We start from the raw sequence: 288358 nt of genomic DNA, 5'->3' as shown, positions 1-288358 counted from the left end.
GTACAAACCTCTTACAAACCGGAGCTTCTCTCAAAGAAGCCTCGTGGTTCCAATAGGGAAACGTGTTCCCCCTGTGGGCGAAACGTAATCACTGCCTCTTTTCGCCTTGTATTTTCTTCTACGGGCAACATGGAACGACAGGATATCCTGCTGAAATCTAAACTTATTTAGGGTTCATTTGGCCTTTTTATACACTAATTGAGTTTCCTAGGCATTTAATGTCCATAATTCAAATCTGAGCTTCAAATACATGCTCCAGTTCACCAAAATGGCTAGAAAATTTATACATGTGTCCTTGGGTGCATGTTTAAGTCCCATGCCAGGAATGGGAACGAATTACAACCGTACCGGCGTCATGGCTCGTCCTCAAACATTTGGAATCTTGGTTTTTAAATCCACATAAATCCTAAACTCACCACAAAGTTATCAAAGGGGGCATGGTGTCACGTCATGGCACAAATATGTTGTGGTACAAACATTGTCCAATTTGGGCCAAGCTTTACAAACCTCTTACAAACCGGAGCTTCTCTCAAAGAAGCGTCGTGGTTCCAATAGGGAAACGTGTTCCCCTTGTGGGCGAAACGTAATCACTACCTCTTTTCGCCTTGTATTTTCTTCTACGGGCAACATGGAACGACAGGATATCCTGCTGAAATCTAAACTTATTCAGGGTTCATTTGGCCTTTTTATACACTAATTGCGTTTCCTAGGTATTTAATGTCCATAATTCAAGTCTGAACTTCAAATACATGCTCCATTTCACCAAAATGGCTAGAAAATTTATACATGTGTCCTTGGGTGCATCTTTAGGTCCCATGCCAGGAATGGGAACGAATTACAACCGTACCGGCGTCATGGCTCGTCCTCAAACATTTGGAATCTTGGTATTTAAATCCACATAAATCCTAAACTCACCACAAAGTTATCGAAGGTGGCATGGTGTCACGTCATGGCACATATATGTTGTGGTAAAAACATTGTCCAATTTGGGCCAAGCTTTACAAACCTCTTACAAACCGGAGCTTCTCTCAACGAAGCCTCGTGGTTCCAATAGGGAAACGTGTTCCCCTTGTGGGTGAAACGTAATCACTGCCTCTTTTCGCCTTGTATTTTCTTCTACGGGCAACATGGAACGATAGGATATCCTGCTGAAATCTGAACTTATTCAGGGTTCATTTCGCCTTTTTATACACTAATTGAGTTTCCTAGGCATTTAATGTCCATAATTCAAATCTGAACTTCAAATACATGCTCTAGTTCACCAAAATGGCTAGAAAATTTATACATGTGTCCTTGGGTACATGTTTAGGTCCCATGCCAGGAATGGGAACGAATTACAACCGTACCGGCGTCATGGCTCGTCCTCAAACATTTGGAATCTTGGTTTTTAAATCCACATAAATCCTAAACTCACCACAAAGTTATCAAAGGTGGCATGGTGTCACGTCATGGAACATATATGTTGTGGTAAAAACATTGTCCAATTTGGGCCAAGCTTTACAAACCTCTTACAAACCGGAGCTTCTCTCAAAGAAGCCTCGTGGTTCCAATAGGGAAACGTGTTCCCCTTGTGGGTGAAACGTAATCACTGCCTCTTTTCGCCTTGTATTTTCTTCTACGGGCAACATGGAACGACAGGATATCCTGCTGAAATCTAAACTTATTCAGGGTTCATTTGGCCTTTTTATACACTAATTGAGTTTCCTAGGCATTTAATGTCCATAATTCAAGTCTGAACTTCAAATACATGCTCCATTTCACCAAAATGGCTAGAAAATTTATACATGTGTCCTTGGGTGCATGTTTAGGTCCCATGCCAGGAATGGGAATGAATTACAACCGTACCGGCGTCATGGCTCGTCCTCAAACATTTGGAATCTTGGTTTTTAAATCCACATAAATCCTATACTCACCACAAAGTTATCAAAGGTGGCATGGTGTCACGTCATGGAACATATATGTTGTGGTAAAAACATTGTCCAATTTGGGCCAAGCTTTACAAACCACTTACAAACCGGAGCTTCTCTCAAAGAAGCCTCGTGGTTCCAATAGGGAAACGTGTTCCCCTTGTGGGCGAAACGTAATCACAGCCTCTTTTTGCCTTGTATTTTCTTCTACGAGCAACATGGAACGACAGGATATCCTGCTGAAATCTAAACTTATTCAGGGTTCATTTGGCCTTTTTATACACTAATTGAGTTTCCTAGGCATTTAATGTCCATAATTCAAATCTGAACTTCAAATACATGCTCCAGTTCACCAAAATGGCTAGAAAATTTATACATGTGTCCTTGGGTGCATGTTTAGGTCCCATGCCAGGAATGGGAACAAATTACAACCGTACCGGCGTCATGGCTCGTCCTCAGACATTTGGAATCTTTGTTTTTAAATCCACATAAATCCTAAACTCACCACAAAGTTATCAAAGGTGGCATGGTGTCGCGTCATGGCAGATATATGTTGTGGTAAAAACATTGTCCAATTTGGGCCAAGCTTTACAAACCGGAGCTTCTCTCAAAGAAGCCTCGTGGTTCCAATAGGGAAACGTGTTCCCCTTGTGGGCGAAACGTAATCACTGCCTCTTTTCGCCTTGTATTTTCTTCTACGGGCAACATGGAACGACAGGATATCCTGCTGAAATCTAAACTTATTCAGGGTTCATTTGGCCTTTTTATACACTAATTGAGTTTCCTAGGCATTTAATGTCCATAATTCAAGTCTGAACTTCAAATACATGCTCCATTTCACCAAAATGGCTAGAAAATTTATACATGTGTCCTTGGGTGCATCTTTAGGTCCCATGCCAGGAATGGGAACGAATTACAACCGTACCGGCGTCATGGCTCGTCCTCAAACATTTGGAATCTTGGTATTTAAATCCACATAAATCCTAAACTCACCACAAAGTTATCGAAGGTGGCATGGTGTCACGTCATGGCACATATATGTTGTGGTAAAAACATTGTCCAATTTGGGCCAAGCTTTACAAACCTCTTACAAACCGGAGCTTCTCTCAACGAAGCCTCGTGGTTCCAATAGGGAAACGTGTTCCCCTTGTGGGTGAAACGTAATCACTGCCTCTTTTCGCCTTGTATTTTCTTCTACGGGCAACATGGAACGATAGGATATCCTGCTGAAATCTGAACTTATTCAGGGTTCATTTGGCCTTTTTATACACTAATTGAGTTTCCTAGGCATTTAATGTCCATAATTCAAATCTGAACTTCAAATACATGCTCTAGTTCACCAAAATGGCTAGAAAATTTATACATGTGTCCTTGGGTACATGTTTAGGTCCCATGCCAGGAATGGGAACGAATTACAACCGTACCGGCGTCATGGCTCGTCCTCAAACATTTGGAATCTTGGTTTTTAAATCCACATAAATCCTAAACTCACCACAAAGTTATCAAAGGTGGCATGGTGTCACGTCATGGAACATATATGTTGTGGTAAAAACATTGTCCAATTTGGGCCAAGCTTTACAAACCTCTTACAAACCGGAGCTTCTCTCAAAGAAGCCTCGTGGTTCCAATAGGGAAACGTGTTCCCCTTGTGGGTGAAACGTAATCACTGCCTCTTTTCGCCTTGTATTTTCTTCTACGGGCAACATGGAACGACAGGATATCCTGCTGAAATCTAAACTTATTCAGGGTTCATTTGGCCTTTTTATACACTAATTGAGTTTCCTAGGCATTTAATGTCCATAATTCAAGTCTGAACTTCAAATACATGCTCCATTTCACCAGAATGGCTAGAAAATTTATACATGTGTCCTTGGGTGCATCTTTAGGTCCCATGCCAGGAATGGGAACGAATTACAACCGTACCGGCGTCATGGCTCGTCCTCAAACATTTGGAATCTTGGTATTTAAATCCACATAAATCCTAAACTCACCACAAAGTTATCGAAGGTGGCATGGTGTCACGTCATGGCACATATATGTTGTGGTAAAAACATTGTCCAATTTGGGCCAAGCTTTACAAACCTCTTACAAACCGGAGCTTCTCTCAAAGAAGCCTCGTGGTTCCAATAGGGAAACGTGTTCCCCTTGTGGGTGAAACGTAATCACTGCCTCTTTTCGCCTTGTATTTTCTTCTACGGGCAACATGGAACGACAGGATATCCTGCTGAAATCTAAACTTATTCAGGGTTCATTTGGCCTTTTTATACACTAATTGAGTTTCCTAGGCATTTAACGTCCATAATTCAAATATGAACTTCAAATACATGCTCCAGTTCACCAAAATGGATAGAAAATTTATACATGTGTCCTTGGGTACATGTTTAGGTCCCATGCCAGGAATGGGAACGAATTACAACCGTACCGGCGTCATGGCTCGTCCTCAAACATTTGGAATCTTGGTTTTTAAATCCACATAAATCCTAAACTCACCACAAAGTTATCAAAGGTGGCATGGTGTCACGTCATGGAACATATATGTTGTGGTAAAAACATTGTCCAATTTGGGCCAAGCTTTACAAACCTCTTACAAACCGGAGCTTCTCTCAAAGAAGCCTCGTGGTTCCAATAGGGAAACGTGTTCCCCTTGTGGGTGAAACGTAATCACTGCCTCTTTTCGCCTTGTATTTTCTTCTACGGGCAACATGGAACGACAGGATATCCTGCTGAAATCTAAACTTATTCAGGGTTCATTTGGCCTTTTTATACACTAATTGAGTTTCCTAGGCATTTAACGTCCATAATTCAAATATGAACTTCAAATACATGCTCCAGTTCACCAAAATGGATAGAAAATTTATACATGTGTCCTTGGGTGCATGTTTAGGTCCCATGCCAGGAATGGGAACGAATTACAACCGTACCGGCGTCATGGCTCGTCCTCAAACATTTGGAATCTTGGTTTTTAAATCCACATAAATCCTAAACTCACCACAAAGTTATCAAAGGTGGCATGGTGTCACGTCATGGCAGATATATGTTGTGGTAAAAACATTGTCCAATTTGGGCCAAGCTTTACAAACTGGAGCTTCTCTCAAAGAAGCCTCGTGGTTCCAATAGGGAAACGTGTTCCCCTTGTGGGCGAAACGTAATCACTGCCTCTTTTCGACTTGTATTTTCTTCTACGGGCAACATGGAACGACAGGATATCCTGCTGAAATCTAAACTTATTCAGGGTTCATTTGGCCTTTTTATACACTAATTGAGTTTCCTAGGCATTTAATGTCCATAATTCAAGTCTGAACTTCAAATACATGCTCCATTTCACCAAAATGGCTAGAAAATTTATACATGTGTCCTTGGGTGCATCTTTAGGTCCCATGCCAGGAATGGGAACGAATTACAACCGTACCGGCGTCATGGCTCGTCCTCAAACATTTGGAATCTTGGTATTTAAATCCACATAAATCCTAAACTCACCACAAAGTTATCGAAGGTGGCATGGTGTCACGTCATGGCACATATATGTTGTGGTAAAAACATTGTCCAATTTGGGCCAAGCTTTACAAACCTCTTACAAACCGGAGCTTCTCTCAACGAAGCCTCGTGGTTCCAATAGGGAAACGTGTTCCCCTTGTGGGTGAAACGTAATCACTGCCTCTTTTCGCCTTGTATTTTCTTCTACGGGCAACATGGAACGATAGGATATCCTGCTGAAATCTGAACTTATTCAGGGTTCATTTGGCCTTTTTATACACTAATTGAGTTTCCTAGGCATTTAATGTCCATAATTCAAATCTGAACTTCAAATACATGCTCTAGTTCACCAAAATGGCTAGAAAATTTATACATGTGTCCTTGGGTACATGTTTAGGTCCCATGCCAGGAATGGGAACGAATTACAACCGTACCGGCGTCATGGCTCGTCCTCAAACATTTGGAATCTTGGTTTTTAAATCCACATAAATCCTAAACTCACCACAAAGTTATCAAAGGTGGCATGGTGTCACGTCATGGAACATATATGTTGTGGTAAAAACATTGTCCAATTTGGGCCAAGCTTTACAAACCTCTTACAAACCGGAGCTTCTCTCAAAGAAGCCTCGTGGTTCCAATAGGGAAACGTGTTCCCCTTGTGGGTGAAACGTAATCACTGCCTCTTTTCGCCTTGTATTTTCTTCTACGGGCAACATGGAACGACAGGATATCCTGCTGAAATCTAAACTTATTCAGGGTTCATTTGGCCTTTTTATACACTAATTGAGTTTCCTAGGCATTTAATGTCCATAATTCAAGTCTGAACTTCAAATACATGCTCCATTTCACCAAAATGGCTAGAAAATTTATACATGTGTCCTTGGGTGCATGTTTAGGTCCCATGCCAGGAATGGGAATGAATTACAACCGTACCGGCGTCATGGCTCGTCCTCAAACATTTGGAATCTTGGTTTTTAAATCCACATAAATCCTATACTCACCACAAAGTTATCAAAGGTGGCATGGTGTCACGTCATGGAACATATATGTTGTGGTAAAAACATTGTCCAATTTGGGCCAAGCTTTACAAACCACTTACAAACCGGAGCTTCTCTCAAAGAAGCCTCGTGGTTCCAATAGGGAAACGTGTTCCCCTTGTGGGCGAAACGTAATCACAGCCTCTTTTTGCCTTGTATTTTCTTCTACGAGCAACATGGAATGACAGGATATCCTGCTGAAATCTAAACTTATTCAGGGTTCATTTGGCCTTTTTATACACTAATTGAGTTTCCTAGGCATTTAATGTCCATAATTCAAATCTGAACTTCAAATACATGCTCCAGTTCACCAAAATGGCTAGAAAATTTATACATGTGTCCTTGGGTGCATGTTTAGGTCCCATGCCAGGAATGGGAACGAATTACAACCGTACCGGCGTCATGGCTCGTCCTCAGACATTTGGAATCTTTGTTTTTAAATCCACATAAATCCTAAACTCACCACAAAGTTATCAAAGGTGGCATGGTGTCGCGTCATGGCAGATATATGTTGTGGTAAAAACATTGTCCAATTTGGGCCAAGCTTTACAAACCGGAGCTTCTCTCAAAGAAGCCTCGTGGTTCCAATAGGGAAACGTGTTCCCCTTGTGGGCGAAACGTAATCACTGCCTCTTTTCGCCTTGTATTTTCTTCTACGGGCAACATGGAACGACAGGATATCCTGCTGAAATCTAAACTTATTCAGGGTTCATTTGGCCTTTTTATACACTAATTGAGTTTCCTAGGCATTTAATGTCCATAATTCAAGTCTGAACTTCAAATACATGCTCCATTTCACCAAAATGGCTAGAAAATTTATACATGTGTCCTTGGGTGCATCTTTAGGTCCCATGCCAGGAATGGGAACGAATTACAACCGTACCGGCGTCATGGCTCGTCCTCAAACATTTGGAATCTTGGTTTTTAAATCCACATAAATCCTAAACTCACCACAAAGTTATCAAAGGTGGCATGGTGTCACGTCATGGCACATATATGTTGTGGTAAAAACATTGTCCAATTTGGGCCAAGCTTTACAAACCTCTTACAAACCGGAGCTTCTCTCAAAGAAGCCTCGTGGTTCCAATAGGGAAACGTGTTCCCCTTGTGGGCGAAACGTAATCACTGCCTCTTTTCGCCTTGTATTTTCTTCTACGGGCAACATGGAACGACAGGATATCCTGCTGAAATCTAAACTTATTCAGGGTTCATTTGGCCTTTTTATACACTAATTGAGTTTCCTAGGCATTTAACGTCCATAATTCAAATCTGAACTTCAAATACATGCTCCAGTTCACCAAAATGGCTAGAAAATTTATACATGTGTCCTTGGGTGCATGTTTAGGTCCCATGCCAGGAATGGGAACGAATTACAACCGTACCGGCGTCATGGCTCGTCCTCAAACATTTGGAATCTTGGTTTTTAAATCCACATAAATCCTAAACTCACCACAAAGTTATCAAAGGTGGCATGGTGTCACGTCATGGCACATATATGTTGTGGTAAAAACATTGTCCAATTTGGGCCAAGCTTTACAAACCTCTTACAAACCGGAGCTTCTCTCGAAGAAGCCTCGTGGTTCCAATAGGGAAATGTGTTCCCCTTGTGGGCGAAACGTAATCACTGCCTTTTTTCGCCTTGTATTTTCTTCTACGGGCAACATGGAACGACAGGATATCCTGCTGAAATCTAAACTTATTCAGGGTTCATTTGGCCTTTTTATACACTAATTGAGTTTCCTAGGCATTTAATGTCCATAATTCAAATCTGAACTTCAAATACATGCTGCAGTTCACCAAAATGGCTAGAAAATTTATACATGTGTCCTTGGGTGCATGTTTAGGTCCCATGCCAGGAATGGGAACGAATTACAACCGTACCGGCGTCATGGCTCGTCCTCAAACATTTGGAATCTTGGTTTTTAAATCCACATAAATCCTAAACTCACCACAAAGTTATCAAAGGTGGCATGGTGTCACGTCATGGCACATATATGTTGTGGTAAAAACATTGTCCAATTTGGGCCAAGCTTTACAAACCTCTTACAAACCGGAGCTTCTCTCAAAGAATCCTCGTGGTTCCAATAGGGAAACGTGTTCCCCTTGTGGGCGAAACGTAATCACTGCCTCTTTTCGCCTTGTATTTTCTTCTACGGGCAACATGGAACGACAGGATATCCTGCTGAAATCTAAACTTATTCAGGGTTCATTTGGCCTTTTTATACACTAATTGAGTTTCCTAGGCATTTAATGTCCATAATTCAAGTCTGAACTTCAAATACATGCTCCATTTCACCAAAATGGCTAGAAAATTTATACATGTGTCCTTGGGTGCATGTTTAGGTCCCATGCCAGGAATCGGAACGAATTACAACCGTACCGGCGTCATGGCTCGTCCTCAAACATTTGGAATCTTGGTTTTTAAATCCACATAAATCCTAAACTCACCACAAAGTTATCAAAGGTGGCATGGTGTCACGTCATGGCACATATATGTTGTGGTAAAAACATTGTCCAATTTGGGCCAAGCTTTACAAACCTCTTACAAACCGGAGCTTCTCTCGAAGAAGCCTCGTGGTTCCAATAGGGAAATGTGTTCCCCTTGTGGGCGAAACGTAATCACTGCCTCTTTTCGCCTTGTATTTTCTTCTACGGGCAACATGGAACGACAGGATATCCTGCTGAAATCTAAACTTATTCAGGGTTCATTTGGCCTTTTTATACACTAATTGAGTTTCCTAGGCATTTAATGTCCATAATTCAAATCTGAACTTCAAATACATGCTCCAGTTCACCAAAATGGCTAGAAAATTTATACATGTGTCCTTGGGTGCATGTTTAGGTCCCATGCCAGGAATGGGAACGAATTACAACCGTACCGGCGTCATGGCTCGTCCTCAAACATTTGGAATCTTGGTTTTTAAATCCACATAAATCCTAAACTCACCACAAAGTTATCAAAGGTGGCATGGTGTCACGTCATGGCACATATATGTTGTGGTAAAAACATTGTCCAATTTGGGCCAAGCTTTACAAACCTCTTACAAACCGGAGCTTCTCTCAAAGAATCCTCGTGGTTCCAATAGGGAAACGTGTTCCCCTTGTGGGCGAAACGTAATCACTGCCTCTTTTCGCCTTGTATTTTCTTCTACGGGCAACATGGAACGACAGGATATCCTGCTGAAATCTAAACTTATTCAGGGTTCATTTGGCCTTTTTATACACTAATTGAGTTTCCTAGGCATTTAATGTCCATAATTCAAGTCTGAACTTCAAATACATGCTCCATTTCACCAAAATGGCTAGAAAATTTATACATGTGTCCTTGGGTGCATGTTTAGGTCCCATGCCAGGAATCGGAACGAATTACAACCTTACCGGCGTCATGGCTCGTCCTCAAACATTTGGAATCTTGGTTTTTAAATCCACATAAATCCTAAACTCACCACAAAGTTATCAAAGGTGGCATGGTGTCACGTCATGGCACATATATGTTGTGGTAAAAACATTGTCCAATTTGGGCCAAGCTTTACAAACCTCTTACAAACCGGAGCTTCTCTCGAAGAAGCCTCGTGGTTCCAATAGGGAAATGTGTTCCCCTTGTGGGCGAAACGTAATCACTGCCTTTTTTCGCCTTGTATTTTCTTCTACGGGCAACATGGAACGACAGGATATCCTGCTGAAATCTAAACTTATTCAGGGTTCATTTGGCCTTTTTATACACTAATTGAGTTTCCTAGGCATTTAATGTCCATAATTCAAATCTGAACTTCAAATACATGCTCCAGTTCACCAAAATGGCTAGAAAATTTATACATGTGTCCTTGGGTGCATGTTTAGGTCCCATGCCAGGAATGGGAACGAATTACAACCGTACCGGCATCATGGCTCGTCCTCAAACATTTGGAATCTTGGTTTTTAAATCCACATAAATCCTAAACTCACCACAAAGTTATCAAAGGTGGCATGGTGTCACGTCATGGCACATATATGTTGTGGTAAAAACATTGTCCAATTTGGGCCAAGCTTTACAAACCTCTTACAAACCGAAGCTTCTCTCAAAGAAGCCTCGTGGTTCCAATAGGGAAACGTCTTCCCCTTGTGGGCGAAACGTAATCACTGCCTCTTTTCGCCTTGTATTTTCTTCTACGGGCAACATGGAACGACAGGATATCCTGCTGAAATCGAAACTTATTCCGGGTTCATTTGGCCTTTTTATACACTAATTGAGTTTCCTAGGCATTTAATGTCCATAATTCAAGTCTGAACTTCAAATACATGCTCCATTTCACCAAAATGGCTAGAAAATTTATACATGTGTCCTTGGGTGCATGTTTAGGTCCCATGCCAGGAATCGGAACGAATTACAACCGTACCGGCGTCATGGCTCGTCCTCAAACATTTGGAATCTTGGTTTTTAAATCTACATAAATCCTAAACTCACCACAAAGTTATCAAAGGTGGCATGGTGTCACGTCATGGCACATATATGTTGTGGTAAAAACATTGTCCAATTTGGGCCAAGCTTTACAAACCTCTTACAAACCGGAGCTTCTCTCGAAGAAGCCTCGTGGTTCCAATAGGGAAATGTGTTCCCCTTGTGGGCGAAACGTAATCACTGCCTTTTTTCGCCTTGTATTTTCTTCTACGGGCAACATGGAACGACAGGATATCCTGCTGAAATCTAAACTTATTCAGGGTTCATTTGGCCTTTTTATACACTAATTGAGTTTCCTAGGCATTTAATGTCCATAATTCAAATCTGAACTTCAAATACATGCTCCAGTTCACCAAAATGGCTAGAAAATTTATACATGTGTCCTTGGGTGCATGTTTAGGTCCCATGCCAGGAATGGGAACGAATTACAACCGTACCGGCGTCATGGCTCGTCCTCAAACATTTGGAATCTTGGTTTTTAAATCCACATAAATCCTAAACTCACCACAAAGTTATCAAAGGTGGCATGGTGTCACGTCATGGCACATATATGTTGTGGTAAAAACATTGTCCAATTTGGGCCAAGCTTTACAAACCTCTTACAAACCGGAGCTTCTCTCAAAGAAGCCTCGTGGTTCCAATAGGGAAACGTGTTCCCCTTGTGGGCGAAACGTAATCACTGCCTCTTTTCGCCTTGTATTTTCTTCTACGGGCAACATGGAATGACAGGATATCCTGCTGAAATCTAAACTTATTCAGGGTTCATTTGGCCTTTTTATACACTAATTGAGTTTCCTAGGCATTTAATGTCCATAATTCAAATGTAAACTACAAATACATGCTCCAGTTCACCAAAATGGCTAGAAAAATTATACATGTGTCCTTGGGTGCATGTTTAGGTCCCATGCCAGGAATCGGAACGAATTACAACTGTACCGGCGTCCTGGCTCGTCCTCAAACATTTGGAATCTCGGTTTTTAAATCCCCATAAATCCAAAACTCACCAAAAAGTCATCAAAGGCGGCATGGTGTCACGTCATGGCACATATATGTCATGGTAAAAACATTGCCAATTTGGGCCAAGCTTTATTACAAACCCTTTACAAACCGGAGCCTGTCGCAAGAACCCCCGTGGTTTCGATAGGGAAATGTGTCCCCTTGTGGGCCAAACGATAATCGCTCCCTCTTCTAGCCTCGTATTTTCTTCTACATGCAACACGGAACAACAGGAGATTCGCGCTGAACTTTGAAATTATTCAGGGTTCGTTTCACATTTTTTATTCATTAATTGAGTTTTCTAGGCATTTAATGTCCATAATTCAAATCCGAACTACAAATACATGCTCCAGTGCATGAAAATGGCTAGTAAAAAACATACATGTGTCCTTGGGGTGCATGTTTAGGTCCAATGGAACGAATGGGAATGAATTCAACCGTCTCGCCATCCTGGCTTGGCCACAAACATTGCGAATCTCGGTTTTTAAATCTCTGTAAATCCAAAACTCACCAGGAAATCATGAAACTTGGCATGGTGTCACTACATGGTACATATAATTGTCTAATTTGGGCGAAGCTATATTACAAGCCTCTTACAAACCGGAACCTGTCGCAACCCTCGTGGTTCCGGTAGGGAAACATGCCCCTCTTGTGGGCGAAACGATAATCGCTGCCTCTTCTCGCCTTGAACTTTGTTTTCTATAGGCAACATAGAATAACACGAGTGTCGTGCTGAAATTTGAAAATGTTCAGGGTTCGTTTGGTTATTGTATATATTAATTAAGTTTTCTAGGCATTTAATGTAGTGCATAATTCAAATTTGAACTACAAGCACATGCTCTAGTGAAGCAAAATCGGTGGGAAATCATACATGTGTCATTGGGTGCATGTTTAGGTCTGATTTAAGGAATGGGAATGAATTACAAACTTCTCGTCGTCCTAAAACATTGAGAATCTCGGTTTTTAAATCCCAGTAAATCAAAAACTCACCCAAAAACATGAAACTTGGCATGGTTTCATGACATGGCAAATATATGTCGTGGTAAAAAAATTGTCCAGTTTGAGACAAGGCGCACACATTAATAGCCAACGAAGTCCTTTTTGAAACAAATAGCTGACACGTTAATATCCCAAACTGTTGTATTATATGAACCGTGTCAAAATTTAACCATACTCGATGCCGTGCGTGCAGCTGTTTGATTAGATGGGACGAGTGCGAGAAGTCCGCCGTGCAGGCTCGACGGGACGCTTGTGAGCAGTCCGCCGCGCAGGCTCGACGGGACGCATGCATCCTGTCCACCTCGCAGGCTCGACGGGACACGTGTGAGCAGCAGGGCCACCCATCCTCACCGGGAAGCGAGCTCTTTGACCTCCATGCACCAGCCGCCGCCCGCCTCGCTCACAAGTTCTGCATTAATTGTTTAATTAAAGCACTTGGACGGAGGGTGTTTGCTTGTGATCCCATGGCAGCATTTGCTTTGTTCGTGTTTTCAACTCGTATTCCGGATTAATTTAAATTGCTACATAGGGCAACGGACAATACGACGACAAATAAAATGGCAACGGATAATACGACGACAAATTTACAATGGCGCAGATAATAATTGTCTTACATATTCCGGATAATTTAAAATGCCACATGCGGCAAAGCCCGGAAGACACGGGGGCAAGAGAAGAAGGAAATTGCAGACAACGATCTGGGTCGCTACTGTCTCTACTCGTCGATGGATCGCTGGGCGATAACATCCTCCAGCTCCTTCAATTCCTCACGACTTTGCTTGAAAGCAGCCACGGATTCCTCCACCTCTGGCTCACGCTCGATCCGGAGCTTCCTCAAGTCACCCATCAGTTCCTCGACGACCGCTGTCAGCGTCATCACCGAGGCACTACTCTGCTCTTGCAGCATCTTCCAACCGGCGGCCTCCTCCTCCTTCTCAGCGAGCGCCTTGAGGAGCTTCGCATTGTCACCCTGAGTTGCTCGACGAGGTCGGTCGCCTTGTCAACTGAGGCATCGCTAATCTTGAGCCGCTTCATCAAGCCGTCGACCAGCTCCTGCTGCTTAATGACGCCAGCGAGAATGTCGTCGTCGCCGGCCAAGGACTTCAGGAATGCCAGCTCATGGTGATGGCCGATGCAGCGAGTGCGCTTGTGAGAGCCCTCGCATGCCCATAACAGCTCGTTCGAGGACTCCGCGTCGCACTGGGACATCTCTGCTGCGGCTGCCGCTTCACGGCGGGACCTCTCTAGTTCTTCCGCGGCCTTGGTCTTTGCTACCTGGTTATATGTCCACCTGAAACTCCTCCTACCAGTCATGGCAGAACGACTTGATAGGAAAGACCAGTTTTGTGGGTGATGAGGAGAGGAACTGTGAAGTAATTTTTGAGTGGGTAGTTTTTGTAGCCCGGTGCTAAGTGTGAACACATATTAGCTTGATATGTGTGAACAGATTTGCAATTACTTACTGCGTTGTAATCTGCAATGTGACGAGAAACAAGGTCAAAATTTATTGATGGCAGAAGGTTGACCACGTGGTTGCTCGCCGTTGAGGCGGCCACGGCGCGCTCTGCTCGCGTCTGTCCGCGAGAGTTGCTTGCCATTGAGGAGGCCACGGCGTGCTCCGCGCTGGCGTCCCTGCGCGCCGTTGAGGCAAATTTACAATGGCAACGGTTAATAATTGTCTTACATATTCAGGATAATTTAAAATGCCACATGCGGCAAGGCTCAGAACATAAAATATAGGCTAAAAGGCTGAGCTGGCGGCCTTCCGGCGATGGTCTTCTAGAACTCCATGATCAGCATAGCACCGTTGCGGCCGTTCACTCCAAGTGTCCCGACCCGCCTCCGCCTACGGAGATGCTGGTGCTGGGAGGCTCTTGGGGCTGCTGGGCCTCTGCGAGAAGAGCTTGATAGCATGCAATCACGCGCATGATATCTCCTCGGAACCGCTCCATTTCCATGTCTCTGGCCTGGTAGCAAATTCCGTCCATCACCTGCATCCTCAAGATATCACGTTGGCGATGTTCTACTTTGTCGGACACGTCAACTCCTCCAAGGATGTGCTCTAGCCTGGCCACCACATCATCGGGATCGAGGTTGACATGGCCGCTGCGGGCAATGATGAAGCCGTAGGCTGCCTGTGTCTTGACTGAATCGTAGATGTCTTCTGCCCATTCATTACGGGGCATCAGGCTCTCGATGAGCACTGGTGACAGCGGCTCTTCGAGTGGGTCGTTCATCATGCTGCCGAGCAGCTCTGGATCTTTTGCACGATGGATAGCAAACTGCTCATCACACCTCCTCTGCAATATGTCGATTGTGCGCCCAAGGACTATAACACCGATAACGATGCCGATGGGCCATGGTGCCTGCACCGGCCGATGAAGCTCTTGCTCCCCGACCTGCTCCGGCTCGTTCTCCTCGTCGAAGATGTAACGCAGGTAGGCGTCTATGTCGAAGCTTTAGTCGTTGCCTGGCATGCTTGAAATAACTAATGGTAGATGGGTGAGCACTAGATCTGCGCAGAGTGTCGCGACGGTGCGTTGCCGCCTGGGTTATATGCAGCAATCCATTAGCTGGTGGTGGGAAACTGATGAGGGAAGAGGCGTGGATTTTACAATTCACCCATGTGGAGCGCGGGAAGACTAAGTGGAGCACACACACAACCCGAATACCGTATCCGGTGCCACGTGTTATTTATCACACATGAGTACTCGCAGACGCATCGTGTGCGATACTCCTAGCCACCGCAAGCAACTAGTTTGCATTTTTCGAAGTTTTTTGCACACATAGAATTTCACATGAACTAACTGTATTAACCGTCTGTGTTGTAATTTCTCATTGCAAACAGTTCATCCAAGTCGGCTGTTTGCCACGTATCACACACATCTTGTTAAGTTGAAATATTTATGTTGTGTTCCCTAATCGAAAATAGTTCGTCCGACTGAACTGTATGCCGTATATCACACACACCTTGATAGTGCTAACCTTTTCTGTTGCACTCCCAAATAGCAAACAGTTCATCGGAGCGAACTGTATGCCGTTGATATGGCTGCCCATTTCTATTGTTCTGCCTCATTGCAAATAGTTCGAATGGATTAACCGTGTGCCCTGCATCACACACGCAACTAAAATCTGAACCGTATTTGATGGCTCTGCCATCGCAAACGTTTTTCACCTTTTGCGATTAATGCATCACACACAGTTTCGTCAATGGGTCTCTGATCGTAGTGTCGCGTTAGCAGCAACCTGCAGTAGTGATGCATCTAGTGTATTAAGTTCATGGAGAAATGGAGTAATGCAATAAGAACGATGACATGATGTAGACAAGATGTATTTATGTAGAAATAGAACCCGCCGTGTTATCCTTAATGGCAACGATACATACGTGTCGGTTCCCCTTCTATCACTGGGATCAAGAACCGTAAGATCCAACCCATCACAAAGCACCTCTTCCCATTGCAAGATAAATAGATCAAGTTGGCCAAACAAAACCCAAATATCGGAGAAGAAATACGAGGCTATAAGCAATCATGCATACAAGAGATCAAAGAAGACTCAAATAACTTTCATGGATAAAAAGATAGATCTGATCATAAACTCAAAGTTCATCGGATCCCAACAAACACACCGCAAAAAGAGTTACATCATATGGATCTCCAAGAGACCATTGTATTGAGAATCAAGAGAGAGAGAGAGAGAGAGGAAGCCATCTAGCTACTAACTACAGACCCGTAGGTCTACAAAAGACTACTCACGCATCATCGGAGAGGCACCAATGGACATGATGGACCCTTCCGTGATGGTGTCTAGATTGGATCTGGTGGTTCTGGAACTTGCTGCGGCTGGAATTGATTTTCGTCGACTCCCCTAGGGTTTCTGGAATATTGGGGTATTTATAGAGCAAAGAGGCGGTTCGGGAAGCCACCGAGGTGGGCACAACCCACCAGGGCGCGCCTAGGCCTCCAGGCGTGCCCTGGTGTCTTGTGCTCACCTCGAGCTCCCTCTCCGGTACTTCTTTAGCCCACTGGATGTCTTTTGGTCCAAAAAAATCCACAAAAAGTTTCGCCGTGTTTGGAGTCCGTTTGATATTGATTTCCTGCGATGTAAAAAACATGCAGAAAACAGCAACTGACACTTGGCACTATGTCAATAGGTTAGTACCAAAAAACGATATAAAATGACTATAAAATAATTGTAAAACATCCAAGAATGATAATATAACATCATGGAACAATCAAAAATTATAGATACATTGGATACGTACCATTTCCCATGCAATGTTCCCCAACAGGACCTGCCTCGCTCGGGTAGATCTTCATGAAGTAGGCGATCTCCTTGCCCTTACAAACTTCTTGGTTCAACTCCACAACTTGACAGAGGCTCCCAAGCGACACCTAACCAATCTAGGAGACACCACTCTCCAAAAGGTAATAGATGATGTGTTGATGATGAACTCCTTGCTCTTGTGCTACAAATGATAGTCTCCCCAACACTCAACTCTCTCTCATAGATTTGGATATGGTGGAAAGATGATTTGAGTGGAAAGCAACTTGGGGAAGGCTAGAAATTAAGATTCTTGTAGTAGGATTGGTATATCTTGATCTCAACACATGATTAGGTGGTTCTCTCTCAGAAAATGTGTGCTGGAAGTGTAGGCATGTTATGATGGCTCTCTCACATATGGAGATGGGGGTGGAGGGGTATATAGAGCCTCCACACAAAATCCAACCATTACACACATTTGACAAAACTCGGTGAGACCGAATAGCTAAACTCGATCTGACTGATTAGTTCAAAATGTGGACGTTAGGAATCTCGGTGGGACCGACTGGAACAACTTGGTGTGACCGATGTGCTAGGGCTTTAGGGCAAACATCAACTCGGTGGTGCCGATTGCATCAACTCGGTGAGACCAAAGTGAAGCAATAAGCAACATAGTGAATGTCAAGCCAACTCGGTGGGACCGATTGCATAACTCGGTGAGACTGAAATAAATGCAACAAGTCATAGAGCATTGGCAAGTCCATCTCGGTGAGACCGAGACCCATATCAGTGTGACCGGACTGTTAGGGTTTCTGGCTATGGCTATGTCATATGAACTCAGCGGCGCCGGATAGAAAGAATCGATGGGGCCGAGTTGGAGTTTAGGGTTTTGACATATTTGGAATGAGAAAGTGGTTGAGGGCTTTGGACCAATATCACTAAGCATTTGAGCAAGCAAGCCATTAAGCAACACCTCATCCACTTTTAATAGTATTGGCTTTCCTATGGACTCAATGTGATCTTGGATCACTAAAACAAAGATGAAAAGTCTTGAGCTTTAGCCAATGCATGTCCTTGATACCTTGAAGGGGTTCCACATCCTCTTGTCCTTTCCGCGCCACTGTTGAACTTGTCTGAAATACACTAGCTAAAAACATTAGTCCAATAGGAGATATGTTGATATTAATTACCAAAATCACCCAGGGAGCACTTGTGCTTTCAATCTCCCCCTTTTTGATAATTGATGACAGTATGCATCAAAGCTTTATGTAAATGATATGAAAACTAGTAAGTAAAGCTTTGGAGGAACATGTAACATGCATAAGCTCCCCCTACATGTATGTAGTCATGTGAAGATAGAATATACTAACATCTAAATGCATAACATGACAGGATAAGCAGGGAATTACATGTATCTTGGCTATATGCATCAGAGCAAAATATATGATTGAGAAAATGTACCTCCATGTTTATGAATCCCTCTTGCAATCAATATGTACAACAGCAAGAGATCATCATGCACATAAGTGCGATGCATATACTTACCTTGTGGTCTTAGGCTGACTTTTGAAGGAGTAGACTTGAGAAAATAGGGTTAGATAACACAAAAACACTCCAAATAGGGTTAAAGATCCACAAGAATATCAAGACTAGGATGACATGTAATGGGTGATTACTACAAGTAGATATAGACATGTCCCCAAAGATTTATAGATTTGCAATAAGTTCCAAAGATTTTTCTCCCCTTAGTCATGGATTCTTTCACCCAGAATCTGATATAGGATAATGGGAGAAGGTTGGGTGAGATAAAATCAGAGCAAAATAGGGTAAGAGCAAATAAATCAGAGCAACAAGAAGTTTCAATAGCAATAGCTAGAATCAAACATACTGAAATGTCTTTCCCCTCTTGAAGACATGTGACTTCTCTCCTCTTTTGTCAACAAGCCTCTGTAGAAGAGCTTAGATGTGCTCATTTGATAAGCTTTGATGTGCTCCCTCTCCCCCTTTGACATCAATTTCCAAGAAGGGTACTTCTGGAGCATGAGCCAAGTAGGTGTGGTCCTTGAGAGTCATTACAAAGCAGTAGGTAGTTTATGATGATGATAGATGACAGAATCATTAAGTGGAGCTGAAGAGAATAGGCAGTAAGACATGGTAAAAGGTTTTCTCAGAGTTGAAATTGGTGACGCCGATATGGTTTCATCGGTGAGTCCGGGATGACAGAGTCACAGAAAGTGCTTATCGGTTAGACTGCGCTAGTCCGTGTCGGTTGTACCGATGACATATTGATACGTCTCCAATGTATCTATAATTTATGAAGTATTCATGTTGTTACTTTAGCATTCTTGGATGTTTTACAATCATTTTATAGCAACTTTATATCATTTTTTGGAACTAACCTATTGACCCAGTGCCCAGTGCCAGTTGCTATTTTTTTGCTTGTTTTTTAAATCACAGGAAATCAATATCAAACGGAGTCCAAACACCACAAAACTTCTTGGAGACTTTTTTGAACCCAATGGGTCAGAGTTGTACCTGGGGGGTGCCCCGAGGGGGGCACAACCAACAAGGGGCGCCGGGGCTCCCTGGCGCGCCCAGGTAGGTTGTGCCCACCTCGGTGGCCTCCCGCACCCCCTCTTTGCACTATTAATTCCAAAATGTTCCAAAACCCTTCGGGGTTAACCTAGATCAGAAGTTCTGCCGCCACAAGCCTCTGTAGCCACCGAAAACCAATCGGGAGCCCATTCCGACACCCTGCCGGAGGGGGGGAATCATCTCCGGTGCCCATCTTCATCATCCCAGCGGCCACCACGATGAGGAGGGAGTAGTCCACCCTCGGGGCTGAGGGTTTGTACTAGTAGCTATGTGTTTAATCTCTCTCTCTCTCTCTCTCGTGATCAATATCATGGGCTTTGTTAATATAGATGGATCATATGATGTTTCTCCCCTCTATACTCTTGTTGTGATGAATTGAATCTTTACCCTTTGAAGTTTTGTCTTGTCGGATTGAATATTCAGATTTGAGAACACATGATGTATGTCTTGCGGTATGAATACTTGAGGTGACAATGAGGTATCGTATTGATTCACATGATATATGTTATGGCACTCAATTTTCGGATTCCCGAGGTGACGTTGGGGTAATCTATGCATAGGGACTGATGCATGTTTTCATTATCTTTTCTCCGATAGAAACTTTGGGGTCCCTTTGTAGTTCTTTGTGTGGATTGAGTATTATGAATATGAATTTGCCTTGGTGTTATTTTAGTATGAACTCTTGGTTAGATCAATCGGAAAGAATAGCTTGTGTTATTTTAGTACGAACTCTAGGATAGATCGAACGGAAAGAATAGCTTTGAGGTAATTCCGTACCCTACAAACAATTTCTATCTTTTGTTCTCCGCTAATAGGAACTCGGGAGTGATTCTTTATTGCACTTTGAGGGATAATCATATGATCCAACTAAACTATGTTAGCACTGTTGAGAGATTGCACTAGCGAAAGTACGGACCCTAGGCCTTGTTTTTAAGCATTGCCATACTGTTTTTGTGACCGTTTATTATTTGCTACCTTGCTGTTTTTATTTATTCAGATTATAAAAATATATTTCTACCATCAATATTACACTTTTATCACCATCTCTTCGCCGAACTAGTGCACCTATACAATTTGCCATTGTATTGGGTGTGTTGGGGACACAAGAGATTTCTTGTATTTGGTTGCAGGGTCGTTTGAGAGAGGCCTTCTTCATCCGACACCTCTCACGGATTGATAAACCTTAGGTCATCCATTTGAGGGAAAATTGCTACTGTCCTACAAAACTCTGCGCTTGGAGGCCCAACACGTGTCTACAAGAATAAAGTTGCCTAGTAGACATCACATATATACAAGGAATCCTTGTATTTCGGTCAGGCCGATAGGTTTGGATCGGAGGGACCGAATTCAACTTAGAGTAAAGATTTTGTCAACTCACCTAACCTAGCAAATGAAATCTCACAAGGATTTGCAAGGAATTAATAGAAAGATTTGCAATGAATTAACCAACAGAAGTCACAGAGAAAAGAAACATAAAACGATAAGAAGAGATCTAGATGAAGTTTCTTTTGTTTTTTTGTTTAGAGGGAGACATAAAAACAAGAAAATCAAACAAATGGAAAAATCAACTAGGGAAAAGAACACTAGAGAACTTCATCTCTAGAGATGGTCGGTGACAAAGTCACCTATGTTAGAGTATAATGACTAAGGAGTCATGTGATAGCACTTGATCGTAGGTCATACTCATCGTTAAGCTCAAAATGGGGTTACCATTTTTCATTTAAGCATTTTGATGTATTCACATCTTGTTGAGTTGCTTGAGCTCATGACTTGGAGCAAAGCTTCTCTAAGATGGAATGACATACCTTGGGTTGTGGTGTTGATCTTGATCCAGTAGTCGAACTTGTGTTGGATGCTCAAGGTTGATGTTGTCCATCAAGAGTTGGGAGCACCACTAGTAGTTTGAGTTCATCTTCCTACATGGGTTAGTCTTGCAAGGAAAAGCACTTGTGTATCCAAAATGACAAACATGAGACTTGATACCAATTGAAATTTGATATATTGAAATAGTCAAAGGATATGTTGAGTGAGTTCATGTTTCCTTGAATTACACAATCAAATCATGGGAACTTGGTGATGTAAAAGTTACTCAAAATGTAAGTGATTTGCAATATCATAGATTTGGGCTCATCCAAGTACCTACATGGGTTAGATAACATGACAGGGTACAAGTATAGATCCAAGACATATGATCATCATCATCATCATAAGAGAAATATCAAGGATTAGTCACAAAAGGCTCACGCCTTGCATGTATCCAAATGGATTTTCTACTCCAAGTTTGAGGCATCAATGATATTCAATTCACCTCTCAAACGGTAAAATACTTTCTCATCAAGCGGTTTGGTGAATATATCCGCCAGTTGCTTATTGTTGCGAACATGCTTAAGATTGATGTCTCCTTTAGCAACATGATCCCGAATGAAATGATGACAAACTTCAATGTGCTTAGTTAAAGAATGTTGCACAGGATTGTGAGCAATCTTAATGGCACTTTCATTGTCACAAAGCAATGGAACATGTTTCACATGTATCCCATAATCTTTATGGGTTTGGGTCATCCAAAGTAACTAAGCACAATATGATCGATCCAGCGGCAATGTATTCAGCTTCAGCAGTGGATAAGGATACCGAGTTTTGTTTCTTGGAGGACCAAGACACAAGGGATCTACCAAGAAATTGACAAGTACCCGAAGTGGACTTTCTATCAACCTTTTCACAGTCCAAATCGAAGTAGCCAACAAGATCAAGAGACGACCTCTTAGGATATTGATATGTATCTGTCGTGTCTACTTTTCCTAATGCTGTTCCTCTTGTTTTGGACTCTAATTTGCATGATTTGAATGAAACTAACCCGGACTGACACTGTTTTCAACAGAACTACCATGGTGTTGTTTTTGTGCAGAAATAGAAGTTCTCGGATTGGAACGAAACTTTGCGAGGATTTTCTATACAATAAAAGATAATTTTTGGAGCCAAGAACCACCGGAGGGGGCACCTGGGAGGCGCCTGTCGGCATTCTGGGAATGGGGGTCCACAGACTTGCCTGCCTGCGGCCCATGGCGTGGCTCCACCAGCGGCCTGGTACGGCCTGTCTTCACCAGCAAACACTCAAGACCCTCACGAGGGGCCAAGCCTCGCGAGGCAGATGACACAAGACCTTCTCAGGGGCAGCCTCCCTAGGCTGGCTCGCGAGGAGCGGGGAGATCAAGGAAAGGGGCACCTCGCGAGGTTCCCGTGACGTGAGCCATGAAGACCAAGGTCAGGCAGGCGCCAGCGGGTGCAGAGTACCCGTTGCCTCTTTGGTGCTAAAGGGGCAAGCGCAGGCGAGGAGTCCCGAGGCGTCAGGCAAAGGTTTCCATATCGGTGCAACAAGACCAAGACCAGCAGGACGACAGGACGGAGGTCATCGTGGAGCCCATGACGGCGTCACTACCAGAGCCTTTGGCATGCGAAGACCACCTTTTGTCAGGATAGCTTGTACTAGATGCCCCCCTTCAAATTGGCCGTTGTGGGATCCCTTCCCGCCTAACATTTGGGGAGAGGACCCGGGCCTCTATAAATAGGACTAGCCACAACCTTGGCAAGGGACGGATCATTCGGATCACCCTCAACCACATAAGATCACCGAGCTCAAGATCACCTCTCCTCAGGAGGCTGTTCTTCCCTTGTAATTGTTCATCCAAGCCTACAAGGAAATCCACCACACCACACTGGAGTAGGGTATTACACCACATCGGTGGCCCGAACCAGTATAAACTCTTGTGTCCCCTGTTCTTCGAGTTCGATGTGCTGAGCTTTGAGATCGTGGTGAGTGAGAGAGCTAGGGGCAGGGAGAGATCTTCGTGCGCACCCCAGTGTTCGAACCTGGAGGGTTTTGCCGGAACCCAAAATCCGACATTTGGCGCGCCAGGTAGGGGTGTGTTGAAGCTTTCCGTCCGTCGATCCATGCTCTGCTGCTCCACCACGTCCATGGCAGACGCACGTTGAGCCCGCGCCGAGCGTCGGGCCGCCCGTGTCGCTCAGACAGCCCCTGTCGGCGGGCCTCCCCGTCGTTCTCCGTCACCCGCCGCCACCAGCTCGGCGGGAAACAAGTAGCAAGCATCTTCGCTGCACCCCTCGGTGCGGCGGGACGGCCGCACCGCCACTCCATCGCTGACTCTGGCCAGCTCATCGTCTCACGCTCGTCCGCGCCCACGGAGGTGCAGGCCGCGCTGCTCATGGCATACGAGCTCCTGCGCTACCGCCCGGTTGACAACCTCTACGAGGACTGGTTGGACCGCATCGCCGAGCTCTTCGGCACTGCTGGGGGCTCTCCCGCACCGTCTCTCTCGCTGCCTCGCCCTCCGCCAGCTACGGGCGACGTAGCCCATGGAGTGCCTCTGCCACCTCCGCACCAAGACGGTGCCTTGCCTCCAAGGCGCGCGGCCCCCCGGTGTGACCCGCCGCGCCGGGCGCCCGCGCATGAAGAAATATGCTACCAGGAGATTCCCAGACCCAGAGAAGACGCTCCCGCGCTCCCGGCGCCACCATGTCAATACCGCGTGCGGCCTGCAGCAGCAGTACGTGGGCACCAAGACCAAGCTCCCCCTCCGCGGTGGGCCCCGGTGGCTATTGCAGGCTGCCGTGCGTTCACCCCGGAGCTGCGTAGCGTCGTTTGGCCAGGCAAGTTCAAGCCGGACCTGCCTCTGCGCTACGATGACACCCCGACCCTGCAGAGTTCCTGCAGCTCTACGAGCTGAGCATTGAGGCGGCCAACGGCGACGAGAAAGTCATGGCGAACTGGTTTCCCATGGCTCTCAAAGATGGTGCTCGCTCGTGGCTCGTGAACCTGCCCCCAGGTTCGATCTCCTCCTAGGGTGAGATGCGCGACCGCTTCGTCGCCAACTTCTAGGGCACTTGCGACCACCCGCTGGCCGCGGGTGACCTACGCCACATCAAGCAGCAGCCAGGGGAGACCCTGCAGAAATACATCCAAGATCCCCAAGGTGACGGAAGAGGCCATCATCTCAGCGTTTTCCGATGGCGTCCGCGACGTCAAGATGAAGGAGGAGCTTGCTGTCCACGAAGAGCTATGCACGGCTCTGGAGATGTTCAACATGGCGACCAAGTGTGCAAGAGCTGAGGAGGGCGCCTTTCCCTCCTCGAGCTTGATACGTCTCCAACGTATCTATAACTTTTGATTGCTCCATGCTATATTATCTACTGTTTTGGACATTATTGGGCTTTATTATTCATTTTTATATTATTTTTGGGACTAACCTATTAACCGGAGGCCCAGCCCAGAATTGTTGTTTTTTTGCCTATTTCAGAGTTTCGCAGAAAAGGAATATCAAACGGAGTCCCAACGGAATGAAACCTTCGGGAACGTGATTTTTAGGAAGAATATGATCCAGGAGACTTGGACCCTACGTCAAGAAACAAAAGAGGAGGCCATGAGGTAGGGGGCACGCTACCCCCAGGGCGCGCCCTCCACCCTCGTGGGCCCCCTGTTGCTCCACCGACGTACTCCTTCCTCCTAAATATACCTACGTACCCCCAAACGATCAGATATGGAGCCAAAAACCTAATTCCACCGCCGCAACCTTCTGTACCCACGAGATCCCATCTTGGGGCCTGTTCCGGAGCTCCGCCGCAGGGGGCATCGATCACAGAGGGCTTCTACATCATCACTATAGCCAATCCGATGAAGTGTGAGTAGTTTACCTCAGACCTTCGGGTCCATAGTTAGTAGCTAGATGGCTTCTTCTCTCTTTTTGGATCTCAATACAATGTTCTCCCCCTCTCTCGTGGAGATCTATTCGATGTAATCTTCTTTTGCAGTGTGTTTGTTGAGACCGATGAATTGTGGGTTTATGATCAAGTTTAACTATGAACAATATTAGAATCTTCTGAATTCTTTTATGTATGATTGGTTATCTTTGCAAGTCACTTCGAATTATCAGTTTGGTTTGGACTACTAGATTGATCTTTCTTGCAATGGGAGAAGTGCTTAGCTTTGGGTTCAATCTTGCGGTGTCCTTTCCCAGTGACAGTAGGGGCAGCAAGGCACGTATTGTATTGTTGCCATCGAGGATAACAAGATGGGGTTTTTATCATATTGCATGAATTTAACCCTCTACATCATGTCATCTGGCTTAAGGCGTTACTCTGTTTTCATGAACTTAATACTCTAGATGCATGCTGGATAGCGGTCGATGAGTGGAGTAATAGTAGTAGATGCAGGCAGGAGTCGGTCTACTTGTCTCGGACGTGATGCCTATATACATGATCATACCTAGATATTCTCATAACTATGCTCAATTCTGTCAATTGCTCAATAGTAATTCGTTCACCCACCGTAAAATACTTATGCTCTTGAGAGAAGCCACTAGTGAAACCTATGGCCCCCGGGTCTATCTTCATCATATTAATCTTCCAACACTTAGTTATTTCCATTGCTTTTTACTTTGCTTTTATTTTACTTTTCTTCTTTATCACAAAAATACAAAAAATATTATCCTATCATATCTATCAGATCTTACTCTCGTAAGTGACCGTGAAGGGATTGACAACCCCTTATCGCGTTGGTTGCGAGGATTTATTTGTTTTGTGTAGGTGCGAGGGACTCGCGCGTAGCCTCCTACTGGATTGATACCTTGGTTCTCAAAAACTGAGGGAAATACTTACGCTACTTTGCTGCATCACCCTTTCCTCTTCAAGAGAAAACCAACACGGTGCTCAAGAGGTAGCAAGAAGGATTTCTGGCGCCGTTGCCGGGGAGATCTACGCAAACGTCAACATACCAAGTACCCATCACAATCCCCTATCTCCCGCATTACATTATTTGCCATTTGCCTCTCGTTTTCCTCTCCCCCACTTCACCCTTGCCGTTTTATTCACCCTCTCTTTTCCGTTTGCCTTTTTTCGCTTGCTTTTTGTTTGCTCATGTGTTGGATTGCTTGTTTGTCACGATGGCTCAAGATAACACCAAATTATGTGACTTTTCCAATACCAACAATAATGATTTCCTTAGCACTCCGATTGCTCCTCTTACCAATACTAAATCTTGTGAAATCAATGCTGCTTTGTTGAATCTTGTCATGAAAGATCAATTCGCCGGCCTTCCTAGTGAAGATGCCGCTACTCATCTAAATAGCTTCGTTGATTTATGTGATATGCAAAAGAAGAAAGATGTTGACAATGATATTGTTAAATTGAAGTTATTTCCTTTTTCGCTTAGAGATCGTGCTAAAGCTTTGTTTTCGTCTTTGCCTAAAAATAGTATTGATTCTTGGAACAAGTGCAAATATGCTTTTATCTCTAAGTATTTTCCTCCCGCTAAGATCATCTCTCTTAGAAACGATATTATGAATTTTAAGCAACTTGATCATGAACATGTTGCACAAGCTTGGGAGAGGATGAAATAAATGATACGTAATTGCCCTACACATGGTTTGAATTTGTGGATGATTATACAAAATTTTATGCCGGATTGAATTTTGCTTCTAGAAATCTATTAGACTCAGCCGCGGAAGGCACTTTTATGGAAATCACTTTAGGAGAAGCTACTAAAATCCTAGATAATATTATGGTTAATTATTCTCAATGGCACACTCAAAGATCTACTAATAAAAAAGTGCATGCGATAGAAGAAATTAATGTTTTGAGTGGAAAGATGGATGAACTTATGAAATTATTTGCTACTAAGAGTGTTTCTTCTGATCCTAATGATATGCCTTTGTCTACTTTTATTGAGAATAATAATGAATCTACGGATGTGAATTTTGTTGGTAGGAATAATTTTGGTAACAACGCGTATAGAGGAAACTTTAATCCTAGGCCTTATCCTAGTAATTCCTCTAATAATTATGGTAATTCCTACAACAACTCTTATGGAAATTTTAATAAGATGCCCTCTGAATTTGAGACCAGTGTTAAAGAGTTTATGAATTCGCAAAAGAATTTCAATGCTTTGCTTGAAGAGAAATTGCTTAAAGTTGATGAATTGGCTAGGAACGTTGATAGAATTTCTCTTGATTTTGATTCTTTAAAGCTTAGATCTATTCCTCCTAAGCATGATATCAATGAGTCTCTCAAAGCCATAAGAATTTCCATTGATGAATGCAAAGAAAGAACCGCTAGGATGCGTGCTAAGAAAGATTGCTTTATGAAAGCGTGTTCTTCAGATTTCTATGAAAATAAAGATGAAGATCTAAACGTTATTGATGTGTCCCCTATTAAATCTTTGTTTTGCAATATGAATCTTGATAATGATGGGACTGAATATGATCCACCTTTACCTAGAAGGCGTTCCAAAAATTCGGAGTTTTTAGATCTTGATGCTAAAATTGATAAAAGTGGGATTGAAGAAATCAAAACCCTAGATGCTAATAAACCCACTATTTTGGATTCCAAGGAATTTAATTATGATAATTGCTCTTTGATAGATTGTATTTCCTTGTTGCAATCCGTGCTAAATTCTCCTCATGCTTATAGTCAAAATAAAGCGTTTACTACACATATCGTTGATGCCTTGATGCAATCTTATGAAGAAAAACTTGAGTTGGAAGTTTCTATCCCTAGAAAATTTATGATGAGTGGGAACCTACTATTAAAATTAAGATTAAGGACCGCGAGTTCTATGCTTTATGTGATTTCGGTGCTAGTGTTTCCACTATTCCCAAAACTTTGTGCGATTTGCTAGATTTCCGTGATTTTGATGATTTCTCTCTAAACTTGCACCTTGCGGATTCCACTATTAAGAAACCTATGGGAAGAATTAATGATGTTCTTATTGTTGCAAATAGGAACTATGTGCCCGTAGATTTTATTGTTCTCGATATAGATTGCAATCCTTCATGTCCTATTATTCTTGGTAGACCTTTCCTTAGAACGATTGGTGCAATTATTGATATGAAGGAAGGGAATATTAGATTCCAATTTCCATTAAAGAAAGGCATGGAACACTTCCCTAGGAAGAAAATAAAATTACCATATGAATCTATCATGAGAGCCACTTATGGATTGCCTACCAAAGATGGCAATACCTAGATCTATCCTTGCTTTTATGCCTAGCTAGGGGCGTTAAACGATAGCGCTTGTTGGGAGGCAACCCAATTTTATTTTTAGTTTTTTGTTTTTTATTTCTGTTTAGGACTAAATATTTGTTCTAGCCTCTGGTTAGATGTGTTTTTATGTTTTAATTAGTGTTTGTGCCAAGTTAAACCTATAGGATCTTCTTGGATGATAGTTATTTGATCTTGCTGTAATTTCCAGAAACTTTCTGTTCATGAAAATAATTGTTAAAAATCACCAGAACGTGATAAAATAGTGATTCCAATTGAAATAAACAAATTTTCTAGGTCGTCCTATTTTGGCCGATTTTTTGGAGTTCCAGAAGTTTGCGTTAGTTACAGATTACTACATACTGTTCTGTTTTTGACAGATTCTGTTTTTCGTGTGTTGTTTGCTTATTTTGATGAATCTATGGCTAGTAAAATAGTTTATAAACTGTAGAGAAGTTGGAATACAGTAGGTTTAACACCAATTTAAATAAAGAATGAGTTCATTACAGTAACTTGGAGTGGTCTTTTGTTTTCTTTCGCTGACGGAGCTCACGAGATTTTCTGTTGAGTTTTGTGTTGTGAAGTTTTCAAGTTTTGGGTGAAAAAGATTTGATGGATTATGGAACAAGGAGTTGCAAGAGCCTAAGCTTGGGGATGCCCATGTCACACCCAAGATAATCTAAGGACACCATAAAGCCAAATCTTGGGGATGCCCAGAAGGCATCCCCTCTTTCGTCTACTTCCATCGGTAACTTTACTTGGAGCTATATTTTTATTCACCACATGATATGTGTTTTGCTTGGAGCGTCCTGTATGATTTGAGTCTTTGCTTTTTAGTTTACCACAATCATCCTTGCTGTACACACCTTTTGAGAGAGCCATACATGATTTGGAATTTCTTAGAATACTCTATGTGCTTCGCTTATATCTTTTGAGTTATATAGTTTTGCTCTAGTACTTCACTTATATCTTTTAGAGCACGGTGGTGGATTTGTTTTATAGAAACTATTGATCTCTCATGCTTCACTTAGATTGTTTTGAGAGTCTTAAATAGCATGGTAATTTGCTTAAATAATCCTAATATGCTTGGTATTCAAGATTAGTAAAAACTTTCTTATGAGTGTGTTGAATACTAAGAAAATTTTGATGCTTGATAATTGTTTTGAGATATAAAGATGGTGATATTAGATTCATGCTAGTTGAGTAGTTGTGAATTTGATAAATACTTGCGTTAAAGTTTGTGATTCCCGTAGCATGCACGTATGGTGAACCGTTATGTGATGAAGTCGGAGCATGATTTATTTATTGCCTGTCTTTCTTATGAGTGGCGGTCGGGGACGAGCGATGGTCTTTTCCTACCAATCTATCCCCCTAGGAGCATGCGCGTAATACTTTGCTTTGATAACTTGTAGATTTTTGCAATAAGTATATGAGTTCTTTATGACTAATGTTGAGTCCATGGATTATACGCACTTTCTTCCTTCCACCATTGCTAGTCTCTCTAATACCGCGCACTTTTCGCCGGTATCATACACCCACCATAAACCTTCCTCAAAACAGCCACCATACCTACCTATCATGGCATTTCCATAGTCATTCCGAGATATATTGCCATGCAACTTTCCACCGTTCCGTTTATTATGATGCGCTCCATCATTGTCATATTGCTTAGCATGATCATGTAGTTGACATCGTATTTGTGGCAAAGCCACCGTTCATAATTCTTTCATACATGTCACTCTTGATTCATTGCATATCCCGGCACACCGCTGGAGGTATTCATATAGTCATATTTTGTTCTAAGTATCGAGTTGTAATTGTTGAGTTGTAAGAAAATAAAAGTGTGATGATCTTCATTTTTAGAGCATTGTCCCAAGTGCGGAAAAGGATGATGGAGACTATGATTCCCCCACAAGTCGGGACGAGACTCCGGACGAAAAATAAAATAAAAATAAAAAAGAGGCCATAGAAAAAAAGAGAAAGGCCCAAATAAAAAAATGAGAGAAAAAGAGAGAAGGGACAATGTTACTATCCTTTTACCACACTTGTGCTTCAAAGTAGCACCATGATCTTCATGATAGAAAGTCTCCTATGATATCACTTTCATATGCTAGTGGGAATTTTTCATTACAGAACTTGGCTTGTATATTCCAATGATGGGCTTCCTCAAAATGCCCTAGGTCTTCGTGAGCAAGCGAGTTGGATGCACACCCACTTAGTTTCTTTTGTTGAGATTTCATATAATTATAGCTCTAGTGCATCCGTTGCATGGCAATCCCTACTCACTCACATTGATATCTATTGATGGGCCTCTCCATAGCCCGTTGATACGCCTAGTTGATGTGAGACTATCTTCTCCCTTTTTGTCTTCTCCGCAACCACCATTCTATTCCACATATAGTGCTATGTCCATGGCTCACGCTCATGTATTGCGTGAAGATTGAAAAAGTTTGAGAATGTCAAAAGTATGAAACAATTGCTTGGCTTGTCATCGGGGTTGTGCATGATTTAAATACTTTGTGTGGTGAAGATAGAGCATAGCCAGACTATATGATTTTGTAGGGATAACTTTCTTTGGCCATGTTATTTTGAGAAGACATAATTGCTTTGTTTGTATGCTTGAAGTATTATTATTTTTATGTCAATATTAAAATTTTGTCTTGAATCTTTTGGATCTGAATATTCATACCACAATTAAGAAGAATTACATTGAAATTATGCCAAGTAGCACTCCGCATCAAAAATTCTGTTTTTATCATTTACCTACTCGAGGACGAGCAGGAATTAAGCTTGGGGATGCTTGATACATCTCCAACGTATCTATAGTTTTTGATTGCTCCATGCTACATTATCTACTGTTTTGGACATTATTGGGCTTTATTATTCACTTTTATATTATTTTTGGGACTAACCTATTAACCGGAGGGCCAGCCCAGAATTGCTGTTTTTTGCCTATTTCAGAGTTTCGCAGAAAAGGAATATCAAACGGAGTCCAAACGGAATGAAACCTTCGGGAACGTGATTTTTAGGAAGAATATGATCCAGGAGACTTGGACCCTACGTCAAGAAACAAAAGAGGAGGCCACGAGGTAGGGGGCGCGCCCTCCACCCTCGTGGGCCCCCTGTTGCTCCACCGACGTACTCCTTCCTCCTATATATACCTACGTACCCCCAAACGATCAGATACGGAGCGAAAAACCTAATTCCACCGCCGCAACCTTCTGTACCCACGAGATCCCATCTTGGGGCCTGTTCCGGAGCTCCGCCGGAGGGGGCATCGATCACGGAGGGCTTCTACATCATCACCATAGCCCCTCCGATGAAGTGTGAGTAGTTTACCTCAGACCTTCGGGTCCATAGTTAGTAGCTAGATGGCTTCTTCTCTCTTTTTTGATCTCAATACAATGTTCTCCCCCTCTCTCGTGGAGATCTATTCGATGTAATCTTCTTTTGCGGTGTGTTTGTTGAGACCGATGAATTGTGGGTTTATGATCAAGTTTATCTATGAACAATATTTGAATCTTCTGAATTCTTTTATGTATGATTGGTTATCTTTGCAAGTCTCTTCGAATTATCAGTTTGGTTTGGCCTACTAGATTGATCTTTCTTGCAATGGGAGAAGTGCTTAGCTTTGGGTTCAATCTTGCGTTGTCCTTTTCCAGTGACAATAGGGGCAGCAAAGCACGTATTGTATTGTTGCCATCGAGGATAACAAGATGGGGTTTTTATCATATTGCATGAATTTATCCCTCTACATCATGTCATCTTGCTTAAGGCGTTACTTTGTTTTCATGAACTTAATACTCTAGATGCATGCTGGATAGCGGTCGATGAGTGGAGTAATAGTAGTAGATGCAGGCAGGAGTCGGTCTACTTGTCTCGGACGTGATGCCTATATACATGATCATACCTAGATATTCTCATAACTATGCTCAATTCTGTCAATTGCTCAACAGTAATTCATTCACCCACCGTAAAATACTTATACTCTTGAGAGAAGCCACTAGTGAAACCTATGGCCCCCGGTCTATCTTCATCATATTAATCTTCCAACACTTAGTTATTTCCTTTGCTTTTATTTTACTTTGCTTCTTTATCACAAAAATACCAAAAATATTATCCTATCATATCTATCAGATCTCACTCTCGTAAGTGACCGTGAAGGGATTGACAACCCCTTATCGCGTTGGTTGCGAGGATTTATTTGTTTTGTGTAGGTGCGAGGGACTCGCGCGTAGCCTCCTACTGGATTGATACCTAGGTTCTCAAAAACTGAGGTAAATACTTACGCTACTTTGCTGCATCACCCTTTCCTCTTCAAGGGAAAACCAATGCAGTGCTCAAGAGGTAGCAGAGCTCCCTGCTACCGACCCAGAGGAGAAGAAAGCCAAGGCCAAGGACGTGAAGTGCAAGGGGGTGGCCGTGCTCGCGGCGGAGCCAGATACAAAGCGCGGCCGGGACCTCCCCGAGTCGTCCAAGAGCAGCCGTCCATTCTGCGCCTTCCACAACGTACACAACCACAACACCAATGACTGCCAAGAGCTTAGGGCCATTCGAGATGGACACTTTGGTCGACACCCCAAACGCAACGACCGGGGATACGGTCGAGGAGGAGGACAAAGTGGAGGACGCTGGGACGACCGCGGCCCCCGTCAGGAGTGGCACGACCAGCCTCGTGGGGAGCATCCTCAGGGCTGGCCTACCTCCACCGCCGCCGCCAAGAAGAAACGATGACCACCATCAGGACGAGGGGGCTGGGGGATTCCAGGAGCCATGCGCCATCGCTTGCATCTTGGGCGGCGCTCAGGCCCCAGCTTCCCAGTGCATCTTCAAGCAGTTTGCTCGCGAGGTGAACGCAGCCCTTCCCATGCTTGAGGCCACGCGCCCGCTCAGGTAGTCCAAGTGCGCCATCACCTTCAGTTCATTGGATCAACTCAAGTGCGCGGCCACTCCTCGCGCCCTCCCGATGCTTTGCTCGCCCGTCATCAGCAACGTCGAAGTCACCAAGACCCTCATCGACGGCAGCGCAGGGCTCAATGTCCTGTCCGTCGAGACATTCGACAGCCTCCAAGTGTCATACGATCAGCTACAGCCTACCAAGCCCTTCTTAGGAGTGACCGGTGGCTCTACCACCCCGATAGGGCAGGTCCGTCTCCCTGTCACATTCGGTCAGCGCGACAACTACCATACCGAGCTCATCGACTTCGACGTCACCCACATCCGCCTCCCGTACAACACCATCCTTGGGTATCCAGTGTTGGCCAAATTCATGGCGGTGACCCACCATGGCTACAACGTCCTCAAGATGCCAGGGAGTGGCGGCATCATCACGGTTCCGTGTGAAGAAAGAGATGCGGTGTGCTCCCTTGAGCGCGCCTTCCAAGCCGCAGCGATTGACGACCCCGACGACCGAGGCACCCTGTACCCTCCTGAGGCCATCCCCAAGAAGAAGAAGCAGCTACACCATGTAGCGCCTCAGGGAAGTGGTGCCTCCACTGGTACCACTTCGCGATCTGCGCCCACCGCCGGGGCGCCTCCCTGTCTCGCATAGGAAGGTGCGCCCGGCGCCCTACTCAGGCTGGGCTCGGGGGCTCTCTTCTGGAGGGCCTCAGACCTAGCCAACATCACGAGGAAGGCGCTCGGGCACCACATGGAGGCATACTTTGCGGCACGTTTCCCTCAAGAGGGCACTAGGCGAGGAGCGCCCGGTGCTCAGGAGTTCATCGTCAAGGCACCCAGGAGCTTCAAGAAGCAAGGATCATGTGCGGCGACCGCCGCCCACCTGGCGCAGCTCCCCATCCTGGCGAGGACGGTAGGTTGCGCGTCTGCATCGACATTCCAGGGCTCAACAGAGCCGCAACTCAGGAGCGCTTTTGGCCTTCGCGCGTCGGGCGGTGCGAGGGTCCACCTCCCAGCCACGTCCGCATGCCATTTGGCTTGCCGAACGTGGCGGCCGCCTACCAGCGTCATCTACGGAGCATCTTGGCGTCTCAGGAGGCCAGGCATCACGCAGTCCTGGGGGAAATGGAGACGGTCCTCAAGGAACCGCCCGAGCGCCCAGAGCCTCCAGAGGCTCAGGGCCCTGGAGGCTCATGAGGAGCGACTCCTTCATCGCGCGTCTTCGGCTACCCCAACACTCCTTCGACAACTGACCGAGGTGACATTTTCCAAGTTTATTCAGCTGGGAGTGCCCCTCGGGCTACATTATTTCCAGGTCGCACGGGCTTGCCCCCATGACATGTATCTTTTTACATCTTTAGCATACTTCGATGGGGGCGCCCCTTAGGCCGCATCATCCCCAGGCCGCTCGGGTCCGTCCCAGTGGCATGTATCGTTCTTGCATCTATCTAAGCTTGTGGGTTATAAGACCTTTTTCTAGCGCCGTTGCTGGGGAGCATAGCTATATTTGTTGAGTCACTTGGGACTATTATCAATTTGTCACTATTAAGAATCTGAAAGATGCCAAGACTAAGATTTTTCCCTCTAAAACGATGGGAGGTAAGGAACTGACATCTAGCTCTACACTTGATTCACCTTCTGTTATAAGTAGACTTGCAACACCACCACATGCTATTAATCCTGATATGTCGCAAGTCATTGATGATGCTACTTCTGCTATGAATGATACTCATGATGATGCTAGTACCTTGCTTGATGATAATGTGCCTGTCGGCGTCCTGGAAATGGGGGTGCCCAGACTGTCCTGCCTGCGGCCCACGGCGTGGCTCCGTCGACACCCCAGTATGGCCCCGCTTCAGCAACAACAACCCAAGACCCTCGCGAGGGGCCAAGCCTCGCGAGGCGGAAGACACCAAGACCTTCCTGAGGGGCGGCCTCACTAGGCTGGCTCCCGAGGAGCGGAGATACCAATGCAAGGTGCACCTCGCGAGGTTCACATGACGTGAGCCATGACGACCAAGGCCAGGCAGGCTCCATCGGGCGCAGTGTATAAGTTTCCCCTTTGGTGCTAAGGAGGCAAGCACAGGCGCAGGGTCCCGAGGAATCAACTAAAGGTTTCCATATCGGTGCAACGAGACCAAGACCGCCAGGACGACAGGACGGAGGTCATCGTGGAGCCCACTGCAACGTCACCACCAGAGCCTTTTGCAGGCGAAGACTACTTTTGTCAGGATAGCTTGTACTAGTTGTCCCACTTCAAATTTGGTCGTTGTAGGATCCCTTCCCGCCTACATTTGGGAAGAGGACCAAGGCCACTATATATAGGACTTAGCCACCACCATAGAGGAGGACGGATCGTTCAGATCATCCACACACCCACCAGCTCATCGAGCTCAAGAACACATCTCCTCCTGAGGCTATTTGTCGACTGTACTAGTTCATCCTCAACCCCTCGAGGCAATCCACCACAAAGTTGGAGTAGGGTATTACACCGCAAGGTGGCCCGAACCAGGATAAACTGCTGTGTCTCTTGTCCCTTGGGTTCGTCAAGCTAGGCCATGGAATCATTGTGCTGGCAGACTGGGAAGAGGGAGTTCTTCGCAGGCACCCCAGAGTTCGAACCTCTCAAGGGTCTGCGGAACCCCGAATCCAACATTTGGCGCGCCAGGTAGGGGTGCGTCGAAGCCTCTCTTCCGTCGGTCAACCCGCCGCCGCTCCACTGCCCCCATGGCTGACGCCCGCCGAGCCCGTGCTGAGCATCGGGCCGCCCTCGCCGCTCGCGTCGCCCAGATGGCGCCCGTCGTCGGGCCTCCCCATTGTTGTCCATCGACAGCTGCCAACGCCACCACCGGCCGGGTGGGGCACGAGTAACAAGCTTTGTTGCTACACCCCTCCGTGCGGCGACATGGACGCACCACCACCCCGTCACTGACTCCGGCTGGTTTGTCATCCCACGCTCGTCATGGCCCAGCCAACGCACTGGCCGCATTGCTCATGGCGCGTGAGCTCCTGCGCTACCGCCCCGTCCATGACCTCTACGAAGACTGGTTGGACCGCATCGCCGAGCTTGTCAGCGCCGCAAGGGGCTCTCCTGCACCGTCCCTCTCGATGCCTCGCCCACCGCCTACTGCGGGCGACGTGGCCCATGGAGCACCTCCGCCACCTCCCCGTCAGGACGTCGCCCTCGGTCCAAGATGTGAGGCCCCAAGGCGCGACCCGTCGTGTAGGGTGGCCGCATGTTAAGAAGTAAGCTGCCAGGTGGTCCAGCGGTCGCAAGCAGAGGCGTGTGCGCTTCCAGCACCGCCACGTCAAGACCGCGCGCCGCCTGCGGGGCGTCGCGTAAGCGCCAAGATCAGGCTCCACCTCCACGACCGGCTCCAGTGACCACCGTGGGCTGCCGAGCCTTTACTCCCGAGCTACGCAGCGTCGTCTAGCCGAGCAAGTTCAAACCCGACCTGCATCTGCGGTACGACGGCACCCCCGACCTGTGGAGTTCCTGCTGCTCTACGAGCTAAGCATCGAGGCGGCCAACGGCGACGAGAAGGTCATGGTGAACTGGTTTCCCATGGCTCTTAAGGATGGCGTGTGCTCGTGGCTCCTGAATCTGCCTGTGGGATCGATCTCCTCCTGGGGCGAGATGCGTGAGCGTTTCGTCGCCAACTTCCAGGGCACTCGTGCCGCCCGCCTGCCGCGGGTGACGTGTGACGCATCAAGCAGCAGCCTGGGGGGACCCTGTAGAAGTACATCCAGCACTTCAACAACGTTCGCCTCAAGATCCCCAAGGTTTCGGACGAGGCCATCATCTCGGCGTTATCCGATGGCGTCTGCGATGTCAAGATGAAGGAGGAGCTCGCCATCCATGAGGACATGGCAACAAAGTGGCACGAGAGCTGAGGAAGGGCGCCTCTCCTCCTCGAACTCCCTGCGGCCGACTGATACGTCTCCATCGTATCTACTTTTCCAAACACTTTTGCCCTTGTTTTGGACTCTAAATTGCATGATTTGAATGGAACTAACCCGGACTAACGTTGTTTTCAGCAGAATTGCCATGGTGTTATTTTTGTGCAAAAAATAAAAGTTCTCGGAATGACCTGAAACTTCACGGAGAATATTTTTGGAATTTATAAAAAATATTGGCGAAAGAATCAAGACTAGGGGGGCCACACCCTGTCCACGAGGGTGGGGGCGCGCGCCTGCCCCCTGGGCGCACCCCTTCCTCGTGGAACCCCTAGTGCTCCACCAACCTCAACTCCAACTCTATATATTCACGTTCAGGGAGAAAAAAATCAGAGAGAAGGATTCATCGTGTTTTACGATACAGAGCCGCCGCCAAGCCCTAATCTCTCTCGGGAGGGCTGATCTGGAGTCCGTTCGGGGCTCCAGAGAGGGAAATCCATCGCCGTCGTCATCATCAACCTTCCTCCATCACCAATTTCATGATGCTCACCGCCGTGTGTGAGTAATTCCATCGTAGGCTTGTTGGACGGTGATGGGTTGGATGAGATTTACCATGTAATCGAGTTAGTTTTGTTAGGGTTTGATCCCTAGTATCCATTATGATCTGAGATTGATGTTGCTATGACTTTGCTAAGCTTAATGCTTGTCACTAGGGCCCGAGTGCCATGATTTCAAATCTGAACCTATTATGTTTCCATGAATATATGTGAGTTCTTGATCCTATCTTGCAAGTCAATAGTCACCTACTATGTGTTATGATCCGGTAACCCCGAAGTGACAATAATCGAGACCACTCCCGGTGATGACCGTAGTTTGAGGACTTCATGTATCCACTAAGTGTTAATGCTTTGGTCCGGTACTCTATTAAAAGGAGGCCTTAATATCCCTTAGTTTCCAATAGGACCCCGCTGCCACGGGAGGGTAGGACAAAAGATGTCATGCAAGTTCTTTTCCATAAGCACGTATGACTATATTCGGAATACATGCCTACATTACATTGATGAACTGGAGCTAGTTCTATGTCACCCTATGTTATAACTATTGCTTGAAGAATCGCATCCAACATAATTATCCATCACTGATCCGTTGCCTACGAGCTTTTCACATATTGATATTTGCTTAGTTGCTTTTCTATTGCCACTGTTACAATTACTACAAAACTGCTACTGTTACTTTTGCCACCGTTACCGTTACTTCAATACTACTTTGCTACTAAATATTTTGCTGCAGATATTAAGTCTTCCAGGTGTGTTTGAATTGACAACTCAACTGCTAATACTTGAGAATATTCTTTGGCTCCCCTTGTGTCGAATCAATAAATTTGGGTGGAATACTCTACCCTCAAAAATTGTTGGGATCCCCTATACTTTGGGTTATCAAGACTATTTTCTAGCGCCGTTGGCGGGGAGCATAGCTATATTCTTTGAGTCACTTGGGATTTATATCTGCTAGTCACTATGAGGAACTTGAAAGACGAGAAAACCAAAAATTATCCCTCAACTACGAGGGGAGGTAAGGAACTGCCATCTAGCTCTGCACTTGATTCACCTTTTGTTTTGAGTAAACTTGCGACACCTAAACCTGCTTCTGCTATTAATTCTGATATGTCGCATGTTATTGATGATGTCACTTCTGCTATGCATGATACTTATGATGAAACTACTTCTATGCTTGATAATACTTTGCCACTAGGTGAATTTCTTGATGAACAACTTGCTAGGGCTAGAGAGAATGAAATTATTGAAACTGATAATTATGAAAGTGATGATGAAGATTATCCCCCTAGATATGAACTGCCTGTTATGCCTGAGGGTTATGTTATGGATGAAGAAACTGCTAGAGATTTTCTTGCTTGCAATGATAGATATGATCTTAAGAAATTATTAGCTAAGCTGAAAGAAAAATCTTTGATGCTAGAATGAAATATGACCCTGCTTTTGCTACTTCACCTATCTATATTTCTGATAAGGATTATGATCTCTCTGTCGACCCTGAGATAATTACTTTGGTTGAATCTGATCCTTTTTATGGCTATGAATCTGAAACTGTTGTCGCACATATTACTAAATTAAATGATATAGCCACCCTATTCACTAATGATGAGAAAATTCACTACTACTATATCCTTAAATTATTTCCGTACTCATTAAAGGGTGATGCTAAGACATGGTTTAATTCTCTTGATCCTGGTTGTGTGCGTAGTCCCCAGGATATGATTTACTACTTCTCTACTAAATATTTCCCCGCTCATAAGAAACAAGCTGCTTTAAGAGAAATATATAATTTTTGTGCAAATTGAAGAAGAGAGTCTCCCACAAGCTTGGGGGAGGCTTCTCCAATTACTTAATATCTTGCCTGATCATCCTCTTAAGAAAAATGAAATACTTGATATCTTTTATAATGAACTAACCGATGCTTCCAGAGACCACCTGGATAGTTGTGCTGGTTGTGTTTTCAGGGAAAGAACTGCTGATCAAGCTGAATTGCTATTGAATAATATGTTGACTAATGAAAATAATTGTACACTTCCTAAACCAACTCCTTAGCCAACTCCTTATAAAGGGGTATTCTATTTCTCAGTCCTGAAGATATGCAAGAGGAAAAGAAATCTATGAAAGAAAAAGGTATTAAAGCTGAAGATGTTAAGAATTTACCACCTATTGAAGAAATACATGGTCTTGATAACCCGACACAGGTAGTAAAGGTAAATTCTATCTATAGATTTGATGAAGGTGATATCCCTCGTTATAAGTCTGCTAGCCAATCCTTAGATGAGTTTAATAATTTTATTGTTAAACAAGAAAACTTCAATGGTTATGTTGGTATACAATTGAAACGAAATGCTTATATGATTGAACACTTGAGTGATCATATGTCTAGAGTTAAAGGTGAACTCAAACTTATTAGTAAACATGCTTCTATGGTTACCACTCAAGTAGAACAAGTGCTTAAAGATCAAAATGAATTGCTCAATGAATTAAATAATAAGAAAAATGATAATGCTATTAGAGTTGTGACTAGAGGGGGTAGAATGACTCAGGAACCTTTGTATCCTGAGGGCCACCCTAAGAGAATTGAGCACGATTCTCAAAGAACTAATGTTGATGCACCTAGTCCTTCTAAAAAGAAGAAAAAGAAAAATGATAGGACATTGCATGCTTCTAGTGAACCTGTTGTTGACACACCTGAGAATCCCAATGACATTTCTATTTCTGATGCTGAAACACAATCTGGTGATGAACATGAACCTAGTGATAATGTTAATGATGATGTTCATGTTGATGCTCAACCTAGCAATAACAATGATGTAGAAGTTGAACCTGCTGTTGATCTTGATAACCCACAATCAAAGAATCAACGTTATGATAAGAGAGACTTTGTTGCTAGGAAGCACGGTAAAGAAAGGGAACCATGGGTTCAGAAACCCATGCCTTTTCCTCCTAAACCATCCAAGAAAAAGGATGATGAGGATTTTGAGCGCTTTGCTGAAATGATTAGACCTATCTTTTTGCGTATGCATTTGAATGATATGCTTAAAATGAACCTTTATGCTAAATACATGAAAGATTTTGTTACTAATAAGAGAAAGTTACCGGAAGCTGAAATTTCCACCATGCTTGCTAATTATACTTTTAAGGGTGGAATACCAAAGAAACTTGGAGATCCAGGAGTACCAACTATACCATGCTCCATTAAAAGAAACTATGTTAAAACTACTTTATGTGATCTTGGAGCCGGTGTTAGTGTTTTTTTTGAGAGAGAATGACAGTGGGAGAGGCTCCCACGACTTTGTAGTACTCACAAAGGAACAGTTACATATGTGTTACAAAGGGGTTTTTTGGCCCCCCGGCCATGCAAGCTATCCACGGTCCTAGTGACCCAAATTTACAATGTAATTAGACAGGAAGGGATGAAGTTCCTCTCGGCAGTTATGTGTTAGCAGCTCCAAGAGATGCTTGAATCTAGCCAGCCATGCTCCATAAGAGTGTTGAATCCCTCTAAAGTGTTGATTGTTTCTCTCCATCCAAAGACTCCAAGCAGCCAAAAGAAAAATATCCATGAAAAGAGGTTGTCTCCAATTATCCCTACCCCCATGCAGAAGAGCCAGTCTGTTGTCATCTATCGGCCATGTCATTCCAACTACATCCCAGCAGCTTTGACTAAAGGGGCAATTGAAGAACAGATGTTCCACCGTTTCCTCTGGAGGGTTTTGACAGAACATGCATGCATAGTTGCCCCCACGACAATAAAATGTCTGCGTTTGAGCATATTCCTGGTATTCAGGCGATCAACTAGGAGTAGCCACCCAAACATCTTGAATTTGATCGGGCTTTTAGCTTTCCAGAGCCATCCAAACGCCTCATCTGCCACAACCTGTTTGTAGCAGTGGTTATAGAACTTCTTGGACGAGAAACGTCCTAGCGTGCATTCCCAGACATCACTGCGATCGACGGCCATCCGATTTTGTGGCAACCCCTCCTGGATCTCTTTGATTTCCTCCCTCGCCTGGATCGAGAGAGGTAGACTAAAAATCATGGCTGGGTCAGTTGCAGTAAGGACCTTAGCAATGGAGTCGTCTTCATTCAAGAAAAATGAAAAGGCTCGTGGATATATATCCATTATTGGGGAATCCTGAGTATTATCAAACCAAACATCTTTCCAGAACAGAGCACTAGAGCCATCCCGGGGGGTGACTTTAGTGATCCCCCGGAAGATCCCACTGAGTTGCATTACGTCCTTCCACCAGAAAGAGCCCACCGCCTCAGATGCATGCGGTATCCTATTTCTGTAGTAGGCATCCCAAACAAGCTCCACCTAGGGAACATCTTCATGCTTATAGAATTTGAATAGGTGTTTTAGGAGAAGGGCTGCATTCTGTGTTTTTATATCAATAACACCAAGGCCTCCGCAGCGTTTTGGGCGGCAGACAAGTTCCCAGGCCGCGAGAGAGTTATTCTTGACCCCATCTTCAGCGTTTTTAGCCCAGAGGCAATATCTACGCAGCTTGTCCAGATGTTCAATTACCTTTGGGTGTAATTTGATGGTGCACATTGCATATATTAGCATCGAAGTCACAACTGAATTGACCAAGGTCAGTTTAGCCCTGGATGACATCAGTGATAGCGCAGTGGATGTCTTCCGCTCAACTGCATGAACCAGCGGCATAAGATCAAGGACACTAGGCCTTGTCGTGCCCATTGACAGGCCGAGGTATGTGAAGGGCATGGAACCAACAGAGCAACCAAAAACCCCAGCCAGTTCACAAGCACGTCGGTGATCAATGTTAATGGGTATAAGAGTTGATTTCTGAAAATTGATCTTCAGCCCAATGGAGGTAGCATAATCTTCTAGGATAGCTTTCATACGGGCAACCTGCACAGGACATGCCTGCATAACTGAAATCGTGTTGTCAGCGTATTGGACAACAGGGAAGTCACCTGCCCTGTCACTAGGGAGAGGAAGATCAATCAGTCCTCGATTATAAGCATCGTTAACTGCTGCTTGGAGGAGATCAGCCGCAAGGACAAAGATCAACGGCGAGAGAGGGTCCCCCTGGCGCACTCCACACTTACAGTTGAATTTTCGACCAGGGACTCCATTAAGGAGTACAGAAGAAACCCCCGAGCCAAAGATCGTTTCCATCCATCCAAGCCATTTGTCATCAAAACCCATGTGCTTCATAATTGCCATCATGGGGGCGTGCTCGATAGTGTCAAACACCTTGGCAAAGTCTAATTTGAGGAGGATGTTTTCCCTCGCTGAAGTGTGGCACTGGTGGATGTATTCAAACGACCACGCCAGGCAATCTTGGATTGTCCTCCCTTTGAGGAAACCGTACTGATTTGTGTGTATGATCTTGAGGATGACTTTCTGTAACCGGTTAGCCAAGATCTTAGTGATGATTTTCAGACAACAGTTCAGTAAAGTAATTGGTCTATAATCATTTGCAGTTTTTGGAGAAGAGTTCTTTGGGGTCAAGGTGATGTACCCCTCACTAATACTGGTAATATCTAGTCCTCCGGCATGAAATGCATGGCACAACTCATAGAAGTCCGACTTGATGATCTGCCAGCAGCTCTTAAGGAACCAACCATTAAAACCATCAGGACCTGGAGCCCGATCACTCAGCATTTCCTTAATAACAGTGTCAATCTCTTCATTGGAAAAAGGTGCCGACAAGTGCTCCAGTCCCTCAATCCGACGGATGATTCTGGAAAGATCAAAACGCATGTGAGTGGATTTAGAAGAACCCAAACGTTCCTTATAGGTTTTGAACAACACCCCTTCCTTGCCAACATGGTCATGTATTTCCACATCGCCATCACGAAGCATGGCGATGGAGTTGTGTCTATATCTCTCCGTGGCCAGGGATTGAAAGAGTTTGGTATTTTCATCCGCAAATCTGAAGTATCTGATCGTGCATCTTTTCCTCTAGTATTCATTCTGAAACTGTAACAATGTCTGCAAGTGGGATTTCAAAATTTTCTGGAAGTTTGATTCCTGGACAACTAGAGGTCTCTTGTCCTCGAGATTATCCATCGTGGCTAAGGATTCATTACTGTTCTGGATTATGATTTTCAGCTTTGAGATGTCCCTGCTCCATCTCTTGAGATCATACCTCAGAGTTTTCAGTTTTTTACCAATGCGGGCGGCAGCATTCGGGGCATGGCATGTCTTGGACCAGGAGGCGGCAACCATGTCCATAAACCCAGAATGGTTGATCCAAAAATTCTCAAAGCGGAAGAGTTTGGACTTGGGGATGGTGGACTCAATTGTAACCACACATGGAATATGACCAGACACCGGTTTTCCCAATGGCAAGACCATTGTGTTTGGGAACGAGGTAGTCCAGCAAGAGGACGAAAAGAACCAATCAAGCTGTTCAAGTAAGGGGTCGTCTTGCATATTACTCCAGGTATATGTTCGGCCCTTCACAGGTAACTCCATCAGAGGCTGCGCTCGAATGATTTCATTAAAAAGCAACATGTCCGCAGCGTCACCCCCAGGTTTGTTTCTGTTATTCGTGGAACGAATAAAGTTGAAATCTCCAAGGATCAACCAGTTCTCATCATCAGGTATATGTAGGTCAAATAACCAATTAGTAAAATCCACCCGACACTGACCAGAACATGGACCATATACATTGATCAATTTCCACGAATCATTAGACTGTGTAGCAACAAAAGAGACACCCACAGCAAACGAGTCAACATACCAAGGTGTGCCCACAAACACAGAGCTATTCTAGATAATAATAAGACCACCAGAGGCACCCACAGATGGGGCAAACACAAATTTATCAAAACGCTTAGGGCAGAAAGTTTTAATAAACGCTAGATCAAAAGAGTCACGCTTTGTTTCCTGGATACATATCACAGAGCAACCACTAGTATCGATAGCATTCCTGAGAGCCAAAGTTTTAGCATCGGAGTTGATGCCCCTGATGTTCCACGACAAGACATTCCACGACTTATTCATGAACAAGCGAAAGTTCAGTCTCCAGCTCCCGTGGACGAGCGCTGATCATCCAGCAGCTTCTCGGGAGAAAGAGCATCCTGCGCAATCCCGCAGCGTTTGCCCATCTGTTGAAGATCTTCAATCGTCATAGGAGGGGGACAATCATCAGACCGAACCTGCACGGGGGCAGCAGCCAAAGAAACAGCTGTGATAAAAGAAGTCTCGCGTGGTTTCACCCGTGACTTAGAGCGCTAGATATCAGAGACTTGATTGATCTTGAAACCATCATACTTATTAGAACGAGTGCTTCTTCTGACAGTGGTTGTGTCAAGAGGCACAAGCACATTGCGGGACTGGGAAGCATTATATAGAGAAGTAGAAGCAATCACCTGAAGAGCCGTCTCTTGGACAGAAAAGGTCACCGGCTGTAACTCTGCATCTTGGGAAGCAAGTCGTGAAATCTCCTTGAGACCAGGGGAGCGAGTCGCCCTCCCCCAATCAGTGTCAAACGCTGAAAGCCTGCATTCAGCGGCCTCCTGCAGCCAAGACGACGGTATGATGGCAGCCCCCAACTGAAAGATTGAACTGAACACCTCTGTCAGAACATCACGCTCTGGGACTATGCCTTCCAGCCAAGTAATCACAGTAGCATTCAACTGGTTCTGTATAAACTTGAAAGGATTAAGGGGAAACATAACAGCCGCAGATGTCTGAAAGGTTATGGCGGGCGTATATATGCGTTTGAGCATCCCTCCCATCCAGAGCAACAAATCATGATCGACAGCCACAAAAAAATTGGCTGAATCTCCTCCAGCTCTGACGAATGCAAGTAGTGCAGTAGGATTCCCAAGCACAAAACCATCAGCCAATGCTTCCACCGCTTGGAACTCTAAGTCAGAAGACCAAACATCCGACAGGTTGTCCTGGACATTGTTTTCAGGATCCACACCATCCATCAGAGACGGCCCGTCGTACTGGAAGAACGTTCTGAAACTGAACCATGTGTATGGCGGAGGAACCACAGGCCACATTGGCCAACCATTATCCTGAATTTGCGCCTGGGCCGGATCTGGGGCGTTCCAGGCCACTTCATTCAGAGCCTCTTGGGCAGCCATCTCATCAATTCTTGCTTGCTGCATGAGGGTGTAGTAAGGAAGCTCATAAGGGTGGGGTGATGCGTTCAGAAGCGGAGGAGCATCTTCGTTGCCAACTAAACTGGGAATAGTGTTCCTGCCATTCAGAACATACACTGGTACAGACCAGGATCGAGCAAGCCCTGGCAGCAAACCAACCCTGGTAACCAACAGACTGTGTGGCACTTCAGCCACATCTTTGATATGACACTTAACCAGAACTCTAGCTTTGTTGAGACCCGGACGTGGCCACACAAGGAGCTTTCCAAAGTTAGAAACGGCCTTATGAATATAGTGCTCAGTCTGGTAATCCATTGGGAAAGCTAGAAACATAACCCAAACCTCACATTCAAAAGCAGGCATGCGCATATTGAGACATTCATCATGAGGAACTAAAGAGAAAGTAGAATCCTCAGACAGAGCGTGAGGTCCCTCCCTAATTGCAGCATCCCGACTCTCCATATCCGCAAAGACCACACAGCCAATTCCTAACGGGTAAATAAAATCATCCACCAAATCATACTCTAGATCCCCAGTGATGATGCGACAGACCTCGGCCAACCAAAGCTCCTTTTGATGATCAAGGACTGGAGGATGGACTGAAACAATGGCATACCTGTCATGGTTGAGGGGCGGATCATCGACCACCATGACATGGCGCTGGACGCGATGAGCAGGGCCGCGGTCGAAGGTCGATCCAACCGGAGCGAAGGCGAACGGGCGCGCTGGAAAGTTCGCCATAGCTAGAGTTGTCGGAGGTGTGGAGTCCGCCGAAAGAGGAATCGCCGATGACGGACAGCAAGAAGACGGTGGGAGCGGGGGCAATGAAGGTTGGGGTGGTGAGCTCGAGGACGCCGGCTGACTCGATTGGGGTTTTTGGCAGGCTGAAGTGACTACACCCTGACCCGGGAGGCGTATCGTCAAGCGTTGGGCGGTGGCCACTTCCGAGGGGCGTGGGATTTTCTGTTTCTGTTTCCAAATCCAACGGGCCTGCGTATCCCTCGCAGCACGGGCCATACCAACAACCATAGAATTACCAAACACAGACGCCCCCAGCTTACCTCGAGGCAGGATCCTCTCAGATATTGTTACTGGTAGAGATTTTTGTGCCCAAACCAAATGAGGTAAAGAATTGCAATATCTGGGCTTACGGGCCGCATGACCCAGACGGTGGCAGAACATGCAACGACGAAGCCCAGGACAAAGGCTAGTCATGTGATCAATTGCAGAACAGGCGTTGCATGGATGGCCTAAAGGGTTCGGGCCCACCTTGCATTGCACATGGTAATTGGGGATACTACGTGAAGAAACACAGGAGACATTCACAGAAACATCCCCACAAGACTGATAAAAATACCCAGTGCAACAGTCAACATCATGACCAAGCCGATCACATAAAGAACAGTGCTTAAGCCGCTTGTATATATAATCTTTGGTAGGAACTGAAGATATGTGAACCATTTGCTTGACACTGTCATTATCATAACCAGCCTGCCATCCATCCAATATGGAATAAAGAGTATCATCCGGAATGGACTCCCATAAACCCCGATCAAACAACCCACCTCGAAAGGATGGCAACTTGGCCGGAATATCGGAGGAAATAGGTATGGATAAGGATCCAATCCGAAAAATATCCGGAGAAACCGGAGCCCGAAAACTACCAAAAGAGAGCACAGTCGGGAGCTCGCCGGAATGCAAGTCCGTCGGCGGCGGGATCAAACCCAAATTCCGAAACACTGGAATAGATGCAGGGTCCATAGGCGTATTATGCTGAGAGGATAACCACTTAGATTTGATCGCCGGGCCAGGTGAAGAGGCCAAACCAGTCAGCTCAGAATCCGTATGCCATGATTGAATCCTGGGGCGCTTGTCCATACCGCGATGCAAATGAAAATGACAAATAAAGTCCGGCCAAATACGGTCTCGTAGTCCAAAGATAAAATGTCCCACTCGATTTGATGCCACCGAGAACCGGAAATGACGATCACCCAAGCGAACAACATTGAAACCCGCACCGAGCCCTCCAATACAAGACTGAAGAGCCAAACCAACCGAATCCACCGAGAGGGGAAAAGAGGCCGAGGAGAAGGAAACTTCAAGGAAGAATTCCTTGGAGCCGGAGTTGGGGACGAAGTGGACCGTAGATCCAAACCGTGCACGCACCTGTGCCTCGACCTTAAGGCCGGGGGAAAAGTCCCAATGGAGGAGGCCATCCATTGGGTTCGCCAGGAGGAGATCGTAGGGTTAAACCCTAGAATCGCCATCGTAGTTGCCAGAGGTGGAGAGGAGAGAGGTGGGAGCCATTCTGGATCAGCACCAAACTCGTTGTTGTGGCTACAGAGCCTTGCGGCAGCCGGTGTTAGTGTTATGCCTCTCTCTTTATATCGTAGACTTGATTTGAATAAGTTGACACCTACTGAAATATCTTTGCAAATGGCTGATAAATCAACTGCTATACCTATCGGTATTTGTGAGGATGTGCCTGTTGTGGTTGCAAACGTTACTATTTTAAAGGACTTTGTTATTCTTGATATTCCCGAGGACGATAGTATGTCGATTATCCTTGGTAGACCCTTTTTGAATACTGCAGGGGCTGTTATTGATTGCAACAAAGGCAGTGTCACTTTTCATGGTAATGGTAATGAGCATACGGTACACTTTCCAAGGAAACAACCTCAAGTCCACAGTATCAATTCTATTGGAAAAATCCCAACGATTACTATTGGAGGTTTTGAATTTCCTCTTCCTACTGTCAAGAAGAAATATGATATTCTTATTATTGGGGACGTGCATATCCCCGTTGAGGTAACCTACTGCTATTCGAAAATTCTCCGGTTTCATGCGATTCGGAATGAGTTTGTTAACAAGACTTGATCAACCTTGTTAGTGGATTCCTTTTGATGAGCATGAGACAGATGAAGTTAGAAAGCACAACTCTCTGTACCCTCCTTTTACTTTCTGTTATTTAGATTAAATAAAGCAAAAATAGTATTTTCTGTCTGTTTTCTGAATTATCTATGCAATAAAAATTACCCCAAAAATAAAAGTTCTCCAAATGCCCTGAAATTGAAATATGATTTTTTCTAGAATATTTAAGAATATCTGGCACTGAGAACACATCAGGGGGAGCCCCCACCTGGCCACGAGGGTCTAGGGCGCGCCCCCTGCCTCGTGGGCCCCATGTGGCCCCCCTCCACTTATTCCAGCACCCACACACTTCGCCTTCCTCCAGAAAAATCCACACAAAGCTCAAACTCGTGTTCTAGCTCGTTTTGCTGCGATTTTCGATCTCCTTGCTCAAAGCTCCACTCACAAGACTACTTTGGGGGATTGTTCTTCGGTATGTGACTCCTCCAATGGTCCAATTAGTTTTTGTTCTAGTGCTTTATTTATTGCAAATTTTTGCTGCTTAGGAGACCCTGTTCTTGAGCTTGCATGTCAAATTTATTTGGTCCCAAGTAGTTCTAATGCATGATATAGCCTCTAGGCACTTGTGGGAGTAGTTCCTATCAATTTTGTTGAGTTTGGTTCACTTTTATTTTGAGTACTAAAAATTTCAGAAATTTTCAGAGAAAGAAAATGATGAAGAGATTGTTGAGAGGCTCTTCGAGCCAAAGCTCGAAGGATAAGCAAAGTGAGGAGGATAAGAAGCCCAAATATAATCTCCCTCACACTGCGGAGGCCTCACCGACTTCCTCCGCGACCAGCGCAAATAGTATCTCCTCCTCACTAATATTTTCGTGCAAAATTTTCATTTCCATGCTAGGAGATCGCCACCTTCGGTGGATTTTTATTTATATGATGAGCTTAAGGAGATGTCACTGTATGATTTTGGTCAGGTATGCAAGATACCTTTTGAGGGCAACATAGAGGAACCACACCGTAATGATGTAGAGGGATTTATTAATGAAATTGCTGTAGGGGAAACGAGGAAGGTCTCCGATGCAAGAATCACTAGCATACATTTTCCTGTTCTACGTTACTTTGCAATATTTTCTAGTAGATGTTTAATTGGTCGCGGGAACAGTGGGGCCTCAGTGCCCCTGACCTCGCCATCTTGCGCCATGCTTTACTCCGTGATAGAACCTTCAGTTTAGGCGCTATGGTTGCTAAGCGGTTGAGTCTAAACCGTACAAAGGGCCCCATTCTTGGAGGTATCTTTGCTTCGCGCCTTGCTGCACACTTTAATGTACATTTTAGGCATTATGAGAAAGAAGAAAAGTTGCTGCCTCCTATTTTTCGAGATTATAAGAGTATGGTAGCACATGATTTTATTGTGAAAAATAAGAAGAAACTGCTTAAGTATAATTTGATATTTGATAAAAATTATTGTGAGTTTATTACCTTGCCTGCGCCCTCTTTGTTTAACATATTTTCAGGCACGTACCTCATTTTGCCGGAGGCCATTAACACGTACTTGACCGCGACACCTCCTCCAGAGCCTGAGCTTGAGCCACCACTTGACCCTTATCGGCAGTCAGTTTATCAGTGGGATCCGGAGGAGATCGCCAAACAGTGGCACCCAGAGGACACTACTCAGTACCCCGGAGAGAGCAGCTTCGATCCTTGGGCATAGACCAACTTAGGCCAAAAGCCTAAGCTTGGGGGAGTACGTATTTCTCACCGACATTATATTCATGTTCACACACTCATTCTAGTTGTCGGTGCTGATACTTTTTCATTGTACTATCCATGCTAGTTTGTTTTGTTTTCTTTCTTTCTTCTTGTGTGCTTGAAAAACCTTAAGAAAAACAAAAAAATTAGTTGTAGCTTTTAGCTAGTTTACTTTTCATGCCTGTAGTAGTAGTAATTAAAAGAAAACCCAAATAGATTTATCGTTCTTCTTTTGCTTGTTGGGAGCTTTCCCGTGTAAATAGCTTTATTTCTTTTCTTTGGGGGTCGAGAGGAGAAGACCATGACGAAAATGTTGAAGTGGCTCTTATATGCATTATTGTTGATTTAACAAAGAGCCCATATCACCTTGTCTTCTCCCTTGTATTAAAATGCTTGCAGATTCCAGCTTAGTCCAATTGCACGTGCACTATTATTATTATCCACACCGTTCGGTCGTCCAAGTGAAAGGCAATAATGACGATATATGATGGACTGATTGAGATGAGAAAAGCTGGTATGAACTCGACCTCTCTTGTTTTTGTAAATATGATTAGTTCATCGTTCCTGATTCAGCCTATTATGAATGAAACATGCTTGCAATGACAATTAGAGATTATAGTTGCTCATTCCATGCTTAACTAGTTAGGAGTTTATAATGGTTTACCTTGCGTGCCAACATGTTGTTAAAATGGTTGTGATGTCGTATGATAGGGTGGTATCCTCCTTTGAATGATTCAACTGGCTTGACTTGGCACATGTTCATGCATGTAGTTGAAACAAAATCAACATATCCTCCACGATATTTATGTTCATGGTGAATTATATCCTACTCATGCTTGCACTCAATGTTGATTAATTTTAATGCATATTCATGATTGTTGTCCCTCTCTAGTTGGTCGTTTCCTAGTCTCTTGCTAGCCTTCACTTGTACTAAGCGGGAATACTGCTTGTGCTTCCACTCCCATAAACCCCAAAGTTATTCCATACGAGTCCACCAAACCTTCCTATATGCAGTATCTACCTGCCGTTCCAAGTAAATTCGTATGTGCCAAACTCTAAACCTTCAAATGAAATTCTGTTTTGTATGCTCGAATAGCTCATGTATCAACTAGGGCTGTCTGTATCTTCCATGCTAGGCGGGTTATTCTCAAGAGGAGTGGACTCTGCTCCTCACTCACGAGAAAATGGCTGGTCACCAGGATGACCAGTCCCATGCTCAAACCAAATCAAAATAATTGCAAACAAAACTCCCCCAGGATTGTTGTTAGTTGGAGGCACCCGTTGTTTCGGGCAAGCCATGGATTGATGCTTGTTGATGGTGGGGGAGTGTCACGACCGGTTTTTCAATAAAATATTTATTGAGAGACCAATCCCTTTTACGGACCAACGAAGAAGAATTCCTTCTCACTGGTAGACAATAATCTTGGTCACAGAAGAAAAATACCAGGAGTACTAAATATAACACAAGGTTGAGCAGAGACTGCCCAATAATTTATTACAGACACGCCGATAAAACAATACGGCGGATAGGGTGGCAAACTTCTAACTCACGATAATAACGGTGGTGGAAATATCATTGCGAAGCGAGTGATATGATTCCAGAAGACTACAACTCATCGAGCGTCGGAGTGAGGCTCGAGGAGACTTATTGCGGGTGGCGGAAGCGTAAACAACATAAGTGACCAATACCCGGGATCGCGCAGGACTGACTGGGACTCCTCTAGGCATCGGACGCGCTATCAAACTCTTCATCCAAGAGATCGCCTTCATCAACATCTGGCCAAATCAACAAGCCAGGTGAGTACTATGAAAGTACTCGCAAGACAGTTCGGACATAAGGTATAACAAATGTAAACATGAAACATATGAACAAGTTAACCAGTGCGATCAGACATAGAGGTAATAAATACTGGGTGCCAAGCGAGGGTCCGAATGACGCCTCGAGCGGAAACTGCAGAATAGTAATGCGGGTGCCAAACGAGTGTCTGAAAGACTCCTCGAGAGGAAAATGCGGAACGTTAATACAGGTGCCAAACGAGTGTCTAAAGACTCCTCGAGAGGAAAATGCAGAATAGTAATGCGGGTGCCAAACGAGTGTCTGAAAGACTCCTCGAGAGGAAAATGCGGAACGTTAATACAGGTGCCAAACGAGTGTCTGAAAGACTCCTCGAGAGGAAAATGCGGAACGTTAATACAGGTGCCAAACGAGTGTCTGAAAGACTCCTCAAGAGGAAAATGCAGAATAGTAATGCCACAGTCGGGCGTCGGGGCGACACCACATAAAGGGCTTATAACAGAAAATAAAGACAGTGCATGCCGCAGTCGGACGTCTGAGCGACATCGCATAAAGGGCTTATACTTAAAGTGAGAAACGAGTACACGCCACAGTCGGACGTCTGCGCGACGTCTCATAAAGGGCTTATATTGTAACACAATAATACAATAGTTCGGGAACATAACTTATCACAAGCACGAGACAAATATAAAGTTAGTCCATCCACAGGAATAACAATAAAACTGAATTACCACTTGAGTTTGTTCACCGGGGGCAAGTTTTTCACACGGATAGATATGGGTATAATGTTTACACTACTGATCATGGATACAATGATTTGGAAAGAATTGACTCTGCAGAGTTTGTACTTAACCACAGCCAACGGATTTCAGTAGTCACGGGGACTAGTTCCGTCTGCGGTGTTTTGGAGGAAACACGTCTAACCAGTACACACCCAATTCAACCATCCGAAGCCAGGGATCACCCTCGGCGACGTTCAAGAAAAACCTTGAGATGGGGAGGCTACAACCTCGCGTAGCATGGGATCAAATTTATATACGCGCGCTCTAAGGGGGTGCCCCCCCTCTCGGTCCCAACCGGAAACACCCATGCCCCCTGACCGAATGACTGGCTTTAATCCTGGGCCAAGGTACCATCATCCCGGCCTCTCTGTTTGGTGTGTACACGGAAAGAGGTTACCAACTTACTAAACCGCATCCTGGCAATGAGACATGTGGTAGCACGGAAAGGGGAAGGGACGGTAACACGGCTCCAACCATGTTAACGTCGGAAAAGTCGGATGACGCAAGGCTGGCATGCTACAACAGTACCACCTTGCTGCCCTTCATGTCACCACATGATTAGGCCATCTCTCATCAGAGATCATCGCAACTTTGGAACATGCGGGAAAAGATCGATAACGTGGCTCCAACCACGTTAACGTCGAAGAAAGTCGGATGGCGCAAGGCTGGCATGCTACAACAGTACCACCTTGCTGCCCTTCATGTCACCACATGATTAGGCCACCTCTCAACAGAGGTCATCGCAACTTTGGGACAACCGGGTCGTTGCCGTACAAGCAACGAGGTTTTTACCGACACTCATATGCCACGCACAACTCTCACGTGAACATGCAAAACACCTGTCATATCAAATGTTCAAAACATGCTTGCCTGGTTCGGAGAAGTCGGAGTCTAGCTCGGCGAAGTTCGCGGCTCCGTCACCTCTCCCGGAACCTACGGCAATCACGAAACGGGTACTAACGTGAAAACCAACACATGCACAGAAACTTTTCCAAATATTTTTCAAATAAATCCCATAAAAAACTAGACAAAATTTGAAGATTGTCAGAAAAAGAATCACTCAAAAATACCTTTTTATTAAAAAGTTATAAAGGTTTCTGTCCAGGGACTTATCTGTAATGAAACAGAAAAGTTCCAGGGTTTTAACTGAGAAAACAGAAAACGCTTCGGCTGGGAATGCGCAAGCGCAAAGGAGGAAATGTACTTTGCCCGAAGGCGCCAACAGAAAACGGTTCGCGAATAAAAGAACAAAGGATGACACGCGGGGTCCACATGTCAGGTTTGAAAAGCTCGCCGGCGCCCGAAGACTGCGGTGGACGCCGGCGTCGAACCACGGCGAGTTAGGAGGAACGGAGGGTACCAAGAGCTTCAGCGTCCTCTTCCGCGTCGGTGGGTGGTGGACTCGTCCAACGGGGAGCACCACGTCGACGGCGACACTTTCTCCGGCGGACGGCGGCTCGGGTGAGGATGGGGAACTCCGGTGGAGGGCTGCAAGCTTCAAATTGAAGTGCGGGTCAGAAAGAGGGATGCATGGTGAAGCTACTGGCAAGAGAATGGAGGCGGAGGAGCACACACGGGGGCGAATCGGGCTGGATCCCGTGGCGGGTCGCGGCGGCCGGAGTCGAGGAAGGAGACCTCCTCGGGGCTCTTCCAGTGGCTAGGCGTGCTCTAGGGGGAGTGCAGGGCTGGTGGGTGCTCGAGTTGAAGCTCGGGGCCCCTATTTATAGGCAGATCGACGGGATGGCCGTGAACGGTGAATCTCCGGCGAGCGATTACGGCGGAGCAGTGGGTTGGCAGGGGGTTTGAGCGGTCGGGCAGCATCAGTGGATGTTACTGGACTCGATTTGCAGCTAAACGGGGTCGGTCTTGGCGTAATGGCGTCGGTCCACGGTGAGGTGACCGCACGGGCTCAACGGCGGCAGAGAGCGCGCTCCGCGCCCTGCGGTTCACGACGAGAGCGGCAGCGCTTTCGGGGGAGTGGAAGGCCACGCGGCGAGCTCCGGTGGTTTGGGCGGCGCTGGGTGGCGTCGTCGGCGCCGTGTTTCCCGCTGGCGCCCGCAAAGCCGCCGCCGGCGTTGGTCACGGGGTGGCGCACCTTCTGCTGCTCGTCGCCGACGCCCGCAAGGTGCCAGGCACTCATGCGGTGCAGGAACAAGGGGGCGAGGAAGAGGAGCAAGGCGACGCGGTGGCACTGGCGAGATCGATGTCCATCTCTGAAGAAAACAACAGTGAGCACTGAACTGAATCTCTGAACTTTCTGAACTTTGACAAAGACAGTGCACTGCAGGTGTTCGACAGAAGGTTTTGGCTATGAGATAAATTTTTCTGGAGCTGTAACTTGGTGAGATGATCACTCAAAGCACCCAGGGGCTGCCTGAATTTAGTTGGAATTTTTGGAGAAGGTTTTGAATGAATTTCACCAAATTTGCCAAATCTGGTCCAAACTTGCAGCAGGTGTAAATTTGAAATTTTTGAACTGAAGACTAGTGGATCTTCATGGTTCCAGGTTGAGGGTTCAAAGGACTAGGAGGGGAAAGAAGTTTGGTGGTAAAAGTCCAAACAGAAAATGGAGTTCCTTTGTAAATCTCCAAGTGGTAGAATAGAAGGCAGAAATTTGTTTGAATGAAATTTGAATGGGAATAATCACATGGGGAGGTTCAACTTGCTGGATTAGGTGTAAAACATGATCCAAAGGTGAGGGAAGGATTTGGGGAGAGGATTTGCACAAATGTCATGGTAAGAAGGGAAAGTTGAAAGTGGTAAAGGACTTTCCAAAAGCCATAGTGCAAATTCAAAAAGATTTTCAGAAGTTATTTTCCCAAATGAAAAACATTTTGTTTTGAGTCCAAATGAAAAGTAAGAACTTCCAAGACCAAAGGCAGATCTTGGGTGAATCCAAACAAAACTTTTGCCATAACGAAAAATATATGAGAGGGAGAGTTCTCTTAAAGAAAAATTTAAATTGCTCCCCTCAAGTCAAATAGAAATCTTTTTTTTTTGAAAAATCCAAATAAAAACTTGGGTGTCACAACACCTACCCCCTTAGGAAAAATCTCGTCCTCGAGATTTCGGCTGATCCTCAAATAGATATGGATACTCTGCTCGGTGGAAATCTTCCCTCTCCCATGTGGCTTCATCCTCAGTGTGGTTGCTCCACTGAACCCTGAAAAATCTTGTCGTTTTCTGACGGGTCCTCCGTTCAGACTCTTCTAAAACCTTTACTGGCCTTTCTCTGTAGGTGAGATCAGGTTGCATATCAATGTCCTCATGAGGTACATGTTTTTCTGGATTGCTCACACATTTTCTTAACTGTGAGACGTGAAACACGTCATGGGCGTCTGACAGCTCCTTGGGGAGGTCTAGTTGGTAGGCCACCGTGCCTCTTCGTGCCTTTACACAAAATGGTCCAATAAACCTTGGGGCTAGCTTCCCCTTAATTTTGAACCGTTGTAGACCCCTCATAGGAGATACTCGGAGGTATACGGAATCACCGGGTTCAAAGCTGACCTCACGGTGCTTCTGATCATAGTAGCTCTTTTGGCGGCTCTGTGCTGTCTTGAGTCTGTCCCTGATTTGCTTAACTTTCTCCTCGGCCTCTTTGAGCATGTCTGGGCCGAAGATATGGCTATCACCGGTTTCTGACCAATTCAATGGGGTACGACACCTTCGCCCGTACAACGCTTCAAAGGGTGCCATTTTCAAGCTGGCTTGGTAACTGTTGTTGTAAGCAAATTCGGCATACGGCAAACTCTCTTCCCAACTGGATCCATAGGTGAGTACGCAGGCTCTTAGCATATCCTCTAGGATCTGGTTTACACGTTCCGTCTGTCCATCAGTCTGAGGGTGGTATGCTGTACTGAAAGCTAGTTGCGTGCCCAGAGCTTGTTGTAGGTGATCCCAAAATTTGGAGACGAATTGGGTGCCTCGGTCTGATATTATAGTCTTTGGGACTCCGTGCAAGCAAACTATACGGGAGAGATAGAGTTTTGCCAGTCTTTGTGTGGAGTAGGTAGTCTTCACGGGAATGAAGTGAGCAACCTTTGTTAGTCGGTCTGTGATGACCCAGATGGCGTCATTTCCACGCTGTGATCGGGGTAATCCGACAATGAAGTCCATTCCGATTTCATCCCATTTCCACTCCGGTATCCTGTTAGGCTGGAGTAGCCCTGTTGGCTTTTGGTGCTCGGCCTTGATGCGCTGACATGAATCGCAACAAGCAATGAATGTGGCTATATCTCTTTTCATACCGTGCCACCAAAATCTTTCCTGAATGTCCTTGTACATTTTGGTTCCTCCAGGATGGATCGAGTATGGAGCGGTGTGGCTCTCCGTCAAGATCTGTTGCTTGAGTTCCTCAATGTTAGGTACGCAAAGTCTGTCTCGGTACCATAATGTCCCTTCACTGTCCGTGACGAATTCTGAAGTCTTGCTAAGGTTCATTTTCTTCTTTATGCCTTCGATACTGGGATGTCCCTGTTGAGCCTTCTTGATTTGTTCCACTAGGGTGGGTTGTATCTCCAGGTTCGATATGGTGCCCTCAGAGACTAACATCATTTTGAGTCGAGTGAACTCTCGCTGAAACTCAGGCCTCAAACTTTGCTGACCGTCACTGTCCGGGCTGGGGTTTCGACTAAGGGCATCGGCCACTACATTTGCTTTCCCTGGGTGGTAGTGAATACCGACGTCATAGTCCTTGACTAGTTCCAACCAGCGCCATTGGCGTAAATTCAGCTCTGGCTGTGTGAAAATATATTTGAGGCTCTTATGGTCTGTATATATTTCACAGCGATTTCCCAACAGAAAGTGCCTCCACTCCTTGAGTGCATGTATAACTGCTGCTAGCTCCAGGTCATGTGTTGGGTAATTTTCCTCATGTTTTCGCAGTTGCCTGGAGGCATATGCGACAACTTTGCCATCCTGCATTAGCACACATCCGAGACCTTTTCGGGACGCGTCAGAATACACTTCGAAGCTCTTGTGTATGTCTAGTACGGTTAAGACTGGTGCGGTTGTTAGCTTTGCTCGAAGAGACGGCATACTTGAGATAGTGCCGCTTCGCTGTCCTGTTGGCTGGACTGACCCTGAGTGAAATTGTTGCTGGTCTGTGTTCCGTAAACCTCTTCTGGCTGATTGGGCATAGAGCGAGTCCATGGGCGAGACATTTTTCCAGTCTGGGGTATCATTTGCAAAACCCATGAGAAAAACTGTGTAGCGCAGGAAAACTCTTGCAAGGGTAATAATCAAAAAGGCTTCTAGGTTTTCAAAGAAACACAAATGATTTTTCACGGAGAAGAAGCGCTTAACACAAATCTTACATGCGAAAGCAAACACAAGATATAGCACTCAAGTTGTGCGTACACAAACCTGACACGTTATTAAAAACTAGCGTACTACTCCGGAAGGCGGCAAACACACCAACACAAACTAGCGTACAGATAAAAACAACACATCATACAAGCAGGCATAACACGCGGCTACTCGGTGCTCTCAGTCGGAGATGGTGAAGATCTCCTTCCCCTTGCCGATGGCAAGGCTCAGCGGTCCAGGAGAATCAACCTCCTCCTCTCTAGCTGGCTCCTGGCGTGCGACGCTGCGTGGCGGTGATGGTGCGGGGGCGACTGGTGGTAGAGCGCGTGCGGCAGGCGGTGCGGCTTTGACTGGAGTAGGAGCGATGACTCGGTCGAACTCCTCAGTGGTAGGCAGACGGCGAGCAGTGGCAAAAACGGCCGGTGCATACGAGGCTGAAGACGAGACGAATGTCAGAGGCGGCGCTGTGTGGAGAAGCTCCTTCCTGCTGGCAGGACCGCCCCGGACTAAGTCCATGCGGGCCGCCACAAGATCATCTACGAGGTTGTCAAAAGACTCCTCCAGCGCCTTGAGATACTCCACAACCATTTCGATGGCGTCATCTCGTTCTCCCCGATGGCAGGCGAACGCATAGTGGCTGGTGTAGGGCACATGGCATGGGAGGTAGCGGTAGCGACGAGTCTTCATCGTAGGAAGGATGTCCCGAAGGCGAGCTATCGCCTCACGGGCAGCCATCTGCATGGCATGCCTCTCCGTAGGCATGGCCCTTCCCGTAAAACGGAAGTGGCGTGCAGCTGAACGTCCTCCCTTGAACTGCACCACAGCCTGGTGCATAGACACGTCGTCACTGAGCTTGTGCTGATAGAGTGTGAACTCCGGGCGAGCTGCTGGCCCGATCGCGAGCTTGGTGATGGAGACGAGGAGCTTGACAAACCCCTCGGGCACGTTGGTGAACACTCGATTCTCATAGCTGCTGCCAGCCATCTACAAAAGTAGGCAAAAATTCTGAGTAGTCATGTCATAAATTTTATGATGACCAACAGAAAATAGCTACAATTGCAAAATGCTGAAAAAGCACAAAAGACGCTAATAACCGATTAGCTATCGCACCTAGTGGCTTCCTACAGTCAGCCTGGCTCTGATACCAAGCTTGTCACGACCGGTTTTTCAATAAAATAATTATTGAGAGACCAATCCCTTTTACGGACCAACGAAGAAGAATTCCTTCTCACTGGTAGACAATAATCTTGGTCACAGAAGAAAAATACCAGGAGTACTAAATATAACACAAGGTTGAGCAGAGACTGCCCAATAATTTATTACAGGCACGCCGATAAAACAATACGGCGGATAGGGTGGCAAACTTCTAACTCACGATAATAACGGTGGTGGAAATATCATCGCGAAGCGAGTGATATGATTCCAGAAGACTACAACTCATCGAGCGTCGGAGTGAGGCTCGAGGAGACTTATTGCGGGTGGCGGAAGCGTAAACAACATAAGTGACCAATATCCGGGATCGCACAGGACTGACTGGGACTCCTCTAGGCATCGGACGCGCTATCAAACTCTTCATCCAAGAGATCGCCTTCGTCAACATCTGGCCAAATCAACAAGCCAGGTGAGTACTATGAAAGTACTCGCAAGACAGTTCGGACATAAGGTATAACAAATGTAAACATGAAACATATGAACAAGTTAACCAGTGCGATCAGACATAGAGGTAATAAATACTGGGTGCCAAGCGAGGGTCCGAATGACGCCTCGAGCGGAAACTGCAGAATAGTAATGCGGGTGCCAAACGAGTGTCTGAAAGACTCCTCGAGAGGAAAATGCGGAACGTTAATACAGGTGCCAAACGAGTGTCTGAAAGACTCCTCAAGAGGAAAATGCAGAATAGTAATGCGGTTGCCAAACGAGTGTCTGAAAGACTCCTCGAGAGGAAAATGCGGAACGTTAATACAGGTGCCAAACGAGTGTCTGAAAGACTCCTCGAGAGGAAAATGCGGAACGTTAATACAGGTGCCAAACGAGTGTCTGAAAGACTCCTCGAGAGGAAAATGCAGAATAGTAATGCGGGTGCCAAACGAGTGTCTGAAAGACTCCTCGAGAGGAAAATGTGGAACGTTAATACAGGTGCCAAACGAGTGTCTGAAAGACTCCTCGAGAGGAAAATGCGGAACGTTAATACAGGTGCCAAACGAGTGTCTGAAAGACTCCTCGAGAGGAAAATGCAGAATAGTAATGCCACAGTCGGGCATCGGGGCGACACCACATAAAGGGCTTATAACAGAAAATAAAGACAGTGCATGCCGCAGTCGGACGTCTGAGCGACATCACATAAAGGGCTTATACTTAAAGTGAGAAACGAGTACACGCCACAGTCGGACGTCTGCGCGACGTCTCATAAAGGGCTTATATTGTAACACAATAATACAATAGTTCAGGAACATAACTTATCACAAGCACGAGACAAATATAATGTTAGTCCATCCACAGGAATAACAATAAAACTGAATTAGCACTTGAGCTTGTTCACCGGGGGCAAGTTTTTCACATGGATAGATATGGGTATAATGTTTACACTACTGATCATGGATACGATGATTTGGAAAGAATTGACTCTGCAGAGTTTGTACTTAACCACAGCCAACGGATTTCAGTAGTCACGGGGACTAGTTCCGTCTGCGGTGTTTTGGAGGAAACACGTCTAACCAGTACACACCCAATTCAACCATCCGAAGCCAGGGATCACCCTCGGCGACGTTCAAGAAAAACCTTGAGACGGGGAGGCTACAACCTCGCGTAGCATGGGATCAAATTTATATACGCGCGCTCTAAGGGGGTGCCCCCCCTCTCGGTCCCAACCGGAAACACCCATGCCCCCTGACCGAATGACTGGCTTTAATCCTGGGCCAAGGTACCATCATCCCGGCCTCTCTGTTTGGTGTGTACACGGAAAGAGGTTACCAACTTACTAAACCGCATCCTGGCAATGAGACATGTGGTAGCACGGAAAGGGGAAGGGACGGTAACACGGCTCCAACCATGTTAACGTCGGAAAAGTCGGATGACGCAAGGCTGTCATGCTACAACAGTACCACCTTGCTGCCCTTCATGTCACCACATGATTAGGCCATCTCTCATCAGAGATCATCGCAACTTTGGAACATGCGGGAAAAGATCGATAACGTGGCTCCAACCACGTTAACGTCGAAGAAAGTCGGATGGCGCAAGGCTGGCATGCTACAACAGTACCACCTTGCTGCCCTTCATGTCACCACATGATTAGGCCACCTCTCAACAGAGGTCATCACAACTTTGGGACAACCGGGTCGTTGCCGTACAAGCAACGAGGTTTTTACCGACACTCATATGCCACGCACAAATCTCACGTGAACATGCAAAACACCTGTCATATCAAATGTTCAAAACATGCTTGCCTGGTTCGGAGAAGTCGGAGTCTAGCTCGGCGAAGTTCGCGGCTCCGTCACCTCTCCCGGAACCTACGGCAATCACGAAACGGGTACTAAGGTGAAAACCAACACATGCACAGAAACTTTTCCAAATATTTTTCAAATAAATCGCATAAAAAACTAGACAAAATTTGAAGATTGTCAGAAAAAGAATCACTCAAAAATACCTTTTTATTAAAAAGTTATAAAGGTTTCTGTCCAGGGACTTATCTGTAATGAAACAGAAAAGTTCCAGGGTTTTAACTGAGAAAACAGAAAACGCTTCGGCTGGGAATGCGCAAGCGCAAAGGAGGAAACGTACTTTGCCCGAAGGCGCCAACAGAAAACGGTTCGCGAATAAAAGAACAGAGGCTGACACGCGGGGTCCACATGTTAGGTTTGGAAAGCTCGCCGACGCCCGAAGACTGCGGTGGACGCCGGCGTCGAACCACGGCGAGTTAGGAGAAACGGAGGGTACCAAGAGCTTCAGCGTCCTCTTCCGCGTCAGTGGGTGGTGGACTCGTCCAACGGGGAGCACCCCATCGACGGCGACACTTTCTCCGGCGGACGGCGGCTCGGGTGAGGATGGGGAACTCCGGTGGAGGGCTGCAAGCTTCAAATTGAAGTGCGGGTCAGAAAGAGGGATGCATGGTGAAGCTACTGGCAAGAGAATGGAGGCGGAGGAGCACACACGGGGGCGAATAGGGCTGGATCCCGTGGCGGGTCACGGCGGCCGGAGTCGAGGAAGGAGACCTCCTCGGGGCTCTTCCAGTGGCTAGGCGTGCTCTAGGGGGAGTGCAGGGCTGGTGGGTGCTCGAGTTGAAGCTCGGGGCCCCTATTTATAGGCAGATCGACGGGATGGCCGTGAACGGTGAATCTCCGGCGAGCGATTACGGCGGAGCAGTGGGTTGGCAGGGGGTTTGAGCGGTCGGGCAGCATCAGTGGATGTTACTGGACTCGATTTGCAGCTAAACGGGGTCGGTCTTGGCGTAATGGCGTCGGTCCACGGTGAGGTGACCGCACGGGCTCAACGGCGGCAGAGAGCGCGCTCCGCGCCCTGTGGTTCACGACGAGAGCGGCAGCGCGTTCGAGGGAGTGGAAGGCCACGCGGCGAGCTCCGGTGGTTTGGGCGGCGCTGGGTGGCGTCGTCGGCGCCGTGTCTCCCGCTGGCGCCCGCAAAGCCGCCGCCGGCGTTGGTCACGGGGTGGCGCACCTTCTGCTGCTCGTCGCCGACGCCCGCAAGGTGCCAGGCACTCGTGCGGTGCAGGAACAAGGGGGCGAGGACGAGGAGCAAGGCGACGCGGTGGCACTGGCGAGATCGATGTCCATCTCTGAAGAAAACGACAGTGAGCACTGAACTGAATCTCTGAATTTCTGAACTTTGACAAAGACAGTGCACTGCAGGTGTTTGACAGAAGGTTTTGGCTATGAGATAAATTTTTCTGGAGCTGTAACTTGGTGAGATGATCACTCAAAGCACCCAGGGGCTGCCTGAATTTACTTGGAATTTTTGGAGAAGGTTTTGAATGAATTTCACCAAATTTGCCAAATCTGGTCCAAACTTGCAGCAGGTGTAAATTTGAAATTTTTGAACTGAAGACTAGTGGATCTTCATGGTTCCAGGTTGAGGGTTCAAAGGACTAGGAGGGGAAAGAAGTTTGGTGGTAAAAGTCCAAACAGAAAATGGAGTTCCTTTGTAAATCTCCAAGTGGTAGAATAGAAGGCAGAAATTTGTTTGAATGAAATTTGAATGGGAATAATCACATGGGGAGGTTCAACTTGCTGGATTAGGTGTAAAACATGATCCAAAGGTGAGGGAAGGAATTGGGGAGAGGATTTGCACAAATGTCATGGTAAGAAGGGAAAGTTGAAAGTGGTAAAGGACTTTCCAAAAGCCATAGTGCAAATTCAAAAAGATTTTCAGAAGTTATTTTCCCAAATGAAAAACATTTTGTTTTGAGTCCAAATGAAAAGTAAGAACTTCCAAGACCAAAGGCAGATCTTGGGTGAATCCAAACAAAACTTTTGCCATAAGGAAAAATATATGAGAGGGAGAGTTCTCTTAAAGAAAAATTTAAATTGCTCCCCTCAAGTCAAATAGAAATCTTTTTTTTTGAAAAATCCAAATAAAAACTTGGGTGTCACAGGGAGTATAAACTTTACCATTCTGCTTGGGAACCGCCTATAATGTGTGTAGCATGGAAGATACCGAGATCTCTCGGTTGTTATGTTGACAATGGAAGTATGCCACTCAAAATATTATTTGTCTCTATTTCAAAAATCGAGCTCTGGCACCTCGACAAATCCCTTCTTCCCTCTGCGAAGGGCCTATCTATTTACTTTTATGTTGAGTCATCATCCTCTTATTAAAAAGCACCAGTTGGAGAGCACCGCTGTCATTTGCATCCATTACTATTAAATTATATTGAGTATGACTATGACTGAATCTCTTTTACTATGAATTACAATGTTTAGTCAGTCCTTGATCTTCAGAGGTGCTCTACATTTATGTTTTGCGGCCTCAAAAAGGGCTAGCGAGATACCATCTTGTTATATCATATTATGATTGTTTTGAGAAAGTGTTGTCATCCGAGATTTATTATTATTGCTCGCTAGTTGATTATGCCATTGATATGAGTAAAGATGAGACCTAAGTGTTATTGTGAATATGGTTAGTTCATAATCTTTGCTGAAAACTTGAATGCTGGTTTTACATATTTGCAACAACAAGAGCAAACAGAGTTTGTAAAAGTTTTTCTTTATCACTTTCAGTTTGTCAACTGAATTGCTTGAGGACAAGCAAAGGTTTAAGCTTGGGGGAGTTGATACGTCTCCATCGTATCTACTTTTCCAAACACTTTTGCCCTTGTTTTGGACTCTAACTTGCATGATTTGAATAGAACTAACCCGGACTAACGTTGTTTTCAGCAGAATTGCCATTGTGTTATTTTTGTGCAGAAATAAAAGTTCTCGGAATGACCTGTAACGTCACAGAGAATATTTTTGGAATTTATAAAAAATATTGGCGAAAGAATCAAGACCAGGGGGCCCACACCCTATCCACGAGGGTGGGGGTGCGCCTGCCCCCCTGGGCGCGCCCCCTACCTCGTGGGCCCCCTCGTGCTCCACCGACCTCAACTCCAACTCTATATATTCACGTTCGGGGAGAAAAAAATCGGAGAGAAGGATTCATCGCGTTTTACGATACGGTACTGCTGCCAAGCCCTAATCTCTCTCGGGAGGGCTGATCTGGAGTCCGTTCGGGGCTCCGGAGAGAGGAATCCGTCGCCATCGTCATCATCAATCTTCCTCCATCACCAATTTCATGATGCTCACCGCCATGCGTGAGTAATTCCATTGTAGGCTTGCTGGACGGTGATGGGTTGGATGAGATTTACCATGTAATCCAGTTAGTTTTGTTAGGGTTTGATCCCTAGTATCCATTATGTTCTGAGATTGATGTTGCTCTGACTTTGCTATGCTTAATGCTTGTCACTAGGGCCCGAGTGCCATGCTTTCAGATCTGAACCTATTATGTTTTCATGAATATATGTGAGTTCTTGATCCTATCTTGCAAGTCAATAGTCACCTACTATGTGTTATGATCCGGTAACCCCGAAGTGACAATAATCGGGACCACTCCCGGTGATGACCGTAGTTTGAGGAGTTCATGTATTCACTAAGTGTTAATGCTTTGGTCCGGTACTCTATTAAAAGGAGGCCTTAATATCCCTTAGTTTCCAATAGGACCCCGCTGCCACGGGAGGGTAGGACAAAAGATGTCATGCAAGTTCTTTTCCATAAGCACGTATGACTATATTCGGAATACATGCCTACATTACATTGATGAACTGGAGCTAGTTCTGTGTCACCCTATGTTATAACTATTGCATGAAGAATCGCATCTGACATAATTATCCATCACTAATCCATTGCCTATGAGCTTTTCACATATTGATCTTTGCTTAGTTACTTTTCCATTGCCACTGTTACAATCACTACAAAACTGCTACTGTTACTTTTGCCACCGTTACCGTTACTTCCATACTACTTTGCTACTAAATATTTTGCTACAGATATTAAGTCTTCCAAGTGTGGTTGAATTGAAAACTCAGCTGCTAATACTTGAGAATATTATTTGGCTCCCCTTGTGTCAAATCAATAAATTTGGGTTGAATACTCTACCCTCAAAAACTGTTGCGATCCCCTAGACTTGTGGGTTATCACTGACCCAGAAGACAAGAAGGACAAGGCCAAGGATGTGAAGCGCAAGGGGGCTGGCGTGCTCGCGGCTGAACCAGAGATGAAGCGCGGCTGCGACCACCCAGAATTATCCAAGGGCAGCCGTCCATTCTGCATCATCCACAACGTACACAGCCACAACACCAGTGATTGTCAAGAGCTCAGGGCCATTCGCGATGGGCGCCTCGGTCGACGCCCCGAGCGCAGTGATCGAGGCTATGGCCGCGGAGGAGGCAGAAGTGGAGGACGTTGGGACGACTACGGTCCCTGCCAGGAGTGGTGCGGCCAGCCTTGTGAGGACCGCTGGCAAGGCCAGCCTCGCGAGGGCGCCTCGAGAGACCAGCCTCGTGAGGACAGTCCTCAGGGCAATGCCGGCCTCCCTCTGCTGCCGCCACCACTAAGAAGGAACGACGACCACCACCAGGACGAGGGAGCTAGGGGCTTCCAGGAGCCTCGCGCCATCGCCAGCATCTTGGGTGGCGATCAGGCCCTAGCCTCCCAGCGCATCGTCAAGCAGTTCGCTCGTGAGGTGAAGGCGGCCCTCCACAGGCTCGAGGCCACGCGTCCGCTCAGGTTGTCCAAGTGCACCATCACCTTCAGCTCGTCCGACCAGCTCAAGTGCGCAGCAACTGCCGGCGCCCTCCCGATGCTTTGCTCGCCCGTTATCAGCAATGTCCTTGTCACCAAGACCCTCATCGATGGTGGTGCAGGCCTCAAATTTCTTTCCATCGAGATGTTTGACTGCCTCCAAGTGCCCTATGATCAGCTGCAGCCCACCAAGCCTTTCTCAGGAGTGACTGACGGCTCCACCACCCCGATAGGGCAGATCCGCCTCCCTGTCACCTTCGGCCAACACGACAACTACCGCACCGAGCTCATCGACTTTGATGTCGCCCACATCCGCCTTCCGTACAATGCCATCATTGGATATCCGGTGATGTAGGGTGGAACCCTAGATGGCCGATCTTTCATGAAAGGAGCGGATCCCAACTAAGAACACGAAGAACACGAGGGCAAACACGAGGAGAAGACACGAGAGAATCACTCAAACCAACAAGAACAATCACACATGTGCTAGATCCTCGAAACACAAAGAGATACACGATCCAAATCCAACAAGGGACGATACATAGGTAACCGGTTCTTCTCCGAAAGGAGGTCTTGATGGGGGCCACCCAAGAGGGGGTCTTGAATCCAACGTGGATCGTCTCCGAAGAGGGGCCGCAGTCTCTCTCGAGGAGGAGATCCGTATGGATGAGCAATGCTCTATCTCACATATGAGCTAAACCAATGCTGACCCTAGAAAGATGGAGGAGAAGGAGTATATATAGTCTAGGGGTCGAAGGGGTACACGGGCCTCGGCCCTTACTGTGCGCAGACAGGGGTGGCCGGATGTCCGGAGCTTCAGGAGGGGCCGGATGTCCAGGCTGGGGGCCAGATGTCAGGGCTGGAGGGCAAAACTTCTAGATGTTCTGTAGCGTGGCGCCTGATGTTCGGGCTTTTGGCCGGATTTCCGGGCTGGGGCCGGATGTCCGGGCTGGACGCCGGATGTCCGAGCCCTGTAGGCTTGGGCGTCTGGGCTGCTACTGCTGTGGTTGCTCCAGGGGACGGATGTCCGGGGACTTGGCCGGATGTCCGGGGCCTGGAAGGTGAACTTGCCCGTTTTCGTTGGTTCTCTTCATCCGTGAACTTGGCGGCTTGTCCGTCTTCACGTGCATCCTCGGGAGGCTCCCCTTGACACATAATCATGCATAGCATATCGGACTTAGGTAGTAGCCATGTCTCGAGTGGATCATATGTGATATCACTAAGGAAGGAAGTCACCTCGTTCTCGAGAGCTCTAGCTCGTGCTCGTGTCATAGGTCCTCTTGGCTCTTGATGAAACGATGGTAGGTCCATGGGGATGACCGTTGGATGCTCCCCATCATCTCCCCTCCCTTGGGAAAGATCCGACCTCGGATCAAAATCCTCATCACCATGGTACGGGGATAGATCTTTGATGTTGAAGATGTCGCTCACGGAGTACTTGTCGCGTGGGATGTCGATCTTGTATGCGTTGTTGTTGTAGCGTGGAAGCACCTTGAAGGGGCCATCCGCTCGGGGTAGTAGCTTGGACTTGCGTTCCTTGGGGAAGCGATCCTTGCGAAGGTCTAGCCACACAAGATCTCCAACATTGAACATCATGGGTTGCTTGTTGACGTTGAGCTTGGTCGCGAGTCATTGTACTTGACGCTCGATGGTGTTTCTTGTATCTTCGTGCATCTTCTTGAGGAAGTTGACTCGGGCACTCGCGTCCATGTTTGTGCGCTCTTGTAGCGGTAGAGGTAGAATGTCCAATGGAGACAATGGGTTGAAGCCATAGACGACCTCGAAGGGGGACTTGCCGGTAGTCGAATGTCTTGCACGATTGTAGGCGTACTCGGCGATGGGTAGGCACTCCTCCCACTCCTTGATGTTCTTCTTTATCAACATGCGTAGTAGAGTGGAGAGCGTGCGGTTGGTCACCTCCGTTTGGCCGTCGGTTTGTGGATGGTATGCCGAAGAGAACAAAAGCTTGATTCCGAGCCATTTCGAGTTCACAACAACAAAAATGGAATCCTTGCCATTTCGAGTTCTAGGCAAACCAAGCACAAAGTCCATGCTAATGTCTTCCCATGGGTGCTATGGAATTGGAAGTGGCATATAGAGGCCATGAGATTGAGCTTTGGACTTAGCTTTGCGACATGTAGAGCATCGGTTGGTGAAGCGATTGACGTCGCGGAACATCTTGGGCCAAAAGTAGTTCTTGGAGAGCGTAGCAAATGTCTTGTCGCGTCCAAAGTGTCCCATGAGTCCACCTCCATGAGATTCCTGCAAAAGCAACAAGTGAAGAGAGGACTCGGGGATGCAAAGTTTGTTAGCTCTCATAAGATATCCATCTTTGATGTAGTATCAATCCCAAGAAGTTTATAACGAACGGTGATAGCATTGATAGGTCTACAATCGGAACACATGCGAAAGCTACCGTCTCGTTTTGGCACAAGAATGACCGGTACGGCACAAGGACTCAAACTTTCACGCACATGTCCATGGTCTATGAGATGCTTTACTTGCCTTTAAATTTCTTTGGTTTCTTCGGGGTTGACGCGGTAGGGCGCTTTGTTTGGAAGCGGCGCTTTGGGGATGAGATCAATTCGGTGCTCAATGCCTCGTAGTGGAGGTAGACCCGGAGCTAGCTCATCGGGGAAAACATCTTGGAATTCCTGCAATAAAGAAGATAACACCAAAGGTAGATCGTGAGAGTTGTTAGTTTTTGGTGCCTCAACCTGGCACAATAGGACATAGTGTAGGACACTTGATGGGTTCTCACACACTTCTCTCATCTCACGTTTGGTGGCAAATAGGACTAAGTTTTTCTTGTCGCTCATCGTGGAGGCACTCAATCTGGGCTTGTGGCGCTCACTCTCTTTTTGGTGGTTCACTCTCTCACTATTCTCTCCACGATGGGTGTTTTGCTTGTCGGCGAGCACTTGGGTTGGAGACATAGGACGTAGCACAAACTCTTTCCCTTTCATCTTGAAGCTATAGTGATTTGTACGCCCATTGTGAATGACACCTCGGTCAAATTGCCATGGCCGTCCAAGAAGGAGGTGGCACACGGTCATCGGAAGGACATCACACTCCAAAGTGTCTTCATAGGCGCCGATCTTGAAAGAGACTTGTACTCTCTGCTCGACTTGTATGGTGCCGGTGTCGCTTAGCCATTGAACCTTGTAGGGGTGTGGGTGCTTCATCTTGACCAATTGGAGTTTGGAGCATAGTTCTTCACTTGCCAAGTTATGGCAACTCCCGCCATCGATGATGACCTTGACGGACCCGTCCATTGATGCCGGCCTTTGTGTGGAAGATATGGCATCTTTGATCTTCGTCTTGTTGATGTTGAAGAGTCAAGACCTTGGAGACAACAAGAGCGGGAGTTGAGTCTTCGTCACAAAAGATGTGATCATCTTCTTCTTCATTGTTCACTTGTTGGTGCATGGCCACTTGCTCAAGAGCTTCCATTTCTCCTTCACTCATGGAGTCGTAGGTGCCGTCGTCGTTGAGGATCATGGTGCGCTTGTTTGTGCACTCGAAGGACTTGTGGCCTCGGCCTCCGCATGTGAAACATTTGATGGAACTTGTCTTGATGGTCTCATCGGTTGGAGTAGATGATGATGAAGCTTTCGGCTTGAAGTTGCTTGTAGTAGGAGGACGACTTGAGCTTGTCGAAGCTTTCTTGTAACTTGACTTGTCGCCATTGCTCATGGTGGGAGTTGTCGAAGCTTGATGGTTGGAGAGGCCATAGGACTTGGATGAGAACTTGTCATACTTGAAGTCGTCTTGTACTTGCCGTTCCGCTTTAGTAGCTTGATGCACTAGCTCGATGAGGTTCGAGTATGGTTGGAAGTCGGCAATCTTCTTGATAGGGTGATTGAGTCCATTCAAGAAACGTGCCATAGTTTGCTCATCATCTTCTTTGACATTGGCTCGTATCATGGCAATCTCCATTTCCTTGTAGTACTCTTCAATGCTCTTGGTTCCTTGCTTGAGTTGTTGGAGTATCTTGAAGAGGTCGCGGTTGTAGTAGTTTGGCACGAATCGTGCTCTCGTGACATCCTTCATTTGTGCCCAAGTGGTGATGGGTGGTTCACCTCTTGCCGCATGGCGCTCAATGACTTGTTCCCACCAAATGAGGACGTAGTCTTGGAATTCGAGGGATGTCATTGCGATCTTCTTATCTTCTACGTAGTTGTGCAAGCGAAAGATTTTGTCAACCTTCAATGCCCATGATATGTACTCTTCGGGGTCATTGCTTGCGGTAAACTTGGGCATGGTGAACTTTAGCTTGCCATATCGTTGCTCTTCATTGTGTTGGGGTCGGGGATGATGACGCCCATGTCGGTGAGGTTTGGCAATCTCATGTCGCTCTTGGCGAGGAGGGTTGTCTTCCTCATGTTGCTCTTGGTGAGGAGGGTTGTCTTCCTCATGATGCTCTTGGCGAGGAGGTGGTCCATTGTCTTCTTGCTCTCGATGGACTTGACGTTCTTGTCTCGCATGAGGAGGAGCTTGTCGATCTTGACGAGGAACTTGTCGATCATGTCGAGGAGGTTGTCGATGCACACATGCTTCGTAAATCCTTTCTTGAGCTTCGTCGCGAAGTGCTTCTTGATGTAGTCGAGCTTGTCGGCCTCGATTGGCTATGGCACGACTTGAGTCTTGAAGAGCACGTTGCGCCTCAAGTGCTTGAGCTTCACGTAGTTGTCGTTCTTGACGTTGCGCCTCGGTGTCTTGTGCATCTTGGTGTTGTCGCGCTCGCTCCTCTTGTTCTTGTTGTCGTTGGCGTTGCCGTTCTTGTGCTTGTGCGAAAGCAGCTTGGTTGTGACGATGTCGATGCTCTTGAGAGTCGGTGTCGTGTAGAGGATTGCGGTTAGCTTGACGGTCTTGACGCGCGGCATGACGAAGAGTGTTCAATGTCGGTGTACTTGAACCGGAGATGGTGTCGTCGTAGTGTCGACTTGAGCGGCTCCGTCTTGACGAGGACGAAGTTGTAGAAGAGCGGACCATCATGGTTCGGATATCTTCTTTGAGGGAACTCATGGATGTGTCGGAGTAGTCTCTTGTACGTTGCTCAGATTGTCGTAGATCGGTGGGGAGGTTGTCGATGCGATCGCCCAAAGCAAGTTGATCTTGATGCAAAGCTCGGTGTGCACCAAATAGTTGAGTCTTGGTGACGTAGGATGACATGTCGTCGTCTTGCTCCAAGAAGAGTGGATTGGTAGAAGTACTTGGCCTATCCATCATTCCAAACAAAGATATGTGAGTGGGAGAAAGAGAAGAACCAATACCAAATGTACCTTGACCGATGTTGAAAATGGATCAAAGATCACTCCAATGTGTAGCAAGGAAATAGCACAATTGGTACCAATTCTTGTCGGTTCTCGCACCTACACAAGTAAAAGCTTATGGTGGAGCTTGGTTAGGATGGTGGCACAAAATTTGATGCAATTGTAAGTGAGACTCAATAATGTTGGAAAAGATTCACAAATTTGCAAATGCGAGAAGTAGACCAATAGCAAGATATGGTACACGGAAACACACACGCAAATAGATAAGTGGGGTTGGGCAACCAAGGGTGAGCCAAAATGTGGAATCCACCAAGATGCTCTTGTTGCACAACACTAGAGAGACGCTAGCACGATTGCATAATAGGCGGATACGAACTTGTGCACAACCTACTAAGCAAAAATGCAACGACTTCTATCCCAAGTATGCTATATGTATGATGTTTCTATGCTTTGATCCAAGATGATCGAGTATGACAATCTTAATGTTGTATGATGCTATGGTTCTTGCGTAAGCTCTTTGCTTATCTTTCTCCTTTTTGCTTAAAAGCTTGTTTGGCTCCTTGTTGTTTGAGCTCTTTTCTTATGCAATGCTTCACGAACCAAGATAGCAATTGTGTATGCGAAGACAACTTTGTGACACAAGAGATGATACCAAGATATGCAACACGATGATAGTATGTATGCTATGGGAAGTATGAACACTAATGTGCACAAGTCACATTGCCGGCAATACTCAAAGGCTAGTCTCGATGGGTAAGTTACGCAAAAGTAAGGCCATGGGTTTATCAATGCAAATGCAAGAGAGTATGATGATATCGCTATACCAAGATTATATGAAGGTGAAGGTGATACCAATGTAGCCGTTCGTAGTAGTCCTTGGCGAAGATGAGCGGTGGTGATGTTGATGCCGAACCGTACCTAGATAGCCGAAACACAATAGGACACGGAAACCACAACTCAAATTCTCAAAACAAAACGGGTCAAAATTGTCGGAGTCGGTAGCGGGAAAGGCTATGGTGGTGCTATGTGGAAATGGTGGTGGTATGCGGAACTGTATGTGGGCTCCGGAACAAAATTGGACGAAAGTTAGGCGGTAAACGGAGTGGAGGATGGAGTTGATGCTGTCAGGGGCCGGATGTCCGGGCCGGGCCGGATGTCCGGGCTTGGGATCCGTGGATGAACACCGCGTGGAGAGGTCAAATCCGGGGCGAAATTCGAAAGATTTTGGGGATGGAAATTGGGGAAAAGATGGGGAAAAGCTAGATCTACCTGCAACACAGGAAATCCGCGGATCAAATCCAACAAAACTTCATCACACCAACAAATCACAAAAAAAATTGGGGCTATTTTTGTCGGGCAATTTTCGGGTTAGGACGATAAACAACAAAATCAAGCTAGAAAACAAAGAGAGGGGGCTCCTAAATCGTGATCAACGTGGCTCATGATACCAAGATGATGTAGGGTGGACCCTAGATGGCCGATCTTTCATGAAAGGAGCGGATCCCAACTAAGAACATGAAGAACACGAGGGGAAACACGAGGAGAAGACACGAGAGAATCACTCAAACCAACAAGAACAATCACACATGTGCTAGATCCTCGAAACACAAAGAGATACACGATCCCAATCCAACAAGGGACGATACATAGGTAACCGTTTCTTCTCCGAAAGGAGGTCTTGATGGGGGCCACCCAAGAGGGGGTCTTGAATCCAATGTGGATCGTCTCCGAAGAGGGGCCGCAGTCTCTCTCGAGGAGGAGATCCGTATGGATGAGCAATGCTCTATCTCACATATGAGCTAAACCAATGCTGACCCTAGAAAGATGGAGGAGAAGGAGTATATATAGTCTAGGGGGTCGAAGGGGTAAACAGGCCTCGGCCCTTACTGTGCCCAGACAGGGGTGGCCGGATGTCCGGGCGACGGGCCGGATGTCCGGGGCTTCAGGAGGGGCCGGATGTCCGGGCTGGGGGCCGGATGTCCAGGCTGGAGGGCAAAACTTCTAGATGTTCTGTAGCGTGGCGTCGGATGTCCGGGATTTTGGCTAGATTTCCGGGCTAGGGCCGGATGTCCGGGCCCTGTAGGCTTGGGCGTCTGGGCTGCTGCTGCTGTGGTTGCTCCAGGGGCCGGATGTCCGGGGATTGGCCGGATGTCCGAGGCCTGGAAGGTGAACTTGCCCGTTTCCGTTGGTTCTCTTCATCCATGAACTTGGCGGCTTGTCCGTCTTCACGTGCATCCTCGGGAGGCTCCCCTTGACACCTAATCATGCATAGCATATCGGACTTAGGTAGTAGCCATGTCTTGAGTGGATCATATGTGATCTCACTAAGGAAGGAATCACCTTGTTCTCGAGAGCTCTAGCTCGTGCTCGTGTCATATGTCCTCTTGGCTCTTGATGAGACGATGGTAGGTCCATGGGGATGACCGTAGGATGCTCCGCATCATCCGGCCCTGGCCAAGTTCATGGTGGTGACCCACCATGGCTACAACGTCCTCAAGATGCCAGGGAACCGCGATATCATCACGTTCTCCTGCGGGGAGAAGGACGCGGTGTGCTCCCTTGAGCGTGCCAACCAGGATGGGGCGATCAAAGACCCAGACAACGAATGCGCCATCTAGCCTCCTGAGGATGTCCCCAAGAAGAAGAAGCAGCTACTCCGCCAAGAGCCTCAGGAGATCGGTGTGTCCAGCCACACCACCTCAGGACCTGCGCCCACGGATGGGGCGCCTCCCTCCCTTGCATAGGGAGGAGCGCCTGGCGCCCTCCTCAGGCTGGGCTCGGGGGCTCTCTTCTGGAGGGCCTCTCACTTAGCCAATGTCACGAGGGAGGCGTTCGGGCACCACATGGAGGCATGCTTCATCACACGCTTCCTTCACAAGGGCACAATGCACGGGGTACCAGGTGCTCAGGAGTTCATCACCAAGGTGATCGAGGAGCTTCAAGAGGCGAGAGCCATGTGCGGCGACCGCAGCCTACCACCTGGCACGGCCCCTTGTCCTGGCGAGGACAATGAGCTGCGCGTCTGCGTCAACATTCCAGGGCTCAACAGAGCCGCATCCCAGGAGCACTTCTGGCCTTCGCGCGTTGGTCGGTGTTAGGGTCCACCTCACAGCTACGTTCGCATGCCCTTCGGCCTCTCGAGCGTGGCTGTTACCTTCGAGCGCCGCCTAGGAAGCATCATGGCGGCTCAGGAGGCCAGGCACCACGCGGTCCTGGCGGAGATGGCGACGGTTCTTCACGAGCCTCCCGAGCTTCCAGAGCCTCCCGAGGTTCAGGACCTAGGCGACTCGTGAGGAGCAACCTCTTCAGCACGCATCTTCAGCTACTTCAACATCTCTTCAGCAACGGTGCCAGGTGACATTTTTCGGTTTATTCTGTTGGGGGCGCCCCTCCGGCTGCATTATCCCCAGACCGCATGGGCCTGTCCCTGCGGCACGTTTCTTTCTTGCATCTTTCAGTCGCTGCTGGGGCGCCCCTCGGGTTGCATCATCCCCAGGCCGCGTGGGTCTGTCCCTATGGCATGTATCGTTCTTGGATCTATCTGAACTAGCTTTACCTCCTCCCATAAGCTGACTTATGTTGTGACCTACTCGCCTATCGCCCTTCACGGCCTCCCGTGTTGCTGGTCGGCCTCCTGCTCATTTCGCAACGGGGGCTACACATGCTGGCATGGCGCTTGTGCTTGGGTTCGTCCCTGCAACGCTGATAAACCTGAGAGATCGAGCTCTAGCTCACGGCCCGTCCCACGCACGTCACCTCACCAGATCCTCAGTGCCTTCATCTTCTTGCGGAAAGATCAGAGGCAGGGCAGCAAACGCAATTATGAGTTATGATCTCTCTCCGGACTAACCCACAGGAACCTCCAGAGCTTAGCTCCGGGTGGCCCCCGCCAGCTGCCCCTTTTTCACGCGATTCGCTTGCACGTTAAAGGGGGGCTCCCAAGCATCATGCCTCGGGAGCTCCTACTGACTCTCCAGCCCTCACCCCTGGCCTTGACCATGGCATCGCAACCTGGCATACCAGCGGCGGCGAGCTTCGCTCGAGGGTCGGGACCCGAGGACGTAGAGCACTTAGATGAGTGAGAAAAGGGGAGGTTGGCATAAGCCTACCTGGTGGCACCACCGCTGAAAGGCAAATCGGGCGCTGCGCAAGGAATCGCCTCTGGCTCGTTAAGATAAGTCACCTATTAATGTTAATGCGACGCCATTGTCTGGAGTTTCGACTCTTGCAGCCTTGCTCCGGCAATGCCGCCTTCCTTTCCAGCCTTCAGGTAGTTGCTTGCACGCCAAAGGGGACCTCTTGAGCATCGCTCCTTAGGAGCTCTTACCGGACCTTGGGTCGCTTGCCTCCTGGCCTTGGCCATGGCATCACGACCTGGCATACCAGCGACGGCCGAAGCTTGCCTGGGGACTGGGACCTGCCAGTGCTAAGCTACCGTGAGGACGAAATGGAGGGGCCGGGTTATACTCATGACGACTCTTGAAGCCCAAGACAGCTCCTGGAGATGGCGGGTTAGTTAAGGGCCCAGGGCCCAAAGGGCGACTTAAGGCCCATAGAGATAAACCGCCATATATGTGTAAACTTGTATTATAAGGCAGGAATAGAGAGAAACTGAGCCGGACATTGTTTATGAGCCGGCCAGGACTCTATGAGCCGCTGGGCGTCGACCTCTGTATATAAAGGGACGACCCAGCGGCGGTTCAGGGCAAGTAACATCACAATCGAGAGCTAGGTCAAGCGGATTCGCTCCCTAGTTATCGAGACATACATAATCCCACTCAAAACTGGATCGTAGGCTTTTACCTTCACCGCAAGGGGCCGAACCAGTACAAACCTCGTGTCCTTTGTCCCGATTAACCCCTTCTTGCTTCCTATTTGTGATGGCTCCACGACTAAGTCCTTTCACTAGGACATCTGCCGTGAAAATTCCACGATAGTTGGCGCCCACCGTGGGGCTAGCGCACGGTGGATTTGAGTTCTTGAAGGGCAGCTTTGAAGGGCTCAATGGATACGCTGTGGGCCGGATGACCAAGAGTCGTCGCGGCAAACTCTACATTGACGACGCAGGCTGGGGCCCCGACGTCAATTGAGTACGGGTACCGGGTCCCCTTCGACGGAATTCACGTCTTCATCGGCCGGATCGGCGAGCCAGGCCCTGAGCCGGACATCTGCACCGACATCATCGAGACGGCTCAGCGTGCAAGACCCGCCCAGGCTCCGCCCGCCATGAAGCGTGCCTTCGTGGGATGCATCCATGGAGGAGAACTTCCTGAAGGATCCGTGTCTGGTGGTGAGACGGCCATCTATTCTGACGGTGAGTCGTCTATGGGTGAGACGGATTCATTGTATCAATTACAAGACGGCGGGCTTGGGGGCTGTTCCGATGGCAGCAGTATTCCGGACCCCTTTGAGCCGCCGAGCAGAGTAGGGATCTTCATGGCTGGCACTCAACCAGGTCAAAACTCTACAGCTGCGGCAGCAATAACCTTCGGGTCAGCGGCAGCCAGGGCAGGAGGCCCTGTGCGCCCGCCGGCTCAGGTGCTGATTGATCTCACGGATAGGCTGACAACCCTATTAAACGTCGCAGTTAATCCGGCGGATCAGACTGAACATGATGCAGAGGTGGCTCGATTTCGTGAGGAGATAGCACAAGCCAAGGAAAACCTAGTAGTTGAGGGCACCAGATTGGCCACAGAACGGGCAGCTTTGGATGCTCGAGCTCAGCAGCTTCAATCAAAAGCGTTCCAGCTTACGATGGATTTAAACGCATCAAATGAGGTCATGAGGAGAAGGCACCAGCAGTCTCAAACACGTCTGCCTTTGATTTATGATCCTAGAAATCTCTTCCGCACACCCGGTGCAGGTCCCAGTAATCCGCCAGAGGCAAACCCGGCTGCGACGCCCGGAGCTGGGGCGCCGGTTCAACCACGGGTGACAGAACCTCCCCGAGTGAACACTGCTCCGCCTCAGTATGTGCCAACACCACCGGGTCATTATTCTAACCCGGTGGAGAACATGATCGCTGCGGCGGCGTGATTAGCGGCTCTCCCGATGGAGGGAGATGCTACCTCTTGAGCACTGCGTTGGTTTTCCCTTGAAGAGGAAAGGGTGATGCCGCAAAGTAGCGTGAGTATTTCCCTCAGTTTTTGAGAAATAAGGTATCAATCCAGTAGGAGGCCACGCACGAGTCCCTCGCACCTACACAAACAAATAAAATCCTCGCAACCAACGCAATAAAAGGCTTGTCAATCCCTTCACGGTCACTTACGAAAGTGATATCTGATAGATATGATAAGATAATATTTTTGGTATTTTTATGATAAAGATGCAAAGTAAAATAAAAGGCAATAAAAATAGCTAAGTGTTTTAAGATTAATATGATAGAGAATAGACCCGGGGGCCATAGGTTTCACTACTGGCTTCTCTCGAGAGCATAAATATTACAGTGGGTAAACAAATTACAGTTGAGCAATTGACAGAATTGAGCATAGTTATGAGAATATCTAGGTATGATCATGTATATAGGCATCACGTCCGCGACAAGTAGACCGACTCCTGCCTGCATCTACTTCTATTACTCCACACTTCGACCACTATCCAGCATGCATCTAGAGTATTAAGTTCAAAAGAACAGAGTAACGCTTTAAGTAAGATGACATGATGTAGAGGGATAAACTCATGCAATAAGATATAAACCCCATCTTGTTATCCTCGATGGCAACAATACAATAGTGCCTTGCTGCCCCTACTATCACTGGGAAAGGACACCACAAGATTGAACCCAAAGCTAAGCACTTCTCCCATTGCAAGAAAGATCAATCTAGTAGGCCAAACCAAATTGATAATTCGAAGAGACTTGCAAAGATAACCAATCATACATAAAAGAATTCAGAGAAGATTCAAATATTGTTCATAGATAAACTTCATCATAAACCCACAATTCATCGGTCTCAACAAACACACCGCAAAAGAATATTACATCGAATAGATCTCCACGAGAATCATGGAGAACTTTGTATTGAGATCCAAAGAGAGAGTAGAAGCCATCTAGCAAATAACTATGGACCCGAAGGTCTGAGGTAAACTACTCACACATCATCGGAGAGGCTATGGTGTTGATGTAGAAGCCCTCCGTGACCGATGCCCCCTCCGGCGGAGCTTCAGAAAAGGCCCCAAGATGGGATCTCACAGGTACACAAGGTTGCGGCGGTGGAATTAGGTTCTTGGCTCCGTATCTGGTAGTTTGGGGGTACGTAGGTATATATAGGAGGAAGAAGTACGTCGGTGGAGCAACATGAGCCCCACGAGGGTGGAGGGCGCGCCCAGGGGGGTAGGTGCGCCCCCCTACCCTGTGCCCTCCTGGTAGCTTTCTTGACGTAGGGTCCAAGTCCTCTGGATCACGTTCGTTCCAAAAATCACGTTCCCGAAGGTTTCATTCCGTTTGGACTCCATTTGATATTATTTTTCTATGAAACTCTGAAATTGGCAAAAAACAACAATTCTAGGCTGGGCCTCCGGTTAATAGGTTAGTCCCAAAAATAATATAAAAGTGTATAATAAAGCCCATTAATGTCCAAAACAAAATATAATATACCATGGAACAATCAAAAATTATAGATACGTTGGAGACGTATCAAGCATCCCCAAGCTTAATTCCTGCTCGTCCTCGAGTAGGTAAATGATAAAAACAGAATTTTTGATGTGGAATGCTACTTGGCATAATTTCAATGTAATTCTCTTAATTGTGGTATGAATATCCAGGTCCGAAAGATTCAAGACAAAATTTTAATATTGACATAAAAATAATAATACTTGAAGTATACTAACTAAGCAATTATGTCTTCTCAAAATAACATGGCCAAAGAAAGTTATCCCTACAAAATCATATAGTCTGGCTATGCTCTATCTTCACCACACAAAGTATTTAAATCATGCACAACCCCGATGACAAGCCAATCAATTGTTTCATACTTTTGATGTTCTCAAACTTTTTCAATCTTCACGCAATACATGAGCGTGAGCCATGGACATAGCACTATATGTGGAATAGAATGGTGGTTGTGGAGAAGACAAAAAAGGAGAAGATAGTCTCACATCAACTAGGCGTATCAACGGGCTATGGAGATGCCCATTAATAGATATCAATGTGAATGAGTAGGGATTGCCATGCAACGGATGCACTAGAACTATAAGTATATGAAAGCTCAACAAAAGAAACTAAGTGGGTGTGCATCCAACTCGCTTGCTCACAAAGACCTAGGGCATTTTGAGGAAGCCCGTCATTGGAATATACAAGCCAAGTTCTATAATGAAAAATTCCCACTAGTATATGAAAGTGATATCATAGGAGACTCTCTATCATGAAGATCATGGTGCTACTTTGAAGCATAAGTGTGGTAAAAGGATAGTAACATTGTCCCTTCTCTCTTTTTCTCTCATTTTTTTATTTGGGTCTTTTCTCTTTTTTTTATGGCCTCTTTTTTTTAGTCCGGAGTCTCATCCCGACTTGTGGGGGAATCATAGTCTCCATCATCCTTTCCTCACTTGGGAAAATGCTCTAAAAATGATGATCATCACACTTTTATTTACTTACAACTCAATAATTACAACTCATTACTTAGAACAAAATATGACTCTATGTGAATGCCTCCGGCGATATACTGGGATATGCAATGAATCAAGAGTGACATGTATGAAAGAATTATGAACGGTGGCTTTGCCACAAATACAATGTCAACTACATGATCATGCAAAGCAATATGACAATGATGGAGCGTGTCATAGTAAACGGAACGGTGGTAAGTTGCATGGCAATATATCTCGGAATGGCTATGGAAATGCCATAATAGGTAGGTATAGTGGCTGTTTTGAGGAAGGTATATGGTGGGTGTATGATACCGGCGAAAAGTGCGCGGTATTAGAGAGGCTAGCAATGGTGGAACGAAGAAAGTGTGTATAATCCATGGACTCAACATTAGTCATAAAGAACTCATATACTTATTGCAAAAATCTACAAGTTATCGAAGCAAAGTATTACGTGCATGCTCCTTGTGACGCCCCGAGACCGACGCTCTAGACGGCTTCCATATTTTTCGTTATCGTTGTGTGTATTTATTTATTTGTTGCATTCATCATCGCATCATCCGCATGTTTTCTTAAAACTCTTAATTCGTTCGTAGTTGCCGCATCTCTCAGTTGTCCGTTCCGAGACCAACCGGGTTTTCGAGTCCCTCTTGTCTGGCCGCTTAATCTCCTTGCTCAGTGCTCAAACCCCTCGCGTGCGCGTCCGAAACTTCTCCGAACCCGACCCGGGCAGTCTTGACCGATGGGTCCGGATCATCCCCCAAAATCTATAAAATATCTCTGTTTTCTTTTTGGACTCCCTACCTATTTATTTCTCGACCGTCCGATTGCGATCGGAGGGATGACCCAACCAAAAATTTGAGGAGAGTTGTCCCATCCCTCCCATCGCCGCCAGCCAACTACCCACTCCTCTTCCACCTCGGGATCTTCCCAGATCCATCTCGTAGCCAGCCATCCCCTCGATCCATCCATCCAGTCGATCCACCCTCCATCCACCTCCTCGATTTGCAAACCCAGCCAACCATCGTTCGAACCCCGACCTCGAGCTCTCGCATAGCCAGCCGTGCCTCCCCGCCGGCGACGAACAACAACACCAACAGGACTCTCCTGCAGCCCGAGCTCCTCCGTCCACGCCCTTGTCGCCTCCGACCTCCTCGCGACCCCGCTGCCCCCGGCGAAGCTCGCCGCCGGCAACAACTCCCAGCAGACCTCGTCGCCTCTCCTCCCTTTCTTCTCTTTCTCTTAGTTTTTCTCTCTGCCCCGCAGGAACCAGGAGCTCCACGCCATGGCCGCCCCTTGGTGCTTCGTGCAGCGCCTGACCTGTTCCTTCTTGTGGCCTCAGCCTCGCGCGTCGCGCCAGCGCAGCAACGCCTTGTCCACTCGCCGTCTTCGCCACCCGTGGGCCTCCCTGCCCGACGCCATGGATGGCCGCCGCCCCGCTGCAACGAGACCCAAGTCCCGTCGATCTGTAGCCCGAGCTCGCGCCTGTCCTCGCCGGAGTCCTTCTCCTCGCCGCTGCCTTCGCCAAGTCCCTCGTCGGAGCGCTCGTCCCCAAGTTCCGCGCCTCTACTTCCCCTGCATCGCCCCCTATCTTCTGCCTCGTCCTCGTTCGAGCAGAGAACGAGCGCACGCTGCCGCCGCGCGTTGAGCCGCGCCCTGGTCGCGTCCAGCACGAAGGCCCAGCGCCTCTTCCACCGACTGGGCCAAGCCCATGGGTGAGCAGCCCCTCCAGCCCCTTTCCTGTACACTATCGGGCCAGCCGGATTCGGCCCTATCCATGTTTTTTTTTCGAGGAACGATTTGCTACCGAGAATTTGTTGTTTTACAGAAAACCCCCTAATGTTCATGCATCTAATAACTAATTAACCGTGCATCGGTTTAAAATGATTTAAATATGTAAAATGCTTAGAATTTTATCTAGTTTCACATTATGCCACTTTCATCCATGTTTAAAATGTTTAAATAGCTGTTTGGTTAAATTTGCTCAAATGCCATGCTAAAATGATTTATTTCATAACTAATTAACCGTAGCTCCAAATTTAATAAACTTTATATGTAAATGGGGTCGAAAAATGCCTAGTTTAACATGCTGCACTTTATTTTGTTGTTTAAAAACATTAAAATTGTGTTTAGGGCAGAACAGTACCAAATCTAAAATATGCATATGATGATTTTCGGAATTGTTGTTTGTTGTTCCAGCCTCATTTAAACTTGCCTAAATAGTTAGTTTACTTATGCTTCACCTCCTGCCATGTTAATCAACATTTAATATTGTTGGGTACATAACCGAGAGAGAACTAAATAATTGATGTGGTGTTTCGTCAATATGCAACTCGTTGCATATTGAGCTCCACTTAATTTGTAGTATTGTTTGTTGCACTTTGCCATGCCATGCCTCATTTAAACCGGACATGCATCATACTTGATTGTGCATCATGCCATGTTTATGATTGTCTGTTTACCATGTTGTTTTTCCTTCTTTCCGGTTGCGCTTCTTCTCGATAGTTCTCGGTATCGTTGCGATTGTGAGGATTCGTTCGACTACGTTGGTTCATCTACTTCATGGACCCGTTCTTCTTCCTTGCGGGATCTCAGGCAAGATGACCATACCCTCGAAATCACTTCTATCTTTGCTTGCTAGTTGTTTGATCTATTGCTATGCTGCGCTACCTACCACTTGCTATATCATGCCTCCCAGGTTGCCATGTCAAGCCTCTAACCATCCTTTCCTAGCAAACCGTTGTTTGGCTAAGTTACCGCTTTTGCTCAGCCCTTCTTATAGAGTTGCTAGTTGCAGGTGAAGTTGAAGTTGGTTCCATGTTGGAACATGGATATTTTTGGCATATCACAATATCTCTTATTTAATTAATGCATCTATATATTTGGTAAAGGGTGGAAGGCTCGGCCTTATGCCTGGTGTTTTGTTCCACTCTTGCCGCCCTAGTTTCCGTCATACCGGTGTTATGTTCCTTGATTTTGCGTCCCTTACGCGGTTGGGTGATTTATGGGACCCCCTTGACAGTTCGCTTTGAATAAAACTCCTCCAGCAAGGCCCAACCTTGGTTTTACCATTTGCCTACCTAAGCCTTTTTCCCTTGGGTTTCCGGAGCCCGAGGGTCATCTTTTTAACCCCCCCCCCCCCCCCCCCCCGGCCAGTGCTCCTTCGAGTGTTGGTCTGAAACGAGTAGAATGCAGGGCCACCTCGGGGAAACTTGAGGGCTGGTTTTACTCGTAGGATGTCTCATCCGGTGTGCCCTGAGAACGAGATATGTGCAGCTCCTATCGGGATTTGTCGGCACATCGGGCGGCTTTGCTGGTCTTGTTTTACCATTGTCGAAATGTCTTGTAACCGGGATTCCGAGACTGATCGGGTCTTCCCGGGAGAAGGAATATCCTTCGTTGACCGTGAGAGCTTATAATGGGCTAGGTTGGGACACCCCTGCAGTGTATTATCTTTCGAAAGCCGTGCCCGCGGTTATGTGGCAGATGGGAATTTGTTAATGTCCGGTTGTAGAGAACTTGACACTTAACTTAATGAAAACGCATCAACCGCGTGTGTAACCGTGATGGTCTCTTTTCGGCGGAGTCCGGGAAGTGAACACGGTCTTTGGGTTATGTTTGACGTAAGTAGGAGTTCAGGATCACTTCTTGATCATTACTAGTTGACGACCGTTCCGTTGCTTCTCTTCTCGCTCTTATTTGCGTATGTTAGCCACCATATATGCTTAGTGCTTGCTGCAGCTCCACCTCCCTACCTTCTCCTACCCATAAGCTTAAATATTCTTGATCTCAGGGGTTTGAGACTGCTGAGTCCTCGTGACTCACAGATTCGACCAAAACAGTTGCAGGTGCCGATGATACCAATGCAGATGGTGCAACCGAGCTCAAGTGGGAGTTCGACGAGGACCTTGGTCGTTACTATGTTTTGTTTCCTGATAATCAGTAGTGGAGCCCAGTTGGGACGATCGGGGATCTAGCAATTGGGTTATCTTCTTTTCTTTTGGCTTTGACCATAGTCGGTCTGTGTGTGTACTCTGATTGATGTATGATTTATTTAAGTATTGTGTGAAGTGGCGCTTGTAAGCCAACTCTCTTTATCCCATCCTTGTTCATTACATATGATTGTGGGAAGATGACCCTTCTTGCGACAAAACCTACAATGCGGTTATGCCTCTAAGTCGTGCCTCGACACGTGAGAGATATAGCCGCATCGTGGGTGTTACAAGTTGGTATCAGAGCCATCCCCGACTTAGGAGCCCCTGCTTGATCGAATCGCTGGCGTTGTTGAGTCTAGAACAAAAATGTTTTGAGTCTTAGGATTATATATATCGGAGAGTAGGATTCTTTTTACTCCTCGGTCCCTTCGTCGCTCTGGTGAGGTCTCCTGGCGTAGAAGTTTTGACTCTTCTCTCCTAAAAATTTCATTAATTTTTTTTAGGATCACGCGGGTATCTTGGAATCGTTCTGATGGTTTTGTGACGAGAACATTGTTCTTGGTGCCTCCTGACATTTAGGTGTTGTGGCAGTGTCCCGGGGAGTTGAGCTCCGAGGTGTTGTCGTCACAATTTTATCGTTGCAGTTCTGGAATACCTGAGTTTCGCCGACATCGAAAATCTCTTTTATGCAGTTGTTGGTGAGATCACCTCGACGCCACCCAGTACTGGGGCGGGAGTTCGGGAGTATTGCCATAGCTCGTATAACGGATGCTTTTCGAAGGTTGAGGTACACGATTTCCGAAGGTTTCTTGGTTATGTGTTGACGGATGGATACAGCTGGATCTAGGGATTGTTAGTTTGGGTGAGATATATTGCGTCCCCTGTATCCCCAACACAAGATTGCATAACCAGAAAGTTTCGGGAGTTTATAAGTGGGAATTCAAGTGTCTCGTAGGATATCTTTCGAACACACACATGATACGATATGGGATCTATCATATGTTTGTTTCCGGCTTATTCTGCGAGCCAATCCTTTGTTTTGTTTTAATTTGTGGTATCCAAGTTGCTTCGGTGTCATGTGTTGATTCCCTACCTTATTCTAGGTGGTGTTCTCATATTTCTATGGGGATACTAATCCTTCTTGACCATCGAGATTGCCATCTTAATTCTATTTCCAACCGGTGCGTTTCTCTTCGAGATGATCCCATCATTCTTCCCATCCGGAAGATCAATTATAAGTTGGTGTTTATTCCATCTGCCCCAAGTTGCCTTTGTTTTCCCGCCCTCCCACCCTTTTCTTCAAGGACTCAGATTTCTTAATCAAGTATCCTTTTTATTGATGCGAAGTCTCTTCATTCTTTTCTTTCAATGTTCTTATCCGGTGATTTCCCACGAAGATACTAACGGAGCTTCAATTTTATTATTCTTTGTTCTTTTTCTTCTCCGGTGGACTCAAGTCAAGCTTTCAGTGTTGATCATATTGTTTTCCTCATTTCAAATGCTTTCTCATGTCGGTGCATCTCTTTATCATCCACCGCTTGCTATTCAATTGTTCAGGAGTGCTGAAGATATATCTGAAGATTCGTGTTTCCACTCCACATCAATTCTAACTATTTCGAGGTTGTTACTTCATTCAAGCCATTTAATTCAACCGGTGCAATCTCCTTTTCAAGTAATCATTTCAACGGTGTATTTTTTGGAGTGGGCCTTAACCCACAGGTCTTTTCCCAGGATCTTACCTGACTCTTCTAATTCTTTCCGGAGTTTTTCTCAAATTCTTTTCAAAGTTTGACGTAAGAATGGGTTATCATAATTTATATGTCTTTCTCCAAGATCTTCCAAATTCTTTTCATCGTTGGTTCAACCTTTCTAATTTTCATCCTAGAGTATCTCAACAATTGTCAGGGTGGTTCTCATCATCATTCTCAACATGTGAAGACCGAAGAAGAATTGCTCTTGAATCTTGGTCCGTTCTCTTGAAGATTCATGGTTCTAGATTGATGCCATCCTCTCATAATTGTTTTCGATTGTGAGAATTCTTTTCACCCATCCAGAGCAATTCCGGAGTCTTTTCAGTTTGATTCTCCGGAACTCATCATCTCAGAATTACTCATTCCAGCTTTCAGCTCTCGTTCTCCAAATCTTACCGGTGCATCGCTCAAGTATTCCCTAGTCAACTCGTGATCTCTTCATTATCTTGTATCTTAAGTTCCGCAAGTATCTTCGTTTGTTTTCAAATTCTTACCGGTGATTCATCCCGTTACTTCGTTCATTTTCAATTCTTACGGTGGTTCGTTCAGGAGTTCTCTTCCTTCGTTATCATATAGATTCATTGGTTCTTTCCAATCCTATCGGTGGTTCCTTGAAGACCTTCTCAAGTTTACGCTATATCTCTCTTAATCCTTTCTACAGGCATAAGTAGTATGCCAAATCCGTTGCTTGTCGTCAATTTAAATTGGTGAAGGATGAGCATAACATAACTCTTATTCTTGCTTCATCCAAGTGATTAATTCCTTCTTCCGGAGTTTGTAATGGTATCAGTTTCTTAGTTCTAAGTTGTTCATCTCTTCTTTCCGGAGTTTGTTCATCATATCACATTCTCGGTTCGAGATGCTTCATCTTTTCTTTTCCGGAGTTCAAAGTTTTCTCATTATATCGTCCTGAAGCTCCATCTAAATCATTGCAAGGCTTCACCTTGTGTTGTCAACTTCTCTTTCTTTCTATCATCCTTTTGTTTACCGGAGTTCTTCATGGAGGCTCTGCATGGTGGTTCGTCAAGGATTCCTTTCATTTTTCAATTATTATTTTCAAGATTTCTCTCGGAGTCAAGATCCGTCAAGCTATACTCTAAAATAAACATGGTGCTCAACACATGTTTGTTTTGAGGAGTTCAAGTATTCTTCTTCTTGCATTTCGAAGTGCAATTCTTTCTACCTTATCTTTTGAGATGGTGTTATGTCATTCTTGACAATTTCCTTTATGTTTCATGATTCACAAGTTGTAAGGAATGGGATATTTAAACCCATCAATCTCTTCTTTGGAGTTATCTTGGGTTATATTTCACCTTAAGCTTTCCCTAAGGATTGTTGCTATTTATGGTGCTTATAAATGACCCAAGTTCTTCATTTATCCTCCCGGTGAAATAAGTTTCTCGTCTCCTTGTTGATATCAATCCAATTTATTGTTTCCGTTAGTGGCAGAATTTCACCTCATAATTTTGAGACATTTTCCATAAGCCCAGCACAACCTTATTCTTTTGTTGTTTAATTTTCACCAACTCCATTCAATCCTTGTTTCTAAGGATGCCTTCAAATTCATTGGTGGTAGAAGTTATCATTTTCTTCTACTTCTTTCGTCCTAACGATCTAGCTTCTATTCGTTCGTTCCGGAAGCATTGTGATGTTGCACTCTTCGACACATCATCCCATTTTTGGCAAAGATCATGTTCTTTCCTTTGCTTATACATTCAACCGGAGTGTCGTGTCCTCCATTCAAGTTCTCGTCTTATCAAGTTTTGCCTCCCTTCTCAACCGGAGTGCTGTTTGAAATCTTCCTTACCCCTTGTGTCATTCTTTCAATAGTTCCGGAGGCAGTGTGTTGTTGATTTCATGAAGTGTCCTCTCATCTTGTCAAGTTCATGTTCAATTCCTTCCATTTACAGTCGGAGTGCTGTCCAAATTATATCATTCTTATTCCTTCTCTATCTTGTTTTAACCTGAGTGTTGTGTCTATCATTCCTCTTCTAACCGGAGTCTCACCCAAGTGCTTTCATTTTGCCAAGTTCATATTCTATGCCTTCCATTTCCAACTAGAGTGTTGTCGTAATTGATCTTTATCGTTCCTTGTACATCTCGTTTCAACCGGAGTGCTTGCATGTACTTCTTGTCCATTGTAACCCTTTTCTTATGTCTTTCAATCGACAAGGTTCTCGTAATGTTCCTGGTTCCTCTTTTCTAACGGAGTGTTTTCAACTTCGTTCATCTCCGTTGTATTCTTTCTTTCAAGTTTTCAACCTCTCAAGGTTCGTTGGTTTCACTCGTTTGTCAAAGAAGCAACTTAGTCTTACCTCTTCCTCTTCCGCTTCTCTCCGGTGCCATCCTTAGATCTCGGGACGAGATCTCTTGTAAGTGGAGGAGTGTTGTGACGCCCCGAGACCGACGCTCTAGACGGCTTCCATATTTTTTGTTATCGTTGTGTGTATTTATTTATTTGTTGCATTCATCATCGCATCATCCGCATGTTTTCTTAAAACTCTTAGTTCGTTCGTAGTTGCCGCGTCTCTCAGTTGTCCGTTCCGAGACCAACCGGGTTTTCGAGTCCCTCTTGTCTGGCCGCTGAATCTCCTTGCTCAGTGCTCAAACCCCTCGCGTGCGCATCCGAAACTTCTCCGAACCCGACCCGGGCAGTCTTGACCGATGGGTCCGGATCATCCCCCAACATCTATAAAATATCTCCGTTTTCTTTTTGGACTCCCTACCTATTTATTTCTCGACCGTCCGATTGCGATCGGAGGGACGAGGTAGCCCTAACCTAAATCCATCTACTATAAATAATGACACAACCCTAAATTTGAGGAGAGTTGTCCCATCCCTCCCGGCGCCGCCAGCCAACTACCCACTCCTCTTCCACCTCGGGATCTTCCCAGATCCATCTCGTAGCCAGCCATCCACTTGATCCATCCATCCTGTCGATCCACCCTCCATCCACCTCCTCGATTTGCAAACCCAGCCAACCATCGTTCGAACCCCGACCTCGAGCTCTCGCATAGCCAGCCGTGCCTCCTCGCCGGCGACGAACAGCAACACCAACAGGATTCTCCTGCAGCCCGAGCTCCTTCGTCCACGCCCTTGTCGCCTCCGACCTCCTCGCGACCCCGCTGCCCCCGGCGAAGCTCGCCGCCGGCAACTACTCCCAACAGGCCTCATCGCCTCTCCTCCCTTTCTTCTCTTTCTCTCAGTTTTTCTCTCTGCCCCGCAGGAACTAGGAGCTCCACGCCATGGCCGCCCCTTGGTGCTTCGTGCAGCGCCTGACCTGTTCCTTCCTGTGGCCTCAGCCTCGCGCGCCGCGCCAGTGCAGCAGCGCCTTGTCCACTCGCCGTCTTTGCCACCCGTGGGCCTCCCTGCCCGACGCCATGGATGGCCGCCGCCCCACTGCTCCGAGACCCAAGTCCCGTCGATCTGTAGCCCGAGCTCGCGCCTGTCCTCGCCGGAGTCCTTCTCCTCGCCGCTGCCTTCGCCAAGTCCCTTGCCGGAGCGCTCGTCCCCAAGTTCCGCGCCTCTGCTTCCCCTGCATCGCCCCCTGTCTTCTGCCTCGTCCTCGTTCGAGCAGAGAACGAGCGCACGCTGCCGCCACGCGTTGACCCGCGCCCGGGTCGCGTCCAGCACGAAGGCCCAGCGCCTCTTCCACCGCCTGGGCAGAGCCCATGGGTGAGCAGCCCCCCCCAGCCCCTTTCCTGTACACTGTCGGGCCAGCCGGATTCGGCCCTATCCATGTTTTTTTTTCGCGGAACGATTTGCTAATTAACCGAGAAGTTGTTGTCTTACAGAAAAACCCCTAATGTTCATGCATCTAATAACTAATTAACCGTGCATCGGTTTAAAATGATTTAAGTATGTAAAATGCTTAGAATTTTATCTAGTTTCACATTATGCCACTTTCATCCATGTTTAAAATGTTTAAATTGCTGTTTGATTAAATTTACTCAAATGCCATGCTAAAATGATTTATTTCATAACTAATTAACCATAGCTCCAAATTTAATAAACTTTATATGTAAATGGGGTCGAAAAATGCCTAGTTTAACATAGTGCACTTTATTTTGCTGTTTAACAACATTAAAATTTTGTTTAGGGCAGAACAGTACCAAATCTAAAATATGCATATGAGGATTTTCCGGAATTGTTGTTTGTTGTTCCGGCCTCATTTAAACTTGCCTAAATAGTTAGTTTACTTATGCTTCACCTCTTGCCATGTTAATCAACATTTAATATTGTTGGGTACATAACCGAGAGAGAACTAAATAATTGATGTGGTGTTTCGTCAATATGCAACTCGTTGCATATTGAGCTCCACTTAATTTGTAGTATTGTTTGTTGCACTTTGCCATGCCATGCCTCATTTAAACCGGACATGCATCATACTTGAGTGTGCATCATGCCATGTTTATGATTGTGTGTTTACCATGTTGTTTTTCCTTCTTTTCGGTTGCGCTTCTTCTCAATAGTTCTCGGTATCGTTGCGATTGTGAGGATTCGTTCGACTACGTTGGTTCGTCTACTTCATGGACCCGTTCTTCTTCCTTGCGGGATCTCAGGCAAGATGACCATACCCTCGAAATCACTTCTATCTTTGCTTGCTAGTTGTTCGTTCTATTACTATGCTGCGCTACCTACCACTTGCTATATCATGCCTCCCATGTTGCCATGTCAAGCCTCTAACCATCCTTTCCTAGCAAACCGTTGTTTGGCTAAGTTACCGCTTTTGCTCAGCCCTTCTTATAGCGTTCCTAGTTGCAGGTGAAGTTGAAGTTGGTTCCATGTTGGAACATGGATATTTTTGGCATATCACAATATCTCTGATTTAATTAATGCATCTATATGTTTGGTAAAGGGTGGAAGGCTCAGCCTTATGCCTGGTGTTTTGTTCCACTCTTGCCGCCCTAGTTTCCGTCATACCGGTGTTATGTTCCTTGATTTTGTGTCCCTTACGCGGTTGGGTGATTTATGGGACCCCCTTGACAGTTCGCTTTGAATAAAATTCCTCCAGCAAGGCCCAACCTTGGTTTTACCATTTGCCTACCTAAGCCTTTTTCCCTTCGGTTTCCGGAGCCCGAGGGTCATCTTTTTAACCCCCCCCCCCCCCGGGCCAGTGCTCCTTCGAGTGTTGGTCCGAAACGAGTAGACTGCGGGGCCACCTCGGGGAAACTTGAGGGCTGGTTTTACTCGTAGGATGTCTCATCCGGTGTGCCCTGAGAACGAGATATGTGCAGCTCCTATCGGGATTTGTCGACACATCGGGCGGCTTTGCTGGTCTTGTTTTACCATTGTAAAAATGTCTTGTAACCGGGATTCCGAGACTGATCGGGTCTTCCCGGGAGAAGGAATATCCTTCGTTGACCGTGAGAGCTTATAATGGGCTAAGTTGGGACACCCCTGCAGGGTATTATCTTTTGAAAGCCGTGCCCGCGGTTATGTGGCAGATGGGAATTTGTTATTGTCCGGTTGTAGAGAACTTGACACTTAACTTAATTAAAACACATCAACCGCGTGTGTAACCGTGATGGTCTCTTTTCGGCGGAGTCCGGGAAGTGAACACGGTTTTTGGGTTATGTTTGACGTAAGTAGGAGTTCAGGATCACTTCTTGATCATTACTAGTTGACGACCGTTCCGGTGCTTCTCTTCTCGCTCTTATTTGCGTATGTTAGCCACCATATATGTTTAGTGCTTGCTGCAGCTCCACCTCCCTACCTTCTCCTACCCATAAGCTTAAATAGTCTTGATCTCAGGGGTTTGAGACTGCTGAGTCCTCGTGACTCACAGATTCTACCAAAACAGTTGCAGGTGCCGATGATACCAATGCAGATGGTGCAACCGAGCTCAAGTGGGAGTTGGACGAGGACCTTGGTCGTTACTATGTTTCATTTCCTGATGATCAGTAGTGGAGCCCAGTTGGGACGATCGGGGATCTAGCAGTTGGGTTATCTTCTTTTCTTTTGGCTTTGACCGTAGTCGGTCTGTGTGTGTACTCTGATTGATGTATGATTTATTTAAGTATTGTGTGAAGTGGCGCTTGTAAGCCAACTCTCTTTATCCTATCCTTGTTCATTACATATGATTGTGGGAAGATGACCCTTCTTGCGACAAAACCTACAATGCGGTTATACCTCTAAGTCGTGCCTCGACACGTGAGAGATATAGCCGCATCGTGGGTGTTACAAGTTGGTATCAGAGCCATCCCCGACTTAGGAGCCCCTGCTTGATCGAATCGCTGGCGTTGTTGAGTCTAGAACAAAAATGTTTTGAGTCTTAGGATTATATATATCGAAGAGTAGGATTATTTTTACTCCTCAGTCCCTTCGTCGCTCTGGTGAGGTCTCCTGACGTAGAAGTTTTGACTCTTCTCTCCTAAAAATTTCACTAATTTTTTTAGGATCACCCGGGTATCTTGGAATCGTTCCGATGGTTTTGTGACGAGAACATTGTTCTTGGTGCCTCCTGACATTTAGGGGTTGTGGCAGTGTCCCGGGGAGTTGAGCTCCAAGGTGTTGTCGTCACAATTTTATCGTTGCAGTTCTGGAATACCTGAGTTTCGCCGACATCGAAAATCTCTTTTATGCAGTTGTTGGTGAGATCACCTCGACGCCACCCAGTACTGGGGCGGGTTCGGGAGTATTGCCATAGCTCGTATAACGGATGCTTTTCGAAAGTTGAGGTACACGATTTCCGAAGGTTTCTTGGTAATGTGTTGACGGATGGATACAGCTGGATCTAGGGATTGTTAGTTTGGGTGAGATATATTGCGTCCCCTGTATCCCCAACACCAGATTGCATAACCAGAAAGTTTCAGGAGTTTATAAGTGGGAATTCAAGTGTCTCGTAGGATATCTTTCCAACACACACATGATACGATATGGGATCTATCATATGTTTGCTTCCGGCATATTCTGCGAGCCAATCCTTTGTTTTGTTTTAATTTGTGGTATTCAAGTTGCTTCGGTGTCAAGTGTTGATTCCCTACCTTATTCTAGGTGGTGTTCTCATATTTCTATGGGGATACTAATCCTTCTTGACCATCGAGATTGCCATCTTAATTCTATTTCCAACCGGTGCGTTTCTCTTCGAGATGATCCCATCATTCTTCCCATCAGGAAGATCAATTATAAGTTGGTGTTTATTCCATCTGCCCCAAGTTGCCTTTGTTTTCCCGCCCTCCCACCCTTTTCTTCAAGGACTCAGATTTCTTAATCAAGTATCCTTTTTATTGATGCGAAGTCTCTTCATTCTTTTCTTTCAATGTTCTTATCCGGTGATTTCCCATGAAGATACTAACGGAGCTTCAAGTTTATTATTCTTCGTTCTTTTTCTTCTCCGGTGGACTCAAGTCAAGCTTTCAGTGTTGATCATATTCTTTTCCTCGTTTCAAATGCTTTCTCATGTCGGTGCATCTCTTTATCATCCACCGCTTGCTATTCAATTTTTCCGGAGTGCTGAAGATATATCTGAAGATTCGTGTTTCCACTCCGCATCAATTCTAACTATTTCGAGGTTGTTACTTCATTCAAGCCATTTAATTCAACCGGTGCAATCTCCTTTTCAAGTAATCATTTCAACGGTGTATTTTTTGGAGTGGGCCTTAACCCACAAGTCTTTTCCCAGGATCTTACCTGACTCTTCTAATTCTTTCCGGAGTTTTTCTCAAATTCTTTTCAAAGTTTGACGTAAGAATGTGTTATCATCAGTCATATGTCTTTCTCCAAGATCTTCCAAATTCTTTTCATCGTTGGTTCAACCTTTCTAATTTTCATCCCGGAGTATCTCAACTATTGTCAGGGTGGTTCTCATCATCATTCTCAACATGTGAAGACCGAAGAAGAATTGCTCTTGAATCTTGGTCCGTTCTCTTGAAGATTCATGGTTCTAGCTCGATGCCATCCTCTCATAATTGTTTTCGATTGTGAGAATTCTTTTCACCCATCCAGAGCAATTCCGGAGCCTTTTCAGTTTGATTCTCCGGAACTCATCATCTCAGAATTACTCATTCCAGCTTTCAGCTCTCGTTCTCCAAATCTTACCGGTGCATCGCTCAAGTATTCCATAGTCAACTCGTGATCTCTTCATTCTCTTGTATCTAAAGTTCCGCAAGTATCTTCGTTTGTTTTCAAATTCTTACCGGTGATTCATCCCGTTACTTCGTTCATTTTCAATTCTTACGGTGGTTCGTTCAAGAGTTCTCTTCCTTCGTTATCATATAGATTCATTGGTTCTTTCCAATCCTATCGGTGGTTCGTTGAAGACCTTCTCAAGTTTACGCTATATCTCTCTTAATCCTTTCTACAGGCATAAGTAGTATGCCAAATCCGTTGCTTGTCGTCAATTTAAATTGGTGAAGGATGAGCATAACATAAGTCTTATTCTTGCTTCATCCAAGTGATTAATTCCTTCTTCCGGAGTTCGTAATGATATCAATTTCTCAGTTCTCAGTTGTTCATCTCTTCTTTCCGGAGTTTGTTCATCATATCACATTCTCGGTTCAAGATGCTTCATCTTTTCTTTTCCGGAGTTCAAAGTTTTCTCATTATATCGTCCTGAAGCTCCATCTAAATCATTGCAAGGCTTCACCTTGTGTTGTCAACTTCTCTTTCTTTCTATCATCCTTTTGTTTACCGGAGTTCTTCATGGAGGCTCTGCATGGTGGTTCGTCAAGGATTCCTTTCATTCTTCAATTATTATTTTCAAGATTTCTCTCGGAGTCAAGATCCGTCAAGCTATACTCTAAAATAAACATGGTGCTCAACACATGTTTGTTTTGAGGAGTTCAAGTATTCTTCTTCTTGCATTTCGAAGTGCAATTCTTTCTACCTTATCTTTTGAGATGGTGTTATGTCATTCTTGACAATTTCCTTCATGTTTCATGATTCACAAGTTGTAAGGAATGGGATATTTAAACCCATCAATCTCTTCTTTGGAGTTATCTTGGGTTATATTTCACCTTAAGCTTTCCCTAAGGATTGTTGCTATTTATGGTGCTTATAAATGACCCAAGTTCTTCATTTATCCTCCCGGTGAAATAAGTTTCTCGTCTCCTTGTTGATATCAATCCAATTTATTGTTTCCGTTAGTGGCAGAATTTCACCTCATAATTTTGAGACATTTTCCATAAGCCCACAACAACCTTATTCTTTTGTTGTTTAATTTTCACCAACTCCATTCAATCCTTGTTTCTAAGGATGCCTTCAAATTCATTGGTGGTAGAAGTTATCATTTTCTTCTACTTTCCTTCGTCCTAACGATCTAGCTTCTATTCGTTCGTTCCGGAAGCATTGTGATGTTGCACTCTTCGACACATCATCCCATTTTTGGCAAAGATCATGTTCTTTCCTTTGCTTATACATTCAACCGGAGTGTCGTGTCCTCCATTCAAGTTCTCTCGTCTTATCAAGTTTTGCCTCCCTTCTCAACCAGAGTGCTGTTTGAAATCTTTCTTACCCCTTGTGTCATTCTTTCAATAGTTCCGGAGGCAGTGTGTTGTTGATTTCATGAAGTGTCCTCTCATCTTGTCAAGTTCATGTTCAATTCCTTCCATTTACAGTCGGAGTGCTGTCCAAATTATATCATTCTTATTCCTTCTCTATCTTGTTTTAACCGGAGTGTTGTGTCTATCATTCCTCTTCTAACCGGAGTCTCACCCAAGTGCTTTCATTTTGCCAAGTTCATATTCTATGCCTTCCATTTCCAACTGGAGTGTTGTCATAATTGATCTTTATCGTTCCTTGTACATCTCGTTTCAACCGGAGTGCTTGCATGTACTTCTTGTCCATTGTAACCCTTTTCTTATGTCTTTCAACCGACAAGGTTCTCGTAATGTTCCTTGTTCCTCTTTTCTAACGGAGTGTTTTCAACTTCGTTCATCTCCGTTGTATTCTTTCTTTCAAGTTTTCAACCTCTCAAGGTTCGTTGGTTTCACTCGTTTGTCAAAGAAGCAACTTAGTCTTACCTCTTCCTCTTCCGCTTCTCTCCGGTGCCATCCTTAGATCTCGGGACGAGATCTCTTGTAAGTGGAGGAGTGTTGTGACGCCCCGAGACCGACGCTCTAGACGGCTTCCATATTTTTTGTTATCGTTGTGTGTATTTATTTATTTGTTGCATTCATCATCGCATCATCCGCATGTTTTCTTAAAACTCTTAGTTTGTTCGTAGTTGCCGCGTCTCTCAGTTGTCCGTTCCAAGACCAACCGGGTTTTCGAGTCCCTCTTGTCTGGCCGCTTAATCTCCTTGCTCAGTGCTCAAACCCCTCGCGTGCGCGTCCGAAACTTCTCCGAACCCGACCCGGGCAGTCTTGCCTATGGGTCCGGATCATCCCCCAACATCTATAAAATATCTCCGTTTTCTTTTTGGACTCCCTACCTATTTATTTCTCGACCGTCCGATTGCGATCGGAAGGACGAGGTAGCCCTAACCTAAATCCATCTGCTATAAATAATGACACAGCCCTAAATTTGAGGAGAGTTGTCCCATCCCTCCCGTCACCGCCAGCCAACTACCCACTCCTCTTCCACCTCGGGATCTTCCCAGATCCATCTCGTAGCCAGCCATCCACTCGATCCATCCATCCAGTCGATCCACCCTCCATCCACCTCCTCGATTTGCAAACCCAGCCAACCATCGTTCGAACCCCGACCTCGAGCTCTCGCATAGCCAGCCGTGCCTCCTCGCCGGCGACGAACAGCAACACCAACAGGATTCTCCTGCAGCCCGAGCTCCTTCGTCCACGCCCTTGTCGCCTCCGACCTCCTCGCGACCCCGCTGCCCCCGGCGAAGCTCGCCGCAGGCAACTACTCCCAGCATGCCGCATTGCCTCTTGTCCCTTTCTTCTCTTTCTCTCAGTTTTTCTCTCTGCCCCGCAGGAACCAGGAGCTCCACGGCATGGCCGCCCCTTGGTGCTTCGTGCAGCGCCTGACCTGTTCCTTCCTGTGGCCTCAGCCTCGCGCGCCGCGCCAGTGCAGCAGCGCCTTGTCCACTCGCCGTCTTCGCCGCCCGTGGGCCTCCCTGCCCGACGCCATGGATGGCCGTCGCCCCGCTGCTCCGAGACCCAAGTCCCGTCGATCTGTAGCCCGAGCTCGCGCCTGTCCTCGCCGGAGTCCTTCTCCTCGCCGCTGCCTTCGCCAAGTCCCTCGCCGGAGCGCTCGTCCCCAAGTTCCGCGCCTCTGCTTCCCCTGCATCGCCCCCTGTCTTCTGCCTCGTCCTCGTTCGAGCAGAGAACGAGCGCACGCTGCCGCCACGCGTTGACCCGCGCCCGGGTCGCGTCCAGCACGAAGGCCCAGCGCCTCTTCCACCGACTGGGCAGAGCCCATGGGTGAGCAGCCCCCCAGCCCCTTTCCTATACACTGTCGGGCCAGCCGGATTCGGCCCTATCCATGTTTTTTTTTCGCGGAACGATTTGCTAATTAACCGAGAAGTTGTTGTTTTATAGAAAAACCCCTAATGTTCATGCATCTAATAACTAATTAACCGTGCATCGGTTTAAAATGATTTAAGTCTGTAAAATGCTTAGAATTTTATCTAGTTTCACATTATGCCACTTTCATCCATGTTTAAAATGTTTAAATTGCTGTTTGATTAAATTTACTCAAATGCCATGCTAAAATGATTTATTTCATAACTAATTAACCATAGCTCCAAATTTAATAAACTTTATATGTAAATGGGGTCGAAAAATGCCTAGTTTAACATAGTGCACTTTATTTTAATGTTTAACAACATTAAAATTGTGTTTAGGGCAGAACAGTACCAAATCTAAAATATGCATATGAGGATTTTCCGGAATTGTTGTTTGTTGTTCCGGCCTCATTTAAACTTGCCTAAATAGTTAGTTTACTTATGCTTCACCTCTTGCCATGTTAATCAACATTTAATATTGTTGGGTACATAACCGAGAGAGAACTAAATAATTGATGTGGGGTTTCGTCAATATGCAACTCGTTGCATATTGAGCTCCACTTAATTTGTAGTATTGTTTGTTGCACTTTGCCATGCCATGCCTCATTTAAACCGGACATGCATCATACTTGAGTGTGCATCATGCCATGTTTATGATTGTGTGTTTACCATGTTGTTTTTCTTTCTTTCCGGTTGCGCTTCTTCTCGATAGTTCTCGGCATCATTGCGATTATGAGGACTTGTTCGACTACGTTGGTTCGTCTACTTCATGGACCCGTTCTTCTTCCTTGCGGGATCTCAGGCAAGATGACCATACCCTCGAAATCACTTCTATCTTTGCTTGCTAGTTGTTCGTTCTATTGCTATGCTGCGCTACCTACCACTTGCTATATCATGCCTCCCATGTTGCCATGTCAAGCCTCTAACCATCCTTTTCCTAGCAAACCGTTGTTTGGCTAAGTTACCGCTTTTGCTCAGCCCTTCTTATAGCGTTGCTAGTTGCAGGTGAAGTTGAAGTTGGTTCCATGTTGGAACATGGATATTTTTGGCATATCACAATATCTCTGATTTAATTAATGCATCTATATATTTGGTAAAGGGTGGAAGGCTCAGCCTTATGCCTGGTGTTTTGTTCCACTCTTGCGGCCCTAGTTTCCGTCATACCGGTGTTATGTTCCTTGATTTTGTGTCCCTTACGCGGTTGGGTGATTTATGGGACCCCCTTGACAGTTCGCTTTGAATAAAACTCCTCCAGCAAGGCCCAACCTTGGTTTTACCATTTGCCTACCTAAGCCTTTTTCCCTTGGGTTTCCGAAGCCCGAGGGTCATCTTTTTAACCCCCCCGGGCCAGTGCTCCTTCGAGTGTTGGTCCGAAACGAGTAGACTGCGGGGCCACCTCGGGGAAACTTGAGGGCTGGTTTTACTCGTAGGATGTCTCATTCGGTGTGCCCTGAGAACGAGATATGTGCAGCTCCTATCGGGATTTGTCGACACATCGGGCGGCTTTGCTGGTCTTGTTTTACCATTGTCAAAATGTCTTGTAACCGGGATTCCGAGACTGATCGGGTCTTCTCGGGAGAAGGAATATCCTTTGTTGACCGTGAGAGCTTATAATGGGCTAAGTTGGGACACCCCTGCAGGGTATTATCTTTTGAAAGCCGTGCCCGCGGTTATGTGGCAGATGTGAATATGTTATTGTCCGGTTGTAGAGAACTTGACACTTAACTTAATTAAAACGCATCAACCGCGTGTGTAACCGTGATGGTCTCTTTTCGGCGGAGTCCGGGAAGTGAACACGGTTTTTGGGTTATGTTTGACGTAAGTAGGAGTTCAGGATCACTTCTTGATCATTACTAGTTGACGACCGTTCTGTTGCTTCTCTTCTCGCTCTTATTTGCGTATGTTAGCCACCATATATGCTTAGTGCTTGCTGCAGCTCCACCTCCCTACCTTCTCCTACCCATAAGCTTAAATAGTCTTGATCTCGCGGGTTTGAGACTGCTGAGTCCTCGTGACTCACAGATTCTACCAAAACAGTTGCAGGTGCCGATGATACCAATGCAGATGGTGCAACCGAGCTCAAGTGAGAGTTCGACGAGGACCTTGGTCGTTACTATGTTTCGTTTCCTGATGATCAGTAGTGGAGCCCAGTTGGGACGATCGGGGATCTAGCAGTTGGGTTATCTTCTTTTCTTTTGGCTTTGACCGTAGTCGGTCTATGTGTGTACTTTGATTGATGTATCATTTATTTAAGTATTGTGTGAAGTGGCGATTGTCAGCCAACTCTCTTTATCCCATCCTTGTTCATTACATGGGATTGTGTGAAGATGACCCTTCTTGCGACGAAACCTACAATGCGGTTATGCCTCTAAGTCGTGCGTCGACATGTGGGAGATATAGCCGCATCGTGGGTGTTACACTCCTAGGGGGATATATTGGTAGGAAAAGACCATCACTCGTCCCCGACCGCCACTCATAAGAAGACAATCAATAAATAAATCATGCTCCGACTTCATAAAATAACGGTTCACCATACATGCATGCTACGGGAATCACAAACGTTAACACAAGTATTTCTCAAATTCAAAACTACTCAACTAGCATGACTCTAATATCACCATCTCCATATCTCAAAACTATTATCAAGTATCAAACTTCTCATAGTATTCAACACACTCATAAGAAAAAAAATCTAATCTTGAATGCCTATCATTATTAAAGCAAATTACCACGCTGTTTTGTAGGACTCTCAAAATAATCTAAGTGAAGCATGAGAGAACAATAGTTTCTATAAAACAAAACCACCACCGTGCTCTAAAAGATATAAGTGAAACACTAGAGCAAAACTATATAACCCAAAAGATATAAGCGAAGCACATAGAGTATTCTAACAAATTCCAAATCATGTATGGCTCTCTAAAAAGGTGTGTACAGCAAGGATGATTGTGGTAAACTAAAAATCAAAGACTCAAATCATACAGGACGCTCCAAGCAAAACACATATCATGTGGTGAATAAAAATATAGCTCCAAGTAAAGTTACCGATGGAAGTCGACGAAAGAGGGGATGCCTTCCGGGGCATCCCCAAGCTTTGGCTTTATGGTGTCCTTAGATTATCTTGGGGGTGTCATGGGCATCCCCAAGCTTAGGCTCTTTCCACTCCTTGTTCCATAATCCATCAAATCTTTTTCACCCAAAACTTGAAAACTTCACAACACAAAACTCAACAGAAAATCTCGTGAGCTCCGTTAGCGAAAGAAAACAAAAGACCACTTCAAGGTACTGTAATGAACTCATTCTTTATTTATATTGGTGTTAAACCTACTGTATATTCCAACTTCTCTATGGTTTATAAACTATTTTACTAGCCATAGATTCATCAAAATAAGCAAACAACACACGAAAAACAGAATCTGTCAAAAACAGAACAGTCTGTAGTAATCTGTAACTAACGCAAACTTCTGGAACTCCAAAACTTCAGCCAAAATAGGACGACCTAGAAAATTTGTTTATTGATCAGCATCAATTGGAATAAATATTTTATCACGTTCTGGTGATTTTTAACAATTGTTTTCATGAACAGAAAGTTTCTGGAATTTACAGCAAGATCAAATAACTATCATCCAAGAAGATCCTATAGGTTTAACTTGGCACAAACACTAATTAAAACATAAAAACACATCTAACCAGAGGCTAGATATAATATTTATTCCTAAACATAAGCAAAAAGCAAAAACTAAAAATAAAATAGGGTTGCCTCCCAACAAGCGCTATCGTTTAACGCCCCTAGCTAGGCATAATAGCAAGGATAGATCTAGGTATTGCCATCTTTGGTAGGAAATCCATAAGTGGCTCTCATAATAGATTCATAAGGTAATTTTATTTTCTTTGTAGGGAAGTGTTCCATGACTTTCCTTAACGGAAATTGGAATCTAATATTCCCTTCCTTCATATCAATAATTGCACCAATCGTTCTAAGGAAAGGTCTACCAAAAATAAGAGGACATGAAGGATTGCAATCTATATCAAGAACAATAAAATCTACGGGCACATAATTCCTATTTGCAACAATAAGAACATCATTAATTCTTCCCATATGTTTCTTAATAGTGGAATCCGCAAGGTGCAAGTTTAAAGAGCAATCATCAAAATCATGGAAACCTAGCAAATCACACAAAGTCTTTGGAATCGTGGAAACACTAGCACCCAAATCACACAAAGCATAGCATTCATGATCTTTAATTTTAATTTTAATAGTATGTTCCCACTCATCATAAAGTTTTCTAGGGATAGAAACTTCCAACCCAAGTTTTTCTTCATAAGATTGCATCAAAGCATCAACGATATGTTTAGTAAAAGCTTTATGTTGACTATAAGCATGTGGAGAATTTAGCACGGATTGCAACAAGGAAATACAATATATCAATGATAAATTATCATAATTAAATTCCTTGAAATCCAACATAGTGGGTTCATTAATATCTAGAGTTTTGATCTCTTCAATCCCATTTTTACCAATTTTTGCATCAAGATCTAAAAACTCCGAATTTTTGGAACGCCTTCTAGGTAAAGGTGGATCATATTCAGTCCCATCATTATCAAGATTGATATTGCAAAACAAAGATTTAATAGGGGACACATCAATAACTTTTAGATCTTGATCTTTATTTTCATAGAAACTAGAAGAACACGCTTTCACAAAACAATCTTTCATAGCACGCATCCTAGCGGTTCTTTCTTTGCACTCATCAATGGAAATTCTCATGGCTTTGAGAGACTCATTGATATCATGCTTAGGTTGAATAGATCTAAGTTTCAAAGAATCAACATCAAGAGAAATTCTATCAACGTTCCTAGCCAATTCATCAACTTTAAGCAATTTTTGTTCAAGCAAAGCATTGAAATTCTTTTGTGAATTCATAAACTCCTTAACACTAGTCTCAAATTCAGATGGCATCTTATTAAAATTTCCATAAGAATTGTTGTAGGAATGACCATAATTATTAGAGGAATTACTAGGATATGGCCTAGGATTAAAGTTTCCTCTATACGCGTTGTTACCAAAATTATTCCTACCAACAAAATTCACATCCATAGATTCATTATTATTCTCAATCAAAGTAGAGAAAGGCATCTCATTAGGATCAGAAGAAACACTTTTATTAGCAAATAATTTCATAAGTTCATCCATCTTTCCACTCAAAACATTAATTTCTTCTATCGCATGCACTTTCTTATTAGTAGATCTTTCAGTGTGCAATTGAGAATAATTAACCATAATATTATCTAGGAGTTTAGTAGCTTCTCCTAAAGTGATTTCCATAAAAGTGCCTCCCGCGGCCGAATCTAAAAGATTTCTAGAAGCAAAATTCAATCCGGCATAAAAAATTTGTATAATCATCCATAAATTCAAACCATGTGTAGGGCAATTACGTATCATTAATTTCATCCTCTCCCAAGCTTGTGCAACATGTTCATGATCAAGTTGCTTAAAATTCATAATATCATTTCTAAGAGAGATGATCTTAGCGGGAGGAAAATACTTAGAGATAAAAGCATCTTTGCACTTATTCCTAGAATTAATACTATTTTTAGGCAAAGACGAAAACCAAGCTTTAGCACGATCTCTAAGCGAAAAAGGAAATAGCTTCAATTTAACATTATCATTGTCCACATCTTTCTTCTTTTGCATATCACACAAATCAACGAAGCTATTTAGATGGGTAGCGGCATCTTCACTAGGTAGGCCGGCGAATTGATCTTTCATGACAAGATTCAACAAAGCAGCATTAATTTCACAAGATTCAGTATCAGTAAGAGGAGCAATCGGAGTGCTAAGAAAATCATTGTTGTTGGTATTGGTAAAGTCACACAATTTAGTATTATCTTGAGCCATCGTGACAAGCAAGCAATCCAACACACGAGAAAACAAGAAGCAAGCGAAAAAGAGACGAACGGAAAAGAGAGGGCGAATAAAATGGCAAGGGTGAAGTGGGGGAGAGGAAAAGGAGAGGCAAATGGCAAATAATGTAATGCGGGAGATAAGGGTTTGTGATGGGTACTTGGTATGTTGACTTTTGCATAGACTCCCCGGCAACGGCGCCAGAAATCCTTCTTGCTACCTCTTGAGCACTGCGTTGGTTTTCCCTTGAAGAGGAAAGGGTGATGCAGCAAAGTAGCGTAAGTATTTCCCTCAGTTTTTGAGAACCAAGGTATCAATCCATTAGGAGGCCACGCACGAGTCCCTCGCACCTACACAAACAAATAAAATCTTCGCAACCAACGCAATAAAGGGGTTGTCAATCCCTTCACGGTCACTTACGAAAGTGAGATTTGATAGATATGATAAGATAATATTTTCGGTATTTTTATGATAAAGATGCAAAGTAAAATAAAAGGCAATAAAAATAGCTAAGTGTTTGAAGATTAATATGATAGAGAATAGACCCGGGGGCCATGGGTTTCACTAGTGGCTTCTCTCGAGAGCATAAGTATTACGGTGGGTAAACAAATTACTGTTGAGCAATTGACAGAATTGAGCATAGTTATGAGAATATCAAGGTACGATCATGTATATAGGCATCACGTCTGCGACAAGTAGACCGACTCCTGTCTGCATCTACTACTATTACTCCACACATCGACCGCTATCCATCATGCATCTAGAGTATTAAGTTCAAAAGAACAGAGTAATCCTTTAAGTAAGATGACATGATGTAGAGGGATAAACTCATGCAATATGATATAAACCCCATCTTGTTATCCTCGATGGCAACAATACAATACGTGCCTTGTTGCCCCTACTGTCACTGCGAAAGGACACCGCAAGATTGAACCCAAAGCTAAGCACTTCTCCCATTGCAAGAAAGATCAATCTAGTACGCCAAACCAAACTGATAATTCGAAGAGACTTGCAAAGATAACCAATCATACATAAAAGAATTCAAAGAAGATTCAAATATTGTTCATAGATAAACTTGATCATAAACCCACAATTCATCGGTCTCAACAAACACACCGCAAAAGAAGATTACATCGAATAGATCCCCACGAGAATCGTGGAGAACTTTGTATTGAGATCCAAAGAGAGAGAAGAAGCCATCTAGCTAATAACTATGGACCCGAAGGTCTGAGGTAAACTATTCACACATCATCGGAGAGGCTATGGTGTTGATGTAGAAGCCCTCTGTGATCGATGCCCCCTCCGGCGGAGCTCCGGAAAAGGCCCCAAGATGGGATCTCACGGGTACAGAAGGTTGCGGCGGTGGAATTAGGTTTTTGGCTCCGTATCTGGTAGTTTGGGGGTACGTAGGTATATATAGGAGGAAGAAGTACGTCGGTGGAGCAACATGGGCCCCACGAGGGTGGAGGGCGCGCCCAGGGGGGTAGGAGCGCCCCCCTACCTCGTGCCCTCCTGTTAGCTTTCTTGACGTAGGGTCCAAGTCCTCTCGATCACGTTCGTTCCAAAAATCACGTTCCCGAAGGTTTCATTCCGTTTGGACTCCGTTTGATATTCTTTTTCTGCGAGACTCTGAAATAGGCAAAAAACAGCAATTCTGGGCTGGGCCTCCGGTTAATAGGTTAGTCCCAAAAATAATATAAAAGTGTATAATAAAGCCCATCAATGTCCAAAACAGAATATAATATAGCATGGAACAATCAAAAATTATAGATACGTTGGAGACGTATCAGGCGACTCTCCGACGGCGGTTGAAAGACGAAGGGTCAGAGAACTTCTTCAGACGGCTCTGGTACAGCAGGAGGCATGCTCTTACAGTCGAGACAAGATTCATTCGACCCCTCATCCAACCCGGAGCCCGAGTTACAGCAGGCGTATGGACTCGGCGGCAGTTTCAAGCAATGTCCGGCGCCGTGATCATCCAGGCGGGCGAGACCCGGCGCGAGATGGAGCCCCTAACTTGGCTAATCAGGATAGGGTACGCCAAGAGGCTGAGCGGGCGGCTCAGCAGGCGATGGAGCAGGCGGCTCAGCAGGCGGCTTAGCAGCCTTTCCCGGTTTATCCGACGACTTCTATTGAGGCAGGCGCGACCACGAGAACCAGAGGTGTCCTTTGCTTAGTGCCAGCGCTGCGTAATGAGCGTTTGCCCAAGGATTTTAAGGGGCCTCGAAAGGTGCCTAACTACACGGCTGACTTACAGCCCGGGCCGAGGATTGAAAGTTATGAGATGGCCATGGAATTGCTGGAGGTCAGTAACGCGGCGATGGCCAAGTACTTCACTATGATGCTGGATGGAATGGCCCACACTTGGTTAAAGGGACGGCTACCTAATTCCATTGGCTCCTGGGCCGAGTTAAAGGCCCGGTTTATTCAGAACTTCAAAGACACATGCGAGCAGCCCATGTCGATTCTGGACTTGACTAATTGCAAGCAAGAGGAAGGTGAATCCACCACCCATTGGGTGCGCCGGGTGAAGGAAATAATACATTCATCTGATAAGATGGATGCCGGCTCTGCGGTCTTAATGTTGGAGAAAAATTGCCGTTTGAGCCTCTAAAATAGAAGCTGGGGCGGCTCAAGCGCAATTGTAATGACATGGGCCAACTGATGGCGGCTCTAGTCAAATACGCCAATTCTGATAGTACCAAGGATCCCGCGTCTGATGAAGAGAAGACAGGGAAGGGAAAGAAGAACGGTAACGCTAAGGGTCTTCAGCATAACCCGGCTAATCAAGGAGGCAATACTAAACGTAAGACTGACGGTAGCTCGGAGTTAGTGGCGAATACGCAGGGCAACAATCAACGACGCAAGGGGAGGCCACCTGCTTGGTCTGGCGGGTCAGGTCCCACCCTTGAGCAGTTGCTGAATGAGCCTTGTCCAAGACACGACACCCGGGAGAAGCCGGCCACTCATCTGTGGAAAGACTGTACGATTATGAAGGCTTTCAAGAATTCTAACATGTTCGACAGCAATCACGGGCCGGGCGGCGGCTCAGGCGGTGGCGGTTTTCATGGCCCGGGCAGCGGCTCAGGTGGTGGCGGCTTTCATGGCCAGGGCCCTCAAGGTCATCAAGGTGGTTATAATCAGCAATCTGGCCAGGGAGGTCAACAGCAGCAGCAATCCAGGTATCAGAGTGACCCAAAGCAGCTGAATAGTGGGCAGTATCATGTGTTCACCACTAGCTTATGCAAACGGGACCAGAAACTTCATAAGAGGGCGGTGAACGCTGTTGAACCGGCGGTTCCTCGTTATCTGAGATGGTCTGAGCAGCCTATTCTATGGAGTAGGGAGGATCACCCGCCACGGGTTGACAATCCGGGTCACTTGGCTTTAGTGGTGGCACCTCAAGTTGGTGGATACAAATTCACAAAGGTGCTCATGGATGGAGGCAGCAGCATCAACATTCTCTATTATGAGACCTTTTGTCGCATGGGGTTGACTGATAAGAATCTCAAGACATCCATTTTTTTCATGGAGTAGTGCCTGGTAAGTCGGCGTACCCAGTGGGTAAGATTGAGCTGGAAGTGGCCTTTGGAGATGAGCATGATTCCAGGGCTGAGAAACTAACTTTTGAGGTAGTCAAAGTCCGGAGCCTGTATCACGCATTGTTTGGGCGGCCGGCTTATGCAAAGTTCATGGCACGGCCGTGTTATGTTTACCTACAACTCAAGATGTCGGGTCATAAGGGCACCATCACAGTGCATGGGAGTCAAAAGATAGCTTTGGAATGTAAGGAAGGCGATGCTGCTTATGCAGAATCTGTTTGTGCAGTAGAAGAATTGAAGTTCTACAAGGACAATGTTGACCCGGTGGATATGACGTCTTTGAAAAAGCCAACCACGGAACATGAGCCGGTGATGAAGTTTAAGTCAGCCGATGACACCAAGCTTGTTGATTTTGTTCCAGGCGACTCATCTAAGCAGTTCAGTATCAATGCCAATCTGGATCCTAAATAGGAAAGCGTGCTCATCGAGTTCATCCCTGAGAACCGGGACATCTTTGCATGGAAACCTTCTGACATGCCGGGTGTACCGAGAGAACTCGCTGAGCACACTCTTAATATTGATCCAAAATTTAAGCCGATCAAACAGTTCCTTCGGCAGTTTAATGAGGAGAGGCGTAAAGCTATTGGTGACGAGGTGGCCCAGCTTTTGGCCGCCGGGTTTATTGTTGAAGTTTTTCAGCCGGAGTGGTTGGCTAACCCGGTGCTTGTGCTAAAAAAGAATGGCACCTGGCGTATGTGTGTGGATCACACGGACTTAAACAAGGCTTGTCCAGCTGATCCTTCGGCTCTCCCTCGTATTGATCAAATCATTGATGCTACGGCGGGTTGTGAGTGTTTGAGCTTCTTGGATGCTTATTCTGGATATCATCAGATCAAAATGGCAGTTAAGGACCAGGAGAAGACGGCTTTCATCACTCCGTTTGGAGCCTTCTGTTATGTGTCTATGCCCTTTGGGCTTAAAAGTGCCCAGGCGACTTATCAGCGATGTGTGCAGAACTGTCTCCACAATCAGATTGGGCGCAATGTTCATGCTTATGTGGATGACATTGTGGTGAAGTCCAGAGAAAAGGAGACTTTGATAGATGATCTGAAAGAAACCTTTGATAATCTCCGGGTCTACAAAATGATGCTTAACCTGGCCAAGTGCGTTTTTGGAGTGCCAGCTGGCAAGCTTTTGGGTTTTCTGGTTTCTAACGGGGGCATTGAGGCTAACCCGGAGAAGATCAAGGTAATCACCTCTTTGGCTAAGCCGGCGTGTGTCAATGATGTTCAATGTCTGGCAGGTCGTATTGCTGCTTTAAGCCGTTTCATAAGCCATTTAGGTGAGAAGGCCATACCGCTGTACCAGATGATGAAGAAGACGGACGACTTTGTCTGGAGTGATGCTGCTAATGCTGCCTTTGAAGATTTGAAGAGGCAGTTATCTGAGCCGCCGGTCCTTGCTACTCCTATTGATAAGGAGCCCTTATTGCTGTATGTGGCTGCTAACACACGTGCCGTCAGCGTGGCCATTGTGGTGGAGCGCAAGGAGGCTGGCAAGGAGCATCCGGTTCAACGGCCGGTTTATTACATCAGTGAGGTGCTTATTGAGTCCAGGCAAAGATATCCACATTGGCAGAAACTTGTTTATGGGTATTCATGGCGAGCCGGAAGCTTAAGCAATACTTCCAGGGTCACCCCATCACTGTGGTCAGTTCTGGTCCTTTGGGAGATATCATTCAAAACAGAGAGGCCACAGGACGAGTCGCCAAGTGGGCCATTGAACTTGGGCCTCATGGTTTAAAGTATGTGCCACGCACTGCTATTAAGTCTCAAGCACTGGTGGACTTCATCAACGATTGAACGGAGCTGCAGATGCCTGAAGAAAAGCTGGACAACACATATTGGACTATTCATTTTGATGGGTCCAGGCAATTGGAAGGCTCGGGGGCTGGAGTTGTCTTAGCTTCCCCTCAAGGTGACAAATTTTGTTATGTCCTCCGGTTGATGTTTCCCTATACTAACAATGCGGCTGAGTATGAGGCCTTGCTCCATGGTCTTCGGATGGCTAAGGAGATGAACTTAAGCCGGGTAAGATGCTTTGGCGATTCAGATTTGGTGGCCCAACAAGTATCAGGCAATTGGGATTCCAAGGATCCTCTCATGGCGGCTTATCACCGTGAAGTTGATGCTATTGCTGGACACTTCAAAGGTTACCAGGTGGAGCACATTGATCGCAGAAAGAATGAGGCGGCTGATGCTTTAAGCCGGTTGGGATCTCAGCGTAAGCCGGTGCCACCTAACACTTTTTTGGATGTTTTGCATAACCCTTCTGTCAAATTGCCTACAGAGGAGGCATTGGTTGTTCCTGACCCGGAAGCACAATTAGTGGTGGCTCTTCACGTCATCCCAGATTGGACAGTGCCATACTTGGCTTATATGACCTGGGGAGAGTTGCCTGAGGACGAAACCTTGGCTAGGCAAATAACCCGGCGGTCTAAGTCAATGATGATTGCCAATGGGGAGTTACATCATCGCAGTGTCACTGGGGCGTTTCAACATTGTGTCTCTCCTGAGGAGGGTCAAGAAATTCTTCATGAGATTCATGAAGGAGATTGTGGCCATCATGCCGGTTCAAAATCCCTTGTGGCCAAGGCCTTTCGTCATGGGTTTTATTGGCTGACGGCTCATGCTGACGCAGAAGATCCGGTTGTCAGAAGTTCTCACGACGGGCTCATGTACCGGCTCAAGAATTGAGGATGATTCCAATTACTTGGCCGTTTGCAGTCTGGGGACTCGACATGGTTGGGCCTTTCAAAAGGTCCAAAGTTAAAAAAGACCCACCTCTTGGTGGCGGTTGATAAGTTCACAACGTGGGTTGAGGCAGAGCCAGACAGTAAGTGTGATGCAGCCACGGCGGTTCAATTTATGAAAAAGGTGATCTTTCGCTTTGGTTTTCCACACAGTATTATAACTGGCAATGGTACTAATCTGTCCAAGGGTGCCATGGAGGAGTTCTGTCAACGTGAGCATATCCGGCTTGATGTTTCATCAGTAGCTCACCCCCAATCCAATGGACGGGTTGAAAGAGCCAATCAGGAAATCTTGAAAGGCATCAGGCCCCGGCTTATGGTTCCTTTGCAGCGGACGCCGGGTTGTTGGGTAGAAGACTTACCTTCTATGATATGGAGCATCAATACTACCCCCAACAGGTCTACGGGTTACACACCCTTCTTCATGGTTTATGGTGCGGAGGCGGTTCTACCTAGTGATATCCGTCATGACTCACCCCGCGTGGCAGCTTAAGTTGAAGCTAATAATGAACAAGCCAGTCAGGATGCACTTGACCTGTTAGATGAGAAGTGCGACTTAGCAACAGCCCGCTCGGCGACTTACCAGCAAGATCTGTGCCGTTATCACAGCCGCCGGGTTAAGTTCAGAACTTTTCAAGAAGGTGACTTGGTGCTACGGCTCATCTAGGATCAGTCTGAAGCGCACAAGCTATCCCCACCTTGGGAAGGACCCTTTGTGGTAAGCAAGAACCTGAACAACGGGTCATACTACCTTATCGATGTTCGAGAGCACAAAGACTCACGTAAGTCGGAGGAAGAGACCCGCCGGCCGTGGAACATTGCTCATCTTCGGCCTTACTACACTTGAGCCACCAGCTCTCGTGATGTACATATTTTGACGATGTATATATTATGATAAGTAATAAAGTAGGACCTCTGTCCTTTTCATCTTCAATAGTCATATGTCCTTAATCATTCTCATTATAAAACGACCAATTGGGGGCTGATCGTATTCGAATTTAGCTTAACCCTTTTGGTCCGGCTTATGATCGTATTCGAATCTAGCCGTTAAATTTCATGGTCACTAGGGGCTTCCTGTTCAAACATAGGTCGTATTCGAACCAAAGAGAACATAGCTGTCGATACCCTTTTGATTGGCACACTGCCAAACTCACTAGGGGCTTCTTTATCGTATCTGAATCATAGCTCAACCCCTTTTGGGTCCGACGTTGATCGTATTCGAATCAGCGTCATTAAAAAACTCTCAAGGTCATTTGGGGGCTTCCTGTTCAAACATAGGTCGTATTCAAACCGAAGAGAACATAGCTGTCGGTACCCTCTTGATCGGCGCAACGCCAAAGCCACTGGGGGCTACATGATCGTATTCGAATCCTAGCTTAACCCCTTTGGAACGGTTTACTGATCGTATTCGAATCAGAAGCCTCAAAATTATGTTTATTTTTTTCTGATGTTTTTGCAAACAGTCTTTTTGAGTTTGTCTTGAGACTTTTTTGCTCCTATTGGAAGCGTCTAATGAGTGGCTTCTATTTGACCCGGCTTGGCATTAGTCAATAAGCTGCTGGCATATAACAATAATCATATGTGTGGAAGTACCGGCTTCTACAGGATTGGGTTGTCACCCTTACTGTTCGGGTCATATAAACCGGCAGTATACATCAAAGGATCACAGGTATGATGTTATATTATGTTTCAAAGCTATAATTGATAACCGGCTTATCTATGACTCTTTTTCATATTCCGGGTTTATGTAAGATATATGGCCCGCCCTACGGTAAGCCGCCAAGGGTCTTGTGAGCTATTTCTGTATGCAGGGCAGTTTAAAAACTTTCTTAAGCATAAGGAACACGAATGGTAAGTATGACACGGGTAAAGACAACGTGGTGGCTTAACAGTGTTGAGCACCAAACATGTGCACGATGGCACGACAAAATCAAGTCATTTCTACACTATTACATGACTCCCCGAGTCCAAATGATTGACATTGTTTTTTCAGCAAAACACAAGTATGAACCGCCCGACGGATCAATTGTTTTGATGACCTGAAGCTTCCGGATCATCCTTTTCCGCTCCTCCATCTTGTTCCCTGTCCTGGAAGGTTGATGATGACCAGTCGATGCCACTCAAAGCTTCAAATTCAGCTTCATCATCAATTAATCCGGTCGGGTCAACTTCAGGGGCGAAGGTATGCTTACGAATTGGAGGGATCAGGCCGGTCACTTCATAATGTGGCATTGGAATTCTCTGATTTTCTGCATCATAGCCTGGTTGGTACTTAGTAAGATCCGTGTCATTACCAATCAGTGTGGCCACGGGGCGTATTTCTCTCACACAAGCGGTGAAGTCCTTCTGTTCAAATGTTGAGCCGTCCTCCTTCAGGCTTGGTTATCCAATGGCGATGTCGGCCGGGTCTAACTCTGGTAGCGACGCCTTGGCCCGGCTTAATGCAGCTACGACCCCGGCTCTTGCAGAAGATCGCCTTAATTCATTAAACCGCCGCGGCAGCACAGCATGCCGTTTCAGTACATCCGTCAGGAGCGTGGGGACTTTGTTTGATAGGGCAACTGCAGCCAAGGCACGCTGAGATCCGGTATAGAGTTGCTCCACCAGTGTATAAACCGCCTTCAGTTTGATCAGCATGCTTTGGTTAAGATTGGCATGGGGCTGGCATTACAATGTCAGGTGAGTTCATGACAGTATTATGCTTATTAGCAAAGATTCAAATATATAACACTTGCAAGGCGGCTTACCAAAGATTGCGGAGACCATCTGAGATACACGGTGTTTTAAGCCGGATAATTCAGTGGTTACCTCTTCAAGAGCTTTCTCCGCTATTTCGACTCGTTGGGTTAAAGCAATCTTTTCATCAGACCAGGCTTTCCTCTCCACTTCAAAGTCTTTTTTTCTTCAGTTTTTCTTGTTTAGATACACTGAACTCAAATTTGGAGTTGGCTCTTTGGGTTTCAGTCTCCTGTGTAGATAGGCGGTTCTTCAAATCAGATACTTCTGATTCAAGTTGACTGGTGGTGGCCTGTATAAATATCGGGTCAAAAGGTAAATATTATCATCCTGCCATATTAAGTCCCAAATCTTTTGCAAGCAATAACACTTGGCACTTGGGGGCTAATGTGTGCTGAAGAATTTTGTTTACAGTGGTGGTTCATGATAGTAAGTCCCAACCACTTTGCAATACTTAGTTTTGTGCAACCATATCAAGAACCGGTTCAATCATACTGATTAAACCGCCCCTTGGGAACTATGGAGTAAGCCGGAATTCTTCTGTGGTTTGATTCAACTATGTTACTAATATTGCCAAAAGTCTACAACATATTCATCATAAGCAATAGACTTGGGGGCTGGCATGGTAAGGATAAATAAATATGGAGAAAAGGTTGTACCTCAAACTTCTGATACATTTGCTTCACCATATCAATTTCGGTATCACGACTGTTGTGCACTTGGCTCATATACAAGAAAAGACTTCGCCAATACTCATGTGAGTATAATCAGTGACATCAAATTTAACCCGGCGGCGTTCCAGAAGTTCCTCCTTGGCAGAACACTTGGCTAGCACGGTTGGTCTCCCCGGCTCAACAAAGCCGGTCTTGGTGATTTTGAAATTAGCATCTTGAGGATCATCCGTCCTGGCAGGGCTAGGGACTTCCGGGTTTTCAGAACCATCGACGGCTTGCTCGACAGGCGGGTCAGCAATGGGCGTCGGCATATCATGAGCTGGCTCAGGCGGCGGCTCATGAGTGGAGGCTTCAGGGGTGGCCGTTCAAAGTTCTGGCTCATTTAAGATCGGCTCTTCGGCCGGCTTATTCTTCTTCGCCCTTTTGCTGGGCTTCGCTTGTCCGCTGCAAAAGATCAAAAGGTCAGTGCAAATACAACAAAATGAAATGAATACAGATTAAGCAGGTTGTCATTACCCTGGAGAGGTTTTAAAAGCCGGCAAATTGGACTGCATTGACTCACCGGAGGAAGGTGAAGTTTCCTGATAATTTGAGTCAGAAGAGTTGAGTGGTTGACGGGTGAGACCAGCCAAAGGATAAATGAGATATAAATCGGGGGTGACCTCGTTCCGGCGTTTCCTTAGTACATTGGGTAAGCCGGAGGAGAGTTCCGCATCTTTACTGGTCCGGGTCTGCCTCCGGCTCTCATGAATCTGTCGCTTCAAAAGAAATTGAGGATCGTGATAAGCTAAGGGAGGTGAAAATCTTACTTTCCGGGTTACTCTTCGGATTTTCTGTCTTGGCAAAATTGGGTTATCAATTTTTGTGCTATTATTCTCTCCTGGCACTCATTTTCAAAATTTTCTCCTGAGTTTGCTGGATGACCCGGAGAAAATTTCGTGATTTCCAACCTTTCAAAATCCTGCTCATGTCTTTTTCAGTGGGCAAGACCTCATTTGCATCAGCTCAATTCCTCTTAAACCCTAATTCCAATTTTTTTGAATTTGGATATGCCCTTGTGATTACAAAGGAGCCACCATTTTCCTTGCTCTGTTGATCCTCCCAATTGATCCCAAAGATCATCCTATCTTTCTTAACCTTGGATATGCAAAAATATTGCTAAGTCCAATGCAATATTTTTGAATTATGATTTATTCCTTTTCTTGCCTTTCTGAGGAATAAAATCCAAAGGCATATCTAGCCATCTCCTAAATTCATGAGAATTGGTGGAGTTGATGCTTATGCCTAATCCAAGCTCTGGCAAGTATATTGGCCATAATTAAATAAGGAAAATTGCCTTTTCCTATTTAATGCCAATATTGCATTTTTGCCAATTTCCAAAGGAACTACTATTTTTATAGCAGAGAAAATTCCCACATAAATTGTGGAGCTTGTCCTTGCTATATAATCACTAGTTCCATCCTAATATCATGATTCCACAGTTCAAAATTTGGCACATGATCCAATGCAAGTTTCTGCCTTCTCTGAAATTTTGCAAAGGAAGTGCTTTATTGCTAAGTCCAATTGAGCTGCAATTTGGCAGGGTGTTTAACATTGTTAAATAACCCATGGATACCAAAGATGAGCTCCCCTCGTCGTCGTCTTCCCTCTGGACCGCTGCTCCCCTTCGTTTTCTTCTCCGGAGAGCCGTGCCAACGACCGGAATGGTGCGCTCATGTGCATCGTCGTCTTCCTGGCCGATGTCTTCTTCCTCCATTCGTCTACACGCCTTCCTCGTCTCCGTGACCCTCTGGCGTTCGTCTTGATCCCCCTCATCGCCTTCCCGTGCCTCCCCGTGAGCCTTGGCCGCGCCTGCGCCCTCGCCGGTGCATGGACACGTCGCACGCCGCGTGCCACCTCGCCCCCCTCCCGAGCTCTCCCGCGGCTATAAGAAGAGCCCTCGAGCTCTTCCGCAGCCACAACGCCTCTCAAAGCCTCCCCACTCACCTCGGAGCTCCACATCCCCCTCCATGGCCGAATGGCCACCGCCGATCCCCCTCGGCCATTCTCTCTCTCCGGCCGTCCCCTGCCCAGTCTGAGCCCATGGATGGACGCGCCACTCCCCGTCGATCCTCCCTGGCTCGCCGCCCCTCCGCTTCCCCCACCAGAACCCCATGCCCACCAGAGCCCGAAGCGCCTCTCTGCCGCGTCCCTGCTGCTTCTTCTCCTGCCCTCCTCGCCGGCAACCGAGCCCACCAGGAGATGCGCCTCGTTCTCCTGAGCTCGTGGGTAGGTCGGCCATCGCAAGAGGTGGCCGGACGCGCCGGCGATTGCCGTCGGGGCGATCCCCTCCCGCTGCCTCGCTCGACCCCGAGCGTCAGGAAGAAGAAGGCCAGGCGGGCCCCGCCCGCGTTGACCCTGCCTCTGGGCCCCACCTATCGGCGAGACGGGGAGCGCCACGTTGGATAAGTGGACGTGCCCCAGGCGCGAAGTCGTTTTCCCCACGCGAAAGCGTATTGCTGGATAATGCGCTTTCAATCACCGAAAGCGTATTCTTCCACTTCTTCGGGTTAGAATGCGCTTTCCTTTCTGGAAAGCGTATTTCTGAGAAAGACGCGATCTGTTTTTCTGCTAGGGCCCCGTTTGTAATGATTTTCTTTACAGATTAGTCCCTGATAGTTAAACGGTCATATCTTTTTACCCACAACTCCAAATGAGGTGAATCCAAAGCCCGCGTCTTCGTTTCGTCGAGCCCGTTCTGTTGATGTCATTTTCATAATATTTTCACATAGTGAAAATGACCTTTTTGCCCTTGCCCGTAAACAGCCCCCTCCGAGAAGGAACTGTTTCCGGCAAATCATTTCGCGATCATTTCGCACTTCTTCCCGGAGTATTTGTCGACCCCCAGGCAAGCCAGCCTCTTATCATGAGCCCCGAACTTGCATGTTGACTTTGCTTGCACCTTGTGTGTGTAGTTGCAGTTGTTTCATATCGTTTTCGTCTGCAGTTATTCCATTATGCCGGTCATGCATGCTTGTGTTTTCGTGATATCTTTTGCCATGCTAATTAGAATGTTTTTGTTAATGCCATGTCACTACTCTACTTTATTTTCATGTCATCGTTCTAAATTGCTATGATGATTGAAATGCCCTGTTAATATGCTAGCACTTGGTATTGTTATGTTCTTTATGTTATAGTTGTGCACTTGAGAAGTTCAATATTTTGTTCATGCATTTGTATGCTACATGCTCATTGTTGCATTCATGTTCATGATGATGGAGAAGGAATTAAATTGACTTAATAATAACAAACCTCCTCCGTCATTGATGGGATCGAGTCATAATGCCACCAAATCGAACTTTTTCAGTGCAGCCACATTTGCCTTTGTGGGAAGGCCTTAATGCGATCTATTGTCGTGCCTCTCGCCGGTGCCTCCAACTAGGGAAGGTTATGGGCGTGCTTACCCTGATCAGGTAGGCGGACATAACCTTGTGTGCCCGTTTTTGATATTTTTGGTACCGGTCCCCGTGAGGGACGTTTTGGCCACGATGGTGGTCGTTGTGTCTTTGGTAGACACGGGGCCACCCAGGACTAGCCCAGCTGGGAGTGGGTCGGAGTGGCCGGGAGAGTGTCATGGCAGTAGGTCGGTTTCGTCGGAATGTCATTGGTCCACCCGAATGGGATGACGAGGCCATGGGTTCTGTGGTGTGGATACAGTGTGCTACCTCTGCAGAGTGTATATAAAGTCTATCGATAGCATACAGTTCGTAGTAGGTCCCACTATCAGGTCTTGGTCGAAATGGAGGATAAACTTGAAATAATTAGGTTGGTAAATAAAGATGTGGTAACAAGAATATGGTGACTTGGACTATGAGATAGCCGTGAGACAAGGTCTCGATGAGAGTTAGACCAAGTGTGGTCGTGGTTGTGATCGCTGGAAAGATCACCGTTCGGTTGCGAGGCAACCCGTTGGTAAGAGAGTCTGAGGGACTCGGTGCACAAGTTTGGTTGCATCGCATGGGTAATATGTTGCATTTAAAAACCAAGGCAGAACAGAAGACGATTACATGGAGTTAACATGCTATGTCTGCATTGGATATTATTGGTAGTTTATTTTCTGCATAGTTTCATGATGCCATGCCATGCTTTGATTTATATGTTAAATTATGCCATGATTGAGATGATATGCTATGTCTTGCCATTGCCATTTAAAAGCATGTTTTAATATGCCATGTCATTGTCATGTTAGTGGATGCTATGATATTGTTCATGCTTAGTTGATTTTTATCGTGCCATGTTTAGTAATTGAGGTGGGATAGGTTGTTGCATGCGCTCGGTTCTCGCTTTGTCTTCTGCTTGTTTGGATGCTATGTATTTGGTTGTCTTGCAAGTACATTCAATGTACTGACCTGGCGTGTCATGCCAGTTTTGTAGGTCATACCTGAATTGTTCGCTTGATCCGTCGTGCTAGGACGTAACCTTGCCAGTCATGTGAGTTGTGGAGCCCAGCCAGAGTTGATGAGCCGCCAAACCAAGACTTCCGCCGCCTTTTTTTTAGACTTCCGCTGTCATTTAATAGCCTTAGGGCTATGTCAGATAATTGTATTCATCAATGATGTACTCTGATGCACATGTATTTGATGAATATTATTGTACCTGGAATGCTGTATTATGGACCTGTCGTGCGTCAGGTGTTATCCTGGGCTGACGTGCGAAGGCCCCCTGCTCCATGCGGATCGGGGTGCCACAGGACATGGTATCAGAGCAGCCAGGCTGGCATAGGTTATCCTAGTATTAGATCACCGCTACCATTAACCCGTAATGGCCCTAAGGGATTTGACCCATCCCTGGCATCCGGCATGGCCACTGTTAATCAACAGGTGGCGCAGTCGGGACCGACACGTCCTCACCTCGCTGTCCCCGCCTAATTATCCATGGAACGAATAGCAACCGCATCCTTTTTGGTCGGCCACACCGCTCACCCTTCGCCATTAAGGGAAAGGGCCACACCATGCGGGCATGTCTCGCATAGTGCCTATAAAAGCCCCCTTTCCACTCGCCGTATCACTCACCCCTCAGTCAACCATGTCCCTGCAGAGAAGCCTAGCTAGTAGCACTCCAGCCATGACTGGCACCTTCAAAGCTCCCAAGTTTCACAGCCGCACCGGTGCCGTCAACCACCCCGGCTTTCCACCCCTTCTTGCTGAGATGCTCACCAAAGCCTTTGGCTATAAGGCTAGCCCCGATTACCTGGTGTTCCAATCATCACCCGTCCCTCACCTTCATCGCTTCGATGCAAGAGTGTGCATCGGCCTAGCAGCGGATGGCCAGTCGTTGGTTTTTCAGGGTAGAGCTATGCCTACCTCTGATTTAGCCATTCAGGCCGCTGCTGTGGAGGCTATGCTTCACCTCCGAACCAGATACCCGCATATGGCAGCAAGGCGTGATTTCTGCTTCTACCCCATTGTGACAGAGGTAGGAATGCAGCCTTCTCCCGCTAGCCAAGGAGATGACCCCGCAATCGCTTGCCTGGTGCAGTATATTACCGCCCAGGGGATGATGATTTCCCAGATGCTTGCCGAGTTCCGAACTCTGGACAATGATGCGGTGCGAGTCGTCAAGGAAGCTTACCGTGAGGCTCGTAAATTCGCATCTCAAGTCATTTGCCCAACGCCATCCGAACCAGTGTTATCCTCTCAGCCTGTGTTGTGGCCTAGACCCAACATCGTCACCCTCGAGAAGGCTCTTTTACGGACCCACCAGCAGCATTTGCTTGGATCAATTTCAGCCACACCCCCAGCAGCCGAACCCCAACCCATAGTAATGTCGGATGATGCAGATGGAGATTGGCTCAGTCTTCGTCCTCCCGGAGAGCCCCAGCAAGGCAAATCCTCTGCATGACCTCAGTCAAGCAGTAAGATGATCAGTCTGTCGGTTCATCCTCGATATGAGGGTAGAACTATGTATCCCTAGATGAGTTGCTTCGTTTAGCGCGTAGCGCGTTCGTGTTCTGTTGTCTGCTGGTACTGTTGTAGTCTGTATGTTGTGTTCTATGTATGTTTTTGTGCTTTTGTTTTTGTGTTGTTTTTGCTTGTCTCTCTGTCAAGCAGAAATGTTTGACAGGGTTGACACTGTGTTGCTAACAAGATTTTAATTAGTAGATCACATACACTAAATTAACCCTGACTCGTCTCGAGTCTATAATAAAATGCGCGCTGGTGTAGGTATATGTATACCAGGAGTACATATACCCACTAGCATTAAAACACCGTAGAATGATTTTGCCTGGTGTGTTTTCCGTTGCATGTTTATTGCCACTGTCTGTTTGCTAGTTTAGATTTTTCTGCATACTGCACGCATACCCGGTTCACCCACGAGTACATTCGGGCAGTACTCGGGGAAATGCAAAGTCACATATCCCTAGCTATCTGTGCATACGCCGTGTGCCGGATTTCCAACTCTAGAAACCCCGCAGAGGCATTTCCGCTTGGAAATTCCTCGTCTCTAATTCTTTTTCCTGATTTCATTTCCTGAGAAACACTGCCAATTTTATTTCATTCGATCCAGTACATCTACCCCGATAAAGGTTTCACCCTTGATTCTACCTCGACACCTACGTTTTGTGGAGGAATCCGCGATTTTTTTTTCTCGGTGCCCCCAACTCGTTTGAATTTAACCAAAGGGTTAAAAATTAACCCCGAGGTTTTTCTCCGGAGTTGTTATTCTTTCATTTGTGCTGTAACCCTAGGAATCTCGATGACGAGATTTCTTTTTAGGGGGGAAGAGTTGTAACAGCCCCAAAATTGGGTTATCAATTTTTGTGCTGTTATTCTCTCCTCGCACTCATTTTCAAAATTTTCTCCTGAGTTTGCTGGATGACCCTGAGATAATTTTTTCATTTCCAACCTTTCAAAATCCTGCTCGTGTCTTTTTCAGTGGGCAAGACCTCATTTGCATCAGCTCAATTCCTCTTAAACCCTAATTCCAAATTTTGGAATTTGGATATGCCCTTGTGATTACAAAGGAGCCACCATTTTCCTTGTTCTGTTGATCCTCCCAATTGATCCCAGAGATCATCCTATCTTTCTTAACCTTGGATATGCAAAAATATTGCTAAGTCCAATGCAATATTTTTGAATTATGATTTATTCCTTTTCTTGCCTTTCTGAGGAATAAAATCCAAAGGCATATCTAGCCATCTCCTAAATTCATGAGAATTGGTGGAGTTGATGCTTATGCCTAATCCAAGCTCTGGCAAGTATATTGGCCATAATTAAATAAGGAAAATTGCCTTTTCCTATTTAATGCCAATATTGCATTTTTGCCAATTTCCAAAGGAACTATTATTTTTATAGCAGAGAAAATTCCCACATAAATTGTGGAGCTTGTCCTTGCTATATAATCACTAGTTCCATCCTAATATCATGATTCCACAGTTCAAAATTTGGCACATGATCCAATGCAAGTTTCTGCCTTCTCTGAAATTTTGCAAAGGAAGTGCTTTATTGCTAAGTCCAATTGAGCTGCAATTTGGCAGGGTGTTTAACATTGTTAAATAACCCATGGATACCAAAGATGAGCTCAATCCATTCACCTAGCTCCCTGTGCAATTTTTCAAAGTTTCTGACCACACAAGTTTGTGAAGGAAGTACCTTCATAGTGTTTCCAAATGGGATGAAACTTTTCCATCCTCTCAAGTATCTCAAATCATTATCCTCCACCCAAATTCAGTTCATTTCATTGAACTATGTGAGCACAGGAGCAATTCTTGTTTTCTGTCCAAATTTTCAGTTTGTGAAGCAAGTGTATTTTATCTTGCTCCATTATGGCTGATAATGTTTCCAGGCCTTCTCCTACTCATATAACCTATCTCCACAAGATTGTGGCTCATTTGACTTGACCAATTGCCCTGAGGATTTTTCTGAAGTTTTTGGACAGAAATGATAGCTGTGAAGGAAGTACCATTTTGGTGAGTCCATTTGGTATGAACTTTTTACAGCATCATGGTATGTTCAAATCATCAGGCTTTGCCAAGTCATAGCCCAATCCATCACTCCTAGTGAGTGTTTCATCATGATTAAGTTTCTGGGTCAGTTTTGGTGGTTGTACAGCAACTATGGTAAATAGTTGTCCATTTTACCTCAAAACTCCCATGACCGTAGTCCGTTCTACCCCAAGCCTCCCGGACATCAAGTTTACCATTTACCCTCTCTGGTTTAATCTCTAGGATGTTGCCAAGTTTGCAACAACAAACTTGTGGAGCTTGTTTCACTCATCTCCATTTGTCTCTGCCCGATCTTTCACCATGGTAACACTCCACGCTGGAAGGACTACGCGGTAGACATGAATTTACATCAGTTAAGACCCCAGAGCGTGCCATGCCAGTGGTGACCACGCGTGTAACCAGCCAAAACGGTGGTCTAGCCACTGTGGTCGTCGGCATCGCTGCCCCGACCGCCTCTGGCCTCGCCATTAATGTCCAGTAGCCCCCCCTCGTCGTCGTCTTCCCTCTGGACTGCTGCCCCCCTTCGTTTTCTTCTTCGGAGAGCCGTGCCAACTACCGGAATAGTGCGCTCCTGTGCATCGTCGTCTTCCTCGCCGATGTCTTCTTCCTCCGTTCGTCCGCACGCCTTCCTCGTCTCCGTGACCCTCTGGCGTTCGTCTTGATCCCCCTCGTCGCCTTCCCGTGCCTCCCCGTGAGCCTTGGTCGCGCCTGCGCCCTCGCCGGCGCGACACGTCGCATGCCGCGTGCCACCTCGCCCCCCCCTTCCCTAGCTCTCCCGCGGCTATAAGTAGAGCCCTCGAGCTCTTCCGCAGCCACAACGCCTCTCAAAGCCTCCCCACTCGCCTCGGAGCTCCACATCCCCCTCCATGGCCGAATGGCCGCCGCCGATCCCCCTCGGCCATTCTCTCTCTCCGGCCGTCCCCTGCACAGTCTGAGCCCATGGCTGGACGCGCCACTCCCCGTCGATCCTCCCTGGCTCGCCGCCCCTCCGCTTCCCCCACCAGAACCCCATGCCCACCAGAGCCCGAAGCCCCTCTCCACCACGTGCCCTGCTGCTTCTTCTCCCGTGCTCCTCGCCGGCAACCGAGCCCACCAGGAGATGCGCCTCATTCTCCTGAGCTCGTGGGTAGGTCGGCCGTCGCGAGAGGTGGCCGGACGCGCCGGCGATCGCCGTCGGGGCGATCCCCTCCCGCTGCCTCGCTCGACCCCGAGCGTGAGGAAGAAGAAGGCCAGGCGGGCCCCGCCCACGTTGACCCTACCTCTGGGCCCCACCTGTCGGCGAGACGGGGAGCGCCACGTTGGATAAGTGGACGCGCCCCAGGCGCGAAGTCGTTTTCCCGACGCGAAAGCGTATTGCTGGATAATGCGCTTTCAATCACCGAAAGCGTATTCTTCCTCTTCTTCGGGTTAGAATGTGCTTTCCTTTCTGGAAAGCGTATTTCTGAGAAAGACGCGATCTGTTTTTCTGCTAGGGCCCCGTTTGTAATGATTTTCTTTACAGATTGGTCCCTGATAGTTAAACGGTCATATCTTTTTACCCACAACTCCAAATGAGGTGAATCCAAAGCCCACGTCTTCGTTTCGTCGAGCCCGTTCCGCTGATGTCATTTTCATAATATTGGCACACCGTGAAAATGACCTTTTTGCCTTTGCCCGTAAACAGCCCCCTCCGAGAAGGAACTGTTTCCGGCAAATCATTTCGCGATCATTTCGCACTTCCTCCCGGAGTAATTGTCGACCCCCAGGCAAGCGAGCCTCTTATCATGAGCCCCGAACTTGCATGTTGACTTTGCTTGCACCTTGTGTGTGTGTAGTTGCAGTTGTTTCATATCGTTTTTGTCTGCAGTTATTCCATTATGCCTGTCATGCATGCTTGTGTTTTCGTGATATCTTTTGCCATGCTAATTAGAATGTTTTTGTTAATGCCATGTCACTACTCTACTTTATTTTCATGTCATCGTTCTAAATTGCTATGATGCTTGAAATTCCCTATTAATATGCTAGCACTTGGTATTGTCATGTTCTTTATGTTATAGTTGTGCACTTGAGAAGTTCAATATTTTGTTCATGCATTTGTATGCTACATGCTCATTGTTGCATTCATGTTCATGATGATGGAGAAGGAATTAAATTGACTTAATAATAACAAACCTCCTCCGTCATTGATGGGATCAAGTCATAATGCCACCAAATCGAACTTTTTTCAGTGCAGCCACATTTTCCTTTGTGGGAACACCTTAATGCGATCTATTGTCGTGCCTCTCGTCGGTGCCTCCAACTAGGGAAGGTTATGGGCATGCTTACCCTGATCAGGTAGGCGGACATAACCTTGTGTGCCCGTTTTTGATATTTTTGGTACCGGTCCCCGTGAGGGATGTTTTGGCCACGACGGTGGTCGTTGTGTCTTTGGTAGACACGTGGCCACCCAGGACTAGCCCAGTTGGGAGTGGGTCGGAGTGGCCGGGAGAGTGTCATGGCAGTAGGTCGGTTTCGTCGGAATGTCGTTAGTCCACCTGAATGGGATGACGAGGCCATGGGTTCTGTGGTGTGGGTACAGTGTGCTACCTCTGCAGAGTGTATATAAACTCTATTGATAGCATACAGTTCGTAGTAGGTCCCACTATCAGGTCTTGGTCGAAATGGAGGATAAACTTGAAATAATTAGGTTGGTAAATAAAGATGTGGTAACAAGAATATGGTGACTTGGACTATGAGATAGCCGTGAGACAAGGTCTCGATGAGAGTTAGACCAAGTGTGGTCGTGGTTGTGATCGCTGGAAAGATCACCGTTCGATTGCGAGGCAACCCGTTGGTAAGAGAGTCCTAGGGACTCGGTGCACAAGTTTGGTTGCATCGCATGGGTAATATGTTGCATTTAAAAACCAAGGTAGAACAGAAGATGATTACATGGAGTTAAGATGCTATGTCTGCATTGGATATTATTGGTAGTTTCTTTTCAGCATAGTTTCATGATGCCATGCCATGCTTTGATTTATATGTTAAATTATGCATGATTGAGATGATATGCTATGTCTTGCCATTGCCATGTAAAAGCATGTTTTAATATGCCATGTCATTGTCATGTTAGTGGATGCTATGATATTGTTCATGCTTAGTTGATTTTTATCGTGCCATGTTTAGTAATTGAGGTGGGATAGGCTGTTGCATGCGCTCGGTTCTCGCTTTGTCTTCTGCTTGTTTGGATGCTTTGTATTTGGTTGTCTTGCAAGTACATTCAATGTACTGACCTGGCGTGTCATGCCAGTTTTGTAGGTCATACCCGAATTGTTCGCTTGATCCGTCGTGCTAGGACGTAACCTTGCCAGTCCTGTGAGTTGTGGAGCCCAGCCAGAGTTGATGAGCCTCCAAACCAAGACTTCCGCCGCCTTTTTTTTAGACTTCCGCTGTCATTTAATAGCCTTAGGGCTATGTCAGATAATTGTATTCATCAATGATGTACTCTGATGCACATGTATTTGATGAATATTATTGTACCTAGAATGCTGTATTATGGACCTGTCGTGCGTCAGGTGTTATCCTAGGCTGACGTGCGAAGGCCCCCTACTCCATGCGGATCGAGGTGCCACAAGTTACCTCTTCAACTTTTCCATGACTGGTTCCCGTGTCTTCCTGCTGATAATCAGTGTCAATAAGGTAATTGAAAAAGGAGCCAAGAGAGTCAAGGGCTACCTCCGACTCAGAGGTATCTTATAAATGAAGCAAATCTGAGGCCCTGGGCTTGTCCCCTTCTTCCTGGCAGTGGCTTTCCGGGCAGCTTTCTTGGCCTTTCTGTTTTTCTTTGCAGCTTCATGATCATACTTGGCCTTCCAAAATTCGTCAGTGGCCTGTGAATTACAACAAGAAGTTTTGAGTAAAGGTAAAACCTCCAAAGGTGAAAGTAAAAATGCTTAAATTAGTGGCTTACCGCTAGAGCCGGGTTAGCTTTGCAGAAAGGTCTTAAACCTACTTTACCATAGTATGCCAGTCTCTCATTCAGGAGTGACTTTGTCCTATCATCAATGACGTCATTAGGTAAATCATCAGGGCTGTGCCGCAGAGGATCATTCTTTTGGCCGGTGTAGTCGCACATCAAACCAGGGCGGCGGCTCAATGGAATAGCCCGCCAGGCAAGCCAAACCCGGACCAAATCAATGCCATTTAAGCCATTCCCCAGAAGAGCCTTGACTTTACTCATTGTGGGGGCAAGTTTCTGGCGTTCAGCAGGAGACAACTTATGTGGTAGAGGATGAGTGGACTCGAGGCGCAGGGCGCGAAAGCCGGGCAGGGGGTTCTCACCAGCCGGAGAAGTATCTTGACAATAGAACCATGTCTGGTTCCAATCTTTGGGGTGACTCGGTGGATCGGCATATGGAAAAATGCAGTCTCTCCGTCGCTGAATTGAGATCCCACCAAGTTCCAAGCTAGGCCCGTTGGCACGTTCATTCTGGCGGTTCAAATAAAATAATTCTCTGAAGAGCAGCAAGTTTGGTTCTTCTCCAAGGTACACCTCACAGAACACTTGGAAATTGCAAATATTAGATACGGAGTTGGGCCCGATATCTTGAGGTCGGAGGTCAAAAAAAAATGCAGGGCGTCTCTAAAAAATGCCGGGTGGAGAAAAGCCCCGGTTCATGTGATCAGTAAAGACGATGACTTCCCCTTCTTCGGGTTGAGGCTTTTCCTCTGTTGGATCAGGAGCATGGTAGGACATGACTTCCTTCTTTGGCAGATAGCCAGTCTTCACAAAATTAGCAAGTGTGCTTTCTGTGACGATGGATTTGACCCAATTGCATGTAACGGGTGATTTGGGCGCTTTCGGTGGCATTATGAAGATGGAAGCCTAACAAAGAGTGAAATTGCCGGTTTAACCGTAAGCCGGAGGAAAAATTTACAGTGCATATTCAAGATGGCGGCTTTCAAAGGGGCCTAATGGCATATGGCTAGTTATGTCAGATTATTTAAGCCGCCATGAGCAGTTAAATTATTTGAGCCGCCATGTGTGGTTGAGATTATCTATTGAGCATTGCAATTTAAAGCTGGTGGTGTGAGCCTCCATGGCTAGGTGGATCTATCAAGGTACAGACATCGACTAAGTGTTATAAAAATAGGTTTCACAAATTGCAATCATTATTTCGGATCAACGGATGCTCAGAAAAGGAAAAATATTCTAGACCTAACAAACCAGTACAGAGGAGTTCGTCAGTTCTAAAGAGGCCTTTGTACAAGAAAAGGGGATCTACTAGCGTCTGAAATGGATGCGAAACAGCTACCGCATGAGTTTAGTACTTCTTTTAGATCAAAAGAGGACGCAATGGAGAAACCACGAAGAATCCGTGATGAACAACGAAGAACATAGAGGAACTCGCAAACCCTAATGCGGATCTAAGGTGTAGAAAAGCAGAGACTTACGGATGCAGATCTACTGCGGAGGGTCGCCGTCGTTCTATGGACGAGCTCAGGTTGATGGAGTGGCCAGGGTCGAGGAAGATGAAGTGCGCTGCGGCGGCGGCGGAGCTCGAAGCAGCAGTAGGGTCGTGAGAGGAAGAAGACGACGGAAAGGGGGAGAATGGAGAAAGACCAGTCGTGCCTATTTATAAGGAAAAAACTGATAAAGTGGGCACGAAAAACAAGGAGGCCGAAATTGTGGGTATCCAGCTTGTCAGGACGCCTCAATTCTCGGGATGGTTATTAAAGATAAGGATCCATTGAGATATATTGGATAAAATATGAATTAATGACAGATGACGTCATGGCGGGTCATTGCAAATCCAGAAGATGACGTCATGGCGGGTTACAAATTTCCGTTCGACGGAGAACAGAAGACTTTTCCTAAAGTAATGAAGATTGACATGAACCAGTTCAAATCAATTTGGGCCTAATGTTGGGGATATAATTATTAGTATGACCCGCCCAGGAAGGGCCGGGTTATACTCATGACGACTCTTGAAGCCCAAGACAGCTGCTGGAGATGGCGGGTTAGTTAAGGGCCCAGGGCCCAAAGGGCGACTTAAGGCTCGTAGAGATAAACCGCCATATATGTGTAAACTAGTATTATAAGGCAGGAATAGAGAGAAACCGAGCCGGACATTGTTTATGAGCCGGCCGGGACTCTATGAGCCACTGGGCGTCGACCTCTGTATATAAAGGGACGACCTGGCGGCGGTTCAGGGCAAGTAACATCACAATCGAGAGCTAGGTCAAGCGGACCCTGGTTATCAAGACATACATAATCCCACTCAAAACTGGATCGTAGGCTTTTACCTTCACCACAAGGGGCCGAACTAGTATAAACCTCGTGTCCTTTGTCCCGATTAACCCCTTCTTGCTTCCTAGTTGCGATGGCTCCACGACTAAGTCCTTTCACTAGGACAAATGTCGTGACAATTACACGACAAGCGGGCAATACCGAAGCAAGATACGCAGCTGCAACATTATAACAGGAATAATAAACATTGGAGCAAAAGCATTACAAGTTCTTTACATACCCCCACGGGGTCTTGTCTCGATTCCTCGTAGGGAACAAAAGAAGAAAATCCTCAAGGAGCCCTGACTACAGGCATCGCCGTCGACACCATCATCAACAGTGGGCCGCGAGAGGCCGACGCCAACCCCATTCAGGTCATCGACGACGCCGAACGGATGCCGCAGCCGCACTCTCGGCACGGCGGGAGCTCGGAGGCACATAGTTGTCGTCACTTGACTCCGGGGACTCGCTAGGCTCGAGAGAGTCGCTGGACTCCCAGGAGTCGTTGTTGCTGCTGGAGAAGCTAGCGGCAGGACCGGGAGCAGGCTCAACGCCCACTGCTGTGCTATGTTGGCGGCTTCCTCTGGGGCAACACTCCAGGCAGCGACCTTCCTTGTCGAAGACCTTGAAGAACAGCATGGAGGAGCCGTCATACTCGAAATGGATGGCGAGGGCCCCCTCCGCGCAGCAAGCGCGGTCGACCTCGCCCCATCCTCGGGTCATGAAGATCTTACCCGGGGAGATGACCTCGACCTCCGCACCCATGGCCAGGCTGCAGCACCTGGCGTGCTGCAGCCACAGCTCGAGTGGCCCCCTCGGCGGCATCTCCTCGGTGAAGAACTGCGGAAACTGGATCAAAGTGTGCGGCAGCATCGCCGCCCACATCACAAACTCACGCGAGGAGCCTTCGGCGTGGGTTCGCGGGCCGGCCGACCGCACAGCCCCAGCCTGGTCACCATGGCCGTGGCTCGCGCGGTGCGGGGAACTGCCACCCTCTCCTGAGCCTTGCGCATGGGCGTACAGAGGGAGCGGGAAACCATGTGGTGGCCGCTCGTACTAGGGTCGCGTCACTTCCTGCCTCTCCCCGGTGTCGTGAGGACGCCTAGACCTTTTCTTCGGTGGGAGCAGTTCAGGCTCCTCGCGGGGAGCTTCCCTTTTTCCGCCGCGGAAAACCTACTAATCGGCGCCATGGAAGCTACAGCAAGACGGCGAGGCAGAGAAGAAGAAGAGAGAGCGCGTGACGAGAAGAAGGAGATGAAGCAAAGGGGGCTCTGCCCCTCCCCTCATTTATAGCCCAGAGGAGGCCAACCGCCAGCCTCCATGATCGCACGTGATGATGGTTTTTCTTTGCATGTAGCAGAGTCTCGTCAAGTTGAACGGTTGTCGAGGCAGCATGGGGAAGCGGAGGCGCCCACCTCCCATCGATCGCCACGCGTCGACCAAGGCCGCATGCGGTTGGGGCCCGCAGCGCTCCGCCCTTGCCCTTTGGCTTCGCCTCGAATCCAAGTTCGAGCGTGCCTTGGACCCAGGGTCTACTGTCGGCGTCCTGGGAACGGGGGTGCCCAGACATGCCTGCCTGCGGCCCATGCCATTGCTCTGTCGATGGCCCGGTACGGCCCCGCTTTAGCAACAACAACCCAAGACCCTCGCGAGGCGGATAACACCAAGGCCACCCTGAGGGGCGGCCTCACTAGGCTGGCTCCCGAGGAGCGGAGATATCAATGCAAGGTGCACCTCGCGAGGTTCACATGACGTGAGCCATGACAACCAAGGCCAGGCGAGCGCCATCGGGCGCAGTGTACCAGTTTCCCCTTTGGTGCTAAGGAGGAAAGCGCAAGCGCAGGGTCCCGAGGAATCAACTAAAGGTTTCCATATCGGTGTAACGAGACCAAGACCGCCAAGACGACGGGACAGAGGTCATCGTGGAGCCCACTGCAGCGTCACCACCAAAGCCTTTTGCGGGCGAAGGCAACTTTCGTCAGGATAGCTTGTACTAGTTGTCCCCCTTCAAATTTGGTCGTTGTAGGATCCCTTCCCGCCTACATTTGGGAAGAGGACCAAGGCCACTATATATAGGACTTAGCCACCACCATAGAGGAGGACAGATCGTTCAGATCATCCACCCACCCACCAGCTCATCAAGCTCAAGAACACCTCTCCTCCTGAGGTTGTTCGTCCACTGTACTAGTTCATCCTCAGCCCCTCGAGGCAATCCACAACAAAGCTGGAGTAGGGTATTACACTGCAAGGTGGCCTGAACCAGGATAAACTGCTGTGTCTCTTGTCCCTTGGGTTCATCGAGCTAGGCCGTGGAATCATTTTGCAGGCAGACTGGGAAGAGGGAGTTCTTCGCACGCACCCCAGAGTTCGAACCTCTCAAGGGTCTGCGGACACCCGAATCCGACAGTGCCAGTAGGTGAATTTCTTGATGAACAACTTGCTAGAACTAATGCTTTTGAGAATGCTGAAACTGATGAAATTCTTGAAACTGATGAAGAGCTTGAAACTGAAAATCTTGAAACACCTATTAGACCTAGTTCTCCTAGATATGAATTGCCTAAGATACCAGAAGGTTATGTTATGGATGAGGAGACAACTAGAGACTTTCTTGCTTGCAATGATATAGGGATGATTGATATCCCACAAGTAAAGGGGATCGCAACAGTTTTCGAGGGTAGAGTATTCAACCCAAATTTATAGGTTCTACACAAGGGGAGCCAAAGAATATTTGAAGGTATTAGCAGCTGAGTTGTCATGGCTCACACCTGGAGATTAATTATCTGCAGCAAGTAATCAGTAGCAAAGTAATGTGATAGTTTTGATAGTGGTGACAGCAGCAATAGTAACGGTAACAGTGATAGCAGTAATTTTGTAGCAAGTGTAACAGTGATGATAGCAGTAGTAACTTAACAGACAATATAGGATAAATTCTCAGGCATTGGATCAGTGACTTGTTGGATGATATTCATCATGAGATAGTTATAACCTAGGGCGATACGGCACTAGCTCCAGTTCGTCAATATAATGTAGGCATGTATTCCGTAAATAGTCATGCGTGCTTATGGAAAGAACTTGCATGACATCTTTTGTCCTACCCTCCCGTGGCAGCGGGGTCCATATTAGAAACTCAGGAATATTAAGGCCTCCTTTTAATAGAGAACTAGAACAAAGCGTTAACACATAGTGAATACATGAACTCCTCAAACTACGGTCATCACCGGGAGTGGTCCCGGTTATTGTCACTCCGGGGTTGCCGGGTCATAACACATAGTAGGTGACTATAACTTGCAAGATCGGATCTAGAACATGGATATAATGATGATAACATAAATGGTTCAGATCTGAGTTCATGGAAGCCGGGCCCAAAGTGACAAGCATTAAGCATAGCAAAGTCATAGCAACATCAATCTTAGAACATAGTGGATACTAGGGATCAAGCCCTAACAAAACTAACTCGACTACATGATGAATCTCATCCAACTCCTCACCGACCAGCGAGCCTACGAAGGAATTACTCACTCCCGGTGGGGAGCATCATGGAATTGGTGATGGAGAAGGGTTGGTGATGACGAAGAACAAAGATCCCCCTCTCCGGAGCCCCACACGGACTCCAGATCTGGCCTCCCGATGAAGAACAGGAGGTGACGGCGGCTCCGTCTCGTGGATCGTGATAATTCTTTCTCCTTGACTTTTTCTGGAAAAATAGGATTTTATAGCGTCGGTTTCAGGGTCTGCGGGGCCACCGGGTGGGGACAACTCACCTGGGCGCGCCAGGAGAGGGGAGCACGCCCTGGTGGGTTGTGCCCACCTAGGGGCCCGTCTCCGGTAGGTCTTGGCTCCAGAAATTCTTATATATTATATAAAAATTCCTCGCAAAGTTTCGTTCCATTCCGAGAACTTTTATTTCTGCACAATAACAACACCATGGTAGTTCTGCTGAAAACAACGTCAATCCGGGGTTAGTTTCATTCAAATCATGCAAATTAGAGTCCAAAAGAAGAGGAAAATCGTTAGGAAAAGTAGATACTTTGGAGACGTATCAATGATCATAAGAAATTATTATGCAAACTGGAAGAAAAATCTTTCAATGCTAGAATGAAATGTGATCCTAAGTTTGATACTTCACCTATCTTTGTTGATAATAATGATTATAAATTCTCTGTCGACCCAGAGTTAATTACTTTGGTTTAATATGATCATTTCCATGGTTATGAAACTGAAACTGTTGTGGCACATCTTACTAAGTTGAATGACATAGCCACCCTTTTTGCTCATGAGGAGAAAATTCACTACTATTGTATTCTCAAATTATTTCCGTTCTCATTAAAGGGTGATGCTAAGACTTGGTATAATACTCTTGCTCCTGGTTGTGTGCATAGTTCCCAGGATATGATTTACTACTTCTCTGAAAAATATTTTCCTGCTCATAAGAAACAAGCTGCCTTACAGGAAATATTTAACTTTGCACAAATTGAAGAAGGGAGTCTCCCACAAGCTTGGGGGAGGCCTCTCCAATGGCTTAATGCTTTGCCCGATCATCCTTTTAAGAAAAATGAAATAGTTGATATCTTCTATAATGGACTAACCGATACTTCTAGGGATTTCCTAGATAGTTGTGTTGGTTCTGTTTTCAGGGAACGAACTGTTGAACAAGCTGAGGAATTATTGAATAATATATCGAAAAATTATGATGATTGGACTCTTCCCGACTACCACTTAAACCCACTCCGAAGAAGAGGGGTATCTTATATCCCAGTCCCGAAGATATGCAAGAGGCAAAGAAATCTATGAAGGAAAAAAGGTATTAAAGCTGAGGATGTCAAAATTTTACCTCCTATTGAAGAAATACATGGGCTTGATACAACACCACCCAAGGTGGTTGAGGTAAATTCTTTAGTGAAATTCAATGACAATGATAATCCTTACAATATGCATCCTAGTCAATGCATGTATGAGTTTGAAAACTACATTAGAAAACAAGATCACTTCAATGCAAGTGTTATGAAACAATTGAAATACAATTCTGATATGATTACTCGCTTGAGTGACTTTTTATTTATAATTACCAATGATGTTAGAGGTGTAGGAAAACATGCCACTATAGTTCAAACTCAACTAGAGCAAGTTGCTAAATCTCTAAGAGAATTGCTTGATGACATGAACAATAATATAAATGACTTTGCTATTAGAGTACACCTAGAGGAGGTAAAATGACTCAGGAACCACTTTACCCTGAGGGACACCCAAAAAGAATTGCACAAGACTCTGAAAGACTTAACACAAATGCACCTAGTCCTTCTAAAAAGAAAAGGAAAAAGATAAATGATAGGTCTTTGCATGCCTCTAGTGAACCTGAAACAGAAAAACCTCGTGATAATGATAATGACGTGTCTATCTTTGATGCTGAAACTCAATCTGGCAATGAACACTCACCTTCTGATAATGAAAAGGATAATAATGAGGTTCATGGAGACACTAAAATAAACAATAAAGAACCAGATAATGATGTTGAAATAGAACCAGCTGTTGATCTTGATAACCCACAACCCAAGAATAAAAGATACGATAAAAGAGACTTTGTTGCTAGAAAACATGGTAAGGAAAGAGAACCATGGGTTCAAAAACCTATGCCCTTTCCACCTAAATCAACTAAGACCAAAGATGATGAAGAATTTGAACGCTTAGCTGAAATGATTAGGCTGGTCTTTTTGCGTACCCGTTTGACTGATATCTTAAAAATGGGCCCTTATGCAAAGTACATGAAAGACATCATCACCAATAAGAGAAAAATACCGGAAGCTGAAATCTCCACCATGCTTGCTAACTATTCTTTTAAGGATGGAGTACCTAAAAACTTGGAAATCTGGGAATACCAACTATACATTGCTCCATCAAAAGAAATTATGTGAAAACTGCTTTATGTGATTTAGGAGCTGGTGTTAGTGTTATCACTTTCTCTTTATAAAAAATACTTGACTTGAATAAACTCACGCCTACTGAAATATCTTTGCAAATGGCTGACAAATCAACTGCCATACCTATCGGTATTTGTGAGGATGTGCCCATTAATGTTGCAAATGTTACTATCTTAACAGACTTTGTTATACTTGAGATGCCCGAGGATGACAACATGTCGATTATCCTTGGTAGACCCTTATTGAATACTGCAGGGGTTGTTATTGATTGCAATAAAAGCAAGGTCGCTTTTCATATCAATGGTAATGAGCATACGGTGCACTTTCCGAAGAAACAATTCCAAGTGAATGGTATTAATGTTATTGAAAAATCTCTGACAATCACTATTGGAAGTTTTCAAATACCTCTACCTACTGCCAAAGAGAAATACGATATACTTATTGTTGGGGACATGCATATCCCCGTTGAGGTAACTTAGTGTTTTACGAAAGTTCTTCGGTTTCATGCTAATCGAAGGTGGTTGTTATAAGACTTGATCAACCTTATTAATGGATCACTTTTGGGAGGTATGAAGTTGATGAATTTTGTAGGCACTACCTTTTGTCCTTACTTTTATTTTCTGTTTTTCTTAGTTAAATAAAATAAAATGCCATGTTTTATCTGTTTCTTGAATTTCCCATGCGATAAAAAAATGACCCAAAAATGAAAGTTCTTCGAATGCCTTGAAAATTTAATGCGATCTTTTCTGAATATTTAAGAATTTTTTGTGCAAATAACATCAGAGGGGGCGCACCAGGTGGGCACAACCCACCGGGAGTGCCCTGGTGGGTTGTGGTCCCCATGTGGGCCCCCTCACTTATCTCTTTAGCCAATGTCATCACGTACCTCCAGAAAAAAATCACCATTGCTCTCTCTCTCTCGTGTTCTTCCTCTCAAACCCGCGGATTTCGATCTCTTTGCTCGAAGCTCCATTTCCGAAACTGTTTTGGGGGATTGCTACTTCATATGTGACTCCTCCTTTGGTCCAATTAGTTTTTTCTTTAGTGGTTTATATTTTGAATAATTAGTTACTCTTGGTGCTGCTATAGATGAGCTTGCATGTTGAATTCTTAGAGTTCTAAGTAGTTTGAATGCTTGATATGGCCTCTATACATCCCTATGAGTAGTTGCTATCAATTTTGTGAAGTTTGGTTAAATAAAATTTTGTGGCCAATTTTTTTTCAGAAATTGTATGCATATATGATGAACTTCTTTGGAAGGAGTTCTTCGAGGAGGAGGTCCTTGGAGGCATCTTGTAGTAGCAGCTCCGCTCGTCGATCTTATGTTGAACCAAGTGCAAATTCTATACGAGATGCCGCCACCAAATCATGTTCATGGACATGCAACAATTTTATGGTGAGTGCAGGTTAAAGAAGAATTTGAGCAATATGTTCACAATGCCGAGCTCGGTCCCTACATTGAAGATAAGTGCAACCAACATCTCAGCCTCACTGAGTCATTTACTAAAGAATTTAAATTCCATCCTCGTGAGTCCAGAGTGTCATTTAAATTGTATGACAATCCATTTACTTTACCTCTAGAGACATTTTCTAGTTACTGCAAAATTCCATTTTGGAGTTTTTTGGATGAACCACCGAGATCGGAGTTTGAGATATTCTTGACTAGCCTTTGCTATGGCGAGACTAGAGGAGTGACGCAAGGTAGAATAAAGAGCATTCATTTTCCCTCAATTCAATTCTTTGCACTATTTAATGGAAAATGCATTGTAGGCAAACAAGATTGTAGTACACTTTGTGCTCCTGACTTGAGCCTCATACGCACCGCTCTCACCAGTGAAAAAATTTATAACCTTGGAGCGATTGTTGCACGTAGGTTGCAACACGACGCTGGTAGTGGATATTTTTATGGTGGGATTTATGCCACACATTTAGCAAGGGAGCTGGTTGTTTCACCTTGGCATTATGACCCTATCTTACCCACACAGTACTTAGAATCTGATGCCATGAAACGCCATAGGTTCCTTACTGGTGAAACCCATAATTATACTTATGACCTGCTGTTTAATAAAAAGTCCATTGTGGACACCTTTTTGCCTGCGCCTGCTCTCTTTGATGTTCATAGCAAGGGAAGGTATTTTGTTCTTGAGAGCAAGGCCCGCGCGCACAACGCAGAGGTTGTAGCTGCTCGGCGAGCTGAGGCGGCTGCCCCTAGAGCCTCCGTGAGCTATCACTCTGACCACTACGCACGCTACTGACGGTGATTACCAAGTTAGGCCAAAAGCCTAAGCTTGGGGGAGTACATATTTCCACCGACATTACATTCATTGTTCACACATTTCATTCCAGTTGTCAGTGTTCACACTTTTTCATTGTATCATCCATGTTAGATTTATTTTCTCGCTTCCTTCTTGTGTGTTTGAAAAACTTCGAGAAAATCCAAAAAATTGTTTCTTGCTTATTTTTTATTTTTCTTTCTAGCTTAGTTAGTTGTAGTATTAAAAAGAAAACCCAAAAAGATTTCCTTGTTCTTCTTTTGCTTGTTGGGAGCTCTCCCGTGTAAATAGTTTTCTCATTTTTCTTTTTCTTTTTTTATTTGCTTTCTTCCAGAAAAACCAAAAACTCCAAAAATATTTTGGTGTGTTTCTATGAATTTCGTTTCTGTTTCTTGAGTCATACCAAGGAGAAGACCGCGATGAAATTGTTAAGTGGCTCTCATTTGCATTCCTGTTGATCTAACAAAGGACCCAAATTAACTTGTCTTCTCCTTTGAATAGAATGTTTGCAGATTCCAGCTTAGTCCATAGCACTCTTGCACTATTATTATTTTCATATCATTCGGTCGTGCAAGTGAAAGGCAATAATGACGATATTTGATGAACTGGCTGTGGCGGATAGAAACGGGTATGAACTCAACTTGTTCTATTTTTTGTAAATATGTTTAACCTAGTATCCATGATTCAGCCTATTATGATCAAACATGTTTGCAATGACAATTAGAGATTATAGTTTCTCATGCCATGCTTAAGTAGCTTGGAGTGGATAATGATTTATCTTGGATGTCAACATTGTGTTAAAATGATTGTGATGTAGTATGATGATATGGTATCCTTCTCTGAATGTTCGATTCGCTTGACTTGGCACATGTTCATGCATGTAGTTGAATTAAAACCAACATAGCCTCTATGATATTTATGTTCATGGTGTTCATATCCTACTCATGCTAGTATCCAATGTTACTTATTCATAATGCATGTCCACGACCGTTTTCGCTCTCTAGCTGGCCGCTTCTCAACCTATTTGCTAGCCTTCGCCTGTACTAAGCAGAAATACTGCTTGTGCATCAAAATCCTGAAACCCAAGTTATTCTAGATGAGTCCACCATACCTACCTATATGCAGTATTACCCTGTTGTTCTAAGTAAATTTGCATGTGCCACCTCTAAAAACTTCAAATAAATATCCTTTTGTGTGCCTAGATTGTTCATAGAGTGACAGGAGGTAGTCAGTATCTTCCATGTTAAGCGGATTATTCTCATGATGAGTGTTTATTCACTCGTCCTTGCACGAGAGGGGCGGTAATAGGGATTCACAGTCGCAAAATCAAATTGCGAATAATTAAACAAAACTCCCCCAGGATTGTTTTTGTTATGGACGGTACCTGTGGTTTTGGATCAGCCGTTGAGTGTCTTTGTTGGTGGAGGGGGGTAAACCTTTACTTTTATCGCTTGGGAACCGACACTAATGTGTTTAGCATGGAAGATACCGATAACTAATGGTTGCGAAGTAAACAAGACGGGTGCATTTCTCAAAATTTCCTTTACCTCTGTTTTAAAAACTTGAGCTCTGGCACCGCTGCAAATCATTGCTTCCCTTTGCGAAGGGACTATCTATTTACTTTTATGTTGTGTCAAATAAGCGCTAGATCCTGAGAGCACTATTGTCATCCCCATGCATTGTGTGTACCTAATGTTGGGTGTATCATGACAGGATCTTTTCTACCATGAATTACAATGTTTAGTCGCTGCTTGAACTTTCGAGGTGCTCTGCATTTAAGTTTTGCGGTCTCAGAAAGGGGTAGCGAGATACCACTATTTTCATATTATATCATGGTTGTTTTCACAAAGTTTTGTTGTTTGGGATATTTTATTATTGCTCGCTAGTTGATTACGTCATGGATATGACTTAATATAATTTTTAAGAGGTATTATCGACATGGTTGGTTATAATCTTTGCTACAAACCTGGGTGCTACTTAAGCTTATTTATGTAAATAAGAGCAAAAGAGTTCGTAAAAGTTTTTCGTTTTCACTTTCAGTTTATCAACAGAATTGCCTGAGGAGAAGCAAAGGTTTAAGCTTGGGGGAGTTGATCCGTCTCCGTCGCATCTACTTTTCCTAACGCTTTTCCTCTTGTTTTGGACTCTAATTTGCATGATTTGAATGAAACTAAACCGGACTGATGTTGTTTTCAGCAAAACTACCATGGTGTTATTTTTGTGCAGAAATAAAAGTTCTCGGATTGGAACGAAACTTTGCAAGGATTTTTTATACAATAAAAGAGAATTTCTGGAGCCAAGAACCACCGGAGGGGGCAACTGATACGTCTCCAACATATCTATAATTTTTTATTGTTCCATGATGTTATATTATCATTCTTGGATGCTTTACAATCATTTTACAGTCATTTTATATCATTTTTTGGTACTAACCTATTGACATAGTGCCAAGTGCAAGTTGTTTTCTGCATGTTTTTTACATCACAGGAAATAATACCAAACGGAGTCCAAACACAACAAAACTTTTTGTGGATTTTTTTGGACAAGAAGACATCCAGTGGGCGAAAGAAGTATCGAAGAGGGAGCCCGAGGTGAGCACAAGACACCAGGGCGCGCCTGGAAGCCCAGACGTGCCCTGGTGGGTTGTGCCCACCTCGGTGGCCTCCTGCACCGCCTCTTTGCTCTATAAATACGTCCAATATTCTAGAAACCCTAGGAGAGTCGGCGAAAATCATATTCCAGCCACCGCAAGTTCCAGATCCACCAGATCCAACACTACAAAAAATACACTTCTGTGATGATACGTGTTTGTCATAGTAGGTCACGTTTTCTGTCATGCATGTACATCCATGACGATTTTATGACAGAATCAAGATAGTCATTCCTATGCTGTCGTAGAAGTGTTCCATGACATTACCAAAATTATCATCACAGAAGTGTTCACTTCCATGACAATAAATGTCGCGTCATGGAAGTGCTTTCGCCAAGGGTGACCGACACATGGCATCCACCGTAACGGGTCGCCGTTAAGCTATCGGGTCCGGTTTTGGATGCGATAACCCGCTAACAGCCACGACCAATGACAATTTTCCACATGTAAAATTCTCATTGGCCGACGGCACCACATGTGAGCTCCACATTGGCACAGGTGTCACTCATCCAATGGGCGAGATGCGCCTATGATATGTCGACACGTGGACCAGCACAATAGTGGCCCATTCAGGTTAAAAGGTCGGGCCTATCAAAATAAGCGGGCTGGCCCATTAGTGGCCTACTTGAGTCAGGCCCATTTACAAGCACGGCCCATACAAGTTACACAGAATCGGCCCATCAAAGGCCCATTCTACATTTGACAATTTCCAGCCCATCGTCAGTTTTAGCCCGTTAACGGCCCACTACGTCTTTGGGCCCAATTGCGGCCCGAGCTTGTTTCGGCCTGTTAGCGGCCCATCTTCAGTTCCAGCCCGTTAACGGCTCAGAACGTCTTTCGGCCTTTTCTCGACCCATTCTGCAGTTGGGCCAATTCTAGCCCGCTATGACTTTAGGCATGTACTCGGCCCATTCGGTAAATGGGCCAACTCCTAGGCCATTTTGTCTCTCGGCCTGTTAACAGCCCACACAACAGTTGGCACTTTGACTTTAGGTCCTTTAGGGGCCCACGTTCCGCAGGGCATCATTTCAGCCCAGCACGACTTTTGGCCTGTTAAAAGCCTAGTTTGCAAATTGGGCCTCCTCTGTCCCATAACACTTTTGGCCTCTTACTGGCCCGTAAATTAAAAGGGTCGAGACAAATTGACATCTATTTCGGCCAGCTAGAGGCCCGCGGGCCATTTCCATTTATACGGCCCTATAGAGCTTTTGGCCTATTAACGGCCTGCTAAGAGTCGTTGTTAAGGTGGGCCACATCATTTGGGTTCCACTTAATATTATTTTGACCAGCCCAATTAAGGCCCGCTTTGACTACACATGTTTACTCGTTCGTATGGCGTCCAGGAAATGTTTGGGCGTGTGGGCCCCCGTTTCAATGATATAGCATATTCAAGAATTATCCTACTCTATACTATCGCCTCTAAAAAACATACACTATACAATAAAAAGTCTAAGGCATAGAAACGTAGAATAATCCTACACTATACGATAAAGAAATTACATCTGAATATACCCACTCGGCATTATAGTTCGGCACCAGTGATAATAAAGCGCACACAAACAACAAATTACATACACTAGACAAATAAAGCTCATACATCATGGACACGCATCAACAGAACTTACCATTTGAACTATAATCTCATCAGAAAATAGGATTGCCCGGATTCAGATAGCACAAATTTCAGTCTGCAAAATCTCCAATTCCTTCGTGGTTACCTCAGTGTCTTGTTTCATTTTTTTTACTTATGCATCTCATACCTGCATGTCCAGTCTCAACTTGTTGATTGTACGTTGAGAATCATGTACACGTTGTCTTGCCACCTCTAGTTGATGCTCGAGAACATCAGCACATTCCAATTCCAATCCATAATCATTCGGTAACGGCCATGCCGCACTGCTCACAGATCTTTGTGTTGATGTCGCTTCATCCTGAAATGTTTCTGTAAGTACACATGACTAGGGCAAATATATAGTTACAATAGTGAAGCGAGCAAGACAGACTATTTTGTAGATGGCAAAACAGGACTAACAATAATGTTAGACATCATGAAGCATAAGCAGGTGATATTTTAAACATTATAAAAATGTAGTCTGTGCAGCCTGCATACAGAAATCTCTCTTAGCTCACCAGAGGAGCATGATGTTGGGGCCAAATCCAAAACACAGACAAGTTACAAATTTAGACAGCACATTGCGTATAAGTAAGCAAGCAGTTGGCCATTCTGTAGCTCAATTAAAGTCTTAGGGAGCATAATGAAAAGCATAGGGATTCATACAAACCTACTACAGCAAGCAAAGATATGCAATCATTAGCCTAGTATAACCTAGATTGTGAGCCTCATGAAGTAATAGTTGGTTAATAGACTTCAAAGCTTCAGGCACACTTCTCCAGAGTAATTAAATGGTAAGGCCTTTAATTATGTCAACTAATAGTTATACAAGTACCCAACATCAGCCATCATTGTTTGGGCATCTCATTAACTGAGGACAAATAAAGCAATTGAAAAGAGCAAATTAACTATGCCTGAAACAAACAAGGAATTGAACTGTTGAGCTGGATACAATGACTTACCTTAACTGGTTGAACAGGCTCAGCGCTGCTCCTACTTCTCTTGCAAGGCTCCTTCCTAACATCTTGTACTTGGAAATCCTCAATCTTATCTTCATTGCACCCCATCTGCAAGGTGACACAAACTAGTTACTCGTCTCCTTGGAAGATAAATATGCATACTTTCCAGTCTGTGAACAACACAAAAGGATGAGATTATAACAAAACAACACCACATAATGAAACATGCCATATCTCTTGCACTTGCACACAATGAAATGAGCATTTACTATGTGTGCACTATGTAAAAACTAGGCATACCTTCGAACTGGATCTCCAGGTACTCTTGGAGAGCCTACTTTAGTGTACAGCCAAATCTTTATGTCACCTATCAGTTAGACAAGGCCCCACTACAGCAGCCCTTAGTGTTTAAATCGTTGACAAGCTTTGTTAGAGTGTTAGGTCAAGAACAGCAAGTAATCAAAGCAAACAGTTCTGGTATGGCTGGCAGATGCAAACAAGCAATTGAACAAATGTATCAAGAAAAGAAGCAAAAAAGGAGGCTTAAAGACCATCACTTGACTGACCAGATTTAAGGGGCATTTAAACATCATGTGCAACATATGAACTAACATAAACATTGCACATTCCAGATTCTACAATGGAATGCACATGTATTAGGTTATGCCATGTATGATGATGCCTAAATGTACACTATAGCAGGCAGGAGTGATTCATCATTGCACGCAGAATTGAATTGCAGGTTAAGGGCCAGTTCTATTCCGCCTTTTCAAAGCTTATTGTCAAAATAAGCCGTAAAAGATGTAAAGAAGTCATTTTTGAGTTATGGGCTTGGGCTTAACTTATTTCACTTTGGAGGGGGGTGTTTCGGGTAGAAGCTCACTAAAAATTGAAGGGGAGGGGAATAGTGAAATGACTCTGTTGTCTGCCTATATTACACTCAAAATGCAATTGCCCTGCCCGCTTGCATCTCCTCTCCCCTTTCCCTCTACCACGATCCCCTGCCTGCAGCGCTAGGGTTCCTCGAGCGAGCCGTCGCCACTGGTCCCATCTGGCGTGATCCTCAGCGATGCTCTGTCCAGCTAGGCTACATGGCCGGCGGGTAGGGCCAAATCTCCCCGGCCGCTCCTCCCTTTGGCGCCGCCCCTCATTCTCATGGTAGCAGCTGCTCCACTGTGGTCCGTCCAACGCACTCCTCCGACGGGCACCGCACAACTATGGCTGATACCATACTGCGGCAGAAGGCACCTTATTCCCCCTCCCCTCCTCCCAGGCCGTGGCCTTGAGGTGCTGTTGAAGGATGAGCTCATCCAACAAGGTGAGGATCTCCTCTGATTTTTTGCCAAATTTTCATTCTGATCCAGTATATGATGAATTGCTATGAGCTGCTTCTACTACTGCTATATGATGCATTGCTATGAGCTGCTCCTGCTGCTAATTGCTATGAGCTGCTGCTGCTATATGATGAATTGCTATGGGCTTCCACTACTAGGGAAACCCCTAGCAGTAGCGCGGGTATAATGCCTATCAGTAGCGCTGGGTACTGCGCTACTAGTAAGGTGCTACAGCTAAAGGTTAGCAGTAGCGTCTGTTAACCCACGCTGCTGCTATACCGACTTAGTAGTAGCGCTTTCATCAAAGAGTGCTACTGGTAATTACTAGTAGCGCTTCTCTCAGCCCGCGCTACTACTAGTATTCCGTATTTTACTTTTATTTCATGTTGTATTCATACACCTTTATACAAGTTTTCATTCAACAGCAATTTGAGTTATTACATCACATGGTGAAAGAACCGTGGACTAGTTTCAAGTGGATGGACATCCACTTGAAACTAATCCGCGGTTCTTTCACCCAATAATATAATAAATATCATCATCATCATATCATTAACAACTTATCATCATAATACATCATTGTCATATAAAACCTCCTCATGATCATCGTTTTCGTCAGTGAGACATCACATAGCAAGTTGGTCACTAGTCATAATCACAACTACTCCTCATCATCAACTCTAACACATTGTACCACATAATAAACATATTGTACCTCATAGGACCTACTACATTCTCTTAGGACAAGATAGCCCCTGACTCTCCATTATGGAGAATGGAGATTATCCTGTCTCCGATTCTTTCCTTTCGCTTAATGTTGCTTCCAAGAACCTCCTTACGACTGTCCAAACATTTTTTCCATTCTTTGATTAGCATGTGTTCACCGGTTTTAGAAATCCGATATGCACAGGTGAGATCCATAGGATGACCTGGCTGTATGTTCAGAACATCAAGGCGGCCATTCTGATACATCAGATGAGGCACACAATCCATCGGGATTTTTTGTTGAAAAACATAGTAATAACTTCGTAGTTAGCAATTATGTACTAGTTTTAGAAGTATGCAAAAGATGCACGGATGTTGTAATAGTAAAAAATCTTACCAGGGTATCTCCATAGAAGTTACTGTTGTTCAACACGTGCACTAGTGGCACGTATTCACCATAATTTGGAGGAGTTCGATAATAGGTATTGTAATTCTCAAGATCAGTACAAAATGCGATCAGATGATTTTTCTCCTTATAAGTTAATTCGGAGCCATCGGTGTAGTGGTTTTTGTCTACCATCTTCCGCACATTCTTTGAAGAATGAAAATAAGCTGTCAATGGAAATAAGCTGTGAACTATTTTGAAATAAAAAATATAAACTATGTTTGACAAACTCACATAGCGGTAGAATCGGAAGTGTATCAACAAGGACCCAAATGTCCATATAGTCTTGCTCGATATCAGGATCACCAAGATCCATGGTGACAATCATATCCTCATAAAAACAATATATCTTGCAAAGTGCTTCCCAATTCTGGCAACCAAAATGGGTTACGCTCTGAGAATTGTACAGATTTACTTCAAAATCCATATCATGATGGGTCCTTAGGTGTATTTTCTTTGTTTCAAAATTTTCATGGTCTTCAAAACCCATCCTCTCCAAGACATAGCATCTTGCATGGCATGGGATAAGCTAGTCGAATTGTAAAAGATGAAAATTAGACGTTGAAATAGTTGAAGTCGTGCTTAATTACAAAAAAACACTTGTCGTCATTGCGTACCATTTCAACATCGAAGGTCTCCTCGAGCTTAATGCTGAAGCGCCGATCTAGGTGAGGCCTGTCGCACAGACCTCGATCGTCATGGCACCAGCTGCACTCCCCCAGGAGACTTTCGTCGTCCGAGTACGACATTTCCTACGTTCATAATTCAAAGATTAAACTTGTACAATTAAATATATGTACTAAAAAACCTAAATTAGATCATTATTATTCATCACGGATTGACTATCGGTCTGTCAAAATTTTGTTTAATTATTTTTTGAGAAAATTCAGGCCACTCGATATTTCCTACATATTCTAGCACAAGTCATGCCAGAATTCACAGAAAAATCCGGCATGACCTTTGCTAAAAAAGGACATATCGAGCGCCTGAAATTTGCCGGAACGGAAATTAATCAACACTCCGGCAAAACATTGGCCACTCGGAGGTGTAGCCTGAACATGACCGGCCACTTGGGCAACCACATATCCTATTTGAGCAACACAAGATATACATGTTTTTATCTACATCATATCATATAGGACTCATATTGACATGGAGATTTGGCTGGTCTCAACTCGAGGTCGGAGGGGGTCGGTGACGGGGACGACGACGGGGATGATGGAGGGGCTCCTTGATTTCTGCAAAAACAAAAACCCTATAAGTTATCACTAATACGTCCCGAATAATTGCTTAAACTAAAAAAATAACAACAAATATGACATGTTCAACTAGTTCTATTAATTTAACTAGTTCTTACTAAATATAAACTTACTATAAATAGAAAAAACTAGTTCTTTCTAAAAATAAACTAGTTCAACTAGTTATATTAATTTTCTTACTAAAAATACATTAGTTCTATTAATTCAACTAGTTCAACTAGTTTATTAATTTACTTACTAAACTAGTTCAACTAATTTTTAAATTTACTTACTAATTATTTTAAACACTTACTAAAAACGTAAAAAACTACATTATACAATTGTAAAAAACATCTACTATTAACCATACTGCCCTAGTTAACTAGTACCATCACTACTACTAATTAACATCTACTACTACTAAAAATCATTATCTATGAACCCTAAATTAACATCTACTACTACTAAAAAACATCTACTAACTAAGCAGAGAGAGGGGGGTGGGGGCTTACAGAGAGGGGAGAGACGGTGGCGGGGAGGTGCTCAGCGACGGAGGTAGGGGCGGCGAGGGCGGGCTCGGGATCGGAAGGTGGCGGTCCTGGGCGGGCTCGGGCGGCGGCGGCGAGGTCAAGGGCGGTGACGGTGAGGTCGAGAGTGGCGGCGGGCGGCGGCGGTGAGGTTGAGGGCGGCGGCGGTGAGGGCAGGCTTGGGCTCGGGCGGCGGCGACAGAGGAGTTAGGGGAATGGGGGGGAGGAGGACTTAGCAAAATTTTGAGCCCGCGGGTGGTTAAGTCGAACTAGCAGTATCGCTCTTAAGGAAATGCGCTATAGCTAAGTTAGCTATAGCGTGTTTTAGAAAAAAAATGCTACTGATATAGGAAGCAGTTATTTCTTTTGTTTATCCTTACATTTTCTTTTTTTCATTTCTCTGTTTCCTACTTCTTTCATTTTCATTTACATTTCTATTTTTTTCATTTTTCTTTTCTTTCTTAGCAGTAGCGCTCTACGCAGGAAACGCACTGCAACAACGACCATAGTGGTAGCGCGCTTCGTGCGGAACCGCTACTACTTTTCTAGCCTACCGTCAACACGGTGGGATTTATAGTGGTAGCGCTTTTTGTTGCACACGCGCTACTGCTATAGTTGTAGCTATAGCGCGCATTCCTGGAACGCGCTACTTCAAAGTAGCAGTAGCGCCCTATTTTAACCAGCGCTACTGCTATACCTCTGTGTATAGGCTTTTCCCTAGTAGTGTGCTGCTGCTGCTATATGATGAGTTGCTATAAGCTGCTCCTGCTGCTGCTATATGATGAATTGCTATGAGCTGCTGCTGCTGCTATATGATGAATTGCTATGAGATGCTCCTGCTGCTGCTATATGATGAATTGCTATGAGCTGCTGCTGGTATATGATGAATTGCACACTGCTGCTGTTGCTGTATGATGAGTTGCTATGAGCTGCTGCTGCTGCTATATGATGCTTTCAGGTGGTGCTGCTATATGATAATAACCAGCCACTTGGACCATCGAATTTCAATAAATAATTATTCTTCATTTAAATGTGGGTCGTGCGTTCTTCGTTTAAATTAGGCAATGGGATCTCTATGGAAGACATTGACCAAAGTAGATTGTGCCAAGTAGATGGTATCTTTGTATTTGCATTTTGAACAAATAGTGATGGTCTATTTTCCTATCATATTAGTTACCGCAATGGGTTCAATTTGTGATGTTTGCAAGTCAAATTAATTTTCATATGGGCAGAAAAATGACAAAATATAATGCAATCTAGACTTTTCACTGATCATACCAAAGATAAGTTGAAAAGGAAGGCAATGAAAAGAACTGGTTGGCTTATTACCAGGAGCTTAAATTCACATGTGCTTATTTTCTTAGGATAACTCATAATAATTGTCCCTAAGAAACTTGGCCAATAGAACTGACATACAAATAACATGTCACGATGATTGCAATGGAGGAGTGACCTACCATAGCACACTGTATAGGCTCATCGCTGCCTCTCCTTTGAAAGAACATGCGGTGCCCCCATGTTTGGTTTTGGTAATTGATGACAATCTCTATGGACTAATGGTTGCCTTGAGTTATATTTGAAGGATTTGTCCATAGGCTTTTCTTGAAGTCCATGTGTTAGTTTCAAGGAGTTTATGTGGTGACCAAGGTGTTATTAAGGAATTATCCAAAGATTGGTCATGAGTTTACGTGGTGACCAAGGTGTTATTAAGGAATTATCCAAAGATTGGTCATGTGAGAGTAGAACTTATTGCAAGCATGTCTTGAAGAAGAAGATTGTGTGATCATTCATGTTTACCTTCAAGACATCATCCAAATGAAGAGAGTTGGAAAGAGTCAAGGTTGATCAAGACTAAGTCAAGAGTGAATCAAGTTGATCAACACACAAAGCGCACAAGATGTACCGATAGGGATCAAGCGATCCCATGCTGTGGTAAGCATTGTCGATTACGCTTTGTGTACTAACCCATGATCTTCGTGAGAGTTCTTTGTGGGGTTAGGTTGCGGTGTGCAAGTTCAAGTGAAGCATCATGAAGAGATCAAATGCTTGAAGCTTGCCGTCCATTGTGGTGACAATGGACTTGTGAAGATGTGCGGAAGAGTGGCTCACCCATAGTGGAGTATGGGGGAGCAATCAACTAGTCTTCATCGGGTCAACACAACCAAGAAAGGTGGTCCAACTTGAGGGAGTCAAGATCGTCATCATCTAGCTCAAGTGGACCATGTGCAAGGCAAAGGTTTGCTCTTGATAGGTTTTCTATTTTACCGGTCTCATGATGGTAGTTGGGAGACCGGGTTATAGGATCGATTGCCGTACTATCAAGGGGGGCTCTCGATGAGTAGCTTGATCGTATCGTTCATAGAGAGCTCAAACCATTGCATCCTTGCATCATCTTTGTTGGTTCTTGTTTGGTTCTTCTCTTTGTGAGTTTTGGAGCTTATGGTCATCTTGATGACAAGCTCGAGTTCATCGAAAACGGAGTTCACTCGCATCTTCTATGATGTTTTCGATGTTGGAGGTTATGCCGGTTCTTCTCGGTTGGAGGTTTCACTCCTCTATTTTTTGGCATACCTCCCCTGCCTCTTCTTACTTTAACCAGTCGCTGTTTTGATGCTACTCGTCTTTCTCAATCCAACAAGCTTGAGTTTGCTCAATTCGGAGCTCATATGCAGAAGTTATGGCAGTTTTGGCTTCCTAGCGGTAGTACCGCGGCTAGAGCGGCAGTACCGCTTATCGCCCCAAGCGGTAGTACCGCTGTCCAAAGCGGTAGTACCGCCTATGGCCATAAGCGGTAGTACGGCTACGGTTCCGTGCTGGTACCGCCTCGATTTTGGGTCTTGCATTTTTCGTGTCGAGTTTTGCAGTAGTTGCACGGCAGTAAGGCCCGGCAGTTCCACCTATAAGCGGTAGTACCGCCCTGATGGGCGGTAGTACCGCTTATAAGCGGTAGTACCGCTCCGGTCGGGCGGTAGTACCGCTACTGCATTTTTGGTCCCGTGTTCTGCTCCTCCAGCGGTAGTACCGCTGGGGTGCGCGGTAGTACCGCTTATAAGCGGTACTACCGCCCCAAGGTTCATGTTTGGTTGCTCCTTTTTCCCTGCTTCTTCCGCCAGAGCGGTAGTACCGCTCGTGGAGCGGTAGTACCGCTCGTGTGCGGGCTGAGCACATAACGGTTGGATTTTTCCCCTTCTATAAAAGGGGGTCTTCTTCCCCAATGAACCTTATCCTTCGAGCTCGTGTTCTTCCCCCATTGTTGACCTTCTTCGAGCTTGCTAACTCTCAATCCCTCCATGGATTCTTGCTAGTTTTTGAGGGAAAAGAGAGAGGAGATCTAGATCCACATTTCCACCAATCACTTTCTCCTCTTTGTGAGGGGAACCCCTTGGATCTAGATCTTGGAGTTCTTGGTGTTCTCCTTCTTGTTCTTCCTCTCTTTTTCCTCCCTAGCATTAGTTGCTTCGGTGGGATTTGAGAGAGAAGGACTTGGGCACTCCGTGTGCCCTTGCCATTGCATTTGGTGCATCGGTTTGAGTTCTCCACGGTGATACGTGGAAGTTACAAGTTGAGAAGCTTATTACTCTTGGGTGCTTGGTGCCCTTGAGCTTGTTCCTCTTGGGTGCTTGGGCGCCCTAGACAGTTTGTGGTGTTCGGAGCTCAATCATTGTGGTGTAAAGCTCCGGGCAAGCGTCGGGGTCTCCAATTAGGTTGTGGAGATCGCCCCGAGCAATTTGACGGGTACCGGTGACCGCCCCCAAGGGTTGCCAAAGTGTACGGGTTCGGTGACCGCCCCCAAGGGTTGCCATTTGTACGGGTTCGGTGACCGCCCTCAAGGGTCCCTTAGTGGAATCACGGCATCTTGCATTGTGCGAGGGCGTGAGGAGATTACGGTGGCCCTAGTGGCTTCTTGGGGAGCATTGTGCCTCCACACCGCTCCAAACGGAGATTAGCATCCGCAAGGGTGTGAACTTCGGGATACATCGTCGTCTCCGCGTGCCTCGGTTATCTCTTACCCGAACCCTTTACTTATGCACTTTACTTTGTGATAGCCATATTGTTTCTTGTCATACATCTTGCTATCACTTAGTTGTTCATCTTGCTTAGCATAAGTTGTTGGTGCACATAGGTGAGCCTAGTTGTTGTAGGTTTTTGTGCTTGTCAAATTAACCGCTAGGTTTATTCCGCATTTGTTCAAGCCTAAACCGTAATTATTTTAAAGCGCCTATTCACCCCCCCTCTAGGCGACATCCACGATCTTTCATCCTTTTTTGCGATGTTCCATGAAATTGCCACATACATCTTGTACTTTTTCATTGCGTAACCCTATCTGCAAGTTGACATGGCTAATTTCAGACATCTCTACATGATAATACATTGCATATCCCTTGCGCATATTTAAACCACAAATTAACGACTGTGTGCATAGCATAAACTAGCCATGACTCTGTGTGCTGGACTAGCAGGCACTCTAAGGGAGCCTAATGTAGTGCACTGGAATTCCTACATGCCACCTACGATTTTGTGTAATGTACTACCTCTGTTCCTAAATATATGTCTTTGTACAGATTCCGGTATGGACCACATACAGATGTATATAGATGCATTTTTGAGTGTAGATTCACTCATTTTGCTCTGTATGTAGCCTATAATGGAATCTCTAGAAAGACTTATATTTAGGAACGGAGGTACGAGGTAGTATCATGTATGACATCTACATATCTAATTTAGCAGCCAGTAGTAGAAATCATTGTCTGCACAAAGGGATTACTGGTCGAAAATCCTAGCAAAGCACGCTGGCAGGCACACAACAATACAAGAGAGAGAGACACACTTACAAGATTATAGCAATGCCTCAGTCCAGGATCTTGGTTGGCCAAGCTATTAGATCCAGAAGAAACATCATCCTTGTAGTTTTTGCCAGCTGCATAACAGGTAACAGCGACATGTTAGTACATTTGAAGTACATTGGGCAGGTGATGCTGGACGGGTTTAAAGGTGAAGTACCTAGGCCATGGCGGGTGCTTGGCATCTTTCCAGACGGTGGGAATCAGGTTAGAAACGTCAAGGGTGATGACGCTGTGCAGGCTGTCGGGGTCCGGTAAGGAGATCTAGAACCGTCGAGTAGGGTGTTTGTGTATCGGCTCATGTAGGGTGGACTACGGTGTGGGTGAGGGAGTCCTGGATTAAGGGGTCCTCGGGCGTCCGGGCCATGTGACGTGGGCCGGACTGATGGGCCATGAACATACAAGACAGAAGACTTCCTCCCGTGTCCGGATGGGACTCTCCTTTGCGTGGAAGGCAAGCTTGGCGTTCGGATATGAAGATTCCTTCCTCGGTAAACCGACTCTGTACAACCCTAGGCCCCTCCGGTGTCTATATAAACCGGAGGGTTTAGTCCGTAGAGCAATCACAATCATACAGGCTAGACATCTAGGGTTTAGCCATTACGATCTCGTGGTAGATCAACTCTTGTAATCCTCGTATTCATCAAGATCAATCAAGTAGGAAGTAGGGTATTACCTCCATCAAGAGGGCCCGAACCTGGGTAAACATCGTGTCCCCCGTCTCCTGTTACCATCGACCATAGATGCACAGTTCGGGACCCCCTACCCGAGATCCGCCAGTCTTGACACCGACATTGGTGCTTTCATTGAGAGTTCCGCTGTGTCATCATCAGAAGGTTTGATGGCTCCATCAGTCATCTACAACAATGCCGCCCTGGGGGAGGTTTTTCTCCCTGGCCTGATCTTCGTATTCGGCGGCTTTGCACTGCGGGCCAACTTGCTTGGCCATCTAGAGCAGATAGACAGCTACGCCCCAGGTCACCAGATTAGTTTTGGAAATCTGGACTATGTCGCTGATATCCGAGGAGACTTGATCTTCCAAGGGTTCACGACCCCAACCTCCGCTCTGGCCTTAGATCGGGAGCACATCGCCAGGTCCGAAGACGGGATTCCTAAGCCCGCCGGACTATCTGCGGCCACTAAGCCCAGTACGGGAGAGCCGGAGGAAGTAGTGTCGCTGGCAACCATCATGAAGCCGGACTCTTCTCTCGACACTGGCTCTGAACCCTCGGAGTCAGCATCGTGTGAGCTCGGCCAAGGAGTCTCCTTCCCGCCGTACTCCATGGACTCTCTTCTCCTGGCCAAACCTCGCCTTTAAGCGAGGCACTGGACTTGATGCGATCCCTCGTCATTACAGAGGAGCAACGTCCGAACTACACCCAACCCGGACTAGGGGCTGAGAGCGGGGAATTTTATGTCCCACCCACCACCCACTTCATAGCCACTGTCGAGGACTTAATAGACATGCTCGATTACGGCTCCGAAGACATCGATGGTATGGACGACGATGCCAGAGAAGAGCAGGCCCAAAACCCGCCGTTTACCGGACGCTGGACGGCCACCTCTTCGTATGACGTGTACATGGTGGATACACCCAAAGAGGGTGACGGTGATAACGAGAAAGATCCAGTCGAGGATAAACCTCCTGAGATACAGCCAAAGCACCGACGTCAGCGGCGCCGCTCTAAATCACGCCGTGGAAAAGACAGTAATACAGGCACGAGAGACAACAATACTCCGGACGACGCCGAAGACCAAGAAGACCCCGTCGAGCCAACCTCTGAACAGGACGATCGGGAAGATGGGCAAGTTAGCCCTGATGAACAGGCCGTAAACAAAGACTCGGAGGACAGTAATTATCTTCCACTCTCCAAGGATGAGGTGAGCCTCGACGACGAAGACTTTATCGTGCCTGAGGAACCCCTGGAGTAGGAGCACTTTAAGCGCCGACTAATAGCCACTGCAAGGAGCCTGAAAAAGAAGCAGCAGCAGCTTCAAGCTGATCAAGATGTACTCAACAACAGGTGGACTAATGTCCTCACAGCCGAGGAATACGGCCTCGAGCACCCAACCAAAAGTTACCCGAAGCGTAAACTGCTACCTCAATTCGACGACGAGGCACTTGAGCCCGTACCATCAGCGCGTAACGTGGCCGACCGACCACCATGTGGTCGGGACAAAACGACAACTCAAGCCGAACACCGGCCAATTCAACCTCGCCGTAAAGTTAGAGACACAACAGCTCATGGATATACATATGACCTGCGGCAAGACCTGGAAAATAGAGCAGGTCAGACCAGATCGATCTACGGATCACGGGGGCGTGCCCCGGCGCGCGACGACGGCTATCTAGCCGGACGTGACAAGCATAACCACATACGGGCCGAAAACCGCAGATGGACTGCATCCGAGCTATGTCGCGACTTGGCCCAATATAGAGGTGCCGCACACCTCCTCTGCTTCACTGATAGAGTAATGAAGCACGAATTCCCAGAAGGGTTTAAACCCGTGAATATCGGATCATATGATGGAACAACAGATCCCGCGGTATGGATTGAGGATTTTCTTCTCCATATTCATATGGACCGCGGTGATGATCGTCATGCGATCAAATACCTCCCACTAAAACTCAAGGGGCCAGCTCGCCACTGGTTAAACAGCCTGCCTGAAAACTCTATTGGTAGCTGGGAGGACATGGAAGACGCCTTCCGCGACAACTTCCAAGGCACATACGTCTGACCTCCGGATACCGATGACTTAAGTCACATAGTTCAACAGCCCGGAAAGTCAGCCAGGAAATTCTGGACTAGGTTCCTAACTAGCGGCCATTAAGCGTAGCATCCGCGACGAATGGCTCGCCCGACACCTCGGCCAAGAAAAGCCGAAGTCCATGGAAGCCCTCACGGCATTTATGACCCGCTTTTGCGCGGGCGAAGATAGCTGGCCAGCCCGTAGCAATAATAATGCAAGCGAACCTGGCACCTCTGAAGCCAGAAATAGCAACGGCAATCCCCGACGCAATAGGCACAAGCGTCGAAGCAACGGTGACAATACCGATGACACGGCGGTCAACGCCGGATTCAGTGGCTCCAAGTCCGGCCAGCGGAAGAAGCCATTTAAAAGAAACAATCCGGGCTCATCCAGCTTGGACCGCATACTCAATCGCCCATGTCAGATCCACGGCACCCCCGACAAACTAGCCAATCATACCAACAGAAGCTATTGGGTCTTTAAACATGCAGGCAAGTTAAATACCGAGAACAAGGAGAAGGGGTCGCAAAGTGAGGACGGGGACGACGAGGAGCCCCGTCCGCCGAACATAGGGGGGCAGAAGAAGTCGCCCCCCCCCCAGGTTAAAACGGTGAGCATGATATACGTTACCCATATCCCCAAGAGGGAGCGCAAACGCGCGCTCAGGGACGTCTACGCGATAGAGCCAGTCGCCACAAAATTCAACCCATGGCCGTCTTGCCCGACCACCTTCGATCGCAGGGACCATCTGACCAGTATCCGTCATGGCGGTTCAGCCCCACTGGTCCTTGACCCAATCATTGATGGATTCCACCTCACGCAAGTCCTTATGGACGGTGGCAGCAGCCTTAACCTGCTCTATCAGGATACAGTCCGCAAGATGGGCATCGATCCATCAAGGATCAAACCCACCAAAACTACCTCTAAAGGAGTAATACCAGGTGTAGAGGCCCGCTGCATGGGCTCAATCACATTGGAAGTCGTCTTCGGATCCCCGAACAACTTCTGAAGCGAAGAATTGATCTTCGATATCGTCCCCTTCCGCAATGGCTATCATGCACTGCTCGGACGGACTGTATTTGCTCGATTCAATGTGGTGCCACACTATGCCTATCTCAAACTCAAGATGCCCAGAGCATGCGGTGTCATAATAGTCAATGGAAACACGGAACGCTCCCTCCGTACCGAGGAGCACACCGCAGCCCTGGCAGCGGAAGTATAGAGCGGCCTTATCAAGCAGAATATTAATTCAGCGGCCAAGCTCTCGTACACTGTTAAACGAGTCTGGACTACTCCGCAGCATGACAGTCATTCTCGTCAGGAGTTCGACTAGCAATTCGGCCTCCGTCTCTGTCCCGACCAAATGGCGGCGTACGTACCGCGCGTACATAACTACGCACTCAAAATACCATGGGCAAAGACGGAGGCATAACTCGATTGTGGTCCATAATACGGCTCGACCTTCCCCGGGCACACATACTTTCCCTTTTCTTTTTATCCTTTTTAGGTTTCTTTTCCACAGGCCCCTCACGACGGCCTGATCATCGATCCTTTCAAAGGATGGATATACCAAGGCGGCAAGTAGCATAGACGTGTGGGGCTAGGTGGTCTTCTTGACGATCACTCTACCTGTTTTCAGGACCCGCACGCAGCTCCCCCTTGATCTCGGCATGTTAAACAGCCCTGTTGCTTATCGCACTATTTGTACAAATACTCTTTGACGTAATAATCAAACTATAAAGGAAACAGTTTGCGGCTCAACTTATGTGGCACTGGCTTACTACTTCATTTTATTTCGCTATTCTTATCGATTGCACCCGTACACTTTGGTACGCCTTAATTCGCCAGGGGCTTCATTGCGCTCCATACTACCGCAACAAGTTTGAACACTTTTTACAGTATAGTTGGGCACCCCGAATTTAGCATTATATGCATTGGCTCCGAATCATGTCTTTGGTCAATAGTTGGGTTGCCCGGCTCCTGTGCTTACTACCTTACATTTCGTCCTATCAGCTAGGGTAGTAAAGGGAGAACTACTGCAATTGTGTTTCTGGTTTATCCGGATAAACACCTCAGTAGAGAAAGCCAAAAACTGACTGTCATGATGCGGCGAGAGCTGGTCAGCTATTCGGAGGTTAAAATCTCTTGGGGTTTTTTCCTGCATTATGCGACGGATCGGCCTCCACCCGATCAGGTGTCTACAGCACCCTAGTCCGGATTAACAAATACTAACTAGGGGCTGCACCTACATTCCTAATGGCAAACTCCTATGGCTAAGTGAGGGTGATAAAGCCATATAGTCCGATTGCCTGGTTCGTCGCGCTAAACACCTCCTTCAAGGACCAAACTCTTGGATCAAGAGTGTTTAGGTTCCAACCCGAACACCCCCATACTACCTACGTGGGGGCTGAAGCCGACGACTGGTCAACTCTCAGATTTAATAAAACAGCCACACAGGAGGCAAAATTTTAAATATACAACAAGCATTATATTACATATTGGCTTTGTTTCATAATACAAGACGGGATAACATGAATGTATTCATTCAAAGATAATGTATTTTGCACACTGGCCCTCTACAATGCAGGATCCCTCCAGGACATCATCAAAATACCGCTCAGGCATGCGGTGCTCCTTGCCCGCAGGCGGTCCCTCAGTCGCGAGCTTGACGGCGTTCATCTTCACCCACTGCACCTTGACATGGGCGAAGGCCATCCGCGCACCTTCGATGCAGACCGACCGCTTGATGGCATCAAGCCGAGGGCAGGCATCGACCAACCACTTCACGAGCCCGAAGTAGCTGCTGGGTATGGCTTCGGCAGGCCATAGACGGATTATCAAATCCTTCATGGACAATTCGGCCACTCTATGCAGTTCAGTCAGCTGTTTCAGCTGATCGCTAAAGGGCACCGGATGCTCTGGCGCAAGGTATTGCGACCAGAACAGCTTCTCCATTGAGCTCCCCTCTTCGGCTCGGAAGAACTTCGCAGCATCAGCAACACTGCACGGCAGATCCGCAAACGCTCCTGGAGAACTCCAAATTCAGGTCAGTAAGAGTTACCTTTTCTTCACATATTTTCTCTGCATAATAAAGGCCTTACCCGCCGCGATTTTCCTGGCCTCCTGGATTTCCTGGAGGGCGGTCTGGGATTCAACCCGGGCCTCTTGTGCGCTTTGATGGGCCTTAGCAAGTTTGGACTCTTGGTCCGCAATCTTGTGCTCCAAGGACTCGCATTTCTTTACGGCGTCCTGGAGCTCCTGCTGGACCTCCCCGACACTTGCCTCGTGTTTTCTGCGGGCGGCTTGTTCATTCGTTGCTCTCTTCCGGGCCTCGGCCAGCGCGTCCTTGAGGGACTCCACCTTGGTTGCAGCTCCTATGAATATCATGATAACATGATCAACAAAAACAATTCATATCTTTCTAGATCTGAATAGGCCATTGCATACCTTGCGTGTCCTCTAGTTGTTTTTTTCACACGGCCGAGCTCTTCCTCGGCCCACTATAGTGGTGGATGAGTAGTCTACTTGTTTCCAGTGGAGGTGGGAGGGGTAGATGCGGCCACTGAAGCAGATCCAACAAGGTGGACGCCGCTGGCAGTGAATGGGCTCTGGTACGCCGGTGGATGAGCAGTCTAGGGTTTCGAGAGGGGAGGGGTAGAAAGGCCTATGAAGTACGGACAGCGTGATGTAAGATGCTCTAGTGCTGTGGAGTTAGTCATTTTTGCGGGAGGGGAGAGGAAATGGGGGTGCCGTGTGGTGGGGGGAACCGGAAGTTACCAAAGCAGCCCCAACCTATTATGTAGATGAGGGCGGTATTGTAACTGTTGTTCTCCGTGCACCAAGGACAAAAGGGGAATTTCGCATGCTAAAGACTAGGTGGCGGAAATTTTAGAAGGAGGCGGGATATTTTGTCGCCCGCGGGATCTTTCGTATCTAGTTTCAACTAATTTTGGACCGTGCTAGCAGGAAGGTCATGCGAGACTATGTAGACGGGGCACGCGTCAGCAGTTAATAACTGGTGTGAAGTCCACCCCAGAAAAAAGACAATAACTCGGGATGATGCGCCGATAACGTGGACGTTCACACGAGCGCGGCCAATCGTACGGGTGTAGAGGCGTGTTCACAAAAAGGGATCAAACGCTCAGCCTATGTATTTCTCGTGTAAATGGATAATTTAGTTCCATTGGTTATTTACTTTAAACATAATGCATTGATGTGTTAGTGTAGAGGCGCACAAAAAGAAATGGATATTGTAGTCCCACAAAAGAAATGGATATTGTAGTCCGCTAATTAAAAGTGTTACCTCATATGATTACATAGCCTCCATTTCATAAATTGCGTACCCATTGAATTCATATATGAATATTACATATATTACTTCATAATAAAACCTTAAATCATCCAAGACTAATGAATTTGAATGCAAGAGTAACCATGGTGCATGTACATGATAGCTACATTGGTTGTTTGAAGAAACATCACTGTAACTTTGGCATGCACAATTGAAAAGGTTTATTTAGATAGAAAAAATGTGATATGTGAGTGTCCAATCTTTATAGCGTTGAATCGATATTGTACCTTTGGCCACTATACGAAGTAGATATTGATTTATGTTCAAGCGATGCACGTCCATGATCGCTAGATAGTGATACGTGAATGAATTGTGCAATCTCTCTCACACGCATACATATCTCATTTCCCCGTGGGCATCGGAATCACACACGCGCACTTCGTGTATTTCTCTCCCTCCGTCAAGGTTAGAATTCGTCTTTCTACCCCGTCCTACAAGTCTCTCACGCAGAAATACACCCGCTCTCTCTGTCGAACATGCCCACCCCTTTAATTCCACCCACCCACAGCCACTAATGTCTCAAAGGATAATTATGTCTCTCACACATATGCCTAAGGTTAACTCGAGTTCTGGAACCATATGAATACATACAATGGGATTCCAGCAAAGCACCTTTTGTTTAGAGATTTGGCTCTCTCTCTCTCTTGCTCTCTCTCTCTCACACACACACAAACACACACGCGCGCGTAGACATTGTTTATCGCTTCATTTTTTCCGGCACTTGCATGCACACCGTTTGTTTATCTCTGTGATGCTTTAAGTATGCCTCACACCCATGCTATCTACCTATCCCTTAATATATATGTGTCACACAAACTCCTTCTCCCTACTAGCAAGATGCCCATGCATTGCACGGAACATCAAGATGCATTTGTATGAGTAGTTTATCTTGTGGGAGAAAAGGATGAACGAGGGAATGCCTTATTTGCAAATGTGGAGAGGGGTGTGGCTATCTTTTTGCAAAATCGCCATAGTTTCCTTCCTATCTGTCATATATAAATCGGATGGCCCATATTGCAGGATGGCAGGAATACCATCATCACCAACTCTGTTTTTATACGAGTAGAGATATGGAAGTGTCACTGCCCCCCCACCCACCCACACACACACACTTCCCGACACCGAAGGAGTAGGGTGACACCTCGATCTTGATACTAATCTATCGACTGGCTTCTCTCTCAAACACACACACACACTACCCGACACCGAAGGAGTAGGGTGGCACCTCGATCTTGATAGTAATCTATCTACTCCTCTTTCAAAAACACACACACGCTCGCTAGTTGTGCCTTTGTGCCTACCGCGCACACTCTCGATACATCTTTCTCTCCCTCCCCCTCCCCCCCCCCCAACCCCAACAATGACAGCAGAAGGGTGACAACTCGATCTGATCTTAATCTATCAATTGGTTTCTCTCTCAAACATTGTGTCTCTGTGCCTCGCTCAGACACACTCGACGCGTCTTTTTCTCTGTAGCCCCCTCGATATGTAGACTTCTCGCGCGCGCACAGCTGTACTGACGATGACGCTGAACCCAGTGTGCCTTGTTTTTACCGGCCTCATGTGATAGTTTTCACCATGTTTTCTGTTAATTAACAAGACAACATTTTCTTTGTTACTACTAGTGAATCTGAAATCATTCGGGGTAGATATAAAATATATCACCTCAACCCAATTATCGCATTAACTATTTTAAAAGAAACTAGCTAGATGCCCGTGCGTTGCACGGAACATCAAGATGCATTTGTATTAGTAGTTTATCTTGTGAGACACTAACAAGATGCCCATGCGTTGCACGGAACATCAAGATGCATTTATATGAGTAGTTTATCTTGTGAGAGAAACGGATGAACGAGGGAAGGCCTTATTTGCAAATGTGGAGAGGGGTGTGGGTATCTTTTTGCAAAATTGCCATAGTTTCCTTCCTATCTGTCAAATATAAATCGGACGCCTATATTGCAGGATGGCAGGGACACCATCATCACCAATTCTATATTTTATCTCTACTCCTATAAAAGACTCAGTTGGTGATGTTGGTGTGTTTGCCATCCGTCATTTCTGACCATCCGATGTCGGGTGGTTGGTGCGACATATGCCAAGGGATGGCTTATCATTGTGGGAGCCAATAAAACGTCGCCGGTGCCTGGAAACGGGATGAGGCGAAGACATGCACGCCGGCGGATCTTACCCAGGTTCGGGGCTCTCCGAGGAGATAACACCCCTAGTCCTGCTCTGCGGGGTCTCCGCATGATCACTAGATCGATAAAGGGTAGCTACAATCGCTCCTAGAGCTGTTGGGTTCAAGGGAGAAGAAGAACAAGGCTAGCTCTTGCTTCTCTCTATCTATGGTGTGTGTGCGTGCTATCTTAGAAGCCAACCCTTTGCATGGGCGCTCCGGGGGGTTTATATAGGCCTACCCCCCGGGGGTACAATGGTAATCCGAATGGGATCTGGTCCCAGCCGTCAGTGTCTACGCTCGCCGGCTTCTCCGCCGGCTGCTGGGTCCCGCCGGCTGCTGGGTCCCGCCGGCTGCCGGCTACTTGATCGATAGGCCGGTCCCACCGCCTAGGGTTTTGTCGGCGGCTGCTTACTGTAGCCGCGCCTCTGATGATGAGGGCTTTGTCGAGGCGAGCGTGGCTACAGTGGGCCGCCTCGGGGGCTATCACTGTAGCTTGACCTCGTCTTGTCTCCTTAATGGGGCTCCTGCTTCGAGGAAGGGGGTGGCCGGCTTCTGGAGGCCGGCTATGCTCTTGGCCGACTAGGAAGAGCCGGGCCGCCTTCACGCCTCTCTCTGGCTGAAGGGGCCCGCAGTCCTTGGGCCGTACAGGAGTGGGTCGTGGATGACGTCGAAGCTAGCGTGGCTACAGTGCCGAGCCGCACGAGAGACATCCCTCCCGTACGGCCTCCTGTAGCCATGCCCACCTCGGGATTCGGGGGTCGTGGGCCACACTGTGGCCACACCCCGTCATGTCGCCGTTATGTAGGAGTGGTTGTGGTCTTGGCCAGCTTCTAGGAGTCGGCGTCCTTCTTGGCTGGCTTCTTGGAGTCGGCCTCCCCCCAGTCGTCCTAGGGAGGAGTCGGTGAGGCTGGGTCGCCTTCCGGGAGTCGGCTTTAGTGGTAGCTGGCCGGGGAAGGCGGCCCAAATGCTTGGAGTGCTTGAAGGCCCAAAGGCCTGATAAATTTTCTGAAGAGCCAGGGGTAGTCGGTTAGGCTACCCATGGCCATTTACCCCGACAGTAGTCCCGAAGCTGATTGGGCTTCGAGGTGGAGTGGGGTTCAAGAAGCTCGATCAGCTTCCTATCGTGACGAGCCGGCAGCTGGGAGCCGGCCTCAATCAGGCGCTCTGCCTTAGTCGAATTCTTCTGGAGTCGGGGGGCGGGAACCCGCAGGGACGTGCACCGGGCTGCGGGCCGGCTATGGGCCGTTGGCGCGCCACATGGCCGGAAAGCCTGCCAGCCCACGCGCGTGACGGGACGTCGCCGCAGAGAGGGGGCCCGCCACGTCCGCGCCCCGGCCCAGGTGCGGATCCTTTGTATCCCGAAACCGCCCGCACGTTCCGTGCGGCAGTTTTGGCTCGCACTTATGCGCAATAGACGCGAGACGTGGGGGGAGTGGGCGCAGTTAATCCCACGTCTCCCCCCCACGTCCGGCCTCTTCGGCCGCGTGAGGCTATAAGTAGGGGGAGGTGGAGGGCGGCAGACCCTCGCACGCTCCTCCTACTTCCTCCGTCTTCTTGCCTTGCTTGTTCTCGCGACAGCGCCTCGCCGCCGCGCTCTTCCTCCGCACGCTCCTCCGCCGCCGTGCTAGCTTCCGCTATGCCTCCCCACGTAGAGCAGCTTGGCGGGGATTGGGATGGCCCCATCATCCATAACGACCACATCGACTTCCTCCGCGACACCCGGCGTCTGCCCAGCGCGGACAAAGTGGAGGTCCGCCTCGCGCCGGAGAAGGAAGTCAGGCCGGCGCCGCGGGAGGGCGAGCGGGTGGTCTTCCGCTCGCACTTCCTGCGCGGCTTCGGCCTGCCAGTGAGCGCCTTCTTCCGCACCTGGCTGGAGTTCTATCAGCTCCAGCCGCACCACCTCACCCCCAACGCGGTGGTGCTGCTGCCGGCCTTCGTCACCCTGTGCGAGGGCTATCTTGGCGTCCTCCCCACCCTCAAGCTCTGGGGGGAGTTCTTTCAGTCGAAGCTGGGCACGCGCGTGCGGGGCGTGCCGGCTCAGACCGGCGCCTTCATCGCGTCGCGGAGATCAGGCGCCGACAACCCCTTCCCCGTCATCACGCTGATCCAATCGGTGAAGAAGTGGCAGAAGTCATACTTCTACGTGCGGAGCATCGCTCCCCGGGGCGACTACCTCAACCTGCCGGCTTACGTAGCCGGCCCACCGGCGGGGAGGCTGCCCCAGTGGTCCTTCCGGGCGGTGACGCTGTCGCAGGGAGGAAACGCCGCCATCGCCTGCCTGCGGGTGATGGTCCAGTCGGAGGGCCTGACGGGGCCCGACCTCCTGGCCGCGTTCATCACGCGCCGGGTCCTTCCGCTCCAGAGCCGGCCTCATCTAATCTGTCAGATGAGCGGCCCGCTCGATCCGAGCCGGATGTGCACCAAGGAGATGCCGCAGCCCGACGCCGCCGACATGGTGAATTACCTCGCCAACTGCCAACTTTCCGGAGACTGGCAATTCGGCAAGGAGCCATACAGCCGCGCCAATCCTCCGCCTACGGTTCGCTCCCCTCATCTCTCTTTCTCTCTCTCTCTCTCAGCTTTGTCGCCGAGTTCCTCTGGGCCGACACTAACTCAGTCGGCTGGCTCTTTTGACAGAGTCCTCTGCTCCGGCCGGCCGGCGGGGCAGACGTGGAGCGCCGCTTCGTCCCCGATCGGACCGAACACGACCAGGAGGACCCCGACCTGGGGGCGGTCCATATGGAGGATGCCGCCGAGCGGGCCGGCGGCGAAGCAGGCGGCTCCGGGTTCACCGCTACCTTCGACGACTGGCCGGACGAGGACGAAGCCGAAGCCGTCCCGCATCGCCAGCCCGCATCCGGACGCGGCGCGGGCTCCTCCGGCGCGCAGCCTGCTCGGGGCTGAGGCCAAAAGCGTCGTGCCACCCAGGGCATGTTCGGTAGCCGGACGAAGAAGCCCAGGGGTGGGGCGGCGGCCACCAGGCGGGAAGAGGCGGCCGTGAAGGCGGCTCGCTTTCGCAAAGTGGTGAAGCAGTCGCAGACGGTGTCGCTGTAAGTTCTCTCTTTCCATGTACTGTCCTTCTTTCTTTCCTTTGGTGGTTCTCGAATCTTTGTCTTCTTTTTCAATGGTCAGAGCTCCGTTATCGAGTCGCCAGGGGGCTCTGGGAGCAGCACCCGCCGCGTAGATCCCCGCGCCGCCCTCCTGGAGGCGACGGAAAGGAACGCGCGGGAGGCGCGGGAGGAGCAGGAAGCGCGGGAGGCGGAGGCACGGAGGGCAGTCGCCGCCCAGGCACCTCGGGAGGAGGAGGTGGCGAAGGCGCTCGCCGAGGCCGCAGCCAAGGCCCAGGCAGAGGCCGAGGGCGAAGCGGCGGCAGGGGAGGCCTTGATGGTCACCCCCTGCGCACCATGGCGCCCGTGGACGTGGATCCCTCGCCAGGGGGAGCCAGCGGTTCCCAGCCGGGGCTGGGAGGAAGCGGCGACGACGTCATCATCTTGGGGGAGGCGCCGGGGCCGACTCGTCCGACTAGGGCGACCCAAGGCCGCCAGCCTGAGCCTGTGCCCGCATAGTCGGCGGAGGGCGAGCCGGCCGCGGGGGCTGAGGTGGCGGTCCGGGTTCCGCCAAGCCGGCGTGCAGGGAGGGCCGCGTCTGAACCGCAGAAGGCTGCTTCGGAGCCACAACCGGCCGTGGGCTCCAGCTCGTCGGCCCGAGACGCGGAGGCGGCCAGCGCTACCTCGGGGTGGACGCCGAGCGGAGGGACAGCCGTGGTGAATGTCGCCGCACAAGACGTCCGGACCCGGCTGCAAAGCCAAGCCGCGGCGCTGAGGCAGTTCACCGACGAATTCCTCGCCACGCGGGCAGCCATCCGGGTTAGTATTCTCATCTTGTTCTTTCTTGATCTTGATTTCTCTCGTGGGGGTGCGTCAGCGCACCCACTGGGTGTAGTCCCCGAGTTCCGAGTCGGCTGCTGAGCAGGCGGCTTGGAACTTCTTGGAGATTTTGTTTTTGCTGCTTTGGTTCTCAGTTCGGTCTTGTGTCCGTCTCGCAGGACTATCACAACCTCCGAGCGGCCGCCTTCAACTCCCAGGCTCGGGAGCTGGCTCAGAAGACCGCCGATCTTACTGAAAGCCGAGGTATGTGACTTGATCTTTATCTCATGTGGGGGCGCGTCAGTGCACCCACTGGGTGTAGTCCCCGAGATTCGGGCCGACTGCTGAGCAGTCGGCTCGGATTTTCCTTGATGATTTCTCATTGCTCCTCTTCTTCTTCTATCTCTGCAGCGGCCAACGCCAGTCTGAGGGCACAGCTGGGGGAGTCCCACACTGCTCTTCGTGCCAAGGACGCGGAGCTCGCCGCCTTGGTGCAGGAGCGCAACCGCCTGGTCAAGAAGTTGGCCGACCAGGAGGAGGGCCACCAGGCGGCGCTAAAGGCCGCGCAGGATCGCGAAGCCACCCTCCAGGCCGAGTTCGAGACGGAGGCGGCCAGCTGGGCAGAGGCCAGGCAGACTCTGGTCTCCGGCTATGGCCAGATTGAGGACCTGGTTGACGGTAAGTCGTCTACCCTTTCATCCTTTCTTGCCATCTGCCACTTCGGCTTGTTTTTCTGATTTTGGTGCTCTTCTTTTATTTTCTCCTTCGCGCAGAGTACTTCCCTGGCTACTCAACTGCTGCCAACCAGGCCATCGAAGCTCGTCGCCAAGCGAAGAGGCAAGCCGGCTTCGAGATCTCGCCAACCGCCGGCCGCTCGCTGGAAGAACAGCTCCTGGCGATCCAGGCTCGCATCCAGCCGGCTCACAGGCTGCTCCGCCGGCTTCAGCACGCGGGATCTCAGGTCTTGGCCGCCCTCTGGCCCGGTCAAGTGGTCCCTCGCACCCCCAGTCGGACCGCCGACTGGCTGGAGGTGGCAGTCGGCCGCTTCGAGGCTTGGAAGGCGTCAGTGGCTCGCTCCGGCGCCAGGCGGGCGCTGGAATTCGTCAAGGCCTGGTATCCTGGCCTGAACCTAGACCAGCTGTCGACCTGGCGGCAGCAAGCCGACACAGAGCTGGAGCCGGCGCGGCCGGCCATCATTCGGCGGGCTTCAGCGATCGCCGACTACACCGACACCAACGTTTTCGCCCCCGAGGTGGACGGCAATGGAGTCGCCCAGCCGGAAGATTGGTTCAGGCTGGACCCGGCGTACGGCGAGGACTCGGCGGAGGAGATCAACTCCAGCGACGAGGGAGAAGAGGAGGAAGAGGAAGGTGAAGACGCCGAGCCGGCTGGTGGAGTGGCCGGCCAGCCTGACCGCGCCTCCAGCACTACGTCGCGGGCGAGTGCGTCTCCTGCCGCGGGAGGTGGTCAAGCCGGGACCAGCTAGGCGGCCACTCCTTCAGCCGGCGAGCTGCCTTCACCGACCAGCTCAGCCTCCAAGTCGTGCCTTAGTCTTCTTTTTGTTTTCCTGTCTTGTTACTTTTGAACAATGTTTGGTTAAGTCTGCACAATTCCACCCACTGGGTGTATTCAAACTTAAGTCTGTTGCCGGCCTGTGGGCGGCTTTATGTATATAAGTTATGCAATCGGTCTTTCCTTGTACTTTCGCTTTTTGTCCTTCTGCTTTTTTCCTTGCCGCCCTCCCTTGGTTGCCGCCTCCCTAGTCAAACAGTTGCTCTGCAATCTGTGGCCGGGGAGTGCCTGGCCGATTGGGGAGGAGGAAGTACTTTTAGCTCTCCAGGACTTAAGCTAAGTTTTTTAGGAAGCCGGCCAGCCGGCTGCTATGACAGCCGGCGGGCATATATGGAGGCCGTCTTTTTGCTATATAGGATAGTTGTTCCTTAGTCGTTTTTCGTGTGGGCGTCCTTTCTGTCTTCTCTCTTGCTAGTCGGACAGTCAGTTCTTTGAGCTGCGACTTTCAACAAGAGAGGACTTGGGAGCCGGCGCACTACTTTGCTGACTTCGGGAAGAACTTAGAATATAGCTCAAGGCGGCCAGTCCCCGGGCCGACTAGTCGGACCCGGTGCCGGACAAGAATTCAAAATGTAATAATACATTCATGGATATGACACTCGTCATTCATAGATAAATAAAAGGCAGTCCCCGAATACTGTTCGGGGGGCCTGTTGGTTTGTAGCTTAATACAAAAGGGGTAGCGTGATAAATACTGCTTTTCAGCTGAAAAATCGTCTTAGGAGGTTTGCATTCCACGGTCGCTCCGACTCTTTGCCGGAGTCGTCTCTCTTGCGTGCTCTTGGCTTTTGCGCGTCGATCAAGTAGTAGGAGTCGTTGCCGAGTGCCTTGCTGACGACGAAGGGGCCTTCCCTAGGGGCCGAGAGCTTGTGCTGGCCGGCTGTTCGCTGGATCAGTCGGAGTACAAGGTCGCCCTCTTGGAAGGATCTTGGCTTGACCTTGCGGTTGTAGTAGCGGCGCAAGCCTTGCTGGTAGATGGCGGACCGGCTGAGGGCTAACAGCCGGCCTTCTTCCAGTAGGTCGACGCCGTCTTCTCTTGCTTCTTTGGCTTCCTCCTCCGTGTACATGGTGATCCGAGGCGAGTCGAACTCGATGTCTGTTGGGATGACAGCCTCGGCACCGTACACAAGGAAGAATGGAGTGAAACCGGTTGACTTGTTGGGTGTAGTGCGCAGACTCCAGAGGACAGCCGGCAGCTCTTCGAGCCAGCAGCCGGCCGATCGCTCCAGTGGTACAACTAGTCGGGGCTTGATGCCGGAGAGGATAAGTCCATTTGCTCGCTCGACCTGGCCGTTTGACTGCGGGTGGGCAACGGACGCTAAGTCCAGTCGGATGCCCTGTGTCGCGCAGAAACGTGCCAGTGCGCCTTTGGCGAAGTTCGTGCCGTTGTCGGTGATGATGCTATGCGGCACGCCGTACCGAGTAGTGATGTCGGTGATGAATGTCACGGCAGTCGGCCCGTTCAGCTTCTTAATTGGCTTGGCTTCAATCCACTTTGTGAACTTGTCCACAGCAACGAGTAGATGTGTCAAGCCACCGCGGGCTGTCTTAAAAGGGCCCACCATGTCCAGTCCCCAAACGGCAAAAGGCCAGGTGAGGGGAATGGTCTTGAGGGCAGAAGCTGGCAGGTGTTGTTTGGAACTGAAGACTTGACATCCTCTGCAGCTCTTGACTATTTCTTTAGCATCCTCCAAGGCAGTCGGCCAGAAGAACCCATGGCGGAAAGCCTTGGCCACGAGGGATCTTGAGGCGGCGTGATGGCCGCATTCGCCTTGGTGGATGTCTATGAGGATTGCCACTCCTTTTTCTGGCTCGACGCAACGCTGGAAGACTCCAGTGACGCTGCGCTTCACAAGCTCCCTGTTGATTATTGTGTATGCTGCGGCTCGTCGTTGCACTAGTCTTGCTGCGATCTCGTCAGCCGGCAGCTCTCTGCTGACTAGGAACTTGAGGATGGGCTGGGCCCATGAGGGAGCTGTGACTTCTTCTGCTGTTAATGTGGCCACCATGACTCGGGTGGGTGGGTTGGGTGTTGCATTGGAGTCGACCACCGCTTCTTGTGTCGTTGCAGTCCCCGGGCCGACTGCTGCAGTCCCCGGGCCGGGCTCTGAAGTCCCTGGGCCGGGTGCGACTACGTCAGTCCCCGGGGCAGTCGTCGAAGTCCCCGTGCCGCCTACGGGATTTCTTGAGCCGGATCCGGCTGTTTCTGGCGCAGGCGGTATGAAGATGGAATCCGACTCTGGAGACGGCTTGATGGACGGCTTGAGGAGGCGCTGGAGGGAGACGCCAGTCGGTATGGCTTGTCGGGTGGAGCCGATCCGTGCTAGGGCATCTGCTTGGTCGTTGTCGGCCCTTGGCACGTGAAGGAACTCGCACCCTTCGAAGTATCCGCTCATCTGCTGGACGAGGAAACGGTAGCTTGCCATGTTTGCGTCCTTGGCGTCCCAGTCGCCAGATGATTGCTGGACCACTAAGTCTGAGTCGCCGTAGCACAGGATCCGGCGTATGCCGAGTTCTTTGGCTAGCCGGAGCCCATGTACGAGCGCCTCGTACTCGGCCACGTTGTTGGAGGCGGTGAAGTGGATCTGCAGCGTGTACTTGAGCTTGTCGCCTTTGGGAGAGGTGAGGACGATGCCGGCTCCCAAGCCGGTGCGCATCTTGGACCCATCAAAGTGCATCCGCCAATGGGTAGAGTCGGGAGCCGGCGGTAAGTACTGGGTCTCGGCCCAGTCGACGAGGAAGTCGGCCAATGCTTGCGACTTGATGGCGGTGCGGGGTTGATAGAAGATCGTGTAGGGCGCCAAGGCAATGGCCCATTTGGCCACCCGGCCGGATGCATCCCGGCTGCCTATGATCTCGGCGAGCGGGGCAGTGCACACGACCGTGATGGGGTGCTCTTGGAAGTAGGGCTTCAATTTCTTTGCAGCGAAGTACACCCCATAGCACATCTTCTGGTAGTGCGGGTAGTTTTGCTTTGAGCTGGACAATACTTTGCTGAGATAGTAGACCGGCCTCTGGACCAGCTGGGCTCGGCCTTCCTCCGGGCGCTGGACCACAACAACAGTGCTGACGACTCGGCTTGTCGCGGCGATGTAGAGGAGCATGGGCTCCTTCTCAGTCGGCGCAGCCAGGACAGGCGGAGTGGTCAACATTTTCTTCAACTCATGGAAGGCTTGGTCGGCTTGATCATTCCACTCAAAGTGAGTGGACTTCTTCATGAGTCGGTACAGGGGGAGGGCCTTCTCTCCTAGTCGGCTGATAAATCGGTTCAGGAAGGCTAAGCAGCCAGTGAACTTCTGCACATCTCGCAGCTTGGTGGGAATCTCCATCCTCTCGATGGCTTTGATCTTGACAGGGTTGCACTCAATGCCGCGTTCGGAGACCAGGAAGCCTAGTAGCTGGCCGGCTGGCACTCCGAACACGCACTTCTCAGGGTTGAGCTTGATCTGGAATCGGCGCAAGTTGGCAAATGTTTCCTTCAGGTCTTCCAGCAAGGTACCGCGTTTCTCTGTCTTCACCACAATGTCGTCTACGTAGACGTGGGCATTTCTGCCGAGTTGTTTCAAGGGACATTTCTGCATGCAACGCTGAAAAGTGGCACCGGTGTTTCTCAAGCCGAATGTCATTGTCAAGTAGCAGAAAGCTCCAAAGGGTGTGATGAAGGCAGTCTTTAGGCGGTCAGCCGGGTCCAACTTGATCTGATGATACCCTGAGTATGCATCCAAAAAACTTAACAGCTCGCATCCGGCTGTGGAGTCTATCACTTGGTCAATCCGTGGCAAAGCAAACGGATCCTTTGGGCAGGCCTTGTTCAAACTTGTGTAGTCTATACACATGCGCCACTTATTATTCTTCTTCAAAACCAGAACTGGATTGGCAAGCCATTCTGGAAAGAACACTTCCATGATGAAGCCGGCTGCAAGGAGCCGGGCTATCTCTTCTCCCACGATTCTTCGCTTCTCTTCTAATAGTCGGCGGAGGGGTTGCTTGACCGGCTTCGCATCAGCTCGGACATGTAATTTGTGCTCGGCGAAATCCTTCGGGACACCCGGCATGTCCTTTGGGGACCATGCAAAGATGTCTCGATTCTCACGGAGGAAGTCGGCGAGCTCGCCTTCCTATTTACTGTCCAAGTTCGCCCCGATCACGGCGAACCTCTCCGGGTGCTCCGGGTCCAGAGGTATCTTCTTCGTCTCTTTCGCAGGCTGGAAGGAGCCCTGCGCATCACAGTCCTTGGGGTTGGGGGACAAGGCCGGCTGCTTGCCGGCCATGGCCACAACCCGTTCCAACATCTTCTTCTCTTCGGCCACCACGAGGGACTCGGCTAGCCGGCTGCTGGCCATGGCACACTCGATGGACTTCTTGTAGTCGCCGGCTACCGTGATGATCCCCTTCGAGCTCGGCATCTTCATCTTCAGGTAGGCATAGTGGGGCACAGCCATGAACTTGGCCAAAGCAGGTCGGCCAAGTAGTGCATGATAGGGGCTCTCCAAATCCACCACCTCGAACCATATCGCTTCCCGGCGAAAGTGATCTTTGTCTTCGAAGAGAACATTCATTTTGATCTTGCCGATTGGAGAGCAAGATAGGCCGGGTACGATACCATGGAAGACGGTGCGGCTCGGCATGAGCTGCTTCGCTTTGATGTTCAGCTTGTCCATGGTGTCGCGGTACAGTATGTTGATACTGCTTCCGCCGTCTATCAGGACGCGGGAAAATCTGGCGGCTCACCTCTCCGTCGCAAGGGTGACGTCCAAGACCATAGCATAGGAGCCAGGCGAAGGCATCACCTCTGGGTGGTCGGCCTGGCTCCAGCTGATGGGCTTTTCCGACCAGTGCATGAACTCGGCGGTGCTAGAGGCGACTGCGTTTACTTCTTGGTGCTGCCGGTGTCGGCTGCGCTTGTCGTCGACTTGACTTGTGAAGACGACGTAGGCGTCGTGCGCTTCGGGGAACTCGTCTTGGATGGCGCCGACTGCCGGCCGGGCCGCCGGCTGCTGGGGAGCTGGAGGCGGCGGGCCGGGAGGCGGAGGCGGCACCAACCCTTCGCCCTTGGTGATGCGGGTGAGCCAGTGGCATTTCCGTTTCGTATGGTTGGACGGCTTCGCGCCACTATGGAACTTGCAGGGAGCATCGAGTGCTTGTTCGTAGGAGAAGGACGGCTGCCAAGGCGGCCGGCCACCCTTCTTCTTGGGAGCGGGCCGCTCTTCGGGCTGCTCGTCTTCAATGGTGGCCACCTGCCGACTGGAGGAAGTCGGCATGGGGCCCTTGCGCTTGTGGTCGTTCTGGTAGGGGCGCCGGTTTGGGTCGCCAGCCGGCGTCTTGGGAGCCGGAGCAACTACTTTTCCCAAGGCGTCCACTCGGAGCTCGGTCTTCATGGAGGAGTTGGCAGTGGCATACTTGTCGGCGGTGACCAGCAACTCATCGAGGGTAGCCGGCTCGTCGCAGAGGAGTCGGTGCTTGAGGAGGGTGCCCTCTCGGCACCCGGCAGTGAAATACTCGATGGCCTGGACCTCGTGCACTCCCTCGCAGGAGTTGCGGAGCTCGGCCCATCGCGTGAGGTAGTCGCGGGTCGACTCGTTGGGCCCTTGGACGCAGAGGGAGAGCTGGCGAGGCTTGGGAGGCCGCTTGTAGGTGCTGGTGAAGTTGCGGACGAAAACTTCGGTGAAGTCCAGCCAGCTGTTGATGCTGTAGGGCTTGAGGCTGTTGAGCCATGTGCGCGCCGTGCCTTGCAGCATCAAAGGGACGTACTTCACGGCGACGCGCCGATTGCCGTTGGCGATGCTGACGGCTGTGGAGTAGTCGATGAGCCAATCTTCCGGCTTCACCGAGCCGTTGTACTTGGGTGTGTCTCTGGGGAGCGAGAACCCTTTGGGAAAGGGCTCGTCGCGGATGCGGGGGCCAAAGCATGGCGGGCCGACATCGTCTTCTTCTTCTAACGCCAAGGATCGAGCCAGGCGGTCGATCCTGTGGCGGGCATCGTTCTCGCCGACTCCTTCTCGGCGGGCGAGTCGGTCGCCAAGAGTCGGATGGGTGACAGGCGGTGGAGTGAGGCGTCTTTCTCTTCGAGGCGGGGGAGGAGGCAGGTTTCCCTGGTGCTCTACAGCTCGAGGGCGGCCATCCGCGTCGCACTCGATGGTAATGTGAGTCCGGCTGCGGCTGGCAGCCTGCTCCTTGTCTTTCATCTGGCGCGCACCGCTCGCAGTCGGCGAGCGGGACGTCGCAGCGTGCTCCCGGCGCGGGGGATGGCTATCAGCTCGGGCGCCGGCTTCGTGCCGTTCTGCAGCCGCGTCGATCAGCTACTGGATCCGTCTGGTCATGTAGGGGAGCTCATCGGCTCCCAGCCCATTGAGCTCCTCTGCAGCCGCCTGAGCGGCTCGCAGATTCTCGAGCGGGGTGGCGTAGACGGGGCGATCTGCGCCCAGCATGCTGGCAACGGCTGCGCCGCGCTTCTGGATGAAGCCGGCTCGGCTCGGGCCGCTTGGCAGCGGCGTCCCGAAAGCGGCGTGGTCAACTTCGCGCTGGTGGGCCTCGGTGAGGCGTCTCATCGAGGCTATCTTCTTGCTCTCTGTGATGAGGGCAAGGCGGCGTGCCTCCAGGGTCTCGGCGTCGGCGTCGGCCGGGATGGGGACGGAGAGGTCGTGCATCGCCGCTTGCTGAGCGTCGCGGGCGTTCTCGCCCGAGTCGGAGACGTGGCTGATGACCAGCACTTCGGTGACAGCGCTACTGCCGCTGTCAGCTCGAGGGACGGGGTCGTCGAAGACCACCACGTCGGAGGGGTAGGCGTCGAGCGACGCGGTGTCGGAGTCGATGAGCATCTGGTCGGTGGAACCGACCGACTCCATGTCCGCAGCAGGCTTGCTGGAGACGTGAAGTTGGTCGAGGAGGCTGACGAGGCGGCTCTCGGGGTAGTCGGTGCCTGCGTCGGACGCAGGCTCGTCGGAGATGCGAGTCTCGCCGAGCAGATCGGCGAGGCGGCTCACTGCGCAGGCGTCGTCGACGCCTTGCAGCGCGTCAGGGCAAACGCCATCGGGCGCAGCAGGCTGGCTGCGCTCGTGGGGAAGGAAGAGGGTTCCCGTCCAGAACAGGTCTCCGGACGACGGTGCACCTGGCCCCACGGTGGGCGCCAAATGTCGGGTGGTTGGTGCGACATATGCCAAGGGATGGCTTATCATTGTGGGAGCCAATAAAACGTCGCCGGTGCCTGGAAACGGGATGAGGCGAAGACATGCACGCCGGCGGATCTTACCCAGGTTCGGGGCTCTCCGAGGAGATAACACCCCTAGTCCTGCTCTGCGGGGTCTCCGCATGATCACTAGATCGATAAAGGGTAGCTACAATCGCTCCTAGAGCTGTTGGGTTCAAGGGAGACGAAGAACAAGGCTAGCTCTTACTTCTCTCTATCTATGGTGTGTGTGCGTGCTATCTTAGAAGCCAACCCTTTGCATGGGCGCTCCGGGGCGTTTATATAGGCCTACCCCCCGGGGGTACAATGGTAATCCGACTGGGATCTGGTCCCAGCCGTCAGTGTCTACGCTCGCCGGCTTCTCCGCCGGCTGCTGGGTCCCGCCGGCTGGTGGGTCCCGCCGGCTGCCGGCTACTTGATCGACAGGCTGGTCCCACCGCCTAGGGTTTTGTCGGCGGCTGCTTACTGTAGCCGCGCCTCTGATGATGAGGGCTTTGTCGAGGCGAGCGTGGCTACAGTGGGCCGCCTCGGGGGCTATCACTGTAGCTTCACCTCGTCTTGTCTCCTTAATGGCGCTCCTGCTTCGAGGAAGGGGGTGGCCGGCTTCTGGAGGCCGGCTATGCTCTTGGCCGACTAGGAAGAGCCGGGCCGCCTTCACGCCTCTCTCTGGCTGAAGGGGCCCGCAGTCCTTGGGCCGTACAGGAGTGGGTCGTGGATGACGTTGAAGCTAGCGTGGCTACAGTGCCGAGCCGCACGGGAGACATCCCTCCCGTACGGCCTCCTATAGCCATGCCCGCCTCGGGCTTCGGGGGTCGTGGGCCACACTGTGGCCACACCCCGTCATGTCGCCGTTATGTAGGAGTGGTTGTGGTCTTGGCCAGCTTCTAGGAGTCGGCGTCCTTCTTGGCTGGCTTCTTGGAGTCGGCCTCCCCCCAGTCGTCCTAGGGAGGAGTCGGTGAGGCTGGGTCGCCTTCCGGGAGTCGGCTTTAGTGGTAGCTGGCCGGGGAAGGCGGCCCAAATGCTTGGAGTGCTTGAAGGCCCAAAGGGCTGATAAATTTTCTGAAGAGCCAGGGGTAGTCGGTTAGGCTACCCATGGCCATTTACCCCGACAGTAGTCCCCAAAGCTGATTGGGCTTCGAGGTGGAGTGGGGTTCAAGAAGCTCGATCAGCTTCCTATCGTGACGAGCCGGCAGCTGGGAACCGACCTCAATCAGGCGCGCTGCCTTAGTCGAATTCTTCTGGAGTCGGGGGGTGGGAACCCGCAGGGACGTGCACCGGGCTGCGGGCCGGCTATGGGCCGTTGGCGCGCCACGTGGCCGGAAAGCCTACCAGCCCACGCGCGTGACGGGACGTCGCCGCAGAGAGGGGGCCCGCCACGTCCGCGCCCCGGCCCAGGTGCGGATCCTTTGTATCCCGAAACCGCCTGCACGTTCCGTGCGGCAGTTTCGGCTCGCACTTATGCGCAATAAACGCGAGACGTGGGGGGAGTGGGCGCAGTTAATCCCACGTCTCCCCCCCACGTCCGGCCTCTTCGGCCGCGTGAGGCTATAAGTAGGGGGAGGTGGAGGGCGGCAGACCCTCGCACGCTCCTCCTACTTCCTCCGTCTTCTTGCCTTGCTTGTTCTCGCGACAGCGCCTCGCCGCCGTGCTCTTCCTCCGCACGCTCCTCCGCCGCCGTGCTAGCATCCGCTATGCCTCCCCACGTAGAGCAGCTTGGCGGGGATTGGGATGGCTCCATCATCCATAACGACCACATCGACTTCCTCCGCGACACCCGGCGTCTGCCCAGCGCGGACAAAGTGGAGGTCCGCCTCGCGCCGGAGAAGGAAGTCAGGCCGGCGCCGCGGGAGGGCGAGCGGGTGGTCTTCCGCTCGCACTTCCTGCGCGGCTTCGGCCTGCCAGTGAGCGCCTTCTTCCGCACCTGGCTGGAATTCTATCAGCTCCAGCCGCACCACCTCACCCCCAACGCGGTGGTGCTGCTGTCGGCCTTCGTCACCCTGTGCGAGGGCTATCTTGGCGTCCTCCCCACCCTCGAGCTCTGGGGGGAGTTCTTTCAGTCGAAGCTGGGCACGCGCGTGCGGGGCGTGCCGGCTCAGACCGGCGCCTTCATCGCATCGCGGAGATCAGGCGCCGACAACCCCTTCCCCGTCATCACGCTGATCCAATCAGTGAAGAAGTGGCAGAAGTCATACTTCTACGTGCGGAGCATCGCTCCCCGGGGCGACTACCTCAACCTGCCGGCTTATGTAGCCGGCCCACCGGCGGGGAGGCTGCCCCAGTGGTCCTTCCGGGCGGTGACGCTGTCGCAGGGAGGAAACGCCGCCATCGCCCGCCTGCGGGTGATGGTCCAGTCGGAGGGCCTGAGGGGGCCCGACCTCCTGGCCGCGTTCATCACGCGCCGGGTCCTTCCGCTCCAGAGCCGGCCTCATCTGATCTGTCAGATGAGCGGCCCGCTCGATCCGAGCCGGATGTGCACCAAGGAGATGCCGCAGCCCGACGCCGCCGACAAGGTGAATTACCTCGCCAACTGCCAACTTTCCGGAGACTGGCAATTCGGCAAGGAGCCATACAGCCGCGCCAATCCTCCGCCTACGGTACGCTCCCCTCATCTCTTTTTCTCTCTCTCTCTCAGCTTTGTCGCCGAGTTCCTCTGGGCCGACACTAACTCAGTCGGCTTGCTCTTTTGACAGAGTCCTCTGCTCCGGCCGGCCGGCGGGGCAGACGTGGAGCGCCGCTTCGTCCCCGATCGGACCGAACACGACCAGGAGGACCCCGACCTGGGGGCGGTCCATATGGAGGATGCCGCCGAGCTGGCCGGCGGCCAAGCCGGCGGCGAAGCAGGCGGCTCCGGGTTCACCGCTACCTTCGACGACTGGCCGAACGAGGACGAAGCCGAAGCCGTCCCGCATCGCCAGCCGGCATCCGGACGCGGCGCGGGCTCCTCCGACGCGCAGCCTGCTCGGGGCTGAGGCCAAAAGCGTCGCGCCACCCAGGGCATGTTCGGTAGCCGGACGAAGAAGCCCAGGGGTGGGGCGGCGGCCACCAGGCGGGAAGAGGCGGCCCCGAAGGCGGCTCGCTTCCACAAAGTGGTGAAGCAGCCGCAGACGGTGTCGGCGTAAGTTCTCTCTTTCCATGTACTGTCCTTCTTTCTTTCCTTTGGTGGTTCTTGAATCTTCGTCTTCTTTTTCAATGGTCAGAGCTCTGTTATCACTTGAGCGGGCGGCCGCCGGCTCCGTTATCGAGTCGCCAGGGGGCTCTGGGAGCACCACCCGCCGCGTAGATCCCCGCGCCGCCCTCCTGGAGGCGACGGAAAGGAACGCGCGGGAGGCGCGGGAGGAGCAGGAAGCGCGGGAGGCGGAGGCACGGAGGGCAGCCGCCGCCCAGGCAGCTCGGGAGGAGGAGGTGGCGAAGGCGCTCGCCGAGGCCGCAGCCAAGGCCCAGGCAGAGGCCGAGGGCGAACCGGCGGCAGGGGAGGCCTTGATGGTCACCCCCCTCCGCACCATGGCGCCCGGGGACGTGGATCCCTTGCCAGGGGGAGCCAGCGGTTCCCAGCCGGGGCTGGGAGGAAGCGGCGACGACGTCGTCATCTTGGGGGAGGCGCCGGGGCCGACTCCTCTGACTAGGGCGACCCAAGGCCGCCAGCCTGAGCCTGCGCCCGCACAGTCGGCGGAGGGCGAGCCGGCCGCGGGGGCTGAGGTGGCGGTCCGGGTTCCGCCAAGCCGGCGTGCAGGGAGGGCCGCGTCTGAACCGCAGAAGGCTGCGTCGGAGCCACAGCCGGCCGTGGGCTCCAGCTCGTCGGCCCGAGATGCGGAGGCGGCCAGCGCTACCTCGGGGTGGACGCCGGGCGAAGGGACAGCCGTGGTGAATGTCGCCGCACAAGACGTCTGGACCCGGCTGCAAAGCCAAGCCGCGGCGCTGAGGCAGTTCACCGACGAATTCCTCGCCACGCGGGCAGCCATCCGGGTTAGTATTCTCATCTTGTTCTTTCTTGATCTTGATTTCTCTCGTGGGGGTGCGTCAGCGCACCCACTGGGTGTAGTCCCCGAGTTCCGAGTAGGCTGCTGAGCAGGCGGCTTGGAACTTCTTGGAGATTTTGTTTTTGCTGCTTTGGTTCTCACTTCGGTCTTGTGTCCGTCTCGCAGGACTATCACAACCTCCGAGCGGCCGCCTTCAACTCCCAGGCTCGGGAGCTGGCTCAGAAGACCGCCGATCTTACTGAAAGCCGAGGTATGTGACTTGATCTTTATCTCATGTGGGGGCGCATCAGCGCACCCACTGGGTGTAGTCCTCGAGCTTCGGGCCGACTGCTGAGCAGTCGGCTCGGATCTTCCTTGATGATTTCTCATTGCTCTTCTTCTTCTTCTATCTCTGCAGCGGCCAACGCCAGTCTGAGGGCACAGCTGGGGGAGTCCCAGACTGCTCTTCGTGCCAAGGACGCGGAGCTCGCCGCCTTGGTGCAGGAGCGCGACCGCCTGGTCAAGAAGTTGGCCGACCAGGAGGAGGGCCACCAGGCGACGCTGAAGGCCGCGCAGGATCGCGAAGCCACCCTCCATGCCGAGTTCGAGACGGAGGCGGCCAGCTGGGCAGAGGCCAGGCAGACTCTGGTCTCCGGCTATGGCCAGATTGAGGACCTGGTTGACGGTAAGTCGTCTACACTTTCATCCTTTCTTGCCATCTGCCACTTCGGCTTGTTTTTCTGATTTTGGTGCTCTTCTTTTATTTTCTCCTTCGTGCAGAGTACTTCCCTGGCTACTCAACTGCTACCAACCAGGCCATCGAAGCTCGTCGCCAAGCTAAGAGGCAAGCCGGCTTCGAGATCTCGCCAACCGTTGGCCGCTCGCTGGAAGAACAGCTCCTGGCGATCCAGGCTCGCATCCAGCCGGCTCACAGGCTGCTCCACCGGCTTCAGCGCGCGGGATCTCAGGTCTTGGCCGCCCTCTGGCCCGGCCAAGTGGTCCCTCGCACCCCCAGTCGGACCGCCGACTGGCTGGAGGTGGCAGTCGGCCGCTTCGAGGCTTGGAAGGCGTCAGCGGCTCGCTCCGGCGCCAGGCGGGCGCTGGAATTCGTCAAGGCCTGGTATCCTGGCCTGAACCTAGACCAGCTGTCGACCTGGCGGCAGCAAGCCGACACGGAGCTGGAGCCGGCGCGGCCGGCCATCATTCGGCGGGCTTCAGCGATCGCCGACTACACCGACACCAACGTTTTTGCCCCCGAGGTGGACGGCAATGGAGTCGCCCAGCCTGAAGATTGGTTCGGGCTGGACCCGGCATACGGCGAGGACTCGGCGGAGGAGATCGACTCCAGCGACGAGGGAGAAGAGGAGGAAGAGGAAGGTGAAGACGCCGAGCCGGCTGGTGGAGTGGCCGGCCAGCCTGACCGCGCCTCCAGCACTACGTCGCGGGCGAGTGCGTCTCCTGCTGCGGGAGGTGGTCAAGCCGGGACCAGCTAGGCGGCCACTCCTTCAGCCGGCGAGCTGCCTTCACCGACCAGCTCAGCCTCCAAGTCGTGCCTTAGTCTTCTTTTTGTTTTCCTGTCTTGTTACTTTTGAACAATGTTTGGTTAAGTCTGCACAATTCCACCCACTGGGTGTATTCAAACTTAAGTCTATTGCCGGCCTGTGGGCGGCTTTATGTATATAAGTTATGCAATCGGTCTTTCCTTGTACTTTCGCTTTTTGTCCTTCTGCTTTTTTCCTTGCCGCCCTCCCTTGGTTGCCGCCTCCCTAGTCAAACAGTTGCTCTGCAATCTGTGGCCGGGGAGTGCCTGGCCGAGTGGCGGCGGACATGGAGAAGCTGGCCACCGACTCGTCGCTCTCCACGCACCCTGCTTCTGTCTCTGCCTGCATGGCATTGGCACGGGCACGGGAGGCGCGGCCGCAGGCACGGGAGGCGCGGCCAACGCAGACACTGGTGGCGCGGTACGACGCGGCAGCGATGACGCCCGTACCGCGTGCTCGCCGCCGTGCCGGCGTGGAGCAACTCGCCACTCCTCATCGAGCTGAACTGGAGCGGCGAGTTGCTGAACCACGCGCCGGATTGGGGCGGCAACGGGCTCCGTCAGGCCAAGTGAGGTTGGTGAAGCACTGAGCGGCTTCGCCCGTATCCAGAGGGCTTGGCGGGCCACCCAGCCGGGTAGTATGCCGGAGAACGGCTCCTCAGAAGCCATCGGAAGAGTGGAGAAAATGGTGAAGGAGGAGATGGGGGAGCAGCGGAGGGGTGCAATTCTTGCCCGCTGTTTGTCTGGCCTCGTTTAAATAGAGGGCGGACGGTAGGAGCTCGGCGGGCGTCTAGCCTCGTTTAAACTGAGGGCGGACGGGAGGAGCTCGGCCGGTGTTGCGTTTAATTCCGGCCCGCTCATGAACGGACGTGTGGCCGGAGTAGGTTTCTTGGTTTGCATGTGGGTTTAACGAAGGGGTTTGATGGAGGCAAGGAGGCGTGTTCAGCCGGGCATGCAGCGGGCGATGCAGTACTATTCGATTTGATAGCGGGCAACGCAGTTCCCGATACGGCTTTAATGCAGACGAGGGAGGGGTAGCGGTTCCCGAAATGTTGAACGGCCAATGATGCATCCTCCTTAAATTAGCATCGTGAATGCATGAGGGAACTAATGGGAGGAGGACCGGGAAAAGAGGCTGCACGATGTGAATGCAACGTAGATTGCACTCATATAAAGGCGCCCCTCCATTCCAATGCACCTACCACATCGTACGCACCGAAGCATTTGCCAAAGCACCTACACTAAGCGCAAAAGTGCTCACTCCAGACCCATGGCAGCTATGTGCGCGAGTGGCCAGCGGTTGTGCCAGATGGTCCATGACGCCGGCCTGCGGCATGGCGCCGAGGATCGTCTCCAGACGGTGTTCGCGACCGGCTGGTGGATGGCCGCTGTTGATGCCAACTACGACTCTCAGTTGGACCAGATGATCGTTGCCACCACCAACAAGTTCACTGTCCTCAAGAAGCTCGCAAACGACATCGCCGTACTCCTCTAGCCCGCGCGCCCAGGCTCCTCATTGCCTGCCACCCTAATCGGCCTCCATGGCCGGAACCTCTTTCAAGCACTGGTGGCCCTGTGACTGCCCGCCGACGCCACGAAGAATGTCCACCTGGAGGTCGCGCTCACCGCGAGGCACCTCGCCCTGCAAGAATTCATCGACCTACACATCCACATGTACGAGCAAATCGTGTACATAGGTATCTACAAGGCCACTGAGGACGCTACGACATTGGCCTTCCTCAACTGGCTGGAAGCCTTGGATGCCTTTGCTGAGAAGCAGCTTGACCTTGCCACAAAAGCCGCCACTCCTTAGCCGCCGGCCGGTGGCCCGGCGCACTAAGTTGAGGAGGAGGAGGTCATACGTTGATGGATGCATCTTTCTTCTTGCCTCCTGTAACCACCACTGTGATCGCATCATCGTGGCCTTAATTCTTATTGTGCTATTGCTTTCTCGTTCCAGTCAATACCGACATGTGCGATCCCTTTGCTTAATTATATGCATCACTGTAACTAGTACTCCATCCGTCAATTTATAAGTTGTGCTTACCTTTTCCATCAACTTCGTGCAACGCACGGGCATCTTTCTAGAAACACTAGAACATGTCGGACCGCATGTGACCAAACCGATGATGCGCCAACCTAGCTACTACGTACCCTGCTTATCTGGCGGAAATAGCCCCACCCTAGCGTTTCCAATCGTTATTTCTATCTATCGATCGTGCCAAGGAGCAGAACCAAATGTTACAATTTATACATTTTTCTCTACTCCTACTCCTATAAAAGACTCAGTTGGTGATGGTGGTGTGTCTGCCATCCGTCGTTTCTGACCATTAGATCTGCATCTAACGGCTGTGAGGTAAGTTGTGGCATTTTTGCAACAATAGCCCATTTCTTTGCTCCAATTTGCAGAAAACCCCTTATTATCTTGAAAGCAACCACATACCTCCCTCACCTCATCAAAACAGACTGACAAATATATTTTGAGTGAAAAGTAATATATTAGGAGTATATCAAAACAAGAGTGATTTCTTTCAAGTTTGTGAACAAGTACTACTATTCTACTACTTTGGATCTGTCGCAACGCATGGGCACATTGCTAGTAAAAGGAAAAGGCCTGCCGCGTTCGCGTCACACCCCCACACGCCCGCAATTCGGGAGTACTCCACGACCCGTCCAGCACGCCACATAGCTAAGGAAGGCGTGTTGACTAGCAGTTTCACTTTCATGTGGGACCGCTGTTGAGCAAACCGACTATTGGCAAACCGCACCCCGCCCGCCGCCGGGTTGGAAAAAAGAAACGAGGGGAAGATCTAGCTGTAGCACGGAAGCCAAGAAATTTGGTGCCTGATGGGGCTCGTTGATAGAGTGTTAGAGCATGGTTAATAGTATAGCCAACTGCTGGCTATAAGCCATTGCTATGTCATATATAGCCCATCTTATAGCCAATATGTACAATAGTTGATTAGAAGAGTGTACTACTTTTTTATTATATGGCCCACCTTTCACTCTCACAAAGTGCCTAGAAGCACATGCTAGAGTTGGCTCTTCACCAAGAGCCCGCTTACCTTCTCTCTCCTCTTTTCTTTCCTCCAACTAAGCAAGAATATACTAGTGTATTTCTTATAGCCAACTGACTCACCTCTATTGTACTTGCTCTTATTTATTCATAACTAGCAAGATGCCCATGTGTTGCACGGAAAATCAAGATGCATTTGTATGAGTAGTTTATGTTGTGGGAGAAAAGGATGAACAAGAGAAGGCCTTATTTGCAAATGTGGAGAGGGGTGTGGGTATCTTTTTGCAAAATTGCCATAGTTTCCTTCCTATCCGTCAGATATAAATCGGACGGCCTATATTGCAGGATGGCAGGCACACCATCATCACCAACTCTGTTTTTATAAGAGTAGAGATTTGGTTACCAAATCTCATGCGTGCAATGCGCGTGTACCTTACTAGTTGGTAGTAGTAAGAAACAAATTTCGGGTTTGGCACGAGCTCGTACTGCGGGAGCACCACAAGGCCTGCCACGGGAGTTACATTTCCCTCTCGGGGCCCACGGGACCGAGCTTCAGTGGCTTAGTGCACCGGCCTATGAGTCAATGACATGCGTACCTTAAATGAGGTTGGCCCACATGTCATTCTCATGGTGGTGGCATAGTTCGCGACTCAGTCGCTCGAGATGAACCAGCCGGTGGTGGCGTGGCCGTGGCGAGGGTGCCATAGCTGGGCGTCGAGGCGTTATGAGGCGTAGATGGCCACACCGGCGGGTACTACCTGTAGTACAGAAGTACTCCAACTGAGGATTGATACCCGGGACGAAATGTGTCACAACCGCTGGATGAAAATTCGATGGTGCGGGAGTGCGGATCAGAGCACAGGGTGGAGCAGGCAAACCGCATCCAATCGGGTGTGGCTGTGGTAGAAAGTTAATGGTCGCCGCAGTTCTGTTGGCCCGCATGTCATGCACACAAAGGCAGAGGAGCGGTGGGGCCGAGGGGGATGAGGCGCACGTCGGGGGACGTCGTGCCGTGGGTTGGAGCGGCGTCGTGGGAATCGCGTGTGGGTGTGGCAGTGGTAGAAACAAGAAATGTGATGGTCACCGTGGTTCAACTTCCATGGACAAGATGTCATGTCTACATACACATGCATTGCATACCGCTCACTGCAAGGAGCAGTAGTAGATAAAACTTGTTCCAAAGATACCATTTTTCTGATAAAATTCTCTAGATATCATTAGTTTTTACACATGGGATTACTCCTGCAAGGGTCAATCACAACAGGTGTTTTGTAAAAAAATGCATCTTGATGTTCCCTGCAATGCACGGGCATCTTGCTAGTCATAGAAGAAGCCCACACGGGCATCTTGCCGCAGCATGTGCCACCGACCCAAACTCAATTTTTTTTCAGACGCTTAGGTGCACCGGATGCCATGCCACGCTACAAAATGTAAAAAAAATAGCTCCAATTTTTTTTAAACCTGTTATCTTCAAACAATCAAAACAGCCCGAGGAATATATTTTGAGTGAAGCATGATTTACTTTTACTGATATATGTATATCAAAACTAGAGTGTTTATATTTCATGCCCGTGAACAAGTATTATTCTACTACTTTGGATCCATTACAACGCGCGGGCCAGCACATTGGTAGTAGTAGTCTCTATCTCTATCTCTACTCTACTCTTATAACAAAACAGAGTTGTTGATGATGGCGTGCCTGCCATCCTGTAGTATAGGCCGTCCGATTTATATCTGACGGATAGGAAGGAAACTATGGAAATTTTGCAAAAAGATACCCACACCCCACTCCACATTTGCAAATAAGGCCTTCCCTCATTCATCCTTTTCTCCCACAAGATAAACTACTCATACAAATGCATCTTGATGTTCCGTGCAACGCACGGGCATCTTGCTAGTCTACTACTCTCTTATACTAGCAAGATGCCCATGCATTGCATGGAACATCAAGATGCATTTGTATGAGTAGTTTATCTTGTGGGAGAAACGGATGAACGTGGGAAGGCCTTATTTGCAAATGTGGAGAGGGGTGTGGGTATCTTTTTGTAAAATTGCCATAGTTTCCTTCCTATCCGTCGGATATAAATCGGATGGCCTATATTGCAGGATGGCAAGCACACCATCATCACCAACTCTTCTTTTCATAAGAGCTCTTATAAAAAGCAGAGTTGGTGATGATGGTGTGGCTGCCATCTTGCAATATAGGCCGTCCAATCTATATCTTACGGATAAGACGAAAACTATGACAATTTACCCGCACTCCTCTCCACATTTGCAGATAAGGCCTTCCCTCGTTCATTCTTTTCGCCCACAAGATCTTGATGTTCCATGTAACGCATGGGCATCTTTCAAGTCTCTACTCTTATAAAAAATATAGTTGGCGATGATGGTGTGCCTACCACCCTGCAATATAGGCCGTCCGATTTATATCTGATGGATAGGAAGAAAACTGTAATTTTGCAAAAAGAAACCTACACCCCTCTCCACATTTGCAAATAAGGCCTTCCCTCGTTCATCCTTTTCTCTCACAAGATAAACTACTCATACATATGCATCTTGATATTCCGTGCTACACACGAGGATGTTTCCTTGGGGGTCTCTCCAGCGCGGTGTGGTCGTAGTTGCAAGTTGACACCCCTTGAGATGCCGACGTTGAGGGGCACTTGGATTTTTTCCAATGAGCAGGTAAGATGAGTTTGATCACGTAGTAAATGCATTCTAAAGACTACTTCCGTGTCCATTTCCTAATTCTCCCCCTGCCCACTATTTCACAGGTTAGGCTCGGTGCGAGTGGAGATTGGCTTGCATATGTACGGGAGGGTACCAACATCAATTTGCACAACATTTACAATGGTGACACCATTTCCATAGAACCTTTGTCCAACATTGGGATCAGCCATGCAACGGGCCACTGCCTGAATTGGTATGATGGAACCACGGTGAGATTGAACAAGATAGCACGAACCTTGCACATGGCGGTCAAAGGTGGACGATGCTGTCTGCGGCCGATTTGTTGACGTACGAAGACGTTGTGCTCCTTTCTAACCGCATCTTCGCGGTGACAAACTAGGGGACTTGTTTCATATGGGACACATCCTACGGTATACACCCTCTCTCCCAGTTTATTTGTTTTGAATTCTTTCGTTTATAAGTTTCAAATTCAAATTTAGAGCTCCCCATCACATGTTGAGATTACAATGTCCATTAAATTGTTGCGTGCATGTATAGTAAAGAAACAAATCTCGAGTTTGGCACGAGTTCGTGCAGCGGTAGCACCACAAGGCCTGGCGCAGGAGTTACATTTACCTCTCGGGGCCCTCGGGTCTGAGCTTCAGCGCCTTACAACACCTGCCTTTGAGTCAATAACATGTGGACCCGATAGGTGGCAGGTCCACATGTAATGCTCCCAAAGGCAGAGGAGCAGTGGGGCCGAGAGGGGTGAGCCGTAGGTCGGGGGACGTGTGGTGTCATCGGTTCGAGCAGCGTCGTGGGAATCGCGTGTGGCTATGGTAGAAACTTGATGCTCGCCGTATTTCAGTTGGCCCACATGTCATGCACACAAAGGCAGAGGGGCGGTGCAGCCGAGAGGGGTGAGGCACACGTCGGGGGACGTGGTGCCGTGGGTTGGAGCGGCGTCGTGGGAATCGCGGGTGGTAGTGGATGAAACGTGATGGCCACCGTAGTTGAACTTCCCTGGACAAGCTTTCATGTCTACGGACACATGCATTGCATACCAATCACTGGAAGGAGTAGTAGAGAAAGCTAGGCGGATAAATAGTTCCTTATAGTCAAGCGGACCCACGCTACTACTTGTTCCAAAGACATGCACACCATCGAAATAGTCCATCTATGTCAACATACACAGAGAGGGAATAAATTTTTTTACAAGAGAGGAAATAGTTCATCCATCCATAATGCCCTGCTGCTAGTGCAGCATCTTCTTCTTCTTCTTCTTTTTCTTCTTGTTCTTCTTGTTCTCATTTTCTATGGGAGACAGCTTCGCAACAAGCTCTCTGAACCTTGCAGCTATCTCGAAACTCACACGGGCATCGAGGGTAGCATATTTTATCCGCTCGTATGTCAAGGGATAATTCTCCCATCCAGACGACCTTAATGCCAGCGTCTCGTCACCCTTCTGAAGATTTTTTCCGAGCACAAAATTTGCTACGTCGAATAGGGATGGTGTTGGTTTATCACAATATTCTACAGGAATTTTTATTTTGGTTTGTACGTCAGCGATGCTTTTCAAATCAAGGTTGTACGGCTCCAACTTATGTTTGTCCCCTGCGATGGCTGCCCCACAAAAGTATATGAACTCCTGAGACAAGAAATCGTGAAGCTCACTTGGTATGGAGGGCGCGTGTATGATGTGGTACACCAAAACATCATCTTCGAGGCACAGCTGAAGGACGGCGGCGCATTGGATCTTCCCAGTGGCACGCTCCGTGTACTCTGCATCGAGACCGATGACCTTCATCTCCACCTTTTGGAGGGAGTTGGATACATTGTTGATCCACTTCCGAACAACCCTTGGGTGGTCGGTGACTGTGGCAACTATGCTCAACGAGCCTTCGATGAGGACATGTTGGACGGTAAAAACCTGCATCTCGATCTCTTTCGCCATTTGGAACCGTTGGACCGGAGGGCTATGGTTTGGAGAATTAGGATTAGATGGCTAGTCTAACTAAATAAGATGATTATTTATAGGGGCTTCAGAATTACTCCAGGAGGATGTGAAGAGGTTAAAACAATGTGAATGCAGTGTGGTTTGGATGCAAATGAAGATGAAGGAGTAGTGAAGAAGCCGAGGAAAATCGGTTCCCGATGGAGAAGTAAATGGGAGAAGTGGCCTCCAGGCAGTTGATTAGCCGGCTAGGTAGACTAAACGAAAAGGCTACGCGGGTAGACTGAGGAGTGGGGCATGTCCCTATACGTGCCCATCCTTCTAGCGCTACATGTGCCACTGGCTAGTTGAGGTCACTCTTTCGAATCACCGTGGCGAGACATTTTATGATTCCTTTTTATTTCTGCACCCCTCCTGACAGATGGGACCTATGCAAACGGATAAAAAATGTGTCGTAGCTGGTTCTGATGGATATTGGCGCATGCGTGGGAGACACAACATTCTCTAGTTAAGGAATATGCAGTTATCCTCAAAAAAGAAAAGTCCTTCTCCGCGCTTCCGCATGCATGAGAATTTGGTTCTACTCGCAATATGGATGATACCTGGAGGATGAAGTGAACCCACAGGCATGCTAGCATGGGAGTACTACTCATGTTCCTACTACTCCTACTACTAGTAGTAGTAGTACAACTGTGGTACACTTGATGGTCAAAATACTATTATTCATCCGGTCCTCATAATGAAGTGACAAGACCCTGCGCCCGAGGTGACACCAGTCCAGGCGGCATGTCCGGGATACCAAAGTCAGACTCACCTTGTGCACTGCGCAGTCACTATCACCGCCACTGTATAGCATGCCTCGCCTCGTCTCCCTCTCCCCTAGCACCACTCCATCTCCATCTCCGTCTCGCCGGAGATCCTGAGGTCACCCTTCATCATCTCACTGTGCCCCCGCGTACCCTCGCCTCGCTCGCCTCTGATGTCTACTACGCAACCTTCTTCTTGTAGACGTTGTTGGGCCTCCAAGTGCAGAGGTTTGTAGGACAGTAGCAAATTTCCCTCAAGTGGATGACCTAAGGTTTATCAATCCGTGGGAGGCGTAGGATGAAGATGGTCTCTCTCAAACAAACCTGCAACCAAATAACAAAGAGTCTCTTGTGTCCCCAACACACCCAATACAATGGTAAATTGTATAGGTGCACTAGTTCGGCGAAGAGATGGTGATACAAGTGCAATATGGATAGTAGATATGGGTATTTGTAATCTGAAAATATAAAAACAGCAAGGTAACTAATGATAAAGGTGAGCGTAAACGGTATTGCAATGCTAGGAAACAAGGCCTAGGGTTCATACTTGCACCAGTGCAAGTTCTCTCAACAATAATAACATAATTGGATCATATAACTATCCCTCAACATGCAACAAAGAGTCACTCCAAAGTCACTAATAGCGGAGAACAAACGAAGAGATTATTGTAGGGTACGAAACCACCTCAAAGTTATTCTTTCGGATCGATCTACTCAAGAGTTTGTACTAGAATAACACCTTAAGACACATATCAACCAAAACCCTAATATCACCTAGATACTCCAATGTCACCTCAAGTATCCGTGGGTATGATTATACGATATGCATCACACAATCTCAGATTCATCTATTCAAACCAACACAAAGAACTTCAAAGAGTGCCCCAAAGTTTCTACCGGAGAGTCAAGACGAAAACGTGTGCCAACCCCTATGCATAGGTTCATGGGCGGAACCCGCAAGTTGATCACCAAAACATACATCAAGTGAATCAATAGAATACCCCATTGTCACCACGGGTATCCCATGCAAGACATACATCAAGTGTTCTCAAATCCTTAAACACTCAATCCGATAAGATAACTTCAAAGGGAAAACTCAATCCATTAGAAGAGAGTAGAGGGGGAGAAACGTCATAAGATCCAACTATAACAGCAAAGCTCGCGATACATCAAGATCGTACCACCTCAAGAACACGAGAGAGAGAGAGAGAGAGAGAGAGAGAGAGAGAGATCAAATACATAGCTACTGGTACATACCCTCAGCCCCGAGGGTGAACTACTCCCTCCTCGTCATGGAGAGCACCGGGATGATGAAGATGGCCACCGGTGAAGGATCCCCCCTCCGGCAGGGTGCCGGAACAGGGTCCCAATTGGTTTTTCGTGGCCACATAGGCTTGCGGCGGCGGAACTCCCGATCTATTCTGTCCCCCGATAGTTTTAGGGTATATGGATATATATATATATAGGCGAAAGAAGTCAGTAAGGGGAGCCACGAGGGGCCCACGAGGGTGGGGGGCACGCCCAGGGGGCAGGCGCGCCTCCCTGCTCGTGGCCACCTCGAAGCTTCCCTGACGTCTACTCCAAGTCTCATGGATTGCTTCCATTCCAAAAATATCTCTCCCGAAGGTTTCATTCCGTTTGGACTCCGTTTGATATTCCTTTTCTTCAAAACACCGAAATAGGCAAGAAAACAACAATTTGGGTTGGGCCTCCGTTTAATAGGTTAGTCCCAAAAATAATATAAAAGTGTATAATAAAGCCCATAGACATCCAAAACAGATAATATAATAGCATGGAACAATCAAAAATTATAGATACGTTGGAGACGTATCAGCATCCCCAAGCTTAATTCCTGCTCATCCTCGAGTAGGTAAATGATAAAAACAGAATTTTTGATGTGGAATGCTACCTAACATATTTATCCATGTAATTCTCTTTATTGTGGCAAGAATATTCAGATCCATAAGATTCAAGACAAAAGTTTAATATTGACATAAAAATAATAATACTTCAAGCATACTAACAAAGTAATCATGTCTTCTCAAAATAACATGGCCAAAGAAAGCTATCCCTACAAAATCATATAGTCTGGCTATGCTCTATCTTCATCACACAAAATATTTAAATCATGCACAACCCAGATGACAAGCCAAGCAATTGTTTCATACTTTTGATGTTCTCAAACTTTTTCAACTTTCACGCAATACATGAGCGTGAGCCATGGACATAGCACTATAGGTGGAATAGAATGGTGGTTCTGGAGAAGACAAAAAGGAGAAGATAGTCTCACATCAACTAGGCGTATCAACGGGCTATGGAGATGCCCATCAATAGATATCAATGTGAGTGAGTAGGGATTGCCATGCAACGGATGCACTAGAGCTATAAGTGTATGAAAGCTCAAAAAGAAACTAAGTGGGTGTGCATCCAACTCGCTTGCTCACGAAGACCTAGGGCATTTTGAGGAAGCCCAGCATTGGAATATACAAGCCAAGTTCTATAATGAAAGATTCCCACTAGTATATGAAAGTAACAACATAGGAGACTCTCTATCATGAAGATCATGGTGCTACTTTGAAGCAAAAGTGTGGTAAAAGGATAGTAGCATTGTCCCTTCTCTCTTTTTCTCTCATTTTTTATTTTTTTATTTGGGCCTTTTCTCCTTTTTTTATGGCCTCTTTTCCTTTTTTTAGTCCGGAGTCTCATCCCGACTTGTGGGGGAATCATAGTCTCCACCATCCTTTCCTCACTGGGACAGTGCTCTAATAATGATGATCATCACACTTATATTTTCTTACAACTCAAGAATTACAACTCAATACTTAGAACAACAATATGACTCTATATGAATGCCTCCGGCGGTCTACCGGGATGTGCAATGACTCATGAGTGACATGTATGAAAGAATTATGAATGGTGGCTTTGCCACAAATACGATGTCAACTACATGATCATGCAAAGCAATATGACAATGATGGAGCATGTCATAATAAACGGAACGGTGGAAAGTTGCATGGAAATATATCTCGGAATGGCTATGGAAATGCCATAATAGGTAGGTATGGTGGCTGTTTTGAGGAAGGTATATGGTGGGTGTATGATACCGGCGAAAGGTGCGCGGTATTAGAGAGGCTAGCAATGGTGGAAGGATGAGAGTTCGTATAATCCATGGACTCAACATTAGTCATAGAGAGCTCATATACTTATTGCAAAAATCTATTAGTTATTGAAACAAAGTACTACGCGCATGCTCCTAGGGGGATAGATTGGTAGGAAAAGACCATCGCTCGTCCCCGACCGCCACTCATAAGGAAGACAATCAATCAATAAATCATGCTCCGACTTCATCACATAACGGTTCACCATACGTGCATGCTACGGGAATCACAAACTTTAACACAAGTATCTCTCATATTCACAGCTAATCCACTAGCATGACTCTAATATCACCATCTTCATATCTCAAAACAATCATAAAGAATCAAACTTCTCATAGTATTCAATGCACTTTATATGAAAGTTTTTATTATACCCATCTTGGATGCCCATCATATTAGGACTAAATTCATAACCAAAACAAATTACCATGCTGTTTAGGACTCTCAAAATAATATAAGTGAAGCACGAGAGTTCATCTATTTCTTTGAAATAAAACCACCGCCGTGCTCTAAAAGGGTATAAGTGAAGCACTAGAGCAAACAACAAACTACTCCGAAAGATATAAGTGAAGATCAATGAGTAGTCGAATAATTATGCAACTATGTGAAGACTCTCTAACATTTAAGAATTTCAGATCTTGGTACTTTACTCAAGCAACAATAAAATGACGCTCCAAGCAAAACACATATCATGTGGTGAATAAAAAATATAGCTCCAAGTAAAGTTACCGATGAACGAAGACGAATGAGGGGATGCCATCCGGGGCATCCCCAAGCTTAGGCTCTTGGTTGTCCTTGAATATTACCTTGGGGTGCCTTGGGAATCCCCAAGATTAGGCTCTTGCCACTCCTTATTCCATAGTCCATCGAATCTTTACCCAAAACTTGAAAACTTCACAACACAAAACTTAACAGAAAGTCTCGTGAGCTCCGTTAGCGAAAGAAAACAAAACACAACTTCAACGTACTGTAATGAACTCATTCTTTATTTGTATTGGTGTTAAATCTACTGTATTCCAACTTCTCTATGGTTTATAAACTATTTTACTAGCCATAGATTCGTCAAAATAAGCAAACAACACACGGAAAACAGAATCTATCAAAAACAGAACAGTCTGTAGTAATCTGTAACTAACGCAAACTTCTGGAACTCAAAAAATTCTACCAAAATAGGACGACCTAGATAATTTGATTATTGATCTGCTGCAATTGGAATCAGTATTTTATCACGTTCTGGTGATTTTAAACAATTGTTTTCGTGAACAGAAAGTTTCTGGAATTTTCAGCAAGATCAAATAACTATCATCCAAGAAGATCCTATAGGTCTTACTTGGCACAAACACTAATTAAAACATAAAACCACATCTAACCAGAGGCTAGATGAATTATTTATTACTAAACAGGAGCAAAAAGTAAAGAACAAAAATAAAATTGGGTTGCCTCCCAACAAGCGCTTTTCTTTAATGCCTTTTAGCTAGGCATGATGATTTCAATGATGCTCGCATAAAAGATAAGAATTGAAACACAAAGAGAGCATCATGAAGCATATGACTAGCACATTTAAGTCTAACCCACTTCCTATGCATAGGGATTTTGTGAGCAAACAACTTATGGGAACAATAATCAACTAGCATAGGAAGGCAAAACAAGCATAACTTCAAGATTTTCAACACATAAAGAGGAAACTTGATATTATTGCAATATGTAGAAGCATATGATCCTCTCTCATAATAGTTTTCAGTAGCATCATTAATGAATTCAACGATATAACCAGCACCTAAAGCATTCTTTTCATGATCTACTTGCATAGAAAATTTATTACTCTCCACATAAGCAAAATTCTTCTCATTCGGAATAGTGGGAGTATCATAAGAGACTTGAATACTATAAATTGTTTCCACATTAAAGGAGTAATGTTCAGAAAAAGGGTAATCATAATCATGACAAGTTTTATCATCACTACTTTTTATAGCATAAGTGTCATCACAATAATCATCATAAGTAGAAACTTTGTTCTCATCATAATCAATTGAAACCTCTTCCGAAATAGTGGATTCATCACTAAATAAAGTCATGACCTCTCCAAATCCACTTTCATAATTATCACAATAAGATTCAATATCCTCCAAAATAGTGGGATCATGACTCCCTAAAGTTGACACTCTTCCAAACTCACTTTCATCAATATAACCATCATAAACAGGAGGCATGCTATCATCATAATAAATTTTCTCATCAAAACTTGGGAGGCTAAAAATATCATCTTCCTTAAACATAGCCTCCCCAAGCTTGGGATAAACATTAATTGCAGCAAATATATTCTCAAACTTGTCATTCTCATCAAACATAGCATCCCCAAGCTTGGGCGTTTTCATATCATAAGCATAATCATTGTCATCATTAATAGTATGGATACCACCAATAGTATAGCAATTATCATCATCACAATGAGTAGTAGGAGCAACATCATTTGGGAGGGATACCTTTTTACCTTTGCTTCTCCGTTTTTTCTTTTTCTTCTTCACATCATGTGTGGGTTCAATCCTATTTTTGGAGCTCCTCATTAATGAGATTGGTTGAATAGCAGGCTCCTCGTTACCTGATTCATCATAAGAAATAATAGGAGAATATTGGGAAGTCTCTTCCCTTTCGTTAGTATTATCTTCATATTATATTTGTTTTATTTTCTTTATGTAATTGGCAATATAAGGATTTTCAATGCAATTCACCGCACAATACATATAAATTTCTTCTAGATCAAAATCAAGAAGTTTATCACGGGCAAATACTGGAAGATAGTTAGTTATACGTTTCATTTCTTCATAACCCATAAGCAAACTAAGTTCATTATGATGTGCAAGGGAAATCAAGTCATCACAATTTTTGGACACGATTAGATCATGAAACAATTTGCATCGGATAGTTAAATGACCACGTTCATTTCAAAGTTCACAAGTACGGCTAAGAAAATTTAAATTTTCAGCACAAACATCGAGCCTTTCTTGCAACCATTTAGTTTCTAAGTACTTATGCCTCTTACAAAATCTATCTTCCCTTTTTGGTATGTATTTGCAAACTCTATGCACTCCACAAAAATTGACATGCTTATAAGAGACATTTTCATCATGACTAGTGCAATCATCATTAGTACTATGGATATTCAAAGAGTTCATACTAACAACATTGCAATCATGCTCATCATTCAAAGATCTAGTGCCAAAAAATTTATAGATTTCTTCTCCTAGCAATTGAGCACAATTTTCCTTTCCATCATTCTCACGAATGCTATTAAAAAGATGAAGCATATGAGACAAACTCAATTCCATTTTTTGTAGTTTTATTTTATAAACTAAACTAGTGATAAAACAAGAAACAAAAAGATTCGATTGCAAGATCTAAAGATATACCTTCAAGCACTCACCTCCCCGGCAACGGCGCCAGAAAAGAGCTTGATGTCTACTACACAACCTTCTTCTTGTAGACGTTGTTGGGCCTCCAAGTGCAGAGGTTTGTAGGACAGTAGCAAATTTCCCTCAAGTGGATGACCTAAGGTTTATCAATTCGTGGGAGGCGTAGGATGAAGATGGTATCTCTCAAACAACCCTGCAACCAAATAACAAAGAGTCTCTTGTGCCCCCAACACACCCAATACAATGGTAAATTGTATAGGTGCACTAGTTCGGCGAAGAGATGGTGATACAAGTGCAATATGGATAGTAGATATGGGTATTTGTAATCTGAAAATATAAAAACAACAAGGTAACTAATGATAAAAGTGAGCGTAAATGGTATTGCAATTCTAGGAAACAAGACCTAGGGTTCATACTTTCACTAGTGCAAGTTCTCTCAACAATAATAACATAATTGGATCATACAACTATCCCTCAACATGCAACAAAGAGTCACTCCAAAGTCACTAATAGCGGAGAACAAACGAAGAGATTATTGTAGGGTACGAAACCACCTCAAAGTTATTCTTTCGGATCGATCTACTCAAGAGTTTGTCCTAGAATAACACCTTAAGACACATATCAACCAAAACCCTAATGTCACCTAGATACTCCAATGTCACCTCAAGTATCCGTGGGTATGATTATACGATATGCATCACACAATCTCAGATTCATCTATTCAAACCAACACAAAGAACTTCAAAGAGTGCCCCAAAGTTTCTACCGGAGAGTCAAGACGAAAACGTGTGCCAACCCCTATGCATAGGTTCATGGGCCGAACCCGCAAGTTGATCACCAAAACATACATCAAGTGAATCAATAGAATACACCATTGTCACCATGGGTATCCCACACAAGACATACATCAAGTGTCTCAAATCCTTAAAGACTCAATCCGATAAGATAACTTCAAAGGGAAAACTCAATCCATTACAAGAGAGTAGAGGGGGAGAAACATCATAAGATCCAACTATAATAGCAAAGCTCGTGATACATCAAGATCGTACCACCTCAAGAACACGAGAGAGAGAGAGAGAGAGAGAGATCAAACACATAGCTACTGGTACATACCCTCAGCACAGAGGGTGAACTACTCCCTCCTCGTCATGGAGAGTGTCGAGATGATGAAGATGGCCATCGGTGAAGGATCCCCCCTCTGGCAGGGTGCCGGAATAGGGTCCCGATTGGTTTTTCATGGCTACAGAGGCTTGCGGCGGTGGAACTCCTGATCTATTCTGTCCCCCGATGGTTTTAGGGTATATGGATATATATATATATATATAGGCGAAAGAAGTCGGTAAGGGGAGCCACGAGGGGCCCACAAGGGTGGGGGCGCGCCTAGGGAGCAGGCGCGCCTCCCTGCCTCGTGGCCACCTCGAAGCTTCCCTGACGTCTACTCCAAGTCTCATGGATTGCTTCCGTTCCAAAAATAACTCTCCCGAAGGTTTCATTCCGTTTGGACTCCGTTTGATATTCCTTTTCTTCGAAACACTGAAATAGGCAAGAAAATATCAATTTGGGTTGGGCCTCCGGTTAGTAGGTTAGTCCCAAAAATAATATAAAAGTGTATAATAAAGCCCATAAACATCCAAAACAGATAATATAATAGCATGGAACAATCAAAAATTATAGATACGTTAGAAACGTATCAGCCACCCCCAGTACCACTATTCCCTCGCTAGTCGCTCCAGCACCGAGAGCCTTCTCCCCCGTAAATCAAGCCCCCCAAAACCCCACCTTCCAAACTCCACCATGGTCGAATGCGAAGCGCGCAACATCCATATGAGGCGCGATTGGAGCAATCTCCCAAGTGACGTCCTCGACCTCTATCGTTCGTATATGGATATATTGAGCACCCTGCGGCTGGCTGCATGCTCGAGGGGCATGCACACGGCCATCGTCGAAGCGAGGCCTAAGCTTTTCAAGACACCCTGCTTGCTGATATCTGGTCTTGCGAGATTTTCTCACCATGATACGGAGGCGTACATGATGCCCCTCGACTTCAATCCGACCTCCATTAGCCGAAACTTCTTTGCAGGTATGTAGTGGGTCGCCGTACATCATTTCCCTCGACTTCGATCTGATCAACAGCACCCAAAACTTCTTGCAGGTATATACTGGGTCGGCATGAACTCCCACTGGATGGCTGCCGTCAAAGAAGACGGGAAAAAGTTGGTGCTCGTGAACTTCCAGACCTCCCGTGAGATTATCCTTCCTCCGTTGGATGATATAGAGTTTTACCGTCGCGGTCCAAGTCATCTAGATTATGTCGTCAGTTGGACGCACCTTGTTTTGCCGAAGATTGTAATCTGCCAACTGCCCACACGACATGCGGATTACGCAGACTTCAAGCTAATTGCCTTGTTCGACAAGGGACTCGCCTATCTTTCCGACGATGCCTTCTTTAGCTGGAGACAGCTCAGCTCGCAGTGGATCATCGTCAAAGCTGATACACACTTATGTGATGCTATTGAACACAATGGCATCATCTACGCGATCGACAAAGCAGATGGCACCACGTATTGCTGGGACGGTGCGTGTAAGTTGTTTCCGCCTGATGTTAATGATGACGCCTTGACACTGTTTGAACTTTTTGTGATGACATATCCCTGTTTGAGCAGAATTTGAGTAGAACTATGGCAATGTATTAGAGACGCCATAAATTAGCTATATTTGGAATGAGTTAATACATGCGATTGTGACCATGTCATTACAGCCAAGTTGTAACCCTGAATAATCAAATGGTTAGGAAGATATTGATATTCTCCTTATTTTATAGTAATCTATATACTACTAAATATGAGTGTGTATCAATGGCCATGTTAGTTTCCTCATTTTCATGATGTAGAAACATGCATCACACTGTTGGTTTCATCTAACCATGCATTAGGGAAGTATATGTGTATATGGAGAACTCTATACTTGGAAGTAGTGAAATCCTGTAATGCTTACCATGTGTACATACCTATGTTCGCCCTTCAGCAATCAATTGCTAGAATAATATGCTCACAACAATTTTGCCCACGGTACATGAGTATATAACAATGCATGGTCTGTTAGTTTCCTTGAAGAATTTGTTTGTGAGGACAGAACATGATTACATAACATGCATGACATGGTAGTTTCCTGTGAAGAATCGATTGTGAGATAACATGAGTATAACCAAGCATGGCACTTCTATATTTTTAAACCCAATATACATTTCCCTGTATTTTCCTCCCAGTTCCAACAGGGACATATCAATGATGTTTCTTGCATTATCCTACTCATACTCTGAACAATGTTGATCTTACATTAACAATGCTTGTCCTTTTTTATATGATGCAGTGTCCCTACAGTTACTGCCCTTTGTAATCACACCACCTTTGCCAAAAACAGGGAAGCACAACTGGTTCCTCGCTCGATCAGACGACGGCAAAAGACTGATGATCATTCGGACACATGAGCCGGAAAAGTTATATTGCAAAAACCCCACTGTATGCAAGCACCATGAAATACGTGAGTATCCGGACAGTGGTTGTTACGTCTATGAGCAGGATACTAGCTTGTTGGGGCCTTCGGGATTTTTGAGTTGGAGGCGGGTAAACAGCCTTGGTTCACACTCTCTGTTTCTCGGAATCAATTATCCGATTAACCAGGAGATCACCGTTGGCAAGGACCTTGATGCCAGAGAGGCTCTGTTTGCTATGGAAAACTGTGTCTACACGGCGAGCCCTAGGAGTTTTGGAGCAAACTCCCCTGATTGTCAACGATACAGCCTGCAGCCAAAAGAAGGTGAGAATGACAAAGGCATCTGGATTAACTTTGATCCTTCGATGTGTCGACTCCGACAGGCAGTGATGTGGTTCAAGCCTTCAGGTTGATAGGTAATTGGGCTGTTGCGTCAAAAGGGTGGAGTACTGGTGTCTCCGGATCACTGGTGGATGAACCGGGGCTGCAAATTATGATGGTGTTGGATCATCCCTCTTCGAATGACTTGTTGTCTTTGCTGCTTGTTCTGGATGGGTAGTTCTCTCTTTTGTTATGCATATTCCTTGTCATTTGGTCATCCTCGTCTATGTCCCTCTTACTATGTAATATTTGCCTGCTACCTCTTGAGCACTGCGTTGGTTTTCCCTTGAAGAGGAAAGGGTGATGCAGCAAAGTAGCGTAAGTATTTCCCTTAGTTTTTGAGAACCAAGGTATCAATCCAGTAGGAGGCTACACGCGAGTCCCTCGTACCTACACAAAACAAATAAATCCTCGCAACCAACACGATAAGGGGTTGTCAATCCCTTCACGGTCACTTACGAGAGTGAGATCTGATAGATATGATAGGATAATATTTTTGGTATTTTTATGATAAGATGCAAAGTAAAATAAAAGAAAAGTAAAAAAGCAAAGGAAATAAATAAGTGTTGGAAGATTAATATGATGAAGATAGACCCGGGGGCCATAGGTTTCACTAGTGGCTTCTCTCAAGAGCATAAGTATTTTACGGTTGGTGAACGAATTACTGTTGAGCAATTGACAGAATTGAGCATAGTTATGAGAATATCTAGGTATGATCATGTATATAGGCATCACGTCCGAGACAAGTAGACCGACTCCTGCCTGCATCTACTACTATTACTCCACTCATCAACCGCTATCCAGCATGCATCTAGAGTATTAAGTTCATGAAAACAGAGTAATGCCTTAAGCAAGATGACATGATGTAGAGGGATAAATTCATGCAATATGATAAAAACCACATCTTGTTATCCTCGATGGCAACAATACAATACGTGCCTTGCTGCACCTACTATCACTGGGAAAGGACACCACAAGATTGAACCCAAAGCTAAGCACTTCTCCCATTGCAAGAATTAAAGATCAATCTAGTAGGCCAAACCAAACTGATAATTCGAAGAGACTTGCAAAGATAACCAATCATACATAAAAGAATTCAGAGAAGATTCAAATATTGTTCATAGGTAATCTTGATCATAAACCCACAATTCATCGGTCTCAACAAACACACGCAAAAAGAAGATTACATCGAATAGATCTCCACGAGAGAGGGGGAGAACATTGTATTGAGATCCAAAAAGAGAGAAGAAGCCATCTAGCTACTAACTATGGACCCGAAGGTCTGAGGTAAACTACTCACACTTCATCGGAGAGGCTATGGTGTTGATGTAGAAGCCCTTCGTGATGGATGCCCCCTCTGGCGGAGCTCCAGAACAGGCCCCAAGATGGGATCTCATGGGTACAGAAGGTTGCGGCTGTGGAATTAGGTTTTTGGCTCCAGTTCTGATCGTTTGGGGGTACGTAGGTATATATAGGAGGAAGGAGTTCGTTGGTGGAACAACAGGGGGCCCACGAGGGTGGAGGGCGCGCCCCCCTACCTCGTGGCCTCCTGGAAGCTTCTCTTACGTAAGGTCCAAGTCTCCTGGATCTTGTTCGTTCCAAAAATCACGCTCCCGAAGGTTTCATTCCGTTTGGACTCCGTTTGATATTCTTTTTCTGCGAAACTCTGAAATAGGCAAAAAACAGCAATTCTGGGCTGGGCCTCCGGTTAATAGGTTTGTCCGAAAAATAATATAAAAGTGAATAATAAAGCCCAATAATGTCCAAAACAGAAGATAATATAGCATGGAGCAATCAAAAATTATAGATATGTTGGAGACGTAACAAGCATCCCCAAGCTTAATTCCTGCTCGTCCTCGAGTAGGTAAATGATAAAAACAGAATTTTTGATGCGGAGTTCTACTAGGCATAATTTCAATGTAATTCTTCTTAATTGTGGTATGAATATTCAGATCCAAAAGATTCAAGATAAAAGTTCATATTGACATAAAAATAATAATACTTCAAGCATACTAACTAAGCAACTATGTCTTCTCAAAATAACATGGCCAAAGAAAGTTCATCCCTACAAAATCATATAGTTTAGTCATGCTCCATTTTCGTCACACAAGAATGCTCTCATCATGCACAACCCCGATGACAAGCCAAGCAATTGTTTCATACTTTAGTAATCTCAAACTTATAAACTTCCATGCAATATATGAGCGCGAGCCATGGACATAGCACTATGGGTGGAATAGAATATGATGATGGGGGTTATGTGGAGAAGACAAAAAAGGAGAAAGTCTCACATCAACGAGGTTAATCAATGAGCTATGGAGATGCCCATCGATTGATGTTAATGCAAGGAGTAGGGATTTCCATGCAACGGATGCACTAGAGCTATAAATGTATGTAAGCTCAACAAAAGAAACTAAGTGGGTGTGCATCCAACTTGCTTGCTCACGAAGATCTAGGGCACTTGAGGAGGAGCATTGTTGGAATATACAAGCCAAGTTCCATAATGAAAAATTCCCACTAGTATATGAGAGTGATAAAACAAGAGACTCTCTATCATGAAGATTATGGTGCTACTTTGAAGCACAAGTGTGGCAAAGGATAGTAACATTGTCCCTTCTCTCTTTTTCTCTCATTTTTTTGGGCCTTCTCTTTTTTTATAGCCTTTCTCTTTTTTTACTCACTTGGGACAATGCTCTAGAAAATGATGATCATCACACTTCTATTTATTTACAACTCAATGATTACAACTTGATACTAGAACAAAGTATGACTCTATATGAATGCCTCCGGCGGTGTACCGGGATATGCAATGAACCAAGAGTGACATGTATGAAAGAATTATGAATGGTGGCTTTGCCACAAATACTATGTCAACTACATGATCATGCTAAGCAATATGACAATGATGGACGTGTCATGATAAACGGAATGGTGGAAAGTTGCATGGCAATATATCTCGGAATGGCTATGGAAATGCCATAATAGGTAGGTATGGTGGTTGTTTTGAGGAAGATATAAGGAGGTTTATGTGTGAAAGAGCATATCATATCACGTGGTTTGGATGCACCGGCGAAGTTTGCACCAACTCTCAATGTGAGAAAGGGCAATGCACGGTACCGAAGAGGCTAGCAATGATGGAAGGGTGAGAGTGCGTATAATCCATGGACTCAACATTAGTCATAAAGAACTCACATACTTATTGCAAAAATCTACAAGTCATCAAAAACCAAGCACTACGCGCATGCTCCTAGGGGGATAGATTGGTAGGAAAAGACCATCGCTCGTCCCCGACCGCCACTCATAAGGAGGACAATCAAAGAACACCTCATGTTTCAAATTTGTTACATAACGTTTACCATACGTGCATGCTACGGGACTTGCAAACTTCAACACAAGCATTTCTCAAATTCACAACTACTCAACTAGCACGACTTTGATATTATTACCTCCATATCTCAAAACAATCATCAAGCATCAAACTTCCCTTAGTATTCAACACACTCATAACAAAGTTTTTACTAAACTTGAATACCTAGCATATTAGGATTATTTAAGCAAATTACCATGATATTTAAGACTCTCAAAATAATCTAAGTGAAGCAAGAGAGATCAATAGTTTCTATAAAACAAATCCACCACCGTGCTCTAAAAGATATAAGTGAAGTACAAGAGCAAAACTATATAACTCAAAAGATATAAGTGAAGCACATAGAGTATTCTAATAATTTCCAAATCATGTATGGATCTCTCAAAAGGTGTGTACAGCAAGGATGATTGTGGTAAACTAAAAAAATAAAGACTCAAATCATACAAGATGCTCCAAGCAAAACACATATCATGTGGTGAATAAAAATATAGCTCCAAGTAAAGTTACCTATGGAAGTAGACGAAAGAGGGGATGCCTTCCGGGGCATCCCCAAGCTTTGGCTTTTTGGTGTCCTTAGATTATCTTGGGGGTGCCATGGGCATCCCCAAGCTTAGGCTCTTGCCACTCCTTGTTCCATGATCCATCAAATCTTTCACCCAAAACTTGAAAACTTCACAACACAAAACTCAACAGAAAATCTCGTGAGCTCCGTTAGCGAAAGAAAACAAAAGACCACTTCAAGGTACTGTAATGAACTCATTCTTCATTTATATTGGTGTTAAACCTACTGTATTCCAACTTTTCTATGGTTTATAAACTATTTTACTAGCCATAGATTCATCAAAATAAGCAAACAACACACGAAAAACAGAATCTGTCAAAAACAGAACAGTCTGTAGTAATCTGTAACTAACGCAAACTTCTGGAACTCCAAAAAATCAGCAAAAATAGGACGACCTAGGTAATTTGTTTATTGATCAGCAGCAATTGGAATAAGTATTTTATCACGTTCTGGTGATTTTTAACAATTGTTTTTGTGAACAGAAAGTTTCTGGAAATTTCTGCAAGATCAAATAACTATCTTCCAAGAAGATCCTATAGGTTTAACTTGGCACAAACACTAATTAAAACATAAAAACACATCTAACCAGAGCCTAGATCAAAGATTTATTCCTAAACAGAAGCAAAAGCAAAAAAACTAAAAATAAAATTGGGTTACCTCCCAACAAGCGCTATCGTTTAATGCCCCTAGCTAGGCATAAAAGCAAGGATAGATCTAGGTATTGCCATCTTTGGTGGGCAATCCATAAGTGGCTTTCATGATAGATTCAGATGGTAATTTTATTTTCTTCCTAGGGAAGTGTTCCATGCCTTTCTTTAATGGAAATTGGAATCTAATATTCCCTTCCTTCATATCAATAATTGCACCAATCGTTCTAAGGAAAGGTCTACCAAGAATAATAGGACATGAAGGACTGCAATCTATATCAAGAACGATAAAATCTACGGGCACATAGTTCCTATTTGCAACAATAAGAACATCATTAATTCTTCCCATAGGTTTCTTAATAGTAGAATCCGCAAGGTGCAAGTTTAGAGAGCAATCATCAAAATCACGGAAATCTAGCAAATCGCACAAAGTTTTGGGAATAGTGGAAACACTAGCACCCAAATCACACAAAGCATAGAACTCATGATCCTTAATCTTAATTTTAATAGTAGGTTCCCACTCATCATAAAGTTTTTTAGGGATAGAAACTTCCAGCTCAAGTTTTTCTTCATAAGATTGCATCAAAGCATCAACGATATGTTTAGTAAATGCTTTATGTTGACTATAAGCATGAGGAGAATTTAGCACGGATTGCAACAAGGAAATACAATCTATCAAAGTGCAATTTTCATAATTAAATTCCTTGAAATCCAAAATAGTGGGTTTAACATCTAGGGTTTTGATTTCTTCAATCCCACTTTTGTCAATTTTAGCATCAAGATCTAAAAACTCCGAATTTTTGGAACGCCTTCTAGGTAAAGGTGGATCATATTCAGTCCCATCATTATCAAGATTCATATTGCAAAACAAAGATTTAATAGGGGACACATCAATAACTTTTAGATCTTCATCTTTATTTTCATAGAAATCTGGTTTAGCGGCCATCTTATTAACTAAGGTAGCTTGCTTATCCGATATTTCAGCTATCAACTTTTCAAGACGAGCAATTTCGGATCTCAAACCATCAAATTCTTTAGACATATCATCGAGCTCTTTATTCATATAACTCATAAAGCTTTTTTGTTCCTTAAGCTCGTTTCTGAAGAAATTATTATGCTCAAATTGCAAAACCATAAAACTCCAGATGTTGCTTTCGATCTCTTCTAACCTTTTAAGGTGAAGATCACCAAATCTAGGTAGAGCCATCGTGACAAACAAGCAATCCAACACACGGGTAAACAAGAGACGGGCAAAAAGAGGCAAACGGAAAAGAGAGGGCGAATAAAACGGCAAGGGTGAAGTGGGGGAGAGGAAAACGAGAGGCAAATGGCAAATAATGTAATGTGGGAGATAAGGGATTGTGATGGGTACTTGGTATGTTGACTTTTGCGTAGACCTCCCCGGCAAAGGCGCCAGAAATCCTTCTTGCTACCTCTTGAGCACTGCGTTGGTTTTCCCTTGAAGAGGAAAGGTGATGCAGCAAAGTAGCGTAAGTATTTCCCTCAGTTTTTGAGAACCAAGGTATCAATCCAGTAGGAGGCTACACGCGAGTCCCTCGTACCTACACAAAACAAATAAATCCTCGCAACCAACGCGATAAGGGGTTGTCAATCCCTTCGCGGTCACTTACGAGAGTGAGATCTGATAGATATGATAGGATAATATTTTTGGTATTTTTATGATAAGATGCAAAGTAAAATAAAAGCAAAGTAAAAAGCAAAGGAAATAAATAAGTGTTGGAAGATTAATATGATGAAGATAGACCCGGGGGCCATAGGTTTCACTAGTGGCTTCTCTCAAGAGCATAAGTATTTTACGGTGGGTGAACGAATTACTGTTGAGCAATTGACAGAATTGAGCATAGTTATGAGAATATCTAGGTATGATCATGTATATAGGCATCACGTCCGAGACAAGTAGACCGACTCCTGCCTGCATCTACTACTATTACTCCACTCATCGACCGCTATCTAGCATGCATCTAGAGTATTAAGTTCATGAAAACAGAGTAATGCCTTAAGCAAGATGACATGATGTAGAGGGATAAATTCATGCAATATGATAAAAACCCCATCTTTTTATCCTCGATGGCAACAATACAATACGTGCCTTGCTGCCCCTACTGTCACTGGGAAAGGACACCGCAAGATTGAACCCAAAGCTAAGCACTTCTCCCATTGCAAGAAAGATCAATCTAGTAGGCCAAACCAAACTGATAATTCGAAGAGACTTGCAAAGATAACCAATCATACATAAAAGAATTCAGAGAAGATTCAAATATTGTTCATAGATAATCTTGATCATAAACCCACAATTCATCGGTCTCAACAAACACACCACAAAAAGAAGATTACATCGAATAAATCTCCATGAGAGAGGGGGAGAACATTGTATTGAGATACAAAAAGAGAGAAGAAGCCATCTAGCTACTAACTATGGACCCGAAGGTCTGAGGTAAACTAGTCACACTTCATCGGAGAGGCTATGGTGTTGATGTAGAAGCCCTCCGTGATGGATGCCCCCTCCGGCGGAGCTCCGGAACAGGCCCCAAGATGGGATCTTGTGGGTACAGAAGGTTGCGGCAGTGGAATTAGGGTTTTGGCTCCTGTTCTGATCGTTTGGGGGTACGTAGGTATATATAGGAGGAAGGAGTACGTCGGTGGAACAACAGGGGGCCCATGAGGGTGGAGGGCGCGCCCCCTACCTCATGGCCTCCTGGAAGCTTCTCTTACGTAGGGTCCAAGTCTCCTGGATCTTGTTCGTTCCAAAAATCACGCTCCCGAAGGTTTCACTCCGTTTGGACTCCGTTTGATATTCTTTTTCTGCGAAACTCTGAAATAGGCAAAAAACAGCAATTCTGGGCTGGGCCTCCGGTTAATAGGTTAGTCCGAAAAATAATATAAAAGTGAATAATAAAGCCCAATAATGTCCAAAACAGAAGATAATATAGCATGGAGCAATCAAAAATTATAGATACGTTGGAGACGTATCATTGCCTCTATTTAGAATGGCATTCTCGTCTGGATCACGAGAGTCTGAGCGCTGTAGATGGGTGCGTTTTGGTGGTGTAGCAAGACTTCTTATGAACTATCATGTCTTGCTGTTTATGTCAGTAGTAGTTACTAGTCAGTGTTTGAATGTTGTATATATCGTTGTTTCGAACTGTTTATTGTCTTGAACTACTGGTGGGTTAAATGAGGGCATCACCATTCTCAAGTGTTCAGAGTATATCTCCTTTTTTCAAGTTATAATTTGAGCTTAGTGTCTTTTCGATGATGAACACTTGTTTGGGCCAGTGAGGTGTCGTTGAATATGGGCCAAGTAGTAACGCAATGCCAAATAGGTCAATTATGACTCTCAGGCCGGGCTCTCAAAAGATCCTCAAAAAAAGGCCGAGCTCTCAAAAAAAGAGAGAATAGGGACTCTTAGGCCGACATGTGGACGCCACCGGTGTTTTCGTGCGCTTGCGCGCCGAGAGCATATTGGCGCGTGTTCGAAATTCATGCTACCTTTTCATCTCCAATCTCCCGCCCCTCCCGCACCTCTGGAATCTCGATTCCTACCCTAGTTCCCCCAAATCCCCCTCCTGTACTCCCTGTACTCAAGCGCACTATCATGTCGCCGGTCAACGCGGATCTCCGAGCCGGAGATCCTGAGGTCTGTCCCTCTTTCGGGCGCTGCGTGCTGTCGCTCAATAGTGGCATGGCGGCGCTTGACGACCAGTTTGCCGGCAAAGTGCTGATGGTAACCATCAACGGCGACCGGCCTCCCGTCTCGTCAGACGACCTTGTCAAAGCTCTTGGCATTGCGCACGGCATCCAAATAAGTGACTTGCTCGTCGAAGTCTGTCCGCCACCGGCTGATTTCTTCATCAGGTTCCGGACAACTTTTGACTGCAGTCGTGTGTTCGAATCTTCCCGGCATTTGTTCTGCGATGGAGCGCTGGTGAGCTTTGATCGATGGCACCCAGGATGGGGCTCGGTGCCCTCTGAGCTTGAGTTTTCAACAAAGCTTACCTTCCACGGCATGCCTCGACGTGCTTGGAACAGCGAGTCCATGAATGAGCTTATCAACGACCTTGGAGGTGAGCTCGTAAGTATGTTTGTTCCTCCAGATAGCTGGGCTCTGACAGTTATGGCATGGATGAAGAAGCCGTGCACCATACCGGAGGTGATTGGTGTTGAGATATCGGTGCAGGAAACGGGGTTGTACTATTCGTCGTCACCAAGGCCGCCACGGACCACGTTAGGGATGTACATGTATCGAGTGTTCGTGCATGTCGAAGAAGTCGTCAATCCATCAATCAAAGTCCTGCCGCCGCCGCTGGTGCCCGGGTCCATCGACGACGTCCATTATAGGAATCAATGTCAGACTTTCCCCATGTTGCTCGGAACGATGGATGGCACAGGGCCTACTCCATCGCGCGGCGGAGGCCACTGCTTCTTTGGGAGAAGAGGCAGGGCTGGCTGCCTGGATGTGCTCTAATTTGAGGTAACAACTGAATCTTGTCAGATACTGTACTAGTTAAATCCGAGCTATGGGTGTGAAGCACTGATGTGCTAGTACATTCGATTGTGACTTTTTCTATTTTTTTAGTTGAACTTTTTTTAGAAAGGGTTGTACGTCAACTTAATGTTCTAGCAGAACTTATATATTGTGTTGTATGTCTGTTTTCTTTGCACAACATTCAAGATATTTCCCGTCATTGATAAAGACGATGAACCGTTATGTACGAGTTCATTGGTTTCAACATAGCCCTACCCATAGCGATCCACTGCTTCCACCCTGATTGTGCCGCCTGCGTGAAATTTTTGTATGCAAGTTCAGTGTGCTATGATGTTCTATATGATTGTGTCAACTATATAAGTTTTTACTAAGCTTCATCAATGCATATGGCTGAAAGATGTATTTACGAGCATCGACCGATGGGTATCTCTCTCTCTCTCCCTCACACACACAAACACACGCACGCACACACGCACAAGTGGGACCCGTTGAATTGTTTCTTCGCTCGTGGCAGCTTTTAATTAGGTTCCACTGTACTCTAACTTTTTCCTAAGTTATTAATTGAGCTCAGTGACTTCAAAAAGTTTTACAAAAGCCTTGTTTGGGCCTTTCCGGCGTCGCTGAATGTGGGCTGACTAGCCATGTAAGGTTGTACTGTCCAACATAGGCCTTTTTTTCAACATCACCAATGCAACTGGGCCGACAGTTGTACACAATCCAGGTCAACTTGGTATATGCCACCCCGCTGGGCTGCAAATCTTTCCTAGGAGGGATGCATTAGGCTTAACAAGAAAATGGGCTTTAAGAAATAATAAATGGGATGTATTTATAAAAACTCGGCAGTAACTATAATAAAATGCACCAAACACGTAATTAGTTTATAAAATATTACTTTTGGATTTCGAAAATTTTAATTTCATTAATTGTTGCGCGCGCAATGTTTGGATTTTTACGTAATACAAATTTATATTGAAATTGTATTTAATCTGACTAGAAATTTCGGGATAAAAATATTTTGGATCCCATGAAAATGTATGAAATTTTATTGAATTCTGTTTTGAACGGTTGGTTGAAATTATTAATCGTTGTCCTAGCTAGAAAATGGGATGTGCTTTTAACAAACTGTAAATGGGTTGTAGTAAATTCCATTAGAATTCAAAAATGGGTTGTACATTCTTACAAATTGCAAATGGGCTATAAGTTCTCTGCCACACACTTGTGGGCCTACTAAGTTGACGCGTCCCCTAAAAAAAGTAAGTTGATGCGTATGCAAGGCTTTGTCAACTTATAGTCAACACACGGTTCTAGCAGCAGTGTCCGTTGGATGTCCATCTAACGGAAGTCGTGCTTCTTCTTCAATCTCGGATATTCTAGCTTCAGCCGCCCAAAAAATGATTCCTCCCCCTGACATCTGGGGCGCACCGTTTCGGAGGCTAACTTGTGGGCTAATAAGTTGACACATACCAAGGGCTTTGTCAACTTAGTCAATATAAACGATTCTTGCTGCAGTGACCGTACGATGTCCATCCAACGGCCGTCGTGATTCTTCAACCTCTGGTCTTCTTGCTCCAGCGGCCCAAAGCAGCGCCGGTCGTGCCGCCTGCTCCTGCCTCCCGTGGCCGGCTGTGCTGCCGCGGAGGCCTCACCGCCCCCTACCACTCCCACCGCTGGCCAGGCCCAGCGGCGTCGGCAGCCTCACACCGCAGCCGAACCAGTGAACCCTCATACTCCTCTCCGCGTAGGCATCCACTACCGCGTCTTCCCTGGCTCTGTGTCGTCCCCTTCCTAGGCCTCACCGTCATCCACCGCCTTGGTGCTCTCGGCATGGCGTGGTCAATGTGGTCAATGAATGACTTCCATTGGAAGAGTACTGTACGTGGAGAGGCTGACAGCTGGGTCCGCGGCCGCAGCAAGGAAGTGCCTCCTTATTACGCGCAAAATAATGATTCCTCCACCTGACAGCAGGGACCCACCGGACGAGCCACCGTATTTCGCGAAAAAAAGTTCCCCCCTGACTGCTGGGACCCACCAGCTACATCTTCGCACGTAAGGAAGTGCGTCCATATTATGGGCAAAAAAATGATCCCCCCTGACTGCTGGGACCCACCAGCTACATCTTCACACGCAAGGAAGTGCCTGACAGTCGGGACCCACCTGGTCCAAGCGTACATAGCATTGTCATTCTGGTCGCGAACGTATACGTACATACTGGTCGATGTAGAGGCGTGCACGTGTCGTAGTAGAGGCGCGCACGTAGCATGTACACGTACGTACAACGGCCAGGGTGCAAGAAAGAAAATACGGCCACGTACGTACATACGGGCGGGGTCTCGAACGCCTACTCGCGCATACGTACGGCCAGGGCTCATGTACATGGCTGGGTCGGAACGGAGAAACTGCGTCGTCATCGTGTTCATGGGGAGGCAACGGAATGTGTCGTGTTCATCAGGAGGCAACGGAACACGTGTTGTTCATCAGGAGCCAACCGGCTTGGACGGAACAGCCGATGGAAACGAGGCCTGGCGTACTGAGGGAGTCCTGGACTAAGGGGTCCCCAAGCGTCCGGCCTGTTATCTACTGGGCCGGACTGATGGGCCGTGAAGACATGAAGACCGAAGACTATGCCCATGTCCGGATTGGACTCTACTTGGCGTGGAAGGCAAGCTAGGTGACCTATTATGAAGATTTCCTCCTATGTAACCGACCTCATGTAACCCTAGATCTCTCCGGTGTCTATATAAACCGGAGAGCATGGTCCGGATAGGACAGAGTCATTACCATATACTTATAGGCTAGACTTCTAGGGTTTAGCCATTACGATCTCGTGGTAGATCAACTCTTGTAACACTCATATTCATCAAGATCAATCAAGCAGGAAGTAGGGTATTACCTCCATAGAGAGGGCCCGAACCTGGGTAAACATTGTGTCCCCCGTCTCCTGTTACCATCGATCCTAGACGCACAGTTCGGGACCCCCTACCCGAGATCCGCCGGTTTTGACACCGACATTGGTGCTTTCATTGAGAGTTCCACTGTGCCGTCGCCAAGAGGGTTGATGGCTCGCCTTGTTGTCAAGGATAATATCATCTCCGGAGGAGCCCTGGCCCCAGGCCAGACCCTCCGGCTCGGCGACTTCGTCATGACCGCCGGCTCAGCCCTTAAGCCGACGATGACCTCTCGAGTCATCGAAAATCGCCTCCGCGTTGATCCCGAATACTCCGCCCGCATGGATCCAAGGGAGTTACCATCGTTGAACGAGCTCCTGGATCGCATGGCTGCATTGGGGGTCGCTACAGACTATGATCGGATCGGGCTTAAAGCTGACCAGAGAGAAATCAAAACTCCACCGATCACCCATCAGATAGCGGTAGTCGAGGAGCGGAGCAACTCTTCCACTATATTGAAGACGAACTATGTTCGGATTACCGATCTTGAAGAGCCGGATACCTTCTAATAGAAAGGCATGTCTCTTCCTCCGAACATAGTCAGATGACGAGCCCAAGGAATCAGTCGATATCCCGGAGCCCGAATTGTTAGCCCCGGTAGATCTCCTAACTCTGGATCCTAAATCGGGTCAGGGTTCGGATTTAATTCCACCCACCCACCCGGACATAAATGCTCTCAGGAGCATCAAACAACTGTCTCAGGAAACGGTCCACCACTTCTGGGCCAGATTCCTCCTTGTCAAAGACAAGGTAAAAGACTGTCGCGACAAAGACGCGATAGCAACATTCTGCAACAATGGCACGGACGAAGGTATCCTTAACGCCATCAATCGCTGCCGCATAACAGAGTTCACTGATTTAGCAACTATCGTGCAAAAATACAGCGCGATGGAAAGCTCCTGGAAAACTCAGGCAGCTTGCTAGGAGCCATCCCGACTCCCCCTACAGGCGAAAAGGGCGCACCCTCGTGGCACGCCCAGCCGAACAGTCAAAAAACATAAACCCATTACGCTGCACGGCACCGTTCTGGAGGGATGGCTCAATGGCCCATGCAAAATACACACGATGCCGGATATCGTGGCAATCCACAGCCTTAGAGCATGTTCAATACTTCGGCAGGTAGCCAAGAGCGGCGAGGACATCCTTATCAAGGACACCCCAGAACAACACCCTCCAGCAAACGACGACAATAGAGTATTGACAGTCTTCGAGACATTCGCTTCAAACAATAAGCGTAAAAGGGCCCTGCGCGATCTCGCCGAAGTTTGCCAGGTCGCTGCAATTGACCCCTGGAACGACACGGCCATAACCTTTAATGCCAGTGACGAACCTAAATACAGAACAGTCCGAGCGCCAGCTGCCCTAGTCCTCAGTCCCATCGTGGACGGCTTTCGACTTACAAAAGTCCTCATGGACGGCGGCAGCGGACTAAACCTCATTTACGAGGACACACTCCACAAGATGGAAATAGACAAGAGCCGCATCGAGAAAAGCAGCACAACCTTTCGAGGTATCATTCCCAGTCGGGAAGCTCGGTGTGCTGGAAAAATTACACTTGATGTGGTGTTCGGCACGCCGGAGAATTATCGGTCCGAAGAAATAACTTTCCAGGTGGCCCCTTTCAACAGTGGGTACCACGCCCTGTTAGGGCGAGAGGCCTTTATGCACTTTCAAGCCATACCTGGATATATGAAGCTAAAAATGCCCGGGCCTAATGGAATGATCACCCTCGTCAGCGATCCGGACATAGCACTCCACGCCGAAAACAAAACCGCATCCTTGGCCCTCGAGGCATTGTCTGAGGCCCTCGCAGCCGAAGAACTAACCGCACTACGCTCCACCGTGGATAAGGACGATGTGATCCCGGACAAACGACCCAAATCCACTTCCTTCAAGCCGGCAGAAGAAATAGTCAAATTTCAGGTCCATCCAACAGACCCGAAGAAGACAGCGTCTATCGGAGCGCAACTCAACCCTGCAGTCGACGCTGCATACGAGACTTCCTGCGCGAAAACTGGGATATATTCTCCTGGCACCCTCCCGATATGCCAGGAATCCCGCGCGAGTTGGCCGAACATAGCCTTAACATACTAAAGGGATATAAGTTGGTCAAGCAAACTCTGCGGCGCTTTTCCGAACCCAAACGGCAAGCTATGGGGGAGGAGCTAGCCAAACTCATCGAGGCCGGATTCATCAAAGACATTAAACATCCGGACTGGCTGGCAAACTTGGTAATGGTACCAAAGAAGGATAAATCCTGGCGCCTATGCGTCGATTTCAAAGACCTTAACAAGGCTTGCCCTAAGGATCCCTTCCCTCTTCCCCGCATTGATCAAATCATCGACGCTACCGCAGGTCAGGACTCACTGTGCTTCCTTGATGCATATTTCGGATACCATCAAATCAAAATGAAGGAGTCCGATCAAGCTGCAATAGCATTCATTACACCATACGGGCCGTTCTGCTTCAATACCATGCCTTTCGGGCTCAAGAACGCCGGCGCCACCTACCAGCGCATGATCCAAACATGCCTCGAGAAACAGATCGGCAAGACAGTGGAGGCCTACGTGGATGAAGTCGTCATCAAAACTAGACACGGCGAAACACTAATAGACAATTTGCATCTCACATTTGACAACCTCCGCACATACGACATCAAGCTTAACCCGGAAAAGTGATTCTTCGGCGTCCCCGCCGAAAAACTACTGGGTTTCATCGTTTCCAACAGAGGAATTGAAGCAAATCCATCCAAAATACGAGCTCTGTCACAACTGGCTACGCCAACCGAACTCAAGCAGGTCCAAAACTCGTTGGGTGCGTGGCAGCTTTAAGCCGCTTTATCTCCAGGTTGGGGGAAAAAGCGCTGCCGCCCTATCGCCTTCTACGGTGCACCGATAACTTCGAATGGACTGACGCGGCGACGGCCGGACTGGAAGAAATAAAATCCCTTCTGGCAAGCAACCCAATCCTGGCCGCGCCAAACGTCGGCGAACCAATGCTCCAATACATATCGGCAACACACCAGGTGGTGAGCGTCGTACTCGTCGTCGAACGAGAACAGGACGGACACAAATTTCCGCTCCAGAAGCTGGTATACTACGTATCCACCGTCCTCACACCATGCAAATCCCGGTACCCTCATTATCAAAAAATAGCATATGCAGTCTTCATGGCATCTCGAAAATTATGGCACTACTTTCAGGAGTGCTCTATCACGGTGGCCTCCGAAGTGCCCCTCAATGATATAACTAACAACCGAGATGCAATGGGCCAGATCCCCAAATGGGCCATTGAGCTCCTGCCATTCGACATCACGTACAAACCACGTCAAGCCATCAAATCGCAGGTACTGGCTGACTTCGTCGCCGAATGGACAGAAGCCGAACTCCCTAAACAGTACGGTGCGTATTCCAACTGGGTTATGCATTTTGACGGCTCCAAAATGTTGGCAGGGCTGGGGGCGGGCGTCATACCGGAGATATCGTCCAGTATGTACTCCAAATACTATACACAGACTCTAACAACGCAGCCGAATACGAGGCCTTGCTACATGGCTTCGGATGGCCGCATCAATGGGCATACAACGCCTAGAGGTGCGCGGGGACTCGGACCTCGCAATATCCCAAATTAATGGAGACTTTGATGCCAAAGATCCAAAGATGGCAGCCTATCACAATGCCATCTTGAAGATATCGGCTCGGTTCGAGGGACTCAAATTTCATCACATTGCCCGTGAAAGTAATCAGGCAGCAGACGTCCATGCTCACATCCGCGCTAGGCGCGACCCCGTCCCACCTGACATCTTCCTCGAAAGGCTCTCTAAGCCCTCCGTGGTGTGGCAAGGGGGAGACAACAACAACAATCCCGTTCCGAACACAAACACAGATAACGAACACGCCGACATCGTTGGAGGCTCAGCCACCGAAATAACACCCTCGGCCCACCTCATCATGGCAGTAATTGCCCCGTGGACCGAACCATTCGTGGCCTACTTTAATAGGAAGGAGCTCCCAGAGGATCAGAACGAGGCTCGCCGCATCATCCGGCGTTCAAAGGCCTATAAAGTTCACGAAGGAAAGCTCTACAACAAAAGTACTACCGGAGTCCTTCAAAGGTGTATCTCCGAGGAGGAGGGGCGGCAACTCTTGGCAGAAATTCACGCCGGTCTCGGTGGGCACCACGCCGCAGCCAGGGCACTTGTCAGCAAGGCCTTTCGTACAGGATTTTACTGGCCTACGGCCTAGGCAAATGCACAGGACCTCGTCCAGCGCTGTGTTGGATGCCAACTCTTCGCCAACCAAAGCCACATGCCTCCAACCGCTCTACGAACAATCCCCATTACATGGCCCTTTGCGGTCTGGGGCTTGGACATGGTTGGACCCCTTAAAGGGGGAAGCCATAAGAAAAAGTATCTGCTGGTCATGGTGGACAAGTTCACCAAGTGGATAGAGGCTAGACCAGTTAAAATGGCCGAGTCCGGACCGGTGATTGCATTTATATCCGACGTGGTACACCGTTATGGTGTACCGCACAGCATCATCACCGATAACAGTTCGAATTTCACAGCTGATGAGGTGAAAAACTGGTGTGCTAATCTGGGCATTAAGCTCAATTATGCCTCTGTCTACCACCCGCAAACAAATGGTCAAGTTGAGCGAGCTAATGGTCTTATTATGAGCGGCATCAAACCCAGACTAGTGCGGTCTTTGAAAGAATCTGACAAACACTGGGTCGAGGAGCTCGACTCCGTACTCTGGGGGCTGCGGACCACGCCCAACCGTACTTCCGGATACACACCTTTTTTCATGGTGTACGGTGCAGAGGCTGTATTGCCCTGCGATATTATACATGACTCACCCCGAGTGCGCATGTATGAAGAGAAAGAGGCCGAGTTGGATCGGCAGGATAGCCTAGACGCCCTGGAGGAGGAGCGCGACGTCACCAAAGCCCGCTCAGCATTTTATCAATAGCAGGCTCGAAGATATCAAAGCAGAGAAGTACGGGCCAAGACTTACAATGTTGGCGAACTCGTTCTACGCTTGCCGGAGAAGAAAAAGTACAAACTCAAGCCCAAATGGGAGGGTCCCTTCATAATTGACGAAGATCTTACCGGAGGAGCATACCGTCTTCGTGACGCATCAGACAATCGCTTAGAGCCGAACCCCTGGAACACGGCCAGACTCTGAAGGTTCTATGCCTAGCGCCGAACCATTTGTTAGCCTCCTTCTCCCTTATATTTTCCATAACTCTTTCCCCCCTTTTTACACAGTTTTTTCTCTCGCTTTAAAACTCTCATTCGGCTTGACCGAACACTGCTGACGTACACATCTTTACATATGTACGCCCATTATACCTGGGGGCTTCTTTAACAGAAGCTTGTTAATATTATTTTCCGAGCATCAGGCTCACTGCACATGCACGTTTTACCGTATGTCTTTTCTTCACCATTATATGCATGATATGACTTAAGTTTTGGCCAAGCTGGGTTGCCTGGCTCCTGTGCTTACCCCTACGTTCCCGATTGTTCGGCTAGGTGGTAAAGGGAGCACCTCTGCGATTGTTACTACCGGGTCATCCGGATGTGTACCTCAGACTGGGTGAAGCCGAAAGCTAGCGTTCTTAAGGGAATATTCGGTCGGTGGATGAAAAACAATTTTTTCACTCACTCTATTGTGAACCCCCAGAAGCTATACATGTTGTGATTTTCACGTCGCAGTTCGAACATGGCTAATAATGCATGCACACCCAGGGAAAGGAACCCTTAACAGAACTATTCTCCCTGGAAGATGTTTCTTACAATCTCAATGTAATATAACATAACTAGCCGGATACAACTTGTCTGTTCAAGCAACTATGACCCCTATGCTTAGTTTTCCACGCATACCCCGACCTATTCGGCCGTGACGGTATTCGGAAACACTCCGCACCTTCGGGTCCGGAGGTTGAAGCGAAAAGGTCTGCCATGACAAATGATATACAATTCGGCTAGAAATTCGACATGGTGAGGAAAGTACATAGTCACCTGGACTCAAACACTTCTGCCTCTACACCATCTAACAGGCTGTCTAATTTACAATCCTGTTGGGAATACTTGGCGGCCACCTCTACTTGGTCATATACTAAACTAACGGGAATTTCTTCCCCATTCGGCCCTACCAGTCTGACCCGCGCCATGTGATTAGGATCAAGCTTGGTATACCGAGTTTTCACCATGGCCCAAGCCTCTCGCGCAGCCTCTCGGCAGGCCGATATCTTCCATAGCCGGATACGTTGCCGCGCTCCTTTAAACAGCTCTACAAGCTCCTCCATACTTCCTGGAGGGGAGGCGGATGGCCATAGAGCCTTGGCAACACTCTGCATCGCCAGCCGAGCATGTTCGTGCACTTGCAACAGCCATTGCAGCAGATCACTCGTTGATCCGGACACCTCCTCTTCAGGACGGCACGTTAATATACCTGCAATGATAACTATATCAGTTCCACCTATATCCTAACTACTTTAAAAATAGTTTAGATACATACTGAATATGCCACCCCGCAGCTTCTTGTTCTCCTTCACGGAATCAGCTAGCTGGGCTCGAACATCTTTCAGTTCCTCGCCTAGCTAGATCTTGCAACTCTCGAGCTGGTTTTTCTCAACAATGGCCTGCTTCAACACACGATCGCCCGTAGCTTGTAGCCTTTTGGCTTCCTGCTCATTCGCTTGCGCGACTTCCAACGCCTCCTTGAGTCCCTCTGACAAATTGCGTCATGGTATAGGCAGGACTGTTAGCATTCAAGGCATATAATTATATTTTCTAGTTGGAGGGGAATATTACCCGGTGACGCCTTCTTGGACTTCCTCAGTTCGGCGGTAGGAGCATTTAGCTGCATCCGACATTGTTCCAGCTCTTGGGATAGCAGTTTGTTCTTCTCTGTAAGAACCTGGTCGTACAACGGTCCTTAAATCAGTTGTACCAACTGCTTTTAGTCCCGGGGGCTACTGGCATATGGCTATCCTATTCGGGCAAAGAAAACTTACCCGCACATCTGTTGAATACTGCTTCGTGGATCTGCTAAGCACGTTTCGAGCAGTCTGGATGTACGCATCAGCCGAGCTGAAGGCATTGAATGCCTCTTCCGAGAACTCGAGGTCTCGTAAGACAGCCCTGCAGCGCCGATGATTCATGGTGCTCTCCACTTCCGAGTTGGTAACGGACATATTCTCCGAACCCTCAGCCGAAGGACAGTCCGGAACTGTTCCTACGTCAGCTGCCGCCTCTCCAACGGGGTCTAAATCCCGGGCGCTGGGAGTACGGCGGACCGGACCCTCGAATTTAGTCCGGTGAACCTTTTTCCTGGTGTCAAACATACATACAAGTTACAGTTGGATGTGACTGCTAAAAGTATACCTTTAAATCCTTACCTCTTTGACGAGGGACCGGCCGCGACTTCACCGACCTTCCTTTTAGAAGCATTGCTCGGCGTCGGAACCGCTCTCTTTGGAACCGCCCCTGGAGTAGCATGACGCGCCGAGCGCCTCCCTTGTGGAGCACGAGACAGTGCGATGGGTGAGGCAGTATGAGGAAGCTCTTTGAGAGAAATTTTTCTTGGTGACTTACGTGGGAAGCAGGAAGAAGTCCAGGGTAATCGGCAATAATGGCCACTTCCGTGTCATCATAGCTCGCCTGGTAAAACACGCCTTCCGCGAGTACCACGAATATATCCGGATCTTCTTCGAACCCGGGATCTAGCTCCGGTTGTGGTTCTCAGGCTGTGGGGCGGGGCTGTGAAACCCCTCGGTGATTCTCCGCCAATGCTATTATAAGCGAATTAGAAATTTATCAAAGGTAATCCGGGAAGCGGAATGAGTAAAGCAGAAGGATTGGGGCTTACCCAACTGGGAGGATTATACATAGAATATCCATCTCTGCGATTGATGTGAAGAAATTCCTCATCCTCCCCTTTGAACAGCTCGGCCAGTATTTTGGCTAGAGCGGCGAGGGTGCCCGGACCTTTTCGACTGCAGCGGGAGGCGTCATCCTCCCCATTGTAGTGCCACATGGGGAGCCCTCTGTATTGAAGCGGCTGAACCCCTCGCGTTATGGAGGTCGCCATTACCTCAACCATTGTTAATCCGGACTGGGCTAGCGGCTTTATCTCGCCCATGAGTTGACGAACCTCCGCACTGTCATCCTCCTCAAAGCTCCAGGGGCGCCAACTGTGGCGTTTCTTTAGCGGAACGCTTGCAAAGTGAGGGAGACCCTTTCGAACTGGGTCGGGAAGCGCAACGTCCTCGATGTAGAACCATTCGGAAGTCCATTCTTTAGATGCCTTCCTTGGTGTGCCGGATAGGTATCCGGTATCGGCGATACGCCACACTTCGGCTCCGCCCACTTCAAATATTGACCCATCATGATTGCGCGGGACAAGACAAAACAATTTTCTCCACATTTCAAAATGGGCTTCAACACCCAGAAATAGCTCGCATAAAGCAACGTAACCTGCGATGTACAGGATAGATGCGGGGGTGAAGTTGTGCAGCTGGAGGCCATAATATTCCAGAAGTCCTCAGAGGAACGGATGGATTGGAAATCCGACGCCTCTTAGCAGATAGGGGACGAAGCACACTCGCTCCCCCCGGATGGATTAGGGAACTCCTCTGCCTGAGTCGCACCGTTGAAGGAGGCCGATCCTGCTCGAACATGGACCAGATCCGCGGGAGGAAGAAATCCCTGTGTTTGCAACTTTGATAGTTGGCTATGGGTCACAGAGCACTTCTCCCACTCGCTTCTCTTTGGGCCGGAGCGGGAGGCGGAGCTGGGGATGCCAGCCATGGTAGGATAGTTTCTCCTAGCAGTTTCCGGAGATTTTCTCAGCGCGGTGTCACCTGGATCTAAGATCCAATATCTTTAAATAGGCGCTCTTCCTCGCAGAGATGGGGCATTATTTGCAAAAATACCCTGACCTTCCACATTCACTCGACACATGGAGGATGAAGTTATTAATACACAAAAGCCGAGGAGAGTGATATCGGGTCAACGGCCGAATACATTACTTGGAGAAGGAACCCGCCTTGCAACGCCGAAGACTATCTGTACGCCGAACACCTCGTCATTGAAGCCTGGTTCGGGGGCTACTGAGGGAGTCCTAGACTAAGGGGTCCCCGAGCATCCGGCCTGTTATCTACTGGGTCGGACTAATGGGCCGTGAAGACATGAAGACCGAAGACTATGCCCGTGTCCGGATTGGACTCTACTTGGCGTGGAAGGCAAGCTAGGCGACCTATTATGAAGATTTCCTCCTATGTAACCGACCTCATGTAACCCTAGATCTCTCCGGTGTCTATATAAACCGGAGAGCATAGTCCGGATAGGACAGAGTCATTACCATATACTTATAGGCTAGACTTCTAGGGTTTAGCCATTACGATCTCGTGGTAGATCAACTCTTGTAACACTCATATTCATCAAGATCAATCAAGCAGGAAGTAGGGTATTACCTCCATAGAGAGGGCCCGAACCTGGGTAAACATTGTGTCCCCCGTCTCCTGTTACCATCGATCCTAGACGCACAGTTCGGGACCCCCTACCCGAGATCCGCCGGTTTTGACACCGACACATACCGCAAAATGGAGGAAACGGCCTTGTGTTCGACTGGCCATGATTGAAACGGCATCCTGTTCATCAGGAGGGGTCTGGTGTACCGCAAAACGGAGGAAACAGACTTCTCTTGGACCTCCTACGGTCAAAACGGGGTCCTGTTGATCGAGAGGGGTGTGGCGTACCGCAAAATGGAGGAAACGGACTTGTGTTGGAGCGCTACGGTCGAAATGGGCGTCATGTTCATCGGGAGGGGTCAAAATAGGACTCCACGGGATACTGTTCATCTCCACCGTCGACCTCCTCCAGCCTCCACGGGCTACTGTTCATCCACCGTCTACCTCCTCCAGCCTCCACTTGCGACTGTTCATCCACGGGCTCCTGTTCATCCAGCCTCCACCGCGCGCTCCTCCGCCGGCTACTGTTCAACCAGCCCTCTCCACGGGGTCCTGTTTAACCACCCCTCCACAGGCTACTGTTCATCCAGCCCTCCATTGGCTACTATTCAACCAGCCCTCCACGGGGTTGTCCTGTTCATCCAGCCCTCCACGGGGTCCTGTTCGTCCACCCCCAACCGGCTCGATGGGGGTCCTATTCATCCAGCGGCAATGGCCTCTACTACCACGGGGTCCTGTTCATCCAACCCCCCACCAGGAACTGTTCATCCAAACCCCCCAACAACGCTCACTGTTCATCCAGAGGCAGCATCGATCGGCTTTAGTTAGCAGCAGTAGCGAAGGAATCACTCGGGTTCAGTTAACAGCAAGGGATCGATCGATCGCTCGGGTTCAGTAACGCGTAGCCTGCAGTGCAATCGCTCGGGTTCAGTTAGAGCCCAACGCCTTGCTCGGGTTCACTTAGAGCCCAACGCCTCACACACACGCGTGTATGTACGAGAGAAACGTGCATCGCTCGGCCCCCGACCACCCACCGTAACCGGGAACTCCCCCGATATTTTCCTCGCCCTCGCTTCTACCATGCTTTTTTCGTCATGGACGGCCCAAAGAATGTCATGCAGTTGCGTCTCCGGCCCGCCTAGGACGAAAAGCCCATTTTCTGTCATAATTTTTTGTCATAGAAGTAGGAGCCCACCACATCTATGATGATACTCAGTTTTGTCACAATTATCGTCATAGAAGTGTCATAAGCATGACAGAAAAAATTCGTTCGGCCCAAAATGTCACGGATGTGTCTTTTTTTGTAGTACAATCTAGACCATCATGGAGGGGTTCATCATGTCCATTGGTGCCTCTCCGATGATGCGCAAGTAGTCTTTTGTAGACCTTCGGGTCCGTAGTTAGTAGCTAGATGGCTTCCTCTCTCTCTCTCTCTTTTGATTCTCAATACAATGGTCTCTTGGAGATCCATATGATGTAACTCTTTTTTGCGGTGTGTTTGTTGGGATCCGATGAACTTTGAGTTTATGTTCAGATCTATCTTTTTATCCATGAAAGTTATTTGAGTCTTCTTTGATCTCTTATATGCATGATTGCTTATAGCCTCGTATTTCTTCTCCGGTGTTTGGGTTTTGTTTGGCCAACTTGATCTATTTATCTTGCAATGGGAAGAGGTGCTTTGTGATGGGTTCGATCTTACGGTGCTTGATCCCCATGACAGAAGGGGAACCGACACATATGTATCGTTGCTATTAAGGATAACAAGATGGGGTCTATTTCTACATAAATAGATCTTGTCTACGTCATGTCATGGTTCTTATTGCATTACTCCGTTTCTCCATGAACTTAATACACTGCATGCATGCTGGATAGCGGTCGATGTGTGGAGTAATAGTAGTAGATGCAGCAGGAGTCGGTCTAATAATCTTGGACGTGATGCCTATATAATGATCATTGCTTGGATATCGTCATGATTATTTGAACTTTTATCAATTGCCCAACAGTAATTCGTTTACCCACCATTTGTTATTTTTCTCGAGAGAAGCCACTAGTGAAATCTACGGCCCCGGGGTCTCTTCTTTAATATATTTGCGTTCGCGATCTATTTTTATTCGCTTTTATTTTCATATCTATTAAACCAAAAATACAAAAATACCTTGCTGCAATTTTTACTTATTTATTTTATCTCGCGTTCCCGCGAGATCTATTTATCCAATCTACCATATTTTTATCCCATCTACTTGCCAATTTCTGGCGCCGTTACCCGAAAGGGATTGACAACCCCTTTAATACGTTGGGTTGCGAGTATTTGTTATTTGTGTGCAGGTGCCGTTCACGTAGTGTTGCGTGGTTCTCCTACTGGTTCGATAACCTTGGTCTCATCACTAAGGGAAATACCTACCGTTGTTGTGTTGCATCATCCCTTCCTCTTTGGGGAAATACCGATGTAGTTCAAGCAAACATCAAAAGGAATTTTTGGCGCCGTTGCTGGGGAGGATCACGTCAAGATAGTCTCCCGGCTACGTGCCAATTTCTGGCGCCATTGCCGGGGAGACATCATCAACATCTACCAGGTTCCTAATCACAAATTTCATCTCCTTGTAATTTACATTATTTGCCATTTGCCTTCATTTTGCTCTCCCCCACTTCACAAAAAATTGCCGTTTTATTCACCCTCTTTTTCATTTGTCGTTTTCTTGCGGATCTGTTTTCGTGTGCAATCTTGTTTGCCACTTTTGTCGTTATGGATAGTCCTTCCGCTCTTGCGTGCACTCCCAAGAATGAGGTTCTTAACTTTAAACAAAGGGGAGGGGGAATTTAAAAGATGCTTGGTATAGGATTTGCAATGCTCATAATAGATCTATCCGTGAGGAATCTACCATTGTTCTTCTTTGTTGTTTTTATGTGGGCATCACCACTTGGTATAGATTCGTCCTTGATACGATTACTAGTGGAAATTTCTTGATGTGTCCCTCTCTTGATGCTTTTAATGCTACGGGAAATATAGTGGGATCACCACTGCTATTGGTTAATGAAACGACTTTGACTCTTGAGCATGTTGTGGAAAGACTAGATGCCATTGAAAAGAAAATGCTTACCGACGAACATATTGAAAACTTGGATAAAAAGATGCATAATTTTGCTACTAAAATTGGTCAAAAGCGGGAGAAGTTTTTAAGTTGTTAAAAGAAAAGGGTACCGTAATTCATGAAAGAATTGAAGAAAGTCCGTCTCGGATCGATAAAATAGAAGAAATCTTTAGTAATTTAAGCACGGCTTTTGCTTCTGCTAAAACTATTGAAAAAACTCCCATAAAAATTGGCAAAATTACTCAAGCTACTAAGAATAAGGGTGCAACTTCCAATAACAACAAACAAGATCTTAATATGATTAGTATTCACCCGGATTGTGTTGAAATAATAAGATACCCTATCGGCAAAAATGAATTCCTCAACCTTGTTCCTAGAAGTATTGTTGTTGAAAATCTTTATGCTAAATCTTTGAAGAATTCTAAGTGTTTGATTGAAGAGTTGGAAAACAAAGATGACAATACTTAGATCCTTGCTTTATGCCTAGCTAGGGGTGTACAACGATAGCGCTTGTTAGGAGGCAACCCAATGAATAAAATTTATTTTTGACTTTTGCTTTCTGTTCTTGAGTGTTTGCACAATTATGCTACTATTATAATTGTGTCTTTTGTGTTTTAATTAGTTTTTGTGCCAAGCAAATCCTTTAGGATCATGTTGAGTGATAGTTGATTTGATCTTGCTGAAAAATAGAAACATTCGCACTCACGAAAATAATTTTAATTTTTAATAGAAGCGTGATAAAATACCAATTCTTTTTGCAGAAGATTGATATACGAATTTCTTAGGTTGTCCAATTTTTTTAGAATTTTTGGAGTTTCAGAAGTATTCAAAATATCCAGATTGCTTCAGACTGTTCTGTTTTCGACAGATTCTGTTTTCTTTGCGTTGTGTACTTGTTTTGATGATCCTATGGTTATCTTTGAAGATTTTTTGCCATAGAAAAGTTGTAATACAGTAGATATAATGCAAAAATAAAATATGAATGGGTTTGCAACAGTACTTATAGTAGTGATTTGCTTTCTTATACTAACGGATCTCACGAAGGTTTTGTTGAGTTTTGTGTGATTGAAGTTTTCAAGTTTTGGGTGAGATTACGATGGATGAAGGAATAAGGAGTAAGAAGAGCCTAAGCTTGGGTATGCCCATGGCATCCCAAGATATTATCCAAAGAGAAGCAAGCAACTAAGCTTGGGGATGCCCGAGTGGCAACCCCTCTTTCTTCTAACGACCATTGGTATTTTACTCGAAGCTATATTTTTATTCATCACATCTTATGAGTTTTGCTTGGAGCGTCTTGTATGATATGAGTCTTTTCTTGTTTTGCTTTTTGTTTGAAGTCATGAATCCTTGCTGGAAACACCTATTTGAGACAGCCAAAATTATGCCATGACTTGTTAGAATTGCTCTCTATGCTTCACTTAAATCTTTATGAGCTATGGAATTGCTCTAGTGCTTCACTTATATCTTTTTGAGCACGGTGTGCTTTAGATTTTTTTGAAGAAATGCTCTATTGCTTCACTTAGATTTATTTGAGAGTTAGTAATTGTTTAAGATATTCTCTCTTGCTTCACTTAAATTAATTTGAGAGAAAGAAATATCATGCTCATGATCTTCACTTATATTTGTTTGAGCTTATTAAAATCAACATATGAAAACTAGTCCCAAAGTGATAGATATCCAAGGAGGATATAATAAAAACTTTCATGAAGATAATTGGACAAAATTGTAATAGTGTTGAGATATGATGATGTGATATGTGAGTCATGTTGATGAGTAATTATGCTTTAGTAACAATATTGGTGTTAAGGTTTGTGATTCCCTATGCAAGCATGAAAGTCAATAGTTATGCAATGAAATTACATCCTACTTGTGGTGCATTATTCGGTATTACTTATGCTTAATGCTCGCTTATGAGATTTTTTGTTTCTTGGTTGGTCGCTTCTCAATCTTTTGCTAGCCTTCATTTTGCACTAAGTATGATCACTACTTGTGCATCCAAATTCCTTTAAGCCAGATTTGCCACATGAGTCCACTACACCTACCTATATGGCGGTATTTCCATGCCGTTCTAAGAAAATATGTATGTGCCATCTCTAATTTTCAAAATAAATTTCTCTTTTGTGTGCTCATACCGCTCATGAAACGGTAGGGGGTGGCTAATATATTTCCATGCTAGATATTTATAGATATGTTATTCTCAAGATGAGTGTTTATTCACTTGTCATTGCACGAGAGTAAGGCAAAGGTATTAGGGATGCCCAGTACCGAAATGAAAAATGAATTTACTTTATGTTGTAAAATAATAAATTCCTTGGAAAGTGTTGGTATGGAAGGCACCCGTGGATACGGCTAGCCATGGAAAGTGAAATTATGGATGAAAAGGGAATAAACTTTAATTTCTATTTGGGAACCACCTATGATATATCTAGCATGGAAAGTATTGGGAACTACTCGATCGTTTTCGTTGACAGGAAAAGCATGCCTCCCAAAATGTTTGTGTCTCTATCTTTTTAGCTTTGAGCTCTAGCACCTCTACAAATCCCTACTTCCCTCCGCGAAGGGCCTTTCTTTTACTTTATGCAATTTTTATTTTTATTTGAGTCTCCATCTTCTCTTATAAAGCACCAACTAAGGGGCACTATGATCGTACTTGAGCATTGGGTGTAGCTAATATGCGAGTGTGCTTCATGAATGGATCAATGATTGAGCATAATGGGCTAGGGATAAATTATTTTAGTGTTGATATTTTGAAATACATGGTTGCTTGTTGATATGCTTGAGTATGGAAATTCTCATGTCAAAACTAGACTATTTCTTTGAACCATATAAAAGTCCAAATGTCCATGCTACAAAGAAAAGAATATGGGATGAACATGTTAGGAAGCATTCCACATCAAAATTTCTATTTTTATCATTTACCTACTCGAGTACGAGCAGGAATTAAGCTTGGGGATACTGATACATCTCCAACATATCTATAATTTTTTATTGTTCCATGCTCTTATATTATCATTCTTGGATGTTTTACAATCATTTTATAGTCATTTTATATCATTTTTTGGTACTAACCTATTGACATAGTGCCAGTTGCTGTTTTCTGCATGTTTTTTACATCACGGGAAATCAAGTCCAAACAGAGTCCAAATGCCACGAAACTTTTTGTGGATTTTTTTGGACCAGAAGACATCCAGTGGGCCAAAGAAGTACCAAAGAGGGAGCTCGAGGTGAGCACAAGACACCAGGATGCGCCTGGAGGCCCAGGCGCGCCCTGGTGGGTCGTGCCCACCTAGCTCGGTGGCCTCCCGCACCGCCTCTTTCCTCTATAAATACCCCAATATTCCAGAAACCCTAGGAGAGTCGACAAAAATCAGTTCCAGCCGCCGCAAGTTCCAGAACCACCAGATCCAATCTAGACACCATCACGGAGGGGTTCATCATGTCCATTGGCACCTCTTCGATAATGCATGAGTAGTCCTTCGTGTCCGTAGTTAGTAGCTAGATGGCTTCCTCTCTCTCTCTCTCTTTTGATTCTCAATACAATGGTCTCTTGGAGATCCATATGATGTAACTCTTTTTTGCTGTGTGTTTGTTGGGATCCGATGAACTTTGAGTTTATGTTCAGATCTATCTTTTTATCCATGAAAGTTATTTGAGTCTTCTTTGATCTCTTATATGCATGATTGCTTATAGCCTCGTATTTCTTCTCCAATATTTGGGTTTTGTTTGTCCAACTTGATCTATTTATCTTGCAATGGGAAGAGGTGCTTTGTGATGGGTTCGATCTTATGGTGCTTGATCCTAGTGACAGAAGGGGAACCGACACATATGTATCATTGCTATTAAGGATAACAAGATGGGGTCTATTTCTACATAAATAGATCTTGTCTACATCATGTTATCGTTCTTATTGCATTACTCTGTTTCTCCATGAACTTAATACACTAGATGCATGCTGGATAGCAGTCGTTGTGTGGAGTAATAGTAGTAGATGCAGGCAGGAGTCGGTCTACTAATCTTGGACGTGATGCCTATATAATGATCATTTCCTGGATATCGTCATGATTATTTGAAGTTTTATCAATTGCACAACAGTGATTCGTTTACCCACCGTTTGCTATTTTTCTCGAGAGAAGCCACTAGTGAAATCTACGGCCCCTGGGTCTCTTCTTTAATATATTTGCTTTCAAGATCTATTTTTATTTGCTTTTATTTTCAGATATATTAAACCAAAAATACCTTGCTACAATTTTTACTTATTTATTTTATCTCGCGTTCCCGCGAGATCTATTTATCCAATCTATCATATTTTTATCCCGTCTACTTGCCAATTTCTGGCGCCGTTACCCGAAAGAGATTGACAACCCCTTTAATACGTCGGGTTGCGAGTATTTGTTATTTGTGTATAGGTTTCATTCACGTAGTGTTGTGTGGTTCTCCTACCGTTGTTGTGCTGCATCATCCCTTCCTCTTTGGGGAAATACCGACGTAGTTCAAGCAAACATCAGGCACCTGAGTGGGCACAACCCACCAGGGCCGCCCTACCCTCAGGCGCGCCCAGGTGGGTTGTCCCCACCTGGTGGCCCCACAGACCTCAACCCTGATACTATAAAATCACACTTTCGGAGAAAAAAATCAGGGAGAAAAGATTATCGCGTCGGGACGGAGCCGCCACCACCTCATGTTCTTCATCGGGAGGCCAGATCTGGAGTCCGTTTGGGGCTCCGGAGAGGGGGATCTTCGATCTTCGTCATCACCAACCCTTCTCCATCGCCAATTCCATGATGCTCCCCACCGGAGTGAGTAATTACTTCATAGGCTCGCTGGTTGGTGAGGAGTTGTATGAGATTCATCATGTAATCGAGTTAATTTTGTTAGGGCTTGATCCCTAGTATCCATTATGTTCTGAGATTGATGTTGCTATGACTTTGCCATGCTTAATGCTTGTCACTTTGGGCCCGGCTGCCATGATTTCAGATCTGAACCGTTTATGTTATCACCATCATATCTATGTTCTAGATCCGATCATGCAAGTTATAGTCACCTATTACGTGTTATGATCCGCAAACCCCGGAGTTATAGAAGTGAGGATACTTTCCGGGGATGACCATAATTTGAGGAGTTCATGTATTCACTATGTGTTAATGCTTTGTTCCGGTTCTCTATTAAAAGGAGGCCTTAATATCCCTTAGTTTCCAATTGGACCCCACTGCCACGGGAGGGTATGACAAAAGATGCCATGCATGTTCTTTCCATAAGCATGTATGACTATATACAGAATGCATGCCTACATTATATTTATGAACTGGAGCTAGTGTCGTATCGCCCTAGGTTATGATTGTTATATGATGAATATCATCCAACGAATTCACCGATCCAATGCCTACGAATTTCTCTTATATTGTTTTTGCTAAGTTACTACTGCTATCGTTACTGTTACACTTGCTACAAAGTCATTACTATCACTGTTACTATTACTATTGTTGTTGCTACTACTATCAAAACTATCATACTACTTTGCTACTGATCACTTTGCTGCAGATAATTAATCTCCAGGTGTGGTTGAATTGGCAACTCAGCTGCTAATACTCACAAATATTCTTTGGCTCCCCTTGTGTCAAATCAATAAATTTGGGTTGAATACTCCACCCTCGAAAACTGTTGTGATCCCCTATACTTGTGGGTTATCAGATACCAAATGCCAATATTTGGTGTATGAATTAAGTATCTCACTATCCTTTTCACGGCCTTAATATGACACTCTTTAGGGTTTGCTTGATATCGTGCACACATGCACACACTTAGCATAATATCGGGTCGGGAGGCACATAGATATAACAAAGAACCAATTATAGAGTGGTAAACCTTTTGGTCAACTGGTTTGCCATCCTTAGTCAAGTCAAGATTTCCACTAGTAGGCATGGGTGTTTTCATACCTTTGCTTTCTTACATGTTGAACTTCTTGAAAATATCCTTGGTATACTTTGTTTGAGAGACAAAGGTACCTTCCTTAGTTTACTTGATTTGCAAACCAAGGAAAAATTTGAGTCCAATCATCATAGACATCTCAAACTTCTCCGACATTAACCTTCCAAACTTTCCACTAAAATTGGGATTAGAAGAACCAAATATGATATCATCCACATAAATTTGGCACACAAATAATTCAACATTAACCCTTTTAGTAAAAAGTGTAGAATCAATCTTCCCAATTGCAAAGCCTTTTTCAGTAAGAAACTTGGTCAAGCATTTATACCATGCTCTAGGAGCTTGTTTAAGACCATAAAGAGCTTTATGAAGTTTGTAGACATGATTAGGTTTCTTGGGATTGACAAAGCCAGGAGGTTGTTTAACATAAACTTCCTCCTCAATTTCTCCATTTAGAAAAGCACTTTTAATGTCTGTTTGGTATAATGTGATATCATGGTGATTGGCATAAGCAAGTAAGATGCGTATGGACTCAAGTCTAGCAACGGGGGCATATGTCTCACCATAGTCCATACCTTTGACTTGAGGTAGCCTTGAGCGACAATACGGGCCTTGTTGCGTACAACTTGTCCATCTTCATCTTGCTTATTCCGAAACACCCATTTGGTTCCAATGACATTGTGATTATTGTCGGGCTTTTCAACCAATGTCCACACTTGATTCTCTCGAAGTTGTGTAGCTCTTCGTGCTTAGCTTTCACCCAATTCGGATCTTCAAGAGCTTCTTCTACCTTCATAGGTTCAACACTAGAAATGAATGAGTAGTGTTCACAAAATTTAGCCAAACAAGTTTTAGAGCGAGTGATTCTCCTGGTTTGAATGTCTCGAAGATTTATTCGATAGGATGATCTCTTGTGACTCTTACTCTAACTCATGAGAACTTTTGCTTGGGTTGGGGTGGAACATCCTCTTCATTGTCTTCTTCTTCTCCTCCTTCATTGTTGTTGGTGTTGTCGTTATCTTGTGGAGGTGGAAAGGGAGGTCGAGGTGGTTCATCTTGTTGCACTTCCTCATCTCCTCTGTCTTGACGTGTTCCACTTGTGGATGCCTCCAAGTCAACTTGTGGTTCACCTTGATGTGAAGTTGAGGCTTCCACTTGAACGGATGAAGTACTCTCCTTCACCTCCATTGGGAGAATCTTGCCAATGGACAAATCTTGGATTGCTTCCGGAGGATCTTTGTCTCCTACATCAATTGGCAATTGCTCTACTTGCAAGCTGTTAGATTCATCAAACTTAACATCTAACATATCTAAAACATTTCGGGTGAAATTGTTGTAGACACGGTAAGTGTGAGAGTTTGAGCCATAACCGAGTAGAAAACCTTCATGAGATTTAGGAGCAATTTTTTAGCGACGATGCTTATCAAGAATGTAACACTTTGAGCCAAATACTCGAAAGTGTCCAACTTAGGGTTTGTTACCTGTGAGAAGTTCGTATGCCGTCTTGCCAAGAAGCTTGTGAAGGTATAGTCAATTCGTAGCATGGCAAGTTGTCTCAACCGCTTCCGCCCAAAAGTGTCTTAGCGTCTTGTATTCATCAAGCATCGTTCTTGCCATCTCGATAAGTGTCTGGTTCTTCCTCTCAACAACTCCATTTCGTTGAGCCGTGTATGTTGCCGAGAACTCATGTGAAATCTCTTCTTCATCAAGAAAAGTATCCACATTGGCGTTCTTGAAATCCGTTCCATTGTCGCTTCGAACCTTCTTGATCTTCAATTCAAATTGGTTTTGGGCCTTCCTAGCGAAGTTCTTGAAGATCTTTTGGACCTGTGATTTGTCATCAAGAAAGCACACCCACGTAAATCTTGAAAAGTCGTCAACAATGACCAAACCGAACGAGTTACCACCGAGACTCTTGTAGGCGTTGGGACCAAAAAGATCCATATGGAGTAGCTCGAGCGGTCTCCTCGTGGTCATGATGTTCTTCACGGGGTGACTTCCTCCAACCTGTTTTCCTTCTTGACAAGCACTACAAAGTCTATCCTTGTCAAATATGACATCTTTAACACCAAGATACGATCACATTTAATAAGCTTATCAAGAATTCGCATGCCCACATGACCTAACCTTCTATGCCATAACCAACCTTTAGAAGATTTAGCAATTAAGCAAGTACAAGGTTGAGCTCTCTTAGTGAAATCAACAATGTATAGATCACCTCTACGAATACCGGTAAAGACCATATTATGATTATCTCTATGAAACACTTAGCAATCTACAACAGTAAATAGAACACTAAAACCAAAGTCGGCTAGTCTAGATACGAAAAGGAGATTGTAACCAAGGGATTCAACGAGCATAATGCTACTTCTTGAGATTGCGTTGGTTTTTTCCTTGAAGAGGAAAGGGTGATGCAGCAAAGTAGAGATAAGTATTTCACGCAGATTGAGAACCAAGGTATCAATCCAGTAGGAGATAATGCACAAGTCACCGAATACATGCACAAAAAATCAAACAAGTTGCACCCAACGCGATAAAGGGGTTGTCAATCCCTTCACGGTCACTCACAAAAGTGAGATCTGATAGAGATAGATAAACAGTAAAGTAAATATTTTTGGTATTTTTCGTTTATAGATCGGAAAGTAAAATATTGCAAAATAGTAGATCAGAAACTTATATGATGGAAAATAGACCCGGGGCCATAGGTTTCACTAGAGGCTTCTCTCAAGATAGAAAATATTACGGTGGGTGAACAAATTACTGCCGAGCAGTTGATAGAAAAGCGCAAAGTTATGACGATATCTAAGGAAATGATCATGAATATAGGCATCACGTCCGTGTCAAGTAGACGGAAATGATTCTGCATCTGCTACTATTACTCCACACATCGACCGCTATCCAGCATCTAGAGTATTAAGTTCATAAAGAACGGAGTAATGCATTAAGCAAGATGACATGATGTAGAGGAATTAACTCAAGCAATATGATGAAAACCCCATCTTTTTATCCTCGATGGCAACAATACAATACGTGCATTGCTGCCCCTACTGTCACTGGGAAAGGACACCGCAAGATTGAACCCAAAGCTAAGCACTTCTTCCATTGCAAGAAAAACCAATCTAGTTGTCCAAACCAAACCGATAGTTCGAAGATAATTACAAAGATATCAAATCATGCATAAAAGAATTCATAGGAGATTCAAATAATATTCATAGATAAGTTGATCATAAATCAACAATTCATCGGATCTCGGCAAACACACGCAAAAAAGTATTACATCGAATAGATCTCCAAGAACATCGAGGAGAACATGTATTGAGAATCAAAGAGAGAGAAGAAGCCATCTAGCTACTAATTATGGACCCATAGGTCTGTGGTAAACTACTCACGCTTCATCGGAAGGGCAATAGAGTTGATGTAGAAGCCCTCTGTGATCGAATCCCCCTTCGACAGGGTGCCGGAAAAGGTCCCTAGATGGGATCTCACGGGTACAGAAGGTTGCGGTGGTGGAGAAGTGTTTTCGTGGATGCCTCTGTTTGTTTGGGGATATATGGGAATATATAGGCGCAAGAATTAGGTCAGGGAGTGCACGAGGGGCCCACAAGGGTGGGGGCGCGCCCTACCCCCCCCCCCCCCCCCCCCCCGCCCGGGCGTGCCCTCCGTCCTTGTGGCCGCCTCGTGGCTCTTCTGACTTCATATCCAAATCTCCTGGTTGTCTTCTGGTCCAAGAAAAATCATCGCGAAGGTTTTATTCCATTTGGTATTCCTTTTCTGCGAAACTCAAAAACAGGGGAAAAACAGGAACTGGCACTGGGCTGTAGGTTAATAGGTTAGTCCCAAAAATAATGTAAAATAGCATATTAATGCATATAAAACATCCCAAACAGATAATATAATAGCATGGAACAATCAAAAATTATAGATACGTTGGAGACGTACCACATAACATTTTGGATAGAGCTATCATTGGAAATGGCCACCTTACCAAGGCCAAGTACCTTACCCTTGGAGTTATCTCCAAAAGTGACATACTTGCGAGGATCGTCGTTCTTTGCAAGCTCATGGAACATGTCCTTTTATCCGGTCATATGATTACATCCACTATCGAGAACCCACTCTTTTCCTCCGGCCATGTAACCACGAAGGTTAGCCATAAGACCAAAATGTCTCATTGGCTCCTCAAGGTTGAAGTCACTATCTTCATCTTCATCATAATATCCAAGCTCAACATGATCATCACCTAGAGCAAGTGATTCATTATATTTATGACCATGACAATGTGCATGTTTATGAATTCTAATAGTTGTGAAATGATGCTACTAATGACTCCAACATTTCCTTTGGCACGCATAAGGTCATGGAGCTCAAATAGGCAATCATCAAACTTAGGATCACTAGGGTTCATATTATGAAAAGCAATAGACTTTTGAAGAATCGCATCTAGATTTTTCAAGGAATAATTTGGAAAGCGCTCCTCAAGATATTTCCATATAGTATAAGGACATTCAAAGGTAGGCAAGCATACAAGCAAATTTCTAGGGAATCGTCTAATGATAAGATCAACAGTTCTGAGATTGCGAGTCATGTCAAGATACTCATTGTCACGACCGGTTTTTCAATAAAATAATTATTGAGAGACCAATCCCTTTTACGGACCAGTAAAGAAGAATCCCTTCCCACTGTAGACAATATCTTGGTCACAGAAGAAAAATACCAGGAGTACTGAATATAATACAAGGTTGAGCGGGGACTGCTCAACAATTTATTACATGCACGCCGATAAAACATAACGGCGGATAGGGTGGCATAACTACTTACTCACGATAACAACGGTGGTGGAAAAATCACAGCGGAGTGGGTGATATGACTCCTGAAAACTACAGCTCTTCGAGCGTCCGAGTGAGGCTCGAGGAGACTTATTGCGGGTGGCGGAAGCGTATAAAATACAAGTGACCAAAATCCAAGATCGCACAGGACTGACTGGGACTCCTCTAGGTGTCGGACGCACTATCAGACTCTTCATCTAGGAGATCGCCTTCGTCAACATCTGGCCAAATCAACAAGCCAGGTGAGTACTATGAAAGTACTCGCAAGACTGTCCGGACATAAGATATAACAAATGTAAACATGAAGCATATGTACAGATTAACCAGTGCGTTCAGACATAGAGATAATAAATACTGGGTGCCAAACGAGGGTCTGAATGACTCCTCGAGATGAAACTGCAAGAATAGTAATACTGGTGCCAAACGAGGGTCTGAATGACTCCTCGAGAGGAAACTGCAAGAATAATAATACCGGTGCCAAACGAGGGTCTGAATGACTCCTCGAGAGGAAACTTCAAGAATAGTAATGCCGCAGTCGGGCGTCAGGGCGACACCACATAAAGGGCTTATAACAGAAATAAAAGACAATCATGCCACAGTCGGACGTCTGAGCGACATCACAGAAAGGGCTTATATTGTAGCTCAATAATTCAGTAGCTTGAGAACATAAATTATTACAAGTACGAGACAACATAAGGTTAGTCCATCAGGAATAACAATTAAACTGGGTTTACCACAAGAGCTTGTTCACCGGGGATAAATTTCCACGAGGATAGATATGGATATACTGATCAACCTACTTGATCATGGATACGATAACTTGGAAGGATTTGACACTGCAGAGTTGTACTTAACCACAGCCAACGGATTTCAGTAGTCACGGGGACTAGTTCCGTTTACGGTGTTTAGGAAGAAACACGTCTAACCAGTACACACCCATTCAACATTCCGAAGCCAGGGATCACCCTCGGCAACGTTCAAGAAAAACCTTGAGACGGGGAGGCTACAACCTCGCGTAGCATGGGATCAAATTTCTATACGCGCGCTCTAAGGGGGTGCCCCCCCTCTCGGTCCCAACCGGAAACACCCATGCCCCCTGACCGGATGACTGGCTTTAATCCTGGGCCAAGGAACCATCATCCCGGCCCCTCTGTTTGGTGTGTACACGGAAAGAGGTTACCAACTTACTAAACCGCATCCTGGCAAAGAAACATGTGGTAGCACGGAAGGGAAAAGAACGATAACGTGACTCCGTCCACGTTAACGTCGGAATTTGTCGGATGATGCAAGGCTGGTATGCTACAACAGTACCACCTTGCTGCCCTTCATGTCACCACATGATTAGGCCATCTCTCACCAGAGATCATCACAACTTTGGAACATGCGGGTAGTTGCCTCACAAGCAACGAGGTACTCACTGACACTCATATGCCACGCACAAACTTACACGCAAACATGCAAAACACCTATCATATCAAAGGTTCAAACATGCTTGCCTGGTTCGGAGAAGTCGGAGTCTAGCTCGGCGAAGTTCGCGGCTCCGTCACCTCTCCCGGAACCTACGACATAGCGAAAACGGGCACTACGTGAAAACCAACGCGTGCATAAAAACTTCACCAAAAAATTTCCAAATAAATCTCATAAAAAACTAGACAAAATTTTAAGACTGTCAGAAAAAGAATCACTCAAAAATCACTTTTTATTTAAAAGTTATAAAAGTTTCTGTCCAGGGACCCATCTGTAATGAAACAGAAAAGTTCCAGGGTTTTAACTGAGAAAACAGAAAACGGTTCGATTAGAAATGCGCAAGCTCAAAGGGAAAACGTATTTGCCCGAAGGCGCCAACAGAAAACGTTTCGCGAGGGGAAACAGAAGAGGGGCTGACAGGGGGGTCCCACATGTCAGGTTTAAACCTCGCCGGCGCCCGAAGGCTGCGGTGGTCGCCGGCGTCGAACCACGGCGAGACAAGGAGATCGGAGTGTACCAAGAGCTTCAGCGTGTCCTTCCGCTTCGGTGGGTGGTGGACTCGACCGTCGGAGAGCACCACGTCGACGGCGACACTTTCTCCGGCGGACGGCGGCTCGGGTGATGGTGGAGAACTCCGGTGGGTGATGCAAACTCCGAATTGAAGCGCGGGTCAGAAGGAGGGATGCACTAGAGGGCTACTGGCAAGAAATGGGAGGCAGAGGTGCACGCACGGGAGTGAATCGAGCTGGATCCCGTGGCGGATCGCGGCGGCCGGAGTCGAGGAAGGAGACCTCCTCGGGGCTCTTCCAGTGGCTAGGCGTGCTCTAGGTGGAGTGCGGAGGTGGTGTGGGTTCGAGTTGAAGCTCGGGGCCTCTATTTATAGGCAGAACGAGGGGGTGGCCGTGAACGGAGAATCTCCGGTGAGCAATTACGGCAATGTTGTGGATTGGCAGGGGGTTTAGGTGGTCAGGCAGCATTAGTGGAAGTCACTGGTGTCGTTCCCCCGCTAATCCTGGGTGGTCTTGGCGTAATGGCGCCGCTCCACGGTGGGGTGGCCGCACGGGCACGACGGCGGCAGAGAGCGCGCTCCGCGCCCAGCGGTTCATGACGAGAGTGGCAGCGCGTTCTGGGGAGTGGAAGGCCACGCGGCGATCTCCGGTGGCTTGGGCGGCGCTGGGTGGCGCCGTCTGCGCCGCGCCTCTCTCTGGCGGCCGCAAAGCCGCCGCTGGCGTCGGTCACGGGGCGGCGCACCTCTTCCAGCATGTCGCCGACATCCGCAAGGCTCCAGGCGCTCGTGCGGTGCAGAGGACAAGGGGGAGGGGACAAGGAACACGGCGACACAGCGGCACTGGCGAGATCGACGTCGGGTTCTGAAGAAAACGACAGTGGTTCAGCCACTGTTAACTGAACTTGACTGTATTTGATTTTGACAATGCCCTGCAGGTGTTCGACAGAATGATTAGGCAAGCAGAACAAATTTTCTGGAGCTGGGACTTGGTGAGGTGACCACTCAATGCACCCAGAGGCTGCCTGATTTTATTTAGAATTTTTTGAGAAGGATTTGAATGAATTTCACCAAATTTGACAAATCTGGTCCAAACTTGTAGTAAGTGTAGTTTGAAACATTTGAACTGAAGACCAGTGGATCTTCATGGATCTTGGTTGAGGGTTCAAAGGACTAGGGAGGGGAATTGGTTTGGGGGCAAAAATCAAAACAGAAATGGTAGCTCCTTTGTAAAACTCCAAGGGCTAGAATAGAGGACAGAAATTGTTTTGATAGGATTTAAATGGAAAATAATCATATGGGAAGGTTCAACTTGCTGGATTTGATGCAAATCATGATCCAAAGATGAGGGAAGGTTTAGGAGAGTGGATTTGCACTAAGGCCATGGCAAGAGGGATTTGTTGAAAGTGGTAAAGGATTATTCCAAAAGCCATAGTGCAATTTCAAAGAGATTTTCAAAAGGCATTTTTCCCAAGTGAAAAGCATTTTGGTTTGAGTCCAAAAGAAAAGACCTCCAAGACCAACATCAAGTCTTGGGTGAATCCAAGTAAAGCTCTTGCCAAAAAATACTTTGAAAGGGAGGGTTCTTTTGAAGAAAAATTTAAATCACCTCCCTCAAGTCAAACAAATTTTTTTGAAAAATCCAAATAAAATTTTGGGTGTCACACTCATCGGGGGTAGGATGCAAAGGATCAATAGGGGACACATAAGGACTAGTAATGTAGTTGTTCAAATCATATTCATTGAAAGTCTCAAGCATCTCATTCTTCCAAGAATTATAGAACTCTCCGTCAAGCATAGGCACTCTACGTCTAATACTCCCGATCGTAGACTCATCCATCTTCCTCCAATGGTGATTAAACCAAACAAATGGAGACCAATGCTCTGATACCAATTGAAAGGATTGAGAAGAGGGGTCTAGAGGGGGCGATTAGACCATCAATAAGTAAAAGTGGCGGTTTTTTAGTTCTTCAAGTTAAGGTGGAGTTTTAGCACAAGTTTAAGCATTCACAATACATTTCAAGCAAGCATGACAAGAGTATAGGCAGCGAAAAGAGTAAAGCATGCAAGTTGCAAGAAATTAAAGGGATGGGATTGGAGTTTGCAAACGCAATGGAGATCCGGAGATTTTTGGCATGGTTCTGATAGGTGGTGCTATCGTACATCCACATTGATGGAGACTTCAACCCACGAAAGGTAATGGTTGCGCGAGTCCACGGAGGGCTCCACCCACGAAGGGTCCACGAAGAAGCAACCTTGTCTATCCCACCATGTCCATCGCCCACGAAGGACTTGCCTCACTCGGGTAGATCTTCACGAAGTAGGCGATCTCCTTGCCCTTACGAACTTCTTGGTTCAACTCCACAACTTGACGGAGGCTCCCAAGCGACACCTAACCAATCTAGGAGACACCACTCTCCAAAAGGTAATAGATGGTGTGTTGATGATGAACTCCTTGCTCTTGTGCTTCAAATGATAGTCTCCCCAACACTCAACTCTCTCACACAGATTTGGATATGGTGGAAAGATGATTTGAGTGGAAAGCAACTTGGGGAAGGCTAGAAATCAAGATTCTTGTGGTAGGATTGGTATATCTTGATCTCAACACAGGAGTAGGTGGTTCTCTCTCAGAAAATGTATGTTGGAAGTGTAGGCACGTTCTGATAGCTCTCTCACATATGGAGATGGGGGTGGACGGGTATATATAGCCTCCACACAAAATCCAACCGTTACACACATTTGACAAAACTCGGTGAGATTGAATAGGTAAACTTGGTCTGACCGATTAGTTCAAAATGTGAATGTGAGGAATCTCGGTGGGGCTGACTAGGAAAACTCGGTGTGACCGATGTGCTAGGTCTTTAGGGAAAACATCAACTCGGTGGCGCCGATTGCATCAACTCGGTGAGACCAAAGTGAAGCAATAAGAAACAGAGTGAATGTCAAGCCAACTCGGTGGGACCAATTGCATAACTCGGTGAGACCAGAATAAATGCAACAAGTGACAAAGCGTTGGCAAGGCCATCTCGGTGAGACCGAGACCCGTATCGGTGTGACCGAACTGTTAGGGTTTCGGGCTGTGGCTATGTCATATGAACTCGGTGGCGCCGGATAGAAAGAATCGATGGGCCCGAGTTGGAGTTTAGGGTTTTGACATATTTGGAATAAGAAAACGGTTGGGGGCTTTGGAGCAATATCACTAAGCATTTGAGCAAGCAAGCCATTAAGCAACATATCATCCCCTTTTAATAGTATTGGCTTTCCTATGGACTCAATGTGATCTTGGATCACTAAAACAAAGATGAAGAGTCTTGAGCTTTAGCCAATGCATGTCCTTGACACCTTGAAGGGGTTCCACATCCTCTTGTCCTTTCCACGCCACTGTTGAACTTGTCTGAATTACACTAGATAAAAACATTAGTCCAACAGGAGATATGTTGACATTAATTACCAAAAACACCCAGGGAGTACTTGTGCTTTCAGATGACCTAGAGAGGTGCCTGCAGCATGCCATGGTGGCGTACGCCGGTGGTGCGTGCAGAGGCATTTCACCGAAGTTCATGCTCGAAGTGCTGGAGGCTAGGTGGAGCATCTCGCTGGAGTGGGTCTCTGTGCATAAATACCGGCCGAAAGACTTCCTGGTGGTCTTCGCGCGTCAGGATCACTAGAGTTGCATTGGCAGGTACCGGAGCTAGAGTTTAGGGGTGTTAGGTTGTTCTTCAGGCAGTGGACTCGGCAGTCACAAGCTGTGCACGCGGTCATGAGGTTCAAGGTGCAATTGGAGATTGAGGACATCCCCCACCCCATGCCTGGGAGCGAGAGGTGGCGGAGGAGCTCCTGGGATCGGCTTGTATTGTTGACAATGTGCGCCGGAGACGAGCACCAGGATGAACCTGTCCTCTGTCAAATTGACGGCATGTACTGCTGACCCTGGTTCCATCCCCACGTGATGGTGGCTGGCGGTGCCGGAGCCGTCTGGGGAGGCGCCACCGTTCGTGTTAGAAATATGCCCTAGAGGCAATAATAAAGTGGTTATTATTATATTTCCTTAATCATGATAAAGGTTTATTATTCGTGCTAGAATTGTATTGACCGGAAACGTAAATACATGTATGGATACATAAACAAATACTGTGTCCCTGGTGAGCCTATACTAGACTAGCTCGTTGACCAAAAGATGGTTAATGTTTCCTGACCATAGACATGAGTTGTCATTTGATAACGGGATCACATCATTAGGAGAATGATGTGATGGACAAGACCCATCTGTTAGCTTAGCATATGATCGTTCAGTTTATTGCTACTGTTTTCTTCATGTCAAATACATATTCCTTCGACCATGAGATCATCCAACTCCCGGATACCGGAGGAATACCTTGTGTGCTATCAAATATCACAACGTAACTAGGTGACCATAAAGATGCTCTACAGGTATCTCCGAAGGTGTCTGTTGAGTTGGCGTAAATCGAGATTGGGATTTTTCACTCCGTATGACGGAGAGGTATCTCTGGGCCCTCTCGGTAATACAACATCACAAGAAGCTTGCAAGAAAAGTGACTAAGTAGTTAGTTACAAGATGATGTCTTACTGAACGAGTAAAGAGACTTTCCGATAACGGGATTGAACTAGGTATGGAGATACCGACGATCGAATCTCGGGCAAGTAACATACCGACAGATAGAGCGAACTACGTATGTTGTCATAAAGGTTTGACCGATAAAGATCTTCGTAGAATATGTAGGAACCAATATAGGCATCCAGGTCCCGCTATTGGTTATTGACCGGAGAAGCGTCTCGGTCATGTCTACATCATTCTCGAACTCGTAGGGTCTGCACGCTTAATGTTTGTTGACGATATAGTATTATATGAGTTATGTGAGTTGGTCACCGAATGTTGTTCGGAGTCCCGGATGAGATCACGGACGTGACGAGGAGCTCCGTAATTGTCTAGAGGTAAAGATTGATAAATAGTTTGAAGGTATTCGGGTTCCGGAAGAGTTTCGAATTGCACCGAATATTTGTCGGATGGTTCTGGGAAGGCCACGGGAGTTATTGGGCCTAAACGGGCCTAGGGGCGGGAGCACACCATCCCACAAGGGGGTCGGCACGCCCCCATCCTGGCCGCCGGTCCTAGGGGAAGGAAAGAGGAGGGGCTAGCCCCTCCTGCCTTTCTCCTCGCTCAAGGAAAGGAAAGGGGGGGCTCCCCTCCTACCCTTCTCTCACGTGCCTAGGAAGGAAGGGGAGGGGCGCCTAGGGTAGGCGCCCTAGGGCTGGCCGCCGGCCCCCTTGGGGCGCCCTAGGCAGCCTCCTCTCCCCCTCCACCTATATATATGTTAGGAGGGGAGGGGCAACACGCACCATTATTTCAAGCCGTGTGCGGCGACCCCTCTCCCTCTAGTTCTAGTTCCTCCTCCATCCACGTCCGTTGTGCTTGGCGAAGCCCTGCGGAATAGTTTCACCACCACCATCACCACATCATCATGCTGCCGGAACTCATCTACTACTTCGCCCCTCTTGCTGGATCAAGAAGGCAAGGATGTCATCGAGCTAAACGTGTGCTGAACACGGAGGTGTCGTGCGTTCGGTGCTTGATTGGTACGAATCATGAAGGTGTACGACTACATCAACCGCGTTGATAAACGCTTCCGCTTAGCAATCTACAAGGGTATATAGATGGTCTCCCCCTCTCGTACCTATGCATCTCCATGGATAGATCTTGTGTGTGCGTAGAATTTTGTTGCTTTTTCCATGCAACGTTCCCCAACAATTCATGCCACAGCTGCTGCAGTACAAGACGCTCATTCACCTCAACTCGGTGATGGACTACTCGGAGGCAAAGGAGCCTTGGTTCTTGGGGGGTTCCTCAGACACTGGGCTGCCAGACGAGGATAGGGACTTTGGCGGCGGCGGTGATTCGACAAGACATCTGGGCTGGCAGTTCGGAGTTCGGGACCGTCGCGGCGGCCGGGGTCGGAATGCTGGTTCCGCTGGTGGTCTGGTTGGTGGCTGGATGCATGCCGGCGGCGAGGAGACGAGCTCGGTCCAGAGGAAATGGAGAATTCTGCCAATGGCGGTTGAGAAAGAAAAAATTATTATCGTGAGTGGGACCAAGGTTCGGGATAGGCTGACACTCCACAAATCAGCTTTTGACCGGATAGGCTCTCAACATGGCAGGATGAGGGAGACAGCTGATGGGACAGTTCAAATTTTGAACAGAGGACGCGCGACGACATCGTTGGCCAATTCGGATGTCGCGTCCCTGGTACTTCTTGAGCTTGCATTGGTTTTTCCCTTGAATAGGAAAGGGTGATGCAGCACAGTAGAGATAAGTATTTCCCTCAGTTAAGAAGCAAGGTACCAATCCAGTAGGAGAAGAACGCAAAAATCACCAATACCTGCACAAACAATCAGACACTTGCACCCAACGCGATAAAGGGGTTGTCAATCCCTTCCGGTCACTTGCAAAGGTGAGATCTGATAGATAAAAGATAAAATTTTTTGGGTTTTTTGGTATATAGATCTAAAAATAAAAGGTTGCAAAATAGTAGATCAGAAACTAATATGATGGAAAATAGACCCGGGGCCATAGGTTTCACTAGAGGCTTCTCTCATGAAGACAAATAATACGGTGGGTGAACAAATTACTGTCGAGCAATTGATAGAAAAGCGCAAAGTTATGACGATATCCAAGGCAATTATTATGTAATATAGGCATCACGTCCGTGTCAAGTAGACCGACTCCTGCCTGCATCTACTACTACTACTCCACACATCGACCGCTATCCAGCATGCATCTAGAGTATTAAGTTCATAAAGAATGGAGTAACGCCTTAAGTAACATGACATGATGTAGAGGAATAAACTCAAGCAATATGATGAAAACCCCATCTTTTTTATCCTCGATGGCAACAATGCAATACGTGTCTCCCTACCCCTACTTTGTCACTGGGTGAAATCACGCAAGATTGAGCCCAAAGCTAAGCACCTCTCCCATTGCAAGAAAAACCAATCTAGTTGGCCAAACCAATCGATAATTCAAAGAGAAATACAATGATATCAAATCATGCTTAAAAGAACTCGGAGAAGATTCAAATAATATTCATAGATAAGTTGATTATAAATCCACAATTCATCAGATCTCGACAAACACATCATAAAAGAAGATTACATCGGATAGATCTCCAAGAACATCAAGGAGAACGTGGCATTGAGAATTAAAGAGAGAGAGAGAGAGAGAGAGAGAGAGAGAGAGAGAGAGAGAGAGAGAGAGAGAAGAAGCCATCTAGCTACTAGCTATGGACCCATAAGTCTGAGGTAAACTACTCACGCTTCATCGGAAGGGCAATAAAGTTGATGTAGAAGCCCTCCGTGATCGAATCCCCCTCCTGCAGGATGCCGAAAAAGGCCCCGAGATGGGATCTCATGAGAAAGAAGGTTGCGGCAGTGGAAAAGTGTTTTCGTGGATGCCTCTGGTGGTTCTGGAATATATGTGAATATATAGGAGGAAGAGCTAGGTCAGGGGGTCACCGATGGGCCCACAAGGTAGGGGCGCGCCCTCCACCCTTGTGGCCGCCTCATGGATCTTCTGACTTGCACTCCAAGTCTCCTGGGTGTCTTCTAGTCCAAGAAAAATCACCGCGATGGTTTTATTCCGTTTGGACTCCGTTTGGTAGTCCTTTTCTGCGAAGCTCAAAAACAAGGAAAAAACATAAACTTGCATTGGGCTCTAGGTTAATAGGTTAGTCCCAAAAATAATATAAAATAGCATATTCATGCATATAAAACATCCCAAACAGATAATATAATAGCACGGAACAAGAAAAAATTATAGATACGTTGGAGATGTATCAGAGGGTGATGATATTAGAGTCATGCTAGTGAGTAATTGTGGATTGTAGAAATAGTTGTGTTGAAGTTTGTGATTCCCATAACATGCACGTATATTCACATATATTCCCAAACCACCAGAAGCATCCACGAAAATACATTTCCACCGCCACAACCTTTTGTTCCCGCGAGATCCCATCTTGGGGCCTTTTTCGGCATCCTGCCGGAGGGGGATTCGATCATGGAGGGCATCTACATCAACTCTATTGCCCATCCGATGAAGCGTGAGTAGTTTACCTCAGACCTACGGGTCCATAGCTAGTAGCTAGATGGCTTCTTCACTCTCTTTGATTCTCAATACCATGTTCTCCTCGATGTTCTTGGAGATCTATCCGATGTAATCTTCTTTTGCGGTGTGTTTGTCGAGATCCGATGAATTGTGGATTTATGATCAGCTTATCTATGAATATTATTTGAATCTTCTCTGAATTCGTATATGCATGATTTGGTATCATTGTATTTCTCTTCGAACTATCAGTTTTGTCATGGAATTGTCACGGCAGATGTCCTAGTGAAACGACTTAGTCGTGGAGCCATCGCAACTAGGAAGCAAGAAGGGGTTAATCAGGACAAAGGACGTGAGGTTTATTCTGGTTCGGCCCCTTGCGGTGAAGGTAAAATCCTACGATCCAGTTTTGAGTGGGATTATGTATGTCTGGATAACCAGGAAGCGAATCCGCTTAACCTAGCTCTCGATTGTGATGTTACTTGCCCTGAACCGCCGCCGGGTCGTCCCTTTATATACAGAGGTCGACGCCCAGCGGCTCATAGAGTCCCGGCCCGCTCATAAACAATGTCCGGCTATGTTTCTCTCTATTCCTGCCTTATAATACAAGTTTACACATATATGGCAGTTTATCTCTACGGGCCTTAAGTTGCCCTTTGGGCCCTGGGCCCTTAACTAACCCGCCATCTCCAGGAGCTGACTTGGGCTTCAAGAGTCGTCATGAGTATGACCCGGCCCCTCCTGGGCGGGTCATACTAATAATTATACCCCCAACATTAGGCCCTAGATTGATTTGAACCGGTTCATGTCAATCTTCATTACTTTAGGAAAAGTCTTCTGTTCTCTGTCGAACGGAAATTTGTAACCCGCCATGACGTCATCTTCTGGATTTGCAATGACCCGCCATGACGTCATCTGTCATTAATTCATATTTTATCCAATATATCTCAACGGATCCTTATCTTTAATAACCATCCCGAGAATCGAGGCGTCCTGACAAGCTGGATACCCACAATTCTCGGCCTCCTCGTTTTTTCGCGCCCACTTTATCAGTATTTTCCTTATAAATAAGCACGACTGGTCTTTCTCCATTCTCCCCCTTTCCGTCGTCTTCTTCCTCTCGCGACCCTACTGCTGCTTCGAGCTCCGCCGCCGTTGCAGCGCACTTCGTCTTCCTCGACCCCGGCTGCTGCATCAACCTAAGCTCGTCCAGAGAACGGCGGTGACCCTCCGCAGTAGATCTGCATCCGCAGGTCTCTGCTTTTCTGCACCTTAGATCCGCATTAGGGTTTGTGAGTTCCTCTGTGTTCTTTGCTGTTCATCACGGATTCTCCGTGGTTTCTCCATTGCGTCCTCTTTTGATCTAAAAGAAGTAATAAACTCATGCGGTAGCTGTTTCGCATCCATTTCAGACGCTAGTAGATCCCCTTTTCTCGTATAAAGGCCTCTTTAGAACTGACGAACTCCTCTGTACTGGTTTGTTATGTCTAGAACATTTTTCCTTTTTTGAGCATCCGTTGATCCGAAATAATGATTGCAATCTATGAAACTTGTTTTTATAACACTTAGTCGATGTATGTACCTTGATAGATCCACCTAGCCATGGCGTCTCACACCACCGGCTTTAAATTGCAATGCTCAATAGATAATCTCAACCACACATGGCGGCTCAAATAATTTAACTGCTCATGGCGGCTTAAATAATCTGACATAACTAGCCATATGCCATTAGGCCCCTTTGAAAGCCGCCATCTTGAATATGTACTGTAAATTTTTCCTCCGGCTTACGATTAAATCGGCAATTTCACTCTTTGTTAGGCTTCCATCTTCATAATGCCGCCGAAAGCGCCCAAATCACCCGTTACATGCAATTGGGTCAAATCCATCGTCACAGAAAGCACACTTGCTGATTTTGTGAAGACTGGCTATCTGCCAAAGAAGGAAGTCAAGTCCTACCATGCTCCTGATCCAACAGAGGAAAATCCTCAACCCAAAGAAGGGGAAGTCATCATCTTTACTGATCACATGAACCGGGGCTTTTCTCCACCAGGCTCAAAGTTTTTTAGAGACGTCCTGCATTTTTTTGACCTCCGACCTCAAGATATCGGGCCCAACTCCGTATCTAATATTTGCAATTTCCAAGTGTTCTGTGAGGTGTACCTCGGAGAAGAACCCAACTTGCTGCTCTTCAGAGAATTATTTTATTTGAACCGCCAGAATGAACGTGCCAACGGGCCTAGCTTGGAACTTGGTGGGATCTCAATTCAGCGACGGAGAGACTGCATTTTTCCGTAAGCCGATCCACCGAGTCACCCCAAAGATTGGAACCAGACATGGTTCTATTGTCAAGATACTTCTCTGGCTAGTGAGAACTCTCTGCCCGGCTTTCGCGCCCTGCGCCTCGAGTCCACTCATCCTCTACCAGATAAGCTGCCTCCTGCTGAACACCAGAAACTTGCCCCCACCATGAGTAAAGTCAAGGCTCTTCTGGGGAATGGCTTAAATGGCATTGATTTGGTCCGGGTTTGGCTTGCCTGGCGGGTTATTCCATTGAGCCGCCGCCCTGGTTTGATGTGCGACTACACCGGCCAGAAGACTGATCCTCTGCGGCACAGCCCTGATGATTTACCTGATGATGTCATTGATCATAGGACGAAGTCACTCCTGAATGAGAGCCTGGCAGACTGTGGTAAAATAGGTTTAAGACCTTTCTCCAAAGCTAACCCGGCTCCAGCAGGACGTCACTAATTTAAGCATTTTTACTTTCACCTTTGGAGGTTTTACCTTTACTCAAAACTTCTTGTTGTAATTCACAGGCCATTGACGAATTTTGGAAGGCCAAGTATGATCATGAAGCTGCAAAGAAAAACAGAAAGGCCAAGAAAGCCGCCCGGAAAGCCGCTGCCAGGAAGAAGGGGAACAAGCCCAGCGCCTCAGATTTGCTTCATTTAGAAGATACCTCTGAGTCGGAGGTAGCCCTTGACTCTCTTGGCTCCTTTTTTAATTACCTTATTGACACTGATTATCAGCAAGAAGACACGGGAACCAGTCATGGAAAAGCTGAAGAGGTAACTATCATTTCTTCCGACTCCGAGCCTTTGCCAAGACAGAAAATCCGAAGAGTAACCCGGAAAGTAAGATTTTCACATCCCTTAGCTTATCACGATCCTCAATTTCTTTTGAAGCGACAGATTCATGAGAGCCGGAGGCAGACCCGGACCAGTAAAGATGCAGAACTCTCCTTCGTCTTACCCAATGTACCAAGCAAACGCCGGAACGAGGTCACCCCCAATTTAAATCTCATTTATCCTTTGGCGGGTCTCACCCATCAACCACTCAACTCTTCTGACTCAAATTATCAGGAAACTTCACCTTCCTCCGGCGAGTCAATGCAGTCCAATTTGCCGGCTTTTAAAACCGCTCCAGGGTAATGACAACCTGCTTAACCTATATTCATTTCAATTTGTTGTATTTGCACTAACCTTTTGATCTTATGCAGCGGACAAGCGAAGCCCAGCAAAAGGGCGAAGAACAACAAGCCGGCCGAAGAGCCGATCTTAAATGAGCCGGAACTTCGAACGGCCGCCCCTGAAGCCTCCACTCATGAGCTGCCGCCTAAGCCAGCTCATGATATACCGACACCCACTGTTGACCCGCCTGTCGAGCAAGCCGTCGACGGTTCTGAAAACCCGGAAGTCCCTAGCCCTGCTAGGACGGATGATCCTCAAGATGCTGATGTCGAAATCACCAAGACTGGCTTTGTTGAGCCGGGAAGACCAACCGTGTTGGCCAAGTGTTCTGCCAAGGAGGAACTTCTGGAATGCCGCCGGGTTAAATTTGATGTCACTGAGTATACTCACATGAGTATTGGCGAAGTCTTTTCTGGCTATATGAGCCAAGTGCACAGCAGTCGTGATACCGAAATTGATATGATGAAGCAAATGTATCAGAAGTTTGAGGTACAACATTTTCTCCATATTTATTTATCCTTACCATGCCAGCCCCCAAGTCTATTGTTTATGATGAATATGATGTAGACTTTTAGTAATAAACTTAGCAATATTAGTAACATAGTTGAATCAAACCACAGAAGAATTCCGGCTTACTCCATAGTCCCCAAGGGGCGGTTTAATCAGTATGATTGAACCGGTTCTTCATATGGTTGCACCAATCAAAGCATTTAAAAGGTTTAAACAGCACTATGCATTAGCCCCCAAGTGCCAAATACTCCTGCTTGCAAAGTGGTTGGGACTTACTGTCATGAACCGCCAATGTAAACAAAATTCTTCAGCACACATTAGCCCCCAAGTGCCAAGTGTTATTGCTTGCAAAAGATTTGGGACTTAATATGGCAGCATGATAATCTTTACCTTTTGACCCGATATTTATACAGGCCACCACCAGTCAACTTGAATCAGAAGTATCTGATTTGAAGAACCGCCTATCTGCACAGGAGACTGAAACCCAAAAAGCCAACTCCAAATTTGAGTTCAGTGTATCTGAACAAGAAAAACTGAAAAAAAGACTTTGAAGTGGAGAGGAAAGCCTGGGCTGATGAAAAGATTGCTTTAACCCAACGAGTCGAAATAGCGGAGAAAGCTCTTAAAGAGGTAACCACTGAATTATTTGGCTTAAAACACCGTGTATCTCAGATGGTCTCCGCAAACTTTGGCAAGCCGCCTTGCAAGTTTTATATATGTGAATCTTTGCTAATAAGCATAATACTATCATGAACTCACCTGACATTGTAATGCAGGCCCCAGGAGCTCCAATCTTAACCAAAGCATGCTGATCAAACTGAAGGCAGTTTATACACTGGTGGAGCAACTCTATACCGGATCTCAGCATGCCTTGGCTGCAGTTGCCCTATCAAACGAAGTCCCCACGCTGATGGTGGATGTACTGAAATGGCTTGCTATGCTGCCGCAGCGGTTTAATGAGTTAAGGCGATCTTCTGCAAGTGCCGGGGCCGTAGCTGCATTAAGCCGGGCCAAGGCGTGGCTACCAGAGTTAGACCCGGCCGACATCGCCATTGGATATCCAAGCCTGAAGGAGGACGGCTCAACATTTGAACAGAAGGACTTCACCGCTTGTGTGAAAGAAATACGCCCCGTGGCCACTCTGATTGGTAATGACATGGATCTTACTAAGTACCAACCGGGCTATGATGCAGAAAATCAGAGAATTCTGACGCCACATTATGCAGTGACCAGCCTGATCCCTCCAATTCGTAAGCATACCTTCGCCCCTGAAGTTGACCCGACCGGATTAATTGATGATGAAGCTGAATTTGAAGCTTTGAGTAGCATTGACTGGTCATCATCAACCTTCCAGGACAGGGAACAAGATGGAGGAGCAGAAAGGGATGATCCGGAAGCTTCAGGTCATCAAAACAATTGATCCGTCGGGTGGTTCATACTTGTGTTTTGCTGAAAAAACAATGTCAATCATTTGGACTCGGGGAGTCATGTAATAGGGTAGAAATGACTTGATTTTGCCGTGCCATCGTGCACGTGTTTGGTGCTCAACACTGTTAAGCCACCACGTTCTCTTTACCCGTGTCATACTTACCATTCGTGTTCCTTATGCTTAAGAAAAATTTTAAACTGCCCTGCATACAGAAATAGCTCACAAGACCATTGGCGGCTTACCGCAGGGCGGGTCATATATCCTACATAAACCCGGAATATGAAAAAGAGTCATAGATAAGCCAGTTATCAATTATAGCTTTGAAACATAACTATAACATCATACCTGTGATCCTTTGATGTATACTGCCGGTTTATATGACCCGAACAGTAAGGGTGACAACCCAATCCTGTAGAAGCCGGTACTTCCACACATATGGTTATTGTTATATGCCAGCAGCTTATTGACTAATGCCAAGCCGGGTTAAATAGAAGCCACTCATTAGATGCTTCCAATAGGATCAAAAAGTCTCAAGACAAACTCAAAAGGACTATTTGCAAAAACGTCAGAAAAAATAAACAGAATTTTGAGGCTTCTGATTCGAATACGATCAGTAAACCATTCCAAAGGGGTTAAGCTAGGATTCGAATACGATCATGTAGCCCCCAGTGGCTTTGGCGTTGCGCCGATCAAGAGGGTACCGACAGCTATGTTCTCTTCGGTTCGAATACGACCTATGTTTGAACAGGAAGCCCCCAAATGACCTTGAGAGTTTTTTAACAACGATGATTCGAATACGATCAACGTCGGACCCAAAAGGTGTTGAGCAATGATTCGGATACGATCAAGAAGCCCCCCAGTGAGTTTGGCAGTGTGCCGATCAAAAGGGTATCGACAGCTATGTTCTCTTTGGTTCGAATACGACCTATGTTTGAACAGGAAGCCCCCTAGTGACCATGAAATTTAACGGCTAGATTTGAATACGATCATAAGCCGGACCAAAAGGGTTAAGCTAAATTCGAATACGATCAGCCCCCAATTGGTCGTTTTATAATGAGAATGATTAAGGACATATGACTATTGAAGATGAAAAGGACAGAGGTCCTGCTTTATTACTTATCGTAATATATACATCGTCAAAATATGTACATCATGAGAGCCGGTGGCTCAAGTGTAGTAAGGCCGAAGATGAGCAATGTTCCACGGTCGGCGGGTCTCTTCCTCCGACTTACATGAGTCTTTGTGCTCTCGAACATTGATAAGGTAGTATGACCCGTTGTTCAGGTTCTTGCTGACCACAAAGGGACCTTCCCAAGGTGGGGATAGCTTGTGCGCTTCAGAATGATCCTGGATGAGCCGTAGCACCAAGTCACCTTCTTGAAAGGTTCTGGACTTAACCCGGCGGTTGTGATAACGGTGCAGATCTTGCTGGTAAATCGCCGAGCGGGCTGCTGCTAAGTCGCGCTTCTCATCTAACAGGTCAAGTGCATCCTGACGGGCTTGTTCATTATTAGCTTCAACGTAAGCCGCCACGCGGGGCGAGTCATGACGGATATCACTAGGTAGAACCGCCTCTGCACCATAAACCATGAAGAAGGGCGTGTAACCCGTAGACCTGTTGGGGGTAGTATTGATGCTCCATATCACAGAAGGTAACTCTTCTACCCAACAACCCGGCGTCTGCTGCAAAGGAACCATAAGCCGGGGCCTGATGCCTTTCAAGATTTCCTGATTGGGTCTTTCAGCCTGTCCATTGGATTGGGGTGAGCTACTGATGAAACATCAAGCCGGATATGCTCACATTGACAGAACTCCTCCATGGCACCCTTGGACAGATTAGTACCATTGTCAGTTATAATAATGTGTGGAAAACCAAAGCGAAAGATCACCTTTTTCATAAATTGAACCGCCGTGGCTGCATCACACTTACTGACTGGCTCTGCCACAACCCACTTTGTGAATTTATCAACCGCCACCAAGAGGTGGGTCTTTTTATCTTTGGACCTTTTGAAAGGCCCAACCATGTCGACTCCCCAGACTGCAAATGGCCAAGTAATTGGAATCATCCTCAATTCTTGAGCCGGTACATGAGCCGTCGTGAGAACTTCTGACAACCGTCACATTTACTGACCAGATCTTCTGCGTTAGCATGAGCCGTCAGCGAATAAAACCCATGACGAAAGGCCTTGGCCACAAGGGATTTTGAACCGGCATGATGGCCACAATCTCCTTCATGAATCTCATGAAGAATTTCTTGACCCTCCTTAGGAGAGACACAACGTTGAAACGCCCCAGTGACACTGCGATGATGTAACTCCCCATTGGCAATCGTCATTGACTTAGACCGCCGGGTTATTTGCCTAGCCAAGTTTCGTCCTCAGGCAACTCTCCCCCGGTCATATAAGCCAAGTATGGCACTGTCCAATCTGGGATGACATGAAGAGCCGCCACTAATTGTGCTTCCGGGTCAGGAACGGCCAATTCCTCCTCTGTAGGCAATTTGACAGAAGGGTTATGCAAAACATCCAAAAAAGTGTTAGGTGGCACCGGCTTACGCTGAGATCCCAACCGGCTTAAAGCATCAGCCGCCTCGTTCTTTCTACGATCAATGTGCTCCACCTGGTAACCTTTGAAGTGTCCAGCAATAGCATCAACTTCACGGCGATAAGCCGCCATGAGAGGATCCTTGGAATCCCACTTGCCTGATACTTGTTGAGCCACCAAATCTGAATCACCAAAGCACCTTACCCGGCTTAAGTTCATCTCCTTAGCCATCCGAAGACCCGCATTGTTAGTACAGGGAAACATCAACCGGAGGACATAACAAAATTTGTCACCTCGAGGGGAAGCTAAGACAACTCCAGCCCCCGAGCCTTCCAATTGCCTGGACCCATCAAAATGAATAGTCCAATATGTGTTGTACGGCTTTTCTTCAGGCATCTGCAGCTCCGTCCAATCGTTGATGAAGTCCACCAGTGCTTGAGACTTAATAGCAGTGCGTGGCACATACTTTAAACCATGAGGCCCAAGTTCAATGGCCCACTTGGCGACTCATCCTGTGGCCTCTCTGTTTTGAATGATATCTCCCAAAGGAGCAGAACTGACCACAGTGATGGGGTGACCATGGAAGTATTGCTTAAGCTTCCGGCTCGCCATGAATACCCCATAAACAAGTTTCTGCCAATGTGGATATCTTTGCTTGGACTCAATAAGCACCTCACTGATGTAATAAACCGGCCGTTGAACCGGATGCTCCTTGCCAGCCTCCTTGCGCTCCACCACAATGGCCACGCTGACGGCACATGTGTTAGCAGCCACATACAGCAATAAGGGCTCCTTATCAATAGGAGCAGCAAGGACCGACGGCTCAGATAACTGCCTCTTCAAATCTTCAAAGGCAGCATTAGCAGCATCACTCCAGACAAAGTCGTTCGTCTTCTTCATCGTCTGGTATAGCGGTATGGCCTTCTCACCTAACCGGCTTATGAACCAGCTTAAAGCAGCAATACGACCCACCAGACGTTGAACATCATTGACACACGCCGGCTTAGCCAAAGAGGTGATTGCCTTGATCTTCTCCGGGTTAGCCTCAATGCCCCTGTTAGAAACCAGAAACCCCAAAAGCTTGCCAGCTGGCACTCCAAAAACGCACTTGGCCGGGTTAAGCATCATTTTGTACACCCGGAGATTATCAAAGGTTTATTTCAGATCATCTATCAAAGTCTCCTTTTCTCTGGACTTCACCACAATGTCGTCCACATAAGAATGAACATTGCGCCCAATCTGATTGTGGAGACAGTTCTGCACACATCACTGATAAGTCGCCTGGGCACTTTTAAGCCCAAAGGGCATAGACACATAACAGAAGGCTCCAAACAGAGTGATGAAAGTCGTCTTCTCCTGATCCTTAACTGCCATTTTGATCTGATGATATCCAGAATAAGCATCCAAGAAGCTCAAACGCTCACAACCCGCCGTAGCATCAATGATTTGATCAATACGAGGGAGAGCGAAAGGATCAGCTGGACAAGCCTTGTTTAAGTTCGTGTAATCCATGCACATACGCCAGGTGCCGTTCTTATTTAGCACAAGCACCGGGTTAGCCAACCACTCCGGGTGAAAAACTTCAACAATAAACCCGGCGGCCAAAAGCCGGGCCACCCCCTCACTAATAGCTTTACGCCTCTCCTCATTAAACCGCCAAAGGAACCGTTTGACCGGCTTAAATTTTGGATCAATATTAAGAGTGTGCTCAGCGAGTTCTCTCGGTACACCCGGCATGTCAGAAGGTTTCCATGCAAAGATGTCTCGGTTCTCACGGATGAACTCGATGAGCGCGCTTTCCTATTTAGGATCCAGATTGGCACTGATACTGAACTGCTTAGATGAGTCGCCTGGAACGAAATCAACAAGCTTGGTGTCATCGGCTGACTTAAACTTCATCACCGGCTCATGTTTCGTGGTTGGCTTTTTCAAAGACATCATATCCGCCGGGTCAACATTGTCCTTGTAGAACTTCAATTCTTCTGCTGCATAAACAGATTCTGCATAAGCAGCATCGCCTTCCTCACATTCCAAGGCTATCTTTCGACTCCCATGCACTGTGATGGTGCCCTTATGACCCGGCATCTTGAGCTGCAGGTAAACATAACACGGCCGTGCCATGAACTTTGCATAAGCCGGCCGCCCAAACAACACGTGATACGGGCTCCGAATTTTGACTACCCTGGAATCATGCTCATCTCCAAAGGCCACTTCCAGCTCAATCTTACCCACTGGGTATGCCGACTTACCAGGCACTACTCCATGAAAAACAGTGTTGGATGTCTTGAGATTCTTATCAGTCAACCCCATGAGACGAAAGGTCTCATAATAGAGAATGTTGATGCTGCTGCCTCACTCCATGAGCACCTTTGTGAATTTGTACCCATCAACTTGAGGTGCCACCATTAAAGCCAAGTGACCCGGATTGTCAACCCGTGGCGGGTGATCCTCCCTACCCCATAGAATAGGTTGCTCAAACCATCTCAGATAACGGGGAACCGCCGGTTCAACAGCGTTCACCGCCCTCTTATGAAGTTTCTGGTCCCGTTTACATAAGCTATTAGTGAACACATGATACTGCCCACTATTCAGCTGCTTTGGGTTACTCTGATACCCGGATTGCTGCTGCTGTTGACCTCCCTAGCCAGATTGCTGATTATAACCACCTTGATGACCTTGAGGGCCCTGGCCATGAAAGCCGCCACCACCTGAGCCGCCGCCCGGGCCATGAAAACCGCCACCGCCTGAGCCGCCGCCCAGCCCGTGATTCCCGTCAAACATGTTAGAATTCTTGAAAGCCTTCATAATCATACAGTCTTTCCACAGATGAGTGGTCGGCTTCTCCCGGGTGTCGTGTCTTGGACAAGGCCCATTCAGCAACTTCTCAAGGATGGGACCTGACCCGCCAGACCGAGGAGGTGGCCTCCCCTTGCGTCGTTGATTGTTGCCCTGCGTATTCGCCACAAACTCCGAGCTACCGTCAGTCTTACGTTTATTATTGCCTCCTTGATTCGCCAGGTTATGCTGAAGACCCTTAGCGTTACCGTTCTTCTTTCCCTTCCCTGTCTTCTCTTCATCAGACGCGGGATCCTTGGTACTATCAGAATCGGCGTATTTGACTAGAGCCGCCATCAGTTGGCCCATGTCATTACAATCGCACTTGAGCTGCCCCAGCTTCTGTTTTAGAGGCTCAAAACGGCAATTTTTCTCCAACATTAAGACCGCAGAGCTGGCATCCATCTTATCAGATGAATGTATTATTTCCTTCACCCGGCGCACCCAATGGGTCGTGGATTCACCTTCCTCCTGCTTGCAATTAGTCAAGTCCACAATCGACATGGGCTTCTTGCATGTGTCTTTGAAGTTCTGAATAAACCGGGCCTTTAACTCGGCCCAGGAACCAATGGAATTAGGTGGCAGTCCCTTTAACCAAGTGCGGGCCGTTCCATCCAGCATCATAGTGAAGTACTTGGCCATTGCCGCGTCACTGACCTCCAGCAATTCCATGGCCATCTCATAACTTTCAATCCACGCCCCGGCCTGTAAGTCAACCGTGTAGTTAGGCACCTTTCGAGGCCCCTTAAAATCCTTGGGCAAACGCTCATTACGTAGCGCTGGCACTAAGCAAGGGACACCTCCGGTTCTCATGGTCGCGCCTGCCTCAATAGAGGTCGTCGGATAAACCAGGAAAGGCTGGTAAGCCGCCTGCTCCATCGCCTGCTGAGCCGCCCGCTCAGCCTCTTGGCGTACCCTATCCTGATTAGCCAAGTTAGGGGCTCCATCTCGCACCGGGTCTCGCCCGCCTGGCTGATCATGGCGCCAGACGTTGCTTGAAACTACCGCCGAGTCCATACGCCTGCTGTAACTCGGGCTCCAGGTTGGACGAGGGGTCGAATGAATCATGTCTTGACTGTAAAAGCATGCCTCCTGTTGTACCAGAGCCGTCTGAAGAAGTTCTCTGACCCTCCGTGTTTCAACCGCCGTCGGAGAGTCGCCCTCCACCGGGAGAGCCGCTAACCGCGCCGCCGCAGCGATCATGTTCTCCAGCGGGTTAGAATAATGACCCGGTGGTGTTGGCACATACTGAGGCGGAGCAGTGTTCACTCGGGGAGGTTCCGTCACCCGTGGTTGTACCGGCGCCCCAGCTCCGGGCGTCGCAGCCGGGTTTGCCTCTGGCGGATTACTGGGACCTGCACTAGGTGTGCGGAAGAGATTTCTAGGATCGTAAATCAAAGGCAGACGGGATTGAGACTCCTGGTGCCTTCTCCTCATGACCTCATTTGATGCGTTTAAATCCATCCTAAGCTAGAACGCTTCTGATTGAAGCTGCTGAGCTCGAGCATCCAGAGCTGCCCGTTCTGTGGCCAATCTGGTGCCCTCAGCTGCTAGGTTTTCCTTGGCTTGTGCTATCTCCTCACGCAATCGAGCCACCTCTGCATCATGTTAAGCCTGATCTGCCGGATTAACTGTGGCGGTTAACAGGATTGTCAGCCTATCCGTGAGATCAATCAGCACCTGAGCCGGCGGGCGCACAGGGCCTCCTGCCCCGGCTGCCGCTGACCCGGAGGTTATTGCTGCTGCAGCTGTAGAGTTTTGACCTGGTTGAGTGCCAGCCATGAAGATCCCTACTCTACTCGGCGGCTCAAAGGGGTCCGGAATACGGCTGCCATCGGAACAGCCCCCAAGCCCGCCGTCTTGTAATTGATACAACGAATCCGTCTCACCCATAGACGACTCACCGTCAAAATAGATGGCCGTCTCACCGCCAGACACGGATCCTTCAGGAAGTTCTCCTCCATGGATGCATCCCACGAAGGCACGCTTCATGGCGGGCGGAGCCTGGGCGGGTCTCGCGCGCTGAGTCGTCTCGATGATGTCGGTGCAGATGTCCGGCTCAGGGCCTGGCTCGCCGATCCGGCTGATGAAGACGTGAATTCCTCCGAAGGGGATCCGGTACCCGTACTCAATTGATCCGGCGTCGGGGCCCCAGCCTGCGTCGTCGTTGTACAGTTTGCCATGACGACTCTTGGTCATCCGGCCCACAGCATATCCCTTGAGCCCTTCGAAGCTGCCCTTCAAGAACTCAAATCCACCGTGCGCTAGCCCCACGGTGGGCGCTAACTGTCGTAGAATTGTCACGGCAGATGTCCTAGTGAAAGGACTTCGTCGTGGAGCCATCGCAACTAGGAAGCAAGAAGGGGTTAATCGAGACAAAGGACACGAGGTTTATACTGGTTCGGCCCCTTGCGGTGAAGGCAAAAGCCTACAATCTAGTTTTGAGTGGGATTGTGTATGTCTCGATAACCAGGAAGCAAATCCGCTTGACCTAGCTCTCGATTGTGATGTTACTTGCCCTGAACCACCGTCGGTCGTCCCTTTATATACAGAGGTCGACGCCCAGCGGCTCATAGAGTCCCGGCCGGCTCATAAACAATGTCCGGCTCGGTTTCTCTCTATTCCTGCCTTATAATACAAGTTTACACATATATGGCGGTTTATCTCTACGGGCCTTATGTCGCCCTTTGGGCCCTGGGCCCTTAACTAACCCGCCATCTCCAGGAGCTGTCTTGGGCTTCAAGAGTCATCATGAGTATAACCCGGCCCCTCCTGGGCGGGTCATACTAATAATTATATCCCCAACAGGTTTGGTTTGTGTCGGTGTCAAAACCGGCGGATCTCGGATAGGGGTTCCCGAACTGTGCGTCTAAGGTCGATGGTAACAGGAGACAGGGGACACAATGTTTACCCGGGTTCGGGCCCTCTCTATGGAGGTAATACCCTACTTCCTTCTTTATTGATCTTGATGAATATGAGTATTACAAGAGTTGATCTACCACGAGATCGTAATGGCTAAAACCCTAGAAGTCTAGCATGTATGACTATGATTATGATCCTCATCTCCACGGACTAAGCCCTCCGGTTTATATAGACACCGGAGGGGACTAGGTTGTACAAAGTCGGTTACAAAGAAAGGAATCTTCATATTTGGACGCCAAGCTTGCCTTCCATGCCAAGAAGAGTCCCATCCGGACACGGGAGAAAGTCTTCGGTCTTCGTATCTTCACTGCCCATCAGTCCGGCCCATGTCTAACAGGTCGGACGCCCGAGGACCCCTTAGTCCAGGACTCCCTTAGTAGCCCCTGAACCAGGTTTCAATGACGAGGTGTCCGGCGCAGATTGTCTTTGGCATTGCAAGGCGGGTTCCTTCTCCGAATACTCCAACACAGTCTTTGGACGCAACGAACGTGTCCGGTTCTCCAAAACAAACCACAGAGAGTAAAATATTTCACAAGTCCCATCCACTGACAACTTTTGGTAATGTGGTATCACGTCACCACCCGGTTATTATATCGAACCGTTTTTTAGCATGTCGCTCCATGTTCCGAGACACAGCTTTATTGGCACGTCTTGTCGAAGCAGAGATCGTGTCCCCTTATCGTGGGATCCTTATCAACATAGGCATGGGTATTCCAACCGTCCGGTAGGCATGACTCCTTAAAAATAGGCAAGCTTTAAGGCTTGGGAGGAGGCGTTCGATATTCATTGCCTTTATAAAGGGGCTATGTCGGATGTGGGGTTCCGGCAAACCCTTAAGGTTCGAACACTGGGGTGTGCGCGAAGTCTCTCCCTCCTACCGATCTATGATCTAGCTCGCTAAGATCTCACGGATGAACTCGACGAACTTGCAACACAGAAAGACACGGGTTTTATACTGGTTTGGACCACCGTTGTGGTGTAATACCCTACTCCAGTGTGGTGGTGGTGGATTGCCTCTTGGGCTGATGATGAACAGTACAAGGGAAGAACAGCCTCCGGAGGTTGAGGTGTTCTTGTGCTTGTGTAGTTGAGGATGATCTGAACTAGTTCGGGACCAGTTGCCTCCTTCTGTGGTGGCTAGTCCTATTTATAGAGGCCCTGGTCCTCTTCCCAAATATCGAGCGGGAAGGGAGCCAACAACGGCGGGCAAATTTGAAGGGGGGCAGCTAGTACAAGCTATCCTGACAAAAGCGGTCTTCGCCTGCGAAAAGCTCTGGGGTGACGCCGTCTTGGGCACCACAATGACCTCCGCCTTGCCGTCCTCCGGTCTTGGTCTCGTTGCACCAATATGGCAACCTTTGCCTGATGCCTCAGAACTCTTCGCCTGCGCTGGCCTCCTTAGCACCAAAGAGGAAATAGAGACGTTGCGCGCACTAGCGCCCGCCTGGTGCCGTTCGTCATGGCTCACGTCACGAGAGCCTCATGAGGTTTGCCTCGCCTTGATATCTCCGCTCCTCGTGAGCCTGCCTGGCTAGGCCACTCCAGAGGAGGTCTTGCATCGTCCACCTCGTGAGGCTTGGACCCTCGCGAGGGTCTTGGGTGCCTTGTTGACGAAGATGGGCCGTACGGCCTACTGCTTAGCCACGCTGTGGGCCGCAGGCAGGCAAGTCTGGGGACCCCCGTTCCTAGAACGCCAACAGTAGCCCCCGGGCCCAAGGTGCGCTCGGGCTTGGCTTTGCGGCGAAGCCAAGGGTCAAGTTCGGAGCACCGCGGGCCCCAAAAGCCTGCGGCCTCGGTCGACGCGTGGCGGTTGATTGGACGTGGGCGTCTCCGCTTCCCCACGCTGCCTTTGAATCCGCCTGGCTATGCGGCCCCTGCGGCCTACACAGTTATTCCTCCGCCTCCTGCGCCTCGCTTCCCCAATTCCCCTGCTTCCTTGAGGCTCTGCTTCTCTTCTCCAATCTGACTTGCGCTCCGCCTGCTCCATCGCCATGGCGCCGAAACAAGCTGAGAAGGGGAAGAGTCCTCTGTCTCTTCCAGCTGCGCCTCCGTCCTTTGCGCGGGCGCTCGGCCGGTCTCGGGTCTCAACGACGAGGCCATGGACAAGGTGCGCCCGATGCTTGCTTCCAGCTTCAATGAGTGGGGGGAGACGGTGGCTTGGACCGCGTCTCGCACTCGCATGGCTCAGACGGCCACCGAGGTCCCAATCTTCATAGATGCCCTCTGGGCTGGCCTGATTCCTCCCTTCTCCGCCTTCTTCAATGCTGTGCTTGAGCATTATCAGATCCACATGCTGCATCTCGACCCTCAGTCTGTGACTCTTCTTGCTGTCTTTGCCTTCATGTGTGAAGCCACGGTGGGCGTCGCTCCTTCGGTGGCTCTCCTCCGTCACTTATTCTCATTGCATCTGGCCGACCCTCAGCAATTCTCAGGGTGCGTGAGATTCCAGGCCGTGGCTGCGACGGCGGGTGAGGGGGTCGATTCGAGCTTCCTCCATCCACGAGTGAATTCCGGATACGATGGGTGTTCGTCGATGCCGGTCTGCTCAGTCCTCTACTTCAGGCTCTGTCGGGGCCCGCTGTTCCTAACTCCGGCTGGAGCCATCAGCGGCTCGCGAGCCCCGGCCTTGCCCACGTCTTGCTCAGGTTGAGGTTGCTGAAGGATCGCAGCGTAACTGCACCGATGGTGGTGAAGGAATTCGTCCAACGCCGGGTCGCTCCGCTTCAGCGCCATTCTCGCCCAATGTGGACCTTTCTCAGCAGCCAGGACCACATGAGGTTTCAGGAGTCCGGGCTCCTCCTCGGGACGCGGCGAACAGTGCTCAAGGTCCTGACGGGTGTCTTTCTGCCGGCTGAACTACCTGGGAAGAACTGTTTGCTGTACCGCTGCAAGAATAAGGATGAATTTGTAAAGGACATGCCTCTCTTCGATGAGTGGGGGCCGCGGCCGATCGGCCTGGAAGGGCCTCGTGAGAACCCCGTCATCGTGGTTCCCTTCCTTGCCACTGATGCTGAGCTCACCCCAAGTGACGGTGCAGGTGGGCGAGCTCAGGCGGAGGCCGGCGGCTCGAGTGCTGAGGAGCACGTGCCGAGTGGTGATCCTGGGGCATCGTCCTCAGGAGCCTGCCACTCCCCACCTGAGGCGTCGGTTGCTGAGGAGACGCTGCATGCGACTTTCGAGGCCAAGGCTCCAAGAGCCTCGGGAGGTCGTGGTGAAACGGTGCACGGCTGTTCGCCGCAACCGGGCACCCCTGAAGATATTCTTCCAAGCTCTTCTTCGGCCCCGCTGCGCGCCGGCCGTCACGTCCAGTGTTTCGGTCGTCTTTGTGTGGACTTCGAGGAGCTCCGCAAGAGGAAAGGATCTCCCAGCGGCAGCAACATCTTTGGACCGCTGAAGCGGAGGAAGTACATCGCCGTTGACGTGTAAGTATCATACCGCTGTGGCTCTCTGTGTGCTGCTTTCTTCTTCTGACACCAGTCTTTCAGGGCTCCTTCCACTGAGGCTGCTGAGTCTCCTGAGAAATGGCCTCCTTCTTCCTTAACTCTTCCGCCAGCCTCGAGCGCTCCGAGTCCTCTGGTTGCCCCTGGAGCAGGGTTGGTTGAAGGGGCACTCCTGCCTTCCTGGCGTGCTGAACCTGCGGCCTCGTTGCTCCTCCCCCTTGGTCTGGCGTGGAGCTTGGCAGGCGTGCCCAAGACTCCTCCACTGGTCTTTGACGGCAACTTGTTGGCTTCGATCTTCGGCTCCTCTTCGAGCAGCGAGCCCCTGCCGGCTTGGGCTTCTCGCGAGGACGGGCTGGTGTCGGGTGTGGCGCCAGCCCCCAGCCCCCTGCAAAGGAGTGGCGCTCCGCTTGGCGCCTCGCCCGCGGCCCCCGAGGTGGAGGACGAAGAAGTCCGGGCGTTCGAGCTTGAGCGCGGGCGGAGCGTGGTTCGCCATGAGCTCTTCCAGGAGGCGATGAACACGATGAGCCGACTTGGTGAAGAGCTCGCGAGTGTCGATTCGCGTCTTGAGGCTGAAGGTCTCCGGCTGGCGGAGGAGCGGCGCAAGCTGAAGGTGGCCATCAACCTCGGCCGCTATCAGCATGACCTTGAGAACACGAAGGCCGAGGCGTCTCTCAAGGTTTCCCACAAAGCCCGCTCACCAGCCTTGGAAGAGGCTCGCGAGGCTGATCGCCGCCGCGAGCCTGCGGAGAAGCGCGCGCCTGGAGCGCGTCTCTTGAGCAGCAAGTGGAGGCACGCAGGGCCGCTCTTGCGTCGCTGAGGGGGACGCCCGCAGAGGAAGAGGAGGTCCGGAAGCGTGAGGAGGCGCTGGCCCTGGAGGCCATGGAGCGTAGCCGCGAGCTCAAGCAACTGGAGACGAGGGAGCGTCAAGTTGCCCAAGCAGAAGACGCCGTCGGGGCTCGCGAGGCTGGAGTTGAGGAGTAGGTGAACCGCCGGGTGGCCGAGGTTCGCGCGGACCTGGAGGGCAGGTACGACCTGAAGCTGAAGCTCGCGGGCGTGGAGGATGAGGGCAGGGCCGCTGCCCTTAGGCCCAGGTTGGACGAGGCTGAGAGGCGTGCGGAGGCCACAGCCGCCACCCTAGTCACGGCGCAAGCGGACTTGGCCTCTGCCCGCGCCGAGCTGCGTTCCCTCCGGAGGCGGGTTGACGACGCAGAGGCCGTCGCGAGGCAAAACACGGAGGAGGTGCTCCAACATCGAACGCTAGAGCGCGAGCATGCCCCTATGCTTCAGGATCTCCGGAACAGGGTCAATATTGCCCTGGGCCATATTCGCGACGTGGAGGCGCCGACCCCTCACTCAAATGATTATGCCAGCCACCTGACCTTCTTCACCGAGGTGGTGACGCGCCTGGAGGCCCGATCTGCCAGAGCTCGCCAGCTGGTGGAGGAAAGGGGGTGTGGACTGCTCGAGCGCGCTTTCTCCCATGTCTTCAGCCACCTCCTGAATGCCGACCCCAACTTTGACTTTGACGCCGCCATCGCCCCCGTACCCACGGTTGTCTGGGGCGACCTAGCGCGCTGGGTTGAGGACCATGTGGACGCGTTGGTCAGGGCCTTCGCTTGGAGGATGACGCGGTGGTGGTGGTCGCAGACGAAGGCGACGTGGTCGACGATGGCGACGGGGGCGTCGCCAACGGCCGCGATGATGCCGATGAAGATGACGACGACGCAAGTGACGCGTCTGCGGGTGACGCAGCGAGCGACATTTCAGGCTGATCCCTTGTTCTCCTGTCATTTCTTCCTGCGCACAAACTCGGGCATGGCCCTTGGAAACTTGTAAGAGCATTTTGAGAGGGGGAGCCCCTCATGTAAGCAAATTACAGTTTTTACTTTTCCATGCAATGTGAGTTTGTGTCCTCGTGAACTTGTGAATCCTGATGTGAGTTTTCTGTCTTGGTTTACGTTAGTCAGCGCCAGCTTTGAGCTGGACTGCGATGTGTCAAGTTCCTGAGAACCTTGCGGAGCTCGTCGCCCCGTCGGAAGGGGCCCCACGAGAGGTGAGCACCAGTTGCAGTGTTAGCGCGCGCTTGGCGCGCGCGTGCTTCGCGCAGTCCCGCTCGCGAGGAGCTCGTGAGGGAAAGGCGACAGACATGAGTCCCAGACAAAACGAGATCCAGAAGGCAAGAAATTGCTCAAACGAGAAAAGGCTCCCCCCACGCGCATCGATAAAAACTCAGCTTCAACTCAAATCCAGATCCAGAAAGCAAAGCTACAGAAAGAGAGATCCAAAGCAAAAGGCCGCGTCCGGCACCTAGTCTAGTCTTCTGGTCTTGAAGTCTTCTCACCAGCGCGGAGCTAAGTGCTGCCACAAGGCGTGGGAGGGAGCCCCAGGGCCTGAGGCCGGCACCCCTGAGACTCCGGGGCGTGTACAGCCCCAACTCATTATTACGTGAGAGTGTCACGGGCGGCGAGCTTCACATGCACTGGGCCTTCTTCACAGGTACCGGTCTTGCTTCAAATCGCAAGACGAGGGCCCCGCCTTGCGCCACTCTTGACCTCCTCTGAGCCGACCGATCACCAGGACGACACTGAGGAGGGAAAGAGGACGCCAGCGGTTCCCTCGGCGACCACAGGTCCTCTGCCGGGGGAAAGGTTGACGAGGCCTCCCCGGCAAAGGGACAACCTCCGGGTGTCACCAGGCATCGTGCGCCGCGGGGTGGAGCCTTGCTCCTGGCTCCCTCCCGGCGGCCCCCAGCGTGTCTCCCTTGCTGGAACCGGCGCCGTCGTGCCTGGGTCGTCGATCGACGCTACAACATGATTCATCTATAGTCCATGGTTAGCATAAGCCTGTTCCTGAGAGACTAGCGGTACCCTATAGTTGCTGCTGCCGGCATGATCGTTGTGGTTCTCTGTTGGTTCTTGGAAGGCTTCGGCTCCTAGCGCCCCCTCTCCCCACTCTTCTCCAATGAATGAGCCGAGGTCGTCCTCTGATGCGTACCCTTGGTCCATCATGCGGGGCACGTAGGCTTCCGGGGCTGTAACCCCGAACACCTCACCGTGGTGCCCCACGCTCCATGTTGCTCCGCCCATGACGGCATCCTGGGGATGACAATACGGCATCTGGCCTGGACCATGGGGGCGACGCTAGCGCTCGTGCTTGTTGAGGACGGCATGGGGGAGTTGGAGCCCCCTACGCCGCCGGCCGTGCTGATGTTGATGAAGCCTCTGGGCGTAGTTGATGGTGTGCGGATGTGGTGAGGTTCGCCGCGCGGCCCTGCAGAGGCCTGGGGAGGAAGCCGATAGCAGAAGGGTGGTGCCCCCGACGCCGCTGCATCCAGCAGCTCGGCAACACGCTCCAGCAGCGTATCCTAGCCGCTTTCCATCAGCCTGCACCGCAGCAGCTCCCTTGCCACGGTGAGCGCTCCTCGCATGTTTGCTTGCTCCCGCCGTGAGTGCGGCGCCGTTGCTGCGGCATGGCTTGCTGCTCTTGCCGCGGCCCGTACCTGTCGTGGGGTGAAGGTGGATGACGTATGGCCACGCTGCCCGCGCCCGGCGGGGTTTGACGGCGCCCGTGCCGCTTGGAGTGCAGGGTCGAGACCTTCATGGGCAGGCGGCGCTGCCCGGGCTGGCCAGGCTGCCCAGCGGTCGGAGCCGGCCCTTGAATCGCCAAGCATCGTCGCTGGGGAGCGTCGGAGAGCTAACCAGCGGAGAAGAAGCTCCGGCGCACCCCTACCTGACGCGCCAAATGTCGGATGTGGGGTTCCGGCAAACCCTTAAGGTTCGAACACTGGGGTGCACGCGAAGTCTCTCCCTCCTACCGATCTACGCTCTAGCTCGCTAAGATCTCGCGGATGAACTCGACGAACTTGCAACACAGAAAGACACGGGGTTTATACTGGTTCGGGCCACCATTGTGGTGTAATACCCAACTCCAGTGTGGTGGTGGTGGATTGCCTCTTGGGCTGATGATGAACAGAACAAGGGAAGAACAGCCTCCTAAGGTTGAGGTGTTCTTGTGCTTGCGTAGTTGAGGATGATCTGAACTAGTTCGGGATCAGTTGCCTCCTTCTGTGGTGGCTAGTCCTATTTATAGAGGCCCTGGTCCTCTTCCCAAATATCGAGCAGGAAGGGAGCCAACAACGGCGGGCAAATTTGAAGGGGGACAGCTAGTAGAAGCTATCCTGACAAAAGCGGTCTTCGCCTGCGAAAAGCTCTGGGGTGACGCCGTCTTGGGCTCCATGATGAGCTCCGCCTTGCCGTCCTCCGGTCTTGGTCTCGTTGCACCAATATGGCAACCTTTGCCTGATGCCTTGGTACTCTTCGCCTGCGCTGGCCTCCTTAGCACCAAAGAGGAAATAGAGACGCTACGTGCACTGGCGCCCCCCTGGCACCCGCCTGGTGCTGTTCGTCATGGCTCACGTCACGAGAGCCTCATGAGGTTTGCCTCGCCTTGATATCTCTGCTCCTCGTGAGCCTGCCTGGCTAGGCCACTCCAGAGGAGGTCTTGCGTCGTCCGCCTCGCGAGGCTTGGACCCTCGCGAGGGTCTTGGGTGCCTTGTTGACGAAGATGGGTCGTACGGCCTGCTCCTTAGCCACGCTGTGGGCCGCAGGCAGGCAAGTCTGGGGACCCCCGTTCCCAGAACGCCGACAAGCTAAGACCCGTCTTGCTTCTTCACGCCAACCCCTTCCTCGACCCCCCCCCAATCTCGGGATCCAGCACCCCAGGTTTGATTTAATCGCTTCGAGCTTCCCAGTCATGTCCGGACCCATCCCTCAAGGCCGGTGGGTGGCTTCTTCTATCACAGAGGAGGATATCACAAAGCTCCGGGCAGCAAGATACCTGACCGCGGAAATCCCCCACAGGCTTCCTGCTCAAGGGCAAGTTATTCCTACTCACAAATCCAGTGAGAGGGTCGTGTTTATCGCTCACTTCCTCTGAGGGCTAGGGTTCGCTCTTCACCCCTTTGTTCGAGGGCTCATGTTCTATTACGGGCTAGATTTTCACGATCTAACTCCGGACTCCTTCCTTCATGTCTCAGCGTTCATTATCACATGCGAGGCCTTCCTCCGTATTCCCCCACACTTCGGCTTGTGGCTTAAGACCTTTAATGTGAAGCCGAAGGTAGTCGATGGGAAACAAGCGGAGTGTGGTGCTGCCACAGTGAGCAAACTCATCAACGCTCCTTGGCTAAAAGGATCCTTCTCAGAATCTTCCGACTTATGGCAGCAGGAGTGGTTTTACATCACTGAACCCCGTGGTACCAAGTGGGCAGCTACACCTGCGTTCCGATCTGGCCCTCCAATTCAGCTCGCATCATGGGTTAATAAGGGGTTGGACTGGGGTTCAATTGATGAAGTGCAGACTCTACAGAGCCGCATACGGAGTCTCCTTGAAAAGAACACCGAACTCATCGACGTGATTCAAGTAATGTTAGTCCGCCGGGTCCTCCCGTGCCAGCGACGACCACTCCGTATGTGGGAGTTCAATCCGGAAGGACCACGAACCCTTCAGCACTTCTTCGATGCGACGCACAGAGGAATGTGGAAGTTATTTTTTGGGACACGGAAATAGTGGCCGGATACTACAGAGGACATCGGCCTCGACTGCAACCATCTGGATACCTCGGTAAGCACTTGACTCCCGAACATAGTTTAGTTAAACATCTCATAATAAGATACTGAGAAAACCACATTTTTTCCAGGGCTGGATAAAGAAGGCAGAGCGAATCCGGTGTTCGGCCCCCCTCCCTGAAGACTCAGCAAGTCCCGTGCTAACAAGGACGCTGGTCCCGGTGCCATGCCGGGTGCCGGTGAAGGAGGACAATAAAGAGAGCGGGGGAGCCAAAGGTAGCCTCAGAGGTACACCAAACACTGTGTCCGGGGAGATTAAGGCTCCTTCTTCCGAAGACAAAAGAGAAGGAGAAGCTGAAATCCTTTCTCCTCATAGTAAGAAAAGGGCCGCCTCCAAAGTTTGGGAGGTAAAGGCTCCTAAGCGAGGCAAGACGCCCCTGTCAGGCGGTTCGGGCTCGGAAGGCAATGTTGTCGCACAGTTCCTCCCTAAGGACAAGCCTTCAGCCGAATCGTAAGTGAACCAAGGTGTTTTAAACATATCCCATTCCTTTTCCTGTTACAAGGGTGACATCTAGAATACATGTTTTGTAGTCCGGCACACAGTCCTCCTCAACAATCCTCCTCTTCGGGGGATCTTCTTCCGGAGATGATGGAGAGCGAGACGCCTCCACAAGCTTCCTTTCCCAACAGGGCGGACGACATCGAGGTGTCGTCCCGGAGGATCACTCCTGATCAACAGAGGGTGGTGGAGACAACGCCCCAAGGTGAAACTTCGGCCGCCCGGGGTCCGGGGTGTGCGGTCCCTACGGAGGCTAACAATAAAGGCTCCGGACTATCCGGTTTAAAGCCGGAGACGACTCTAGGGTCGAGCAAACATATCTTTTCAAAGGGAGTCCGTACTCCCGCAGCTGCTTCCACGAATCCGGAGGCGCCGGATACACTGATGGACATGTTGCGATATCCATCCGTCTCAGAGGAACATCGTACCTTGATGGGTACGGTGGTGGACAGGATTCTTTCCGCGAAAAGCGGATTGAATGATGCTTTCATGAGCCTGCTAAGAGGCCTCGAGGTACGTACTGTCATATTTTCTATTGTGATGTACACGCAAAATGCACCTGTGTATAGATAGTAGCCCCTGAGACTCTGATTGGCGTCCAAAAGGAGGCAATCAGAGGATCGAAAAAGATGCGCCCAGGAAGTAATCTATTTAATTGGAACACAGGCTGTTACCTCCATGACGACTGCCCACTCTACAGAGGTTACAGGTCTGAAGCAAAAATTTGATGCGGCGGATGATGACATCACGCTTATTAATGAGCGGCTCGACGAGGCGCAAGGTATGTTTTGGGGCAGTCAGTGTATCTATGTATAATAACATGAGCACGAAGCTAGAATTATATTCTGAGACATGCGTATCTGCAGATAGTGCTACCGCGGTGGAGACCCTTCGGGCTGAACTTGCCCGAGCCAAGGAGCAAGCCCAGATGAGTAATATGGCTGCCAAAAAGGCAGATGATGAGTTAAAAGCCGGACAGGCTGCTCAGCACCAATGTGAGGAGAAAATGTCTACCATGGCGCGCGAGCTGAAAGAAACCACTGTCCGGTGCGAATTCTTCGAGAGGGATAACAAAGCCAAAGCGACCGATCTCCACAAGGCCTTACAAGAGGCGAGAGAAGCGCGATCCGAGTCTAGAGCGGCTCGGGAAGAGATCCGGCAAGCTGGGGAGATAGAGGCTGGTAAGACTTTCTTATTACAGACTAAATTCGGCGATCCGAAGTATTCCCCGCTTAATCAAATGTGGAGCTCTCTAGACGCATTCTTGGACTTGCCGAAGAGCGCCTCCGATGCGGCGCGCTTTTATGAAGCGCAAGAAGGGTATGCAACGGAGAAGCTTTTCTGGTCGCAATTTGGCACGCCAAAGCGCCCGCTGTTGCTGAACGAACAGATGGCCCAGTGGGCCGAGCTCCACAAGATATCCGGCTCTTCCATGAAGGACGCCGTGATCCGGCTGTGGCCGACTGAGCCAATTCCGAATAGTTATTTCGGTTCGGTGCAGCAACTTGGCGATGTGGTGTCGCGTATCGACGCCGTTAAGCAGTCAACGTGCATTGAAGGTGCACGGATGGCATTTGCCCGCGTCAAGACATACTGGGCGAAGATGAAGGCCACTGATATTGCAGCGAAATGTGCACCCAAGGGAAAGGAGCATCACATGCCAGAGCATTATTTCGAGGACGTCTTAGAGGGTGCCCGCTTAATAGAGGGTCAGTGCTCGAAAGATATGATATTCGAGTAAAATGTATTGAGATTGTAAAAACAATATTATGATACTTTAAGTCTATGCCTAAAAGTTTTGCCTCCTCCCGTGCGGCCGTCTTTTATATAATCTGAAAGTTTTCCATTCGTCGGCTTTAGCCCCCTCGCATAAAATGCGGGGGTGTTCGGAAAAGCACTTGATCACTCTTGATCCAACATCTTGGTCCGTGAAGGAGGTGTCAATGCGGCGAACTAGGCAATCGGACTATAGGGCTTTAACACTTTCACTTAGCCATAGGATTTTTATGGTGGGTCTATGATATAGCCCCTAGTATGTACGCAGTTTATCCGAATACGGTGCTTTACATGGGTGACCTTAAGAACGGCCCTTTGTTCAGTACATAAAGAATCGCGAAAGATTCTAGTAAGTCATCGAGTGGTTGATCAGCTCTCGTCGTATCATGATAGTCAGTTTTTGGCTTTCTCTACTAAGGTGCTCATCCGGATGAACCAGGACACAATCGCAGTAGTTCTCCCTTTACTACCATAGCCGATATAGCGGAACGTAAGGTAGTAAGCATAGGAGCCGGGAAACCCGACTATTGACCAAAGACATGATTCGGAGCTGGTGCATATAAGGCCAAACTCGTGACGCCGAAGTGTGCTATAAAGTTGTTCGGACTTTGTCGGCAACTCATTTGTTACCATATCGAGCCCCTGGCGATCTTGTGCCAAGGTGCCAGTGTGAAACAACCAGAAAAAAATTTAGCTCTTCAAAAGAAGCGAATACTGGATATGGATTATGTTCACTGGAACTTTGATTGATATGTCAATTGCCATTTTACAAATAATAACGCCACGACCCAGGCTATTGACATGCCGGTGGTCGAAGGCTGAGGGAGAAGGCGCTTTACAGGCTCGAAATAGAGAGTGCGGTCTACACAAAATTATTTGGACCTCCTGTCGCACGTCTGCGTTGCCTTGCCTCGGTGGAAGGATTCCTCAACAGGAATAACCTTTGGGTGACTGTATGAAGCCGAACTCCGAAAGAGTCCGTGAGATGACCAATGTTTGAGCCACCTGTGATAAGAGATAAAAATGGTTAGAAAAGAAAAGGAGGAAATGGGAGTGCTTGTAAGTGTCGGATGTGGGGTTCCGGCAAACCCTTAAGGTTCGAACACTGGGGTGCGCGCGAAGTCTTTCCCTCCTACCGATCTACGCCCTAGCTCGCTAAGGTCTCGCGGACAAACTCGACGAACTCGCAACACAGAAAGACACGAGATTTATACTGGTTCGGGCCACCGTTGTGGTGTAATACCCTATTCCAGTGTGGTGGTGGTGGATTGCCTCTAGGGCTGATGATGAATAGTACAAGGGAAGAACAGCCTCCTGAGGTTGAGGTGTTCTTGTGGCTAGGCTCTCGATCGGATTGGATCAAGCTAAGATGAGATCGTCCCCACTATGGTGGCTAGCTCTACTTATATAGGCCCTGGTCCTCTTCCCAAATATCGAGCGGGAAGGGAGCCAACAACGGCGGGAAAATTTGAAGGGGGGCAGCTAGTACAAGCTATCCTGACAAAAGCGGTCTTCGCCTGCGAAAAGCTCTGGTGGTGACGCCGTCTCGGGCTCCACGATGACCTCCGTCTTGCCGTCCTCCTAGTCTTGGTCTCGTTGCACCAATATAGCAACCTTTGCCTGTTGCCTCGGTACTCTTCGCCTGCGCTGGCCTCCTTAGCACCAAAGAGGAAATAAGGACGATGCGCGCGCTGGCGCCCGCCTGGTGCCGTTCGTCATGGCTTACGTCATGAGATCCTCGGGAGGTTTTGCCCCACCTTGATATCTCCGCTCCTCGTGAGCCTGCCTGGCTAGGCCACTCCAGAGGAGGTCTTGCATCGTCCGCCTCGCAAGGCTCGGACCCTCGTGAGGGTCTTGGATGCCTTGTTGATGAAGATGGGCCGTACGGCCTGCTGCTTAGCCACGCTGTGGGCCGCAGGCAGGCAAGTCTGGGGATCCCCGTTCCCAGAACGCCGACAGTAAGCTTTTCCGTATTGTGCCTCTGCCGATGAGCAGGGTAATTTGAGTGCATAGTGATGCATGCGCGGTATGAACCTCGCGTGTGTGTAAGGCTAACGACGGAGGCCGGACTGCTAATCCAGCTCTGAAATTGATCGGTTCCATTTAATAGAGACCGACGGCTTAATGGCCGATGAGTTATGCGGTTTGATGAGGCCGCTGTACTTCGGCCATGATAGCCGTAGTGTGGTCATCTGGACGGAAGGCGAGGGAGACGGTGGCTTGGCCTGCGTCTCGCACTCGCACAGCTCAGGCGGCCACCGAAGTCCCAATCTTCATAAATGCCCTTTGGGCTGGCCTGATTCCTCCCTTCTCCGCCTTGTTCAACACGCTGCTTGAGCATTATCAGATCCACATGCTGCATCTTGACCCTCAGTCCGTCACTCTCCTCGCCGTCTTCGCCTTCGTGTGCGAAGCCATGGTTGGCATAGCCCCTTCTGTGGCCCTCCTCCGCCATTTCTTCTCATTGCATTTGATCGACCCTCAGCAAAGCTCAGGATGCATGAGCATCCAGGCCGTGGCCGCGACGGCGGGTGAGAGGATCGACTTCGAGCTTCCTCCATCCACGGGCGATTTTCGGACACGATGGGTGTTCGTCGATGACGGCATGCTCAGTCCTCTACTCCAGGCACCGCCAGGGCCTGCTGTTCCTAACTCTGGCTGGAGCCACCAGCGGCTCACGAGCCCCCGCCTTGCCCACGTCTGGCTCAGGTTGATGTTGTTGAAGGATCGCGGCGTGACCGAGCCGATGGTGGTGAAGGAATTCGTCAAGCGCCGGGTTGCTCCGCTTCAGCGCCATTCTCGCCCAATGTGGACCTTGCTCAACAGCCAGGACCACATGAGGTTTCAGGAGTTTGGGCTCCTACTCGGGACGCGGCAGACAGTGCTCAAGGTCCTGACGGGTGTCCCTTTGCCGGCCGAACTGCCTGGGAAGAATTGCCTACTGTACCGCTGCAAGAACAAGGATGAATTTGCAGAGAACATGCCTCCTTTTGATGAGTGGGGGCCGCGGCCGATCGGCCTGGAGGGGCCTCGTGAGAACCTCGTCGTCGTGGTTCCCTTACTTGCCCCTGGTGCTGAGCTCGCCCCAAGCGACGGTGCAGGTGGGCGAGCTCCGGCGGAGGCCGGTGGCTCAAGTGCTGAGGAGCACGCGCTGAGTGGTGATCCTGGGGAATCGTCCTCAAGAGCTTGCCACCCCCTCCTGAGGTGTCGGTTGATGAGGGGATGCAGCATGCGACTCCTGAGGCCAAGGCTCCAGGAGCCTCGGGAGGTTGTGGTGAAACGGTGCCCGGCCGTTTGCCGCAACCGGGCACCCCTGAAGATATCCTTTCGGGCTCTTCTTTGGCCTCGCTGTGCACCGGCCGTCACGTCCAGCGTTTCGGTCGTCTTTGTGTGGACTTCGAGGAGCTGCGCAAGAGGAAAGGACCCCCTAGCGGCAGCAACATCTTTGGACTGCTGAAGCGGAGGAAGTACATCGCCGTTGACGTGTAAGTATCGTATCGTTGTGGCTCCTTGTGTGCTGTTTTCCATCTCCTGACGTCAGTTCTTCAGGGCTCCTTCCGTCGAGGCGGTTGCGCCTCCTGAGAAACAGCCTCCTCCTTCCTCGACTCCCCCATCGTCCTGGAGCGTTCCTGCTCTGCTTACCGCCCCTGGAGCAGGGTCGGTTGGGGGAGCATCTCCGCCTTCGTGGAGTGCTGAGCCCGCGGCTTTGTCACTCCTCCCCCACGGTCTGGCGTGGAGCCTGGTGGGCGTGCCCAAGACCCCTCCTTTGCTCATAGACAGCAGCCGGTTGGCTTCGATCTTCGGCTCCTCTTCATGCAGCGTGCCCCGATCGGCTCGGGCTTCTCGCGAGGACTGGCTGACATCGGGTGCAGCGTCAGCCCCCAGCCCCCTGCCGGGAGGTGGCGCGCCACTTGGCGCCCCGCCCGCTGCCCCGGAGGTGGAGGACGAGGTGGGCCGAGCGTTCGAGCTCGAGTGCGGGCGGAGCGTAGTCCGTCACGAGCTCTTCCAGGAGGCGATGGGCGCGATGAGTCGACTGGGTGAAGAGCTCGCTGGTGTTGACTCGCGCCTTGAGGCTGAAGGTCTCCGACTGGTGGAGGAGCGGCGCAAGCCGAAGGTGGCCATCAACCTCGGCCGCTATCAGCGCGACCTTGAGAATGCGAAGGCCGAGGCATCCCTCAAGATTGCCCATGAAGCCCGCTCGCGAGCCTTGGAAGAGGCTCGCGAGGCTGACTGTCGTCGCGAGGCTGCGGAGAAGCGTGCGTGGGAGCTCCAGGCCTGGAGCGCGTCCCTTGAGCAACAGGTGGAGGCGCGCAGGGCCGCTCTTGCATCGCTGAGGGGGACGCCCGCGGAGGATGAGGAGGTCCGGAATCGCGGCGAGGCGCTGGCCCTGGAAGCCGTTGAGCGCAGCCTCGAGCTCGAGCGACTCGAGATGAGGGAGCGTCAAGTTGCTCAAGCAGAAGATGCCGTTGGGGCTCGCGAGGCCAGAGTCGAGGAGGAGGTCAATCGCCGGGTGGCCGAGGTTCGCGCAGACCTAGAGGGTAGGTACGACCTGAACCTGAAGCTCGCGGGTACGGAGGATGCGGGCAGGGCAGCTGCCCTCAGGCCCAGGTTGGATGAGGCTGAGCGGCATGCGGAAGCCACGGCAGCCGCCCTGGTTACGGCACAGGCGGACTTGGCCTCCGCCCGCGCCGAGCTGCGTTCCCTTTGGAGGCGGGTTGATGACGCTGAGGCCGTCGCACAGCAAAACATGGAGGAAGTGCTCCAACGACGAACGCTGGAGCGCGAGCATGCCCCTATGCTTCAGGATCTCCGGAACAGGGACAATATCGCCCTGGGCCATATTTGCGACGTGGAGGCACTGGCCCCTCACTCGAATGATTATGCCAGCCATCTGACCTTCTTCACTGAGGTGGTGACGCGCCTGGAGGCCCAATCTGCCAGAGCTCGCCAGCTTGTGGAGGAAAGGGGTCGTGGCCCGCTTGAGCGCGCTTTTCTCCCGTGTCTTCAGCCACCTCCTGAATGCCGACCCCAACTTTGATTTCGACGCCGCCATCGCCCCCATACTCATGGCTGTCCGGGGCAACCTGGCGCGTTGGGTTGAGGACAATGTGGACGCGTTGGTCAAGGCCTTCACCTCGGAGGATGACGCGGTGGTGGTCGCCACAGACGAAGGCGATGTGGTCGATGACGGCGACGGGGGCGTCGCCGATGGCGGCGATGACGCCGACGAGGACAATGACGACGCGGGTGACGCGTCTGCGGGTGATGCAGCGAGTGACATTTCTGGCTGACCCCATGTTCTCCTGTCGTTTCATCCTGCACACAAAACTCGGGCGTGGCCCTTGGAAAACTTGTAAGAGCATTTTGAGAGGGGGAGCCCCTCATGTAAGCAAATTGCAGTTTTTACTTTCCTATGCAGTGTGAGTTTGTGTCCTCGTGGACTTGTGAATCCAGGTGCGAGTTTTCTGTCACGGTTTACCTTAGCCAGTGCCAGCTTTGAGCTGGGTCACGAGGCGTCGAGTTTATGAGAGTCCTGCAGAGCTTGTCGCCCCATCAGAAGGGGCCCCACGAGAGGTGAGCTCCAGTTGCAGTGCTAGCGTGCGCTTGGCGCGCGCGTGCTTCGCCCAGTCCCGCTCGCGAGGAGCTTGTGAGGGGAAGGCCACGGACATGAGTCCCGGACAAAACGAGATCCATAAGGCAAGAAATTGCTCGAACGAGAAAAGACTCCCCCCGCGCGCATCGATAAAAACTCGGTTTCAACTCAAATCCAGATCCAGAAAGCAAAGCTACAGGAAGAGAGACCCAAAGAAAAAGGCCGCGTCCGACACCTAGTCTAGTCTTCTGGTCTTCAAGTCTTCTCACCAGCGCGGAGCTAAGTGCTGCCACTAGGCGTGGGAGGGAGCCCCAGGGCCTGAGGCCGGCACCCCTGAGACTCCGGGGCGTGTACAACCCCAACTCATTATTACGTGAGAGTGTCACGGGCGCGAGCTTCACAGGCACTGGGCCTTCTTCACAGGTACCGGCCTTGCTTCATATCGCCAGATGAGAGCCCCGCCTTGTGCCACCCTTGACCTCCTTTGAGCCGACCGGTCACCAGGACGACTCGAAGGAGGGAAAGAGGACGCCAGCGGTGCCCCCAGCGATCACAGGTCCTCTGCCGGGGGAAGGGTTGTCGAGGCCTCCCCGGCAGAGGGCCTACCTCCGGGTGTCGCCAGGCGTCGCGCCGCGGGGAGGGGCCTTGCTCCTGGCTCCCTCCCGGCGGCCCCCAGCTTGTCTCCCTTGTTGGAACGGGTGCCGCCGTGCCAGGGTCGTCGATCGACGCTGCAACCTGATTCATCTGCAACCCATGGTTAGCATAAGCCTGTTCCTGAGAGATTAGCGGTACCCTGTAGTTGCCGTTGCCAGTGCGATCATTGTGGTTCTCCGTTGGTTCTTGGAAGGCTTCGGCTCCTAGCGCCCCCTCTCCCCAATCTTCTCCAATGAATGAGCCGAGGTCGTCCTCTGGTGCGTACCCTTGATCCATCATGCGGGGCACGTAGGCTTCCGGGGCCGTCACCCCGAACACCTCGCCATGGTGCCCCACGCTCCATGTTGCTTGGCCCAGGGTGGCATCCTGAGGATGGTAGCGTGGCATCCGGCTAGGACCATGAAGGGCGACGCTTGCGCTCGTGCTTGTCACGGGTGGCATGGTGGAGTCGGAGCCCCCTACGCCACTGGCCGTGCTGATGTTGAAGAAGCCCCCGGGCGTAGTTGATGGCACACGGATGTGTGAGGTTCACCGCGCGGCCCTGCAGTGGCCTGAGGAGGAAGTCGATAGCAGAAGGGTGGTGCTCCCGATGCCGCTGCATCTAGCAGCTCGGCAACATGCTCCAGCAGCGTATCCCGGCCGCTCTCCATCAGCCTGCATCGCAGCAACTCCCTTGCCACCGTGAGTGCCGCCCGCATGTTTGCTTGCTCCCGCCGTGAGTGCGGCGCCGTTGCTACGGCATGACTCACCGCTCTTGCCACGGCTCGTACTTGCCGTGGGGTGAGGTGGATGACGCCTGGCCGCGCTGTCCGCATCGGGCGGAGTTTGGCGGCGCTCGCGCCGCCTGGAGTGCGGGGTCGAGATCTTAATGGGCAGGCGGCGCTGCCCGGGCTGGCCAGGCTGCCCAGCGATCGGAGCCGGCCCTTGAGTCACCGAACATCGTGGCCGTGGAGCGTCGGCGAGCTGGTTGGTGGAGAAGAAGCTCCGGCGCACCCCTACTTGGCGCGCCAAATGTCGGATGTGGGGTTCCGGCAATTAAGATACGAACACTGGGGTGCGCGCGAAGTCTTTCCCTCCTACCGATCTACGCCCTACCTCGCTAAGGTCTCGAGGACGAACTCAACGAACTCGCAACACAAAAAGACACGAGATTTATACTGGTTCGGGCCACCGTTGTGGTGTAATACCCTACTCTAGTGTGGTGGTGGTGGATTGCCTCTAGGGCTGATGATGAACAGTACAAGGGAAGAACAGCCTCCTGAGGTTGAGGTGTTCTTGTGGCTAGGCTCTCGATCGGATTGGATCAAGCTAAGATGATATCGTCCCCACTATGGTGGCTAGCTCTACTTATATAGGCCCTGGTCCTCTTCCCAAATATCGAGCGGCAAGGGAGCCAACAACGGCGGGCAAATTTGAAGGGGGACAGCTAGTACAAGCTATCCTGACAAAAGCGGTCTTCGCCTGCGAAAAGCTCTGGTGGTGACGCCGTCTTGGGCTCCACGATGACCTCCGTCTTGCCGTCCTCTTGATCTTGGTCTCCTTGCACCAATATAGAAACCTTTGCCTGTTGCCTCGGTACTCTTCGCCTGCACTGGCCTCCTTAGCACCAAAGAGGAAATAAGGACGCTGCGCGCGCTGGCGCCCGCCTGGTGTCGTTCGTCATGGCTTACGTCACGAGAGCCTCGTGAGGTTTTGCCCCGCCTTGATATCTCCGCTCCTCGTGAGCCTGCCTGGCTAGGACACTCCAGAGGAGGTCTTGCGCCGTCCGCCTCGCGAGGGTCTTCGATGCCTTGTTGATGAAGATGGGTCGTACGGCCTGCTACTTAGCCACGCTGTGGGCCGCAGGCAGGCAAGTCTAGGGACCCCCGTTCCCAGAACGCTGACAGTAAGCTTTTCTGTATTGTGCCTCCGCCGATGAGCAGGGTATTTTGAGTGCATAGTGATGCATGCGCGGTATGAACCTCGCGTGTGTGTAAGGCTAACGACGGAGGCCGAACTGCTAATCCAGCTCTGAAATTGATCGGTTCCATTTAATAGAGACCGGCGGCTTAATGGCCGATGAGTTATGCGGTTTGATGAGGCCGCTTTGTACTTCGGCCGTGATAGCCATAGTGTGGTCATCTGGGCGGAGGGAGTGTTCCGTATTTCCATTTATTGTTATGACGCCACGTGGACCGGGCATTTTAAGTTTTGTGCGGGCGTAGAGTGGGACCGCATTAAAACGAGCAAAAGAGGTATGCCCCAGAAGTGCATGGTAGCTACTGTGGAGTGGGGCAATATCAAAGGTCAAGCCCTCGCTTCGGGAGTTGTTCGGCGAACTGAAAATGACTTCCAGTGTGATGGAGCCCTTGCAGAAGGCTTCTACGTCGGGTATTGCTCCCTTGAGGATAGTTGTGGTGGGCTTGATTCTTGAAGGATCAATGCCCATTTTGCGGACAGTGTCTTGGTAGAGGAGATTAAGGCTACTACCGCCGTCCATAAGGACTTTCGTGAGATGGAACCCATCGATAATTGGATCGATGATCAGAGCTGCCAAACGTTCAGGACGGATATGACTAAATTTTGGGGGGATCCGCTCTATGGTGTATACGTCCCGTGGTGTGCGCATGCGCTCCCTTGTAGGGGTGTGCGTCACATATACCATGTTTACAGTTTTCACTTCGAGGGGAAATTGCTTCTGAACCCCAGTGTTCGGCTGGCGAGTCTCTTCGTCATCGCTGTCACTGGGCGGTCGCTTCCCCTTGTGTTCGGCATTAAGCTTGCCGGCTTGTTTGAAGACCCAGCAGCTTCTGTTTGTGTGAGTAGCTAGTTTATCGGGGGTGCCATGAATCTGGCAGGGCCGATCCAGTATCTTGTCTAGATTGGATGGTCCGTCTCTATTTGCCTTGAATGGCTTTTTCCGTTGACCGGATTTGGAGCCGCTAAACCCGGCGTTAACCGCCGCGTCTCGCATTATTTCGTTATTATTGCGACGCTTGTGTTTATTGCGTCGTGGCTTGCCGTTGCCGTCTTGGACTTTGGAAGTACCCGGATCGCTGGCGCTGTTGCTTCTACGAGCGAGCCAGCTGTCCTCTCCCGCGCAAAAGCGGGTCATTAGAGCGGTAAGGGCTGCCATGGATTTTGGTTTTTCTTGACCGAGGTGGCGGGCGAGCCACTCATCCCGGACGCTGTGTTTGAAGGCCGCGAGGGCTTCGGCCTCTGGACAATCGACAATTTGGTTCTTTTTAATTAAGAACCTAGTCCAGAGCTTCCTGGCTGACTCTCCGGGTTGCTGGATGATGTGACTTAAGTCATCGGCGTCTGGCGGCCGGACATATGTTCCTTGGAAGTTATCGCGAAAGGCGTCTTCCAGGTCTTCCAAGCTGCCAACGGAGTTCTCGGGAAGGTTGTTTAGCCAGTGCCGCGCTGGGCCCTTTAATTTTAATGGGAGATATTTGATGGCATGGAGATCATCACCGCGGGCCATGTGGATATGGAGAAGAAAGTCCTCAATCCATACCGCGGGATCTATTGTTCCATCGTATGATTCTATATTCATGGGTTTAAACCCTTCCGGCAATTCATGCTCCATTACTTTGTCAGTGAAGCAAAGAGGGTGTGCGGCGCCTCTATATCGGGCCACATCGCGATGTAGCTCAGATGGAGTCCGTCTGCGGTTTTGGCCCGGGCGTGATTAGGCTTGTCACGTCCGAATATATAGCCGTCGTCGCGTGTCTGGGCACGCCCTTGCGATCCGTAGATCGATCTGGTATGTCTTGCTCTATTGTCCAGGTCCTGCCGAAGGTCATATGTATGACCCCGAGCTGTTTTATCTCCGCCTTTACGGTGAGGTTGGGCGGGCTGGTGTTCGGCTTGGGTTGCCGCTTTATCCCGGCCACGTGGTGGTCGGTCAGCCGCATTGTGCGATGATGGTACGGGCTCCAGCGCCTCATCATCGAACTGAGGTAGCAATTTGTGCTTCGGGTAACTTTTGGCTGGGCGCTTGAGGCCGTGTTCCTCGGCTACCAGGACATCATTCCATCTATCGTTGAGCAGATCTTGATTAGCTTGAAGCTGTTACTGCTTTTTCAGGCTCCTTGCAGTGGATATTAGCTGGCGCTTAAAGCGCTCCTGCTCGAGAGGTTCCTCAGGCACGATAAAATCCTCGTTGCCGAGGCTCACCTCATCCTCGGAGAGCGGAAGATAATTACTGTCCTCCGAGTCTTCGTGTATGGCATGTTCATCAGGGCTAACTTGCCTGTCTTCCTGTTCGTCCTGTTCGGAAGTTGCCTCAACGGGGTCTTCAGTGTCTTCGGCACCGTCCAGAGTGTTATCTTCTCGTGTGCCGGTATCACTATCTTTTGCACGGCGTGATTTAGAGCGGCGCCGCTGACGTCGGCGTTTTGGCCATATCTCAGGAGGTTTATCCTTGACTGGGTCCTTCTCATTGTCGCCATTATTCTCTTTAGGTGTGTCCACCATGTGTACGTCATACGAGGAAGTGGCCGTGCAATGTCCTGTAAATGGCGGGTTTTGGGCCTCCTCTTCTCCGGCATCGTCGTCCATACCTCGATGTCTTCGGAGCCGTAATCGAGCATGTCGGTTAGGTCCTCGACAGTGGCTATGAAGTGGGCGGTGGGTGGGACACAAAATTCTCCGTCATCAGCCTCCAGTTCAAACCGGATATAATTCGGCTGTGAGTCCCCCACTAGGGATAGAGTTTTTAATGAGTTTAGCACGTCGCCTAAAGGCGAGTGTCGGAAGATGTCCGCGGAGCTGAATTTGACGATCGATGACTAATCAAGCTCGTCGTACGCGGACGCACATGGTTCAGAACCTGTAGCCGGAGACGAGTCCATGGTTCCGGTGACATAGATGTCACTCTAAGTTAGGTTTGTGTGCGGCTCCAACGCCGCTGAGTCTGCGGCTTCTGTGGCGGGGTTGAGCTTCCCGTCCTTGGATGGCGCGATCTGCTCCGGATCTAAGGCCAGAGCAGTTACAGGTGCTATCTCCTGGGTATGGTCCGATGATAGATTTAAGTCGTGTTCATCGTGGTGACAGGGAGCGGCTGTCGTGGTCTCGAATCCGTCGAAGATCAAGTCTCCGCGGATATCCGCGACGTAGTTCAAGCTTCCAAATCTGACCTGATGGCCAGGGGCGTAGCTTTCGATTTTCTCCAGATGGCCAAGCGAGTTGGCCCGCAGTGCGAAGCCGCCAAATACGAAGATGTGTCCGGGGAGGAAGACTTCCCCTTGGACAGCATTGTTGTAGATGATTGAAGGAGCCATCAAACCTTTTGACGACGGCACAGTGGAACTCTCAATGAAAGCACCAATGTCGGTGTCAAAACCGGCGGATCTCGGGTAGGGGGTCCCGAACTGTGCGTCTAAGGTCGATGGTAATAGGAGACAAGGGACACAATGTTTACCCAGGTTCGGGCCCTCTCTATGGAGGTAATACCCTACTTCCTGCTTTATTGATCTTGATGAATATGAGTATTACAAGAGTTGATCTACCACGAGATCATAATGGCTAAAACCCTAGAAGTCTAGCATGTATGACTATGATTATGATCCTCGTCTCTACGGACTAAGCCCTCTGGTTTATATAGACACCGGAGGGGACTAGGGTTGTACAAAGTCGGTTACAGAGAAAGGAATCTTCATATTTGGACGCCAAGCTTGCCTTCCACGCCAAGGAGAGTCCCATCCGGACACGGGAGAAAGTCTTCAGTGTTCGTATCTTCATAGCCCGTCAGTCCGGCCCATGTCTAATAGGTCGGACGCCCGAGGACCCCTTAGTCCAGGACTCCCTCAGTTTGGCCAACTAGATTGGTCTTTCTTGCAATGGGAGAGGTACTTAGCTTTGGGTTCAATCTTGCGGTGTCCTCACCCAGTGACAAATTAGGGGTAGCGAGGCACGTATTGTATTGTAGCCATCGAGGATAAAAAAGATGCGGTTTACATCATATTGCTTGAGTTTATTCCTCTACATCATGTCATCTTACTTAAAGCGTTGCTCTGTTCTTTATGAACTTAATACTCTAGATGCAGGCAGGAGTCGGTCAATGTGTGGAGTAATAGTAGTAGATGCAGGCAGGAGTCGGTCTACTTGACACGCACGTGATGCCTATATTGCATAATCATTGCCTTGGATATCGTCATAACTTTGCGCTTTTCTATCAATTGCTCGACAATAATTTGTTCACCCACCATATTATTTGCTATCTTGAGAGAAGCATCAAGTGAAACCTATGGCCCCCGGGTCTATTTTCCATCATATTAGTTTCCGATCTACTATTTTGCAATCGTTTACTTTCAAATCTATAAACCAAAAAACCAAAAATATTTACTTTATCTTTTGATTAGTTTTATCTATCTCTATCAGATCTCACTTTTGCAAGTGACCATGAAGGGATTGACAACCCCTTTATCGTGTTGGGTGCAAGTGTTTGATTGTTTGTGCAAGTATTGGTGATTTGTGCGTTCTTCTCCTACTGGATTGATATCTTGGTTCTTAACTGAGGGAAATACTTATCTCTACTTTGCTGCATCACCCTTTCCTCTTCAAGGTAAAAACCAATGCAAGCTCAAGAAGTAGCACCCTCATATCTCAAAACATAAGGAATCAAACTTCACATAGTATTCAATGCACTTTATACGAAAGTTTTTATTATACCCCTCTTGGATGCCTATCATACTAGGACTAAATTTATAACCAAAGCAAATTACCATGCAGTTTAAAAAGACTCCCAAAATAATATAATTGAAGCATGAGAGTCCAACAATTTCTATCAAATAAAACCATCTCCGTGCTCTAAAAAGATATAAGTGAAGCACTAGAGCACAATTGCCTAGCTCAAAAGATATAAGTGAAGCACATAGAGTATTCTAATAAATCATGATTCATGCGTGTCCCTCCCAAAAGGTGTGTACAGCAAGGATGATTGTGGCAAACTAAAAAAAGACTCATATCATACAAGACGCTCCAAGCAAAACGCATATCATGTGGTGAATAAAAATATAGCCTCAAGTAAATTTACCGATATACGAAGACGAAAGAGGGGATGCCTTCCGGGGCGTCCACAAGCTTAGGCTCTTGGTTGTCCTTGAATATTACCTTGGGGTGCCTTGGGCATCCCCAAGCTTAGGCTCTTGTTGCTCCTTATTCCATAGTCCATCAAATCTTTACCAAAAACATGAAAACTTCACAACACAAAACTCAACAGAAAATCTCATGAGATCTGTTAGTATAAGAAAATAAAATCACCAGTTTTGGTACTGTTGTGAACTCATTCTTTATTTATTGGTGTAATATCTACTGTATTCCAACTTTTCCATGGTTCATCCCCCCCCCCCCCCGATACTACCCATAGATTCATCAAAATAAGCAAACAACACATAGAAAACAGAATCTGTCAAAAACAGAACAGTCTGTAGCAATCTATAAACTTAGAATACTTCTGTAACTCCAAAAATTCTGAAAAAATAGGACAAGCTGGGAAATTTGTATACCAATCTTGTGCAAAAAGAATCAGATCAAAAGCACGCTTCTGTAAAAAATGAAAATTATTTTACTGGGCGCAAAAATTTCTGTCTTTCAGCAAGATCAAATCAACTATCACTGTAAGCCATCCCAAAGGTCTTACTTGGCACAAACACTTATTAAAACACAAAAACACATCTAGCCAGAGGCTAGATGAATTATTTATTGAAAAACATAACCAAAAAGGCAAGATCAAAAAATAAAATTGGGTTGCCTCCAAACAAGCGCTATTGTTTTACGCCCTTACCTAGGCATAAAAACATAGATCTAAATATTGTCATAGTAATAATAAGGCAAATTTTGAAAGCTCATCTTGTACTCCCTTCGTTCAGCAGCAAGTTTTTTTGTGATAAGCAAAAGTAATCAAAAGGGCTAAATTTAATGGGATAAGGATCCCTAAGATCAAGTTCGGGAGGAATTGGCTCCTCCTTCGGCCCCTTATATTGTATCATCAACGCATCACTGTAACGTTCTTTTGGAAAATGTCATGAGCTCATTTCCAAGAGAGAAACCCAATCCGTTGTTTTGTATAGCAAAATTGTCATTAAGTTCAGAAATTTGATCAACTAAAACATCGGTAGGGACCCTTTTATAAGCAACATGATCGAGATATCGCAAACGCGTTATTTCTTCTTGATTAAAGAGAATCCCCTCTACGGGAGGATGACCACCATCTACTTTATAATGCGCAAAAATTTCACTAGCTTCTTTCATAATGAATCTAAACTCATGGGCTAGAAATATAGTAGCAGCGCGTTTAACAGAAGAATGCTCAATATTAGAGAACTCCAGAAAAATCCTTTGTATGCATGGATGCATATGAACAAATTGTATTTCAAGTTCAATTACAAGCAAAGATATGGCATCCACGAGGCTATTACTTTTATGGAGTATAGGTTCACTTAACGTGGGTAGCGCACCGGCACAAGTAAAGAAATCTTGAATAGACCATTTTCCAATAATATTGTCGCTACCTATGCGAAGTTTTTTTATGTGCAAGATAGTGGATTCTTCATGAGGATTAATATTAGAAAAATTATCAAAGTTTCACTCATCGTTACTACTCTCTGTTTCAACGATAATCTCCCCAGATTCAGACATGGTGGCAACAAAATCGATCTAACAATCGGGAAAAAGCAAACGAAAAGACGAACAGAAGAAGGGAGAATGAAAAGGAAAATATTTTCAAAAATCATTTTAGAAGTGGGGGAGAGGAAAACGAGAGATAAATGGTGAATAATGTAATGCAAGAGATGAGAGTTTTATGATGGGTACTTGGTATGTCTTGACTTGGCGTAGATCTCTCTGGCAACGGTGCCAGAAATTCTTCCTGCTACTTCTTGAGCTCGCGTTGGTTTTTCCCTTGAAGAGGAAAGGGTGATGCAGCATAGTAGAGATAAGTATTTCCCTCAGTTAAGAACCAAGGTATCAATACAGTAGGAGAAGAACGCACAAATCACCAATACCCACACAAACAATCAAACACTTGTACCCAACGCGATAAAAGGGTTGTCAATCCCTTCAGGGTCACTTGCAAAGGTGAGATCTGATAGATAAAAGATAAAATATTTTTGGGTTTTTTGGTATATAGATCTAAAAATAAAAGATTGCAAAATAGTAGATCAAAAAGTAATATGATGGAAAATAGACCAAGGGCCGTAGGTTTCACTAGAGGCTTCTCTCAGAACGCAAATAATACGGTGGGTGAACAAATTACTATCAAGCAATTGATAGAAAAGCGCAAAGTTATGATGATATCCAAGGCAATTATTATGTAATATAGGCATCACGTCCGTGTCAAGTAGACCAACTCCTGCCTGCATATACTACTATTACTCCACACATTGACCGCTATCCAGCATGCATCTAGAGTATTAAGTTCGTAAAGAACGGAGTAACACCTTAAGTAAGATGACATGATGTAGAGGAATAAACTCAAGCAATATGATGAAAACCCCATCTTTTTATCCTCGATGGCAACAATGCAATACGTGTCTCGCTACCCCTACTTTGTCAATGGGTGAAATCACACAAGATTGAACCCAAAGCTAAGCACCTCTCCCATTGCAAGAAAAACCAATCTAGTTGGCCAAACCAAACCTATAATTCGAAGAGAAATACAAAGATATCAAATCATGCATAAAAGAATTCATAGAATATTCAAATAATATTCATAGGTAAGTTGATCATAAATCCACAATTCATCTGATCTTGACAAACACACTGCAAAAGAAGATTACATCGGATAGATCTCCAAGAACATCAAGGAGAACGTGGTATTGAGAATCATAGAGAGAGAAGAAGCCATCTAGCTACTCGCTATGGACCAACGAATCTATAATTTCTGATTGTTCTATGCTATTATATTATCTATTTTGGATGTTTTATATGCTATTTTATATTATTTTTGGGACTAACCTATTAACCTAGAGCCTAGTGTCAGTTTATGTTTTTCCTTGTTTTTGATTTTTACAAAAAAGGAGTATCAAACGGAGTCCAAACGAGCTTGTCGGATCTCGGGTTCCGGTAAAACACTTAAGGTTCGAACTCTGGGGTGCGCGCGAAGTTCTTTCCCTCCTACCGATCTACGCCCTAGCTCGCTAAGATCTCGCGGACGAACCCGACGAACTCGCAACACAGAAAGACACGAGATTTATACTGGTTCAGGCCACCGTTGTGATGTAATACCCTACTCCAGTGTGGTGGTGGTGGATTGCCTCTTGGGCTGATGATGAACAGTACAAGGGGAAGAACAGCCTCCTGAGGTTGAGGTGTTCTTGTGCTCGACGAACTTGTGTGGGTGAGATGCCTCTGAATGAGTTCATCTCCCTACGGTGGTGGCTAGCTCTACTTATATAGGCCCTGGTCCTCTCCCCAAATATTGAGCGGGAAGGGAGCCAACAATGGCGGGCAATTTTGAAAGGGGACAGCTAGTACAAGCTATCCCTGACAAAAGTGGTCTTCTCCTGCAAAAGGCTCTGGTGGTGACGCCGTCTTGGGCTCCATGGTGACCTCCGTCTTGCCGTCCTGCTGGTCTTCGGTCTCGTTGCACCGATATGGAAACCTTTGCTTGATGCCTCGGTACTTCGCGCCTGGCCTGCCTCCTTAACACCAAAGGGGAAACAAGGACGCTGCGCGCGCTGGTGCCCGCCTGGTGTCGATCGTCATGGCTCACGTCACGAGAGCCTCCTGAGGTTTGCCCCGCCTTGATCTCTGCTCCTCATGAGCCTGCCTGGCTAGGCCGCTCTGGAGGAGGTCTTGCGTCGTCCGCCCCGTGAGGCTTGGCCCCTCGCGAGGGTCTTGAACGCCTTGTCGATGAAGATGGGTCGTGGGCCGCAGGCAGGAAAGTCTGGGGACCCCCGTTCCCAAAACACTGACAATAGCCCCCGGCCCAAGGTGCGCTCGGGCTTGAGGCGAAGCCAAGGGTCAAGTACGGAGCGCCGCGGGCCCCAAAAGCCTGCGGCCTCGGTTGACGCGTGGCGGTTGATTGGACGTGGGCGTCTCCGCTTCCCCACGCTGCCTCGGCAACTGCTCGACTTGACGGCTGGCGCAGACAGTACTTGCCTTCATTGCTTCTTCCTCGCCTCGCTCCAGATCCCCTTTCTCGCTCCTCGCCACCGATACCTCCAGATCTGCTCCAATCTTGTTCCGCATCTACGACCCATGGTGCCACGCAAGGCCAAGTCCTCCTCGGCGCCGGCTTGGTATGAACCAGCTCTTGAAGTGCCCAATGTCACAGAGAAGAGCCTTGCCTCCACGCTCCTGCTGACGGCGGGGGAGAGCAATGAATGGGGGAAGACGGAGCTCTGGCTTGCCTCCGACGTGTCAGAGCCTGAGGGAAGCACCTTCTTCCCCTTCTTCTCGAGCAGCATCGCCGTCGGGTTGGTTCCCCCCTTCTCCGAGTTCTTTTATGAGGTCCTCGATCACTACGGGCTGCAGGCGTTGCACCTCCATCCCAACTCTATCCTCCTCCTGTCCATCTTCGCCTACTACTGCGAGGCGTACCTGGGTGTGATGCCATCCGTGGCGCTTCTATGCCACTTCTTCTTCCTTCGCGTCAGCGATGGACACATCTCCAGGTGCGCCAATTTCATCGCATCTGGCAAGGCCAACTCAATCTCGAGCACCGGGAAGAGGGCCGACAATATCCGAGCCAAATGGGTCATGATGGGCGCCAAGAGCGCCCATCCTCGTTTCGCATTGCCAACGGAGGCGCCCCAGTTCAACAAGGGGTGGCCCCGCGCGGAGCTCGCTGATGAGCGGGCGTCGTCTGTGCTAGGGCAGATGACGACCGGCTTGAAGCCGGGCAACGCGAAGGCGGCCATGGTGACGGGGGTCATGCTCCTGAGGAAATTCTTGATGCTGCGAGTTGCTCCACTTCAGGTGCGCGCGCGCCCCCTGTGGAAGCTCGGAGATGAAGGAGACAAGACCCGCCTGAGGCCGGGGTCCCTGCCTGACGACGAACTGGCCGTTGTCCTGCGCCTCCTGGTTGGGGACAACCAGGAGTACCTGGCGAGAGCCTTCGTTCCTTTGTTCCACCGCAAGGACTGGGAGGATGTCGCCTCCAGGCCGACCTTTGACGCGCTCGGGCTGGTGCCACCGGCGCTCACAGGAGCCTCTACAGCACCGAAGCTGGTGGAGGTGTCCTCTGACGAGTCCCGTGGGGAGGAGGAAGAGGAGGCGGGCTCGGAGAAGACTCTTGAAGAGGTGGGGGAGACTCCTCCTCTGAGCAAGGCCGAGATCCTCCGCTCCCTGCCAGACGACGCCGAGACCAACGCTCGCCAGGAGGAGAGGGAGCAGCCCCTCATCCCGACAAAGGGTAGGTCGTCGTTGGTTCCTCGAGATGTTGCCTCCGTCTTGACGCCTCCCGGGGCCGGCTCCGACCCTTCTGTCGCGCCGCCTTCTGCCGCCGGGGCCCGAGCGCCCACTTCTTAGGCCCCGACGCTTTCAGGCCTCAAGTTTCTCAAGCGGAGGGTGGAGTACACCGCGGTGGACCAGTAAGTGCTTGATCTCCGTCTTGTTTCTGCTCATGTCGCTGCTTCCTGACCTTCGTCTTTGGTTGTCCAGGCCGCTGTCTGCGGCGAAGAGGAGGAAGGAGGGTACGGCGGCTGCGCCCCCTTCTGCTGAGAAGGGAGACGTCAGCGCTCGCACCTCCGCAGCCCGGTCGCCTTCGCGAGGCCAAGGAGAGCATCGCCGGGAGGAGTCAGCCCCCATGGCCCCTCTGGCTCCTGAGGTGCCGGCGTCTGGCTCGGCTGAAGAGGTCCCGACTACTCCGGAACCCGCAGTCTCCCAGGCCCTGGTGACGGTGTCGTCTCCTCCCACTGCTGCACCTCCACTCACAGGTTCTTCTGCCTCTGCTGCCGTCCTGGAACGTGCTCTTTTGGAGATGACCCAGCTGCAGGCAGATCTCCTAAGCGCGGACCCGCGCCTGGTGGTCGGGCGCCTGGAGTTGGCCTCCGGCTGGCTTCACTCCGACTTGGCGGTTCGCGCGACGCTGAGCCAAGCCGCGGCGTCTTTCGAGAAGGAGAAGCAGAGTGCCGCCAATGCTGCAGCCGATCGCGAGGCGGCATTGAAAGACGCCAAGGCCACCCGCGACCACTGCCAAGAGCTGGAGGACAAGCTGAAGAGCCTGCACGACAAGCACGCCGAAGAAGCACGCGGCCGCCTGGTGAAGGAGGAGGAGATGAAGGCCCGGGAGGACGCCGTCAAGAACCGTGACGCTGAGCTGGAGGAGTTGGGGAAGACGCAGGCCACCGAGCGCAGCCGGTTGGAAGAGCTGGAGCGGAAGGTGAAGGCGAGGGAGGTCGATCTTGATGCCAAGGCGCGGGTCCTGGCCGAAGACCGCGTGGCCTTTGCCGATCTCGAGGAGAGGTCTCGCGTGGCACTGAAGACGCTCTACGAGCACGGCCTGGAGAGGCCACTGACCACCGATGAGGACGGCCCCGCCCTGCTGCTTCCCCTCTTGGTGAAGGCGCTCGAGGAAGTCGCGGATGGTATTGGTCCCATGGCAGAGGCAAAGGCTCGCGTCCTGTCTTCAGCTGCATTGACCCGCGTCTTCAGCCATCTGCACCTTCGCGACGCGAACACTTGTCTTGACGAGCTGCTGGAACCCGTGGCTGATGATTACCGCGCAGCCGCCGCCGCGGCCGTGCAAGGTCAGGTGGAGGCCCTGCTGAAGAAGTTCTGCGGCTTTGCCTCCGCACCCTTGTCCGGCGATGCCGCCGATCCTGCGGCTGGTGGCGCAGGTGAAGGCGACGTTACCCGAGGAGGAGCACCTTCTGCAGGTGATGGCGGTGTCCAGGGGTGACCTGCGGCTACTCTCCAGTTTCGTTCCTGTAATATGCATCAGGCCTCGTGGAGGCGTTAAACTTTCATTTGATATTGTGAGGACAATATTTTTTGTAATATTTGCTTCGAGATTTTGTGATTTTCTTCCTATTTGCTTTGTGTTCTGTGTCGGCACAGCCCGGCCCCGCGCATACCTCAACCGTCGTTGAGCTGACCGGAAACCAGGACGGGCCAAGGAGTGAGGGGCTACGTGACCAGTTAGGCTCCTGAGTCGCGATGCCCAGGAGTCCCCCTTGACGCGCAAACAGCTAATAGGGAGGAGACGCGAGGATAGGTAAATCTTCTACGTCGGCAGAGCCCGACCCCGCGCATACCTCAACCGCCATTGAACCGACCGGAGACCAGGACGGACCAAGGAGTGAGGGGCTACGTGACCAGTTAGGCTCCTGAGTCGCGATGCTCAGGAGTCCCCCTTGACGCGCAAACAATCTCCATACCTGCCCTCGCCGAGGCCTCGGGAGGGGCGTGTGACGACCAGGTCTGGGAGACCTGGTTAGGTGGCGTGCGCTTGGGCGTGGCCTGAGCGCAGCCCCCGTGCCCAGCCCCCTCGCGCGGCTCTCCCGAGGGGAGGCGTTGCGGTGAGGCCGGACGCTGAGCTCTGGGGCTCCCTGAGGTTGGTACGACCGTGAGGCCGCCCTCAGTTGTTTATCACCAGCGCGGAGCCTAGTGCTTCCGCTTGTGCACGGGCATAGCCACTCCTCGGCAGTGTCAACGGCCAGCGCGGAGCATGGTGCTTCCACTTGTGCGTGGGGGGGGGGGCTCCCTCTGAGGAGAGCCCCGGGGGCGTGTACAGCCCCGCCCTGACACGTGGCTTGCACAGCAGGGCTGCGAGGTGTATATGGGCACTCGTGAGCCAGCGCAGGACTCACGAGGCCCTACCTCAAGGCGGGTTGTGCCTGGTCTTGGGTCTTTGATGGTTGTGTGTTCCTGCCAGACAGTTAGGTACAAGCGATCTACGTCCTCAGGTCCCGGCCCTCGAGCGAGCTCAGCCGCGGCTGGTATGCCAGGTCGCAATGCCGTGGTCAAGGCCAGGGGTGAGGGCTGGAGAGCCAGTAAGAGCTCCTGAGTCGCGATGCTCAGGAGCCCCCCTTTTAACGCGCAAGCGAATTGCATGAAGGAGGGGCGGACCCATGGTAAG

Source organism: Aegilops tauschii, chromosome 7 (assembly GCF_002575655.3).
Source record: "Aegilops tauschii subsp. strangulata cultivar AL8/78 chromosome 7, Aet v6.0, whole genome shotgun sequence".
In the NCBI taxonomy this organism is placed as follows: Eukaryota; Viridiplantae; Streptophyta; class Magnoliopsida; order Poales; family Poaceae; genus Aegilops; species Aegilops tauschii.
The sequence above is the reverse complement of the archived record's forward strand: the minus strand, read 5'-3'. Positions refer to the sequence as shown.